Source organism: Patiria miniata, unplaced genomic scaffold (genome assembly GCF_015706575.1).
Source record: "Patiria miniata isolate m_02_andy unplaced genomic scaffold, ASM1570657v1 HiC_scaffold_28, whole genome shotgun sequence".
Classification (NCBI taxonomy): Eukaryota; Metazoa; Echinodermata; class Asteroidea; order Valvatida; family Asterinidae; genus Patiria; species Patiria miniata.
The window spans coordinates 7,307,719-7,510,976 of NW_024037067.1; the positions used below are offsets into that span (position 1 = coordinate 7,307,719).

At 40.4% G+C, this 203,258-nt stretch overlaps 9 protein-coding genes across 19 annotated transcripts; 4 read left to right on the top strand and 5 right to left on the bottom strand.

Moving 5' to 3' along the window:
• The first annotated feature begins 1,034 nt into the window (after nt 1-1,034).
• LOC119734782 (arf-GAP with dual PH domain-containing protein 1-like) lies at nt 1,035-33,441 on the top strand. The gene is made up of 8 exons (XM_038208333.1): nt 1,035-1,585; nt 6,299-6,435; nt 11,394-11,488; nt 24,626-24,818; nt 26,204-26,353; nt 27,931-28,017; nt 29,038-29,175; nt 31,084-33,441. Exons 1-8 carry the CDS (start codon nt 1,456-1,458, stop codon nt 31,300-31,302), a joined length of 1,149 nt encoding a protein of 382 aa, XP_038064261.1. The 5' UTR covers nt 1,035-1,455; the 3' UTR covers nt 31,303-33,441.
• Nucleotides 33,442-34,722: 1,281 nt separating this feature from the next.
• On the bottom strand, nt 34,723-53,813 carry LOC119734785 (N-acetyltransferase 9-like protein). Of its 2 annotated transcripts, XM_038208338.1 has the most exons (7): nt 53,680-53,813; nt 40,016-40,125; nt 39,747-39,806; nt 36,466-36,543; nt 36,194-36,253; nt 35,979-36,073; nt 34,723-35,865 (listed from the first exon to the last, which is right to left on the bottom strand). In XM_038208338.1, the coding sequence occupies exons 1-7, from the start codon at nt 53,754-53,756 to the stop codon at nt 35,746-35,748; spliced, it is 600 nt and encodes a 199-aa protein (XP_038064266.1). In that variant the 5' UTR covers nt 53,757-53,813; the 3' UTR covers nt 34,723-35,745. The 2 variants fall into 2 exon arrangements, with proteins under 2 accessions (XP_038064266.1, XP_038064267.1); XM_038208339.1 differs by lacking the exon at nt 36,194-36,253.
• Nucleotides 53,783-75,696, top strand: LOC119734784 (tyrosine--tRNA ligase, mitochondrial-like). 2 transcript variants are annotated; one of them, XM_038208336.1, is made up of 13 exons: nt 53,783-53,932; nt 58,952-59,110; nt 61,644-61,788; nt 62,432-62,607; nt 63,047-63,148; nt 63,730-63,844; nt 64,692-64,770; nt 66,873-66,982; nt 68,636-68,734; nt 69,155-69,221; nt 69,956-70,144; nt 73,176-73,301; nt 75,224-75,696. In XM_038208336.1, the coding sequence occupies exons 1-13, from the start codon at nt 53,889-53,891 to the stop codon at nt 75,256-75,258; spliced, it is 1,446 nt and encodes a 481-aa protein (XP_038064264.1). In that variant the 5' UTR covers nt 53,783-53,888; the 3' UTR covers nt 75,259-75,696. The 2 variants fall into 2 exon arrangements, with proteins under 2 accessions (XP_038064264.1, XP_038064265.1); XM_038208337.1 differs by lacking the exon at nt 53,783-53,932 and adding an exon at nt 55,058-55,092.
• LOC119734783 (coiled-coil domain-containing protein 40-like) lies at nt 75,554-95,473 on the bottom strand. Of its 2 annotated transcripts, XM_038208335.1 has the most exons (19): nt 95,367-95,473; nt 93,016-93,095; nt 92,426-92,508; nt 91,556-92,136; nt 91,296-91,519; nt 90,317-90,471; nt 89,635-89,938; nt 89,124-89,281; nt 88,378-88,518; nt 86,825-86,928; nt 86,069-86,312; nt 85,087-85,269; nt 83,461-83,706; nt 82,493-82,706; nt 81,283-81,544; nt 80,652-80,802; nt 79,675-79,833; nt 78,259-78,417; nt 75,554-76,247 (listed from the first exon to the last, which is right to left on the bottom strand). In XM_038208335.1, exons 1-19 carry the CDS (start codon nt 95,384-95,386, stop codon nt 75,999-76,001), a joined length of 3,717 nt encoding a protein of 1,238 aa, XP_038064263.1. In that variant the 5' UTR covers nt 95,387-95,473; the 3' UTR covers nt 75,554-75,998. The 2 variants fall into 2 exon arrangements, with proteins under 2 accessions (XP_038064263.1, XP_038064262.1); XM_038208334.1 differs by having other exon boundaries at nt 91,296-92,136.
• Nucleotides 95,474-95,551: 78 nt separating this feature from the next.
• LOC119734787 (TBC1 domain family member 16-like) lies at nt 95,552-126,033 on the top strand. Of its 3 annotated transcripts, XM_038208341.1 has the most exons (12): nt 95,576-95,638; nt 102,307-102,410; nt 107,314-108,858; nt 109,482-109,661; nt 110,162-110,310; nt 114,638-114,772; nt 117,506-117,692; nt 118,017-118,111; nt 119,206-119,356; nt 120,742-120,819; nt 121,726-121,892; nt 123,799-126,033. In XM_038208341.1, exons 3-12 carry the CDS (start codon nt 107,458-107,460, stop codon nt 123,842-123,844), a joined length of 2,589 nt encoding a protein of 862 aa, XP_038064269.1. In that variant the 5' UTR covers nt 95,576-95,638; nt 102,307-102,410; nt 107,314-107,457; the 3' UTR covers nt 123,845-126,033. The 3 variants fall into 3 exon arrangements, with proteins under 3 accessions (XP_038064268.1, XP_038064269.1, XP_038064270.1); XM_038208340.1 differs by lacking the exon at nt 102,307-102,410 and having other exon boundaries at nt 95,552-95,638; XM_038208342.1 differs by lacking the exon at nt 102,307-102,410 and having other exon boundaries at nt 95,581-95,638; nt 107,317-108,858.
• A 1,781-nt stretch (nt 126,034-127,814) lies between these two features.
• On the bottom strand, nt 127,815-139,023 carry LOC119734761 (dehydrogenase/reductase SDR family protein 7-like). 6 transcript variants are annotated; one of them, XM_038208313.1, is made up of 7 exons: nt 138,840-139,023; nt 136,843-137,019; nt 136,070-136,173; nt 133,058-133,277; nt 132,656-132,748; nt 130,955-131,107; nt 127,815-130,059 (listed from the first exon to the last, which is right to left on the bottom strand). In XM_038208313.1, the coding sequence occupies exons 2-7, from the start codon at nt 137,003-137,005 to the stop codon at nt 129,866-129,868; spliced, it is 927 nt and encodes a 308-aa protein (XP_038064241.1). In that variant the 5' UTR covers nt 137,006-137,019; nt 138,840-139,023; the 3' UTR covers nt 127,815-129,865. The 6 variants fall into 6 exon arrangements, with proteins under 6 accessions (XP_038064241.1, XP_038064240.1, XP_038064236.1 ...); XM_038208312.1 differs by having other exon boundaries at nt 136,843-137,023; XM_038208308.1 differs by having other exon boundaries at nt 138,830-139,023.
• Nucleotides 139,024-139,077: 54 nt separating this feature from the next.
• Nucleotides 139,078-157,413, top strand: LOC119734760 (ubiquitin carboxyl-terminal hydrolase 22-like). Its single transcript, XM_038208307.1, has 13 exons — nt 139,078-139,361; nt 140,547-140,679; nt 141,534-141,647; nt 143,177-143,287; nt 143,829-143,998; nt 147,639-147,786; nt 148,322-148,424; nt 149,822-149,970; nt 150,896-150,998; nt 152,063-152,189; nt 153,319-153,476; nt 155,277-155,426; nt 156,991-157,413. The coding sequence occupies exons 1-13, from the start codon at nt 139,167-139,169 to the stop codon at nt 157,031-157,033; spliced, it is 1,704 nt and encodes a 567-aa protein (XP_038064235.1). The 5' UTR covers nt 139,078-139,166; the 3' UTR covers nt 157,034-157,413.
• Nucleotides 157,414-160,731: 3,318 nt separating this feature from the next.
• Nucleotides 160,732-170,703, bottom strand: LOC119734806 (alpha-2,8-sialyltransferase 8B-like). Its single transcript, XM_038208373.1, has 4 exons — nt 170,434-170,703; nt 166,441-166,748; nt 164,153-164,755; nt 160,732-163,691 (listed from the first exon to the last, which is right to left on the bottom strand). Exons 1-4 carry the CDS (start codon nt 170,464-170,466, stop codon nt 163,400-163,402), a joined length of 1,236 nt encoding a protein of 411 aa, XP_038064301.1. The 5' UTR covers nt 170,467-170,703; the 3' UTR covers nt 160,732-163,399.
• Nucleotides 170,704-173,472: 2,769 nt separating this feature from the next.
• Nucleotides 173,473-197,507, bottom strand: LOC119734778 ((E3-independent) E2 ubiquitin-conjugating enzyme-like). Its single transcript, XM_038208327.1, has 19 exons — nt 196,871-197,507; nt 193,221-193,388; nt 192,433-192,530; nt 192,057-192,117; nt 190,801-190,941; nt 189,973-190,100; nt 187,452-188,799; nt 187,033-187,135; nt 185,321-185,420; nt 184,149-185,007; nt 183,577-183,672; nt 183,122-183,270; nt 181,961-182,553; nt 179,621-179,727; nt 177,662-177,724; nt 177,287-177,490; nt 176,741-176,920; nt 176,066-176,145; nt 173,473-174,213 (listed from the first exon to the last, which is right to left on the bottom strand). Exons 1-19 carry the CDS (start codon nt 197,066-197,068, stop codon nt 173,979-173,981), a joined length of 4,911 nt encoding a protein of 1,636 aa, XP_038064255.1. The 5' UTR covers nt 197,069-197,507; the 3' UTR covers nt 173,473-173,978.
• Between the last annotated feature and the right edge of the window lie 5,751 nt (nt 197,508-203,258).

Below are 203,258 nucleotides of genomic sequence, written 5' to 3' on the forward strand. Positions count from 1 at the left end.
GCAGTCTTACTTTTTTTCAAGTTACTCAACTAGTTACAATACATTAAAGCATTTTAAAGAACGGTTGTCGTCGAGCTACCCACACAGTAGCCTAGTGGATAGCGAGATGAGCTATGGATACAAAGATCCCTGGTTCGAATCCACGTCGTCGCTGCTCATTTTCATCAGCTATTTTTCTTCTCCAAATTTATCACCGAAATAATTTAAATTTTAAATTAAGGGGAAAATAGAACGAGAACCTAAGTCTTGCAATGATTCAAAGGAAAAACTGAATTATTCATGACATTGCCCCTAACCCTCCTAGGAAAAAAAAAAATTACGCGGCCGGCAAAGAACCCGAGCAAGGTATGCACACACGTGCTGAGCGTGTACACGCAGTTTTGCGACGAGAAAAAATGTCCAAATCTTGTCAATATGATAAGGCCAAATTTTGACGATTACTTTTTAAGTTGAACATCCCACTGACAAATTAAATCCTTTCAAAGTAATCAACGTAATTAACCATTCGTTTATTTTTGGATGAAATTGGAAACGGAGTTAAAGGGATTATTTTTGGCGGAAATTATCAGTTACACTCATTTTGCGTGACGGTCCGTTGGCAAATTTCATGATGGCACCCCCCATTCAAAATGGTCTAGCAACGCCTGGGCCCGTGTCCGTATGCGAGTTATACAAACCGGAAGTAAAGGTCAAGTTGCTTCGTGCTCTTGTATCAAAATGTTGTCAAGGGGAATATCCAGCTCCATCCCCCCCCCCCCCCAAAAAAAATTGTAAATTAATACCCAAAACGTCATAACGACGTCACAACATTTTTCCAATATTCAGACAACGGTATAGTTTTACACCGGGTTATATGTTATTTTGATCCCTAGACCCGTTTCGAAGAAATTGATGTTCTATTTATTTTGAGTAGTTTGATACATCAGTCCCAATGACGTCACGAGGCGTTTCGAAGAATAGCCGGCCCGGGCGGAAGAAAAGTCATGCAGTCGAGGAAACGTGTCCATTATTACACTGTTGCTGGGTCCGAATAATCTGGAGTGCGCCATCTCCCGACCCGTACCCGTCCATGACACCTGTTAATAAAAAAACAGGTACCTGCCGACCACAGCACAATATTCTAACAGGAATTGTCTAGGCACAATACAAGCATCATTCAACGCGGAAATAATGACGATTCACGTCGTACGCGTATCACGAAAAACGCCCTTGCGTTTTGTGTGCAAACTTGTGCACATACATGTACGTACTGCAGAACTAGTCGATACCATCACCTTAATTATCGGCGCGTGGCGCTAACGTGCACTATACTTCAGCTAGTACCTGCACACACGTACGTACGCCACTCACATGTCACAGATCTGGCTAGAACGATACACGATTACTTGACTGAAGCATAGACTGAAGATACAACCGTATTACAACAGCAACTTAACGACTTTCCTTGTTGGAAAAATGTCTGCCTCTAATCCAGTACTAGTAAAAAGACTGTTAGAAGTTTTGAAAAAGCCAGGGAATGATGTTTGCGCAGACTGTGGTGATAAAATCGTTTTCGACGACAACGTAGGAAAACAAAGTCATGACGGTAGGCTATACTTCTTGCTTAATGTAGGGAATCTAGTCATGCTAGTGTTACTAAGTTGTAGCCCTGTTGTGCCCATTCTTGAAAATCACGCAATCTTAAGAATGCGCGCGCATTCTTAAGAATGAGCGCGCATTCTTAAGAATGAACACGCGTTCTTAAGAATGAGCGCTCATTCTTAAGATTGCGTGGGAATATCTCATGCACAATTTATGAATTTTGCCCAATCTTAGCAAACATTGCACGACATAATTATGTTAAATGAAATGTATAGCGGTTAAAAGGGAAACAATTTATATAAAGAGGAAAGAAAATGTTCTATGCTTCTGTACTCGTATACTTATATCTACGATAATTTGAATCAAATTAAACCTTTAATTATTGCTTTTTTTCTGCCCACTATGGGAAGTTTTGTAATAACGAAGGACTGGGAACTAGTCTGGGAAGTGCTTTGTTTAGGCTAGACAAGTTACAACTCCCTGTATGTATCATATGCATGCCACGAAAAAAAACGATGTCCAGAAGCTGCCAAAATTGCTCTTTTGACAGAGAATCCAGCTCTGCGACGTTAAGGTGGGGTGTGAACAATAAATTGGTGGCAATTTAAATGGGAAATAGCAATAGCACTATGGGATGTCGCAGTATTCATTCTCATTCTTCACATTCTTCATTCTTACGTTCTTCCCCCCCCCCCCCCCCCCCCCCCCCCGCTTTTATTATCCCAAAAATCAGAATTCTTTCCACTATTATTATGTCTCTTATTTTTTTCCCGGTCCCCCCCCCCATATCAATACGTGTATACTTTTCATATCCACTCTACTTTTCAGCGCCTTGCGTTGCAACAGTATAATTATTAAGAATCAGTGAACGAGGATGCAGCTAGACTTGCCAAGCGCAGCAGGTGCTCGGTATCGACAAGACCGTTATCTTGTCGCGCATTCTTAAGAATGTGCGCTCAATCTGGAAGAGTTATTTTTTGCGAAGATTGTGCAAGGATCCAGTTGCACAATCATAAGAATGTGCATGCGCATTCTTAAGAATGCGTGATTTTCAAGAAAGCGCACAACAGCCCCACTGGTAAGGCCACACGCACACGTCTGGTTTTCCAACCTACTCAGGAGTTTAGTCCAAACACTGGCGCACCGTCAAGACCGTTTTTTAGCATTTTGGAAAGATTCCCACATCTGTCCATCACTTGACAACCAACCTGTGCACAAACCGTATGAGCATGATGAGACTGGTCTGAAAATTTCTAAGTCTTAGTAAGTGTTTTCTTAGTAAATCCTTCAATATTTTCCCTGCTAAATTTGACTTTTTAGGGCATATTATTATTAGCACTTTCTGATGGCTGATAGGTCACTAAAGGGAAAAATGAGTGATGGCCAGATCTTTCCCATTTTTCCCTTGGAAGTTGGGTATTTTTTTTTTACATAGGGCCCCTAGGCCTACTACTACAGTTTTTTTACCACTGTTGTATTCTATGATTACTCATCTTTTGCCCTCCGGGTAGCCCCATAAGTGTGGCCAATTTACTGGACTACCTCCGGAAATAAAGGCAACACTTGGACCATGTACCCAAACATGTAGAACTTGTCAAGTTTTTATTTTCTCATTTAGGCTTTTTTGTAGTTTATTTACGCTTTAGAAGCATACTCACCCTCTTTAAAGCGATAGAAAATTAGTCCCCCCTTTTTCAGACGTCTATATTTCGTGTAATTTCCAGGTTCGTTTACACACTTTGGCTAAATTCCAACACGAAATTACACGAAAAATAAAAGTCTGAAAAAGGGGGTTTCATTTTTCATCCCTTTAAAGAGGGTGAGTATGCGTAAGCATAAATAAACTACAAATAAAGTCTAAATGTGAAAAAAAAAGTTTACAAAGTTCTACATGTTCCAAGTGTGGCCTTTATTTACGGAGGTAGTCCAGTAAATAGGCCACATTTAGGCCAAAAAAAAAAGTCTCCGGTTTCTGGTATGGAGCTTGCCCAAAAAGTGGTGCGGCGACGCGGCTTTTTTTGTTTTTTTACCTGATTTTTTTGCTTCAAATGTCGGCTGATGACTGCAAATGGTGACCGACTAAACTGAGTGCAAATATATGGGAGTCCAGAGAGCCCACATAAACCTTATTCTTGACCATAACCCAATCTAAAAACACGTTAAAATTGTGCAGCAGCAGGATTCCAGTCAAACCAGTGAGTTTGGCGGTTTGAGACATCATCTTTCATTGAAAAAAAACCTTTTTCATTTTGCCGACGCGCATGGCTACAGCGACGCGCGCGCGCATGCCAGAAACCGGAGACTTTTTTTTTGGCCTTATGGGGCTACCCTCTGGGCAGATTTAAATAGACCACATTCTCATGCCGTAGTTATGTGAATTCCTGATGAGCATGTTAGCTGGAGTTACTCAAGCTATACCAAGGCCACACATGTGGAGCTGCTGTTAGTGTAGCTAGAGTTAGTGTAGCCCGAATGCATCTGGTCATACTCTACATAGGCCTAAGTACATACTATCGCCAGTGGCGCACCCAGGATATGTTTGGGGGATATGTTTCGTTTTTTTGGGGGGGGGGACGGACTATTTTGAAGTTGGTGGTGCCACTTACACCCCTATTATTCTACTTGAAAATAGGCCACATAGGCCTATATCACCAAGGTCAAATCGTGGAACAAAAATACCAAGGCCCCCCCCCCCCTCTTGAGTGCATCACTGACTAAGCCCCATAAATGTGGCCAATTTACTGGACTACCTCCGTAAATAAAGGCCACACTTGGAACATGTACCCGAATATGTAGAACTTGTCAAGTTTTTATTTTCACATAGAACTTAGGCCCTACATGTAGAAGCACACTCACCCTCTTTAAAGCAGCAACATGTAGTGTAGGGCCCCTGTTTTGTTGCGGTCAAATTAGAATCAAGCTTTTTTTATTACTAAAAAATGACATTGTCAACCCAAAGCAGACTTCTCTCAGTGTAATGCCACCTAATTTTTCCCTTCAGTGACCTACATGTATCAGCCATCAGAAAGTGATAATATGTTCTAAAAAGTCAAATATTGAAGTATTTACTGAGAAAACACAAATTTTCAGACCAGTCTCATAGGGTTTGTGCACAGGGTGTCAAGTGATGGCCAAATATGGAAATCATTCCATTTCTTGGGGTAGAAATTACGACTTTCCTCCGCAGTTTACGGGCCAATTGGTACCGTGTAGCACGACTTGCACGCTCACGGTACATCGCACGGTGATCGCCATGTTTATTTTCGTGTTGTGTTTTGTTGTTGCCATCGTCATTATACCCCCAAATTTCCCTCAAAAATTCAAAACCCTGCCCTTTGTCTATGACATAGATCTGTATGTTCTTAATGTTGCCAACTGGTTTGGTACCAGGTCAAATAATTTAAAAGTGGAATTTGTTTCACTTGTAGGAACCGGGCCCGTAGATACACAATCGCCTTTATGTAGAACTTTGTCAAGTTTTTATTTTCACATTTAGACTTTGTTTGTAGTTTATTTCTGCTTAAGAAGCACACTCACCCTCTTCTGAAGTGATAACAAATTATTCCCCCTTTTTCAGACGTCTATTTTTCGTGTAATTTCGTGTTTAGATTTAGAATTTAGATTCGTTAACATCTGCAAAATGAACCTGGAAATTACACGAATAATTTGTTATCACTTTAAAGAGGATGAGTGTGGTTTTTAAGCAGAAATAAACTACAAACAAAGTCTAAATGTGAAAATCAAACACATTAATTGGGCTAGTACTATCACAAGCTCTGTAGAACAGCCAGAGTGGTAAACGTCCCTCGGACGCCTGAAACTGATCATGCAGATTGTAGCGATTTTGCTACAGACGTTGAGCGAGATTTTCTTCTCATCTAGGAGAGCTCTAAGTTGGGGTAGGCATTCGGGTTAGTGCTAGTGGCTATCGTTACTGCATCCGTAGAGTTATTTTCAACTATTAAAAGTATCCTTAGGGTTATGGTATTGCAAAATCACAAGCTTGAGTAACTCCAGCTCCAATGCTTATCAATGGAGCTACAACTACGTTATAAAAACTAGATCGTAAGAGTCCTGAAATTATGTGTATAACTGTGTATCTCCAGTGTATCTCCAGTGCATTACAAAAATGGTCCATTTCCCTCTAGATTATCCCAACCCAGATTCCATTACACATGTATGTACCTCATACCATGCAGCAGTCATTCACAAATGATCAACTTGAGTTGAAACAGAACAAAGGTGACTAAAATATGAGAAATATTGATGATTACGGTGGCTTCTCCAGAAAAAGTTTAACACGGTTGTCGTGCGTGCATGTTGTGTACTTCTAGAATCACCGCACCTGTGTTATGGCCACATCATATGCGGGAAAAGAAATTGCATTCGGGGATCTGCCGAAGCTCTGATTGGTGCGCTCTTCGGCAGACCCTCGAATGCGATTTTGTTCCCGAATATTATGCACCTTTGTTATGGCTGCATCATGTGCGGGGAAACAGATGGAAATTACAGGAAATTACAGGAAAACTAGATGCATCTACCATCTAGAGGTACCCGGTGTGGAATTTAATTTTTCCTGGACATTAATCCAGTGAATATCTCCCATAGCCATGATACATGTACTTGATACTGAATATCAAGTGAAAAACCATCCTGATTTTGATTTCTTCAACACAGCTTTTCGACACACCAATTTTACTCTAATCTCTGTTTGCAGCCCAAGCGAATTGGTGTTCCCACAACCTGGGCGTGTTCTTATGTGTACCATGTGCCTCAGTGCATCGCAAGCTTGGTGTCCACATAAGTAAAGTGATGTCTGTTCAGTTGGATAAATGGAACGAAGACCAGGTTGAAGTGAGTATCTGTAGATCTTATTGGTAATACTGCAATTATTTTTGGCATTTGTGCATTGTTGTGGAAAAGCGTTTGTTTTTGTTCAGATTTTCTTTTCTCCGGTTTCTTGCTGTTCGATCCAAAATCCGATAGACTTAATTTGTACTTAATTTGTCGGCCGACCAGCGTTGGAGAAAACTGGCTTTTTTCAAAAACTGCTCCTAATTTAGTTATTCTGCATTTTCTTTGCAATTGATTACACACCTGCTAGACCGATTATTTGACCTAACAATTCCCTTAACCCTAACCCACCTCACTCCTCCAAAATCCTCCTGGCGGTTTTGGAGGATTCTAGAGGATTGAGGATGAATGGTGATTGAATCAAATGAGGATTCTGGAGGATTGAGGATGAATGGTGATTGAAGCACATGAGGATTTTGGAGGATTGAGGATGAATGGTGAATGAAGCACAAGAGGATTTTGGAGGATTGAGGATGAATGCATTTTGAGGCAGGACTGTCTGATGATTTTGAAGGATTTGGCGTTGGTTATCCTTCATTTAAACACGAGTGCAAAGTTTTGGGATGAGGAGGATTTTGGAGGATTGAGGATGAATGCATTTTGAGGCAGGACTGTCTGACAATTTTGAAAAATTTAGGCGGAGTTGAAAAATTTTGGAGGATTTTGGAGGATTGAGGATGGTTGTAAGCAACAAGGGCCTAGGGGGTTAGGGTTAAGTCTATAAATTGCCCCGTTTCATCTTAAGTGGGGTCAAGGAACCAGACTACAAGAACATGATTAGTTTTCTTGGTTTTTCCAGCATCTACAATCCCAAACTTGAAACATCAGTTTAACAATATCTGCTATAACATACTAATCTCCAAATCCATTTATTTCTGAAAATTGCAGCAAAAGCAAATGTTGTACGTTCCCTTTAAAGGTAGTCTTGGCCCAAAGACTGGATTTGGATTATGTTTGTCTATGTTAAGTCAAGACAAGATAAGTTTGCGGTAGCACCATGTGAATAAATCTCTTTTGTGAATATGTGTGGTTCTGAAAAGAAGCGGAGGGACTCAACGTATCGAACAGTATGCTCTGCCCGTCGTCAGGAGAAATGTTAAGTCACCCGTACCTAGCGCTGGATGCATGGCACTGGCAAGCGCAGCCGAACGACATCAACGGTAGAGGACACTATCGATGAGACAAACCAAAATCCAGTCTTGGTGAATCCGACAGACCTACCCGTAAAATTTTGAGCATAACTCACATGCTCGCTCTTGCATGAATAATAATAGTGCATACATGTGCATTGCATAATGTTTACGTATAGCATCTAGACCTGTTAGTGTGTGCATGGTCTTTGCTCTATGGTGTGTGGTTTGTGACTTTTAATCCTAGCCTGCGTAGTCATGTATTCAAAGTAATGAGGCCACATAGGCATGGGAAACTAGCAGAAGTGTATGTACAATGTAGACCTACATGTACATATTGTGAAGTAAATGTACAGAAACATTTTGTTAATGGAGAATGGACCATTTTGGGCCAACTCAGATCCAACTTATACGAACCCATACCAAGTCAGACCCAGACCAAGTCGGTGCCAGACAAACTTGGAGTTTCACGGCCCAAATTAAATAATGCAAAACGAAGAAGAAGTAACAATTTTTAGACTAGAGCGAAACTGTCGAAAGTATTATCAACATTAAATCGTAAATCATGAAATTCTCAACCAAAGAATAAATTTAGGCTTAACTACTAAAAAAACAGCCAAGAGCTTAATTCGAGCGATTCACAATGCATTGCGCCACCAAGAGTTTGCCACGGAGAGTCCATTTTTCAAGTTTACGGTCGACAAAACATGGCCCATTTGAATGAGTGTCAGTAGACAACTTGAGCTAATACGGTATGTCATAGATTGGGGCATAGTGTTCTGCCGCCTTCCAAAAAAAACACCGTATTAATAACAAGGAAAGAAATGGGCAAACAGATCCTCGAATCATACGCTTACGAAACCACTGACTGGAAAAAACTAACAATTTCAAATGTCCCGCGCTGCGAATTTGTTGACCATCTCCCACAATGCACTGGGAAAAATGAACTCTCCATGGCAAACTCTTGGTGGCGCACTGCATTGTGAATCGCCCGAATTGTCATCGCATTGACAATTCAGCAATTTGCAAAGCATTAATTAAAAGATCTATTAGAAGTTGGTCATGGGTTCAAGTTTGTTGGGTTCTGACTTGACCTACATGTACGGCGTGTACCCCCATAGATCATAGATGTACATTGACAAGCACCGTAGAACTTGAAGGTTTAAAGATGTCTTGACCTCAACTGACCAACCCAAAAATACTGGCACTTGGAAATTTAAATATAGAAATGGAAAAAAAGCAATATCCATTCAGCAATAAAATTGGCCATTATATATAATCATCCAAGTGATAATTGCTGGAGACTAACCGTATTTGATTTTACTCATCTTTTTTTTTTTTTTTTTTTTTACAAAGTGGAGTAATAGTTGAGTCTTTTTCTTTCCAGCACAAATTTGAGATACCAATCCTAAAAAAAAAGTAAAGAAATGGCAGTTGGGCTGTCCATTAACCCTAACTCCCCAAGCTATTTCTCCCAGACGAAGCCTGAATCCTCCAATATCTTCCAATCCTAAAAAAAGTAAAGAAATGGCAGTTGGGTCGTCCATTGAACCTATAAACTCCCAAGCTCTCTCGCCCAGACGACACGGAAGCCTGAATCCTCCAATATCTTCCAACGGCAAAGAGTTAAAACTCTAAGCACCTGAATCCTTTTAAATCCTCCACTGGGAATTGCTTTCATGTTATCACGTAATCAAATTTCAGTGATCTTAGTTCATTAGCCCGAGTAACTTGTTGAAATCCGCCACTGTTATCCTGTATTGTGGATTGGCAATGCCAAGAACCTAAAAAGTTGGAGTAAAGAGGCTGGTTAGTATGCTGGATGCCTGCCGAAATAATACATGCATAAAGCCTGAATCATCCAAAATCATTTTTTTTGTTGCAACACCAGCCAGAGCCTCAATCCTTCAAATTCGTCCACCATAGGTTGGGGCCTACACTTGCCTGGATCCTTCAATATCTTCCAGTGGCATACAATCCTTTTATGCCCTCAAATGCATAAATAGTCTGGCACCATCCTATTCAACAGTTTACAAGGCCTGTTTACAATATACGTGTGATTTTGTCGCAATGACTATGTCGCACACGTGCATGTGTGAACAAACAAATATGCGATATGTTGCGCAATTTTTTAAATTAGTGCGATAGGTCGAACAACTTTGTCACATAAATGTAAGCATGCTCATTGATTTGTGCGTGTATATAAATAGGCACAGATTATCGCACGACAAAATCGCGTATGTGCAAATATAATTCCGGGATAACGATAAAAAATTGCTTGCTTGTGAATAGCTGAGGTGTACCTTCCCCCATCCTGCACAATAGTGGCTGAGGTCTACCTTCCCCCATCCTGCACAATAGTGGCTGAGCTGTACCTTCCCCCATCCTGCACAATAGTGGCTGAGGTGTACCTTCCCCCATCCTGCACAATAGTGGCTGAGCTGTACCTTCCCCCATCTTGCACAATAGTGGCTGAGGTGTACCTTCCCCCATCCTGCACAATAGTGGCTGAGGTCTACCTTCCCCCATCCTGCACAATAGTGGCTGAGGTGTACCTTCCCCCATCCTGCACAATAGTGGCTGAGCTGTACCTTCCCCCATCTTGCACAATAGTGGCTGAGGTGTACCTTCCCCCATCCTGCACAATAGTGGCTGAGGTCTACCTTCCCCCATCCTGCACAATAGTGGCTGAGGTCTACCTTCCCCCATCCTGCACAATAGTGGCTGAGCTGTACCTTCCCCCATCTTGCACAATAGTGGCTGAGGTGTACCTTCCCCCATCTTGCACAATAGTGGCTGAGGTGTACCTTCCCCCATCCTGCACAATAGTGGCTGAGGTGTACCTTCCCCCATCCTGCACAATAGTGGCTGAGGTGTACCTTCCCCCATCCTGCACAATAGTGGCTGAGGTGTACCTTCCCCCATCCTGCACAATAGTGGCTGAGGTGTACCTTCCCCCATCCTGCACAATAGTGGCTGAGCTGTACCTTCCCCCATCTTGCACAATAGTGGCTGAGGTGTACCTTCCCCCATCCTGCACAATAGTGGCTGAGCTGTACCTTCCCCCATCCTGCACAATAGTGGCTGAGGTGTACCTTCCCCCATCTTGCACAATAGTGGCTGAGGTGTACCTTCCCCCATCCTGCACAATATAGTGGCTGAGGTCTACCTTCCCCCATCCTGCCCAATAGTGGCTGAGGTGTACCTTCCCCCATCTTGCACAATAGTGGCTGAGGTGTACCTTCCCCCATCCTGCACAATAGTGGCTGAGGTCTACCTTCCCCCATCCTGCACAATAGTGGCTGAGGTGTACCTTCCCCCATCTTGCACAATAGTGGCTGAGGTCTACCTTCCCCCATCCTGCACAATATAGTGGCTGAGGTCTACCTTCCCCCATCCTGCACAATAGTGGCTGAGGTGTACCTTCCCCCATCCTGCACAATAGTGGCTGAGGTCTACCTTCCCCCATCCTGCACAATAGTGGCTGAGGTGTACCTTCCCCCATCCTGCCCAATAGTGGCTGAGCTGTACCTTCCCCCATCTTGCACAATAGTGGCTGCCTGTGTACCTTCCCCCATCCTGCACAATAGTGGCTGAGGTGTACCTTCCCCAATCCTGCACAATTCTTCTAAACCCCCAGGTGGATTTTGAAAGATCTCAGAGGGTTTATGAAAATAGTTAAATAATACAAACCTTGCCTTTGACTTGAGTAACGGTACATATAACAAACTGCAAAACATATTGTAAGAGTTAGGAACATTTTTATTTTGGGGGCATTTATTACTTTCAGAAGTTTTTCAAATAGTTTGTTTTTTTGTTTTCTGTCAGTTTATGGAAGTGAATGGCAATCTTAAGACCAAGGAAAGGTATGAATTAGACGTACCAGTGAGTTACCGGAGACCAGTGTTACCCTCAGACCCAGAGTAAGTACATGTACATTTAAATTGCGATTTGATCCAAAATTTGGTATAAATATGTATAATTTGTTAAAATATGTTGGTACTTAAGTAAACATTCCCTCCTTTAACCCTTACCCTACTTGACCCTCCAATGCATGCCAATTGTGCCTCAAGAAAATCTCCTATGTTTTTTGCATGGCCCTCCAATATCTGCCATGTCATTTCAAGGGTAACTGGACAGACACTCCAATACATGCCACAGAGAACAATGAGAGTCCTCTGATAACAAAGTGAGTGCCCCCAGCTGGTCAGTATCAGGCACCCTCCAGGGCCTCCAACTCCTGCCAATTGGAGCCTTCACTGTTAAGACTTGTTATCTGCCAAATAACTGCAGCTGGAGGGCATTGGCATAACCAATTGACATGCAGTAAACTACCCTCAGAGAGTAAGGGTTAATAAGTATTCAACTCAGTACAAGGATGTGACTGAATGTCCTGTCTAGAGCTACAGTAATTTGTACAAATTACGAAAATACGAATTGCCACTAAAAAATTACGAAATTCCCATTTTCTACCTAACAAAAAAAACAAAAAATTCTTGTAAAGTATCTTTTTTGCCCAAAAACTTCTGGCGAAATGTTACGATAATGGATGGACTGGTGACAAGTCTAATAAGCAATGCGGTCAAGCACCTGATAGACATCAATGCGGTGTGCGCAGTGGAGTACTTGAGGACCAGACTAAAAATATTTTTCAATGGTGTGTCATTTGTGTGCACCTCGTGGATTAGCTCTACTGAGTGGAGCGTTGAACTACGGTACCCTCCGTTCTAACGCTCCACCGATTTGGCATACTTTGGTGACATGTACATGGTATGCATTTTGTGCGTACCCTGGCGAGGACAAAAGGCGGGTTGATTACTAATTTGGATTTTGAAAAGTTGGCAGCTATGGATTTAGGGTTGTTCTAAAAACCCCTGACCCCCTCGACCCCTTGACCCTCTTGGCTTACATTCAGGCCCCACACAGTCCCCGACCAGATCAAGCCATGAAATGTGTAATTTTCACTTGCCTCTACTCAAAATCTTCCAAATCCAAAAACTTTTGATCTTAAAAACAAAGCGCACGATTAACTTCGAGTACGACTGTACAAAGTACATTTTCGCTGAGGGAACATGTATTCCGGCCCTAGTTCAAATACAGCCCCAATTCGAAAATTATTTCCAGCTGTAGCAAAGTAATTCGCGCCAATGGGAAGAGGCTAAAGCCGCTTCCATAGGCGTGTGTGTAATTTCCACACCACTTCCATAGGCTTGTGTGTAACATGCAGCACACGATGCGCACCGAGCCATTCAAAGTGGGGCCATATTCGAACTAGGTCTGTCAATACAGGACCCCATTCAGAATACAATCTGTTTCAGGATCGGCAATGCGGCAGATGGGCATTGCAAAATGGTACTTCGTATATAATAGAACACAATACTGGAGAATAAAATAGGGACATGGGAATCAAAAATAAAATTGGTTGTATTAATTTTGTTTCCCTTTTGTAATGCTCGACCGGCCTTCCCTCAATAGAAAATAATAATGAGAAGACAAGTTTTAAAGCATCTTTCCTTTAGGCCAAACAAAAAAGTCTCCGGTTTCTGGTATGCGCGCGCGTCGCCGTAGCCATGCGCGTCGGCAAAATGAAAAAGTTTTTTTCAATGAAAGATGATGTCTCAAAACCGCCAAACTCACTGGTTTGACTGGAATCCTGCTGCTGCACAATTTTAACATGTTTTTAGATTGGGTTATGGTCGAGAATAACCTTTATGTGGCCTCTCTGGACTCCCATATATTTGCACTAAGTTTAGTCGGGCACCATTTGCAGTCATCAGCCGACATTTGAAGCAAAAAAATCAGGTAAAAAAAAAAAAAAGCCGCGTCGCCGCACCACTTTTTGGGCAAGCTTCATACCAGAAACCGGAGACTTTTTTGGGGGCCTTATTAGCAGCTTTATGTTGGTGATAAAGAGAAAGTTACTTAGTTACATGGTGTCCACTTCCTGCTTGTTACCAGACCATAATTGTCAGAAATGGAGATTATTATAGTTTCTTTATTGCAATATAACTAGGCTATTCATTGCTGATAATCTAAAACTTAGACGATTTTATTTTATATAATATTTTGTCGCAAATTTAACAAGTGGACACCGTAACTAACGTTAAAGCTATAGTCCATCATTTGTAATTAGTGCATTTTGTTCGTTTGAAGCAACAACAGTGTTCAAAATCTAATGAAGGATACTGAGCAACTAACCTGATGAAGTTTCAGCTAAGCTTCAGCTGTACATTCCGAGAAAACAGCATTCTAAGATCTCAATTTCAAATCAAAAGTTACTGAATCATGTTTTGAATTGTTTTGAATTGCAGCTATACGCGGCGTCGCGCACTGATCCGACGAATTATAACAACCGCGCGCGCGTGTGCGTCGTTCCAATACTTGTGCGCGCTGCGCTGAATAACAAAACGAACTACTAATTTAAATGTTCCTACGGTGCTTCTTAAGAATCACCGTTGGAAATGCCTTCTTTCGTTGATTACTTCAAAATGACAGCTTCCCAGAAAGAATAATTTCACAGGGAGTTTAGTTCCCTTACTATCTTTCAACCAAGTTTGTTTTTCAACAGTAATTACGCCAGTTACTTTTCGGATTGCTGCAAATGATGGACTATAGCTTTAAATAAAATGAGAGATTTAGCTGTTAAACCATTTTAATAGCAGATCAATTGAAAATTTTATGACCACAGTCATGACAGTGTCTCACAGTAAGGACCTCGAGGGAAATTCATCCATTAAACATTATGTTCCTTTCACGATCTTATATGGACCTCTTTTGACAATCTCTGTATCAAAATGTTACGTAAGTTACATGTACATGTGGACACCACATATGCCTTCATTTACATAACTTTATATTATTATTGAGCCCAAAACTGATATTAAATTGTTGTTCTCCATACTACCAAAGGGACCCATTTTAACTAATAAACAGCAATATTCCACTGGGAAGTTGTTGCTTGTAGATATTAACTATCGTATAAAGTGCACATTGTAACTAATGCAACTTTGGTGTCCAGCTGTAACTAACGTTAAATCACATGCATGGCATTTGTACTCCTAGTGCTCTGGATATCACAGTAAATATTTTAAACTGCTAGATAACCCTTAGAAAGTAGGCCTAATGTGCTCTTCAAAACCATTTAGCTATTATTTACTTTTCTACCCCTGTAGCTTTATACTTACGTTATTTATACCATTTAGTGGACACCATTTATCGTTAGTTACATAGTGTAGAATGACTGATTTTTGTTATGTACATGTAGATCAAATGTCCTAATTGTGATTAGATATATTGGTACGCATGTAGTACAACATCACTGTTAGAGTATTTGGCCTTCCCTCCTAACACATACATGTAATGAATTAGGCATTCATTATGTTGAATAAAAATGGACACCAAAGTGGTGACCCACCCTTAAATCTGAATTAAGGAAAGGTCAAGTTTAAAAACTTATGTCATTGTGTATAAAGGAACTGATATTATGCTTCTGAAGACTCTATCATCCGAACTTACTGTAGGATACTAAGGAGGGTTTATAAAGACCCCAGTAAATATGCTAAATAGGTGGACACCAAACGTAACTTACGTTAAATAGTTTATCTGGCGTCCCTGTGCAGAAACCAGAAATATATTTTGAATACAGGTTACCTGTATTTGTAAAATTCATTCCATTTCTAACAACTTCAATACAATATTCATCTGAGGAAATAAATTGTTAAGCGTGTTTTTAATTCATTCAAAAAATTGAATTGATGTTGGATTACAGAAAGTTGCATTAGTTACATTGTGCACTTTGCATAATACGATAGTTAATATTTACAAGAGACAACTTCCCATTGGAATATATTAATTAGTTAAAATGGGTCAATACGTCAGTATCAATTGAGAAGACTAATTTTGTGCTCAATAATAATATAAAGTTATAAATGTAAATGAAGCACTACCGTATTTGGCGTCCAGATGTAACTTACGTAACATTTTGATACAGAGATTGTCAAAAGAGGTCCATATAAGATCATCACAGGAATATAATTTGTAATGGATGAATTTCCCTCTGAGGTATGCACTTACAGTGAGACACTGTTGTCATAAAATGTTCAATTTATCTGTTATTATAATGGTTTAACAGCTAAATCTCTCATTTTATTTAACGTGAGTTACGGTGTCCACTTGTTAAATTTGCGACAAAATATAAAAAAAAACCACGTTTTGGTCTACATGTAAATGTAATCCCCATTTCTGACAATTATGGTCTGGTTACAAGCAGGAAGTGGACACCATGTACATGTAACTAACATTAACTGTCTCCCCTATCACTAATATAAAGCTGCTAATAAAGGACAGATGCTTTAAAATTTACAAATGTATCTTCTCATTGTTATTGTCTATTGAGGGAAGGCCAGTTCAGCATTTCAAAAGGAAAACAAACTTAATGCAACCAATTTTATTTTCGATCCCCATGTCCCAATTCTATCTCCAGTAGTGTGTCCTTACACATATATGTATTTGTGCGGGTGGAATTACAGGTACAATTATAAGTTGGGTCCCTTTTAGAGGTCAAGGGCAACTACATGCTGTGCAGGTTTTTGACTGCATCTAATCGAGACTATATTAAAGCAGTGTTCAGCCAAATGTGTTCCTCAATTTAAAGTTGCCAACTTTTTGATCATTTTGGGTTAACAAGGATAGAAGTGTTTTAAAATTAGCCTTTGTTTGGAACATTTTATTAAAAAGCTGGCAAAGTTTTTATTCGGTTGTCTCCAACAACAACAACTGCATGCAATAATATAAAGAGTGAGTTTGCTTGAGCGCTTTGGTGACCGTTTCTGAAACTGCTGGCTTTGTTACATGTACCTACATCCTGTTAAAGCCCAAGGTCTGTATTTCCATGCAATTTCTTCATGGAAAGACAAGGATATACCGGTATGTGTACACAATGCACTAAAAAAAGAAAGAAGGAAACTCAACCTGACTGTGCTCAGAGTAAATATGATTATACCGGTACATAGTTGAGAAGGGAATTAGTTAAATAGGCTACATGTTTACCCATTGTAATTCTTTTACATGTCCATGTACAAAATGTACTTGGAATATTGTTTTATGGTTCTCACATCGAGTGTGCTTAGTGTACACTGTACAGTCACTTAACCCACAGTTTCAACCATGAAAAGTTTCACTATCGAATAAGTGTTTGTCATTCTGGATGATCATCATAACCACCCCAAGTCAACAAAAATACACGTAACAACCCAGAATGGGTCTGCGCTTGGTTTTGAGCACTTTCAAGTCTGAGATCACAATTGCCCATTTGCTGTACTAGGCAATATTTAGTATTCAGTGTTACTCCCGTTACATTAAGTTACCAGATGTTGATAATACAAAAATTGTAATGTGACAATGGCACGTGTATGTAAATTATCACAAGACTGTGCAGATTTAATAATGGGAAACAAATGGCCAATTTGAAGATTTTCTAGTCGCGAACTGAAAAACAAACAAAAACGAAGAAGATCTGCAGACAATGCAGGGAACCGAGTCAACTACACATGAATTGTGAATGATTAAAAGTGCAAACCAACAGGAGAAAAAAATTGTGTCCATATGAGGACATCATGATAGGTTTAATCATGTTAATCAGTGTTTGCTTGACCCTTTTGAATATCCTGAATTCATGATACCACCAATTTCCATCAATCAAAATAGATTTGTCAGGATTTCTCCTAATTTCAGTATTTCTTTTGAAAACTGATATCCTTGAGATTAAACCGTAAAGATGCTTGTACATGTATGTGTTTTAGATAGACATATACCATAGACCCTGAAAATGTCTGTCAATTTTATGGATATGTCATTTCCCCAATCTCACCCCTGCTTAATGCTGTTTAATCAATCATAATCACTGCCCCATCCAAGGGCGTACATGTACTTGTACATTTCAAGTTCACATTTTGTGTGCATGCAGAAGTACATAATTACCGGTAACTCCATGTCACTGTCTAAAAGAACAGATTTTCAAATGAACCACACTGGGAAACTGACTTGGTGAATTAAAACAATTGAAAAGTTGAACAAAGAAATTGACTGAAGCGGGGCTTGAACCAGCGAGCTCTGACCCTAGTGTTTGACTGGATCGGTATTGTTAAAGTACATGTAATTCAATATGGCCCAATGTACTTCAGTTGGGACACCTACATTTTGTAACTCTATAGTATACAAATGTACATGTACATTGTACATATGTAGTAGCGGTCGAACTCGTTATTTTAGGGCTATAGTCCATTTCCATACATACATTCTGCTACATACTACCCCATGGCCCATGCTGAGAAATTGCACCCTAAAAACCTGTAGGCCTGAATGCCTGTATATATTTTGGCATTTGAAAACCTATATTTTGATTTTTAAAACCTATTAAAAAACCTATATTGATGAAGAGGGGGCAATGTGAGGCATGTATGTGTGTACATACATGTGTATACTGGTACATGTAATACCAGTACATGTACATGTACTGAATAGTTACTGTGTGTTAAGCTAATCCTGACTAGTATCCATTTTAGCTGTACCACATCCAAAGTAATCCAAACTTTACATCAAAACCTATAGGTTTTTTCCTCCCTTATATCCACCCATGTACATGTAAGTTCTTCCCTGACCATAAGCGTGCCTGTTCACTTCCTGCCTTCTGCAGTTTGTGCCATTTTTGCAACACTTCCTTTTCCCAATACAGGCACTCTGGTTTCTGTCATTCAAGGTTGCTTTTCCAATCCGTTGTGTTTCTTATAAGACCCAGGATACAGATCCCCCAATTGGTGGATCAGATCCGGCAATTGCCGGATCACGATCAGATGGGAACGCAAAAGGTGGATCTGATCCGGCAATTTGACCTGTTAACATCCGCCCGTGCACGAGTGGCGCGAAAATGTTGCGGTCTCATGAACGAAGAAACACGTTTTCAGGCGTGTAGCTCATGTGAACATTTCCAGCATATACAACATGCACAATAAACAACCGCTGAACTACGGGCTAGCACCGCGCATGCAAAAGCGCACGTGGTATCCTAAAACTACACTATATAGGGCTTATTTTTGTTGCGTGTTCGTCCATTACTAAACCTTTTTCATTCCTGAAATTTTACTTATTTTTCTATCCATAAATGACTCTGAGTCCGCACTCACCAAAAGACTTCACTTTGGCACAGAATCATGGAAAAGCTTACGAGTATGCGATGAGAATAGTGCCGATAACGCGGTACGTACGGACGTGACAAATCTGAAGTATTGATTATAGAAAATTGGAAAATGATGTCGTAGTACATCATGTGACCGTTTCTAACCAATGAGAAGCTTCAGAACCAGGGAATCCCTTATCGATACATTGGTTTCTGCCGTGATGTCACACAATGAGCGGCTCTGTTGGATTTCACCTGTTAATTTATGCACGTACGGATCCGTGATTTATGTTGGTGTATTCGCGTAATTTTTGTCGGTGAATTCTGATAGTGCTGTTTGAAAACTGACCCATCCTGGCCTAGCATGCAACCATGCAACAATGGCACTCCCACAGAGCGCGCGTAATTCCGAACTCAGTGACCTTTCGGACCCAACATTTCCGTACGAAAAGGTGGATCAAGCATAAATGGGAACGCGACTTGCGGTTTCGTTGCGGTAAGATAACGATCACACCAAAATGCCGGATCTTGATCCACCTTTTCCCAATTCAAGTGGGAACGCGGTGTTACATGTAGTAGTAGTAGTAGTGATGTTTTGGAAGCATTGTCTTCTTTTGGTGCTATTTTCCAAGTTTTAGGGAAAAAGCCTTCTCAGATAATGTTAGATAATGACTCATTATAGTCTAGGTTCAAGATGTTGTTCTTGCTATACATTGTATAGCAGCTTGTGCAAAGTAGCATTTTCAGGATTATACATTTTGGGTTTAGAATGGCACTAATTTGACTGTTAAATGAGGGTACCAGTATGTGTGTGCTAGTTTTATTCTACAAGTGCACTTGTGGAATACTTAAGTGTTCCTTTTAGCAGTTACCCTGAAGAAATTTATTTAAGGAATGATCTGGAATGTACACCAGTGAAACCTACCCCTTTAAAAGGAATTCATGACACATTTTGGAATTTTCAAACCAAATCAAGTTCCATAAGCCTATAAATGTATTAGAGCAGTTCCACGGGGTGGGGCATTTTTTTGTGTACAATTCAGCAGTGTGCAGAATTGGGTGATCGGGCACAACCCGATCACCGTTTTAAAAGGGTACAATTAATTAGAATTATTCAAATCAATTTTTCTTTATTTCTTTCTGTTTTTCTTTTTATTCTTCTTCGTTTATGGTATACATTCTGTAAACTTGTTCTTTGTTCATTGCACCGTTTTTGCATGCAGATATACATGTACCATGCGCATAGCGCATGCAGGTTGCCTAAGTAGTCTTGAACACAAGTAGGTTTATTTCTTTGTCCCCATTCGTAACCGACACTCGAGGTGTGTACATGTATTAAGACAATATGAACCCAGTATCCCGCTCCATTTGCACGGCGCACTGATTCTACGCATGCTTCAAGTCTAACTTCACTGGTCCCCATGCATATGGTGCTCCGATGGACGTAAACATAATACACGGTACATTGTTCATGTACCGGATGCATACTGTACCCGTACGGTATGGTACGGGCAAAGGTTTACGAATCAGAACGCAGAGAGTTAAATTGGCAAGTCAAGTAAAAGGCTTCTGTTTTCAAGTTAAATTCAATTTTCATTGCACTTCCGGGAATACTGAAAGTTCATACCAGGTTTTATTACCACCACGTCAACTGATTGGAAAAAATCAAAGTTTGTTTTGATTTGAGGCTCATTTCCATAGTTTGAATTCACCTAGCGGCAAATGTGACCTTCCGGTAGCCTTGGAAGGAAAGGTCAAACGACTTTGACTTGGGTAATCAAACATTTGTAGCAAGGCATGGTCTACACTTGCGTCATATCACAAAGTATGAACGTGATGGTTCATTTTGTTCATGAGATACAGTACATGTACATGTATAAATGACAGAATATTGTCATGTTTTAAACAAAAATCGCTTGTAATTTGATACAGAATGATATGCACACCTTTGGATCAAGGACGATGTCGGTTCAGAGTTACAAATAAACCGTTAATAAGAAAACCAGCGAAGAATTATTGTCGAGAAAAAAGAAAGAAAGAGGGACCGAAAGAAATATATAAGTCTGTGGTCTGTGGAGTGCAGTATGTAGGTGAGACTAAGAATACGCTCAAGAAGCGTTTCTATGCCCACCGGTCAACGGTCAACACCAAGAAACTAGACACCCCTGTTGGTCATCACTTCAACCTGCCTAACCACTCCATTTCTGATATGATTTTGCAGGGCATTGAATCTCTTGGCCATCGCAAGGACTCAGTTCGCCTCAGCAGAGAGAAAGTGTGGATGAATCGTCTTCGAACTATTCAACCACATGGTCTCAACATCCAACTTGGAAATGATTAATATTTTTCTTCCTCCATTGTCTTCTGTTACAGATAATCCACCTGGTCTTCATTGTTTGTGTTTCCCCATCTTTCCCCATCTTTCATCCCTTTCCACCTCCATACTGTTCCCCCCCCCCTCATAATCCCCCTTCACTCCCACACTCTTTTGTCCGTTCCCACTCCCTGTGACCTTTGATCCTTCCCCTTTATGGTCCCTCCCCTGTTCATACCAGACCCCTTGTGGTTTGCCATCTCCCTTTGTTTCTTTGTTCTCTCATCCACCCTGCCCTGCATCTTTCCACACCTTTCTTACCTAATCCTCCTTTTGTGTTTCTTCTTTCATCCCTGCATGTTTGTGTGCACCCCCATGTTAATGTATGTACCTCTGTCATTTCTGTTTTAGCCTCTGAAGAAGAACTTGCTAAGTTCGCAACGTCAGGCCACATTAATTTTTAGATTTAGAAATATATAAGATTAATTCTTACCATTTCAAAACGGTGACTGGATCGTACCCAATCGTTGGACATGTCAGATGATAGTATCAAGTCGCCCAGGCCCCCCGCCGATTTGCTTTAGTTTTTTTGTCATTTATGTACCTCTTCACTTCTCTTTTCCACTGACAAGTTTTTTTAAACCTGCAAACAATAACAACTGTATCTTTACTCGGCTAACTATTTTGAGGCCTTATTGTACAAATGCACACTTCCACAGAAAACTCCCAAATGTAAAGCCTCATTAAACATTGTAGCTGCTGCGTAATCTTTAGTCAATTAATGTTTTATTATCTTTTTGGGGGAGGGGGGGTGTGGGAGGAGAATTCCTACCTGACTGGTTGTGACAAAGTAGAGGAAACTCGCCTTTTTTTTTAGATTGGTCGGAAAAGATATAGCATGAAAATGTCTCCCCATTGTCATTCTAGTTCATTGCTTAGGCCACCATTTTTTTAAAAACTGAAATGCAATCTACAGTACGGTAGTGTTTCAGTTTATGGTCTAGTACAATGTACTTATACTTAGTCAAGGTAGTACGTATATCTTTTGCTGATAGTGGTATGTTTTGTATGTTGTATAAATTATGTGTGCTGTTTTCCAATCCAAACAATAGTACTAGGACAAAGTGCGGATGTACATGTAGTATGCATATGGTACATGTACAACATGTACTAGTACATGCTCTGACTTGCACTATGTGTTAAGTACAATGTGACCCTAGTCAGGAGGGCATATGCACTCATCTTTAAAAGTGCAGCAACCATTCCATTGAAAAAACACGTACCTACCGGTATGTGCGTGTGTTGTGTTTGTTAATTGATGTACATGTAGTTATAGGGTTTTAATTTGTACAACACAATTAATCTCAGACCTCTGGCATGTGTTCAGTATTGGCCTTTAGCATACTGTACTGTTGACCTTTATCTTTTGCAAGTCACACAGTTAAATAACTAGAAATCTCTCAAGGAAACCAGTTGATACCTACTCGTAATTGTACGAATACATGCATGTAATTTCAGTGGACAAGTATGACAGTGCTACGGTACATGTGTACACACATTTTTTTTATTACATGATGCAAAGTTGTGTGCACATCCTGTATACATGCATTGTCTAGCTCAACCTTAAAAAAACACCCAGCAACAACAACAAACCAACGAAAACACAAATAACCAAAAACATATGACATGAAATAAACAAATAACTTCATCATTAATTTACTAATTGCTAAAACACTGTACATGTATTCTGGGAATTTGAATTGCATACAAATGTATGGTACGTGTAATTGCGGGAAATTGGATGTTATTTCCTTGTACAGACCTTTGCTCAGTAATTTCTTCCTGGTTGAGAGTATAGCTTTTTGCTTTGGAGCACATCATTTTACATTCAGCAGATCATTTGCCTATTTTTCAAACGTTAAAAATCAGAAAGTTAGTTATTTTTTTGGCATACAAGCAAAGCCATTCTCATTAGTGAAAAATGTTTTCATAATGTTAGCATAAAATCATGTGTAATAAAATTTGCTCTTGACCTAATCAAAGATTTAAATCACTATGGAAGATTAAATGGATCGTCCACACAAGCCACTTGCATGGATGACATACATTGTATCATGCCATGTATTGAGATGAGTCAATTTTAACGTACATGTGTCTGGCGCTTTAAGGGTTCTGTTTTGAATTTGATAAGAGACATAAATAATCAGTATTTCTTAGGTTTCTCCTTTTTCCTTACATAAAAAGCTGTTTTTCATTTTTTCAGTGATCAGACCATAATCCAATGTGCGGAAACACAACAGAAAAGGCTTCTTTTCGATTCCATTTCTCATAACAATATTTTTAATTTTGTTGATACTAAAAAACAAATTGGCAACATCGATGTCACACAATCGAGCACGGGTATTATGAGTGCGGTTTGTACGAGATCACACATTTTACAACAAGCATATTTCGTCAATCCCGACCATTCTGTACAATGTACACATCAGAGATGTGATATTAGACAACGATGTTTTCTTTTAGATGCTACAAGAAAGAAAAAATTTCACTTGCTGATAAATGCCTATAAATTGTTCTGGCGAAACAAAGAAATTTTTTTTTGTCCTAAAAAAAAGGCTTGTACATGTAGTTGTGCACCAACTACGTACTACAACGTAAACAATAAACACAGATGAATGGCGCACAGCTTTTACTCTGTAAATGCTAAAACCATCACTACACATAATATGAAGTACCAGTACTGGATAATTCAAGGTTTTTTGATAGTCCGCTTGAGCTCGTATTAACAGTGTTTGACTGTATTTATATATATCGACAGAGCCTAGCGAATCACCTTTTTTCCATATGCATTACACTTTTCCATACCTGTACACAGTCATCCATGCAGTGGTATCAATCACGCTGCTTGGGTTTTCCCTCGCGCTTAAATGAGTGCGCCATATTGGAAAACCTAGTTTGTACATTGTATGCTATGCCTGAACTTATAACTGGTGCTTGTCTGTGACAATGACAAAATACTTACAATGTCAAGTGCTCCTTCTGAAATCCTAAATCAAAATGTTTATCTTGAATTGTTGTTCCCCAATAATCATTTACAACAAAGTTTCTTAGTTTTCATCTTAGCTTTAATCTTAGCTTAATTTGCTTAGCTTTCATCATCTAAAAGCGTGTTCTCTTCATGTACAAGGACTTGGCAGTTTTACCCTTTCAGTTACGCAGTATTTAAGTTGGAAGTTTTTCTGTGATTATGGATAGCTTTATGTACAAGCCTGTAGTTTGTGGATGTAAACAGTGAGGAACAAGTGAACGACTGCAGCACAAAAATCTGCTGGATATCAACTGTAAAGTTGAAAGGTGTATCATCAAGGGAAAATTGTGAATTGCTCGTATTCAATTTTTTTTTCATTTGACAGTTGTATTGTAAAAGAAGCCTGACACAGTGACAGTTGACATACCAGTACATGTACCTGAGGGCCTTGTAGTTGTTGAGTTATTAGTTAAAAAGATTATTCCCTGCTATTACAGCCCTGTATTGTCATAACACATCAATTTGTCATTTATTTGTTTGCTCAGGGTGGTCCGTGAGCAGTGGATCCGTGGTAAGTATGAGCGACAGGAGTTCATCAACGTCAATCTGCAGAAGTATCGTACCAAAGAGATGGAGGGAGTGATGTGGAAAAAACTGAGGGACAAGCAGAACTTTATGGAGCGACGATTTGTCCTCTCAGAGACAGACTACACCATCAAATACTACAACAAAACAGATGCAAGTTATTCTAATTTCTTTCTTCCTGGTAAAATCAAGCAAACATTTCTCCCAAAAGTGCACTGCCATGTAGCTCAGGAGCATGAACAAAACCTAGAAGTGAACTGATAAAAAATGTTCAGCTTTAGATGTGGGAGGAAAATCTTGGAATGAAAATTCAGGGGAAAAACCCCACAGAATTTTGCAGAGACTGAAAAGTCAGTACTTATTGGCCTGGTAGGGATTTGAACCTGATCACACAGGTAGATGGCTAGGAAAACACCACTGTACAAACCTTTTGTCCTAGGTTGGCTTGCATACCAACCCTAGGCTATGTATTTATTCAAAGTTGCTGGGACCTCTCATTTTGTACATGGGCCCAGAGAAAGGATAAGGCCAAAACAAATAATACTTCTGCTTCCGGTTACCCGACCGACCCTATATTTAGGCTGCAACCCTAAATTTTTTATTGGCAATTCCAAAAAAAAAAAAAATAATAATGATTGAATAAATAAAAATAAAAGCTTGTTGTCTTTTTTGTCTTCACAAAATACCTTTCAACAACCCATTTGCGTAAAAAAAATGCTTGTATTTAATTGCTTTCTTACTTACATTCGCTATTTTTTTCAAACGAAACCAAATTCGCTTCGCCATCTGTCATCATACCTCGCAATTCGCTGTCACGGTGACTATAATCACGTGCGTAAACCTTGCTCAATGCAGTGATGACTGGTTCCCGCCGCGCCGCGCAGGGGCCAATTTAGAAGACATGATGAAAGAGCGGAAGTCTGTCATGGCTATGCGATCGATAGCGCTAGCTTGGCTATGCATTAGGCACATGCACTGTCAGTGTCAACTGGTCGGATTCGACATCGTAAAAATGCCAAGGAAACACCGATGGAGAAAGAACATTTTTGCAAGTTAATTCACAGAATTGATCTATCTTGTCTGTGTATGTATTTTCCGTGTTCAAGAGTTCATTTTGAGATTGCACTACTCGTATTTGGAGTGATACATTTTTGTACATGCAGCGTGTTTCCCAAAATGTTCGACCGTAAAACGAGGTTTGTCGGCTGCGGGCCACACATGAATTTTCCATTATTTTTTAAGAATTATCGAACGTAAATATATTGACAATAATTTAAAAAAAAAAAATTTTTTTTTTTTTTTTCGACCAACCGACCCTATTTTTGGAAGGCATGTAATCGGAAGCAGAACTATTTTTTTCCGGCCTAATTACATTCAGCAGGGTAGCTTGACAACAATTTGTGGAATTTGAACTTAGTAAAGGATATTGTCACTTAGTTTCTTGTTTTCTTATAATACTAATTCTCTCTTGTTTGCAAAACAGGAAAATATATTCAAAACAAGTGCTAATTGTATACTTGTCATTGTTTGCTTTGCAGGCCAAGGAGCCTAAGGCTGTCATCGATCTTGGGAGTCTCAATGTGGCCTTCTGCCAGGACAAGGTAGGCAATCCCAACGGAATGCAGCTTTACTTTGAGCAGAAAGGTGGGGAGATTCGCAACATCTACGTCTACACTGACACTGGCAAAGTAAGTGGTACATGAATAATTTACATTGTATCTAGGGCTCAGTCACAGTCCTTCAAACCATTCAAAGATGGTGGAAATTGCTGTCATGTTGGGCTTTGTACTTCTCTAGCCTGTTTTTTAAGCAGCATATAATACTCAGATTGCGAGAGAAACATCCACTAGCTTGCTTGTGTGAGACAAATACAAACCCAAATTACACTGTATAAAACTCAGAATTAAAAAAACCCATTGCATTGCAGGGCTGACTTTAATGAAGATCTAACTACTTCATTAGAAGTGCTCTATTTATGTAAGAAAGTTTGATTGAAGTTTTCATCTCTCTGTCACCGTGGCAATGGTACTATGCACACTGTACACACTGCACAGAGTTTGACTTTGAGGCTCATCCAGGATTTTTCAAAGTGGGGAATGGTATTAAGTTAGACACATACGGATAACAAAGGCCTAGGGCCTAACACAAATTGTGCTTATGGTTACCTAACCTATCTGATTTTTTTTTTAAATCAAACCCCTTATTGCCACATTTGGCCCAAAACTTAAAATAAAGTATATTTTGAAAATAAAAAGCTCTTCCCTATGGGACTTTTGTGTGTGTGTGTGTTATTGGTTAATTAAATGATAAAACAGGTTACTTAAAGGGAATATACAACATTTGCAAACATCGAAAAATAAAACTACCAAGTTTTTAAGAAATACCTTACTAGGATGTTGGTAAATGACAGTCTAAAGCATCCTGTAAAATTATGGCACCTGGTGTGAGTCATTTTCAAGAAAATGGTATTTTTGTATACATTTCCAACGGTGGTCGGCCGACCACCGTTTGAAAAACCTAACTATATTTCAACTACTGCTCCAAATTTACCCTTTTTCAGTCCAAATTTTGTTTGGTATTGGTTACATGTTTATGAATGGATGCAGGCCAGCTAGACTGGTTCCCTTACCTTACAATTTTCTGGCAAATATAAATTGATCCATTTCATCTTTAGTGGAGTCAGGGAACCAGACTACTTGAAAAATTTTGTTTTTCTTGGTTTTTCCAGCATTTTCGAACACAAAACTTCAAACATGTCAGTGTAACAATATTTGATATATAATACTAACCACTCAAATACTCCATTTCTGAAAATTACAGCAAAAGCCAATGATGTACATTCCCTTTGAATAGAATACTGTTAAAGGAACCCTAAAATAAAGAAAGTAGGTGTAAAATACTGACAGACAAACATAAAACAAATTACAAAATAAATTATTTTTCTACCTACCACCCTGGATAATATTTAGGGCGTTACTGTAACACCATTTTGTAGATTTCAAATCTCAAACACTTATTTCAGGAAAAGGAAATTTTTGACTTTTCCAAAATATACCATGCAAAAAATAACCATACATGAGATAGAAGCGAGGTGGTTCGCTAGTCAATCTGTACCTGGGAGTCCATACTGATGCTAGCACTCACAGACTGTCATCTGTATTGTTTAACCATGTTTTCTAAATCAAAGCTATTCCTTTGTAATACTTTATTGTGAATGGAGTTTGTATAAATGTCCTACTCAACTTTTTGCCCTTTTCCTCTTTAGGAGATCATAGACTGGTACAATGCAATCCGTCACATGAAGTACAACCGTCTCATGGTGGCCTTCCCAGGTGGCCTTGGCCAGGAGGAGGTTGGTATAAAGTATGGGAGACAAGGTTAAAACATTCTGCAAAATGTTCAACAAACACCTTGGCACGTACATGTAGAAGAGACACTGAGCATTTATCATGGCCTGGCATATTGAAAATATCAAACAACAAATATAGTGTGTTAAGATGCCTGAGAAGAATGGCCCATGCGCAGTGTCAGCGGAACGGTTTTCAAACTGGGGGGCATCACCAAAAAGGGGCACTTGCTCAGTAAAAGGCATCTTGCATCGGTGCAGCAACGTATTCCTTTTTGGGGGGACACATCTGTGCTGAAATGTTGACACGTTTTGTTCACCAGACATTCGGCCTCCGTAAAATCAAATAGTTGGGGGGGGGGGGAGGGAGGCTGGTACCATCTTCCAAAATAGAGGCGCTCTTCAAAACTGGCCATTATGCAAAGTGCTCGAGGGGGCACATTCATGTCCACAAGAGGGGGACTTGGGTAAATGGGGGGGGGGGTGTTGATCAGTTTTGAAAACAGACGTCTCTGTTGGGCCAGCAGTTTATCTAGGGCTGGATAGCTCAGTTGGTAGAGCAGTGAAGTTGTTTTTAATTCAAGTCCTGTATCTCTAGATATCTAGTTATCCTGCAATTTTCAGGCGAAATTTGCAGGCAAAAAATGTGTCCAAAAATGAACGCAGTATTTTGCCCAAGGTCATGTACCTTTTAATTTTTGCTGGTTATTAACCAGGTAAGTAGCTTTCATAGCAAATATCAAATGGAAAAAAGTATAGATTTCAAATCCATGAAACAACTTTTCAGGACTTCTAGCATGCATTGGTGTGTGGCTCACAATACAGAGAAGTCCAGTATTTGACAAAATGTTTGAGCCACATAATATGGGGGCTGCTAGGGGCATGCATGCCCGATCATGAACGTGTTTATATATGGTTGTAAGCCCCGGCAGAGAGCACTGGAACAGCAATTCAGTCTCGGGTTCCAGTCCATGCGTAATCACGTTTCTTTCATGCTTATGCAAGTTGTTACTTATCCACCAATAGGTAACTAGGCTGCTGAACAGAGGAGAAGTCTTGAAAGAAGGTTGGCTGCATAAAACAGGCTCTAAGGGCAATGAAGCTTTCAGGAAGCGTTGGGTGGTCCTCACATACAGACGGATTACCTACTTTGAGACACCCTTGGTGAGTACAAACAGTTTGGAAATATGATTTTGATCAAAAATCCCCCCTCCCCTCGAAAAAAGAAGATTCCAGGCACTAACAAATCTCAGTTAACAGCTGGAGTGAGATTTTGTTTTATACAAGAAAAACTGATTCAAAAAAAATGTTACGCAGCTGGACAACAAAAGGTGTAAATGCTGTACATGGTGTAAGTTAATAAACTGTTTCAATATGTTGGGTGGGGTGAGGAATAACCCCCCCCCCCCAAGGAAAAAACCCATTAATTTTGTCACCGTTTCTTGGTGAACATACATGTAATCAAGCCAACCCTGGCACTTCCACACATTTTCAAAAGCTAGTCTTTCCTTAGTGCTACAAAACAAAACCAAAGTTTGCTGAATTTGCTTGCATGATGTTCAAAAACACGTTTTTAAGTGCAACATATTTTAGTTTCTGCAACCAAAACAATCAAAACTTGCACTCTAAAATTATTAAATTTTACTTCTAATTAAAAAAGTACATGTACGTGCAGTCATTAAGAGTACATTGCACAACAACCCATGTTCTGAGCCACGCCTTGTGTCTTTGAACGTAGTGGACTGAGCATATTTCCATGGACTGAGCAACCACATGCACGAGTGGCAACTTCGCAAAATCACGCTGCCCAAATGTTATGAATCCGAGTTGCCATGCTTGCAGACAATAATGCATGCAGACGAGTAACAGGTGTACGTCCTAAGTAACTGTTTTTACATTCCAAGCTGCTGCTGAACCCAAACTTGAAAATTGTTCGGATACAAATTTGCAAACCGAACCCGAAGGCCCAGGCCCACTTGCAGCACTATCTTTCCTGTCTGTTGCAATCAATTTTTCATCTGATCTCAAGTCCCGCTCCACAAAATGGCAATCTCTGGTTGCAATTGTAATTAACTGTCAATTCTATTCAGTAAAATGTCCCATAACAGCAGATGGTTTGAGTGAAAATGGATTTTGTTTTCTCACGGCATGAACCAACTCAGGGTATACACGTCTATTACCTTGGACTCCAATGCTATATCAGCCTACATGTACATGTGGCCGGTAGTATTTCTGCAGCTGCACGGCTGGCTAGTCTGGTGCATAACTAACTTTTCAGAAGACTTGCACTTTGCTGTGTATACATGTATGCACAGCTCGTGAGTCATACAATGACTACGTGCTATCTGTACAGCACACAATATATTCAGCAACTTATCACAGGAATTATGCGTGCGGGACGGACTTTATAAAAAAAAAAGGTAAAAAGAGTTACGCAAAAGAAAAAGAAGTGGAGTGGAGAAATGACAAGTGCGAGTGCACAATAAGCTCTGGCCATCTTCCATGAAAGTCTACAACGTTGACCGGAGATTGCTCGTACAAGCCTGAGCTGCAGAATCCCACACACCGTCCCATGCGCCCTCCTCGAGGCCTCGCACGTGAAAATCACGCTGCACTGATCTGCCCCCTAATATTGACCAAAAGAAGCCCCCATAAGTCTCCCATAAAATATTGCGTGCTTTTTCGTGTGGAATTATAGCGCGCTGTATATACCACGTGACTATAACATTACAAAATGTTCATAAACAACTTCACAAGTTGTTACAAACAGTTTTTGCGAGGTATTTTATTTATTCTGTTTGCATTTTTTTGTAAAAATTAAATTTTGGTATTTTATGGGAAACCTAGGGGGCCAGTTTTTGGTCAATTTTCCGGGGACAGACCTACCAATGGACCAGCTGACCAACCACGAAGAAGCTCCTAGCCAGAGCTTAAAAAACGCAAAAATTTGCGAATCTATTGGTATGTGCTGCCACATTACAATAAATTACATGCTCAGAGCTACAGAAGAAATAATTGTTTGTGAATATGACAATATTTTTAAGAACCTTTGTATCTATCTAACATTTGCAGGATGACGTTTGCAAGAAATCAGTTGTGCTAGGAACAAACACAAAGGAGTACAAGTGTATAGAAGGAGTGCCCCCGGGCAAGCTAGAGCAGGGCTTTGCCTTCACCTTGCGGGTACCAGGCCGGGATTTCTTCTTCTCAGCAGAGACAGGATTAGAGCGCAGGATGTGGATGGATGCCATTAATAAAGAGATAGGCACTATGAGTAACAAAGATAATTAGTAACCCTCCCCTCAAAAAAAGTTTGCGATACTTGAATGCAGTTTCTGTGGAATTCTGTTTTCCATTTATAGATAATTAAGAATTGCTTTAAAGGGTTTTTTTTTTGGTTTATATATCTATACTGTAATATAATTCCGTGCGTAGACTAATTTTGCCTCTGTATTTACAAGCTGTTACTGGGTTATTACCACGCTCATTGGTAGGACACACATGTGAACTGCATGCTGTTGTGACCAGTTGGCCTGCCAAAGTGCACACGTCTCCAATTCCAGTTTGTATACAAATGAGGTTCTGCAGAGGTACTTTCTCTTTCTTTCAGTAGCATTTTGCTTAACTGTAACAGTCTTAACATTGTGATAACATTGAAATACAGACATGCTGACAATTGTAAATGTAGCCTGCCGTCCTGGAGTGAATTGTGAGTAATTGAAAGGTTGGATTTCAATACAGGGGAGGGAAATGTGTTTTACTTTTGATAACCGAAAGTTATGATATAGGACAGGACTGAATGTCGGGTCAATTCCCTACATAAACCTTATTTGTTTATTTCTTCAAATATTGAAATATCATCCAAAAATGCAGAAATCTAAAAAGGATGTATGCTTTTAAAAAGATGATTTCCATGCCCTTCAAAGTATTGACGGTCTAGAACCAAGCCATATTTAGCTTATTTTATTCCCGTCATTTACAGGTTGGCATTCTAAAGCTTTTGCAAGTTTAATACAGTTTTAGAAAAGATGTCTTGCTGAGGAGAATGTGCTCATCGTCAATGTGTAATTAACGGGGTATTTTTCCCCAAAGGTTCATTGTGTGTAATGGAAGTGCCTTCTATTTTTGGTTATCAGCTCAAATTAAAGCAGTGACTTAAAAAGTATGCAAAAGCTTTCATCTTAGAATTTGTTCAATCTCTCCCTGTTGAATTAACTTATAAGAACTAACACTATATTTCTCCAGAAAGACTTTTTTATAACATCACTAAATTCTTGTTTTAAACAATATTTTTCTATTGGCCATGCAAATATGAATTTCTTCCTACTTCATATGCTTTATTTTTTTGTAATAGTTTTGTAATTGTTAACAAATATAGCAAGTTATATAATTGTCTATGCAAATTATTTTCTACAATGGGATTAATGTTAATTCATTAGAAGATATGTAAAGAATATTTTGTAAAAACTCAACACTAAAATATGCAACCCAAGTGCTTTAATGTAATGTTAAAGCTGCAGAAAATACTAGCAGCTGCCTCGGTTTGAAAAAATTGAATTTGCATTAGTATTTTACTGGTCAAAGGTGTCAAACGAAACTGTGACACATCTTGTAGTATCAGGTCACAACACATTTAATCAAATGGTCTTATGCAATTTGTTAAAAATATAAATCAATTCTATTTTTTTTAGTAATCTAAGAAAAAATGTGTGCATTTGTTTAGCAAAGAATATAATATGCTAGCGTAGTTTTAGATGCAAAAAAACAAAATCGTTTGTGTTTAAAGAGTTGAGAAAATTTAAATCAAAGGACCAGTAAAAAACATTGCTAGTCATCAACTTGGCAGCTTTCCTGTATTTTCAAATTTTAAAGGGCTTCTAGAGAAATTGACCTATAGCCAGCCATTCGCATGTCAAAATTTGAATGCAAATGCTGACAATTTAGGATGTGTACTTGTGTGCAGTAAATGCTTTGAGAGCGTGTGTGTAATGCGCATGCCGTTGTTTTACGCTATTATAATAACTGGATTTAGTAGCATGTATCTCGCACCGCACACACAAGCGTACACAAGCGTACACAAGCGGCTCGTCTAAGGGGTGAGGCTCACGGCAATAGGTAAATTCTGTCATACAATAAAATATATTGTGCTCCTTTTCGCGTTTCATTTTCAAAGCTGAATTTACTCAAGATATATTTTAACATGCAACCAATTTCCAACAAGCATTCCTATGAATTAACTTGCTGTGTGTATATTTGTATAATTGGGACTGAAAATGTAATTTGAATGTTAATGGATTTGTTTGTATACACTTAATATCAGGTGTCTGGATTGAATCACTTCATAATGTGTGTAAAACAAACTTGTAGAATTAATACTTAATATGCATGACAGCAGTGTAACATGAATTAAACTTTCTCCAAAAAAAGAAATTGCATCTGCATTTGTATCTTCTACGGGTAGCAGATCTATACTGGTCCCCCCCTGCATGGTCCCCAACTCTCATGTATGACTCCAAGAAGTTGCAGGGCACAGCGACGGCCACCCACTGGCAAGGGCGGATCCAGAGCAAAGTTTTTTTTGGGGGGCCAAACATTTGTTTGGTCCCCCAAAAAGTGGGTCCCAAAATTTACGGCGAGGGGTTTGGGGCCCGCTTAAGGGCCCGGAAAAAGTTTGGATTCTAGATGCTCTGTAATGCGATCTCAGGCAATTTCTGACCACTTTAACCAATTTTTTTTTAGGAAAAGATGGTGGTGTACACAGTGCCTGCCTTCATTGCAATGCCCCCCCCCCCCCCCCGGATCCGCCCTTGCTCACTGGATAAACTACACGAGGGTAGCCAGGCAGGTACTCCTGACTGGCAAGGAGGGCAGACAACGCTCACTAGTGCCAAGTCAACAGTCTAGGGTGTAGGATTCACGGGTGACATATCAATCTGCTGCCTTGCAATTTATGGGTGGACCCATTTATGGGTGGACCCATAAAGGCTAGGTGAAGGCAACACCGACAGAAAATCCAAGCGAGTCAGGATGCTGCAATGGAGGCAGCCCCTCTACCTGACTATCCAGGTGAACGACTAACAACCCTCCCTGGAGAAACTTGTAATTGTTACAAACGTCACACATGCAAACTGGACTGTTTGCAAACAGCATATAATTTGGACCTGGGGTGGGGTGCCTCCGACTGCTAAGGACACTAACTGTACAGAAGATGGAATTTGTGTCGGGGTGATGTAAGTCAATATTAGGTATTGGCCTTCACTGACGTATAAACACTATACTCAGTGTGTTACCTCTTTTGAGTGAAAGTTGGAAAAATCTGATATACATGTAGCAGTGGGTACCGCAATTAAACTGTTCAGAAGATGGAGGTAGTGAGTTGAGTCCCACCCGAGACATTTTGCAACTTTCACTTGGGAGGTAACACACCGAGTATACAGCGTCTATACGTCAGTGAAGGGCAAAACCTAGGATGGTCGGGTTCCTGCCGCACCTATACAGATTACTTATTGTGCATGTCTCATGGGAGTTGAAGGTATGTGTGACTTGTTGGTCACTTCTGGCCAAATGAGTCGCCAAGTAATTAATCTGACGGCCATCTAGCAGTGTGTGGAACCTGCCATCTGTGGAACCTGCTGGTGCGCTAGCTTTACGCAATGTGGAGAACTGCAACGTCATGTCCGGCAGGACATCAAAACCTTCAGTTATCACAGGTTACATCACAGTGATTTAATTTATTTCTCAGACAATAAGTTACAACCATTTAATCTTTTCGAGTTATAGGGTTCGCTCAATAATGGCCATTTCTGAAGGAGAACTGCAACTGCGTATTTTACGCAATGAAGCACGCATTGCCCAGTGTTGAAATGTTCCAAACACGTGCGCTTGTTGCTCGAAATGTGTTCGAAATACTACGCAGCCGATGCGCCTTACGCAAGTTGACGCTCAAAATGCTGATGCACGTGGTTGGTCTGTAGGAAATGACGTCATTTGAACGAGACCTATTGGCACGATATAACAAAATTCTTAACTGCAACCCCCTCGGGGTGCATAGCACCCTCAGCTTCACCTCGGGTGCTATGCGTCCCTCGGGTGTTAAAAAGTCAAATCCCACATCACAGCAGTCAACACTTGTTAACTGTCACATCCAATGTATAATGGCAAAAGTGCCAATTTGAATAGATTCAATTCAATTCAATTCAAACTCACATTTATTTCCATACCAAATGAAGAATATAAGCAGAGAATATAAAAAGTGAATGGAATTGTCGAAAAGAAGTAAGAAGCGAAAGTGTAGGCATGGAGTCATCTTCTAGAAGCCTAGGCTTGTGGTGAGAAGCCTACATGGACGGACTAACACAGAACAGAAACAAGAACAAGTACACTCTGAGAGTTGGACCAAGACTGAACTTAGCATGAAAACTCACGGATAAACTAGAAAAGTACCCATTGAAAGAAAAAACGCATTTGCTGAAAAACCAAATGAGAAGCAAAGGCCCCTTGTGCACGTGGGCAATTAACACATGCTCCTTTCCAATGCCACACTGTATTTCCAGCCACGAGTGTCATATATGCGTACATGCACAGACTTCCAGTTGCACAGACTTCCAGTTGCACAGACTTCATTGCTGATTGGCTAATTTGTCTGATATTTTTAGAACATCCAACTGACTGTGAGTGATTGAACTCACTGGCTGTTTGGCTGGTACCTGAACATCTGACTAGTAGCCAATGTCATCATTTTGGCTTGTAATGCCTATATCTCATGTGTTTTGTTTGCAGACTGAGTAGATCCTGGACTTTCTCAGTAACTTGAAACTGTAAGGTCACTTCATTGAATACTTCGCTCACGGATTCCTGGAAAATGAAAAAAAACTCATTGTTTGCACATATTGAAAAAACACCCAGTTTTTTTCCATTAATATGTTACATCGGTAGTGATGGACAAAAAAATAAACAAAAGCAACAACCTCTTCAAAGCCAAGTTTCTTGAAAAGAGACAAACTGGGCTGATTCTGGAGCCCAATCTTTGCAACAAATCGGCTGACCTGAAGTTTGGTCACTCCTGGATGAAAGAAAAATGGATTTAGCATTAAAGTACAATTCTATTAGTTTGTGTATACAAAGTAACAGGACTACAGCTCTTGGTGTCATTTTGTTTTTAAGATCTTGGTTTCCATATTACCGTACTGCATCATGAGCAGAAGAGCTTCTTGACCAATTCCTTTCCTTCTGCAAGATGGTTCTATAAAAGAATTTTGGTTGAATTTACAATCAAACAATTGGAAAAACATACTAACAAATTACCAGTTTTATACTCAGAAAACTTACGAGGCAACAAAACTCTGCAACAAAACCTACTTTTTATAGTGTTTTCTAATAGTTTTCTCTAATTTGTTGGGCAGCTTTTGCTAATTGATCCAATAAGTTTCATAGAAAGCATTGCAAAATAAATACCTGCTATCATGATTTCTATTTCTGCATCCCTATCATCTGTGTTTAGAAAGTAAAGGTTGACATCACCGCACATACAATCTAAAAAAAAACAAGAATAAAATCAAAACAAACTAGACATATTTTAACTAGATAAAATGAAGACCCTCGATAATTCTATCAATTCCAGCAAAAATCATGTTCACGTCTCGACCACCTAATTTTTTTTTACCTATAACACATCCCGGTCTAGCCACATACCAAGTTTCGACAACCCAATCAGACTTACAGTTCTGTAGATATAGGACTTCATAATATGCACGTAAATTTTCAAAAATCAATAAAAAATTAGGTGATGACGTCATCATGACGTCATAGTCTTGGCATAATTTTTGAATGAGAGTCTTCCTTGGCTGTAACATTGATGACGATTCCAAATTGCCAAGTTATAGAAATGGTGGCTTGAAAACATGTACAAAGTCCATGGGCTAACACGTGTACAAAGTTAACGGGCTAAAAAAAAAACCCACTGCAGAAACATTGCACCTTTAAATTTGTAATTTGCCTTTTGAACTGAAACATTTTTATGAAATATTACTTGATATTCTGACGCTTAGGAATATGTTCAATCGAATGACAGCGCGAAAAAAATACGATTTCTCTTTCCTTCTCATAGTAATTCTCGGCTGAAGTTCAGAACTACTCAGTAAGATATCAGTGTTGTATAGGAAAAGACTTGTGGAAAATCCCACTGCGGAAAAACTGCACCTTTAAATACGTAACATAGGGCTTTTCGGCATTATGATTTTTTATTATATGTCCCTGACTATGCGCATGCACGAACATAAAATCTGTCAAAGTTAGGTCACTGTGATGTGGACAGGATTTGACCTCGGCAACACGTGCTCTGCAGGCCGACTGACATACGATGTATGTGCGTAACGTACGTGTATGTACTATAGACGTTCTGTGCATGTTTTAGAGCAGATGTATTGTCAGCCTGAAGTTTTAAGCGTGTACAAAGTCTATGGGAAAAATTAAATATTCAAAATTCTATAATAACTTAGTCGATGACGTCACCATGACGTCAATGTTCGGCACACAACTTCAGATGCTGGTCTAAGTGTGTGCCAAGTATAAAGTCAATCGGATTGATTTTAGTGCCCAAAGTGCCGGTAACAAAAAAACGTGTACAAATGCTATGGGCAAAATGACTGTGATGTGGACAGGATTTGACCTCGGCAACACGTGCTCTGCAGGCTGACTGACATTACATGTACGATGTACATGTATAGTATGTGCGTAACGTACTGTACGTGTATGTACATATAGACGTTCTGTGCATGTTTTAGAGCAGATGTATTGTCAACCTGAAGTTTTAAGCGTGCGCAGGGCATGTCCGAGTTCGCTTATTGCCTTGAAGCTTTGAAATGTGTTAGAACTACCCTTAAATCGACAATTAAAGTAAAAACTAACATAAAAACTGCCATGGTTGATTTTTCAGGAATTTTCAAATGAAAAAGGGTCTTTTTATTATAACTTCCGGTCTGATGACGTCATTCGCCTAAAACTTTGCACACGTCTTAAGTGGGTCAAGGTCATTATATACACCAATATTTAGGCGATTCCGACAAACTTCGCCACAGACATCTATTCAAAATACATTTTTGCAAATTTTCAACCTGTTGCTAGAGGGCGCTCGAAGATTGCATGACGTCATTGGTAGATGATTTGAAGAATACTTTCAGCCAAGAGACTAACACAGTTAAAAGCAAGTTCATATCTATTACCATTTTCAAATAATAAGTCACTTCCGGTTTTGGCCTTTTTCGACCGGAAGCAAGGGTCACGTGATTTCACGCACACTGAATGAAATAAAGACCTCAACCTACTCTACCACTTGCCGGTAACAGAATGCTGCGGACGCGTACGGTTGATTTCTTATGCATTTTTAAATATTAAAAGTGTCACAATTTAATTGCCTATAAATACACACCGGATGACGTCATCATGACGTCATCATTACACAATGTTGTTTGAATTAGGGTCTTTGCTTGGACAAAGATTGGTGCAAATGAATTACTGGCAAAGAGTCAAAAATGCCCTTTGAAAATCGACAATTTTTTTTCGATTTCTGTGTACAAAGTCTATGGGAAAAATTAAATATTCAAAATTCTATAATAAATTAGTCGATGACGTCACGATGACGTAAATGTTCAGCACACAACTTCAGATGCTGGTCTAAGTGTGTGCCAAGTATAAAGTCAATCGGATTGATTTTAGTGCCCAAAGTGCCGGTGACAAAAAAAACGTGTACAAATGCTATGGGCAAAATGACTGAAAAAGAAAAAAAAAAAACGAAAACAAAGGCTGTTTCGGCAAAAGTGCCGAAACAGCCAAAAACAAACAAATTAAATAGAAAACAACTTCCCAAGTTCTTGATGATAAAGGTCTCTTGAATTAGCCTCAGTGCCTTTAGTCCTATTTGCTCTGACGTTTTCTGAATGTAGTTGATCTTTTAACCTCCAATGCATTAAAACATTACAAGATGCTGGAACAGCAAAGTGTAGCTGAAATATTGTATGTGAAGCCTTTTCAATGTTTTAAGTTTTAGGCTCCATATTGCATGTACATGTATGTGAGTGAGTTAAGTGGGTCTCTGCTTGATAACTTGCAGAAAGGCCGGCCTGCATGGCTATGAAAGGCGTACAACAGCAACGATGTCGGTGCCAACCACCAGCAATTGAGCGGACCTTTGGTTGGATATCACTACATGTACTGTACTTCTTAGGTAGTGCTTTCCTGTTTCAGGTTTCCTTGCCAGTTTATTTGGACTTGCCTGACGTGTGGTGTATAGGCCAATCAAGGCACGATGTTAATTCTCTCACGAAAGTCCACTTCAATGGTGAAAGCACTGTGCTAGCAATTGTTCAGATAATTTGTCATAGTGCAGTAGCTTTGCACAATAGATTGCACAATGGTTTCACCATTGAAGGGGGCCTCATGTGTACATTAATCCTGATCCTGTGCCCGGATTCAATAAACAATTTTTGAAAAAATACACATGTATATCAATGACGTCAACGCGTCTTGGCGCAAAAAATGTCCACAGAGGTGGTTTTTTATGTCCTCTCTCCCACAATATATTCTTCTGGCTTCTGAGCTGCAGTGGCAGCACCTTTGAAGAAAGGTTGAACTTTTTTTCAGAAAGAATCCAAACCAAAAAATACATGTAGATGTTGACACAATCTTTTTTTAATGTTTCAGACAACAATATGTATGCTGTTGCACGTACATGTACATACCTATCTCTTGGTACTCCACATCATCCCATTTCTCCAGCTCCAGAATGATGAAAGTACATTCTGCAACAAAAATGAAAGAAGGCTCAAGTGGATGTTTTCTTGAAAGTGAAAAAAAGGCTATGTCTTAAGCACAAAGGCAATGGAAAAAACTATTAAGAACAATATATTTAATTTTCAACATGCAACTTTCAAATCAAGAAAATTTTGACATCACATGTCCTCCTTTAATTTGACATCCACAATCCAACCCTAATTATATTTGTACTGACTAGTTTCATCTAGGTGCCAGCTCTTCTGCATTTCATATTCTTGTTGGAGAGTCAGGGGCTCAGACGCTGTCAATTGCTGTAACTCTGCCGACTGCATCCAGTCGTTGTATCTGAAAAAACAAAGCATACATTATGGCATCATAAAAAGTTGTAACTCTGTGTACTGTTTGGAAGACTTTTTAAATAATTAGAAAATTCTCATTGCCTTCAACTCAGAGTGCCCTTCTTTTGTGCCTTCTTTTCTGAACAAGTGTCCTTTTAAAAAAAAAAGTTGTGCCCTTTTTTGCACCATCGACCATTACAGGTGCCTTTTGAATTTCGCGCATGTATCGCCCTGAAAAGCACCATACATTGCATATTGTCCGTTTGTGTGCATAATCATCGGTTTTGAACAGCGCCCCCATCTACAGATGGTGTCCCCCCCCCCCACACACTATTTTTTTTACGGAGGCTAAGTGTCTAAAGAAAAAAAACATGTCTACATTTCAGCACGGATGTGCAAGTGCCCTTTTCAAGAAATGTTTGCCCCCCTCCCATAAAAATGACCTTGCTACGCCCCTGCAACTTGGCTAGGAACTTGTGAGTTGATGTGAGTCATTACACATGTTGAAATTGTTGAGTGCCATTTTGACATATCACGCAAATGTTAAATGTGCGCGCGCAGATTTTAAATATGTGGGATCAGCACCCGATTTCATCAAACTCTTCGTAACTTACGATGCATCGCAGCGCTGCGACGCGTCATATCTCCTACGATGCGTCGCAGCTGCAATGCGTCCTGCGATCCATTTCACTAAACACGTCGTAAGTGCGAGGCGTCGTAGGTGTATTTATAGCACAACTCGGTGACTGTTTTATGTCTTTAGTCAGCGTACAGTAAATAGTCGTCTGATATTCAACAAAGAGTCGTCGGATCTCAGCTTGAAATTTGTTAAAACGTAAAACAAAATGGCGGCCGTGCGATGCAATTTTGAAGGAAAATAAGCTCTAATTGGACTGTATAGCTACTTTGAAATTTCAACTCTAATATTCCGGTCTAATTCATAATTATTCAATGAATTTTCTATTTACAACTTTACACACATTGCCTCGGTATTATAATCTCGTTAATGTAATGCTTATGGCAAAAAAACTGGCTTAGAAATGACTCTTCTTATTTTGCGATGACCACTAGACACGTCGTAACTTGTGACATGTTTTAAGCCGTTGTCAAGGAACTTACGACGCGTTCCACACATCGCAACTTTCGTGAAATGGAAGATACGACGCGTCGCGAGTTGCGACGTGTTATTACACGTCGTAACTCGAGTTGCGACGCGTCGCAGCGCTTCGTGAAATCGGGTGAAGGCAAATTTTACCACACATTCAGCACTGAACAGAACTGAACTGAACCCACAGCTTTAAAGATATTGTAGAGTTTGCAAAATCCAGTATAGGTGGCGCTGTTGACTCTTAGTGGAGGTTGGGGTCAGCGCAAGTCAGCGTGAAATTGGCGCGAAAAGTGCGTGCGCGCGCGTGCGCGGTTAGTTGCTGTACAGATCTTGGTTGTGAAGGTTGTTCTGAAAGGCCAGCTCCGTGTGTACACCCCAGGCTCCACGTTGCGATTACCAGTAAAGTGCAGATAAAGGTAAATCACAAGTAATACTGATATCGTGTGTTCATTGTTTGGATGTTTGGGAGGAAAGAATTAGTAGTTAAGAAACCGGAATATTGGTGTCATTTGTGTCTTATTCTGTCTGTCCACTGAATAAAATTGAACCCCTGAAAATGCTACATTGGTGGTAGCGGTGAGTCCGCTTCTGTTTTGGGTCAATTTTCTCGTAGTTACGATTCCCTGATTGATCCACCGACATGTCAGACACCAACCCGTTGCCCCCTCCACCCGTTTCCCTCCAAACACCATGGTTCCATACAATTCCCCCCATTTTCCCTGCCCCGCAAGGCGACATGTCAAGTTTTGTAGTTGACATGCCGCATGAAGTTCCCCGTGCAGCTTTTGACCCGGAGTACTCATTCCTGTCGCTACCGGGGATCCTCCCGCCAGCGACCGGCTCGTTGCAGTGGACAACCGCAGGGTATCCGGCCGAGGCCTCCACGCCCACACCGTCACCCCACAGCTGAGCACTGGAGCAACCACTCTTTCACGGCGCCGCATCATACGATGGAGCCACCGATGCACCGATTGGTCCACCGATCGTTTTCTCACCACTCGTCAGTACAAGGCAGGTACATGGAGTCAACGAGGACACGACAACCCAGCACAGCAATGGCTCCGCAGTGCAACCGTGGCACGACGGACAAGGGCGACTGCAACTCGATGGCGGTTCAATGATAATACCGACGGCTGGCGCAACGGATAGCGATGCGACGGTTGTGGGGGCACCAACGGGTTCATCGGTTGCATTGACAGGTTCATCGTTCGTCAATCCACAGTTCATAGGTGAGCACCACGAGCACGGAGCAAGGGGCGTCGGTTCGGCGCAGCAACCCATGGGAGTTGGTCAGCAACCATGGAACGGTACACCAGGGTATGATAATGTTCGTGCCGCTGGCAGTTCGAGGGTCAAACCGACGGCCAATGCAGCAGGTGCCGATGCGTCGGTTTTAAGGGTACCGACAGGTTCATCGGTTGCACCGACCGGTTCATCGGTTGTCAATCAACATGTCATCAGTGCACACCACGAGCATGGAGCCACAGGCATCGGTGCGGCGCAGCAACACATTGGAGTCGGTCAGGGACTATGGAACGGTACACCAGGGTATGATAATGTTCGTGCCGCTGGCGGTTCAGGGGTCATACCGACGGCCAATGCACCAGGTGGCGATGCGTCGGTTTTCAGGGTATCGGCGAGTTCATCGGTTGCACCGCCCGGTTCATCGGTTGTCAATCAACAGTTCATCGGTGCACACAACGAGCACGGAGCCACAGGCGTCAGGTCGGCACAGCAACACATTGCAGCAGGTCAGCGACCATGGAATGATACACCAGGAGTCGATGAGCGAAATGTTCGTGCTGTTGGTGCTTATCCACAACACTCAAACACAAGTCTGTTTGCAGCAGCTGCAGGAAATGTAGATCAACCAGTGCAGGGGCGGTTGCGTCCACTTATGCGACCCGATAGATACAATGGGACGACTTCGTGGACTGCATACTATCGACACTTTGAAATGTGTGCCAGTATTAACGGATGGGGGGAGATAGAGAAAACGGAGTATCTTGCTGTATCCTTGGCCGGTGCAGCCCAACAGGTGCTGCAGGGTCAGACAAACGATGGGACACCGTTAACATTAAGCGGTCTGGCGAATGCTTTGACAGCAAGGTTTGAACCAGATGGATGGAAGGAACTATATAGGGTGCAACTTAAGAACAGGCGCCAGAAAAATGGAGAGACTCTGTCGGAGCTCGCACAGGATATTCGGCTTCTCGATGACAAGACTTTCGGCGAGCTTCCAGCCGCCGGGGTGGCGACAATGGCCAGAGATTATTTTCTTGATGCTTTGGCAGATGGAGACACGCGGACACGGACGCTTCAAATGCGTCCCTGTAATTTAGAAGAAGCACTCACAGCTGCGATCGAACTTGAAGCGATAAAAGGTGCTGAGCAGGAGAACAACACCAAGAGACTACGCTCCATAGGGGGAGGGAAGGAAGAGGTGATTGTCAATGAGGTCGGCAAATGTGAACCCCACGACAGTGCCGTTTCCAAGCTTGAGCAGCGTATGGAAGAGATAGGCAAACAGCTACAGTCTTTGATCCAGCGAGAAAATGACTCCCGAAAGAACCAGAAAGGATGTTTCAAATGTGAAGAACAGGGCCACTTCAAGCGGGACTGCCCCAAATGGCGCACCCAAAAGACAGAAACAGAACAGCAGGGAAACGAATAAAGGCTGACTCCGAGGGCCGACGGTCAGCCAAGCACGAAAGGCCACCACAGAAAGTGTTTTATAGCGGAACCATAGCCCCGGTTGGGGCGGGCCTCCATGTAGCTGGGCACATCAACGGAACTCCAGTTGAAATGCTTCTCGATACGGGTGCGACTATCTCCATCGTTTCCAAAAGAGTGGTAGATCAGTTGGATAACAAGCCAATAATCAAGAGTTCTAGCATGCAAGTTTTCCAAGCAAACGAGACATTGCTAAGTGTTTATGGGGAGGCAACAGTCGAGCTTCAGCTAGGTGGTAGAAAGGTGCACCACGAAATGGTGATAGCTGATATTCATAATGACATTCTTCTTGGATTGGACTTCCTGGACACCCACAACTGCGTCATCGACGTTGGAAGAAGACACCTCGTGTATGGAAATTTGGAAGTTCCTCTGAGAAACATCAACGTATGACAACAGAGCTGCCGAGTGACGGTGAAAGATACAGTAGCTATTCCAACATTTTCTGAGATTGTTGTCGAAGGTGCCATAGAGCGACAGAACTGTGCAGTTGGCATTGGGATTGTTGAACCGATCCAGAGCTTACTGAAGAAGCACAGCATACTTCTCGCCCCAGCAGTGACTCGGTCTGATATGTCTTGGGTTCCGCTTCGCATCTTAAACCCCAGTGAGGACACAGTTATCTTGCGAAAGGGAACAGCAGTGGGTTTGTTCCAGACCGTGGACGTTATTGGCCCCCCAATTTCCAGCACAGAAGTGAGAACTGGTGAAACTGTCGGAGAAAGGGTTGAACAAGTTACGGCAGAGCGGAGGACAGATACACAGAATGGCCAACTCCCAGAAACAATGCAGGAAATGTTGCATTGTGCCTCGTCCCAATTAAGCGAGGAGCAGAGGGGTCGCATACACAGGCTTATTTGCGAACACCGAGATGTGTTTTCTCAACATAAAGGAGACATTGGCCTTATTTCATTAACTGAACACTCCATAGACACCGGAAGTGCGAATCCCATAAGACAAGGGGCTCGTCGCATACCCCTCCTTCAGAAAGAGACGGTAGAGAACGAAATCAAGAAGATGATGGACGGCAGCATCATAGAACCGGCATCCGGACCTTGGGCAGCGCCTATTGTGCTCGTAAAAAAAAGATGGTTCAGTTCGATTCTGCGTTGATTATCGTAGGCTCAACGCCATCACTAGGAAGGACGCTTACCCAATAACCCGAATAGACGACTCATTCGAAACACTTGAAGGATCCAGATATTTCACAACATTGGACCTAGCCTTGGGGTATTGGCAAGTACCAATGAGCGCGGCAGACAAGGAAAAAGACAGCTTTCTCAAGTCATTGCGGGCTGTACCAGTTTAGGGTAATGCCGTTTGGGCTTTGCAATGCCCCGTCGATTTTTGAACGTCTAATGGAGAGAGTCCTCCATGGGCTAAAGTGGCAGATATGTCTTGTGTACCTAGATGACGTCATTATATTCTCCACGACATTTGAGTCGCACATTGACAGACTGGGAGTGGTGCTAGATCGCATAAGGCAGGCCGGACTGAAGCTCAAGCCGGATAAATGTCATCTGCTTCAGGAAGAGGTTTCCTACTTGGGACATATTGTCTCAAAAGGGGGAGTCAAGACAGATCCAAGCAAGACGCGGCAAATCGAGGAATGGCCAGTACCAAGAAACATACAGGAGGTGAGAAGTTTTTTTGGGCCTGGCATCATACTACAGGAGGTTTGTAGCTTCCTTTGCAGAAACTACCAGACCACTTCACAAGCTCACAGAAAAAGACAAGGACTTCAGGTGGACGCATGACTGCCAATTGGCTTTCGAACAACTGAAACAGCCGCTCACTTCTGCTTCGGTTTTGGCATACCCGAAGCTTGACGTAGAATTCATTCTGGACACCGATGCCAGCAATAGCGGTATAGGTGCTGTTCTTAGCCAACTGCAAGATGGTCAGGAGCGCGTAATTGCTTACGCCAGTCGTGCCTTGTCAAAGCCAGAGTGAAATTACTGTGTAACGAGAAAGGAGTTGCTTGCTGTCGTACACTTCATCAAACACTTTCGACCTTACTTATATGGGTGCCGCTTTCTTCTTAGAACAGATCATGGATCTCTCCGATGGCTCTTCAATTTCAAAGAACCAGAGGGGCAGGTTGCAAGATGGCTGCAAGTGCTGGCAGAATATGACTTCAATATTGAACATCGACCGGGACGCAAGCACAGCAATGCCGATGCCATGTCAAGAAGGCCGTGCACTTGTACACGGTGTAAGGGCGACCAAGTTGAGCAAGGATACGACAGCAGGGAACAGCCATCGCGCGAGAGACGGACACAAGTTAAGGGAGACCAGCACCATAGCACAAAGGAGAAATTCCAACAAATAGAAGGGCTGTGGAAAATTCAAGAGCAAGATCCAGACCCGCCAACTGAACCAGTCCATTCACTACCTGCGCAGCATCATACACACAGTTTAGACAGCAGTCAGTTCATTCGTGAGGTGTCGTCTTTCTGTTGGCTGAAAGGTTTCACTGCTTCGGAGTTGAGAGAAAAACAAACAGGTGACCCGACTCTGCAGAAGATCATAGGCTGGCTGGAAAGTGGAAATCCACGACCAACTTGGAGAGAGTTGTCTGCTGAGGGTACATGGCTCAAAACCTTATGGGGGCATGGCAGCAGCTTTGTTTGCACGACGGAGTGTTATACAGGCGTTGGGACGAGGATGATCGGCACCACTCTCGGTGGCTTCTAGTAGTCCCCAGGTCCCTCCGTGTGGAAGTTTTCAAGCAACTTCATAACGACCCTACAGCTGGCCACCTCGGCATTAACAAAATGCATGCAAAGGTGAAGTCCAGATTCTTCGTAGAGGACTTGAGAGACACAGTGGTGACGTGGTGTACCCAGTGCCTCCAATGTGCCAAACGCAAACCTCCTCCCAACAGGGGCAGAGCACCAATTAGACAACAGGTCTCCGGGGTTCCGATGGAAAGGGTCGCCATTGATATTACAGGACCATTTCCGATTACAGAAACAAGAAAAAACCGATACATCCTTGTCATCACGGACTACTTCTCTAAGTGGAGAGCCCAGACGGTTGCCAATGTCTTTGTCAGAGAGTTTGTTTCTCGATTTGGTGTACCGCGACAGCTGCATAGCGACCAGGGTCGCCAATTCGAGAGCAAGCTGTTTCAAGAGATGTGTCCCCACCATCCCCAAAGCGATGGCCAAGTTGAACGATTCAATCGCACGCTTAAAGACATGCTGAGCGCCTATGTTGCTGAAAATCAGTTGGACTGGGACCTTCATTTACCACTAGTGATGATGGCATATCGGGCATCAGAGCATAACAGCACTGGACAAACACCCAACTATCTCACTTTTGGTAGGGAAGTAGAACTTCCGGTAGACCTGGTTTTAAGATCCCCAGAAGAACCCCAAGAAATCACTGAATTTGCCATACACCTGAGAGAAAGAATGCACGAGGCCCACGAGAAGGCACGAGGACACCTTCATAAAGCCGCAAAGTACCAAAAGCGTAATTACCAAGTAGCTGGCAAGCCGAAGTGTCTGAAACCAGGGACTGCTGTGATGTTGACAGTTGAGCAAAGAACTGTTGGGCTGTCTCCCAAGCTCCAGCCAAGATGGGAAGGCCCATACCTCGTAACTGAAGTGCTAAATGATGTCAACGTCAGAATCCAACGAGGATCACGCCATAAGCCCAAAGTTGTCCATATTAATCGTCTGAAGCGCTTTGTGGGTGAAGTGGACAAGTCATGGTGGAGGCCAAAGAGCCCTGCATTACAGCAACTTCCTGGGTCCGAGGAGCTCGAAGAAGAGGGGGAAAGAGGAAGCCCCTCGAGTTGTTCTGCAGTCGGATTCTTCTGGTGGAGGCAAGGAGAGCCAAGAGGCTACCACAGAAGGGTTCTCACAGGAATCAGCAGAAGACCACAACATGCAGGAACATATGGAAGTCGTCAATGGAGAGATAGGAGATCCACCAGTTGCTGAACCTAAGAAAGCTTCAGACACAGACGGTCACCAGGAAGGGCACAACAGAAAACGTCGACCTCCTCAGCGTTATGACGAATGGATCGAATAACATTTTTAACTACGGAGCAAATACAAATTGATCTAATCCCCTGTTCTGTGTTGTATTCTCTGCAGATGCCGAGAAGAAGTCACAGCCGTCATCACCGGGATTCTCGTCAGCGATCACCCACACCTGACCGAACCCACCAACGACACGAGCGGAAAGCTGCAGGTGCCTCGAATGCGATAAGTCATTTGGGGCCAAGTCAGCATTGGCAAGGCACATGGCAGAACAACACCAACCACGTGATCGGTTCCCCTGTCCATTTTGCGACATAATCTATGGCCGGAAAAACGACTTGGCGAGGCACATCCGATGGGCTCACACAGGCAATCTTGATGCAGGCAACAAGTCGCCGGTATCAGTCAGCAACTCCCCCAAAGCTCCCAAGACGCCCGAGATCTCCAAGACGCCCGAGAAGAAGTCCGGACCGTGCCTGGAATTACACCCGTCTCCAGATGACGTGAGGCGTTTGGCTTCGCCACACGGTGCAACATCCTTGAGGAGAGTTCTCATATCCCCAAGTTCTGCAACGGTTTCAGGCAAATCAGATGAGGCAACAGGAAAGCTCGTCAAGCGGAGGCGCGTTTTCGACCTCTACGATGAGGATTCCTTGATCGCCAGGATTACTTCGGAGGAATTCTTTCAGGAGTAGGACATGGTGGTCCACTTATAGTTTTAACTGTTCTTGTTAATGGCGTTTTTCTAGTTAAATTTGTTGTTTGTGAATGCGGGACGCATTCTTTCCCCGGGGAGGGGATGATGTAGAGTTTGCAAAATCCAGTATAGGTGGCGCTGTTTACTTTTAGTGGAGGTTGGGGTCAGCGCACGTCAGCATGAAATTGGCGCGAAAAGTGTGTGCGCGCGCGCGCGCGGTTAGTTGCTGTACAGATCTTGGTTGTGAAGGTTGTTCTGAAAGGCCAGCTCCGTGTGTACACACCCCAGGCTCCACGTTGCGATTACCAGTATAGTGCAGATAAAGGTAAATCACAAGTAATACTGATATCGTGTGTTCATTGTTTGGATGTTTGGGAGGAAAGAATTAGAAGTTAAGAAACCAGAATATTGGTGTCATTTGTGTCTTATTCTGTCTGTCCACTGAATAAAATTGAACCCCCGAAAACGCTACAATATAGTCCATCATTTGTAATTTGTGCATTTTGTTGGTTTGAAGCAACAAAAGTGTTCAAAATCTAATGAAGGATACTGAACAACTAACCTGATGAAATTTCAGCTCAGCTTCAGCTGTAAATTCCGAGAAAAACAGCATTCTAGGATCTCGATTTCAAATCAAAAGTTGCTGAATCATGTTTTGAATTGTTTTGAATTGCAGCTATACGCGATGTCGCGCACTGATCCGACGAATTATAGCAACGGCGCGCGCCTGTGCGTCGTGCCAATCTCTCTGTAAGGTCTGCTACCAGGCCTTTTCATTTTGTTGTCTTGCGGACTTTATCATACCCAAACTTAACTGTAGAGTTATTTGCAATTGTCAGCTCTTCTACAATGGCACAGGTGTGACCATTATATGCAGGAAGGTGTCTGGGCGCAGACTGGTTGTGCATATTGAGGCAGAAATGGTGCTAGGTTCCTTGCATATGGCTGGAAGATCAATTGTCAGGATGGACTCTTGATCAACACGGTTGAGCAAGTACCGGTACTTGGACAACACTTAAGGACACTTGTCTCCATGTATAATGCAAAGGCTGAGAGCCTTTTCGCAGGCGCTCATTGTGTGAGCTAGGGTGCACCTGGGTTTGTGAACGATGTGACATTTGGAATTAAACTGAATTTGCCCTCTTGTTACAGTTTACAGGTGTGGGTAAAGTACATGTATCGCATCTTGCTTTAATCAAGAATGCTAGCTGACCACTGGGAAGGGTGAAACAAACTGGTTTCCAAGCATTGGATTCTCAAGCTGAATGATGTCAGATAGTTTGGACTGCACCTGTAGTTCTTGTAGTTGAGTTTCCCAGCGTAGATCACAGTTGACTTGTGTACATTCCTTGATTCGTCTAGATGAGACCTGTAAAGACTGAGTAACCTCCTGAGGTCCTGCTCCGCATGATCGATCTGCACGAACGGACTGCTCACCCAGCTGACCCAGCCCACATGCCAGCATCTTCCTCGGGCGCAGCAAAGGCGGAGAAGGTGAAGCGCCCTGTGACATCGGTAGCTGGCATGAGTGATGAATGGGCATACTTTAAGCAGAGATGAGCCGATTCCAAGGCTGCCACACATCTCACAGGCTTAGACATAGTCTTTCAGCTACTTGAGGTTTGCAACGAGGCACTTAGGAAGGACCTCACACGGACCTTTGGCGCCCTCGCCTCCAGTGATGAACAGACCATCCTCGGCAACATCAAGACACTTGCCGTGCGTCAAGAGAACATCATGGTCGCACGGATGCAACTGCTGCAAATGCGCCAGGACCGTGACGAGCCAGTGTGTGCCTTCTCTGCCTGCCTCCGCTGCCAGGCCAGGGTTTTGCAGCTTCAGTGTCAATGCAAAACCCAGGTCGATTACAGTGACATTATGATCAGAGACACACTCATCCGGGATCTCAAGGATGAGGAGATTCAACTGGACATCCTCGGCAAATCAAAACAGGACATGTCACTTGAGGAGGTACTCAAGTACGTCTAAGCGAAGAAGAGCGGCAAACAGTCAGCTGGTCGCCTCCTTCACGGCGGCACCACTACAACTGCAGCTGCCGCCAGCTCATACAAGCGCCAGGATAAGGGACAAATGCTCAACCACAAGTGTGCCAAATGCGGCATCCTACACCACCATGAGAACGTGTGTCGCCAGTCCATGCGCAAGCAGCAGCCCACCCCATCCACTGCACAACCACCACAGGACAATGCAACTGCCATCTTTGAAGCCTTGTGCTCCGTTAACGACACCTTGGCAACTGGTGCTCACGCTATTGCACTCGAGCACCACATCTACTGCGAGTTCTGTGATGTGTGGGAGAAGCGGGCATCCGACCCCCAGCCCTTCGTTGATGTCTCTATTCGGGCCATCCCATCGGACACCCGTGCTCTTGGCTTCACCACGTCCCTCCTCAGCCCCACCCCTCCGGTTTCCTATCCCACCATGGTAAACACTGGATGCCAGTCATGCCTCGCTGGGAAAAACTTCTACCCAAGTAAGGTCTGGAGAGGCGCCACCTAATCCCAGTCACCATGAAAATTACTGCTGCCAATAACCACGGCATCAGCATCGTAGGTGCATTTGTCCTACGGATCTCTGGGACCTCCACCTCTGGAGAGACACTTGAGACTCCTCAGATAGTGTACTTCACCGACTCCTCTGACAGACCTTTTTTATCGAGGCAGGCTTGCGTCGCCCTTAGTCTGATATCTGACAAGTTCCCCAAAATTGGGGAGGCATGCAAGCCCAGCAGTACCAGAGTCTCCTCCTCGGCAACTACACTGATGCCCATGCCTGAATCCTGCGTCACCCACATCTGCGAATGCCCTCGACACCAGGCACCACCACCTCCCCCCACATTCCTTCCATCCCTGGCAACGGAGGAGAACGGCGAGAGGCTCGAGCAGAGGCTGCTTGAGTGCTACAAATCTAGCACTTTCAACGTATGTGAGCATCAGCCACTTCCCATGATGTCTGGACCGCTGATGCAACTCATGGTGGACCCTGCCGCTCGACCAGTCGCTCAACACACGCCAATTTCGGTGCCTGTGCACTGGAGGGACGATTGTGAAGGCAGGCCTCGATCAAGACATGTGCCTTGGTGTCATCGAGCCAGTACCCATTGGCACACCTGTTACTTGGTGCCACAAGATGGTGATTTGCGCAAAGAGGTCAGGCAAGCCCGGAAGGACAGTCGACCTCCAGCCACTCAATTGTCATGCCGTTCGCGAGACTCACCACACCCAGTCACCCTTCCACCAGGCACGCGCGGTCCTGACCCACACACACGAGACCATCTTTGATGCGTGGAACAGCCATCACAGCATCGCTCTAGATGACGAGGATCATCATCATCTTCCTATACTGTGCAGAAACCTCCGCTGGAGTATACTCGCAGAAACCTCCGCCAGAGTATACTCTTACAACATTCATCTCTCTATGGGGTCGCTATCGGTATCGCGTTGCCCCGCAAGGGTACATTGCCTCGGGGGACGGTTACAGCCGCCGCTTTAATGAGATCGTTGCCGACATTCCACGCAAGACCAAGTGTGTCGATGATACACTGATGTGTTTGACACTATTGAGGAGGCATTCTTCCAGGCCATCGAATGGCTTGACATCTGTGGTCGCAATGGTATCACCCTGAACCCCTCCAAGTTCATCATGACGTCACTATCAGAAAGCTTGAGCTCTGTTAACTGTGCTATTGGAAACAAAAATCTGGTTAATGTCTCTAGCGGTTGATTTTTGAGCAATTTTTGAAGCTTTAAATGTCTTTTCATTGTAACTTCCGGTCTGATGACGTAATCAAATTTTTTTCGCGCACAGGTCTTGTTTGCATTAAGGTCATCATGTATATAATTTTGAAGCAATTACTGCAAACTTCGCCACACAGATCTACTGAAAATGCATTTTTGACATTTTTTAACCTGCCGCTAGAGGGCGCTCGAACACTTCATGGTGTCATTTTGGCGCACTGAATATGCTGCGCGGTATCGTTACAAGTTGTCAGTTTTGCCGGACTATTTACTGATGGATCTTTTTCATCCCTTTTTTTGTCAAATGTAAAAAAAGTCCACCAAAACTGACAACTTGTAACGATACTGCGCAGCGTATTCAGCGCACCAAAATGACGTACATGAATGCACTGTTGCGTGATGCAAAGCATACAATCCCCCCTCCATCCAGTCCTGCCTCCATCCCAAATGGTCGAGTGAATGTAGAGTTGACCTGCTGAGGTCACGCGAAGATCAGCGCATGCGCATCGTACGTTAACACACACTTGAACATAACCATGCATTCATCAGATCGGAGACGCGAGGCTGGTGAGTAAAAACTCAGATTTTCCACTCAAAAAATTGTCCCGTGATCCAAATGTCAATCGTTCTAAAACATTTCAGAGTTATGGATCAAGCAGTCAAAATTTTGGGTGATCGTGTAGTGTAGGGCCCGGTTCCTATATAAGGGAACAAAATCCACTTTCAAATTATATTAGACCTAGCTATCAAACTAGTTGGCGACATTCTCAATAAACATGTACGTCATAGATAAAGGGCAGGGTTTTGATTTTGTGAGGGAAATTTGGGGGTAAAATGAAGATGACAGCGCAGCGACAACACGTAACCTGAAAATAAAGATAGGGATCACCGCGCGAAAATCGTGATTTCTACCCCAAGAAACTGTTCAAAATTGCAAAACGGGTGTCATTAGACATGTTAGAAAAACTTAGATGGAGAAAAGTCTGCTTTTGATTGTAAAGGTGATTTTTGAGCAATAAAAAACATTTTTGACTCAAAAAACACAGGGGCCCTTCACTACATGATCGCCGGAATTTCGTCTATCAAGGTGCATGTCCAAAATCCATACAGTGCTGACCCCGGAAAAAGAGCATGCCATGCCAGACATGCCAGAAGGCTGACAAGCAGCCTTCTGATTCCAGTTAGCCTAGGCCTAAGTAGGTGTTGGGCTCATGGCCCAACACCTAGCCTACTGACCTAAAAATAAAGACTAATGTTATTTGTACACTACCTAATAACGTGGTGCTCTTTGTACGGCACCAAAACAGTACGGCTTCCTTCAATCAAGGTGGCTTCATTTAGTCGCATTGTTGCTTTTAAAAAGGAGGGCCAAGGAAAGAAAGACTAGTTCTGTAGTTCGACGTCTTATCCCGCGGCGAGAAGTCATGGAAGTTGCACCCCACTATAAACTATTGGTGGCGTCCTTCAAAGAAAATCAACATGGCAGCCTCCATGATGAGAACGACAGGTGTGAATATCTTTCTGTAAGTTAATCATTCATAATTCGACTTTTATTGGAAGCTGAAGGTTGGCCCCTTTTTTAGGGCGAATGTGTAGTAACATACGGGGAGCAACTATAGAATGCAGGGCCACGCCGAAGCAAGGTTTTTTATTTTGCCTGGAGGCGTGGATGGAATAGGAGTAATATGCAAACCTGCAAAAAAGTGCTAAGTACAGCGAAGGAATGCACTGCACTTGTCTTCAAAGCTTCTCATGAAGGATCGGAAGGGAGGACGTGCTTGTAAATGTGTTGGGGGCACTGTCTGGAGCGGCGGAGGCGCGGAGTCTTGGAGTCGCAGAATCGCGGAGACGCGGGGCACTGGAGTGGCCGCAGTGGCGGAGGCGCGGAGTCGCGGAGTCGCAGAGACGCGCACCGATAGAGGGCGCAATTCTCGGCGGAATCTTTTTGAGAACGAAGCATCCATATCCATTTTAATTGGGCGGGCCAATTAGGAATGGGGGGGGGGAGGGCGACGGGGCACTGTCTGGAGTCGCGGAGGCGCGGAGTCGGGGAGTCGCAGAGTCACTTTAATTGGGCGGGCCAATTAGGAAGGGGGGGGGGAGGGCGACGGGGCACTGTCTGGAGTCGCGGAGGCGCGGAGTCGGGGAGTCGCAGAGTAACTTTAATTGGGCGGGCCAATTAGGAAGGGGGGAGGGCGACGGGGCACTGTCTGGAGTCGCGGAGGCGCGGAGTCGGGGAGTCGCAGAGTCACTTTAATTGGGCGGGCCAATTAGGAAGGGGGGGGAGGGCGACGGGGCACTGTCTCTCAGTGGTGGAGGCGCGGAGTCGCGGAGTCGCAGAGACGCGCACCGATAGAGGGCGCAATTCTCTGCGGCTCCACGACTCCACGATCGATTTTCAGAGGTAGGTCGACTGCGGTTCCACGCCTCCACGCAGCCGTACGGAGGCGCGGATGTAGAGTAAAGTGGCCCTGCATTCTATAGTTGTACCACATACGGGCCCCTGTTTAGCAGGTCGGGCACCAGCCCTAAATCGTAGAAGTAGAACTTAGAAGTAGAACTAGAAATCTAGCGACGTCGCCAGATTTAGCATGGAGGAATTTAGCGACCGCAAGTTCGCAACTTCGTTCCCGCGTACGTTGTGCCATACTGAAGCGTGCAAAATGTATGGAGTCAACTCAAGGTTGATGCGACCGTGTGATCTCGTACCCCCCCCCCCCCCGCCCTGGCCCTGCAAACAGGCGCAACATCGTCCATACACGTGTGTATTAAAAAAATAGGCGGCTATTTCTTGAAAATCGAGACACAAATCATATAATCTAATCCATGACATGAGTTCGATGAACTCATGAAGTCATTGAACATCAACATTTTTTATACATATATACATAGGTTGCTGCAAACTTTTCCTTTTTGCGGCAATCGGGGGTTTTTTTTGGCTGAACTTGCTAACGTAGTGATAGCGCGAATAGAATGACGTCATCGTACTGAAGAATGACGTCACCGTCGCTTGATTAAAGGGAATGTACATCATTGGCTTTTGCTGTAATTTTCAGGAATGAACTATTTGGGGGGTTAGTATAATAGATCAAATATTGTTGCACTGACATGTTTGACGTTTTGTGTTCGAAAATGCTGGAAAAACCAAGAAAAACAAAAATAATTCAAGTAGTCTGGTTCCCTGACCCCACTAAAGATGAAATGGATCAAAAATACCGGAAAATTGTAAGGTAAGGGAACCAGTCTAGCTGGCCTGCACCCGTTCATGAACATGGAACCAATAGCTAGCAAAATAAAATTTTGACTTAAAAAATGGTAAATTTGGAGTAGTAATTGAAAAAAAGGTTAGGTTTTTCCAACGGTGGTCAGCCGACCAGCGTTGGAAATGTATACAAATATACCATTTTCTTGAAAATGGCTTCACACCAGGTGCCATAATTTTACAGGATGCTTTAGCATGTCATTTACCAACATCCTAGTAAGGTATTTCGGAACAACTTGGTAGTTTTATTTTTCGATGTTTGCAAATGTTGTATTTTCCCTTTAAGCGTCTGTTGTACAACAATCTAGCGACGTCGCTAGATTAAGAACTGTCCCCCGCCCTGTTTAGAGTCAAGAGTATTTTTTATTACCCCAAAACGACCCTTCTCAACATGAAGCAGAATTCTCTCAATTGTAATGACACATTTTTTGTAATTTTAACAGTTTTTTGGGGTAAAAATTACGATTTTTCTGCCTGGTCATTCATGGTACATCGCGCGGTGATCGCCATATTTATTGTCGTGTTGCGTTTTGTCATTGTCATCGTCATTCTACCCCCAAATTTCCCTCAAAAATTCAAACCCTGCCCTCTATCTACACTGTATGACGTACCTGCATGTTCTTAATGTCACCAGCTATTTGGTAGGTCAAATAATTTAAAAGTGGATTTTGTTCCCTTATACTAGGGAACCGGGCGAGTAGATACACAATCGCCCCTCTTTTGTTCAAGTCAAATTTTTATAAAAATCATTTTTATCATTCCAAAGTGACTTCTGGCTCTGCACGTGTAATTTCGTGTTAGAATTTAGATACGCAAACGTGTGCAAACGAACTTAGAAATTACATGAAAAATAGACATCTGAGAAAGGAGGGACTTCTTTTTCTATTGCTTTAAAGAGGGTGAGTGTAAATAAACTACAACTTTTTTGCAATCAGTGATGAATTTTTGTGATTGGTGTGGACTTTTGCAATCAGTAATGGACTTTTGCAATCGGTGACGGACATTCGCAATCGTTAGCCCCTTTTGGGCATGCCCCATAATAAGCATATTCCCTCTGCTTAATTGTGTTCTGAATTTCTTTTAGAAGTCTCTTGTCCCTTTAATTAAATAATTAAAAATACTCCCTGTTGAGTTAGTGCTGGTCCAATCTTACTTTCTCTTGATAATACAAAAAGAAAAATATTCCACTTTAATTTTAGTCGAATTAAATACAATGTTATGTTAGAACTAACAAACAGCAGGACTTTCTGGATGCTTGGAAAATTAGGCTTAATACTAAAAAACATGACAGCATAGCTAAATATGATGCCAACTGAATGAATACATGTAGACCAACATGCAGAAAGTACTGCAGTGACTCTCTTATGCTAGGTTTACACATTCCTGATTTTTAAGCCAAATTGCCACGAATGGCAATTCTTGAGTAAATCGGGAATGGTTCTTGGCTGCCTTGGGATGATTCTATTAGTTCGGTGAAAGATGGTTAAAGATCGGGAAGTGCCCCGACAATTTTGGACATGTTCAAAATGGTCGGGGTGATTCGGGAACAAATTTCAATTCTCGGTTTATTCTTGTTGTATTCATAACTAATTCTGGATATTCGTACAGCATTCTTGATATTCCTACAGCATTCTTACAAGTTTCGTAGAGTTATTTTTGGTGTTAACAGTCCAGAATCCTGCTGAATCATTATGAATGTATCAAGAAATGTACAAATATTTTAAGAATAACTTACAAACACACGAAGTCGGCATAATTTTGGGTCATTCTGGATGATTCTTGAGTTATTCGTATGTTATTCTTGACAGAATCACTACAATTTCATTTTATTCTGCACTAAATCGCAATCTTCTGCTTGGTTCGGTCTTAATTTGGCTTCCAATTCATTCCTAGTTCTTGATTATTTTTGTTTGATTCTTAAGTTATTCTTACAAACAGCGAATCGGGGCTAATTTCTCCCGATGCCATCAAGAATTTTTATTCAGGATACATCAGGGTATTGGTGGCAATAATTTTGGAATGTGTGACCCTAGCATTACATTCAGATCACATGCAAAACAACTCATGTTCACTGCAGTATTATGGAGAAAATACATGGTCCTCACTCCTGATTACATTTTTACATCTTCGCAGTCTTGCAGTTGCTATGGCCGATTTGGCCACTTACGTAATACTTTATTCTGAATGAAACAAGCTGAAGTTACCATTACACAGACCTTTTGATGTTTGCGGGCAAAATCTTTGAACATCAATTTCTCCTTTTTTGAAGACCTTATTTTCATGCCACTTGTGGAGTTTGTTTTCCTTATAGTGATCCAGCTACAATGTATATGCTAATTTTAAAGCATTTCGATATGTTGAGTATTTTTCATTAAAATTGGAAAAATAGGCTTGGGTACATTTTTCAAAGCTGTTACAATAATGCTTGCAAGATCTGTCAATCAACAGCAGGTAAAGACAGCCTACTCTATTGGACCAACCAACATCATGTCACAGTCGAGTGTACTGCGCATGTTTAAGTTTACGTGCACGCTTTTGCAGCCAAATAACACTTTCATTTAGATAGGTTTTTATCATTTTGATCAGTACTTTGGAAGAAAATGAGGCATTATTCCCCATTTTAGTAGTTGGAGACATGCGAATCATTTCGCTCTTTTATATGGCATGGGGGCTCATTAGTGACAGTTGCCGTGAACAATGCCTCATTTGCATTATTAACCCAATTAGTGTGTTCGTTGGTAATATTTATGGAAGCATACCTCACAAGACCTAATTGTGTGTTTTTCTGCAAAAGCTTCAGCGTAATTCAAGGCTACTGTCATACCAGTCCTCATGCATTGTCATATAGCAAATATTCAAGTTCATTTAATAATTATTTACATTTTTATGGATTAAAATAATACATGTTCCCAAAATCTCCCCCCCCCTACTATATGAAAGAATTTGAAGTTCATATTCTGAAAGTTGAAGTCCCAAAGTACAGTTGTAATCAATTTTTTCCTGCCAGAGCAGTCTTGCATGTTGCATGACAAGGAGCCACCATCTTGCTGCACGTACACAATCTGTGCTTTGTTTTGCTTCCCACTTCTCAGCACCACTGGTGTGGAGTGTGGCCTAGTGGTTACTGGTTAGGGTTAAGACTCATGATCAAAGGTGAGGGCTTCAAATGCAGCTGGTGGCCACATGTTGTGTCCCCGGGCAACCCACTTCACCAACACTTGCCTCTCTCCACACAGGAGTATAAATGTCTTTTTTTTATCTGCTTTAATGTTACTTGTAGCATGTTTGTCAATGGAAAGCTCTTGTGCAGGGGCAGGAGGCAAGTTGTGGCATCATTGACCAGCCAGTATTTATTGAAAAGAAGATGCTACAGCAGCCGACGCAACATCTTGACCCTGACAGAGAGAGGAATCTTCCAAGACATCTTCCCAGACACAAGGTAAATGAACTCTTCTACTCTAGTACAAGTTATGATTTCAGTCAACTGTTTAGCATACATTTGCACATTGTACTTTGTATAATTATCAATTAAAGCAAAATGGAAACAGGCCTAGCATCCCTAGAATATACATACTGATCCATTGGGAGACAACCAGCAACTCAGTTTATTGGGCAGAAAACCAGTGACATAGGCCTATCTTTTGTTCCTAGTTTGCACTAGCATAGTAAAGAGGTGGTGGAATCAAGTCCCATCCTAGTCACACCACTTGGACAGCACTGGGTGTACATTGTTTATACAAATACTCTGGTGATGACGCACAAAACCAAGTATTGAATTTGCATCTGCCCTCAAACGTTCATCCTACAAGTCCTTTATAACACCTCACCCACTGATTCTGTGTCTTGATTGGCCGAGAGAAAGTCACATGGTACTTTCTATTTTTGCAATCTTTCAGTGCATGGCTAAAAGTACTATACATGTACCATTAGCAACCAAAGTACTATACCATGGCGCGGTATTTGTGTGCAAGTGCATGCTGGTGTGCACATTGAGCGTTGCGCATAGCGCATATTCTCCAAGAGACCGCGCCACAGAGTTGGGTTCAAACATTTTGTGAAAGGGTGGTTTGGAAGAGAGAAATACATTTCCCACCAATTTTGTATTGAAATTGAAGTTTATTTTAATTGTATTCAGATTTAAATAATTTAAAATATTAAAACCAAGCAGAATCTGTGGGTGAAGTGTTATAAAACAAATATTGAATGCCTTATCTCGTGGTGAAGTAAAACTAGCCTCCCTCGGTGATCCACGGAGCATTCTATTTTCGCTCGGCTTCGCCTCGGAAAAGAATAGAATGCCCATGGATCATCTCGGGAGGCTAGTTTTACTACACCACTCAAAGTATTCAATATTTGAATAATATTCATCATCATCATTTTCATCGATCTCCAAATCCAGCTATGGACATTGAGCCACCCACACCAACCGCTCAGTTGAGGTGTGCCACAGGTCAGGGGCTGACAGAGCATGGTCTGCCTCAAGTGCCCCCCCCCCCCTTGCCCATCCTGGCGACGCCCATGAGATGGTGTAGATCAGGGTTTGGCTCGAAGAATAAGGTGTTTCTTTCACCTCTTGTGAGGAGTATCCATCGGAGTGAATGTCGCATCCAAGATATGTGAATATCTCCACTGCATCAACTGCCTGCCCTGCCACAGTGATGGAATCGGGGGATGGTCCTGAACCAGTGTTTTGGATCTTGGTCTTGGCCCAGGAGATATGCATACCCATGGTTGCAGCCTCTTCCTCAAACCTGAGAAGCTTGGATGACCACTGGTTGGGGTTATCTGTGATGAGAGCTGCGTCATCTGCATAATCAAGGTCAGTGAAGAGCACATTGCCAACTGTGGTTCCTAGATCATCCTGACACCTATCAATGATCCAGTCGATGGCACGACAGAAGAGTGTAGGAGCAAGGATACATCCCAGACGAACACCTGAAGATGTTGAGAAGGCTTCAGACACGTCACTGCCAAGCCAAACTCTTGATGTAGTGCCGTTGTGGAGATCCTTGATAAGGTTGAGTAGTAAGGGGGTGTTCCAGAAGCTGCCAGAGCGTTCCACAAAGCGCTCCTGTCTACCGAGTCAAATGCAGCCTTGATGTCAATATAGGCCACATTGAGAGGTCTCATGAATCCATGGTGGAGTTCCGAGAGGAGCCATATAGCAAGCACGGCGTCCATGGTTGAGCATCCCTTCGTGAAACCGGATCGTTGGGGGTTGAGCAATGGTTGTACATGTATACAGGATTGTCGTATGTGGCAAAACACCTTTCCAGGTACTGACAGGTACGTTCCAGGTGATCGGTTGATAGCTACCGCATTGATTTCAGGGTCCCTCTCCCTTGAAGAGGGAGATGATGAGCCCATCCCGCCATTCGGATGGGACCCTGCCCGACGTCCATACCTATATTGTACATTGTAAAATAATGCCAAATATCATTTTCACTTTTCGGCTGCCATGGTTGCCATGTACTAGTAGTCATAAAATTTGGTGTTTTTTGTATCAAAATTGGAAATATGCATTTAGGTGAATCAAAACCAAGTTTTCTTTTCCCAATCCTATCAAGTATCAATAAAGACTAAAATACATGATCACATAACCAACTTCAAGGAATACTTGGAATCCAATATGGTTGCCATTGGTGCGAAAAGCCGCTTATAATTTTTACTAGTTAGGCCAAGTCATCATCATCATTATCATTGTCAGTTTTGAGGCCATTGTCCAGTCTGGGTTGGCCTGCTTTCTCTCTATAGCTCTCTATGGATACAAGCAGTGTATACTTGACCCTTCATCTTCAGGGGCAGTGCCTTAGATGTTAAAAATGGGGCCAGCTCCCTGAACTTCTTCCACCCACCCAAGTAAAATGTTTATAGTATAAAAGATTATTTCATGTAGTCGAAACTCAACAATTATATAACTAACATTACACAGGATGTGCAGTGAGCAAGCTTTTCAATATATTTCCTTGCAGTGACCTTCCCAAAGTGTTGAGTTCTGGCCCACAGTGCATATACTGCGGCTTTGACCCCACAGCAGACAGTCTTCATATCGGTAACCTCCTAGCCATCATTGCATTGTTACATTGCCAGAGGGCAGGTCATAACCCCATTGCTTTGGTAAGTATGGGAAGGGAATGACTAGAGTTTGGTGGAGAAAGAGAATACAACAAAACATGAACATTACACTTGTTTAAAGGTATAGTCCATCATTTGTAATTTGTGCATTTTGTTCGTTTGAAGCAACAAACATTCTCAAAATCTAAAGAAGGGTGATCAACCAAGCTGATGAAGTTTCTGTTCAGCTTCAGCTGTATTTTTCGAGAAAAGCAACCTTCTAGGATCTCGATTTCAAATCAAAAGGTGCTGAATCATGTTTTGAATTGGGCCTCAATTCACCGTCCGAGACATGTTCTTACTGAGCTGAATGCAGCTACGCGGTGTCGCGCACTGATCCGATGAATTAAAGAGGGCGTGCACGTGTGCGTCGTGTCAACGTTTGCGCGCACTTTGCCGTATAAAAAATGAACTACTAATGGAAATTTCCAACGGTGCGTCTTAAGACGCACCATTGGAAAGGCCTTCTCTCGTTGATTTCTTCAAAATGACAGCATGCCCGAAAGAATAATTTCACAGGGAGTTTAGTCCCCTTGCAATCTTTCAACCAAGTATGTTTTTCAACAATATAATTACGTCAGTCACTTTTTTGATAGCTGCAAATGATGGACTGTAGCTTTAATAACATATTAATTGTAACGTTCAGATTGGTGGTGCAACAGCACTGATAGGAGATCCAAGTGGGAAGACAACAGAGAGAACGCCCCTGGAATCATCAGTGGTACAATCCAATGCAGCCTCCATCAAAAGTAGTCTGCAGAGAATCTTCACAAATCATGAGAGGTACTTCTGGAAAGAGGACAAGCAGCTTCCAAAAATCAGGTGAGATATTGTTGGCATCTTGTTCATTGTGGCCACCTATCCATTGTGGATTAAAGATCATTAATTGTGGCCACTTTGTCCTGTCCATTTTGCTACCAGTCATTTTGGCCATCTTACCATTGTCTCCCATGTGTCTAGTGTGGTCACCTGTTATTTTTGTCCTCCTTATCCCTTTATTGGAGTTCTTTGTTGTTCCAGTAAAGTGCTAAACACAATTTAAATTTTCATCTTTACAACACAAAATTCTGTTAAAAATCTTTACATACATGTATGTCTTTCAAACGAGTGTTGAAGCTGAATCTAGTTCTACAGTACACAACAAATATGTCCTTGATGTGATATGATAACTCTGCTGGTGGAACACTTGAATCACCAACAAGATGTTTCCCAGTTAAATCCCAGATAAGTTAGAAGTCTTTGATATGTTTTGACCTTTTAGAATTATGGACAACAAAAGCTGGTACAAAGACATGAATGTTCTAAGGTTTCTGGCAGGTGTCGGTCGTCAGCTGAGAATGGGAAAGTTGCTCTCCAGACAAAGGTAATATAATCTCTAACATGATTAATCACCACTTCTGATGGCATTAACTCTACTCTTAGATTAGTACCTAATCCTAACCACTTTTCTACATAGGATCAGCTGCTTTTTTGCACATTTTTGTCTGTTTGAAACAACACCACTGCTCAAAATCTTAGGTCGGGTTCATATGTTGAAGCTTTAGCTCAGTGGCTACTTTACATATATTTGAGAAAACAAAAAACACTTGCAAAATCGTTTGGGTCAAATGCATGTAAAAAAAAGTGTGCCCACAGGCAGCCTATTTCGAAACCACATTCAATGTTTGTTTTCTTCCGAATGGTATCACTTCAGGCAGAAATAATTCACACGGTATTTGATATATATCCTATCTCCACTTACATGTATAGCAAGGTTTCTGTCATGAAATCTGTAGGTACATTTCTGGGTAATTGCAAATGATCCTACATGGCTTTAAACTTGTCAAAAATCCATGCGATTGTGGCTGAAATTGAATTTCTTATGGCCTACTCAACCTAGCCTGAAATGTTCAAACTTATGACTATGTATTGGTTTGACCGTTAACCTGTCATTCTCATGACTAGTGTCCAGACTCGTCTAGCCAGTTCTCAGGGGATGAGTTTTGCTGAGTTCTCCTATCAGTTATTCCAGGCCTATGACTTTTTGCATCTTCACCATGAGTATGGCTGTCTCATCCAAGTGAGTTTTTAAACACCTCATCCAGATGGGTTGATTTCATTGAGCAGTTGCTTCTTGTTTATTCTGGTTTTCTTCTTTGATAGTAACCTGGGTCACTTGCCTGGTAGTCTGTCTGTGTTGTGGTATGGTCACTGTATGGTTAAATATTGGAACTGGTGACATTTGACAATAAAATGCTGTTGCTTCTCTCCAGAGAGAGAAGATTTCCACATATGTTCAATCAAACAGGATTTGTTGAGTGAACCAAATGTTGCAGAGTTAGTCTCAAGTTCAGTCTCAAATCAACTGTGACAAAGTCCTTCCATTTCACTGTGCATCCCCATGACCTGACTTTTAATAGACCCATCCAGTAAGCCCCGCCCCATGTTGTTCTGACCAATCACAGCTGTGATTTACGTCTGACATGCGTACACAGAAGTCTGACATGTGTGTACACTAGTATGACATGCACGGCTGGAACATGCAGTGTGGCGTTGGAGTAGTGCTGTAAGTGAACTCTCAGGTTCGGTTCGGGTTCGGTTCTGCAATGGTTCGGGTTCGGCAGCAAATTAAAATGTCACTGCGGGAGTATACCTGTCAATCTTCTTTGTGCATAATAAGCCTGTTTTAGAGGCCCTTTGTAGGACTGGGTCTCGTGCCGGAATAAACCCATCCATGTCACATTGCCGCTGCTTTACAAGGCGAATAAAAAAAATGGTATTTTTTAAGTGCTCGAAGTGCACAATTTCAAATGAGAGTTGATCGGTCTATGGATGGGTCTATTTGACTTGTGACTGACTGGTGATGGACTTGAGATTGACTTGAGTACAACTCAGTTAAAAGCTCCTTATTCTTGTGTGTTTACAAGCTAGGAGGGACAGATCAACTGGGAAACCTAATGACAGGCCATGAGCTGGTCAAGAGGGTCACAGGCAAGGATGTGTATGGTAAGCAACACTTGAGAAGTTGTGGGACTTCAGTAAGTTTTATGCATGTTTGAGGGGGGGGGGGGTAGTCATTCATCTTAAGCGGATAAGGTTACAATAAACCCTTACTTGCAGCAGCCAATATCACAAATCTTTACGCAATGCCATAGCTTGCGGCACAATTTATTGCATATTACTTAAGCAACATGTTGTGCTGCGCAATATTTCAGTTTAATATGACCATTTCATTCTGGTGTAAAAATTATGGCGTAACCTGCACAATCATTTCTCATAACCTGCGCAATCATCCTGGGCATAGCGACTAAACATGACCTATTTTACTAGCAAATTGTGAGCATCTTGGAGACAGTCATTGTGCAACTTATCAACGTTGATACAAGACACTCAACGCTTTGTTTGAGGTACTGAGTTGCTATTTTACTTGTGACAGAATTTTGAGAGTTTCCGCATGATTCCAAAGAAAGTTGACACAATTATTTTCAAAATGGCGGGCGGAGTTTATTCAAAGACTGTTTTGTGACCGAACGAAATCATACACAAACAGCCGTTGTAAATGCTGTTATTATCCTCGTCCAAGATGTTTAGATTATTTAAAACGTTACACAGCTAAGCCACATTTCGCAAAATCGATCGAAAATGTATTGCTCAGCTACGCAACAAATTTGGTGCGTAAGTCCTTTGCATGGTGTAAGTTACGTACGGTTTCATGAAATCGGCTGCAGGAATCCTTAAAAAATCTTCCGCTGTGAGAAAGCCACGGGTGCATTTGTTGTACAGGGTGAGTAAAAAAAAATGTTCATTGGATAAATCCTTGTCTCCCACAAAAATTGTACTGACGACAGTTAGTACAAGTTTTACTGATATGCAGCCATGCATGAAAAGGATACAGGCCTTTCTTTGTGACTACTCAAAAACACTACTAACACAATGTGTACATCCTGTTTTTTTTAAGGGGATAGTTATTTAAGGGCAAGCACACTGAATGCTATTCAGAACATTTCAAATTAGTGATGGCAAGGCCACGGTTTACTGCTTTCCAAAGGGCCTTCATGGTCAGAACGTTTTATGAAACAGGTAAAAGTGTACAAGAAACGATACGTCAATTAGGAGAACACTTTCCGGAGGAAAGTACAGAAACGCTGTAAAATATGGACAAAATGGCACAAGCAAGAACCTGAACAAGGGACGCCAAGATCGCCAGATCTTACCCCCCTTGATTATTTTTTCCTTTGGGGGTACCTCAAGGACCAGTTGTACGGTATTGTGCCACTGGTGAAATCCAAGTCCCCTTAAGAACACGGACGGTCCGCAGAGCTATTGCAGACATGAGGACACGGGCGCAACTATGCATTGATCCGAATGACAGACAGGTGGAAGGCCGAGCAGCAGGACAGTGAAGATGTAAACCTTATCTGTAACTCAGTTACAGTTTAATAAATGTTACTAAATTTAATTGATAACGTGTTTGTTATTCCTTTTATTTCTCTAATTGTCCTGAGGCCCATTGTTGCCATTGTGTTGATAGCAAAAGGCCTATTCTGAACATTGTGTTGGGTAGTCACAAAGAAAGGCATGGATTCTTATCATGTATGACTGAATATCAGTGAAACTTGTACTGACTTTACCGTGGTCAATACCCAGACCGAATGATGGGTGAATAGAAACAATTTGTAATCTTTCTTGTTTGTATGGGAGACAAGGACTATCAAAATGGACATTTTTTTTAACTCACCCTGTACTGTCATGTTATGGGTTTGGTTCTACCTTTCCTGAATTTTGTAAAGGCCTTCAAAACATGTTGGATTTTCTAAAATCTGGAATTGTTCTTGTGGGCAAGTTTCAGAAGTAAATTCTTTGTATATTTACATTTGTTGAAATTATTGTGATAATTTTGTTTGTTCTGTTCATATATTGCATTATTACTTTTTCTCATAAGAGAAGGTAAAAAAAAACCCAACTCAATCAGTGACTTCTTTGGAGAGGGTTTTGAGTAGATGTAACTGTTTGAACTGCCATTTAATTGGCCAATAAATAAGTATTAAGAATTTTCAAATCCTTTAATTTATTTTTCTCAAAATCTTTGTTTTGGACTATGTCACCAGGTATTGTTATCCCATTAGTTACAAGTTCAACTGGAGACAAATTGGGCAAGACTGCTGGGAATGCTGTATGGATCAATGAGGAGAAGACCTCAGCCTTGGACCTCTACCAGGTCAGAGCAACCCCTAGAGTTTGTCATGGACAATCTCTAGCAAGCATACAGTAGAATGCCGCTATGCACAAATGAAATAGCATAAAAAAAGGATTGTTTGGTTTTGGAGTTGTTTGTCATGGCATTTCCAAGATGCAAGTACTGTGTAATTTTACATGAAATTTGGAGCCTAAAGAAATATTGGTTTTAGCTTAATGTGCTGTTTATACATGTAGTGATGTTTGTTAAAGTGGCATTTGAGTGTGTTCCTTTAAACAAATTTGATCTGGTTTTAGTTTTTTCAGTGAGCTATCTTTTGCATATTTAGTCTCAAGTGGCACAATAGCCCTTAGACTTCATGCTTTGTATAAATATGCTTCCCTAACCGGGGCCCAATTTCATAGCCCTGCCAGCAGAAAAATCTACTTCATGGCGTGGATGTGCAAACGTTGGGGGGGGGGGGCAAAAAAATGTGGTCCCCTAAAAGTGGGTCCCAAAAATTACGGCGTGGGATCTGGTAAAAATTGTTTTGGATTCTAGATGCTCTGTGGTGCGATCTGAGGCAATTTCTGACCACTTTAAAGGGAATGTACATCATTGGCTTTTGCTGTAATTTTCAGAAATGAACTATTTGAGAGGTTAGTATAATAGATCAAATATTGTTACACTGACATTTTTGAAGTTTGGTGTTCGAAAAGGTTGGAAAAACCAAGAAAAACAAAAATTTTCAAGTAGTCTGGTTCCCCGACTCCACAAAAGATAAAATGGATCAATTTATAGATGATGGAAAATTGTAAGGCAAGGGAACCAGTCTAGCTGGCCTGCACCCATTCATGAACATGTAACCAATAGCAAACAAAATTTTGACTGAAAAAAATGGTAAATTTGGAGCAGTAGTTGAAAAATAGTTAGGTTTTTCCAACGCTGGTCGGCCGACCACCGTTGGAAATGTTTACAAAAATACCATTTTCTTGAAAATGACTTCACACCAGGTACCATAATTTTACAAGATGCTGGAGACTGTCATTTACCAACATCCTAGTAAGGTATTTTGTAAAAACTTGGTAGTTTTATTTTTCGATGTTTGCAAATGTTGTATATTCCCTTTAACCAAATCTTTTTGAGGAAAAGATGGTGGTGTAGGCAGTGCCTGCCTTTATTGCGATGTCGCTTACCAAAAAAAAAAAAAAAGGGTGTTTTTTTTTTGGGGGGGGGGGGTTGCATGGCCCCCATTGGCCCCCCTCCCCCCCCCCCTCCCCCCTGGATCCGCCCTTGAGCTTGATAAGCACAACGGCTGTTAAGCAGCGTTATGAGATTGGGCCCAGGTGGTACACAGTTTCCCCAACACCCTCAGGGCTATTAAAGATATCATCTTTAAATGGAGATCAGCCCCTCCTTAAAACTTTTAATTATTCCCCCGAAAATGGTTCTGTTCTCAAATTATGTTGGTTTTGTTTACAAATTATTTTTAAATGTGGGTAATGCAGTAGAGGGAATGGAAGGGCTGAGAAGCATTGAACTTTATGACAAGGTGTTTCTTTTAATTGTTCAAAAAATAATTCCAAAACAAGACGATGGTGGGAAGGGGTGAGGGGAACTTCCCCTAAAATGTGCTACAGTGTTGTCTCCCCGATGTTTGTATCCTAAAACTAAACCATTTTTTTTTTCGTGCAGCACTTCTTGCGACTACCTGATGCTGACATGGAGCATTACCTCAAGCTGTTCACTCTCCTACCACTGAATGAGATTGCTGACGTCATGAGACTTCACAAGGTTATTGTCTAGCAGGCATGGTGTATGGGAGAGGAGAGGGACGTCTATGAAGGGAAGAGGGATAGGGGAGCTGTGGCCTCTGCAACTGCTTCAAAATACTGACATTCTTGTATTTTCTCCAGAATGGGTTTCAAACTGTACACAATTATTCGAAAATATTTCAAAATTAGTGCTTCCAAAATAGATTCCGTTTGTTAAAAAAGTCCCCAAGTTTGTCTAGAACAGTGCCTGCTATCTCTTTGTCAGCATGTCAGGTGGGCTATCTATTTGCTAGTAGATCTGCTGTGTATCATGTCTTCAAGTTGGGCTGTGCATATTTTGGCCTGTTCCAAAGACTTAGCTTGGATGGTTAGTCTTTATCACCTGTTTCACAAGACACATTTAATGCAGGTAATATCACTTAATTTTCTCTATCCATAGAAAACGCCTAAGAATCGCAAGGCCCAAGAAAAACTAGCAGAGCAAGTTCTGCTACTTGTGCATGGAGGTAAGCTATTTCATTTAACCAGTTCGCGTCGGAGGCCGTGTATACGTGCAAAAGTTTTGCGGTATGACAGATAAACACCCAGGGAGCGAGGCCTGAAATATCTGTCAATGACCCGCTCGCAGCGCGTGAGCGAGGCCGGAAATATGAGTGTGCTGCCCGAGGGTGATGTCTTCAACCCGCCTGGCTTGAGGTTGAGTGAAAATAAATCCTGCGCCTCGTTCCGTTCTTGTCAAAATAATCCCGGTGTAAACTGGTTAAATATTCAACTTAAACCCTGATGGCCTGTGATCAGCTCATAAAAGAACAATTGTAATAGTTTTGTAACTCAGTTACCTTGTCTGTAAAGTGAATCTCTCCATTTGATGGTTAATAAAACTGATTCTGTTGACCCTTTCAGTACCATAGTATGCCTCCATGCTGTGCTGTGTACAAGCAACTAGTTCAGAAAACTGTGGTTCTGACAGGGCTTACTCTTTAATATTTTGTTCACTATTTATTTTATAAAGATCAGGCATTAATGGAGTGGCATAGTCTTCTTTGTTAGCTGAAATGTAAAATGGGTAATTTAAGAAAAACTAGGCTGGTTAAAAGTTTAACAGGGCAGCAAAACTTTAGCGATGCAGTTTGAAATCTTAGCAGGATGGCTTGTCCTTTGTCTTTGTCCTTGTCCTTGTCCTTTCAGAACCTCCTTGCCCTGGGAGTTGACTGGTTTCTTGACTTTGAATCTTTTGCAGAAATTGGTCTTGACAGAGCATTGAGACAGACTGAGGCTCTGTACCATACCAGCCCAGCAAGTCTAGAGCAGCTCAATGATGCTGAGATTACAGAGCTCTTCCAAGGAGCGACAGTTACCAGACTTCTATTGGAACCGGGGTTCAGCATAGCACAGATGCTTGATAGGGTCAAATGTCTGCCACAGGGACGTAAGTCTGGTCCTGAAACAGAATTTTGAAGGTCCACAATGATTATCCTGATCTGGTTACATTTTCAGTTCATGTTTCATGAGTCATCAGGTGAACGAGCATGCACCCAAAGATTTTCAAGCCAAAAAGTCTTAAACAATTTTCATGTCGAGCCCAGTGTTTTAAAAGTGTTTGTTAATTATTGATTACTGAAGCTTTGGTTGTAGGAATCATTTCTATCCATGAATGGATGCCAAAATAACAATAATAAAGAGCATTTTATTTGGCGCTCTACCAGTGTTGTAGGACTCGAGTCACATTTTTTGTGACTCGGACTCGACTCAAGTCACATTGGAAAATGACTCTGACTCGGACTCCACCAAACTTTTATGAACCATCCAAGTTTTGATCCTAGAAATACAAGTGGAAAGTTTAGTAATTACACACTCAGAATCACCGGCAACCTTTGCATCAAATTCTGTATAGAGCTGGGTATCGTCTGCATAAAGGTGAAAATTGAGATTGTGTTCTCTGATCATGATATCACCAATTGGATGAGTGTACATAGTAAGCACTGCAGGCCTATTACAGAGCCCTGGGGTACTGAAAATCTGCTCAAAAGATTGAACAGTCTTAATAGACACTCTGGTACGACGTAGAACGTGTCTAGTGAACAAGACTTGTTTGGAAACTGCCTAATGCATTTCTCAACGTTGGATTTGGTGAGAATCTTGAAATTGGGCAGATTTATGCAAGGATCCAACTGAGACTGACATATCATGGTATCAGAGCATGATGAAGTCTCAGATGCAACCTTAGATCTAATTTGCTCAACTTTATCAACGGAGAAAGACATAAAACCATCAGCAAGTTCATTATCAGAGTCACAAACTTGCAATGTCTTTGGACAGGTGTTCAGAAGACCCCCTTCAGAAGTCCTTGGAACTGGCATTGGAGAATTCATTGAAGTAGTATGCTTTCTTGGCATCAGCAATCAGCTTCAGTACACAATTGTTATGAATTACAAATGCATCGTAGTCGGTGTCCAAACGACTTTTGTGCCATTTGCACTCAAGCCGTCTACGAATTCATCTTTCTTTGTGGATGGTGTAGTCATACCACGGTAGCCTGGATTTGATTGTGCAAACTCTGGTGGTGACAGGGCAGACCTCATGAAGCACGGATGTAGTGATGAACGTGTATGTATCAGAGAGAAGATTGGGATCATCTTCAGTCCGCACAGTATCTCCAAGGCGCTCATCAAGTAGATTCTGGAGCAACTCTAAACTGATCTTTCCATATCCACGAGACGTTTTTGTTACCTTCATGGGAGGCAGCTTCTCATACTTTAAGATGCACTTGATAATGTGACAATCAGAGTGCAGAACTGGATTTGTGTGCCATTTTGTAACTATGTCGTCATCGAAGCGAGAGATCAATAAATCAACCGTGTGGCCATGTTTATGAGTGGGACCAGTAATATGTTGGTGAAAACCGGAGGCAGAGAGTTGAGAGAAATTGCTTTACATCCGATTTGTATCTACATTTGTATCTGTATCTGTATTTACATCCAGAGTATCTACATTTAAAGGTATAGTCCATCATTTGTAATTTGTGCATTTTGTTCGTTTGAAGCAACAATGAAGGATACTGAGCAACTAACCTGATGAAGTTTCAGCTAAGCTTCAGCTGTACATTCCGAGAAAAACAGCATTCTAAGATCTCAATTTCAAATCAAAAGTTGCTGAATCATGTTTTGAATTGTTTTGAATTGCAACTATACGCGACGTCGCGCACTGATCCGACGAATTATAACAACCGCGCGCGCGTGTGCGTCGTTCGAATACTTGTGCGCGCTTCGCTGAATAACAAAACAACTACTAATTTAAATTTTCCTACGGTGCTTCTTAAGAATCACCGTTGGAAATGCCTTCTTTCGTTGATTACTTCAAAATGACAGCTTCCCAGAAAGAATAATTTCACAGTGAGTTTAGTCCCCTTACTATCTTTCAACCAAGTTAGTTTTTCAACAATAATTACGCCAGTTACTTCTCGGATGGCTGCAAATGATGGACTCTACCTTTAAGTTGAAGTCTCCCAATAGCACCAACTGGCATGGAATGATGGAAAGTTCATCAAGGAATTTCTCACACTCAACCATAAAGTCTGAGGTCTTGAAGCCATTAGCAGGAGATGGAGGGCAATAGATGACAACAAACTGAATGGACTTTAGCGTTGCTTTAATGTTACGTGCGGTATATAAGGTCACAATTATGTTCTTTAGATGCTATTTTTTGGTAAAAAAGAAGAAGTGGCAAGTCATTACCGGCAAATCTGAGTCATGATGGACAAGTCAGAGTCCGAGTCCTTTGACGATGGGACTCGGGGTCAGAGTCACCACAATTGCGACTGGAGTCTTGGACTGCGACAACACCGCTATAGAATCTCTGCTCCAGCTGTAGGGGTTTGGCGCCAATATCTGATTAGGGGGATATGTAATCTGGGGGATATGTAGGATAAATTTCAGAAGTAATTTAAAGAAAAGGATAATACTGATATTTTTTACTCAGTGTCACAGAGTAGCTCAATGAATGTAGCTAAAGTTCTTTGTTGACCAGCTTTGGATTGACAAGCTTCAACATTACCAACTAAAGCCAGTTTAGATAAACGGAACAGTCAAATACTTTTTCCAAATATTCCACGAGTTAATTTAATACACTTTATGTCTGGCTCTTTTGGGGGTTTTTTTTAACAGAGAGTGAAGCAAATATAAATTTCTTGAACTGTCAGGCAATTATCTGATTTTATATGAGTTATATGTGGTTCTACAGTTTTCTCAATGATTGAAAAACATGGGGCATTTAAATTTATTTAAACATGTATTACCAAACAATTTGTAGAATTAATTCCAGGGTTTAATTTAAAATGATTATTTCTGGTTCTGTATTTTTTTTTTCAACAGGGAAACGAAATGCTTTTTTTTTTCAACAGGGAAACGAAATGCTTTACCTGAAAATATGATGTGCAACTGTTTCTTTTAATTTCTTGACAGACAAGGGTGACTTAATTCTGAGTGCTGGTGGGGTTTACATCAACAATCAACGAGTCACAGATGCATCAAGGGTTCTGATCAAAGATGAACATATACTTGCAAATGGTCTCACTCTGATAAGAGTTGGTAAGTTTCAAGCTATTTGACATTAGAGTGCTTTTCAGATGTACTGTACGTGCTCTTCAACAAACTGATTTTCTTTTCTCCTAGTGAATTTTAACTCGTTTCAATTTACAAAAATCAGTCCTTTTTAATTATGGACGTTTGCAACCCTCTGAAAAAAAAGCTTTTATTTTGGGTCAATTTTGCCCCAAACATCAGCCTTATGAGTAGACCGCTTACTTGTCCCTGCTTATAGGGGGTGGGAGCCATATTCTGGAAAAAAAAGTGAAATATTGTCCGACTGCAAACTTCAGAGTGAAACTCATAACAGCACAGATATTATAGGGAACTAACTTCAGCTGTAATAAGGCCGGTTCATATGCTGTGCAAAAGTGAATACGGACATGAATGGATGATGTCCCCAAGTATTAGCACTGCCGAGTTACCAATATTGAACACATTTCAGAGCTGGTGAATTTCTTTTTGTGTTCTGTGAGGCAAGTGTCTCAGAGCATTATTCTTTCTTACTTCTTAGGCCCAAAAAACCAAGTCTCCGGTTTCTGGTATGGAGCTTGCCCCGAAAGTGGTGCGGTGACGCGGTTGTTTTTTTTTCTTCCCCTCTTTTTTTCTTCTTCAAATGTCGGCTGATGTTGCAGTGACGCAGAGTGGAGCTTGAGGTGACCTCAGTAAGGCCATATAAGGCTTGAGAATTCTGCACCCACTCAGGTCTCAACCAACACGAACGTTCTTCGGGAAATTTGGATAGTCGAGACAAAAATCAGACAAAACGGTAACGTCAGACCATACAGCGACACCGACATCGTGCATGTGCTGCCAGGCTGGTTATTAGTCTGCTCCCTTACATAATGCGCTAATTAAAAAGCGTTTACAGGTTCCAGATACACGACAATCGCTCCCTCAGTCTGGCTTCCAGACACACAATTACAAAATTACAACACTGTCTGCAAATGGTGCCCGACTGAATTTAGTGCAAATTATATGGGAGCCCAGAGAGGCCACATAAAGTTTACACTCGATCGTAATCCCATCTACAGGGGTGAGTGACCACTGATAAAAATAGCTGAAAACAGCTGAAAAAGGTGTAAAAAAGCTGAACTTTGGAAATCTCCTATACTTTTGTTCACAACAAGTGAGGGGAAAAAACTGAAATCCACAACAAAAAAGCTGAAATCAGCTTTAAAGCTGAAATTTCACACCCCTGCATGATGATATAAAAACACGTTAAAATTGTGCAGTAGCAGGATTCCAGTCAAACCAGTGAGTTTGGCGGTTTTGAGACATCATCTTACATTGAAAAAAAAACTTTTTCATTTTGCCAAGGCGCATGGCTACGGTGACTCGTGCGCAGACCAGAAACCAGGGACTTTTTTTTTTTGCCTTATGGAATGTTTTTCATGGGAAGAGCACAGCTTGTTTCTGAGAACAGCTCGTTCCCAAAAGTATTGTACTGCTGCATTACTTAATGCAATTTGTGTCTATGAAATAAGTGTACTTTTCTCTGTGCATAGTGCTTACAGACCAATCCGGGCACGCTATCAATTCTATCATGAAGGCCCCCTTCAATGGCAAAAGCATTGTGCTAGCTGTTGTTCAGCAAATCCATCACAGGGCTGTTACTTTGTATAATAGCGTACACAGTGGTTTCTCCATTGAAGGGGGGCCTTGTGAGTGGACAGCAATCGCAGGCCTGGATTCCTCCACTTTCTCTCAAATTTTGTATTCCTCATTGAACAACATTTTCCACTTTGCAACTGAGGTGAGCTGCACCATAAAACTGACCCTGTTAAAGAATGTCTACTCCATCCGGATTGTTCATTTAAAGTAGAATAATGGCTTGTTTTCAATTCACATGTCTTTCTTTCTCTCAATATTTACGCATTAATTATCACACTTAACAATGAATTTCAAATTTTGTTTTGTTTCAGGGAAGAAGAATTACTACATAGTGAAGTGGGTATGATGGCAGTTAGAATGATTGCCGAGTCTTCTCAATGTCAGTGTGAATACATACGTTCACATTCTCTCTGCACCAGACTAATTTACATAAGCTTCTGTCCTCTCAAACTGTCATGACTTCTGTTTGTGAAGTTAATTTGTTTGTGATCACTACTTCACTTGTGCATTGAATACTGTTGGAAGCTTAGATGTAAAAGGGTGAACACCAAATAAAGTTGATGATGCAGGAAAAAGGTTATCATGAACATGGATGACGTATAGGACTTACATAAAACTCACAAAAATTCCATGAAATGTGATTTAAGAGTTTTCTTCTGAACCCAACGAATATCTTTATTAACACTCATAGTAAATGCTACTTTTTTTTACACGTATCAATTTGATATCTATGACATACTAACAGAAGAAAGTTTTGTACAAATAAACACACTTCATACAAGTATTTGCAATGTACATGTAAGTCTGTATTATTCTGTTTCTTATTTATGTAATGGAGGATGGATTTCAAAAAATAAACAAATGCATTGTAACTTGTTCCCCCTACAAAACAATGCTTACATAATATTTAGTGACTAACAAGAATATTTAGCAACTGCTTCTCCTCTCATACCTATCTTCTGCCAGGCAACAGTAACAATTAAACTTTGCAGTCTTCTTGAAACCTGGATACTATTCCCTAAACTCTTCATCCAAGCCTGCCATTCCTTCAATGTCTCCTTTCCCAACCCTACTTTGCCATTCCCTTTACTGCTCCTCCTCCCCCACTCCCCTGGAGCTAAGCATGACCATGACTTTACGCATGGCCGGCTGCACATGTGGGTACTCCTGATTGATGCGGTCCACAATGGTGGCAATGGTATGCATGCGATCAGTCTGCTTCTGCATCTCAGACTCCAGTGCTGCCTCTGTCTTACACAGCAGTGTGTACTTGCCATCCTTCAGAGCCTGGTAGTATTTAACACGCTGCTGCTTGGCCAGAAGATCTGCCATATTCTGTAAGAGGAATACAATAATGTATGAACTAACTTTTTTTCGATTTTTAGCACATTTTATTAAAATTAAAGTCCTTATTCTATATGTGCAATAAAGTGACCAAAATGTAGTCTAAACTTGCAAAAATATCATGATTAGGATCATGACATTATTGGGGTCACATTTTTATGTGATGGTCATTGTATGTACAAAGTTTGAAGCCGATCTGATATAACAATTCGTCACCGACACCATGAACTGACACTTTTACTGAACCAGGTTATTTTCGTTTTCACGAACTGACACCCAGCACAGTGCGGCACTTCTAGCTCACACTCCGTACATTTGCGTTTTCACAAACTGACACTGATCTTAATTTCACCACTTAAAATGGTTTTTAATTAAATTTGTGTGTAAGCCACAAGTATACAGAAGGATTAAATTCATGTCAAACCTTTCAAAACGTTTTTTTTTCTGTACTGTATTGCCGCAACATGATTGGGTATCAGTTCGTGAAATCAAAAATCATTCTATTCGCGTCAGTGTTTGATGTGAGTGCGCACTACTGGTTGTCAGTTCGTGAAACCTGAATTGTTGATTAACGCAGTTTTCAGGAACTGACACCCACTTGCGCACGAGTGTCAGTTCGGGGTGTTGGTTACATTTTGTCAAAGTGGGCAAGTAGAAAACAAGGCGGTTCTCGAACAGCACGTCTCGCTTGATTTCACGATTATCTTTAAAGAGTGACCTTTGACCTTGGTGTGTGACCTTAGACATTATCATGTGAAGGTTCCCATGTTGCATCTATGACCCAAGTTTGGTTCAAACTGGACTTCAACTTTTCAAATATCCAGTCAGAATTGAAATTTTGCTCTTGCTCCAGAGATGAAACTAGCATTATGCAAAAAAAAATGCAAAATACGCCAAACAAAAATAAATGTAGAAATCTGGGCAGCGCTGCAGTTAAACATATACAATTGTACATGTATGTACAACAATTGTACATGTATGTACAATGCATTTTATGCCCAATTTCCAGACACTGACTCCTGTTTTAATTTCGGTCCAAAGGAAATTTTACGATACTCAAAATGGCCAGTGTTTCATAAAATCAAAAAGCCTGAACTACAGTAAGCATAATGGACTCATCAACAAAGAAGTTCACTTCTTACTTAAGAAAGTCGAGGAAAAAGTCTGAAAGACAAGGGCACCATTCATGACACCACTTAAATCATGTCCACGATTCAATCACCCAACTCCACTACTTCACTTGTATTCGTATTGTACATACGTGGGAAAAAAATTGGGCATTATCATCTTTTTCCAGTGAAACGAATCACTAATGCTCTCTTCGCCATACTTTGCAGCTGTACTGTACTACATGCACGCTTCACACACACAGTATTACCGTGTGACGCAGTGATTTTTCCATGTCACAGGTTGATGTTTAAACTATTATCCAGCCGGAAAAGGCTCCGATCAGTGTTGGCCTAGGTGTTTTTACTGTAGAAACACTCCATTAACGACTGGTGAAAGAGATTAGAACTACGTTCGTGATAATTTTACGTGCCGTTTTCACTGACTTTCACCAAATTTTTTGGAAATAATAAAAAAAACAAAATTAAATTTTGTGGGAAAATCGTAAAAAAAAAAAATCAATTTTTGTGGGACGAATCGTAAAAAAAAATGGAATTTCTATTGGAAAAGTCAAAAAGTCGGATTACCGATTAATATCGGGAAAGTTTCATTTCTGTTGCTCACAAGAACAGCTTTGCTGTGTGATAAGTTCAGCTCAAATTCTTAGAATGAAAAGTGAGTTCATCTGGTGAAAACAACTCGCACACTGACTCTATTTGTGAAATAATTTTTCCCAGCAATTGACTGAGGTTTTGCTATTGTGTGTTGCTTAATTTGACAATTTAACCAAGGTTTGCCCAAATTTCCCAATGAGGACCTTATTGTTGTACAGAGAGGAAGTTATGCACAACAATGCCATGAGCTGAATGAGTCAGACATGACCTGCAAGACGGACCTTTTGCTTGATCTCCACCAGTCTGTCCAGGTCTCCATCCAGTGTGTCGGCGGTGCTCTGTAACTGCTGGAAACTGGTCTGCTTTTCCTCCAGTTGCTGGCTTAGCATCTGCTGGTGGGAGCGCAGCTCTTGGATGTCTTGGTCACAGTTATTTGCATCCTGTGAGGAAGAGGAAGAAGGGGTACAATGGATAAGGTTTATATTTTCTAAGCATGGCTTCAAGTGTGACCTTTGGCCCCTGACCTGGGGGGGGGGGGTTCCATGTTCTTCAGAAAGAACAAATCCTTTAATGAGATCCAAGATGAGCATATATCCATTTGGATGAAGCATTAAAAGCCTGAGACAAAGACGCGTTTTGGAAAACTGAGTTAAAAGAAAGTAGCTTTACCCTACCTCATCCCATGGCATTTGAGCAGTGCACTACCATATTATATTAAAGTACAGTCAACTCCGGCTAAGACGGCACTCTCGGGACCAGAGAATTTGTGATGACTTACGGTACGCGAATGTCGGCTTCTGCTGCAAGTGCATTTTGCCGACTTACACAAATACACAAATTGAATCACGGAGTGAAAAAAAATAGATTAAATTATTGGCCTATGCGCATCTGTATCTGGATCATGCAAACAAGATTCATGGCTAAAATTCAAAGGCTTTGATTTACCCTGGTTTATTTCTACATCCATGGTTGATTCCAGCAAATATATCCTCAATGTTTATCATCACAAACAGGCTGTAGTATTGATCACAGAAAGTCATACATGTATGTACGTACGAAGCAAGGATGGCGCGGCCGGCTAGCATTAACAGTGGTACGATATACAGATCGCTTGCATACTGTACGTCCATGTACATGTACGTCCATGTACATGAAGTGTACATTGTGCACGTACGTACGTGTACAGTCACAAATTAAATGTGTGCATGGTACTGGTACAATAAGGGGACCCCCAAAATGAACACAGCGCATGCGTGCAGTCCAGAGGGGGTACTGGTATTGATGGTACGGAATGGACATGTACTTCGTGCACACAACGTACAGACTGTGCATGAAACGGTGTACACGTGCGAATAGTGTACACGTGCTGACCGATGCATCAATATCAAGGGCCGTGCCATTGATAAACAGATGTCACGATGCCGACTTATACAGAGGAATTTGTGTGGTTTTGAGGAAATGGGACTTAAAGTAACACGCCGACATAGGCGAAATGGCGGCTTACAAAGGCCGTCTTAGAAATGAAAATGTCAATGGAAATGCATTAGAGACAATCGGGACTTTCGTCAGACGGCCGATTTAAGCGATATGACGGTTTATACGATGTCGGTTTAGCCGGAGTTTACTGTACATTCAAAAGACTAGGTCCAGCAGTCCTGCGGATATTTAGAGTCCTGCTGGACTGAAATTGGTCCTACCTGTTGCGTCTGTTTGATCTTCTTCCTCATCTCCGTCAGTTTCTTCTGGAATGTTCCCTTGGTCTCCACTTTCTTGTTTAGCTTGGACTGGGCGTCACCACGTGTCACAATGGTGTCGCGGCGAGACACCGCCTTTTCCATGTCCTGTATCAGCTTCTCCTGTAAATCAAGAAAAACAAATAACTAACTATTGAATAAGAATAATCTCATAACATTGTCACAGTTTTGTTTCCAATGAAAAAAGACACTAGATGTACTGGAAAGAAAAGGAACGATGAATGTCAAAATCTTCCACTAGTCATGTTTAATCTGTCCCAGGATTGCTGTGATCTACAGTATGGTGAAAGGAGTGTGCCAGCTATTGTACAAAGCAATGCTCCAAAACAATTACACAACTACCTGGCACAATGCGCCTGTGGTAATCTTGCAAACGCCATGAGTGTACATGCCTCTGAGCACTGGTCTATACAAGACATATCTTTGTCAACGTTAAGAAAATTAGGATTTTCCAGATGACTTTGCCCTAAATGTTAAAAATGCAAAGTAACTGTTGTTGAGGATTTGTGTACATTGAGTTACATGAGAAGTCACAAACACTGCATGCAGCATATATGCATGTCAACCGGCATGTGTACACCATAATACAAAGTCACTGGCTCTCATGACTACGTCACACAGTGCATGCTGAGTCTACATGCTGTAAACCATCTATTAAACATTCAGTTTAGATCCATGAGTACGGTAGTGAGTGTACCCTTGACAAAAGTCTTGGACTATTAAGGGTTAGAAATATGGGCTTTATGGTTTGCTTAATATATGGCTTCAGAATCATTGAGAAGCTTTTAATGGTCCAACCAAATGGAAAACCCTAAACCTGGACCTCTATTTAGCTGGATTCCCCCAAGGCCCCTTAAATCTCCTTAAACTGAAACTGAAGATGAAGCTTAGGTTTTTAAAGCCTTTAAATACGAACTGACCTGTAGTTTCATGAGCTGGGTGTGTCGCACCTCCATGCGATGGATCTCAGCAGTCATGGCTCGTATCTCACCCTGACCAACCTCCGAGTCTACAGTGGCCTTGGCCTCACGGGCCAGCTGGGTTTTCTTCTCCCATAACATGATCTGCCGTCTGATAGGAAACAGGAAAAATGAGAGTCACCATCAGTGTCTTATATTGGATGAGGAAGGAAACGTGCTGGACTCGTATCGGATAGTGAGACTCACATTGAATAGATAGATTAATATTGAATAGCTAGGCTCATTTCGAATAGCTAGCTAGACTCCGATTGCATAGCTAGACTCATATTCAATAGCTAGACTCATATCGAATAGCTAGGCCCGTAGTGAATAGCTACTCATGTCAAATAGCTAGACTCATATTGAATAGCCAGACTCGTATCGAATAGTTTGACTCGCATTCAATAGCTAGACTCATATTGAAACTTCTACACTCGAGTCCTTGCTGCCTCTTTTTTTGTTTCTGCCTTTTTTTTTGTTGCTTCCTTTTTTAATGTTGTTGAACAATGGACCCTTTGCGAATGTTACCAATATGGACTTTAAGCACTGAGAAGACAATATATTTTGCACTTAGCATATGACTGGAACTTACTCAGCCTCCACCAGACTATTGAGCAGTCGTTCTTTCTCCTCCCCAAGCCCTTCAAGCGTATTCTGCATCTCAATGCTCTCCTTCTCAGCCTCCTTGAGGGACAGGATGAAGTCATTCTCCATTAGGATGTTGTCTTGCTTGAGGTGTTCCCTAGTCTTGCCTTCCTTGGTCAACAGTAGGTTCAGCTTAAGCATGTCATTCTGCATACTGTTGATACTGCGCTCTACATCTTTATGCTCATTCTGCTGAGTACCGATGTCATCTGATTTTAGAATTTAAACAAAATCAACAATTAATGCATAAGGAGCTCTTAAAATTGTATAAAGTGAGAGGGACTGATGTTCAGATGCCAGCAGAAAATTTCTCAAGGACAAAATCATGAGAGACTTTACAAAGACAAGGCAAATTGGATCATTATTTACACCGGAACACTCAGATTGCAAGTCAACTTCCCCTTAAACCTAACCATCAAGATCCTTTAAGGACTATTAAGGTATGAGCCCAGCCACTATTACTTTACATGGGGCTTGATGCCCCTTGTATCTGAGACTGACTTTGACAACAACAAAAATGTATTAGGAGCGACTCAAGTTGATCATAACAGACTTGGGATTCAGATAGGCAAGCTTTATGCATTAATTTTCCATTGAGTATCTGAATTCAAGATGCTTGTGAGTCATTCCAGACAACTACAACAGTCGACTTTCGACATAATCATTCCTAACTGTTTCAAACTTCAAGCCTTTCAATTACTGTATTCAATTTTAGGCATATTTTGATTTGGCTGATTTCGCTGCCAGTTTGAAAAAGGTAATAATATGCCATAGCTTCCTGCAAAGGAGTTAGGGTTAAACTGTTTATTCTGCTAAGAAGAGATTTTAATATGAACACATACTTCTAAACAGCTCTGAAAAGACAGTACTCAATCACATCGGTTTCCCTCTTTAGTTATTTGGTCATCCAACATATCAACGGAGTTTGCTATGTGTTGAAGCAAAAGTCTCTATACTTTTGTACAAAAAGAATTAACAAATGAAAAATCTTTTGAAAACATTTTTTTTACTTGTGTTTTAAACAAGGGCTCTTCGAATACCAAATATTTGTACTTAGTTTAGCTACCCAACTGGTTGAAGGAGCATTTACTGCATGGTGAAGCCACCTCAGTAATGGCATCTGATTGTCATTGCTAGATTCATCAGCAAACACTCACTCTCAATGCGTAGCTTCTTCTGGAAGAGGATCGTGAGTGCTTTCTTCATGGTGTTGACCTCTGTCTGTTGGCTGTCATTCTCCTGGGTCAGTTTGACCAGTTCACTTTGCTGCCGCAACCAGAACTGTTGCAGGTCGGCGATTTCCTGCACTCTGGCATCGATGTTCTTCTGGAGGCCGTTGACCTCCTGCTCTAAAGGACCTAGTTCCTCTCCCTAGAATCCAATCAAATTCAAGGTGATTATTTTTAATGCCATAGTCAAAATTTGGGACTACTTTAAAAGGCACTGTCAACTACAAACTTCTGCCCTGATGACCATCCTTCTAGCAAAGACACTCTGCACTGTTATATAAATACATACAAACAAACCAATATTCCCCGTAATACACTAACTATTAGCACAGAGTTGAGTTAATGACCCTAATTTAATGGACTATCAATGCACGGCGATATTTCAACCTATATATATGTATATATGTAACTACATATATATCCAATGAAATCGTCTTCTATCACAATTCACAGTGCTCGATACATCTCTGTAGAGCTATAACCATGCAATAAATTCAGAATATGAGTTAAATATGCCAAAGTTTGCTTAAATCATATTCTGAATTTATTGCATAACTACATATATATATATATTAGGGCAACCGCTCCATAGACATGTGTACAAAACTTTAATGTGACCTAACCCAATTTTACCTTATCCGACTCAAACAAATTTTGGTATTTTTACGTTTTGGACCAAGAGCAATCGATTAAGCCAATTTGCGACATTAAAATTCTTTGGCTATCTAGTACTTTTGCGTTATGGCGTGTCGCCCTAAAGAGGGTGTTCGCTCTAATGCCGCAGAAGTAAGCACAACCGGTCACCGTATGAGATTATAAGTGTATATATCAGTTTTTCACATCTAGCAGGCACTATTTTAAATATATATCAAAATATATGGGATTATTAAACTCACCCCTTGAGAGCTGATGATGGCCTCAATCTTCTTGTTGTACTGGTCGATCAGTCCCTGCTTTCGCTCAATGACGGCATTACGCTTGATGATCTCATTCTCACTGCGGGAAATAATCTCGTTCTTCTCATGGATCTCTTGGTCCAGTTCCTGCATGCTCTTGCCCAGGTGTTCCACACGGGTCAATGTGTGGGACAGGTCCAGGGTGTCCCGAGATATCTCATTCTCTACTTTAGCCCTGGCTGCTTCCTACAATTACATACAAGATGGGAATATGGTCACTTGAATCTCAAATTTCAGTTCTTTCTGGATCAACTTATAGATGGATCAATATACAATCAATAGAATTTCCAAATTCCAGTCTGACTTGATCTGATACGGCTTCTCAGGCTGGTGTTTATCTTTGGTTTCCTTGGAATGAAATGACAAACAATATTTGTATTCTTTCTAAATGGAACACCATTCCATGGAAGGTTTAACTCCCTAACTAATTATGGTGCTCATTACTTAAAGGCGGTTGTCAAAAATGGTTTCCTATTAAATGATGCCAACAATCTATAATACAAACTGCAGATCTCTTGTGTTGATCTGTTGTCAGTGATAAAAAAAAGCCATAAACAGATAACAACTTTAATCAGTTGATGCAGTAAAAATCCTGGGACTGCAAATACCTAAAAACTTAAACGGAGATACTCAATTCAAAAGTTGTTAAAGAAAGTGAATGGCAGACTTCATGTAATAAAGACAGTATTTATATATGCCATTACATGAGCTGACAACATCTACACATGTTATGTTAGACCCATAGCTGAATATTCTGCTCCTACTTGGCACCCTGGACTAACTGCTGTGGAAAAGCCAAGATGCTGGAGAAAATTCAATGCAGAGCCTGTAAGCTCATGATGGGTAGATAATACACTAGCTATGAAATGCTCTTGTTGCCTGCAACCTCACCATTCTGGATTAAAGGAAGGAGCATGAATTTCTTTCATGAATAGCTCATTGCATCCAAAGACTTTAGCAGTTAGCGGCTGCCAAGATGGAGGATGTTCATCATAGGGATCTCAGAAACCTTAACAAATTCTCCCTACCTCTTTAAGACTAAACTGTGACAAAGAAGCCCAATCATGTACATGTAACTGACTGAGAATAACCATTAATAATCCAAGACTATGTCTGCTTGTTGCTAAACTATATTAGAAATTTTGTGAACAATACTTCCACGTTCAAATTAATTTTCCTACTGATTGTACGCAACTCAACTTTCATTTTGTATTTTGCACTTTGGCAATTATTGCAATTTAGCCTGGCAGGGTCTTATTCTGAAATGTGACTGGGTCATGCAAAGGCCCTGTAGACCCTAATTGCTGTATGTTGTATATCCTGACACATCCCCTTGATGTTCCCACTTGCTGCCAAACCTGAACCTTAATGATTTGAACCCAAACCTGAACTTGAGGGTTGACTTACATCACTCCTTGCTCTAGATGGCATGTATCAGTTATTTTGAAATACAAACCTATATATTATTGCTCATTTCAACCAGAGACTTTTGTTTTAAACTTTCCAATTTTTGGGGAAAACTACAAATGACATAAGTGGAGTAAAATGACAATGCAATGCACCTACCTGTTCCGCAATGAGCTTTCGCGTTTTGTTAGCCATCTTATTGACATACTGTGACACTTTATCCATGGTCATCTTCTGTCGCATGGTTTCCATGATGGCTTCCTCCAACCTCATCTTTTCTAGGAATTCCCGCTCAATCTGCTTGCGCAGGGAGTTGACCTCATTCATCCGCAATGTTCGGTCCTTGAAGATATTGAGAAAAAAGGAGAACCGTAAATAAAACATTATAAATAAGTCATTGAACAAAGCCAGGATGTACAAACAATACAATGGACAATGAGAATGGAGGCCTCATCTGCCAGGAACCAAGCACAAGTAATATAAGGATCTTAAGAAAAAGATCTTAAAGGAATGGGGATAAGCTTGAAGATCTCAAAAGTACAAACCACAAAGGATTTGAAGTATGTCTACAAATGAGGACTATACCCCCAAATCTGCTTTCACCTTTGATACACACACACCATCTTGAATGCTGTCTAGGGACCAGGGTTCAATTATAATGTTCTGTGCAGATGCAGAAAACACTCTGATTGTGTTCACAATAATGTTTTACCCCAAACTTCCCAAGGGGATTTTCACCTACCATTTTCAAAACAATGAAACTCTGTGATGCATGACCAGAAAAAAAACTAGTTTATGACAAAACCATAATAATGGTCATTACGTAAATAGCTTGGTTGTATTATCCCTTTGTTTGTGGGTTACTTTTTTGGAGGGCCACCCTGTACAACTCTTTTATTTCCAAAAATCAGACAATTGACTGAGCGTTGGAAATCACCTACATTTCTTGACTTCTTCTAAATGACAGCAAGCCATATGGAATAGTGTCAAGAGGTGTTTAGTACCAGTATGATCTTTAGTCCAAGTAAGCATTTTGATAATAATTCAGTAGGTTACTTTAGGGATAAATGCAAATGATCCTAGATGTGCTATTCAAGCAGCTCTGTGGAAATCAAAGTAGAATAGACTGTAGCAAACTTACTGTGGTTGCCCTAGTGAGGGCCTGCTCCGTTTCATGCAGCATCCTTGTATAGGTGCTGTAGTCTTGCTTGATCTGCTCCTGTTTGGACATGCAGGAGGCAATCAGCTTGCGCACAGTGTTCATGTCAGCCTCATTCTTGTTGACTAGGATAGTCAGAGTCTCATTGTTCTCTTGCTCCTTGGCAATGGACTTGCGGTAGCCATTGATCTCTGTTTGCAATGACAGGATCTGCTGGTTCTGTTGGCTGTGGAAACAAGAGAAATTGTTTGGAAAAATGATAGTAAGATAACACGAAGTACACCACAGAAGCTACAGAGTAAAGAAAAGTGAGTAGGGCCCAGTCAGCTTTCAGTGATTTGACAGTTTTCCTGTTGATGTAAATGCTCTTCCCTCTGCATCACAGAAGGTGTACCAAAGAAGACAAATTCTTGTTGAGTATACTTCTGGACTTCTGGAAATATGTGCTCAGAAAAATCAGCTGTCACATGACATTCTACGTTGAACCTGCAGAGTGCTTTTTATGCTGAACAAATTTATGGGCTTAGCACCTCATGAAATGGGCCTCAGATTGGTGGCCTGGCTGTCTGGTTTTGCAGAATAGTAAGCAAGAGATTGTGCGTTAGAATTCTTTTTAAAAAAAACATTGCTGTACGTTTAAATTAAAGATACCTATAAATAGAAATCATTGGTAAATTTATTGCCAGTTATTTTCAGATTTGTTATCTTGAACTTTTTTTAAATGAGCCACTGACTGACCTTAGAGCTTCCTGCATTGCAGCGTGGGCCTCATCACGTCGTCCCATGCCAATAATGCTACTGTTCCACTGCTGGTAAAGCTGTTTCCTCTCCAGATTTATCGACTGCATAAAACAAATAGTGACAAAGCAAACTGATTTTCCAGCTGAATTGACCGATCCATAAATGGAGAAAAGCTGCCGTTGAAGGCACAAATTCTGCTTAACCTGCAATGCTTCATAAGAAACTACTTTGTAGACACTGCGAAACATAAATTCATTTTCAATATGCAACAAAAACTCTGCAGATTTTACAAATTTTGGATACCCATGAAAGGTGGATTCCCTTTATAAACAACAGTGGTTTAATTTGTGATATTTCCAAATGGATTTGTAGGCTATGAATGGTATAAAATGTGAACAATGCTGAGTAATTGATTAAAGATCAGTCACATTGACTTACGATCAGGCAAACATTAACTAATTTTGAAGAGCATATTTGAAACAATGTACAACATTGAAAATTAAGTAAGTGGAGTTTCAGCAGTAAAAAATAAAAGTTAAAAAGCTGCCCCGCCCCCTCTGCTTAAAGCCAGAGTGTACAATTGCATCAATGTGGACAGCAAACAGAAAAAGCCCATTTGCTTTAGTCATGGTACGGCTCTACCACTCCCACAAATATCAAAGCTGCTTGGCCTCTATTGGTTTCCCACAGCATTAAATATACAGGATAATGTGGATGCTTCTTTTGTAGTTGAATTCTCAAGCTTCCAACATTTCATTAATTCTGCCAAGGAGAAGACCTTTGTAAAAACTGTGACTCTCTCCTCCTTTGTCAAGTCTTCAAAACTAGACGCCCCGTCATATATTAGTGTGCGCAAGCATTGGAACGACGCACAGGCGCGCGCGGTTGCTATAATTCGACGGATCAGTGCGCGATAACGCGTAAAGCTGCAATTCGAAACAATTCAAAACATGATTTAGCAAGTTTTGATTTGAAATTGAGATCCTAGAATGCTGTTTTTCTCGGAATATGAAACTGAAGCTGAGCTGAAACTCCATCGGGTTAGTTGTTCAGTATCCTTCATTAGATTTTGAACACTTTTGTTGCTTCAAACGAACAAAATGCACAAATTACAAATGATGGACTATAGCTTTAAGCTGTACCTTGACATCATCCAAATGGGCTTGTAGCTGATGTTTCCAATGGCTTTTGTTTTCCTTCTGGTTTTTAGCAGAGGGTTTGTACTTGATTTTCTTTATGACTGAAACTCCCCTTATTTAATTTTTGATATTGTAGCTTTTTTCAAGTATATATGATCTTCAAAATTAGTCAAAGGATTGCCGCATTAATGTGACTGACCTTTAACCCCCGGAAATTACATGCAGCAACTTAACTGTGAAATTGAACAGTGGCATTCATCAGGCAAATGCTTGGTGGTTCACCCCATGGTAAATCAAACCAACTGAAGTCACAAAAACCTCCACAAATTTACTCAAATAGAAGAGAAGGAATTTCCAAATGGATTTGGAAGATACTGAGTTTGAGGATGAGGTAGGATGCTGATAACTGACCTCAATTTCCAGCCTGGCTTCAGCCAGGGCTTCCTTTGCTGCCTTAGTCTCTTCATTCTGGGCGAAACACTGGGCCTCGTACAGAGCAATCTGTTCACGGAGCTTGTCGACGTTCTCTGTCAGTCTGTCCACGTATAGATCCTAGCAATGACACACAAAACCACAACTTTCAATACATTCATTACACTTGGCCTGCGATTTGTGGTTCACTAGGTGAAATTCAGTCACTGATTATAATCCAAATGTAAAGTTTGCAAGAAGCATCTTCTGATTTTCCTCCATGGAAAGGGTTCAAAAAGTCGACCACAATCGTTTGTTCAAACTTTAAAAAGTTACCTTCAGGATATATTAACTGATTCTAAGGGTACACAGAAATTTCCTTACAATTACGTACAAGTAAAAAAGATTTTACTTATGTAGAAATATAAAACATTATGTAATACATTATATTATCTGCACAACATGCTCGTCTCATAAACAAGAAGTTTTTACTTCAGCAATTTGATTTTTACTAGAAATGACATGTGATTGACTAATTGCATATCCACAAGATTGGAGTAAGGGCTAGGGCCCTTTATAAATTCATTGCTCCAAAAGGAAATAACAAAGAAAATGTGTGGTCACCAGCCAACTGGTAAAAAGCCCCCAATTAGATGCTTGTGTCTCTCCACCCCCTCCCCCTTCCCTCCTCTGGCCTTCTACTAAAAAACACAACCTGTCTCCATCCCTGAAGTGAACTTCAGTACCTGTTTTTGCTTGGCAGTCTCTGCCAGGTTGACTTCACTGTCAGCTTTCTCTGCAGCCCGCCTCATGACAGCAATGTCCCCACGTATGTCTTCCTTGGCATTAGTCATGTAGAACAGATGCAGGGCTAGGTTCTCCACTTCTGTCTGCAGGCTGGAAGCTGCATTAGAGATATAACCAAAGATACATACTAGTAATGCAAGATACATGCAACTAAAAATCAGGCCAAAGTTTTCCACCTCTGTTCTCAGGCAGGACACTGTGGGATACGGGAACGTCTCAAAAGTCGGAACGTTCCCATTCCGTATGGAACGTTCCTTATTTGAACAGGCGATGTTCCCCGGTGGAACGTTTCAAGCGTTCTGACTTTTGAGACGTTCTCTAATGGCAAAGGGCATGTAATCAAGTGAATCATATGATTCCAAATCACAAGTATTATGGATGAACAGTGACGAAGTCACAGCTTGTTACCTGACTTGAGATGGGATGAGTTTTGATTTTAAATTGACTCACCATCCTTGCGTTGTTGTGTTACGTTGTCCTGCGTACTTCGGTACATGCCCCTTGTGTCCTGCATCTGCTCCTCACACTGATTCCGTTGCTGGGCTGCTTGACTCAGATCGTCATGCTGGCGCTCAAGCATCATCTGCAAGCGAGCAAGTTCCTGCTGCAGGCCATACAGGTTGACGCCTAGCTCCTCCCGCTCTCTCCGCTTGTTCTTGAGTGCTTCGCTCAGCTCTCTCAGCTCCAGTGTGACCTTGGTCTGCTGCTTTGTCAGGTGGTCATTCAGGGCCACTTGGAAGCGTCTCATCAGGGGCTGTTGGGAATCAAGAAAAAGGGAGCAAACTTGAGGTTTATGACAATGTATGCAATCTGTGGATAACAATGATTATCTAGCAAACATGCTGCAATAGATTTTTGCAAATCAAGGTGATATCTGAACAATTTACAAAAACGCAATCTTCACAAACAGGATAGTATTCCTGTTAGAGCTGATAGAAGAGGTTACAACAGTGCTCTTAATATAGACAGCGCTGTTTTCATGGAGTTCACCTTTAATTTAAAAATCAGACTTATAGTAAAAACTGTTCAAAATATGATGTGAGAAGTATGGATGTTCCATATCTGTCATTAACTAGAAAAAGTGGCCTGTAAATTCACTTTTCATAGAGTTTCTGTGAAATGTTTAACTTACGTGATCGGGGTCCAACACCACCATCTCACTCTCATCGTCAGATACATCCGAGTCTTGGCCCACATCCTCCTCTTCTTCATCTTCTATCTCTCCTTCATCTTCCTCTCGGTCACTGTCCACCAAGGCCAACTCCCTACCACCACTCTGACTTCCTCCTGCACATGGGGTTAGTACAGCACATCAATATGCAAAGGATTGCCACAGAATCCAGAGTGCGACCCAGGGGTAACAACACAGATGCCACTTTTTGCAGTGCATCATGGGGAGAAGTCAACATCCATTTGCAGACATGGCCAAACAGTTTTTTCTTAACAACACAGACTTGGTAGTTTTTACATTTTTCTGGACACATGATTGAAGTATTGTAAATTGTCCCAGTGGAGCTTAGTTACAAAGCCCAGCTAAATTGCAGCAGTGCTTTGGCTGATTCCACTTTGGATGGCTGCTGGTAGATGTCCACAGGGAAATCCTTGGACCAAGTCAACATTTTGCCTGAACTGCACTTCTACGACAAAGATTTTTAGTACCAGCATTTGACATGACACTTTACAATTGTTATTCTTTGAAACTTTGTGCTATGAGTGAACTGGTTTTGCTAGTTTAATTTTAACTAATTTCTGTGTGTGCCTCATTTCACAATAATACTGCATCAATAGCAGGGTTTGCTACCAAGCAAATAAAGGTTTGGAGGAAAGTCTAAATTTGTGATGCCAATCAGATTAGCAATTGGAACCCAACAATAATGGTAAATAAGGGAGTCGTAAAAAAAATAGGTCAACCTAACGTCAGGCATGCAACTGGGAATTTACAAAAAACCGCACAAGACTTTGTACAGTATTTTTCAATTTGTAATGGAATTCATGAGAAGTAAAAAACGAGGAAATCAGCAGATCCGAGGAAAAGGTGCATACCTATAACGTGACTTCAATTGACCTGCCATGACCTCTTGTCACTGATCTGACGTTTCTAAATTTCTCACCTGTGACATATTGACTGAATCCTCCTGTGCCCCTGTCATCTTGAGCTGGGTTGTCATCACGTCCATCCTGTTCAGCCAGAGGTGATCTTCTGGTCAAAGAGCTTGGCCTGGCTCCAGATCCCTGCCTCTCAGCAGAGCCAGGCCTGTCTGCAGTCCCTGAGACGGGTCTAGGGTTTTCTTTTGCCAGTTTTTCTCTAGATGGGGGCCCCCGAGCTGACCCAGGCCTCTGGGCTGATCCAGGCCGCTGAGCTGACCCAGGCCTCTGGGCTGATCCAGGCCTCTGGGCTGATCCAGGCCGCTGGGCTGACCCAGGCCTCTGGGCTGACCCAGGCCTCTGGGCTGACCCAGGCCTCTGGGCTGACCCAGGCCTCTGGGCTGATCCAGGCCGCTGGGCTGACCCAGGCCTCTGGGCTGATCCAGGCCTCTGGGCTGACCCAGGTCTCTGGCCTGACCCAGACCTCTGGGCTGAGCCAGACCTCTGGGCTGACCCAGGCCGCTGGGCTGACCCAGGCCTCTGGGCTGATCCAGGCCGGCTACCAGTTAAAGGACGCTCAGGTGTTCCTGCGCCACCACCCGCCAAAGATCCCTGCATAGAGGCTGCTGAACCAGGCCTTGCGGTCAAATCAGGCCGGGCTGCGGACCCTGGGCGGTCAACAGAGGGCTCTCGCTCAGGTTCTCCATCCATATGCAGCTGGTCCTTGACTGATCCCTCTCTAGAAGCAGACCTTGATGCTGATGGAGGTCTCTGCACCGAGTCAAGATGCTCTCCAGACTCTGGTTGTTGCGCAGACCCCTGTCCGTCTTCACCTTGGAGCACTTCGGAAGTATCCTTCTCCCGGTACTTCATTAAAAAAAAAAAAAAAAGAAGTAACAAATATCATTTTTGGAAAGAGGAAACTAGACAATTATCAAAGACAATAAGCCTGGGATGATGACTGGAAACTGATTTGGTATTAATATAAAATGACTGACTCAGGATCAGAACCCAATAATAATAATAATTATATAAACGATTGGTTGCGGTTCCCTCTGCTAGATCAAACAAGAACCGGCCAACCAATCCCAGCCAACCAATCACCTTCCCGGAAAGCAGGCAAGACGAGGCCTCATCATATAAATATTCTGATTACCTCCTTCAGTGCCTGGACATTGACATCTTTGGCAACATCCACCATTCCTGTGGTGTCTGCAGCATCACTGGTCTCCTCTGCATCTACATAAAGACAAGTCAAGGTAATTTCGTTGAGCTGAACAAATCTAAGTAAAGAAGTGATTACAAAATAATACAAATTCTTACTGATCCAATTACAAAATGTCACATTTTGAGTGGCATTTCACCCATGCACATTGCGCAAAGAAGCAGAACTCATTTAATAGTGAATGGGGGTTTGTTTGACTTTGAACCCCAAGGGAAAAGGGCCTGAAGTTTGTAATATAAATGGAAGTTTGTAATTCTATGTGCATGTGACAGCTCATACTGAACTACAAAAGGTCATATCATCTGGGCAGGTTTGGCGGTCTTATTCTACCCTCTGGACTAAGCTCCCAAATGACATCAGGTCATTTCACATGTTTGTGATAATATCCTAAAAGTTGTTTCATTTACAAATACAGAAATTCATTCAAATGGGAAGTCAAGCAAGGCAGTTAGGAGATAACATCATGGCTATTTGATCCTTTAAATTGATAGTGAATGTCCCCCTTCCTTGTTACATCTTACCTTGGGGTGTTCCTTCTGTTGGCTCACCATCCTGTGCTGTTGCAGTTTCAGGGTGTTCATCTGCCAACTGATCTTGCACACTTCAAAATTAACGATAGTAGGTAAAAATCGAGTGGAAACAATCCTAACATGTACCGGACTCTAGAATAGCTTAAATAGAATATGAAGGTAGAATGCAGTATCCTGATGGGGTCATATTAATCACCATCAACACACCGTCAACACACACTATTACTGTCAACACACAGTCAACAACTCCAAAACACATTTTGTAATGCATCTATAAAAGGATTTTGATTGATTTGAGGTTACATTTCAGTTGTGGTTTAAAGATGGTAATCCCTGTGAAATTATTCTTTCTGGCATGCTGTCATTTTGAAGAAAACAACAAAAGAATGCCTTTCCCAATGATGCGTCTAAAGATGCATTTTTGGAAACTTCAGTTAGTTGTTCCTTTTTAACTCGGCAAAGCCGTGAATGAGTGTGCGCAATCATTGACACGAGTCACACGATGCACACATGCACTCAATTGCAATGATTGATCATTTAAGTGCATGACATCGTGTAGCTGCAAATGGCTGCATCACACATGCCAATCACAGGGCGCCTCAATTGGGCGCCTCGATTGAGCGCCTCAACGGGCCAATCACAGTGCATCTTTTTCAAGGGGCCTTGCGATTGGCGTCTTTTTTGAGGGGCCTTGCGATGGGCCTGTCTGCATGCTAGCCAGCCGCGTTGTGTGTAGCGTGAATGGAAAGATTTTCACCCATGTGTTACAGCGGGCTGTGTTATCACATCGCGGTGTAACTGTTATTAGGCCCAGACATGGCTCGGACATGTCGGACAATCGTGCGGTGTTAAGGGGAAAATATCATAACTATTTTGTAATGAGATATAAAAAGCTGATCAATTAAAAAATAAACTATTGTTTATTTTATAAGGATTGCTATATTTAACACTTTGATTAGTTCGGAATTTTATGGGAAAATTTAGAAATTAGAGGTGTTAAAATAACAATATTTTGACACTACAAATTACAGACTGTTTTCATTGAATTTCGCCATTTGGCCGAGGGAATGAAAGTCATAGAATACCGTCCACCCCCGCATGTGGCGAAAGGTGCCGCCGAAATATTTCATTATTTAAAAAAAAATCATTATTTACCCAGAATATTATTTATCTGCCACAACAGTTTACTTTTAATTTTATCAGAATCCACTCTACACAATTTTTCTAACGCAGAATAGTCGTATTCTGTGTACCACATCGGCGCGAAACCCAATCTGCCCACCTACTGTGAACACGCGGTACATATACAATACGTGCATATTAATGTATAGCGCGCGGTTACCAGCACTAGCGCTGCATGATACAAACGACATTATACCTATCAGTATGATTTTACCTGATTCTGGTTAGTGCTTCAGAATAATGAATAATGAAAAAAAGCCTCATTGTTTTTCAAAATCAGCAGGACAGTATTCTATAGGGTAATCCTTACTTTTAGGACCCCGTTCCTATATAAGGTTACAAGACTCACCAAAACAGCTGACTAAATGACACTCAAAAGTGACATTCTGATATTTCTTGTCTTATATCTGAACAGTATGACCCTTCTTGAATATCAGCAGGTTTAATTTTGTGGAAAGAGGCTGGCAGGGCTTTGATTTATGAGGGAAATTAGGGGGTAAAACACGGCAATGACAAACAGTAAACAGACTCAAAAACCAAGATGGCAAACTGCAAAAAAGGTAGGAAAGTCACATTTTCTTTGAAAGTGCTTTCAAAATTACAACTTTAGAACATTAATCAGAAGATAAAAGATTTCTTTAGCCTGCAAAGGCCACTTTGGTACTGGACAGTCTATTGCCAAAGTCAGTTTTGAACAGAACTTGTGAAAAATAGAGGTGTCCTAAAGATAAGGATTACCTTCTAATAGTTTCATTCCCTCGGCCTTTAGCCTTTTTTTTAGGCCCATTTTAAATTGTTAGGCTAGGCCTATTTCTCCAAAATGCAAACTCGTATGAAAATAATTTAAAACGTTATTGATTTTGTCGTGTGATTCTCTTTCGAGTGATACCAAATTAAGAAAAAATTCAAAAAGTGCTGAACTCCCTAACCTATTGCACTTGCAGTTGAGGTTGCAATGACACTTTGACAGTTGACACAAAATGAAAAAGTCATGATTTTGAAAGATTAAATTTAAAACACTTTAAAGGTGAACAGAAAAAAAGGTGTTCTAAACTACACAATCGTCAAAACTTTAGTGATTATAGGGCCTACCAATTCACTATTATTAACAGTTGTGCGCCGAATTAAAAAATAAAAATCCAACATTATTCAGAGTTTACCTTTCTTCGGTATCTGCCATTTTCGCTTGTTGTTGCTAAGCATTGTACAGTCGTAATAAATAGAGGCTCACTGGTAGTCTGTACTCATCACGATAAAATAAATGCAAAACTGTTGGGTAACCACTGACTGCAGTCAGCCTACTGCTGTACGACTGTTTCATGTTTTGATTTTGTTTTCCAAATGCAAAGCGCAAAAACTGTCGATTGAAAAGCGCCCTCACAATATGTGTGTAGGCCTACATTCTGCATGCAGTTCGTACTGTGAACAACAGGTGAGTAAAATTCTCTATTATTTTGATTATTTGCAAAATAATTGGATCGATACGAAATCATAAATGTGTGCGTGATTTGGCTGTAATTTTGGAAAGACTGCTGCAACCTGACGCACTCCCTGCTTTTTTCTTCAAGATAATCTGGGACTGAGAAACATCCATTTCATGATTTCCAACCTTTTGACATTGCCATTGCATTGGCACTGAATGTTTATGTTGGATATTAAAGGGAATATACATCATTTGCTTTTGCTGTAATTTTCAGAAATGGATGGAATTGAGGGGTTGGAAATATATAGCAAATGTAGTTACACTGACTTTTGTGAGGTTTTACTTTTGAGTTCGAAAATGCTATAAAAACAAATAAAAACAATCATTTTCCTGTAGTCTGGTTCCCTGACTCCATTTAAGAAGAAACAGAGCAGTTTACATATATTGGGGAATGACTCCATTTAAGAAGAAACAGAGCAGTTTACATATATTGGGGAATTGTAAGGTCAGGGAACCAGTCTAGCTGGCTTGTACCCGTTCATAGGTGTGTAATCGATTGCAAACAAGCGCGATGGTCAACTGGGGCCAGTATTTGAAAAAAAGCCAGTTTTTTCCAACGCTGATCGGACTGATCAGCATTGGAAATTGATACAAAAATACCACTTTTCTTGAAAATGACAGTATACCAGGTGCCATGATTTTACAGGATGCTTTACACTGTCATTCACTAACAGTAACAGTCCAGCAAGGTATTTCAAAATGATTTGGTAGTTTTATTTTTTGATGTTTGCAAATGTTGTATTTTCCCTTTAATCAATGCAGTTTATCCTTATGCACAAACCTATGGGGGCATGGGACCAGTCAAGCTTTAAAATATGTTTTCTTCATTATTTTTCCAGGATTAAGTGATGACATCAATAAATCTTTAAAGGCATATGATTTAGAAATATAATTTGTAAACTAGAGGTTGTAGGAACAACCACATGGTGTTGGGCCATGGATTACCGCAAAGTTTGTCACACACATCAACTCAAAATATGCATGTTTAAATCCATGTTTGACTTTTTAACATGCCGCCAGAGGGCGCTCTAACATTTGATGACATCACCTGTAAAATGTTTGTACAGTACTGCCTAGGCAGACACTCGAATCGTTGAAAGCAAGTTCGCATCTTCTGCCAATTTCAATTAATAAAGCACTTCCGGTTTTGACCGAAAGGAAGGGTCACGTGATTTTGCACTTAAAACCTAAAATGAAGACCCTGCAAGTTCATCATGTATGTTAGGTTTGAAGCGATTACCGCAAATTTCGCCACATACATCAAGTGATAATGCGTTTTCGACGTTTTTTAAACTGCCGCTAGAGGGCGCTCTAACATTTGATGACGTCACCTGTAATATGTTTGTACAGTACTGCCTAGGCAAACACTCACATCGTTGAAAGCAAGTTCGCATCTTCTGCCAATTTCAATTAATAAAGCACTTCCGGTTTTGACCGGAAGGAAGGGTCACGTGATTTTGCACTTAAAACCAAAAATGAAGACCCTGCAATATTTTATCGATTGCCATAAAAACAAAATCAAATCTGTAGCAGTTGATGTTATATTGATTTTCAAAGATTAAATATGGAAATATTTATTTGCTTGTAATATGACACTTGATGACGTCATTGTGACGTCATCGCCAGAAACCTCCAGAGCTATATTTACTCTGCTATATATAGCCACATCTTGATTATATCTCTCACGGTTGATTTTTTAGCAATTGTTTAGGCGAAGTAAAAAAAAAAACATGTTTAGCGTCCCCGCCCGCTTCCTTTTTAGAGGCCGCCTTCTTTTTTTTTTTTTTTTTTTTTTTTTTTTAAAGACAAAAAGAAATCGTATTTTTAGACTTTTATACCGTGTATAAAGCTGTGGAAATAGTCAATGAGTCCAAGTGGCGGCCATTTTGAAAAAAGCTGGTAACCATCTTGAAAAATAGCCCGGCTGCGTTGTCTTGAAAAATGTGTCGGGCGGCCATTTTGAAAAGAAAAAAAAAAAAAAAAGGGCCTCCTCCTTCCTTTTTGTCAAAGAGGCAGGACGCTAAACATGTTTTTTTTTTTATTTTGCCTTAAGGTTTAAAGGTCTTTTCTTTATAACTTCCGGTCTGATGACGTCATCCATTTTTTTTCGTGCACAGGTCTTTTCTGCATTAAGTTCATCATGTATGTTAGGTTTGAAGCGATTACCGCAAATTTCGCCACATACATCAAGTGATAATGCGTTTTCGACGTTTTTTAAACTGCCGCTAGAGGGCGCTCTAACATTTGATGACGTCACCTGTAATATGTTTGTACAGTACTGCCTAGGCAGACACTCACATCATTGAAAGCAAGTTCGCATCTTCTGCCAATTTCAATAATAAGGCACTTCCGGTTTCGACCGGAAGGAAGGGTCACGTGATTTTGCACTTAATACCAAAAATGAAGACCCTGCAATATTGTATCGATTGCCATAAAGAACAAAATCAAATCTGTAGCGGTTGATTTTACATTGATTTTCAAAGATTAAATCTAGAAATCTTTGATTGCTTGTAATATGATACTTGATGACGCCATTATGACGTCATTACCAGAAACCTCCAGAGCTATATTTACTGTGCTGTGTACAGCCAAATCTTGATGATCTATCACAGTTGAGTTTTTAGCAATTTTTGAAGGTTTAAAGGTCTTTTTATTGTAACTTCGGATCCGATGACGTAATCAATTTTTTTTCCGCACAGGTCTTGTCTGCATTAAGGTGATCATGTACATTAATTTTCAAGCGATTACCGCAAACTTCGCCACAGACATCAAGTGCAAATGCATTTTTGACGTTTTCTAACCTGCCGCTAGAGGGCGCTCCAACACTTCATGGCGTCACCCATTATTTTTTTTGAAAGGTCAATCCAGGCAGACACTTTAATCGTTAAAAGCAAGTTCATATCTTTTTCCACTTTTAAATTATCAGGCACTTCCGGTTTCGACCGGAAGGAAGGGCCACGTGATTTTACGCGCACAGGATAAAATGAAGATCATGTACCGGTATTACCATGTCGATTCCCGCAAATTTCATATTCCGGTCTCTCACGGTTGATTTTATATGAAATTTCAAAGATTAAATTTATTAAACTTTCGAGTGACGTCACGTGACCCATGATGACGTCATGGTGACGTAATTGCAAAAAAAACCATCTGCAGTGGATTGGGCATTCATGTATTGACAAATGAAGTTCATATATGTTTCCATTTCTCCAAACAGTTCTGGAGAAGGATTTCCTGAGAATTTGCTGAGAAGAATAAAAACAGTAAAATCTTACAAAAGCAATAGGTATTGGGCTCAAGGCCCAACACCTAATAAAATTAAGTTTTTCAACCTAAGAAATAAAAATAATATATAATTTAAAATTAATTTCAGGATACCAGTCATCAGGCCTTGTGTGATTGGTCAGTGTTCGGGCGGGAGCTCGCAGGCCCTGTGTGATTGGTCAGTGTTGGGGGTGTGAGCCTGACATCTTGTTTCTGATAGGTCATTATGAGAAGGCTCAATTAAAAAAGGGATTTCTCGAAATGTTCTTCATTGTAATTTAAAAGGCGTTAAAAATGATGTTTTTTTATCGGTTATATTGACGATGTTTTCACGAAGTGACAAAAACCTGGAAAATCGATAATTTTTCAAATGTGAGTTTTTCTGGCCAATTTATTGCACTTGACAAAAAGAAGAATTTGATCAAGTTTCAAAGTGAAATGTTGTTTTCCTTGTTATTCTGTTTTCACGAAGTGACCAAAACTTACCTCGTTAGCAGGGCCAGAGGGATAATTCATTTCTCTACACACGCGCTAGGATGGGAGTGGGCGCGCACGCCACGATCGATGTCAATAAAAAAAAAGACGCGCGCGCGGTGCAGTGACGTATGACGCGCAATGTAACAATTTCTTAGAATGTTTTTTTGTTTTCACGAAGTGACGAAGAGTGTGTACAACGTAATGGGTCAAAATAGTGAGGCCTCTGCATTTTGCTGTTTTCAAAAAGTGAAGAAAACTTTATTAAAGAATTACTGTTTAATTAAGAGAGACTTAAGAGAGACTTTTAACAAACAACTTTAAATTAGCAAAGAACAAAGCATACCGTACGTTACTTGACAATGCAAACATTTCCCAAATCTACAGCTACAAACTAGTTGAAAATGTGTTTTGAAAAAAGGATTAACTACAAATGCGATTATCTCGGGATGACCCTTTTGCAGGATATTGAGGTTTTTGTCACTTTGTGAAAACACCGTCGATATGTATAGGCCTACCACTTTACCAGTGCAAAAATGTGTGAAAAAAATAATCATAAATTCTTGATATAAAACGAGGAGGAATCAACAAATGAAAGTTGTAACTGGTACTCGGCCTCATGGGTTTGTGAACAAATTGCCTGGTTTGTTTGTCATCCAATCCCAAGATGCATTGCGAATATCGAAAAGGTTCAAGTAAAAAGTCATTACTAGTGCCCATTTGACTCTCCATAGACACAACCGCTGAAGTAGCATCAGGTTGCAACATTCTGTCCGTAATTTTCAATGTGTCAGCATGGTTAGAGAGTCCGCCTTTTTCCCGCACCACTAGTTGACAAATTTGGTATCACATGTTCACAACTTGAGTCACCTCGACTTCTCCTTGGATTGGACATATCAAGCATCAAGCACACAGACATGACTGTTGTCACATTCACCACTGTTAGTGTCATTGGTCATAATGGTAGGGAGGCTAATCATTTTTTTACTACATCAGGCTTTGATGTGGTTTTGTAGAAAAATAAACAAAAATAACCCATTTTAGTACAAGTGTGGATTCCGTCGCAATCTACAAACCAGAGAAAAATGGAATTAATGCCAAATAAAAAGAAGCTGTTTAGCATCCCTGCCTGCTTCCTTTTTGGAGGCCGCCTCCTTTTGTTTTGTTTCCAAATTTTGGAAAATCCCGGTAACGGTCGTCAGATTCAAAATACATTATGCAGCAAAGCTTGCCCCTCTTGTGATCCACATTTGATACACAAAATCGTCATTGAATTTCAAGTTTTCTAAACGCAAGTAATTAATATTTGTTATAAACTCAGTTTGTAGATTTTGATAAGCAAGGTGGATAAATAAACAGTGTCACTGAAATACATCCAGCAAACTTCGGTCATTCCTCCTGTTTTAGTCACATAACTGGGTTTTGTATTACAATGTACTAGCGGCTACCTGACCTAAGATTCCTCAGGAATAGTCAGAATCTTTTGGTCTGGGAACCTCATGAAATTATTTTTACCATTGTTCTCATAAACATTCGTTATTTGTATAATATTTGTTGTTCTACCACTAACCAGTATTTTACCTCTCATTTTTTCTCTTTAAAAATGTTTTAAATAAAAATACCCAAAATGAGTTAAGTTATTTGTTTGGGACGGGACATGGTTGAAAATGAGGCCTGTCCATCCTTGGGGGGGGGGGGGGCTTTACAAAATATGATTAAATATTTGTCCAATTAAAAAATAATAGTAATTCAATCCAAGACTGCCGCTCGTGCCACACTGTGCGCTGTATTCGTTGTATTCTCAGAATACATTAAATTAGCTGGGCAAATGTGCTTGCTGCTTGGGTACCATGTTCCAATATTATCAAGGTTTTGTTTTGGTCACCAAGGCAAATTTATAAACTTTTTATACATGTTTAATTATTTTCTAACAAAACAAGTTATACTTTCCAACAAGGAAAAAAAGTCAAATTTTGTACCATGTTCCAATATTTAGGTCCCTTTTGTCATGTTTGAGATAAAGAACATAAACTATGTAAATTTGTCAAAATTATATATGACACTGTCAGACATAATATACTGATCCATTGTACGGTATGACAGCAGCTGCAAATTTTTATTCTGCAGTCTAGTAAAGTCATTTACTTCAATGCGCAAGCATGAAACATATCACATGGGTGAATTTGTGATTATGAAATTTCTACCACTTTGGCTGTATGCTTTTATCATACATGTACCATGGAGGAAGGAATAGACATACTGGATGTTGTGGATTCCATCCTGGAAGTTTTTACAATTTTTTTCCATGAAAGTGGATTTTCTTGTTTAATTAGGTCCTACTGAGTGATAATGAAATAAATATCACCTTTTTCTGATTCATGGCTCTGGATGATAATTTTTTGAAGGGAAGTAATGTCCGAGAACCATTCCGTTACCAGCTGAAGCACACACATTAAGGTCAATACATACACTTGGTTGCAAAAAAAGATATTGCCACCAATATTAATAATACTTGTAGGAACATCAGACTACAGATCTATACCAAAATGGAAAATAATTCGAATGCGTGTGGACTTTGATCCCATAAGAACAACAATCAATTATGTAATAATTTTTGGAAGTGAAACCCTGGAGTGAAAGGAGAGAATTCCTGCTGTATTTAATTTCGTCACAGCAAGGGGCATATTGCTGCATGTAGACCTGTATGAAGATGATGACATTATGACTCATACATATTATGTAGGCCTTAGTGTGCAATATCACAAGCAACAATTCCAAAGAATATCCAGGTTTTGTGTGTGTAAACAGTCAATTAACTTAAAGGGATCTTCTGTAAAATAAAACAAAATCCACCCTGAATGCTCTGACTTTTTCAACAGCACCCAGTTGACAGAAGGTCCCCATAACATGTAATGTGAGTTGCTGTACAATGGAATTGCCCTAGCTAATGATGAATTGTAACATAGTCGCCTTGTACATACTGGTATGTATGTCATAAAGAATCTGATTTCAGATACTTTTGTGAATCATTATTGTTCTCAGTAACTCAGTTATGCTCAGGTGTATAACCTTTCCATTTCTACTTATGTAGCCAATGGCAGCAATGTACATGATGCAGGCTGTGAGTGTTTGATCATTGCATCAAGTAGTTTTATGTGCTGTAACAGCTGCTGTGACGTGTTGACAGATTTAACCTCCAGATTCTCATTGTGTGTGCTTCATTTTTCATTGATTTTTCATGGCCTGACACTGCATTACAGTACACACTTGTGTGTAAAATCTGCCATTCTGTCAGTGTTCGACAGTTGTCACAGAAAACCATTTGTAAGCACTATTTGTCATTGTCCAGAAAAGAATAAAACTAACAGAATTATTATCTTCCGGAATTTTAGACTTGATGACAAGTCGTTAGATTATAATTTTTTGTCTGTGAACTCCATCGGCACGGCTGGTATATAAGATTAGTACGTAATGTGCCGGGTTGCGACAAATCCAACTACTTGACGATGATGTTCTCGCACCATTATTGATATATGCAAGCAGTGCAATACATCTATATATAAGAGAGAAGTTTACTCGCCCCCGAGACGATGTTTGCTCCTGAAAGGATCTGAGACCGCGGGCTCCCGCTGCGCGAAAATCGCTCCACGTCCGTGGAAAAATGCGGAGGGTGTCTTCCGCCGGGTCGGACACTTCGGGTCGTCCTGATTTTCCCGTACTGACCGGCGATCCTTTTCGTCGATTTTTCGTGACTGCGTTTTTCGCAGGAATTTGCCGTCGTGTGCGCTTTCACGTTGACTGCCTGGCCGCCCCCTGTGCTGGCTTCTCTGCGTGTCTAGACTGTGCGAGGTCAGCGAGGTCAACGTAGGGGTTCCGTTTACGTGTTCTACTCAGCCGTTCTGCAAAAGCGTTCACCAAATTGTGTTATGGGGTGACCTTGGTAAAATATTTTTTCTCCATGGTGCGTGGCCACCAAGTGCCCCTATTCTTTCATATGCTTCGCTTGCCGCCCCTGCGCCGTGTGCAACGAATACTCATTAAGTATGCCTTGCGCGGTCTGACCAATCGAAAGTCTACACTGCGTAGTATTTCCGGGCTATGCAAAACTGTCAATGGCAACGCGTACTGCAGCCTGCTCCACACCCTGGAAACGAGGTTGGGTCTACGGTGCTCGCCATTTGCATGATTTGAAGCACAAGCATGTGAGTGACGTGTATCCGGTTCGTTAGTAAAAACGTCATACACGCATGCACACCACTGATTACTAGCGCCCATTGGCTGCAAATGCTCGAGCTGCGTTAACTTCCGGTTCCAATCGTGCAGAAAGTGCTGGAGGTGACGTCACACTAACGAACCGGGTAGTGCTCTGTTGCTTCCATCGTGTGTTAATACAGCTCCATGCTTCCACCAAGGCTGAGCGTTGTGAGTTCGCTGCCCGCCACAGTGTTGCGTTATAATTTCGGGGGCCTGTCTGGGATCAACGAAGGATCGATGCATTGCTTCAAACATCGAGATCTTAAACGCAGTCACACAAAAAATCAACGAAAATGTGTCCGATCCGGCGAAAGACACCCTCCACGTTTTTCCACGGACGTGGAGCGATTTTGGCGTCGCGAAAGACCGCGGTCTCAGATCGTTTCAGGAGCAAACATTTCTCGGAGGCCGAGTAAAATCTGCTCTTTTTTAGATGGTTGCCCCAAGTTGAATAACAGTTGACTCGACAAGTTCCTCGCAGACAGTCTCGCAAATTGTAAGACGTTCAAGTTTACGTTTGTTGAAGAGTCCAATATACTGAAACTTAATTATGACCTTCTTAATCAGCCTTCGCCTGTGTACTACGGCAAGCCTTTCAAGTACGTTTTCCCACAAATGCCACTGCCTCACAAAATGCCAATTTAACAGAACGGGAACATTTACAGACTGTTGCCATGGTACATAATTGTTAGTGGTCAGAAATTGCCTCAGATCGCACCACAGAAATTGCTTTTCTATAACTGCATGTCTTCTCAACTAAATCCCCCAGTTACATTCATCTCCCCACATTTTCATCCCCAACTCTATGCCCTACCCGATGTATGATCGGGTAAATCAACGAGGGATCGATGCATTGCTTCAAATATTGTGATCTTTGAACTATGTTGGGTTGGAATTACGAAGAGTGCATAAATAATAATATTGGCGGTTGTTGGCTGTTTGGCCTTGCTTATATTATGGTTGAACCATGCCAACTTGAATAAAATAGTTAAATCGACTTTTTCCTCGCAGGTCTCGCAAATTGTAAGAAGTTCAAGTTTACGTTTGTTGAAGAGTCCAATACTGTACCTTCATAATGACCTTCCTCCATGATTCAGACTATGTAATTTTATGGTAACACACTCAACATTTTTATTGCAAATGCCACCTTCACGTTTTATTCCATTATGATTTATTGTCCAAACAGTACAATCAGCCTTCGCCTGTGTACTATACGGTAAGTCTTTCAACTCAGTTTTCCCACATTAACAAACGCGACTGCCTCACAAAATGCAATTTAACAGACCAACGGGAAAATTTACAGACAGTTATACATGCCATGGTACATAATTATCATGGGCGCGGCGTCAATCGGTGGGGGACGGGGGACCCCCACCCCAACATTTTAAGTGGGCAATATCGTTTGGTTCCCTACCCCCACTTTTTCTTCCCCGAATAAAAATTGTAGCCTACTATAATATTCTTTTGCTCAGAACAGCTGATTCAATGACTCCAAACTCGAAAAAAAACTTTAAAAGATGATCTTTTGTTTTACTATCGTACGTGGTCAGAAATTGCCTCAGATCGCGTCACCGTAAATTGCTTTTCTATAGCTACATGTCTTCTCAACTAAATCCCCCATTTACATTTAACTCCCCACACTTTCAACCCCAACACAAATACGCCCTACCCGATCTATGATCGGGTAAATCAGCTTGTGTACATATATATGCAGTGCATTTTTGCGGTGAGATCCAATCGCACACCGCTATGCAAATTAGGACTCATTCATTCCGTTACATGGGGAGTTCTTCTCAATATGTCAGGGACATGTTTGCAGATCTGGCGACGTTTTAACGACCAGTACACTCTGCTTGGTCAATTGTGTATAGAAATAAAATGTCATTGTGATTTGAGTGGTGTATGCCCTATAAAGAATGTTGTAATGTTACACTGTAACACAAAGTACAAACCCTTCCCTGGCGGCCTAGAATACACTCCGGAATCTGAACCAATCAGCATGCTCGCATAGAATTCGCTAGTGATTCAAAATACTCCCATATGTTGTGTACAAACTTGAAAACATTTTCTCCAAGTCTGTAATTTTATCAGAAATAGTCAGCATCATTTGGTCTGGGAACAAGACTACGCGCAATTCAGTGATATTTTGCGTGTGTAGAGCCAATTATAACCGTACGTAGAACAATTACCACCTTGGCACCAAGTCTACAGGAATTTAGGTTTGCAATCCTGTGCATATCCTGTGAAGATGTGAATATATTTTCTGAATATATACTGGTATCCACAAAATTAAATCTTCAATGATATGGTGGATTCCAATGAATATACTGGTATGTTGAAAATATTTCCTTTTTTGACATTATAATTGTAAGAACATATATTGCAAAACTAGATGTAACACTCCCAATGACCACATAAATCTACTAGCTAGGGGAGAGTGGGATAATAAATTGGACTCCTGGGTATGTTGCAACATGGAGAAATTATATCTGACAATGGAACTATAATTATATGAAATAATGACACCTACCTAGTGGTAGATATTGATCAGCATTCCACCACATTACCTACAGGACTGGTGCTACAACACTGTCAGAGTAGAGGGGTTTTTTTTTTATAAAGTAAATTTTTCGCTATTTTGAAAATACATACTATCACAATATTTAACAATTAATGACGTTTGTAACTAGTATCTGAGTACTTTTATTACTAAGCTACAAAATAAGGTTATTAGACATGATATTGTAGTCCCGGTTTTGTATAATATGCATATAGATGTCACATGGGTCTCTGGAGTTAGTTGGAACAATATGATTGGGCCAATTGAAAACTAGAGCATGTTTTCCCAACGGTCCACAGAGAACACCTGTTACAATACCACATCCATCAAACCATCAAACCCCTGCTATGAAGGAAATGAGATCTAGACCAGATGGATGACCTCATTTATAATTTCAAATATAGAGAACACTACAGTATATTGTGAATTAGTCATCTGCCCCAAGCATTACTCAGTTACATACATGTACATGTACGTAGTTCACATCATTCTTTTGGCCTTGTTGAACGGTAACCGTGTCTTTCTCAGGTGATACTCAATGTGATGTTATATTACCTGTATTACTAAATTTTTTACAGTAGTTGAAATGTGCACATGCTTCGTGTAATCATGATGGATGGTGACATGACAACGCATGGCAAGTCTGCTCTGTATAGGTTTTTGTTCATGCATGATGCTGTATTTGTATCTAATGGTTCAAATGCGCATGTACTGTACACGTTCATTATTCTATTGTGTTGTGATTATTATCATAGTCCATTATGAACTCGGCATTCAACCCCACAGAGGTTGCACAATCATGTGCTATATACTGATTGGATCATGACTCACTTCATGTGATGGACATTTAAATTAGCCATGTATTCTGTGGTATGCATCTTAGACTCGTTGATATTGCTGTTGAAAAACTGAGACCATTGATTCATTCTAATGTGAATGATATATCTGCTGTGCATCTAAATGGATATTTTGTTAATCCAATTTTCTGTTTGAAACGACATAATTTTTTTTTCAGAGTGTAACTTCTAATTACCGTAAGCTTTATTATTATTATTTTTTTTATACATTTCAGCAGATTGCAAGTTCCACTACCCTAAACCCAGAATGAGGAAAATACAACCAAAAGCTCTAAAGATTCCTAACTTGGAGATTGTGTTTTGAAAGTCACTCCAACTTAAAATTCAACTACAGGGTCTCCCCCCTGCTACCGTACATCATGTCTTTCCTGATCAAGAAGTTTAGTGACTTCCTGGGTATATCAGACCCCGAGTACATCAGAGCACCCCCTCTAGATGGTGAGATCATCTACTGCAAGAACAACGTCTGTGTTCACCCGCCATCCAGCCTGGCCAGGACGGCTGAACACTACCCAGGATACCTGACCCTGAGGTCCCAGGGAAATGGGCATGTGACATCCTCCTTGATCCTAACATGGATACCAAATTCCTCACTGGACAAGCACCAGCGGATGTCACCCAAGACCCCTCCAGAGATATTGTCAGTCAGAGATAAGGGGGATGGAAGTTCAAAACCATGCACTGCTCCATCAGATTCAGTTGCCCAAGAAGATGTTGATACAGGAATGTCTGGTGAAGGTAATGCTTCTGAGCTGGCTCTCTGTCGTGGTGACACTGGGAGACAAAGTCCAACCGGGATGGCCAATAATTATCAGCACGAAGGCATGGAAAGCAACAGGTCACTAGAAACTGGGTTCTGCCCTGCAGAGCAAAATGGCTGTGTGCCTGAAGAATTGGAAGAAAAGGAAAGAGAGGAAGATGCCAATGAGCAAGATGCCAGTGAGCAAGATGCCAGTGGGCTGAACTCAAGCCCCGTCTCTCCTCAGAGGGAAGATGTGATGGAAAGACCCAGTGATGCCAGCCCGTCCTCTGAAAGTGATAGCTTCTCAACAGATGCTCAGCTGGCTCACTTGCTTCGGGACAAAAATCATAGCCCAAAGGAAAAGTCCTACACTCACATGAATTTGGAGAGGCCCAAGGACTTGATGGTCAGCCCCTCGGATGCCATGACCAACAACTCCAACAATAAAGCCAAAGAGGAGAGCCTGAGCTCAGCTTCCTCCAACCCCAGCTCTTTGCCCTCACCTCTTCGCAGCCTGATGCAGGATCAGATGATCAGGGATATGCAGGACCCCTCAGACCTGGACTTGAAGGACCTCAGATCTTCTGTCTCCTCCTCCACCACCCCGACCACCTCCAACCCAGATCCTGGCTCCTTGCCGTCCAGCCCTGGGAGTGAACCATTCGACCCGTTCATCCCACTCTACAACCAGAACACCCCACCGTCACTAATGTCTCCTGCCAGCCCCCTAGTCAGCCACAATCTCACCTTCCCAGAGAACTCCATTGAGTATACTTCGGCAGGATCCAAATCTCCACACATGACTCCTAAGGAGCAGCTCTGTGGTGTCTTCTCAGTTGACCTGAGCCATATGCGGTCATTGCGGGTCTTCTTCAGCAGTGAGAACAGCACCAGTGGTCAGCTGGTCATTGCGAGCCCAGAGAGTCAGTATAAAATTCTCCACTTCCACCATGGTGGTCTGGATCGATTGACCAAAGTGTTTGATCACTGGCAGTACTGTGTCAAACAGAAGACAAAGGTAAGGGAGCCATGCGTTTAGATTTGATTCAATGTTAGGATCATTAAGTTGATTCATAAAATGTATTCTTTGAAAAACACTACTCAATTGTCTTCTACTGTGATTTACATGTACATTTATCTATGGCATTTTGTGCACACAAGTTGGTAAGTGGCATAAAGCAGAGTCTAAAAAGTGGTAAATGATCTTCTGACATGCGTCTTATAAACATTTCTTTAATAATGAAATTTCGCAGTCTAATCACATGGTAGAAAAAGTTTGGAATAAAACGAGACAATATAAGTTCTTATGAGTATGTTCTTGAAATTACACAAGAATTGTTTGATTTTTTGTGGCCCTTCTAGAGGGTATGCAGGATTTCAGTCGTTAAATCAATAATTGGGGGTTTCCTTTTCTATTGAATAACAATCTGGCATCAAAATAACTGACAAGGTGTCTGGAAGATGCCCTGACTGTCTAAAATCTTGTGGACTAGAGAAGTTCTACAAATGATCATCATTCCAGCTCAGTTGAATGCTCCATAAATGTCATTTTTAGGTGTGCATTGTTGAAAGTGCACTGTGGGAGTTTGTTTGCAAATGACACTATACATCAAAATTCTAAACCTCAAAAATGTATTGCAGAGCAAGCTTCTGGACAAGGACAGCGACAATCTGTACCACAAGTTCACCATACTGCAGTCCAGAGTGAAGCCTGCTGATTGCCACCCTGAGGAAGGGGTCTATGACGAAGTCAATGAGGAGATGTGGTGGTCATACCTCAATGAGAGAGGGCAGGTTGACGATGACTATGAACTACGAAAGGTAAAGGGAATTCAACCTGTTCACCCTAGTTCATACCTCACTAAGCACTGTGCTTGCTAAAGTTGAAATATGCCCTGACATCACATATTCATGTTGGCGTTTACTTTCATAGTGAGTCTGAACCAGCCTGCACTTGTTACAGTTATAAATGTCCTCATCATTGTTGTCAATGTCATCATCAATGCTGTCTGTGTTGAGATTTTTGTAGGATTTTATCCCCATGACTGATCAGACTGACATAATTTTTGGCTGCAAGTGCCTCTAACTCTATTGACCTTTAAAAGTAAAGCATGTGATGTCATACAAGCGATGGTTGGGATGGCTATAAAGTAAGGTCATAATGAGGATTACATGAGTTTTACCTGCAGGCAACCTATATTCCAACACGTGAGAATGAAAAGGCTTTACAACCTTGAAAAGCTTGTCATTAGCCAGGGCTAGGGCCAGCAAACAGCGGTATTAGACTGCCAACTTGGGATGAACAATCTTGTCTTTGGCAGGCAATCTTCTTTGGAGGAATTGATGAGTACCTGAGGCGTGAGATCTGGCCTTTTCTCCTGCACTACTTTGCCTTTGACTCCACCCTGGAGGAGCGCAATGCCCTACGAGGGGAGAAGAGACAGGAGTATGAGGCCATCAAACAGAAGAGGTAGGGAACTAGACCTAGATTTGACCACATAGAGTAATTTTTTGTCTGGTATGGATATGGATGGTCGGATTTTTCCTGATGTCATGAATTTTTTTGTCAGTAAATTTCCTGATTTCAGTATTTTTAAAGAATCATTTTTGACAACTAGAATTCCTGAGGTTTTACCATTTATAATTTTGTTTAACCGATAAAAGTTTTTAGAACAAATACAAATGGGTAGAAGGGGCAAATATAAACATATCCCACATATCCTACGTTGCTCTGGGGCCCTCAAACCCCTCTTCTAATCCCACCCCTGGTAGATAGTCTCTGCTGGGTGTCGAGGGGAAACTGGAACCATAGCCAATAAATACAAACAGAAGAGATATGGAAGAAGACTTTGCTATGACTGAATCAGGCATTATTGGTCTGTGGCTACAAATAGTCACTGATGGGTATCAGTAACAAAACCTATTGAAGCAGTACCCATAAACACAAGGGTCATTTTTCAGTAAGTGTCTACTTTGGGCCTTTTGAAAATTGTGAAAAAAAACATTATCAAATGTTGAATTTCTTGCATGGGATGTGATCATTATTTTGCATAGGAACTAGAATTAGCGCACGGCGCAATCAATCAAACTCATGTAGCGCCATCTACAGTTTGTTTGAAGCATGAATACCAGATGTGCTTGGAAGTTTACACAATTCTGATCGTTTTCATGAATACTTTTTTAGAATAAAAATATAAATAAGGCATGTGTTAAAGCTTTCGGAGATGACGCCGAATAAAGGTACGCATCCGTAATTTAGGCACTGGTTTGATGGGTTTTCATTCACGATACCTGGGGAAAATTCGAACACAATGCACCGTCGTATCTTGCGCGTGTACAAAGACCAAAGCAGTGTTTCTATTCGGTTTTTATCAACTATTGAGGGCGCTGCATAGGTTTGTGAGGGTATCTGACTGAAATCCTCGGGACGAACAATTTCCGACAAAACCTTAGGACTTCATTGGTCTATAATGGCATATGTTGAAGCATTGAATAGATTTAAGTAATAAATACCTATCGTTTAAAAGTGTTTTCATGAAGAAAAGTCACTCCACCAAATAAATATAACGATCGGAATTTTTACATAGTACAATCGGGACATGGGTTTTCCAGGGGTCGACATCAAACATCAGAAAATAAAGAACAATATAAACTTTTTTCTCTGGCTTTTTATGATCATTTATTATCAGCATTATGTTTATTAATATAAATCCACAAAAAGACATCACAAAATTACGCACTTTCTGTCGATACGGCGTCAAAGTATCGGGACATGCTAGTAGGCACTTAATGAAGAATGACCCACAAACAGAAAGCTTATAGCAAGTCAAGCAGTGTTGGTCTGTGGCAATGGATAGTCAATGGTGTGTCATTAATGACAACACCTGAAGCCATAACTGAACATACACAATGTGGATACAGCTGGGCAATTCCACGGTAACGGAAGGACGTTTTCACTCATTAAACAAAATTTCAAATGTGTGTATCACAAACACTGTTTATAGTTACAGCAAACAAATGTCACCATTGTATTGCTATAATGCTACTTTCATTTCCCACACTTTTGGGGGGCATGAATGCCTCCCGTTTATGAATTATGAATATTAATGAGGTCGGTAACGGAAGGACGGTAAAACGGACAAGGGTTTTCCAACTTACTCGCGTTTTGCGTAAACTCTGTGAATTTTATGGGGCAATTATATTTTAAAGGTAGGAAATGGAATCCCTGAAGCTTTATCTATACTATACCACCTTTCATTTAACTTTAAGTGTTTCGGTAATATAATTACAACGTTTTAAGCAGATTATAATTTGGTAACGGAAGGACGGTAACGGAAGGACAAAAGGTTTACTCAATTATAGCATGAACAAAATGTGAATTTACACTAATTATACAAGTGAAACAAATTGCTGAAATGTGTAACTGAATGTGAAATCAACAATATGCAGACCTGGCATAAATAATTATACCCAAGAAACAATTGAGATAAAAATAGAAGCCTGCTAATTAATGATAACAAAAGAAAAACGAAAACAACCCAAAACACATAATTCACGAACACAGGACTACTACAGAAATAGACTTCAAACCCATCACCTCAATCCTTAAAAGTTTAAATACACAGTATTTGAACTCTTGAGTATATTGGTTACATGTTCACCAACAACTTTTAATAATAATACCGGTAGGTTCAAAGGTTTACCTAAAGGGTGGGGGGGGGGGGGGCAACCAGCCTACATGTACATTTAAGGTAAAAACATCTACCGGTAGAACTGATGGCTTCAGTTAGGTGTTGCTTTTAATTGAACTCTAAAATCAATGTTTGAAATCAAATTATAATGATTTAGAGTAGTAACAATTAATTTATAAACATCCAAACTGAAATTGTTAACTTGGGCATAATTTGTCAAAGATTGCACCTCACATGTCTTACACATGTAAATTGAATGAAAGTGCCCCAAAGTACCAGTACTTTCTGCCATCTCATTTTTGACTTAATTTGCTTCTGGAATGGCTTCACATAATTCGTATCTTGATCTATTGTCCATGAATGCTGATGGCAGCAACTTTATGATTTGATTTTCTGCAACAACTCCATACATGTACAAGTACTGGTACATCGGCATATATGTACATGTACATTGTACATGTTGTACATGCCTGTGCCTTCCTTTGTAATAAACACCTTGCCCTGCTTATCCCGCTTTTGTGAAGGTGGGTCACATGAATGTCCTTTCAATGCTCATTATACATGCATGTATTTGCAGTGATTTTCATTTTTCAAACATGAGCGCAAATGTCGTAACATTTGATAAAAATACGACTTGTCCTTCCGTTACCGTCCTTCTGTTACCAATTTGGTAACGGAAGGACGTGACTTAATTAATTGTAATTAAAAAACAAGAAGTACAGCAGTGTCAGTTATAATGTCATATTGAAGGCCTACCTAAACTTGCTTTGCACAATAACTTTCAATGCATTCATACTGCAAGTTTTAAAAATAAATTAAAAATATGTATTTTTTCGGTAACGGAAGGACATTTTCGAAGGCTGAAATATTAGAAGTCACTGAAGCGAAACAAATTACGCAAAATGTTAAAAAAAAGTTTTAGTCGGTTTTTCAAGACCAATACTTTCTCATGACAGAAACTGATGGCATTAGTACATATTTTTGTGTGTCTATTGGTAGAATACTTTCATATCACTATTAATCACATTTTTAGGATTAAAACAGGATTATTACATAATCCTATTTTTTGGTACCGAAATGTATAAAAAATAAAATTCCGACTTCAAATCTTGAAAATATAGACTTTTAGCTTTCATTTGATGCCAAATTTGTTTAAGTCACATGTATTTGAATTTTTTGGTGTCATGTCCACCTTGGTGTGGAATTGCCCAGCTTGTAATTTACCTGACAAAAGAAATTTGCTCTTTGTACATAGATTTTGTGACTTCATTTACTAATACCTGCAGTTTTTGTGTGCACATTGTAGCTTTGAATGGCATTTCAAAATTTTCAGTAGAACATTTAGTTAAAGTTAAAATGTACTATCTGTGCTATTATGTTTACTCTCATCCTGAAAAATGAATTTTATTTTCAAATCGTATATTTCCAGCAACATAACCGTTATTCACTTTGAATTAGGCATCAAATGAAAAACAATCAGCCCAAGGTTGGTTATAGAATAATAACAATTTGTGAATTATTTACAGTGCAACAATAATTCAGTTCTGGCTGGGTATTTCTGCCTTGCTATCAGACTCAGTAATGTAGGGACCATGGACTGGTCTACTAGCAGGGTGGGTCTGCTTGTGTGAGTCAAAACAACCCAATATAAAAACCTTTTTCAAAGGGTTGCAAATGTCCGAAATGGAAAACAAGTAGGTTTTTTTTTTCATTATGAAACATAGAAGCTGAAAATTTAGAGAAACAAAAATGTAAAATTTGTTGAAGAGCACGGAGAGGACATCTACAATTATACATGGATCAAATTGTCCTTATTTACTTGGGGGTCAGGCAATTCTTACTTTTTTTTCTGACTAGTTTGCTTTGTTGAACATTTCACTAACCTCCCATAAAGTATGTTGTTTTCCCTATATTTTCATAAGGTACCGACCGGGGTATCACATTTTTGTAGCTAGGTATTTTACCATTGTTTTCCCAACTATCCCAGATTACTCACAAAATAATGTTTACAAGCCCAAAGCAGTTGTTACATATGATTGTTTGTTAGGCTTTGAAAAGACCGAATGTATCATTTTAATCTGTTTTTGTTTCCTACGGTGTTTTTAGGTTGGCAATGGGTGAGGAAGAACAGGAGGAGTTTTTTCGTAATGTCAAGTGCACCGTGGATAAGGATGTGATTCGTACAGACAGAAGTCACCCATACTTCAAGGGGGACAACAACCCTAATGTTGACATCATGAGGTCTGTCACAGAAGAGCTCTGGCTCTTAAATCATGCTCTGAAAATAAAGTATTTCCCGAGGAAAAGCCCATGGAACTAGTTTGTTTACTTGGCATGTCAAAATTCGGCTCTCTTTCAGAGATGAAACTTTTCCGATTTTAATCGGAAAACCGACTTTTTGAATTTTCCAACGAAATTTCCGATTGTTTTACAGTGTGTCCCACAAAATTTGATTTTCTGATGATTTTTTCACAAAATGTAATTTTATTTCAATCATAATTTCGAAGAAAAGTCGATGCAAATGTGTGCTAAAATCATCGCGAACGTAGTTTTAATCTCTTTCACCAGTCGTTATTGGAGAGTTTCAACGGTAAAAAACACAGGGCATAACACTGATCGGAGCCTTCTCCGGCTGGACAAAAGGTTAAACATTGACAGGCGACATGGAAAAGTCACTGTGTCGCACGTGTGTGCGAAAATGCAATGGTACCAGCGTGCGTACGTACCGCACCACCGTACCGTCCGCTAGCACATGGCCAGCCGGCCGGGACGGGTAGCCTTGTGAAGGATCCTGTGGATAAAATCATTATGTTGTGCGATTTTCGGAGGTTTCAGATTCAGTTGTACAAAATGCAATGCTTTAAAAATCATGATGATTATCTCGAGGAAAGCGAAGAGAGCATTAGCGAAACATTTCAATGGCATTTGTTGGAAGAGAAAGACGGTAATGCCTGATTTTTTCCCATGTATGAATGCAAGTGGTTGAATCATGGACATGATTGAAGCACCATGAACGGTGCCCTTGTCTTTCGGACTTTTCCCTCGACTTTCTCAAGTAAGAAGTGAACTTCTTTATTGATGACTCCATTATTCTAACCGTAATTCAGGCATTTTATGCAATGAAAACACTGACCGTTTTTTTTTTTTCATCGTAAAATTTTGTTTGAATCAAAAATAAAGCAGGAGTTGGTGTCCGGAAATTGGGCATGAAGTGTATTGTACATGCATGTATATGTGTGTAATGGCAGCGCGGCCCAGATTTCGGACACGCATTTTTGTTCGGCCTTTTTTCCGATTTTTTTGCCACATGCTAGTTTCATCTCTGCTCTTTCATTAATTCGTATGTTGTATAGTAAATTCAGATTTTGGCTAGTCTTCACCGCTGTTTTCAGGGCGACATTAGGTTTGTGTGCATATGTCCGTGCTTGTTTCGTATAAAACGCCCTCTTGTGACCAAATTACTCCAGTCTCGTTTTGCGTAAAAACAGCTCACCGGAGGACGTCTTTTCAATCGCTTTTTTATATTACAAATACATTTTTGATATTTGAGATATAACAACAAATCGACAGAAAAAGGACAATCATTTTTTATCAGATAGACTGTGAATTTTTTCGGCAAGACATTTAATTAGAAAACACCTGCGAAAAATTACCTTTGATTGCAACGTTTATAAATGTCTCAATCGGAAGGAAAATAACATTCACGTTTCGTGGGATTTTTCGTCATCTGGGTAAGTTAATTCCGAATCAAGTAAATTACCATTGGAAAGACTAATTAAAGGAGAATAGTACTGTTGAAGAGGTTAGAGAGAAAACCCTGATGGAGCCACATACGTAGCTATTTAATACATACACTGAATGTAAACAAACGGCGCCATTTGTGCACAAATCCAGTAGCAGGCACTACGCGTATATCCCCGTTGCTGGGAATGTATACACGCGGGGCACGGGCCAATCACGCGTCGTCACGCGTCGTGGTAGGCCTACTTGTTTGAATCGTGAACCCTGCATACTGTGCAGTTGAATCGCGAAAGCCACAGTCCGTTCAGTAAACCCACCAGGGAATCCCCTCATTTGCAGGCGAGTTTGGGGGTTTTCTCTTTTGAAATCACCGTTAATAAAAAATATAAAGTCTCGTTGTTGTTTTTGTGGTAGTCTTAATTTAACTTAACTTACTAATTGATTGGAGAAAAAAAGCTTTATTTTGGACCCTTTTTTTTGCGGGTTGCTGGCCTTTGTTCAGCAAACGGAGGTTTTTTTTTTTCTTATTTCACGAAAATAACGACATCGCTTTTAAAATCTTTGATGGAGATGCTCAAGTTATTCATTTTTTAACCTACATTCGGCAAATCTTATGGCTTCAGTAGCTATTTCTTGCATTATGAGCAGTTTTTGGAAGGCGGTTTGTTTTTACGAACGTGCTCATGAATATTAATTTTACAGCACAACCCGGAAAAACTGGCACAGCGCATAAACCTAATTTCACGCTGTGAGCCTCTGGAACAGCGATGTCTTCCTAGTTTGGCTAGATTGACATTGGGACATGGTTTTCGGTAATGCTTGGACCAGAAGTTGCGTGTTTGCTCTTGTATGCTCACAGAATAAAAACGTAGCCAGAAAACATTTTTACAAGGTGTCCTTAGATGGGTAAAATGGCCGATATTCAGCAAATCTATTAACCCTAACACTGTGACTGTGACTGTTCATTGTGACTGTTCATTGACATGGCAAGTGTCCTAGTCTCTTAACCTTAATAAGAAATATGGTGCCACTTTGTGAACGTACGTGTCTGTACTTCTTGCAACCAAATTTGATTAGCAAACCATTTAGACCCTTCAAGCACGTATTCCTTGTTACATGCAGTGCATTGTTCCTTGTAATAAAAGCTTGTTTTAATCTTCTGCCAGAGCAAAGACAAAATCTGTGTTTAATACATGTATTATTATTGTTTGTGCCTTATCTTGAAATGTTCAGGAATATCCTGCTGCATTTTGCTGTGTACAAGCCCAGCCTGGGCTACACCCAGGGTATGTCAGATCTCTTAGCACCAGTATTGGCCGAGTTACAAGATGAAGCTGATGCCTTCTGGTGTCTAGTGGGCCTCATGGATGATATCATCTTTGTCAGCTCACCTAAGGACGAGGACATGGAGAAACAACTGGTCAGCTTCCATTCAGCTCTCCTTGAATTCATCACTGGGTTTTGCATTTGGACAATGTCATGATTGGCTTATTGATAATGATGTTGTGTAATTATGGGATAGCCTTTTTTTTTAGCATGCATTGCACTTTTAAGACATTTTGTTCTGCCTATTTTGGACTGTAAGTTGGATTTAAAAATGGATTTAATAAATGTATACGTAGAAAAGGTTTTTGGAATACATGTTTTGAATTTGTTTATATAACCATCGCATAAACATTGCTAATATGATTAGTCCCATGAGCATGTTTTGTTTTACACCGGACATTGTGTGGGCTTGTTACAGGGTTACCTACGAGCACTTATCAAGCTGATGTTACCGGATTTCTGGAATCATCTTCTCTTCCTCAACGATGCCATGGACCTGCTGTTTTGTCACAGGTGTGTTAGGGTTTACTTTTACAAATTGTTCAAATTTCCACATGCAAAATTGATTAGCAGGCTTTCCAAGACATTCTAAGCCTTGTTAGAAATTAGTAAAATGATATTAAATAACAGTGTATATGTTTTGAATACCACAGTTATGTTAGAGGCAAATGAATGCATCTTTGGGCTGATTTACACAGAAGGGCCGTAACAGAAAGCGGAAACAAAAAAGCAGCATGTTGCACTTTAGTAAACATTTATACATGGGCAGAAAACCTCATGGTATTTTGGAAATTTATACAAAATAATACATGTAAAAGGTTTACAGAGCAATGCCACAGCCAACTGAACCAAGCTCCATAACCACCTGTATGTTCATATGTCGGAATGCAGACTTATCGAACAGTATTTTTGAAAAATGAAAAGAATAGTGGAAACATTTTGATAATAATTCAATCCCCCCAGGTTTTAGAGGGATCAGGGTTTGGTTACGGTTGAGCTTTGTTTACGGGGTTGAGTCAATCTTCAAACAAGTTTTAATTCAATTTTTAACAACAGTCCTTTTAGAGATTCTCACTGGGCACTCTGCATTAAGTCTAGTGGATTCAGTGACAGTATAGAGCCACTCCTGATGAACCTGACACAATCTGACACAAGGTGACAGCTAGAGCAAAACACCTTTTGTTACTTCTCAGACAAACAAACTTCTCTAATATTTATCAACAGTTGGATATCAAGATTCAAGATTCAAGAAGACATTTATTCCACACTCCTTTAGAGTATACATCTATAAATAAAAGAAAGACTGGTAAATAGCAAAATAACCAAATCAAAAAATTTGTCTCAAAAATAATAAAAGTATAATGCGCTTTGAAGAAATGATGAACTTATTTCAATATATGTACATACATGTATCTTTAACATCACCATGGTTGGCAGGATTTAATTCATATATTTAGTGAATATTTCTTGTGATTTCTTTGTGTTTATGCTTGAATGATTGTAAATTGAATTTAAATGTTGCCTCTTGAATTGGCCATGCAAGATTAATAAGATAAACCAGTGGTCAAGGACCAACCATAAGTCACTTGTCACTTGTCACACCACAGGTGGATCCTTCTGTGCTTCAAGAGGGAATTTTGTGAGCCAGAAGCATTGAGGATGTGGGAAGCTTGCTGGGCTCATTACCAGACAGACTACTTCCATCTCTTCATATGTCTGGCCATTATTGCTGTTTATGGAGAAGATATTGTGTATCAGGTAGGAGCACTCATCTCTACATACTAAATACAGTAAACTCCGGCTAAACCGACATCGTACAACTTGTCAAATCGCCCAAGTCGGCCGTCTGACTAAAGTCCTGATTTTTCGTAATGTATTTCCATTGAATTTTTTATTTCTAAGTCGGCTTTTATAAGTCGCCATTTCGCTCAAGTCGTCGTGTTACTCTTGGTCCCCTTTCCATAAAAGCATTACAAAATCCTTTGTGTAAGTCGGCATTCAAAATATCATGCATTGGCATCGACTTCCTGTACTGCGGTTGGCAAAGTGTCGAGTGAAAAGTGGTACTTTGGCACGGCCGGTGATTGCTGCATGCATCAGTGTCGCAAAAGGGTGCCTACAAAAGGAATACTGCATACATCGCATGTGCATCGTGAGCATTATCAATACCAGTTCCTCCTCTAGTCCGTACGCATGCGCACTGTCTATTTTGGGGGTTGTCTTATGCGCACTGTCTTTTTTGGGGGTCGTCTTATTGAATGACTACTGCTGCAGTCGATGCGTGTGTACATGGTATATACCGGACCACGCACGCATTTAATTCGTTACTGTGCACGTACATATGTGTACACGCAACCGCGGATCCAGGGGGGGGCCAAAGGGGGCCATGGCCCCCCCCCAAAACGAAACCAATTTTTTTTTTTTTTAATGTGACATCGCAATAAAGGCAGGCAATGAGTACACCACCATCTTTTCCTCAAAAAAAATTGGTTAAAGTGGTCAGAAATTGCCTCAGATCGCACCACAGAGCATCTAGAATCCAAAAATTTTTCGGGGCCCTCACGGGCCCCGAACCCCACGCCGTAATTTTTGAGACCCACTTTTTTTGGGGGACCAAATTTTTTTTTGGCCCCTCCCAAAATTGTGTTCTGGATCCGCCCTTGTGTACACGTGGTCTCCACTATCAATGCCCCAAACGTGATGATACGATTCGAGGATTAATTTGCTGGATTCAACTCAAGCATTAAGGAGATAAACCAGGGTAAATCGAAGCCAATTAGTACAATGAATCTTGTGTGCAAAATGCCATTCATGTAAAGTCAGCAAAATGACGCCTTACAGCAGATGTCGGCATTCGCGTAAGTCTTCACAAATTCTCGGTTCCCGAGAGTGCCGACTTAGCCGGAGTTTACTGTACATGGCGTAAATCATGGCCATCACTGGCTGAAGGCACTAGGGAGCTATGCAAATCTGTGCATTCAATCTTGATTTATTCCATATTGGGTTTTGTCTGTTACCAGTGTAGTGGATGAGATTCGTGTCAGTGGCATATATGCATGAAATGGGAAGCTTTTGCACATGAACAGGAGTAAAAGGGCACCTGTAACACTATCAGTGACAAATAATGTTATTTCTGTTTGTAGAAATTACCTTCCGATGATATGCTGCTGCACTTCAGTAACCTGGCTATGCAGATGAATGGAGATCTAGTCCTTAAAAAGGTCAGATTTATAATGGAACTATTTGGAATAAACTTTTGGTATATATAAAAAGAAGTTCAGAAAAGGTGAAGTCTTCATTTTTCAAAATAAATTCTAATAAATTGAATAATTTTAATATATGATTGTGTTGATTTTCCCCTTCACTGAGGTTTGTAAGCAGTGGGCCTGGGGTTCGAGTCTCGCCAAATTAATCCTGTGATTTTTTATCAAAAGCTATCAGAAAGCACTGAACATGCAGTGCTAATATCATGACATTAGGGAAGGACAAATAAGACATGGTATAGGCATATCTCTCATTCAGTATGAGAACCATGCATTATATAACATCGGGCGTGGGGTCATCTGATTTAAATGCACACATATAAGCACTGCGAACCATAAAGTGTACCTGAGTAGCCAATGGGACTTCAGGTAAGGTTGAGTTGTCATGACACATAGCAACAATACAATGTCGGAAGCTTTGAGAGTACTACCTGGGGCCGATTTCTAGGCGCTGCTAAGCACAAAAATTTGCTTAGCACAAAAAAGTCTGGCTTATAAAAGCAGCTTACCAGCCAAAACTCCATGTGATGTATATTACTCGTGATTAGTATTCAGCTGTTGTTTGCTTAGCATGAAAATCACATGGAGTTTTAGCTGGTAACCTGCTTTTATAAGCCAGACTTTTTTTTGTGCTAAGCAATTTACATGCATTTAAAAGTTGATAGCATAATTTTGTTGGGTTGCTAAGCAGATTTGAATCAAATCTTGCCTCTGAAGTTAGCATGCTATGTGCTGTTCTTACTTCTTACAGTTGTCATAAATGAACGGTGCAGGTCTCTAGGCCACACCTAGTGTTCAAATTCACTTTTTCCAATGAAACATTTTCATCAAATTTTAAAGGTAAACTTTTCTTTTGTGCTCCAGGCTCGTGGGCTGCTCCATCAGTTTCGCCTGCTACCGCGCATTCCCTGTACTCTGGACAAACTCTGTGAGACCTGCACCCCAGGCATGTGGGACAGTGGACACACCCCTGAAGTGGAATGTGTTGGACTGGGGGTTCATGGCCAGGATTATGTTTGCCCTCACATCAGGTGAAAGAACTCTCCCACAAACAACCTGAAATAACAAAAACTCACCATTGCTCTTTAGGTGTAATTTTTGTCAGTCAGCCAGCTATGTCAATACCTCTCCAGACAGAGTGCTTTGTGATTCTGTGGTCGTGTGTTTTTTTAGAGTGTGTGGTTGTTCATGTCCATGCAGTAAACATAGGATGTGTGACTTTCTCTAACATTAAATGAGCTATTTTTTTGCCTTCCATTGAGACATTGCACAATAAAAACTGTGACATCAATGAAGAGCAGATTAAGAATCAAATTTTAAATTTAGCATCCCGCTCCATCAGTTGTTCCTATATAGCACATAATGAAAACAGTATGTTTGGAAGACCAAAATGGTGGAGGAGTTTTTTTAATCAAAGCGAAGTTTTCGTCCAGTTTACTTCTGCTGGGGACATCCATTGCTCCAAAACATGAACAAACTGCAAGGGCTGGAGATTGTACATTGTATGTATGTTATTATTTGTTATTTATTGAACTTTGGATGAGATAATATTATGCATCAGAACATGTATTGGTATCAGAACATGTATCGGCATCGTAGGTATTTTTTGGCTGATGCAATTTACCAATATACTCAATATCGGCTGATCTGATGTGCTGATACAATTACATAGTACAAAGAACAGTCCAAAAGTTTCCAACATTTGTAATTTTTGGGTTTCATTTCTTACATTCCTTTGGATTAGGGCCAGTTTAATGGAGCTTGTAAGGACACACTCACTGAACACAAACAAAACAGTCGCTTAGCATTAGAAGGTTAACGTCCGAAATGCCATGTGATCTGTATTTCCTATGACTGGTTCTTAGACAACCTTGCAGCTACTTCCGCTGAGCATGTATCTTATTTGAAACTTCATGTGACGTGAGCCAGTTCTTTCTCAAATTTCTTCACCATTTCTTTACATTCATCGTTGTACTCTCTTACAAATTGCAAGATTATAAAATCCTTTGCTAGTATTTATTGATGTTATCAAGTTTTAATATGGGTCATTCCATAAATTTGGGGTCCATTTTTTTCCTGTCCCTGTTACAAATGTACATCAGACATCTATGATTTTATAATTCTGATGCACTGCTTAATGCAGTCGTCCATCAAGAGTGATTATGAATAGCAAACTACCTACCAACAAATAAAAAAATCATATGAAGTCATTCTTAATGATACCTGAATGGCAAATCACAAAGAACCAAAACAGGGACAGGAGAAAATGTCACACTATGAACCCTAATTTATAGAATGACCCATTTGTCAGTATTATGTCGGTATATGTCAGTATTTTGCCAGTTCTAAGTCAGTTTACTGTCTCGCAAAGTGCGATTCCTTGAAAGATTAAAGGAAAGTTTTAATTGTTGAGAGGCATTGCAAGCAACATCATTTCAGCTTAAGGGCATATTGCCTAGCCTCATATAAATGTCAACCCTTTGAAGCTGTCTTGAAGGTGCAGTATGTGCTCTTGTTCCACAGGGATACACATGAGTATCTCTTGAGTGCATTCATTGTCACTCAATGTGAATATGTAAACACCTCCAGGATTGATGCTGTATGCAAAGGTTGTATAGACTTACTCAGTAAACTACATGTACTGAGGTGGGACCATGCTCATGCATCATATGCACACACTCAATGCTTCTTATAGCAATGAGAGTTGCAACATTAGAATTAGAAGGCCAGATTCTCTAAGATACATTTGTTTCATTACTGCCAAACTTTAGAATTAGAAGGCCAGATTCTCTAAAATATATTTGTTTGATTACTGCCAGACATGTAGGCTGCCAATAGTATCATGCTAATGATGCAGAATTCCTTCTGACATTATTTCTTGTTTGTAACCTTTCTCTTTGCCTTTCTCCATCCTATCCATTATATTCTTACTTGCAGCTTGGAGGGAGTTTTTCATCATGTGGGTATAGATTTTAAGAATTGATCCTATTTTTTTCCAACACTAATCACAACAGTTGCAGTGACGTTTTTCCAATGTCTAATTTGCGTCCGGTGAGTGCAATATATTTCACAAGAAATTGTGACGGTCAGCTGAACATTTGGCCAGATAGAAAACAAAAACAAAGACGTGCCAAATTTACATGTATATGTAGTTGCACAAAGTTGAGTTATTTATGTTGCACTTTCTGTTCTAGTTTTCTTATGGTTGCCAAGTGTATTTGTTGACGCTAACCCACCATGTTCTCCAGTATGGTAGTGTTTTGAACTTTATTAATGCGAAAAGAGGTTTGCAAAGACAAGAATGATCCTGTGAGAAGTAAGAATAAGAACCAAAATTCAAACAAATGTACACAGTTAAGAGATAGTTTCAATTTCCATGACTTTAAAATATATATTTTTTTTAAATTACATTTAAATTACATCATTACTCATGGAATTTTTTTTGCCTGTTGTCATAAAAAAAAATAGGGAAATGCTATCTTTTTCCTGGGGAAAAATCATAGAGTTTTTTTATATTGTTCATGAATAAGTCATGGAACATTCATTCTTGGTCCTGTGATAGTCTTGACATTTTCATTTGTGGCATTTGTTTGGGCACAGGAAAAAAAAGGATTTTGGTCCTCGAGACTTCACTGAATAGGAAACAAGAATTGTCACTCAGTTGAATGCACTACCAATACTATTTTGCCCTTGTCAAAAACAAGTAACAAGATCTTATATTTTCATTCCATAAATACACTGGAAACCTGAGTTTCTGTTGTTTAAAATTTATTTACCCATTTCTTTTTATTGTAACACCCATTGATGGTTCTTGTATTTCATTTGACATATGGCAGTGCACTACCTTGTTGATATTTTGGTTTTGGTTGTTCCTTGCAAAACAAATTTTAGCCACATTTTGGAAGTTGTGAAGCTGGAGGCACATTTCCATTCATGTTTCTCCGCTGAAGGCAAGTGGTTAGTACGCAATATATTGGCACCGCAATTTGATTTGCAAACTTTCAGATAAAAAATTTCACTGACCTGCAATCATTGTATTCATTTGTTTTGTCACTTAATTGGATTAAAGCTTCTTGATTTTACAGTCATGGGTTATGCACAAATGCACCAAGACATAGTGAAACATTTAAAACTTTCTGAGAACTTGATTGCCTGTTATCTCCTGCTTAAACAAAGAGATCAAGTTCACAGTTCTTTATTATAAAGCATGGACAAAATCTTGGCACAATACAAGTCATGAAAAGATTATGAAATAACTGCACAAAAACTGCATGACAATATACACTTTCCCATATTGAACATGTTGTATTCTTACAATTTTGCTCAAAATTGTGGATGGAAAAGCAATGGTGAAGTAATAGATTTGTGTTAGAAAACACAAATCAAGGAGTTTTTGTTGTTGCCAAATTTTCATGGGATAAGAGTTTGTGGAGTCATGACCAGAGGGTAGGCTATTCTGGCCTCTCTCAATAAATGTGCATCCCATCACAGGCAATAGAAATGTTCTTAGTTTTTATATGCCAAAGAAACTAGAGATATATTAAAAGACTCGGCATACGGTCACTGACAATGCTGATATGCATCAAGAAGGTAACTTCTTGATTTAAATCACTAACACTCAAACTCTTTTATTCTGTATTATGTATTTAGGCCATCTAACTTTTCAAAGAGACTTTCAACCTTGTCTTTCTTCACAAGCTACTCGTAGTACTGTTTTGGGTAATTTCTCTTGCATTACCTGGACTAGATCCGTGAACAATGCCTTGATTATGTAAATAATGAAGCATGTATAATTCATTCATTTCTCTCAATATTGCCTTGACTGTAGCTGCCTTGCCTAGAATCTGATAGTATATATATGTCTATAAAAAAAATCATTAGAATTGCTCAAAATATCTATCAATAATCAGCCAAATTTAAAAAGAAAAGACATAATTGCTAGCAAGCCTTGTGAATCATTTATGAAGAGGTTAAGGTCATTTTTAATTGAAAAAACGAACATTTCATTTTTTTAAAAGAAAAAAACAAGTTTTTTAGTTTACAAGACAAATACACTTGCCTAGCACATTTTGGTAGTGGCTACATGGAGAGAAAATACCCAGAGGAATTCAACAGTTTGACAATCTTTCACTGTACATGAACTATGTGATGCCGCTGTTATTTATTTATCCTCGTGCAGAAAATATATTTGGTAAAGTTGTTCATAAAGTAAGATTCGAGGCTTTGCATGGTGGAGATACTAATAAATGAAAGGTTTGCGGAAACACCATGTGGGAATAATTTCTCAAACTAAGAGAATGGTTCTGAAAAGAACCAGAGGTATAAACTCGACGTTCCGGTCAGTATGCTCTGACCGTCTCTCCTGAAGACGGTCAGAGCATACTGACCCGAACGTCGAGTTGATACCTCTTGTTCTTTTCAGAACCATTCTCTTAGTTTGAGAAATTATTCCCACATGGTGTTTCCGCAAACCTTTCATTTAAAAGTTGTTCATATTATAACACCATGACTATTCATCTGCATTGCATGTAGTGTATGTATACTTACCCATGTACATGTAAGAGTCTAAGTAGAATCATATCTAAGTAAAAACATTATGAAATAAATGACTGCATAATTTGTATATGGTATGCTTACAGCAATGAACTGGATGTTCACTGCATATTCCCTACATGCCTGCCTGCCCTTTTGTGTTGATTTTTTACGCAATTAATATTAGTCAATACTTTAGACAGATTTAGGAAGCTGGGCTTATGCATAGAAAAATGAAAAATAGTAACTTAAAATAATGATCAAGTAATGTACAAATGTACACTGCAATGATGAACACACTTTTCCTGGCTGGATAATAGTTTTACAATGCAGTTTTGATTTGAAGTACTATTAAATTTATGTTAATTCTCTATAAAGCATACTAACATTCCTACAGCATGTCATGAGGTTCCAGTACACTTCACTAAGCGCATGCACCACATACTGAATGAATATGAACAGAGTTGTAGTTGAAAAAACCATTCCGTGTTTAGTTATGGAATAATAACTGTACAGATTTGAGTTATTTGCCATTTGTCAATAATTCTGTTCTGGAAGGGTAGACTGGTTCTGCCTTCCTAACAATGGGGTGAACAGGAACCAGTCCACTAAAATAGTGGATCTATTTGTATTCAAAAACAATCAAAATAAAAGCCTTTTTCAGAGGGTTGTAGATACCCAAAATAGGAAGAGTTAAGGTTTAGTTGATTAGAATAATGCCAACATGCTCTTAGAGCACAGTTCATTTTTCAACTAGCTTTAAATTGGCCAGTGCTAAAAAGCAACTCCTCCATTTGGTCAATTTGCTCACTAGCTGTAGCTTTGGGTGTATGTATATTAAATATATGTTGTGGGGTCATTTTTTGTTTATGGCTATCAGTACAAAGAGCACCCTTTGATAACGTGCCAGCTTTTCCCAATGGCCCTTATTTCTAATGTTGCTGTTTGTTACTTGATCGTTTAAGCCAACTGCTTGTCAAGCAGGCCATTTGTGGCCTCACAATGACTCTGGCCTTAAATGCATTTTTTTTAAAGAGCAATTCAGAATATAATTCACCAAAAGTTTGCCTCAAACAGGCCACGTTTTAAAAACACCGTCAACTTTCCACAAACACTATCCATCATTGTTCATTTTCCATGTGCTGAACCAAGCAGACAAAAAGTAATCTCAAATCCATTTAAAATGAAAACCATGATTAGTCGTACCATAATTAGTCATGCAATTTAAAAGCATGTGCATTTAAAAACAAAATCATAAAAACCAATCTCTGAAACCTCCCAAACTGTAAAGTCATTGTTGCCTAGTCAAACGCCAATACTATTTGGCAGCGACTACAAATAGGTGTTGAAAGAATTTCACCTCCAATAAGCCGGTTGGGTATCTCAATAAGGTAGTCTAGGTCAAAGGTCATTCGAGATAAAGTGTCTTGTATCTATTCGCATTGTTACGCGAGCGTCGTGCGACCGTCATCTTGTGCGTGATCATGCGCCTTTGATGAGCGTTTCATTATCTCGAATGACCTGTGACCCATATCATTGTGCGCATGCGCAGTTGTATTCTGAATTGCTTGAATTAGTTTTGTTTCTGTTGTTTTGGTTGTTTTTTTTGGGGGGGGGGGGTTTCATCACAATGTTAATATGTGTACATTTGCTTCTCCATACTGCAAATGACATTTACACAATCCATAGACCTTTATTTTACAGAATGATAAATTGAATGTATCTTCAGTAGAAGTTTAAATTAAGGTATGTTTATTAATACACATTGCAATATTGAAATACATTGTTGAAACATAATTTAACTGAATAAATAACTTATCATGATCTACTCTGTACTTGGTCATTTATTGATTTTTCCCATCAAGCATTCAAATCGTTTACAATGACATTCCTTTTTAAAATACAGTTTGTCATCTGAAAAGGTTGTAATCTAAATGATTTATTGGCAGTACTGCTCAGTGAAGTTAATCTAGTGAAATTAATTGCTTTTAGAAAGTTTAAGCATTAATTCCTTAGAATATAGAAGAAAAAAACGGTTAAGTGTTTATTCTTTAGGATTTCTTATTGTTTAAAGACCTACTAGAAAATTAAAGTTTAACAAATTATTTGAAAGTGATCTAAAATGCACACCTTTGGTGAGTTAAATTTGAGTATCTGCGTCACTGAATTGTTCAAGTCTGTTTAATTGGGTGAGGAAAAAACAGACACTAGACAATTCCAAAGCTGGAGGCTTGCTGGACTAAGGCTTTGCCCTAAGCATGTGATATGGCAACAGTTTATTATGACTGGGCAAACGAAGTGGACTGCACATGTAATTTTTGAAACTCAGGATGCCAGACATGTAAAACAAAATTAAAATTACTGGAGATATTTAAAATCACTACAGGGCCAATTCGCTCATATGCACTGTACCAGTAGCCTACTTGATGCAAACCTGTTTGTGCACAAACCTATAGACAGCTCAAAATGTACGGCTTTTGTACAGCCATTTAAGGTATCTGTATTTGTATTCAATAAAGGTGTGGTATTCAAGCTGATCCCAAAACCCAAATGATTAATCATAAGATGAGTGTTTTGTTTGCCCTAACCTAACAACAAGGCACACATTGTGCAAATGTCCTGCACCCATTATTTTTGTTCATAAATGCGCCCATGCTGGCCACATTTGTGTACTTGTGTGTTGCATTTAGAACACATCATGCAAATTCCATTCCACTATGATCTAATTTCAATGTATTCTACCAGCACACATAAAAACTAAATTTCCACATTATTTCGTTAGGTGCCTGGAAGAAGGTCGCAAGGGCGTAAAATGGGTCAAAAGGTCAAATTCGGATTTTGTGGGTAATCCATAGAGCTTGGAAATATCTTTCATTTGATTTACTTATTGTCTCGAAGGGCTACGTCATTCTGACGTAATTAACAGTAAACAAAAGACGGAAGGAGGTTTTTCAATATTTGTGCCCGGCAAAAGGTCGTAAGAGTGTAATTATAATGTAACAAAAAATGTTTGAAGCGCCCTAACCTCCCCCTCAAGTGGGTACGCAAAGCAAATTTTGTTCCCAGCAAAAGGACGTAAGGATTTAACATGCCGCTTAAGCGTACGTTTAAGGCTTGGGAAGTTCCCGGTAAAAGGTTGTAAGAGTAAAAATTGAAATAACTTTACAATTAAGTAATATTTTGACATATAAATGCACAAAATTATTCTAATTTTTAACGAATGTCATCAGTCAAAATTTCAACTTTACGTGATTTTTAATCTAGAAATGGCAGCACAAAACTTTTCAACTCAATTATCTCCAAAAGTGTTTTTTGCGTGCCTGGGCTGCTTATGTCCTTTTCCTTGTCACACAACAATTTCAAATAGCAGTATGAATATGGTGCACCTTTGAAACTTGCTTCCAAAGGGAAAGTCAAGGGCATTTTTATTGGTTTTTTTGGCTGTTGCTGATGGTCCCTCAGAGCTGAGGGTTTAATCCTCACCCCCAAGGGCTCGTCGTGACATGATCCAAGCATACAGCCACGGAGAAAAGACCCTCAAGTAGATGGCCAGTCTGTGGTGGACAGGACCCAGGACAAGATCACTTTGTTTCCTGATCATTGCCGCAAGGATTTCCTTCACTACATAATCAGTGGTCATCCCTGTTGCTATGGCATGATCAAGCTCTGTAAGACATAAAATTGTAGGTTCATCTATTTGAGGTTAGAGTTGGAACACTGACTTGTGATAGAATAGAACATAACAATGCTACAATTGGCTCATGAATTAATGCACATTAGACTGCTATTTGAAGTGCCTGTGAGGTGCGATCTCACAAGAAGACACTGTGAACTTTGTGGAGGAACAGTAGACAGCAGGAACAGTGTTACCTAATCATGGCAACCAGTGTGTGTTGCGCACCATTTTTGCACATAAAACAGAATACACATGTCCACATTTCATTGAAACGTGTACAAATCCAAACCACAAATGCACCTGAGCATGAGTGCACATTGGCAATAAGGTAAAGGGGACGAACATGTGTTCACAGGAACGGAGTGTCCATCTCTCTTTCATTAGCGATTGGGCCAGACTCATATGCTGCTGTGGGGGGATCGCCACACCTCCTCCACAGCGAGTCTGTTACCTTCCCAGCATTGAATAATGCCGGTACCCATTTAACACCTGGGTTGTGAGGAGTAATTGAGGTAAAGCGCCTTACTCAAGGGCACAGCATGCATGGCCATGGCGGGGCTCGAACCCACAACCTCACGATCATGAATCCTGTGCTCTACCGCTAGACCACACGTGCCCACATTGGCAATGGCAGAGTTGTAGTTGAGTCGAGTCCCATAATTGAATGTGCTGCTGCTTTCTAGAATGAACCGGTGCTTTCATTTGTAGGCATCATAGTGCCAGCTGCTTTTCTTACAAAGAGTGAGTACATGTAGGTTGGGGTTTTTTTAATCACAATTTTCAAAGTGACTCAAATAAAGTAGTTCATTCTCTGGAAAGACTCATGCTCACAACTGATAAGAACAAATCCCAAATATTACTTTCAAACGTTGGCCCTGTGCTCACCTCCGTGACGCATGCCGTCTGCAGTAACTGCATTGTAGGATATATTGGTCTTGATATAGCTAGGACTGACGACTGTCACACAGACATTATGCTGGGCTACCTCAGCACGCAGTGAATCAAAGAATGCATTCATAGCATGTTTGGATGCTGCATCTAGGAAAGAAATCAGTAAAACTTAATATTAGGTTGAGCAAAATGACTGATGCGTGATATGAGCCTGTGACCTCAGCAATTCTGCACCAGTGGTTGCATGTCCAAATGCTACTCAAGTCATATTTTTGGCTCATTTCAAGTCAGTTTATTTTATAAAGCTAATGTTTTCTTTAAAATACTTTTTTTGATGTTTAACAAGAAATATTTAAAAGAGGAAATAAACATTTCTCCATTGTGTGGCCAAAAACAGTCGAGACTGGCAATTAACATATGTGAAGACTAAAGTATGCAGACAGCATGTCTTTCCCTGCTTTAGGGGTTCTGGTGTAATGTTTATCCAAAGAAGGCGATTTTTATTTTGAGTACCAATTTAGCACTCAAAATGTATTTTCCAATTTTTTTGGTTATATAAAAATTTCATTTTCACAGTATATAAGATTGAGGAGGTTATTGTTTCTGTGAGCTTTCTTTATTGAAACCTTAAAGTTGGCATATACATGCTTTTTGGGTGTGGCACCCCGAATAATAGATTTTTAAATTGAATTGATAATTTTCTAGCATTACATTAGTTTGGAGCTTTCCAATGACATATTGCACACAAAATCGGCCGATGATAAGTAACCAATTAATTAATTTCAACTTTTGAATTAGGAGTGGGACGTCTCTAATTCGAATCTCCGACCAGCGGGACCTAGTGTGCGCATGAGCTTTTGTGACAGTGCAGCTTATGAATAATAATTTTCAGATTGACTTTACAAATGTGCATGTGCACCGGACACGTGTATACACGGGATATGTGTATACATGCCATACATCTACCATTGGGCCAACGCAATCATGAATGACATGAAACAAGACTTGTTAAACCACGGGTTTTGCGATAAAGTGAAAGGAAAGACGCAAAATAGCGGAGATTATGACAGAACATAGGAAGTGTAGTGTAGCCAGGCTGGTCTGGCTGCATGTATGCCTACCGGTACATGATCGCGCAGGAGTGTCACGAAGCGGCCGCGATTATCGCGTAGCCAGACCAGGCAAATACAAAACACGTGATTAAAAATTAACATACATGTTTATAGCTGCAACGTCACTAGATATGAATATTTATAGAATTTCGCTCAAAACTTTCTGAACTGAAGCAGCTATTAAAACCCAATTTAAAAAAAACCTGTAAAAAGGCCTGCAAATGCAAACAACCATTTTATTTGTTACAGGACATTATATTCCTGGAAATTTTGTGCGGAAAAGAAAATCGAAATTTTGAAAAAAGCACGAATATGCCAACTTTAACTCTCGAGAAAAGAAATTAAGTGTGTCAGTAGAACAGCAACTCTTTCAAGGTTTTATGCCGAGACATACTGAGATACAGCACCGCTTTTGGTAATACTGCATTTAAATATTTGTGATGAAATATGTAAATAGAAGACGACAAGGAAGTTTTTTGTCACAATGAAAAGATGGTGATTGGGGCACTTCTTTTGTAGTGTTAAAATTTGTGTTTTCATTTAATCTCATCTGGGGATAACTGGTTGTATACACTGTACTTACATGCTGAGCGATACGGAATAGCAATCTTTCCTTGTACACTGCTGACTGCAACGATGTGGCCTGATCTTTCAGCAATCATACTTGGGAGAAGTTCTACAAATGACAGCATGAAAAAGCAGATTGACAGATGTTATGCTTCAGGAAAAATCTTGTCTATTATTTAAGTGTCTCGTGTTAATAACCCTAACCTCACAGATCATTCAAAATCGAGAAGGAAGCAATGTTTCTTCACACGAGGCTTAATGCCACTTGAAAGTTAAAATCTAAGCAATGTACCGTTGAGTGCCTGCAGAGTGGATGAGTGAATGGTTCAACAATGCATTGGGAGGTTGAGGTTAATGTAAATGTCCAAGTCAAGTCATTCCTCATTCCTTGTTACACAGATGTACATCACACAATTACCTTTCGTCAATGCAACGGAGCCAAAATAATTGACGTTCATGAGCTTCTGGTGAACAGACATCTCCGTACCCACCACAGTCCCCCTGTATCCCATTCCACCATTGTTGACCAAAATATCAACCCTGCCATGCAGAGCCAATGCCTCTTCAGCTTTCTTAGGAATAGTTTGTAAGTCCTCCAGGTCAAGAGTCAGGATACAAGGAGAATGGGTGGGTATTGGCTGGAAGAAAAATGAAAAAAAGTACCAAGAATTTTATAATTTGAAAATATTCTACTCATTTCTTTCTTTGATTGACGTTAGTCTGAGCATCGTTCATGAACTGTCCAATGTCTGTGTGTATATGCATGCCATTTATAAATTCCAAGTGCGACACATTTATTCAGCTACCGTCTGGCTTAGAAAAAGTATTTGTTATTATAACACATCGCCCACAGATTTTGTGCGTTGATTGGCCGAGAGCAATATTTCTATATTGCTTTGCATGGCCAAAAGCACTATACCCTTAGCAACCAACGTACTATACCCATAGCAACCAAAGTACTATACGTATAGCAATCGGTATTGTTTACAAATGCACGTTGTGCATTGTACGCATTGTTCCCAAGCGTTCCCAAACGTGTGTTCACCGTCGATCGTGGACGTCCTATTGTCCCTCTTTTGTTTGTACTCTAACTTTTTAGGAAGACTCCCATAGGTTTTGTACACGACCCCAATAGCGGACATTTGCTGGGAATCGTGGACGATATTGTTCTCTTTTGTTCTCTGGTACTTTTTGTCCACAGTTTGAAAAGATGAACGCGTACTAGCGCTACAGAGCATTTTGTGACGGAGTAGTTTGGAAAAGTACTAGCAAATTTTCAACTAATTTTGTATTCAAACAGAAGTACATTTTAATTGTATTTAGATTAAAAAATAGAGTGCTCAATGGATCATCTCGGGAGGCTAGTTTTACTACACCACTCGAAGCAGTCAATGCTTGTATACCAGCTCAAACTCAGATGACTTGGATAACGTTTGGCCTACCACAGGCACACTAAAATGTAAACAGCTGCTGATTGGTCACATCTGCACATTGACAGGTGTATGCATGCATGTTATCAAAGTAGTCCTATCCTTGTCAAATTCAACCAGGTAATTGAGCCTGAAGTCAATGTCTTGCAGCATGCTCCTGAGACCATTTTGTGGCATATTTATGGGCATTTGAATTTCCATCATTTTAGGCTACATGATCTCTGACCATAAAAACCCACACAAACACTTAAGTTTGAAATTTCTGTATTTAAGTTAAGTATTCTTCAAGTAACATTGCAAGAAGTCATATCTCAAGTTGGCACCCCTGGTCTCTTTGTGATGTGCACTATAGGTTTTAGTGCATTTGCATGTGTGAATGTAGAAATTGCACAGTTTGAACTACCTACAATTGAGGAATTCCAGTTTTTAGATTTATTGGAACAAACCTAAGCAGATTATGGCCATCGGAGCCAATTATAATGGCCAAAAATTAGATTTCAATTTAGATTTAACACAATAATTATATTCACACAAAGTGAAAACAAGAAAAGGCATCTGGGTTATCTATGTAACCATGAATTTTCACTTGAATTTCTAGAAATATTCCTATTTACTGTTTCCGATTAGAGTACTTGTGCTCTCTATTCTAATTTATGGGGCAGAAACCTGGACCTTGAAAAAAGATGACAAAAACTGTCTGCTGGTCTCCGAGATGATGTGCCCGAGAAAAATCTTGGGAGTATCATGTCTCGATAAAATCCACAACTCCAACATAAGACAGTCACTAGGATGCAACTACACCATAATAGACCGGATTACGGGCAAAAGGCTGCATTTCTTTGGACATATCCAATTGGACATATGACAGATACCCAACAATTGTTCTGGGTGGAAGCTAATGTCCAGGGAACTCGCCTAAAGGGAAGACCAGCTAAAAGGTGGACAGACTGCATAAAAGCAGACTGCACAAAAAGAAACCTGACATCTCTGGTAGAAGCAGGAAGGATGGCCAAGGACAGAAAGGCACGGCACAGCATCATGGAACAGATGGCAAGCGCAGAGTGATACAACGCACATGCCGATGCCTTAAGTCATGTAAGTCAAGATTCTGATTTAAGAATGTGCATCTACAGATTGCACTAGTGTGCATGACTGTGTTCTAAATTATGCGAAGCGAGAGATCATTTTTTGGCATATTTCTCATTCAAGTCAGGCGATTTATCAGTTTCCATAAATTGATATGCCAGATACAATTTCACCAAGGCCTATTTGGAGTGTGATTTGCGTAAGAAATCAATAAATCAATGCTAATGCTAGCACTTTTACAAGCTAATTTGCCTATACAAAAGGGACCCAGAAGCCTTCCACAAAGGGTGAACTTGCAGGCTCTATACTACACCTAGCTCGTTCTGCACACATCATTTCCTGAACATCTAAAGCACATACTGGAGTAAGGAAACAAGGAAGATGGTATAATGGGTCTAAAGCCGCCCTCAGGTCGACCTTGCAACAGCACAGAACGGTCGACAACTGACTTTTCAGGGTCAAGCTGCGCCTGAGCTACGTCCGTCGGGAACAAATAAGTTGCCAATTTTTTGCGACCTGAGTGCAACTGCAACAATATTAAGATGATCGGCATCCGTCGGTGCTAAAAACACATCAACAGTTGCATTAGAATAGAACAATGTCAACTGCTACGATGTGTTCCCAACAGGCGGCAATCAATTACAGTTATGTGGCCAGTCAGCATGCGGCAAAAACAGCGGAATGAACAAATGTGGCTGTGGAAGGTCGTTCAATAAAATAAAAATAAATAAAATAAAACCTCTGCCGTTGTACGGAGCCCATTAGGTAAAGGAAGACAAACTTCAACGAGCGACTTCAATGTTACATCCCAACTGTAGCAGTGGCCCCCGCCAGTCCCAACAATATTGTTAGGATGATCCCAACTAGAGTTGGGGCAATGCTATGGTTGGGGCATAACAGCAATGCCATCTTACCAGTTTGAGTGAACTGAGGTCATTCCTGACTCGCTCCAACTCCTTGACTCGCCGGGCACACAATATAACCTTGGACCCTTCTCTGTAGAATGCATGTGCACATGCTGTGAATTAAACAGTAGTTATTACTTATGTCAACTTATTGGCTTGTGGAGTGATAGATTGATGAGGGGTTCAATAGAAAGAAGGAAGAGCGAGTATATGAATGAGAGCTTCCACTGAATGGCTAATAGGACAGATTCACAATACAGTATGGGACAAGTGTTTGTTTCCTGAAGGCTCTTTTCTATTTCATGGTCGACTTACTGCATATATACACGCACATGTATTATTCTACAGTTAATCCTCTGTCTGTCATTGTTTATGAGTGCTATCACATTGAAAAAAAAATTAAAGTAATTCATAATTTACAAAATACATTCCAACTTAAAAGTTAAATCATGCGTGTTCCCCCCCCAAAACACGGTCCCTGTCAGCTTGTTCAAAATTAATGATGTCTGTCAATGTCTTTTGTTGGTAATTTATTGTTGGTAAACTGGTAAACTGTATTGTTTATTTTTCCCCTTGGCGATGAGGCTGCCTGGCTGGTGTTACTAGCAGGTACACGTACGCTGCAGGCTGTGTACATCCCACATCCACAGACAAATACAAACTGCAGCAACTGCCTTACAAATTTGCCTATAACTTCTACTTGGATGTCTAAGCAAAGTTGTAGTGTAACAGTTCAGTGTAAGAGTTAGGTGAACTGTAAAGTACCATTCAAATCAAATCACCTTCTCCTAGTCCTGAACTTGCTCCTGTAATGAGAACCACTTTATCTTTGAAAAGCGCTCTTCCTCGTCTCAGTGTAAGTTGACGCCACAGCCATAGCAGTCCTAGACTACCAAATGTTAGCCCAGCAGCAATCTGCAGTTGAGTGATGTTCAGTCTGTCCATTGCATCTAAGGTATCTGTCTTGCAAATGCAAACACTGTCTCATCACAATCAAGGATTAAGGATCAAGTTCAGCCAAACATTTGTTCACTTCTTGTCTGTATCTGGTTCTCACTTTTGAATGACTTTAGGCGAAGTAAAAAAAAAAACATGTTTAGCGTCCCCGCCCGCTTCCTTTTTAGAGGCCGCCTCCTTTTTTTTTTTTTTTTTTTTTTTTTAAAAAGACAAAAATTGATAAGTTTTAACGATCTCTGACGAAAGAAATCGTATTTTTAGACTTTTATACTGTGTATAAAGCTGTGGAAATAGTCAATGAGTCCAAGTGGCGGCCATTTTGAAAAAAGCTGGTAACCATCTTGAAAAATAGCCCGGCCGCGTTGTCTTGAAAAATGTGTCGGGCGGCCATTTTGAAAAAAAAAAAAAAAAAAAAAAAGGGCCTCCTCCTTCCTTTTTGTCAAAGAGGCAGGACGCTAAACATGTTTTTTTTTTTATTTTGCCTTATGTTGATACCCATCCACAAAGTCTATATGAAAAAAAAAATCTGTTTTAGTGATTTAGGCACAAGCCGATCACTGTTTTGAAATCATTGGAATGGAATAAAACTCTTTTTTTTCCCTGGACAATAAATCTCTGACTCTGAGGGTTTTCTTCAAAACGGTTTATGGTATAAACTTGTAACTTGATACCAACATCATCCCTGATCCAAAGGTGTGCATAGTAGTCTGACATGCGTCATGATGACATCATCAGGCATCACATTACAAGCAATTTTGTTTGAAAAGCAGGCCCACAGCACGATCAGTTCTTTGATGATGCACTGTGAGTGGTCCACGGAATGTTTAGACCCACAAGTGCCCCACCTGGCAAAATACATGTATATTCAAGTTGTCTTTCACTATACCGGTATGGCACTGTACATGCGCAATGACTGTTTATTGCTGGGTTTCCTACTTCCATTGATTAATGGTACTCGCAATAGAGGTACGATATGATCCTAGGACACTACTATCGCCCGACCATGTTCAAATGTTAAAAAAGGCAATTCGTAGAGTCCTAGTCTACCCAGACTACAAAATAAGCACAAAAAGCAAACGATCCTATCATATGCGTGTGCCTACCAGTACCAACATGACCAAGTTTAAGCATAATGTTGCAAATAATGGAATAGTGGAGTGTCATGGCCTAGCGGTTAAGAGCACCGGACTCATGTTCTGGTGTTTCAGAGGCAACAGTGACGTGGGTTCGAGCCCGCCGGTAGACACTTGTGCCCTTAAGCAAGGCACTTAACCATTCCTGCTTCGTCCTTAATTCGGATGGGACGTAAAGCCGTAGGTCCCGTGTGTTGTATAATGCACGTTAAAGAACCCAGTAACACTTGTCGCTAAGAGAAGGGGTTCGCCCCGGTGTCCTGGCAGTGGCCGCAGCACACCCTTATAAGGCGCTACATAATGGGCCTCATATTTCTCATGTACTTCATTCATCTAATAATATAGACATAACTTCCACTTCCAGTGCCTTGAGTACCTATACTCCGTTACGATAATGCCTGAGTAGGTTTCTGCAACGTAACCATACAGATACAGACAGAATGGAAAAAATGTTGCAACCTGGCGCCACTTTTTTCTTCATATGAATATGATCTCAATGAAGGTCAGTCATTTAATTGCAAAAAAGACATGAATCTGGAACTGAGAAACATTTCCAACTTTGTTAGGAAATACTTAGAGATTTTTCTTGACTCTCCATTGACTTTGTAAACAACCGCTGAAGTGGCGTCAGATTGCAACATTTTTTCCCCAAATAATTGTTTAATATTAATAACCTTACATGTGCTCACTCGTGCAGTTTATCCACCCAGCACATCAAACTGTAAATAAAACCGTGAACCTGGACGGGAAATCCCCGCATGTGTTTTCGAATCGATACCTTACTCCAACAATTGTTAATGGAACGGGAAAGACAATTATAAACCTGAGTACCAGTCTAAAAGGGATTTCCGAACGGTTTCCGAGAATGTCGGAGGGCGCTCTTCAAGGTTACTGGTTGTCTTATCCCCGCCTCGAGGCGGCACCGGACTATTTTTGGCATGCTTCAAATGCATTTTGTTGACAATCACTACTCACACAAAATTGTACATTGTACACTGCACTGCGTGCGCGCATGAATGTCATTCCTTACGCTAAAATTTCCGAGGATTGCCGGAAGAATTGAGCTTGAAAATTGCATTTCACGGCCCACCATGAGCCTGTCTGGGTGCCCACACGTGGCTAACTTCAAGGCCGTGAACGGATCGTCACCCTACAGATTGATTCTTACATATTTCGTGTCGTGCAGCACCCAAGCAGCAGTGAAAAGAAAGGTATGGGGTAGGGGTCATTCGGGGTTTGTTGTCCGACCGGTGCGCGGTGTAAGCACGAGGCGAAGGTCGCAGGCCTCTCAGCTGGCAGTGGCCCGTGTATGTGTGTGTGATCTTACGGCTTTGCTAACCCAGCAAACTTGTCCCACGTTTTAAATTTTACTGTCAGCACACTGAGGACTTTTCTGTGGTTTATTTTGTTTACTCCTAAACTTTAAAGGAAAAGTATTTCTTGTACTTGCTTTCAAATTTTAAACTAGTTTATTAGTTAGTAAAACTTAAACGCCCCGTGTTTCCGCATTTGTCATGTTTGTTATTGTTCTAAATGTACTGCAGTGCAGGTGGGACACACAAAGGTTCTATGTCAGGTGTACGTGGAACAAAGATTTGTTTCAGTTGAGTCAGTGACCTTGTGAACATTTCAGAATGATGACTCAACTCAATTAGTTCAGCATAATATTATTAACAGTACTTTAATTAAATTGAACTTTTATTCTTCCATTATTTACATTTTCAATTCAATCTTTTAATCTTTAATTGAAATTCTCTCTGTAGGGATTCCAGCATTTTCAATTTGTTTTGTTTGAACTCTGACAAATTAGAAAAAGAACTGAAGGAGGAAAAACCCAAAGTACATAAATCATCTCAGTACATGCATTGCATTCTAACTTCAGGCAGTGTGGGGGATCATTTTCTGTCTTTTATTTCCATCCTCCCAACCATTGTTATTCGGTCATGGGGGCGTAATATCGCCAACTGCTATTAAAAAGTAATATAGGAAGTAGGAAACCCAGCAATTGGTACCAATGGAAAGAGAATTGAAAAATAAAACAAACATTTTGTGAAGTTTGACATCACATTACTCCATGTAGTTTGGACCCTACTTATCGCCTATTTTTAACATGGGGACATGGTCTGGTGATAGTAGGGTCCAAGCTGCTTGGCCACCAATAAAAACAACTAATAGAAACAACCCAACAAAAACATCAGATTTCATCCTCAAAATGTTGAATCGGGTCAGGAAGGCAACTTTTCAACATTGTGTTTTTTTTTCATTTCTAGAGGGCAATCCTGATACATTTTATACATGTATATGTAAAAGTATTTAAACATGTTACCAAACACTAACCATTGAATCATAATTAATGCATTCAACTGTTGATTATCTTTTATCACTCCACTTTGCAGGCTCAGTCATGTCTATGTCATGTGTGCGGACAATTAGACCTCCGGCTGCACTCATGTCTCTACTGTGTATTCTTCGGGTGCTACACTGCAGGACACATACATGACCACGCAAAGGCAACCAAACATAACCTAGGTATAAAAATGATTCATTGATTTGTTCAGTGTTTTACTCCTACTAATCATCGGTGACCCCTTAGTCTTGAATGTATACAACCTTTGAGTGGAAAGTGCCTGGGATATTCTTGTTGAGGATCTGAGCGTGTGAATTTAATATCCTGGGCATATTACTGAAAAGCTAGAAATGAAACACATAAACTGCAAGATCAATGTTAAACTGTCTCATGCAGAAGGCTAAACTCCTTCATGAACAAATGTTTGTACAACATTTGACTATTATGGTAATTGTTGGAAAGTATCTGATGTTTGAAGTTCACTCCTTGAAAAGGGTAAACCCTAACCCTCCTAGATCTTTCCAAATCTACTCTGAGTTTTTTTTTAAAGCAACCTTTCCTTATGTGTGTGTTCATTGCTTTGCTAATCTGCTGGGATCTGGTGCCCTTTGAAAGTTGAATAATAGAAGACTTCATTAGTTTCTTGCACTGTAGAGAATTTTGGAGGAAGGTGTTGGGAATTGGAAAATGCAGAATATTTTTGTCTCTCGTTAACTTCCTAACCATTCCCCTTACTTTCTGCGCAAGTAGGTTTTTCCCTTCACCGACGTACAAACACTGCATACTCAGGGCAAAACCTAATTTGATTTACATCACCCCGACGCAAAATTCCATCTTATGAATAACTTATTGTTTGTTACCAATTAAGGAAAAGCAATTTGTTTTTGGCTATAAACTTTTCTGGATCACAATGTTACGCAGTAGCAAATTCGTACCACTTTTAAATGATAAAAACTGCAACATCAAATATTCTTTTGAATCAATCATTCAACTGCAAATTTCATCGATTGTTTTTTCTTTTCTTTTTTCCCAACAGCTGTGGATCTTACCTATGGTGCTGTGTACTGCTATTCCTGTGGTGATTATGTATATGACCAGGAGTTTGAGGCCATTGCCAAAGAAGAAAAGACCAAAGCTGCCAAATTTGTAGGCAAGTCAAACCGAGGTCTTACAAACAATTTTTGTTGGGGGGAGAGAGATGGGAAGGGGTTTTCAGCTTGTAGATGCCTCTTGATACAAGAACTATGTTTATACATTCAAAGCCTACAATTGGTAGAAATGCTTTGCAGGGTTTGGATTTGTGATTTGAAATCATTTGCAGAACCTTGTGCAGAGATCTGGAAGGCCGTCAACTGACAATAAACAGCAAAGCTCTAGCAGCTGGATTTGTCTTTCAAATCAGATAATAGCAAGTGCATTTGAGTATTGATTCTAGATTGCTTTCTGTCCACATTATAAAAGGGATGAAACAAATGTACAGTAAGGACCTTAGGAAGTCAGGGGAAACCCATGTGGAGCCCTAGAAGGCAATCAAACAACTTTGATATCAATTTGTCTAATTATAAATTTTTGATTCAAATGTTTTGGGTTTTTTTAAGTCATGGAATCCTGCACAACCCATACATGATGATGCGTAATATTTGGCTACATGGCAGTCATTCCAGTTTGCTGCCTCTTTACGCATGTGTGCTTTATACCTGTTGCTTGTTCAGTGCACCATTGTGATGCTTCTATGGTGCTCAGTGGTCTTGTGTCCAACTGGAAGGTGGGAAGGGAGTGGTGTCCCCTGCCTCAGTGTGAATGACTGGCCAGTGTATTATAAGTAGGCTCCTAAGATGCCAAAACAGCATAATAATAATATTAATAAAAATTGCATTTATTATGCGCATATGCCATAAAATGTTCAAATGCGCATTACAAAATTTGAACAGTAGCTAAAATATTAAAAGTACGAATTCGAATTAAACATTAGTCTTAAATGTAAAAAACACTAGATATTTTAGAAAACACTGTCAAAACAATGAAACTTAAAATTACAAAAACAAGACCTACATTTAAAATAGATAACAGTAAAACCTTACACGAATGCCTTTGTAAAAAGAAAAGTCTTAAGCTTAGTCTTAAAAACTGTTAGAGACTGAACAGACTGAATTTCAGGCGGTATAGCTGGTTCCATAAGCTAGGAGCGGCTTGTGCAAATGCACGATCCCCCATAGTCTTTTGCATTCTCCCAGATGGATAATCTAAAAGCAACCGCCCATTGGATCGCAGGGAATACTTGGAATGGACCTTAACTTTCAACATATCTATAATGTATCTGGGAGCAAGATCATGAAGAGCCTTGAAGGTCAGCAGAAGGATATTAAAGTGTATGCGAGATTGTATAGGCAACCAATGTAACTGATAGTTACTGAAATTGGTCATAGAAAGCCTAAATTGTGTCCTTGAAAAGTCATGCCCAAGTCATTGAAATTCACCTTAAGATTTCTCTTGGAACCCTGTCTAGATTATTTATCTGGTCCAGATGTCTCATATGGAACTGATCATTTTTTTGTAATGCTAAAAAGTTAAGTAAATTTTAAGACTTAATATTTGTAGGATGTCACCCTAAATAATTATGCACTGTTGTGTTTTCCTACATAGAAGCCTGATATAAATAATAATTGTTATTATTTGCAGGTACACCATGTAGCGTGCATGCATTTCTATCTTGGGAAGTCACAGCATCAGAGGCTCAGCTTCTACGACAGAATCCTAAGCGTAGGAAGATCACGTCCAATTCCACAATAGGTGCGGTTTTAGCTTTCAGAGTTTTCATCCGGGCCATGTGAGATTATCAGGGTCATCAGTGGCATGCGTAACTAGAGTCCAATTTGCTGGGAGACCCTCATTTCTTGGAGGAGGTACTCAGTGGGTTTAATCATACTTCAAAAGTTCTTGATTTTCTGAGCATTCACTGTGTTGGAAGGATAGGGGCCGGCCTGGAGAGGTTCACATCCACAGATTCAACTTATATGTACCAACAAGTTTTTGTGTCCACCAATGTCGGATGGACACTAAATTACGTTGTACAAAATATTGATTGTAGTCCCTTCCCCCGCTACACCAGATTTGAACAAGCCAACCAAACTCTTTGGTTAAGTCGTTAAGATGTCTGCACTAGTAAGCAGAAGTGTTGGTTTAAGCCCCAAGTAAACTTGTGCAGTTTTCTTCACAAGAACCCAGAGAGCCGTGAGTGCTCAATAACTCAATATTTAAATATATTCTGCCTTGTACTTATATTTTAAGCTTAAGTTCCACCAAGTCAGATATGTGTTGCTTTCATTCACAGGTCTACGTGGGCTCATCAACTTAGGCAACACTTGTTTCATGAACTGTATCGTGCAGGCTTTGACGCACACACCACTACTACGAGACTTCTTCCTGGCTGATAAGCACCACTGTCAGATGGCATCCAGTGACCAGTGTCTGGTCTGTGAGATGTCCCGGGTGTTTCAAGAGGTAGGGCCTGGACAGTTTTTCCCTGTTCAAGCCATTTTGTCGGATTTGGCTAATATTTCCTTGTGATTTTTGTATTAAGGAAGCAATGCAGAGGGTTTTGGGATTTTGAACACCGTCTCCCAATCCCTCCACCTTTGAAAATGTAAACTGAAAAAGGAGTAGAAGATGTGGCTACAAGCCAATATTTTGATTAGGCCAACAAAAAAAATAGTTCTGCTTCCGATTACATGCCTTTCAAATAGGGTCGGTCGGTCGGAATTGTAATTTTTTTTGCCAATTTTTTTTATGCAAATTGAATGGGGTATTCAATTATATGCGAAATTTTAGCCTGAACTATTTCCGAACGCTATACACGAAATGGCAACAAAAAGTGAATAAAACCTACCTTTAATTATTGTCAATATATTTACGTTTAATAATTTCAAAAAATAATGGAAAATTCAGGTCGTTCGCACCATATGCACAACGCTAGTCAAGACGTGGGGAGCTGGCCAAAACTCTGAGGTGTGTGATGTGTGCATGTGTGGCGAGCGGCCCACCATGGGCCGACAGACCTGTTTTTATGGTCAAAAATTTCGGGAAACACGCGGCATGTATCACTCCAAATACGAGTAGTGCGATCCCAAAATGAACTCTTGAACACAGAAAATACATACACAGACAAGCTAGATCAATTCTGTAAATTAACTTGCAAAAATGTTCTTTCCCCATCGGTGTTTTCTTGGCATTTTTACGATGTTGAATCCGACCAGTTGACGGTGGCCTGCACTGCTAGCGGGCTATCGGTCGCATAGCTGTGGACTGGTTACCGCATTTTCATCATGTCTTCTAAATTGGCCCCTGCGCGGCGCGGCGGGAACCAGTCGTCGCCACGTGATTATAGTCACCTTGACATCGAATTGCGAAGTAGTTATATCGCGAAGCAAATTTGTAAAAATAACGGAGGTTTCTTTTGAAAAAAAGCGAATGTAAGTAAGAAAACAAATACAGGGATGTGATTTCTCCGGTTTTATCTGGAAATCCGTTTTTTTTTGGCCTCAAAAGTCCACCAACGTGAATCGTGTGAATCCGTTGAGAAAATAGGGGGGTAGAATGTGCTAATTAATTATTCATAATGAGTTTTGCTTGCCGAAATATCCGAAATTTACTTACGGACATAAACGTCGTTGATCGATATGTATGCCGCACGCACATATTGGACACCCAATGTGAGAACGAAGTTGAAGACCATGCGTTGCCATTAGTGCGATTATGATTGTGTTGTGGTTATGTAGGTCTAGTTCCTGTGTCGGTACTCGAGATGCACATGTTGCGCTTGTCAGGTGTGCAGACGAGTGCAGCATAGTACACTGGTACCCTTCGCGTGCTAACAGAATCAATGCTATGATGAAGGACCGGAACCAGTGACTACTGCAAGTACTCACAGGTTCGTTTTCCGTGCGTATAATCGGCCGAAGTTGGATCGTAAAAATAGTAAAAATACCAAACAACCATCGATGGAAAAAGAGGATTTCTGCAAATTAATTCACAGAACGTGATCTTCATTTTCTGTGTATGTATTTTCCATTGAAATGACGAGATTGCAAAACTCGAACCTGTGGAGAAACATCGTAACGTGTTTCTGCAGTCCTGCAGAATTTTCGGCCACTTGGGACGGGCCGCCGGCCGTACACAGTGCAGCAATGCACACTATACTGCGCCGGTCCGGCCGTGTGTACGGCGCGATGTTCGGCCGGCCAGACTGAATGTTTGCGGCGCTAGCGGCCGTGATGTACATGTACGTTAAGCATAATTGTGGAATGACCCACCTCAAATATATAGATTTTTAATTAGGTGAGGCAAGTTTTAATCACTTTTGATGGCTAGTCTTGATAATTTTTGTGGCGCAAATGAGAATAATCCAGGCACAAAATACATGAAATATAAACGATTCCTTGCTTTACTACAAATATAGAAATGGTGAAATATTTTTTTCCAACAATACTACCGACGCTATTTTGAAAGGCATGTTATCGGAAGCAGAAGTGATTTAAGTTTACAATTTTGATTTTTTTTTTTACAAAAATATTACAAGATCTCCTCTGAAATGCTCTAAAATGCACCAGAAACTGAGAAAGCTTCTAAAGTTCAAAATTTTTCGGGGCCCTTAAGCGGGCCCCGAACCCACGCCGTGGCTTCGCAGGTTGTTGTATCACAACAAAAATTCCCCTACAGGGTTGAAAAAATTCTGGGGAGAACAGCATGGTTCTCAAGTTTGAGTACAGAAAAAACTTTATTAGGACAAGAGTACATTTAAACAAATAAAGGAAAATTCTTCATAAAATGAAAACAAATTCTGCTTCAGAATTTCAGAGGAAAGTGCCCAGTAATTGCCTCAGATTGCACCACAGAGCATCTAAAATCAAAAAATTTTCAGGGCCCTTAAGCGGGCAGCCCACAGGAGCCAGACTGGCACATTACCTTGCAGTGTTTGTAATATCTGCATTTCACGTGTTTCTTTATTTACGTCCAGTTTTAGACTAATGGGAGGTGTCGGTGGACATGCGGTTATGCATTGCAAATCACGTCATCATTATCCGGTTCGTAAGTCTGACTGACGTCATTTCAATCTAAACCATGCCCACTGCACACTGAGCAGCATTGGAACCATTGGAACCGGAAGAAGTGTGTTCAGCCAATGGGTGCTAGTACTCAGTGGTGCGTGTGCGTGTGCGTGTATGACGCAGTCACTTACAAACCGGATAATGAGTTCGCCAGCTTAGTTTAAAAAAATCAGCAAGGTGTTGCATTAAGGAATGTACATAGCACATGTGAACAAAAACATGCTTACACTCAGCATCAATCCAATCAGGTACACATACACCCATACATGTATATGAGTCATTCTATAAATTTGGGGTCCATTTTTTTCCTGTCCATGTTACATCAGACACCAATGATTTTATAATTCTGATGCATTCCTTAATGCAGTCATAGAAGAGCGATATAAATAGCATAGAACCTACCTAGTAAATAAAGGTTAGTTTGAAGTCATTCTTAACGATACTTGAATGGCAATGTACAAAATACCATTGTTATACCTCTGTCTTGAATACTGTACTTTCATTGGCCAAGAACGATCACATGTTAAGTTTATAAAAAGTCATGGCACACTCCCTGTGGGATATCACGTACGTGATATCCCACAGGGAGTGTGCTATGACTTTGTATGTATGAAACACTTATATCGTTGGTACCCACGCTATTTTCACCATGTTTTCACACATGATTGGGACCAGCGAACTAGCAGACGATCAGCTGTTTCAAGCACGCGAAATGCATGTGAGTTGGCGCTTGATTGTCATGATTGATGTGTTTACTGCTGTTTGTTTTCGTGATTTTTACATCAAAATCCAAAGAATCCAAGACAGAGGTATAACAAAACAATTGTTGACCGCTGTGATCTGGGATATATGACGTTTTGAACACCCTCGGGGCGCATAGCACCCTCGCCCCTTGGGTGTTCAAAACGTCATATCCCACATCACAGCGGTCAACAATTGTTAAATGTAATAGGGACAGGAAAAATGTCAGAGTTTGGAGCCTTAATTGAGCATGACTTGATTGATTGTGGATTGCCTTTGTTTGTTGGTGCTTCTAGTTCTACTCAGGGCTACGTTCAGTGCACATTCCATACCGTCTTCTGCATCTTGTCTGGACTCATGCAAGACACTTAGCAGGTTATGAGCAGCAAGATGCTCATGAGTTCTTCATTGCTGCACTAGATGTACTTCACAGACATTGCAAAGGTAACAAATGTTTGGCTTGGAATAACATTTATATGATAATTTTATTGTTATGTACCTTTTAATGTAAATAGAATATTTCCATTTCTGAGGTAGATTTGCATTTAGACGATCACAAAGTTTAATGGAATTTGCATTCATGACATTTGAGATATGTTTTCTTTTTTTAAAATCTAATCCTAAACATTCACATAACAAGGATCTGATATGGGTTGAGTTACAGTACCAGAAATGGTTAAATATATGGAGCCATGATGAGATTTGGGTCTGTTGTAATTGGAAAAAATAAAATAAAATAAAAGACCATCATACTGACCAATATGGGTTAGATCTGACACATTGCTGTCACAAATGACTCTCGTGTATGTAAGAAAAGTAGCCTGAATTGGGGTGTGTTTTTTGGGCACCTATTATGTATGGAATAATCAAACTATTTAGCACTTTAGACTTTGTCCACACATACATGTAACAATATGTGTGTGTTCTTTCTGTGTCCTTCCTAATTGGATTCATTTGTTGCATTTGTTTTGTCTGACAGGCCACAATGGTGTCTCCGGCAACAATCCTCATCTTTGCAATTGTATTATTGACCAAATCTTCACAGGAGGGCTGCAGTCAGATGTAACATGCCAGTCCTGCAGGTCAGTCAGGGGCAATGTGTACTCTCATCACTATCACCCTTATTTCTCCTTAAAGTGCATACCTCACATTATACATGTACATGAGTACCGACAATGCCTCAAAGTTTCTGACATTGTCTGTTGTCATAATAGGACAATTCCACCTTCCTAGCCTAATTGGCTAGTCATATGCAAGTATGCTGACACAAAGAACACAGTGCCTACTTGGAAATATTCAAGTTGATCCTATGGTGAAAACGTCAAAGATATTTTGGCTGATTCTTAGAGTGAGATAATGAGCAGTATGTCAAGCATCTACTCCACCGCCTATTTATCCCACCTTCCTGAGCTGCCTTTCCCTGCCCTCCTGTGATCATTATCATGAAGAAAGTAGTCACATCATGAAGAAAGAAGTCCCCTTGCCCTTTGCCATCCCCATTATACCAACCTATCAGCCTATTTCATCAACGTAGCATATAAAGTGAAATTCTAGATGTGACCAATTGAAGGGGTGATGCTAACGGAGGGAAATGACGATAAGGTTTACTGATGGCCTGTTTTGGGGGTAGCACAGACTTCTGTTGGATATGTGGACTCTGTACAGGAACACTAGATGGCACCTTGTAAGCACTCAGAAGAGCTCCAGTGTGTCGGCCCAGTCACACTCAAGCACTGATTGATGCACACACTCTTGTTTTACTATACTCTCGAGGACAATGCTTTGTGTTTCCCTTTGTCCCTGTAATATAACACTCTCCCATAGACTAACACACATTTACAGGGCCCTATTATGTACTACAATGTATTTTTTGCTAAGAAAATATTGGTTAAAGTGGTCAGAAATTGCCTCAGATCACACCACATGAGCATCTAGCCCTTAAGCGGGCCCCGAAGCCCACGCTGTAAGGGCTTCGCACTTCGCGCTTGCATTATTTCTGATCAAGGTATGTCCCCCCCCCCCCACTTTTGAGAAGCCATTGACGCCCCTGCCTTTATGGCATGGAGTACACACAACTGATACTCACCTGAATGTGCACAATGACACATTCTCCAGTTGAGCATCTAACCCATGGCAGCAATTACATGCAAGACTCTCACATCTCTCTCTCCATGGGGGGGGGGGGATTATTGCATAGCCCTATCTAAAGCTCCCCATTCAACTTTTCCCCTCAAGGCTGTCTGTAAGTGATCATTCAACTTACTCTTGACTACATTCTATCAAGGTACTTTTGGTTGATGATGTACTCATTACAGTTTTTACAAAAGGAACATTTAGGATAAGAATATTTTCTCAAGGGAAGACTGTCTCATGGCTAAACAAGAATGACATTTACATCTCATAAGTGTTGCAGGTATTGTTTGAACTACATTGTGATGCTTGTTTTTCTGATGTTGTTGGCAATTGTGATATCTTACAGGGGTATATCCACTACAGTGGATCCTTTCTGGGATATCTCCTTAGATCTGGGTCCATCTGGCAGTCATTCCAAGAGTACTCTATCCTCCTCCTCAACCTCCTCAGCCCCCATTCCTAACGCTGACCTCTCAGTCGACAGCAATTCCTCAGGTCAGTAAATGTTAATGCTGCATGCAAGCTGCAAAACTAACCCAACATTTGCTGAACATGGCACTTCTTAACGGAACTGATTAAAATCTAACTGCTAAACCTAGGTGTTTAGCCTGAATGGGTTACCATGCGGCAGTAACATCAGCAGGCATTAGTCCAATTTCATGACAGTGCTAAGCATGCTTGTACGTTTCTGCTTACAGAACTCTCCAACAATTTCACAGAGACTGTTAGCAGTAAGCAGACAAAAGAACATTCTCACGTTACAAGCAGAATGTAGATGTCTTGATGTGCATTAGCATTGTTGGCACTGTTATATAACGTGTTGAAACTTGCTGGTAAACCTTATATAAGCAATACCATAAAATTAGGCGGCATTCTTATTGACAGACTTGATTCCAAATTAGTTACTATTACATGTATATTCAGTCCGGTTTAGAAAGGCCGCTTATTATAAGATGAATCTGAATGAGAATTTGATGTCATGAAACCTCTGAAATGTATTCAAATTGTGTGAATTTACAGTGTGAATAGTTACCTGTTGTCTTGTCACACATTCCCATAGGTGTTGGCCATTGCTTTCATACACAGTAAGTGGCCTTCACCAGTTCGTGCCGGATGACGTGTTTACACGCAAAGGTTTTGTGGTTTTCGGAACGGATGACAGATAAACGCGCAACGAGCGAGGCCGGAAATATCTGTCAGCGACCTGCTTGCAGCGAGCGAGGCCGGAAATATGAGTGTGCTGCCCGAGGGTGATGGCTTCAACCCGCCTGGCTTGAGGACAAGTGAAAAATAGTCCCGCGCCTCGTTGCGTTCTTGTCAAAAAAATCCTGGTGCGAACTGGTTAAGTCTCGCATCACTGTTTCTGACATGATTTGAACAAGCAATATTTCCAGATTTGATTTGTTTCTTTCCTTGGTAGGTTCCAGTACTAGTAGTGGTAGTGTCAATAATGGAGACTCGGGACTGTTGTCTCCGACGGGTTTTGAAGATGTCCCCACCTCGCTAGATGACTGTCTCAGAAGGTAGTGTTTTAATTTTCCAGGTGGCATAGACCAAAACTAGGAATAGTCAGGATCTTCTGAAATGTTCCTATTGGAACACAGTACATTCCTAGTTGGAACATGTAATGTTCCCAGCATGTACCCAGCTGGAAATTGTTAACTTGCATCCAATCTCAAGTCAGTCACAAGCTATTGAAATGAGCTGTGATGGAGGCATTCCTTTGTCATTGAGCATCCCTTGGTACTTGTTACTTGATGTGTGATTTGGTTTGTGATGGTTCCCACTTGGAATGTAACATGTTCCCAATAAGAACATAAGGCATTTTCCAAGTTGAAGGTACCAAGCAGAAGGGCGGATCCAGAGAGGTTACTGCAGGGGAGGGGGGACAACGGAAGGGCTCTCACAAGCGATATACGGCTTATCTGAGAACATTTTGGTCCTTTCCGGGGGCAGAATATAAGTCAGTCTTTTAACTTCATGTTCAGAGAGTAATTCACCTAACTGACTGATGACTATGTGGCACCATGGCAATCAGATACATGTCTTATCACCACTGTGTCTGCTTGCTTTGCGATAACTGTATGTGTTTCAAGCTTTTCAGTTCAGGTTTCCTGAATTTACATTTCCCTGACACAAATTCCATCCCATAAATAGCATGCTCAGAGGTTTAGTGGTAAGACGTCTGCACCAGTAAGCAGGAGGTCGTGGGTTCGAGTCCCACCTGTGTAAGCTTGTGTTGATACTTCCGCTGACAATTTTGGGATTTTATTGATTTTTATGCAGAGGATTTTTTGGTTAATTGTTCTAACAACTGTTGATTCAGTTGTAAATTTAGGTAATTTAACTTTAGGCATAATAACATTAAACTGGCCAAATCATCATGAAGCCAATTGTAAAGTTGTCATCAGCAAGTGTAAAGAGAATCATAATCAGAGTCGTTTCACTTGCCCACAACTTGCCCACGAAGCAGGCAAGGTGAAGCCTTGTGTGAAGATAGTTGCATAATAATTTTTTTTTTCTTCAACATTTGTTAATGGATTGTTTTGAGTTCAATGTTTTTTGGTCATATACATTTCGCTGACAGGTTCACAAGACCGGAACATCTAGGCACCAACTCAAAGATCAAATGTAGCCGTTGCCATAGTTACCAGGAGTCTACCAAACAACTCACTATGAAAAAGCTTCCCCTTGTAGCATGCTTCCATCTCAAGGTAAGAAATGACCAAGAAAAGATCCAATCTAAGGGATGATAAGGGATGGCACCAATTGCTCATAATCCTCCCCTTCTCTTGTTTCCTCCCCTTTCCCCCAAAAAAATGTCAACATAACTTTGTTGCTGCTAGTGGCTCACCTGCAGCGTAATGCACAAAGGAGAGTGATCCTATCTTTTTGGTACCTTCCCTTAATTGTTATCTTTATCCAATTGATGCCTTCATGCTGTTTACCAGGTTGACTCGTAACCATTTAATCATAACAACCCTTTAGGTAATATACAACATTTGCAAACATTAACCCTAACCCCCCTGAATCCATCAAAATTATGGTTACCTTAATTCGTCGGTTAAGTGCGCGACATCGCGTAGCTGCAATCGGCTGAATGAGAACGTGTCCGGACGCTGAATTTGGGCCCAGTTAAAACATGACTCAGCGACTTTTGATTTGAAATCGAGATCTTAGAATGTTGTTTTTCTCGGAATATACAGCTGAAGCTGAGCTGAAACTTCATCAGGTTAGTTGTTCAGCACCCTTCTTCAGATTTTGAGCACATTTCTTGCTTCTAACGGACAAAATGCACAAATGACAAATGATGGACTGTAACTTTAAGACTTCAAATGACATGTGTTATGTGATCTGTGAAAATCACAGGGTAAAAATGTTCAAACGTAAACCCTAACTCCCTACTCAGGTTTACTAAGTAGAATACCACGTCCATCAAAATCCGTCACTCATTCTGCTTCACATAATAATTCAGAACCAAATCCAGTGAAATCCACTACTGATGCTGGTCGATTTTTATGGACTTGGTGCACATGGCTTACCTGCCAAAATCCTCCAAAACGGGGGGATGGATTTTGATGGAGTTGTTAAGGCTACAGTTTTGATGCCGCATGAAGGCCAATATAAAGCTCCAGAATTGGTTTGCATTTTTGTTTAAATGGCTGTTATCTAGAAACACTAGATCTAAAAAGACTCAAAGGCCATTTTCTCAATTTTTTTAAATTTATACAGAGTGCATCCTAATCACACCTGAAGACAGGCTAACAAGGACGCCTGACATGTCAGGCATGTTATTGCACAGTTAAACCGTCATCGTTGTTCATGTATGTGCTCTTATTGCAGAGATTTGAACACTCCAATCGATTCAGAAAGAAGATATCTACTTTCATTGCATTTCCCCATGAGCTAGACATGACACCCTACGTCTCTTCACATCGGCGGGCTAATGGTATCAAGAACCAATCACACTCCAGTACCTTGTTATCTACCTCAGACAATAAGTAAGTTGCCACAGATAACTGTGCTCTATTTGTTTTGATTACAACAAAACTATCCCATGTCTATCATTTCCAACACGTTGGCCAATACTGTGAAGAAAATATATGTACTGAGAAACACCGATGGAGAAAGAACATTTTTGCAAGTTAATTCACAGAATTGATCTATGTTGTCTGTGTATGTATTTTCCGTGTTCAAGAGTTCATTTTGAGATCGCACTACTCGTATTTGGAGTGATACATGCAGCGTGTTTCCCGAAATTTTCGACCGTAAAACGAGGTCTGCAGTCGGCCGCAGGCCACACATGCACAGTGCATCACACACTTCAGAGTTTTGGCCAGCTTCCCGTCTTGACTAGCGTTGTGCATATGATGCGAACGGCCTGAATTTTCCATTATTTTTTAAGAATTATCGAACGCAAATATATATTGACAATAATTAAGGTAGGTTTTATTCACTTTTTGTGGACATTTTGTGTATAGCTTTCGTAGTGCAATGGAAATAGTTCAGGCTAAAACTTATAACACATATAATTGAATACCCCATTCAATCTGCATTAAAAAAATTGGGGAAACAAAAAAAAATTCCGACCGACCGACCCTATTTTTGAAAGGCATGTAATCAGAAGCAGAAATTTTTTTTTTTTCGGCCTAAATCAGAATGGTTTTATCTTCTAGTATGGTGTCTAAACGGTTTGGGCTAAAATGCTTCCTGTTTGAACCAGTGCAGTTGACCCAGAGTTACGTAACGCCTTTTATTGGCACGCTTTTGTATTAAACAACGTACTGCATGGCTAGAAAGTGGGCACAAAGCACCCGTGAATCTCCTAATTCTCCTCCCATCAGCCATTCATGAAAAAATCCAATTCCAAGTCCAATCTCCGCAATTCCTCTTACCACATGGCCGGCGAGTGTTTCTCATTGTGCTCGCACACGCGATTTACAAACATGCAGATAGCAATGCAACAACCGCTAACTGGAGAGTAGTTATCATAAAACTCTAATATCATGTAATACCAGGAAAACATATGTTAGTATCATGTGTATTTGCACGTGACTTGCACGATGTTCAGGCTTGTGCATACCGGTTGACTTTGTGCTTTGATGCAACTTGTTTACGTGACGATGCAAGTGCAAATCTAGTCTCAGTTCTTGTGGTTTCGAACACAGGTTTCGAACATTGGTTTTGAACATCAACTTTCTCCGTCAAAATGATGTCTTTTTGCACCACGAAAGCTATAAAAAAATAGCCCCCAAAATGAAAACAAAATGATGTTCTGAAAGGGAATTTTTTTTTTAAATTTAAGGCCACATACGATACTTTAAAAATGGGAATTTAAGGTCACGACAGTCCATACGGTACACCGTACCCCTCGGTATCAGTGAGCGTGGCCGCTATTTAGGGGTTATTGTTGTAGCCCACAGAGCCAGCCCAGCAGCCAACCGGATGTCATGCTTGAGTGACCGAGTGGATATAGTGTTTGTACCAATCAGGGACTCACTGAGGGGGCCATTCCCGCCCGGTACTCGTACGGTCTGTAATGGGAAGTCATACCTAAACAGCTAGCTGGATAAAGCCCGATGTTTAATTAGTTGGGCATGTAGGTAATACACATGCATAATTATCGTACTTGCGCAACCTTTGAAAAACACACTCAGATCACATTAATCATAGATTCATTCCTAATACTCGATCTGCAGGTTTGATAGCTCTGTAACAGAGCTGATACTCGGTGCATCGTGGAATGTGTTGGACCATTTGTTTAATAGTGCACTTTTCTTTTGTATTGTGTTTGTCACTAGATACTCCCTGTTTGCTGTTGTCAACCACCATGGCACGATTGAGACGGGTCATTACACATGCTATGTGCGCCAGCATAAGGACCAATGGTTTAAATGTGATGATGCCCTGATCACAAAGTCTAGCGTGCAAGATGTACTCCATAGTGAAGGGTGAGTGGCAAGTCTCTTGAGATTCACAGGCCAAACCTCTCATATTCCATTTGACCACTGAAAAACTTCCTAATCTGTCTACCTTTGAACCCACAATGTATCGACCTGAAACGTTTGCTTGAACTGACCCAATAATAATATTTGATTCCAAATGTAATAAATGAAAACCAACCTGTGATGTTTTAACAAAAAGGTCCGTAATGCAACAGAGAATCTCACAAAACTAACAGGATTTCTTGATGATTGTCTGTGTGTTGATCACAGGAAGAGAGTTTGAATGTAATAAAAACTGCATTTTGTAAGGAATTGTGGGATTATGTTGTTAATAAGTATCAGTATATAGATTATTTTGCATCGGGATATCGTGTAGTGGCATTTTCATATCGCCATTGTGATATGTAATGAACATACAGCTATATTAAATTACTAGAGCACTAACTCCTCATTCTTGCGCACGGAGACGCTTTGAAGCCGTCCTGGGCGCAGACATTTTGAATTCATGTGCGTGTTTGTAGAACATAATGACATTAGATGGATTGAATTTTGAAAGTGTACTCTACATGCAACGCACAAGCAGAACATAGCAAACAACTTAAGCTAGTCATATCGGTTTAAAAAAACGTTACGGCGAATAGCATAGGCGTAGCACGTTCTGTGGTTTGTGCAGAGCAAAATGAAATCCTCATTTGCTGATCATGTGTTTCGGTTTTGGGCGTATCAACATCGGTAACATGCCTGTATTGAATACAAACGCAGATATGCAAATAGCCATGCAAAGGCCGTACAAAATTTCAAGTTTTCCATATGTTTGTGCACAAATATGGATAGGCCCAGCAGGCATCACTTTGTACATGAGTCAGCGCTCTAGTAATTTAATATAGCTCTATGGTAATGAATCAATACACCCCTATTGTGTAGCTAGCAATACATGTATGTCGTTTCTATGTACACATGTAGCAAATAGCAAGTCTGCATTATGTCACAATAGCAAACAAACCTTTCCGTCATGCTAACCTTATCTGTTGGGCGATCGTGTATCTAAGGGCCTGGTTCCTATAAGGAAACAAAATCCAACTTTAAATTATTTGACCTACCAAACTAGTTGGCAAATTAAGAACATGCAGGTATGTCATAGATAAAGGGCAGGGTTTTGAATTTTTGAGGGAAATTTGGGGGCAAAATGATGATGACAACGACAAAACGCAACACTAAAATAAAGATGGCAATCACCGTGCGATGTACTGTGAAGGCGCAGGGCGCTGAATCGCATGGCACCAACCGTAAACTGTGTAGGAAAATCGTAATTTTTACCCCAAGAAACTGTTCAAAATTACCAAAAAAGGTGTCATTATGTTGAGAGAAGTCTGCTCTAGGTTGAAAAGGTCATTTTGAGTAATAAAAAAACACCCTTGACACTAATTACATCGAAACTAAACAGGGGCCCTACACTACACGATCGCCATCTGTTGACATGCAAAACCACTTGGTTTTTAAACTAATTTTATCATATAAGCAGTCAGAAATCATCTCTTCTCAGACTGTTATTTGCTCTCTCTCATTTCAGATATCTACTATTTTACCACAAACGCATCCTAGAGTATGAATGACATCCTCCTTCACGAGTCATTCAACCAGCAGAGTCCGAAGTATCAGTGAGTCAGTGCAACTGAAATTCTTTGCCATCATTAATGACAGGACACTAAGGGACTGGATGATGTCTAATAGAAGTGTGGTTCCCAAGCCATATCTATGCCTACTCCCATATTTACCACCCAAAGGTACCATACTCAGTCTAGATGGAGCATGGACTTTAGTTTGTGCACACTAATCCAGTTACAGTACTTAAGAATATGCATTTGAAGTTGTTTTTTAACATCCCTCTGTTACTTGAGTCAGGTTCTTTTCTTGACAGTAAAAAAAAAAGTCTTCAAATTATAATTTACCATAAAGTGAATACTTTTTACCATTTAGCTGCATATAATGAAAATACTACAATATTATTCAGAGACATCTTACCATTGTGTTTTTAAGCATGTTTTATGTTCTTAAAGATCAGTCTCTTCAATTTGGTAAACATTGACTAATTGTGAAGACTATATATATTTGAAACAAGCTACAACATCGAAAATTAAATAAGGGGAGTTTCAGTCAGACTGCTAGAGCCGTACCGAGACTTAAAATGGGCGTCGCCAGGATTTTTCTTGGGGGGAGGGGGCAAAAAACTTTTCTTTTTTTTTCCCAAATCCCTGTACTTTGGGGACATTTGCCCACCCCACCCATTAAATTAACAGTAATATTACTTAGCACCTCTTTTTCTTTCTTTTTTCTGTTTTAATTTTGTGTCCTTTTTTTTTTTTTGGCACTTTTCCGGGGGGGGGGGGGGGGCAAGCCCGATGCCCATGTGACTTAAGCAAACAGGCCTTTTCTGTTGGCTGCCCTCAGTGACGCAATTTTCCATTCTGAGCACGCTGGCTTTTAACAGAGGGGGCGGAGCAGCTTGTAAAGTGTTATTTTTTTACAGCTAAAACTCCCCTGATTTAATTAGTCAATGTTTGCCACTGATCTTAAAATACCTGGAACAGATTATTTTCAGTAATTTTTGTACCAATTTCATAGAGATTTGGCTCTTTGATAACATGTTTTATCCATGACCCAAGCAAATGTTTTTCTCAGTATGACACTTTTCAGGATTTGCAAGTCTAAATAATTTGACCTGTCGCCTTACTTATATTGGCTGGTTTTTGAATCCGTATAAATTACTCTGCTGTGCAGAGAAAACTTAAAAAGTATTAATTTATTTTCTGTGATAAAATAGGTAAAAGTTATAATGAAGTTGTCAAAATATGTGCAATTTGGCTCTTGTCAAATATTCTGGAATGCACAATTATGATGCAGATCTTAACTGTACTCTGAGGTCCAGTGCCCATTTTATGCTTTAGAAAACATTCACATTTTGTCGTCGTTGCTTGGAGGTGGGGGGGGGGTGCCCTGCATAGATTAAGATGTTATGGTGCTGACAAGGTTAATATTTCACATCACTTATGATACCTGCAAATCTGTGTTGTAGTTGAGCCTTGGGGCAAATAACAACATTCTGCTACGCACAAACTATTTGCCAAGTTTTCAGTCGAGGTCTGCTTAGCTCATCAATTGGCTTAGTCATATGTTCTGTTAAGGAAAATACACGAGAAAGTGTGGATTCGTAATTTAAGAATTCACGAGGCACGAAGCGCCGTGTGAATTCATCAATTAAGAATCCACACTTGCGAGTGTAATCTTTGACTTGAACCATTGCGTCAACAATAGTATTGGAAAGAATGTTGCAACCTGACGCCACTTTTTTCTTCATATATCATCTCAATGAAGGTCATTCGTTGCAAAAATGATGATAAGACATGAATCTAGGACTGAGAAATGTTTCCAATTTTGTTTGGAAATACTTGAAATGACTCTCCATAGACTTTGTACACAAGTGCGGAAGTGGCATCAGGTTGCAACATTTTTTCCTGGCGTGTTTAGCATGTGTATCGCCACACCCATACAACCAAGCCATTTTGTGTGTATAGGCTCCTTACGTCAAAATGGATAGTTCAGAAGACAATTTCTCTCTGACTAAAAGTAGGTTTTGCAGTGACGGTGGAGAATCAGACAGTGAAGAAGCATTGGTAATTTTCGGAAAGCAAATTTTCACGCAGACGGTCCTATTCATGCTCATTATGGAGAACAATTGTCCGGCGTGTTCAAAGTGTGGATTCGTAATGCCGAGTCCACACTTACTAAAGATCCGTCGTTCCGTATTCACACTTTTAACAATAGTGTGATGTCATAGCAATGGTTTAAGTTAAGAAACTCCATGAATTAGTTTCAGCAATACGAGTCAAATAGTAGACTAAACATGCATTGTGAGTCTACAACTGCCTCAAGTTAATCTCAGGGCTTCTCTTTAGCCCAGACTTGATCATGGACTCATGTCTATGGTATGTGCCTCGTGCGCGTGGTGCTATAAATCTCCTTTTATGGAGGTTGGTGCGCGTATTGCGCGATATGGCTCAGAATGCAGCGGTGCAGGAATAAAGTATTTAAAACCACCACCGTGACACACTCTCATCCAATAAGATTGGGTAAACTGTCTTAGGCATTTATGAAAGTTTTCAGTCAAATCAGTTATGTCAAACCAGGAGCTTTTTAGGACTCGGGGGACTTTGATCCTACCACTTCCCAGGCCTAATTTCAGAACACTAATTTCCGAGTTGTAACAAGTCAAGTCACAAGTTAGGCTGCGAGTACCAGGAGATGAACAATGACAAAGCCTTCGTCTTGATTTGAATAACTTACATGTTACTTGATGAATGAATCTCTGTACTAATGACGTCACATTTTGTTTACATGTGCACTTTCCTATGGAGCCAGTGGGGGCCCACGGTCCACTGAGCACCATAGGAAAGTGCACATGTAAACAAAGTGTGACAACATTAGTACAGAAGCTTATTGTGATTGACTTGGACAATTATGGCTAATTTCATTCAAGGGGTACACATATTTCATAAACTTGAAATAACTTTAGTTTTACAAACTCCCACTTGACCAAGTTAACCCCCCTCCCCCAAATAACCATGACAAGTCTTCAAAAGAGACCGAGGTTGCGCAGACTATTAATTAACCACTCATCCCTGACTTGTGTCTCCCCTGGGTAGAGGGGATGCCTGGACTTCATCTGAACCTGTAGAGTCCAGCCACTTTGCATACGACTTCAAGATGCTCTCTTGAAAGTTGAAATGCACATTGGTTCCCTACATGGGTGGATGATTTATGAGGATTCTGGAAGATCCCTAGCAAATATGCTGAAGAAAGTCGTGAAAGTAGGGAAAAAAGGACAGGCAGTTCTGGGAAAGTGCATTATCATGTCAATGGTCTTGTCTTGGTTTCACTCATGTACACGGATGCAATTATGCTACTTTGATTACTTGAATCTTATTAAATGTGTGTGATATAACAGTCCTCTGCAGGGATAAAGAAATACATTGTAGCATTACAATTAGTGGCTTAAGAAAAAAATGAGAATATCGGTGTTTAGTATCAGTCATTGAATATTGTAATTTCCCCGACAGACTTGTCGGAAATGTTATCATGAATATGTACATCTTATCATAAATGTGTACAGAATTACTGAATTGCTCTTTTTGCTGTTTTTGAAAATATTTCCTTCCAGTGGGGAACTGTGTAACCAAACCTACATGTAGCTGCTAATTTCTTGTGTAAAGAAACCTGCAACACTGGATAAAGAAAGTCACAAAAACAACTTGCCTTGTTTGCTTCATTATTTACTGCGTCCACGTACACAAATGCTACAGTTTCTGTTACAGTTGTTCTCGAAAAACAAATCTACCCTAAACAATTTGGTTTGTATCACAATCATTGATTACATAGGTTAAACCACCTAATGAATAAATAATTAAAAAGGCACATTACAGGTAATACTCATTCCATAATTGATACTTAATTAAAGTACACTTTTACATTCGACATAATCCATATTGATAATACTGTAGTCAACAGAAAATCACACAACAAAATTACTGTCCAATCATGAGTCTGGAAATGTCACATTTGGAAGCACATGTAGGTAGCTGTACACATAAACTCTTGAACTCCAATTATCTGGGAGAGCTGACGGATTTATACGTCTGATTACGAGGGGAAATATTCAGTCCCTTTTGGTTAGTTTTTGGTAAGAGAAATTATGGAAGGACACATAACACAATGGGATAGGCTGGATATTGACCCATCAACATTCTTCATTGCAATATAAACTCATTCTTATGAGTTCAATATTATAGCTTTATGTAATAACAAGGATTACCTATCAAGTCTTTACAGTTTAATGTATGTTGTGAAACTAATTGAGTTCATTCCTCTTAATACATGACCTTGGTACATGTATGTACTTCACAATTAACAACGAAAAAAACTTGATCCATCTGGGCAATTCCATGGTACCTGGCGTTACACTTTTTGGCATCATATTACATGCAGAGATTTGTGGGCTTCTTACTACATGTAGTTGTACTATCTTTTTACTTTTTTGCATCAACAATACCGCGTATTCAAGGCTTTTCCCTGATCGTCGCTGATGACATCACAAACATGTACACTCGTTTAACCATGGAAATCTTTGGAAATGTGGCTACCTGCATTACACAAAAAGGGCCCATCACAAATTGCCTAACTTTTAATTCAGTAGTTTCCCTTCGAGTGAAACTGCAGTAACCAAATGAGTATTTTTACAAGATATCTAACATACAAAAGTATAAATATGGATAATAAATAATGTAGACCAAATTCAGGTACAGATAGAAAGAAAAAGGCGGGTTACTCGCATTACGGTTACAGTTTGTCTGCCCTTCTTTGGTACAAGTTAAAACATATCAGAAACTAATAAATAAAAAAAGTCTTTTGGCATAAAAAAGAAAATATTTCTCTCCTTTAAAACAAAAACTCATAATAACCCTTGCATTTTACATGTAAAAACAAGGTGCCAAAATGACTACTAAAAATCCATACTTAAAAATAACCCAGTTAAGACAAAAAACACTTAAAACTTTTTAAACACACTTAAAAATTATGACACTTTATCTCACTGGCACATCACTCAAATGAAGGTCTTGTTGCCCCTTTCATTTGATACCACATTTGAGGTTGTAATGTTTGTAGTTTTGAAGATTTCAATGTTCTACTTTTCAGGTGCGTCCACTTTTGCGTGGAATTGCCCATAGATTATACAAAATCCTAGTCAAAATATATTTTAAATTATGCATGCATAATTCTAAACCGGTAACTTTTAGCAACTCTACCTATAATTATTATTACCTACACTCTACTTGGTGGCTTTGTTTTGTTTATTGTATTTGTTTATTTTCCCCATTTGATTCTTTGAATTAAATGTGTTGAATCCACTTAGCAAATTTTACAATAAGTTAAAAAAGAGTGATTTTTCAGAGGAATAAATATTCAGCCAAAACACTTAAAGATACAATACCAATAAATATTATAGGATATTTGCTGCATAATTAACAGTTGAATTTCCAAGCTTTGATTAATGGCAAGTTGCAATCAAAATACTGATTAAAATGTTCTATAATACTTCAGTGTAACATCAAGTAAGAAAATACAAATGAATACATACATGTACCATAGAATTTGTTGTAAAAGTGGTATGATCAAACATTTGAAAATGATCTGTGATTAATTTAAGATTTATGTCAAATGTCAAAACACCGAGAAAAAGACCTTTAAAGTTGTAAAAAAGAAAAATGCCAACTTTTTTCCTTAAAAACACTTTCATTCCAAGATTTTTTATACTATTTCTTAAAATATGTGTAGTAGACATATCAAAGATTACAAAGACAATGTATCAATAGATCTGAAAAATTGAAGAAAAAAAAATACCCCCATTTAGTTTTTTACATTTTTTTTCCACTACGGCCTGTGCCCAGTTTTGTCTCATTTTTGCCAGAAAGCCTCACATGTTTTTTCCCTTTCATAGAGACATCAAGCAGTTAAGTACAATCAAGCCTTCATCCCTCGCAACACATGTGTAAGCACTTACTGGTTTTCAGGCATGGAATTTGCTCAAGATGGGCACAATATTTCTCCTGAACTTATCCCTGATTTTTCAAAAATGTCAATGAACAGAGTTGGAAACTAATCCTTTACTCTGTCAAATTCATAGGTTTTTTTTCAAATCTCAGCTTCACCTGAGGCTTTGCTTCATTTCAAGCTCCAGAATCATTTTGAAGCCTTTTATTCTCACATCAAGTGAACATTTTAGCCTCAAATTACGGGCCTCAAACTATGAGTCCAAGAAGCAGACAATGGACCCAGCACTGATGCCTATCGTGTGTCAGGGTTACTAACTCATGAAGCTGTAGCCTCCAACCCAAGCTGGAGATGGAGGCCAGATTTGGATAAATCCCTTAGGAACTATGACCATGGTCCTCTGCATGAGGTTTACAGACCCCTACAACATGCTTAAGATCCCCCTTGGCATCCAGCTCCTGAAGCTTTTTGTACTCCAAGCTGAAGTCATGTGAGCTTTCCTGGTAGCTGAATTCAGGCATTTCCTCGTAGTAGTGGTGTGGGATGGATTTTCCTTTGGAATCCTTATGGAAGGGATAGAAGCCATACAGACTGATGCTGGTGCAGAAGGTCTGGGCAACCACAAACATGTCAAAGCCCAGAGTACCTCTCTTGGATAAATTCCATTTCCTTACACAGAAAATGATACAAGAAAATCAGGAACAATCAGTCTGAAAATAAAGCAATTATTCTTTTCCACTTACAAACAAACACCTTGCCAAATCCAACTTTACAAACAAATTGAAAATTTCTATTAAATATTGGATCTTGGAGATGAAAAAACAACTATTTTTTTTCCAGCAGGATTCACTATTTTTTTTTTTGCTACAAGTTTACAGATATTGCAGAAATCAGTTGGGTCCAAGGCTTCACCAAACAGCTGTACATGTAGTAGGGGTGATGGTGACCATTATATTGATCATTTACACTTAAATGTTGTTTTGTGTGATTCAGCAGGAAGGGTGAATAGTGAAAACTTGAAAAGAACTGATTAAACAACATAACTGAGTTGCCCTGTCAAGACTTCATGACAGAACAAAATGTACCTTGGTAAAATTTCACTAAAGTTTGATAATGCGACTGATACTTACTTTTCTATACTGATTGGTTTCCAACTGTAGGCAAAGCGAGCTTTGGAGTTCTTGAAGTGTCGGATTGCATTTGTGACATTTCGGAACATATCGTCATGTGGAGGGCGAAGGTGTTTAAGATACCACACGATAGAATCATTCAGACTGTGTACATGATTCAGGTATCGGTCTTTGTATTGCACATATTCTGGCTTTGGATTCTCTAGTAAAGAACTGCTGAACCAGACGAGAGTCTCTGTGTTGAAGGCAGAGAGGTTTGCCTTGTGGCCCACATCCTTCTCAAAACCGCTAATGGGGGCCAAGTTGGCTCGGATGACAAAGTCATGGGCATCTATGGCTGTACCACAGCCACTGCCCAGCAAGATGCCACTATTGCCCACAATGGCACAGGAGCCCTGGTGTGGAAGCAGCTGCACATCACGGAAGTGATCCTCCACCAGGCATTCATTGACTATCATGGACTTGGGAAGGTGCTTGGTAGCATCTATCAATGGAAGACGGACAATGGGTTTCTGTCTGTCGTAGGTGTGTTGCTCTGCTGGCAGGTCTCCACGGTAGATGAAAATGGCTAGATCTAAAGGAACACAGATATCATCTGCGCGCCTGTAATCCAAAAGACAATACATGCACATTGATGATCATGCTGACTGGAATCCATACGTTATTTGGTACAAGTGTAATTTAAAAAAAATAATTAAAACACTGTAAAACACGGTCTCACATTGGTGATGCAGTGAGCAAAGATCGATGGGAGACAACATCTAACATTTGGGCTGTATTTATACACATGTACTGTTTTGTCTCACATCCGAATGTGCTCAGATGATCATTGTTTCTCAAGATGCTAGTTGTTCTTAATAATCAGAGAAAGCTTTCCTCTTACTCTGTGGGAGAATTACTATAAATGTAATTTACCAAAACTGAAATATAATAACCCCTCGGACATTGACATTGCATTCTGAGCATGGATGACAAACAAGCAATGCAATCTCCACACAAACCTATTGGGGCAGTGACCAGGGAACCAGTAATAATTGTTATTATTGTACTATTCAGTATTTTTTTTAACAATTGATTGGTCACCATTTCAAATGATGAGTCTTTCCATAAAGTTAGGATATGCTTGCAAGAATTGAACACATTTTGAGATTAGGTATACAGGGCCACTCAGGGTAGCTAAATTATTGTTGTTGTTAATTTTCTTAGTGACTCTTCAAGTGGTTTAAAAAAATTTCAGAGCATTTGGATGCTTTTCAAATGCGCAGAGCTTTTTTTTTTTTACAACTAGAGGAGTCCAAACAAACACTATTAATAACAGTTAGCTACTCTGAGCAACTCCTTACACTTAATTTGTCTGAATGACACGAAACATTCCCCAACTTCATGGAAAGACCTACATGTATATGGGCTGATAAGAAACAAAATTGAAAATAAGTATCAGTTTGAAGAGCTTTAAAAATCAGAAATTATCCATATGTTAAGGTTCCAGTCACCAGGCAATGAGAAACAAATGTGATTAGTCAGTGTTGGATGAAACAGCTTGAAATCCTGAATCTGTTTGGGGGCCAATAATGGTTCTTCCCCTTTTAGTATTTAGTTCAAAAAAAGGAAGAACCATTATGACAACTTTCTTCCAAAAAACATTTAGAAAATTATTTTTAAGAAATTATACTTCAAATGACTACTGTAACAATGAGAAAAGAGATGATAACGGATTTTTGGAGATGTAAGTAAAAAAGGAATCAAATTAAAGTTTAAAACGATGAACTGCCCCATATGTTTGTGTTCAACTGACCTGATTTGCTTGTCACCTATTAACAAAAAAAGGCATTGAAAATATTGAAAAGGTATTTCGCTTTCTTTGCTCAAATGAAGGGGGAGTATTTAAGTTACACACAAATTTCACAGTTAAAGTGATTAGAATAATAATAATTACCCTGGATTGGACATTTGGGAGACATCCCCATAGACTTCTGCACAAAACTGTTCAAACTTAAATGTGCCCTAACCCAATATTCCCTTGTCCTTTTTCCACGAAATTTGGTGTGTTTACTAATTAGACCATTAGTTACTAATTAGACCACGAGCAACAAATATAATCTAATTGCGACAGTGAAATTTTGCCTCTAAAGGGGGGCTGTGACATTAGGGAGACATGAAAATGTCTCCCTAATGACCGATGTCTCCCACCGTGCGAAGAAATTACGATAACGTGTCTCCTTAATGGTACCATTACACGTATAGTCATATAACAAAATTGTATGAAAAGCCTCTGAGCCCAGACTTACTCGCTGCAGACATTCTTGCACTGAAGAGTAACTTCCTTCATTTTCTGTGTGAATTTGTCAAACTTCTTGGGTGTGTATTTGGGCAGTGCACTAGGAAGCTCTGCATGTATGGCAGCAGGTATGTGAGCAGGTATGTGAGCAGGTCCTGGTACCTCCCGTGATGTGTTGCAGCTCCATAGCTCCCTCTTGATGAGCATAGCGGTTACCAGGAAGGAGAATACCAGGGACACCACAAGGCAGAGGAGCAAGAACTTGGAATGAATCATAGCGGATGCCTTTATACTTGACTCATGAGACTCATGAAGCACCTTCAAAGAGAACAAAGTATAAAAGGAATTAATTATGATGGTACTTATTGAATCTATAAAGGATTGAATGGGGATTTAACTTCAGTTTTTTTTAGTCGAAATGTAGGGAATATGTAGACAATAAAATAAAAAACAAAAGAAAACATTAAATAACATATTAAATAGCAAAAAAAAAACCAATAGTAGCGATCGAGCAACCAGGGGCAGACTCTGACTGGCTGAATGAATGAATGAATGAATGACAAAACATACGGGCCAGGGACAACAAAAGTAAACTGAATTACCGCACATATCGCATACACGGCTATGCGATATGTGCAGGCTGCACTGTTCAGGAAACAGTCGTCGGTGTACGCATGCACACACGATATGCCCGACTGTGAATGCGGGCGTGCGCTTGGCCGGCGCGCGGACGTCATCAGTTTGACCTCACAATTTGAATGAATCGTACGCAACAACATTCAAGATGGAGGTTACCGGCACGACAGCTCGGCGAGGCTCGGTTTCCGAATTGAAGGTGAAATTTCTCTTTTCTTCTCTAAGGTATGTGAACCTAACCACCACCATTTGTATTTCCAATTCCCACTGAAGCCTACAGGGGCGCATAAGGTAGTTTGAAGACCGTTTTGGGGGTAAAATCTGAAGACTTTGATTGGGGGTACGAGTGAAAATGGTCCAAACAAATTAGTAGTAACCGCAATAGGGCCATCGATCTCGGACTCTACTGTCGGGCGACCATGTCCAAATGTTATAAAAGCGATCCGTAGAGTCCTAGTTACTCGGACTTCGTCCAAAGTGTAATATTCCACTTTGGCTGGTCCATTATTAGGTGAAATCACAAGGTGAGGTGAATCCCGACAGGGCTATTTTATAAGTTGGCCGCCAGCTTTTTTTTTTAAAAGGCCGCCACTTGGACTCGGGGAATGACATATCAGCTTAGCAACCACACAATAGACAAATAATTTGTCCCTGCTGTCGCCAATCAGAAATGGAAAAAAATGTTGCAACCTGACGCCACTTCCAAGATTGTGTATAAAGAGTACGAACATTTTCTATGTCCTAACAAGAAGATCGGAAATGTTTCTCAGTCATTGTCAGTCCTAGCCCCATAAATGTGGCCTATTTACTGGACTACCTCCGTAAACATAGGCCACAAATCCACATGTACAAAAACGTGTCGCACTTTGCCAAATTTTGATTTTCACATTTAGGCTTAGTTTTTAGGGTTTTTTGCTTTAGAAGCATACTCACCCTCTTTATAGGCTAATCAGAAAGTGCTGCCTTTTTCAGATGTCTATTTTTTGTGAAATTTCCAGATTCATTTGCACACGTTTGCGTATCAAAATTTCAACATGAAATTTCACAAAAATTAGACATCTGAAAAAAGGCAGCACTTTCTGATTAGCCTATAAAGAGGGTGCGGTGTTACTATTTACCGGAAAACACCGGAAAATACCGGAAAATACCGGAAAATATCAACAAACTACCGAAAAATACCGGAATACTACCGGAAAACACCGGAAAATTACCGGAAAACTTCCGGAAAATACACTTAATACCGGAAAACACGCTAAATACCGGAAAACACCGAAAAACCACTAAATACCGGAAAACACCTGAAAACACACTAAATACCGGAAAACACACTAGATACCGGAAAACACTGGAAAACACACTAATTACCGGAAAACATACACAAATCCCACTAAATACCGGAAAACACCTAATTTTTGAACTTTTTTGGGTAGTTGCAAATGTTGACAACGTCAATTATTTTTGCGCCAGTGTAACGTGTTTTTTTTTACCTATTTAATATTTCCCCAACAAAATTCAAAATAGGTTACCAAGCTGCATGTTCATTTCGAAGTTTGGTCCATTTTATTCTTCGTTTCCGTTTTAAAATGCTGGTGTGCGTTGCTAAAAAAAAAACTTGCATCTAGTCGTTGAAGTGCTATTTGCTTCAGAATAAAACAGAGTACATATTCCCCTAGCCCGACTGCGTCTGGCCGTACAGTACTATCGCAAGCTCTGTAGTACGGCCAGACGCTCAATGCTTCCAAAAAGACTGAATTTTTTTCCCCGTTGATGTAGCGATTTTGCTACAGATTTTGATCGAGATTATCTTTTCATCCAGGACACAAATTTCCAAAGTTAAGGTTCTTAGTCATAAAGCAACTCATACCTTTTCGAAAAAACGTTCTTTGGTCTCAATATTTTCATCCATCTGGCCAAAAGACTACTTTTAGTCATCATCTTCCACAAATATCGTCCAGAAAATGTCCTCCATGCGATTTCAAAATGGCGGCCGCGTTGTAATGTATGCATTATGCGAGCGTGCTTGGGTAAGATAATGAATATGCATTATTTAGTTCATGACCTCGTGTTTGTATGGCCAGCCGCGCCGCGCGCCCGACAAACGTCATAAACTATGACGTCCTTTCAGGACACATCACCCCACTTTTTTCACAATAGAAAAACATCACCCCAGAAGGGAATCTTTAGAAAAAGGGATAATGGGAACACAATGCTATCACCCCACAAGTCCGTCTGGCTAGACCGGGCGTCCGTCCGTCTGTCCGGGCGTTCTGACCATACCACCCTTGTGGGGTGATGTTCCATTCAGGACACATCAGGCCGGTCCGGTTTTTTTGGGGGGGGGGGCGTCGCATTTTTTTGCAGCTCACTTTTGTTTTTTGTTTTGGCTGCGCCAACTTTGGTGTGTTTTCCGGTAGTTTTCCGGTATTTTCCGGTGTTTTCTGGTATATAGTAACACTCACCCTGTATGCTTCTAAAGCAAAACAACCCTACAAACTAAGCCTAAATGTGAAAATCAAAATTTGGCAAAGTGCGACACGTTTTTGTACATGTGGATGTGTGGCCTATGTTTGTGGATGTGTGGCCTATGTTTACGGAGGTAGTCCAGTAAATTGATTTAATTAAGATTTAATGATTATCTTATCATTTTCGAAGTGGCTATCGTTACGGCATTCGTTGTTTAGCGCCCTCTACGATACTTTTTTGATACGCACGCAGGTATATAATTATTTGTTTCCCCACGTGCAGGTGAGCAGTGCGACAGCTCAGTCGATAGACAGTAGGATTTTGCACCGCGAGGTTGCGGGTTCGGATCTCAGTTTTGCACTCGAATTTTTTTCCTTTTCTAACCTGAGGCTTTGGAGGATTTTTTTTAAAAGGGAAATAAAGTCCGAATTTTATAACGTTCAAATTCACTTTTGTCCTTCTTATTTTATATTTTCTTGTCATGTTTTTATAAAAGTTGCAGTCTACCGTAACGATAGAAAATGGGAGGTGCATTACGGCTGCCGTAACAATAGCCACTGCGTATCATTTTTGCAATGAATGACCGGAAAGATTCTCTGGCCATCACAAATTTTACCCTACAGTGACCTATCAGCCATCAGAAAGTGATATTAATTAATGTCCTAAAACATTTAGCGGAGAAAATATTGAAGCATTTACTGAGAAAACAGAATTTGTTCAGACCAGTCTCATCCTGCTCATAGGGTTTGTGCACAGGGTGACAAGTGATGTCCAGATATGGGATTGGGAATCATTCCGAATGGCCTTTAAAATGCTTCATTGAGACAATATATGAAGAAAAAAGTGGCGTCATGTTGCAATATTTTTTTCTGGAAATCTTTCCCAATAGGAGGAAGTAACTCACCATGAACAATGTAGTAAGAAGACAGAACAGCATCAACAACTTCACATCAGCACCATCATTTTGTACACCATGATTAGCCACATTGTCAGTTCATAATAACGTTTTGTATCGTATTAAGCGTGCACGGAGCCGGCCACGGACGTGTGCACCTGCATTTTCACCACTTTCCATCTTGACCTATGATTTGACGGGGAGCCGGGCGATTCCACTACTATAGGAGGGGGAAACGACCAAAAGACACAGGGACAAGATACGATTGCATAATCATTGCTCACCTGCAGCTGCAGTTCTATAAATCTGCAGGGGTCCAGGTACCCTTGACAAAACTATTCGTATCCTTTTTTGTTATTGGTGGGAGCCGGAGGGGGGGGGGGGATTGGCGAGTTGCAGCTTGCGGGCCTGTGCCCCATGGTTGAACTACATGTACAACGAACGGACGACCAGAAGATACTCAGACTAATAGGGATTTGCAGAGCTGTTAAGTGGTGGTAAATGCCAACAGTCTCGAGTATAATACAAATATTTGTTCCAAGCAATCATTTTCACACAAAGGCGTTTCCCTCAATAACGTCAACGTTTGTCATGCTGGTTTATTTTGACTTTTTTGAAGAGTACAAGACAAGTCACATTGATAGCTTATTACACCGATTTGATTAGCAAGGACAACCAGAGGACTCTTATGGATACCTAGACAATTGTTCAGTTATGCAAGAAACTGTTCCACCAACAACTAGACAATTTATCATTACCCATGGTACAGAGTAGACAGCATAGCCATAATGGACCTATGAATAGACCGACCAACAGACCAGCAAATATATTGATAAAAGTCTGACCAACCAACAAACCATATTTACTTACGTTTTGGAAAATTCTTACTTTTTGATTCAGCAACTGTTAGAGTGTTTCTACTCTGCACAATGCAATTCAGCATTTATTATTTCAATGGAAACCAAACCTCAATGAACCTTCTGTCAGATGAATTCAAAGATGGAGATGTAATCCTAAAGTAATCACAAATGGTCACCAATGTCACAAACAAGCCTGATACAATGAATATGGGATCCTCTGTAAGACAATCCCTACCACACACAATACAACTACATCTCATCAAATAACCACTGCATCAGTTGCTATGGTTAGTATATCTCAGATATTCATTAATGGCATTCTGGTGAAATTGGGTATCAACAAAAGGTGCATCTCAAGCCAAAACAAAGAAATATAGGAAAGTATTAATGTTTCTGAATTCCATGTACAGACATGTCCATCTTTTGAAATAATCATCTAATTGAAAAGTCGATAAATTCTTAATGTACAGTTTGTGATCTATTACTTGCATTCCAATCTGTATACCCCTTTGAAATGATAGGAATTTCAACAACATGTAAAGTAACTGCCACTTATGTTAAATAAATAAAGATATGTCCGTGATTGGTATTAATGATTAAGTGCATAAACCTGTGTGTGATATATGACATACAAGTACACAAATACATCTTCATTATTCACACCAATGACTGTACAGACCATCTACAATATCCACATGAACATATACATTACATTAACACATTTACATTACAGCCGTCACCTTCATTAATTCTGTAACTTTCTTTGTCAAAAACCTCTCATTTTTAATAAACAAAAGAGAAAATGCAGCAATTAAGTAAATAAATAAATAAGTTGGTTTTGAAGATCTCTATTATATATTTCAATGAAAAAAAACAAAAACACCAAATTGTATTTGGCAATGAATACTACTGACAACAATTTGTTGCCTCAGTGCAACAAAATTGTAACTCCAATTTCTCTTATCTTGAATAAGTCCCATTTTAAACTTTTGTGGCACCATGTTAAGTTTTCATTGATATGAAACATGCAGGATACTTCTGCATGTTTCATATCAATAAAAAATTATTTGAGATGAGAGAAATCCTAGTTCTGACCTTGTCGCACTGACGTGTCAAATTTCAATTAGTGCATTTCTTCTGCACTCACATCCTAACTACACACACTCACACACCAAAGCAGGTTTTAATATAACTTGTCAGTGATAAATTCTTAAAGTGCACTTATTTGGTTTAGAAGAACAAATGCTAAGTAACAGCCTTACTTAAGTAATTTTTTCCTGTTCTTTAAACAAACATCAAATGTATTACACACTTCTGTTACACTGTTCTCAGTTTTGCCAAACGTAAACTTGTTAAACTGTAGCTGACCAAATTATCTGGCAATGAATTTTTTTTTTTTATTGGTATATTTTTTTTGTTTTGCAATGCCCTTAAACTACATAATTCTCTTTTAAGTTTGCTTTTCAGTCAAATGTTTAGATTAGTAATCACTACAACCCTTAATATGTTGGTAATGGGTTCAATCTACCCTTGATAATGAAAATTGCATAACTGCAATCTGGCAAAAGGCTTATCTACACTATGAAGCAACACCTTGTCAAGTTAATAAGGGAATAAATGTGCGCTGAGGAGGTTTTTAAGTACTCTGTTTCAGGCTGGTTGGAGTCTGGATGATGATTACCCGAGATGAAGGCGATGGTAAATATCAGCATTCCAGACTCCAACCGGTCTTAAACATAGTGTTTAATACCGACCAAGCACATATTCATAAATTGCATTCATAAATACCTTTTCAGTCAAAAAATCCTTTTCGATTAAAAAAATCAGAACTTTTCGGTCCAAAAATCAAAACACGTCAAAAATTAAAAATTGCCAACGATTTCTTTAACAATTTCTCTTCATTTTTTTTAAACACCCCTCTAGCTATATAATGGAGTGTCCAGCTCGCGATTAAGTACAAAAAAACTCCTTTTATGGAGATTGGAACGAGTACGCGATGTTGCACATAATGCAGCTGTGGCGGTACGTTGTCAATTTAGGACTATGAAATACTGACTCACTGGTAGTATTGTACATGCCTACATGAGGATTGTGAACGTTCAACCAATAAAACGGAAAAAAGCACTGGATTTCATAGGAGTCCAAATTTTGTATGACACTGGAAAAGTGTTTAAGACCAGCCAGCCATGTCTTTATCATCCGTTTAAGACCGGCCACATGACAGGCTCTCAACCAATAGGAATAGGTAAACTGTCTTAGGTATTTAAGAATACAAGATAAACCATGCTGCTAGCATTTGAATCCACATTATAATGTCTTGGCACCATTAAACTGCAAGTTGAGAAAACTTGCAAAATACTAATCAACAAGAAGATGATACATTTAATAAATGAACACAATTTCTTCCTGATGCTAAAATGACTCTTAGTGACTTATTACAGTTTCTCCTTTTGAGTATCCCTCAATAAGATGGCAAAGGGTTCAGGAATTAGGACGATGAAACCACTCCATTCTTACATACAGTGTAGTAGCACCTTTGGAAAATTCAATCAACTCATTAAATTTTCTGCAAAAACATAACTGCAATGAAAATCAGGGAACCTGTTCCTAGCAGTAGGGAGATTGAACCCATTATCCCTTTAAACAACACAGAGCTCTAGCAAAACATTAGTAGCATATTTCTGTTCACGTCTCTCAGCTGTCTGGTATTCCAGCTACACCAAGTGCTGCGCGGTAGGCTCTGAGGGCTTGCCTCATGCTAAGAATGAAGCCTTTGGACAGTGGGAGGAGGATGAAGGCTGGTGCATCAGATGACCCCTGCTCCTTCATCCCTGATGCCATCTTGCCTGGTACCTCCTTGGCTGGTTCCTCACTCTGTGAGGATGACGTGCCAGCCATAGTAAGCCAGTGCTCGATACGCTTGATCAATCTGCAGATGAATTGAATGAATGTGTGAATGTGAATCTATACAGGGTGAGTAAAAAAAAAAAGAAACCCAAATGTCGGGACGATTGTTTTAGTGAAGTTCTGCATGTAGCACTTTCAAAATCTCCGATGTAAAAGCCCAATTCAAAAGCTTTCTTTTAGTACAAGAATTATTCAAATCACTCATGTACTTTTCAAGCTACGGAATTTTAAACACAACCACCGTTTTAAAGTCCTGTCCATGGATCACAAGAAGGTAAGTGTTCTTTCAGCAAAACGAAAACAAACCACATAAGGATGTGTGCGAGTGGTTTTCGTTAAAAACAATGCACACCTTTTTTTGTGATTCGTGGACAGAACTTTGAAACGGTTGTTGTGTTTAAAATTCCGTAACTTCAAAAGTACATGAGTGATTTGAATGATTCTGGTACTATTGAAAAGAAAGCTCAGTGTTCTCCAACTTTGAAAATTAAAGGTTGGCGCTGGGGTCGGCGGGGACTCCTGCGAGCGCGAAGCGCGAAGCGCGAAGCCCTTACGGCGTGGGGTCCGGGGCCCGCTTAAGGGCCCCGGAAAAATTTTGGATTCTAGATGCTCTGTGGTGCAATCTGAGGCGATTCTCCAGGCCAGTTCCCCCGATTTATTTAGCATTCAAAAATTTCCTTTTCAACCTAAAGCAGACTTCTCTCAGATCAAATGACACCTTTTTGTAATTTTGAAAAACAAAATGGGATACAAATTACGTTTTTTTTAACGCGATTTTATGGGTGGTGCCGGTGCCGTGCGATCGTCATCTTTATTTTCATGTTGCGTTTTGTCGTTGTCAGAGTCATTTTCCCCCCAAATTTCCCTCTATTTATGACCTACCTGTATGTTCTTAAATGTCGCCAACTAGTTTGGTAAGTCAAATAAATTAAAAGTGGATTTTGTTCTCTTAGGGAACCGGGCCCATACACGATCGCCATTTATAACTTTTGACAATCGGCATGATCGGAACACCATGTGCACGCGTGTTTTGGCTTCGAGCTCGTTTGCCTCGTACAAAAACATCAATGCGTATTGTGTACCGCGCGTGCAATTGCACTGAGAAAAAGAAAGTCGGTTGGCTGCACGTAAGATCTGCCGTACGTACTCCTGCTGGTGTGTGTGTGTACTAATACAGATATCTATTTTTGCGGTGGGGTTGTCGCTACTTGAAGTATCGGCACACTCCGGAACTGGGATTCAGTTGTCAGTGTGTGTACATCGCGCGTACCTAATAGTACGTACAGTGCATGGGGAATCGCTGGTGTTTGCACAGCCGGCCGTGCGTGTGATTGATTCAGCGAGATTTTAAGACAACCCCGATCGGGCTGGGATGACATCGAAATACATTGTTAATGTGTGAAAAAACAACTGAAATCAATTATTTAGTTGTAAATGTACACTGTAGAGTCAAAAAAATTAAACCTGGCGGCAGGATTTTAAAGCTTGGCGGGGACTTCTTAAACATGGCGGGCGCCTCAGAAAGCATGGCGGGGCGCCAGGTTTGTTCTACATGTTGGAGAACACTGAAGCTTATGAATTGGGCTTTCATATCCTAGATTTTGAAAGTGCTTGAAAACAATAGTCCCGACATTTGAGTTTCGCTTTTTTTTACTCCCCATGTACACCATAGTTAACAAACAAACCAAAGAAAGAGGAATACAAATTTTACCAAGGCAGGACTTCAATCTCAGACCACTGGTTTGCAACTTCAGTACTCTACCAACTGCGCAATTCTTCTAGTATTATTTCTTCAAGAGTCATAGACTAGAAGAAAAAATAGTCGAGCACAGTTCAATGGGAGAATCTTTTGCTTGGTAAAGAGCTGTACATACCTGAAACCATGATGGCGACAAAAGTTGAGCGTCTCTTCATGAAACACATCAGGGGGATTGGTAAGCATGAGAGTCATTGACTGTTGTAAGATTGAAAAAAAATAATACAACTTTCAGAGAATGTAAAACCTACAAGTGAACAAAAAGCAATATCTAAATATAATAGCTAAAACAAATTAAAATATTTGAGTATCTATAACCAAAAACATGATCACCAAACATAACATTGCACAGCTGACATACCAGCGAATAAACGAAAACCCTATTTCAAGTAATTCGCGTTTAAAGTTGGACATTTTTCTGGGCGTCGTATTTCACCCTTACTGTTTCAAATTTTGAATTTGTTATTTCTAAGTCGGCTTTTATAACACCTTTTACATGACATTTTTGACAACCGCAGTAGCACATCATTTGTTGGTACTTTGAATGCACACCTTACATTAGCTGGTTACCAGCGAAATTCTGTATTCGTCACTATGTCAAATTCTGTATTTGTTATTCTGATTGATTCGCCACAGGCAGGGTTCCGAATCTCAAAATACAGACAAGAATTGAGAATTTTGGCATAATTACTTGAAAGAGCAACCTTTAAAAACCACAAAAATCTTAAAATCGCCAAAATGGTCGATTCGCCAGTTTGTCAGCTCTGCGACGATAATAATGAATTGTACTTACTTGAACCATCTTTAGTGCAGCCGTTTCATTGTACAGTCTGCTGTTCTCATTTCCAGACTGTGTCCCACGCTGCTTCTCATAACCAGCCTCATTGTAGTATGGCTCACTGACCAAGATCAAGCCTTGAATGGAGACTAGCACCTGCAGCAGGTTGGATTTGCTGGTCCACATCTCACTGCCCTTCAGGTCAGAGGTCAAATGGCAATGTTTAGTTTATTTATACCAGTCCTCTCAGAATTCCAGTCTCACCTGGATCATTTTAATATGATCGTTTTAATATTATCGCAGTAACACTCAGGTTGCACAAAATCAGCGACTGAGTTATTCCCGACGGTCGTAGCTCAGACCCAGCTTGATCCTGGTCGTCGCAAGGTGGACCTGAGGCCGGCTTCAGTGTAGAACTTGTTAAGATTTACCAAATTAAACATGCTGATCTTTAACAGGTGGCTTCCAACCAATTGAAATACTTCTTGATAATTCATACTTAAAAATGAGCAAACCACTTATTTACTACACAGATAACTTGGGGATCTTGACATTGCTCACCTTGCCTGTCCAAGTTCCCAGTAGACTGACGCAGACCTTACCATCATTGTACAGGTTAGGGTTGAGTCGACCACTGCAGTAGGCATGGAAGTGCAAGACAGGTGGAGACTTTGGGTAGTCCTGAGGCAGGCGAGCATCAAAGAAGAACAGACCATCCTCATAGGGTGTGCTACTGGGCCCCTCAAACAGCACAGAGAACAGATCCTGGATAATAGCAGGAACACAGGCAAGCCACAGAATAGATACCGTTAATGAATCACCATGAAATTATCTTGGACTTGTCAAGCTTCTTTCCATGGCTGCTTTCAAAGAAAGACAGACATTGATATGCAATAATTACAACTCATATGCCGATGGTGGAAAACATTTACTTACCATTCTGTCTGCAAAGCCCTTCACTTTAATGCCTTGTGGAAGAGCTGTCTGCAGCAAACGCATCTGTAGCACAATCAAAAATCAAAATCTGTCTATGAAACACTTCGCTGGAATGTTCTCATGCTGGCACAATTTTCAATTTCTAGTTGAAAAGTGACTCTAGATGCTGACCCAAGAGTTCCTCAAGTCAATTAAGCTTCCAGCACTCACAACTTCAGCCTAATTGTTTAGGATTTAAATTTCATCAAACACATACTAACTTCATATCCATGTCCATCAGATCCAAACAGACAGATTTAAGATTGAAAGCTGTGCTATAGGGGGCCTAATAAACAAATAATGAAGGTTTATGAGTGCTATGATAAGAATAATTTCATGAGGTGACAAATGGAAATGCTCCATTCCATGAGGCGAAGCCGAGTTGAATAGAACATTCCATCTGTCACTAAATGAAATTATTCTTTCCATTGCAAGAATGTGAAACATATATTATTTGTTTTATACAACACCTGAATAAATCCTTGTAATCTGATTGGTAACTTGTAAACTGGTACAATGAAGGTACAGCATCAGAGTTATCAAAGCTATGCGAAAGCGCAACTAACGTGTGGCCGTGCAATGGACGTTCTATTTACCGTGTAATGGAACTTCTATTTTCGCATTGCAGTTGTGCCGTGTGTTGGAACGAATAATTCAATGACACGTGATCAACGACCCACCAATCGGACGACTGGGATTTATTCAGGTGTGTATAATCAATCATAAGTATGATGGGTTCCACAAACTATATCCTTAAATTCTTCAAGTATGACTTCAAGCGTAAGAACGATTTAATACCATTTTATTTATTACAGTGAAATCTTGATAAGTCAAATCTCAAGAGGAATGGATAAAAAAAAATTGACATATCAAAAGTTCAAGTTAAGCAAAGTTTCCAATTTTTCTATGATCACGTACACATGCATGTACATGAAAGACTTTCACTATAACACGCTATGCCTGGCTATGCAATGGACACGTTATCTGGCTCGCTTTCCTTCTTTTCAGTGATTTTAATGATGTATTTTTTAAATCACAAATCATCATTTTGCTCAGATTTTATATTTTTCTTACTAAAAAGTGTCTGCTCTCTGGATACATATAACAATCAACCACTCAAACTGTGTAACTTCCTGTAGTACATGTAAATCTTTAGTTCGTGTTATTTGTCAATGTCTAGTCTAGTCAAGGGATCGTGCGTTGATCGCACCACCCTCTGGATTTTCCGATGGGCGGTCACATGACCGTTCCTATTTGATCAATAGAGGGCGGGCTATCATGCAAGCTGTAGCTAGGGCCAGCATTAGCTATCAGGCTAACTCAAAAGCCAGGCGCGCATTTTGAATGCAGTCACTAGGCCACCGCAAGGAGCCAACGATTGGAGTGCCGGCGTGCTGGCTGCAATTGGGCCAGCGATCAGGCTAAATGGAAAGCAGGATTTGTTGCGGTTACGGGCTGGAGCCTAATCACAATGGCATCGTGTACACTGCAGCCCCACATGAATAGACGAAAAGCATTCGGCAATAATGACTCCTGAAAAAAGTTTCGATCTTTTTGGTTCAGTGTGACTGTTTAGGCTGCAATTTCTTATGGACTGGCCAAACAAAGGTTCAAGTTAAACGGAGGTAGTGGTGCTGGCATTTGGAGTTACGGGGGAATTCATGTACATAATATCCAATTCTCTTGACGGGAATGAAGTATCACTTCGAGATTAACGGAGTTTCGAATTAAAAGAGTTTGCCTTATCGCGATTTCACTGTATGTCATAAAACTGCTGTTTCTCATATTACAATGACCTTATGACTCATCATAACTTGTAATGTATTGCTGTGACGATTACCATGCATTTGATCCATTGTAATTTTCTTGAAACTAAAATCAATTCCTAAATTATGACTAAAATAAAGATCTAAGTGCTACCTCTCTCCTCATAGTGAGTGAGAACTGCTTGGGGTTCTCCGGCAAGAAGACAACGCTGGATGTGTTGAAGTGATGGGTCTCTGGAACATCATCCATCAGGAAAAAGTCTGAAGGATTAAACTTCATAGTAAGACACTTAAGCTCATGACTTGTCTTTGTGCTGGGCAGAGAAGATTTCATATTGACTTATGCTTCTTTTTTTGTCTTGGTGTACCAAAAAATGTATTGCAGTGAACTGCTATGACCAAAGATTTTAAAGATGACTCAAAAATAAATGTGCAACAAGGGAATACAATTAACTTTGTCCATGACCTGTCAAAGATCCCTCTGATAAGGCAGACTTTCACTTATTTGGAAGTTTACATGTATTCAAAATAATATATAATGTAAACAACCAAATGAGGACAACTTTAGGCATAAAAGTTGAAAAGCTCCTTCGCCTGGGACAAAACCAAAACAAAAACCGTTGGGAGCATCTGCTACAAGCCTATTTTTATGACGTCACGATACGTCTCTATAAACTAGACGACTGTTGCATTACTATGCGTGCACACAAAGTATCGCACAGTCATGACTGACAACGTGTCTGGTGTCGAACTGAAGATAAAATTATTGAACCAGAGAGCAACATAGAGCTGCTGTGGTTGTCTTCATGTTTTGATGAGGACAGGACCAGCTAGCAGGATCAGGACTGTTGAACCGTACAATTTGAGCCAGAGTAGAGTGCGTCCCTGGCGTATTAAACCAAGCTCAAGATGGCGTCCCCCGGCACGGCCCGGTCATAACGGTGCCCAGAACATTAATGGATGACAAGAAAAACACCGATGGTAGTTGTTTATAGAATAATCTAACATGGTGGATCATCTTCACTGGACAGATGATTAGGTTTACAAGGATGTTGTCCCTTGAGGAATTGGTTTAATGTTCGTAAGCTTGAGAATTCCAAGACAAAAGGAGGCCTTACACACATTGGTTTTGGTTGTTTTTTGGGGGTGTGTGTCAACAGCTTAGCCGGGCTATAGGCTCGGAGTCAGTCTATTTTGTTCTTTCACTGTATACACGTACACATGGAGACCCATAACGTGACGACTTCAATTTTTACCCTGACTTTCGTGGAGTATTAGTGTGGAGTATTAGTGTGAACTATCAATTTCATAAAACTTGCTTAGAGTTTGAAAATCATGTCAAGTACCTTAAATTCAGTGCGGTCAAAATGTTAGTGTCCGGAAATTGGGCACAATCTCAGTGCAAATTAGGACCCTGTTCCAGACAACTTACAGGAGAACGATAACACTTATGTTTCGGGACTGAAATAGTTGGCAATGATACCTGCAGGAAAAGTCACTTATGTTTTGGACTCACTTTAATAGGAATTGTCTAGTGTTATTAAGAGTAGGCACTGGAGTTGCCTGGTGAAGCGCACTTTCCTTTATTGTGTTTTCTCAGTGACTGTTTCTACAAATTTAGAGAACTCAGCTCAACATTGAAAATTTACAGATTTGTCATTGATTTTCGAAATGTTTGTTCTGCGAAAACGTTCGCTTAAGGAGTCCATTTCTTTGAGTAACATGTTTTTGTCCTTATTAGTACTTACTAGTAGGCCTAATACCTTTTTTTCTACGTTTTTTTGTCTCTATCATATATTTTGACAGCGCAATATATAGGCATGTTTATACTTGCTAAAAAAACACTACGGATGTTTAGAACAATAACGACAGTGGCATCATACTGTGCAAACCATAGATTAGCTAGGCCTACCCAGTGCGGCGTCCCTACAGCCACAGGTTGGGAGCAGCCGAGGATGGTGAGTGACAGGTCCGGAACCAGACAATGATTAGCGCTGTATTCGTAGCCACACGTCCCGCCGGTAAAAATTGGCCGACTCTTCACAAATTTTCAACTTTTCATGCACACGAAACTGTAGAGTTTATTGCCTTTTGAAAGTATTGGGTGTATTCTATGTTATCTCAGCTTTCCCTCTTGCGGGATGTGTGGCTAAGGATACAGCGCAGCAATATCTGAGCCACACTATAGCGGGGCTAGCGTGGTGAAGAAACACGGGGTGCGCGCCAGTGAGAGACGTAGCATGACGTCATCCAATAGGCTATTTCTGTTTGCTGCCCTCATTGAAATAGTTTTTTCATTTTCTGCAAGCTCGCTCTAGAATTATGCCAGAAATTCCATTTTATTTTATCAATGCGAGGGAAAAATGCTTTTTTGTTTGTAATTGGTGTAATAATGGACAGTTCCATGATGAAAAATTGTTTTTACGGTAAGGCAAAGAGACTGACCTTTAATGGTGTTATGTGTACTCACAGGAAAACTGCAAAAATTACTCACTATCACACGCTTGTCCTGTCACTGTCTGAGCAGCACCCTCTGTAGCTGACATTTGGCAAGATTCGTTGTTGTCATGGTTTTGTTCGCCTTTACTCTCTTCAACCTCAGAGGTGCTTGCTGTCTCTGCAGTCTCTGCTGCCACTGCTTTCTCCAGGACTATTGATGAGTCAGGGGAGCCTGCTTCTGCTATGTTACTTTCTGAGACGTCATCAAGATTACTAACATCTGGTTCAAGTAATACCTGAGTCTCTATTTGAGTGCCTCGATCTCTGGTATCAGCACTCTCATTAGTCACTTTACTCTCATCATTCCTAGTGCTGGTAGTAGCTAACTCCTCCTCCTTTAGGCCTGCAACAGAAGCTCCTGCCTCTTTTCTTGAGTTACTGTTGAGGTCCCGTTGTAGCAGATCTGTCCGCTTCTCCAGGATGGAGTTGGCGCAGGAGTTGATCCGTCTCATCTTGTCCTCCACCAAGCTCAGGGCTGAGAAGGTCTGCTCGAATGTTGCCTCCTGGAAGTCCGTAGGCCCCCTGGACTCTGTCGGAGTGGTGGCTTCCTTGTCTGGGCTTGTTGGTAATGAGCTGGGATTTTTCCGACTGGAACAAGATCGCAATAAGATCTGATTAATGCCTATGAATCCTGTAAAGGTTGTTCTCGCTGGCATAATTAAATCTGCAATATTTTTATCATGATGTTTAAGATGATGATTCTGGTCCATTACACACATTCTGGTCTATTACATTTGATATGACAGTTGACGATGTAAAAATAGAATACTTCCAATTCAATGTTTCTTTAAAAATAGGCACAGGCTGTCTGACAAGATATAACTTGAAGAATAATGTAAAGCAATCACTTTCATATCTAACTTTCAAAAATTTTGAAGTCAAAAATATTCAACAGGAGCTATTTTGAATTGTTTTCAACTATACACCCTTCATGCCTACACAGACTTGTTTACACAATCCTACTATAAAATATTTTGTATTTATCAAAGACAAAAAAATCTTGTATACAGACACAAGAAACACAATCCTGGATTGGCTGGAAGCCACAATCTGTATAACTATCCATAGAATCACACGTTAATGAACTAGCTCACACGGTCAAGACATTCTAGCAAATAACAAGGTGGTAACGGTCTCTATGGTAAGGACAAGATACCTGGTGGCTTTTTTCTCTTCAGCAGAACCAGAGGCATCACTTGCCGTCTCCCAGCTGCTCGAGGAGGAATACCAGGAATCATCTGATTGGTTCTCATCTTTCCAGTCCTCATCTTCGTGGTTGGTATCTGACCAATCAGAATCACTGTCCTTTCATTGAGAAAGAAAACAACCAGAGTCATGTTACACTACCGTACATGCCTACCAAGTATCCATTCACTACAGACATGTAACTCTGAAGTCAGAAACAAAGGAAGGAATGTTATTGTGTTGGAGAGCTCCTTCTGTTACTTGTCAGTATGAATGGCAACAATAAGAATAATGATAGGAAATTAGAATAAAAAGATGCAAAACAGCTTAATATCTATTTTATGTCTCATAAGGAGTGCTTGGTGATCGCATGTAATGCAGAAAAATTGAGAGTTTGAAGTTGATTTGATGCTTGATTGTTCATACTTCCTCTAATTTGTACAGATCCTGCGGTAGTACACTGCACTCTGAGCCATCAACCCATGCAACATGGATCTCTCCATTGGTGTTTATCCATCGTACCTAGCAAACACATAATTCATCTCTTAGAATCTTCTATTACAAGAACAAGCTAATTATGGCATGATAAAACAAACCAATAACATGCCAGAAAGTGCCAATAACATAATTCAAAGTTGATGCAGTTTGATGCAAATTCATAGGATTTTACAAAGGATTTTATATCTCAATTTTAGCAACTTAACAATAATAACTTTGAACGCCCAAAATCTAAGTGTCTGCCATATGTTGAGAGCAGTGCACACTGCGTGGTGCATAAAGATCAGTTGTTCGAAAAAGCAATGCGTTACACGTTCATGTATCTGTATTGCACATTGCGTTATCCGTTTAAACTTAAAGAAACTTTGAGAAAAATGCCAGAGGTTTATACTCAACCTATAACATGCTTTCTATTTTAGTAACATTTACATCTGCCCCAATGAATGGCTTCAAGGAAAGGTGTGCCTTATATATGTGTCACAATGATTACTCTACACTACCTGCCCAGCACAGGATACCGCCTCAGTCTCCTGGCAATGCTCAATCTTGGATGCCGACTTGTCTTCAAGGACTAGAGCATCGTCAGACATCTCAGCATGGATTGTCTGCAGATTGGCCAGGTTCATGCGATTGACGGTTGCCATATCTGCAGCATTAGCGTGATTGGCTGTTCCTTGGCTCCTAGCACAGCCTTCATCCAAGTGGTCTGATTGAGTTGAGCACAGCTGTTCTTCATCAGATGGACCAGATCTTTGACTTGATTGATTGTTGGTGCGGGACTGTTTTGTTTCTGTTAGCTGGTTATCTTTGTTCATTCTAATAATTACATCCGTTCTTTTTGTTGCATTACCGAGTGGGACATCTTGGTTATCCATTGTGGTGTCATTGGTCCTCATGTGATCACTGGGTATACTAATCTGTGTGTCTGAACTGTTTACCTGGGTACCACAAAGGTCAGTGTTGGAGCCAGGATTACCCACTGGATTGATGTTATTACCCATCTGGGTATCAGAGTCTCCCACTTGGGTACCTGACTCCACTGCATGGGTACCTGACTCCACTGCATGGGTACCAACTTGATTCACATAAGACGACTGGTTGCTCAATTGGGTATTCAGTTCATCAGTGTGGCTACCAGCTTGGCTCATATGGGATGTATTGCTGCCCACCTGGGTGTCCAAGTCGTCCATTTGGGGGGCTGGATGGGTTGCTTTGGGATCAGGCTTTGCTTTCTTCAGGGCTGTGATACCGTGTCTGCTGTCAGCTATTCTGACAATCACGTCCCCCACATTGAAGGTGAAGTCCGGGTGAGGTGTCAGCTCGTAGACACTCACCTCCTCCATGTGGATTGGTTTGGGTCTGAATCAATCAATAAGCATCACTTTTAAGATTCTAATACGCAAGTAAACCATCAAATGAAACTGACTTGATGCACACATAATTATAAAGTTGAACAAAGAAATTGACTCCAGCGCAATTGTTGGAATATTTTATCTAGTTCTACACTTTTAACAAAAATGGTGATCCTTCCTTGTTGTGTGGATCAGTTTGTGTTTTTTGACCACTTCATTGTTTTTATTAACTGGGTTTTGCCATATATGAATACAATAGAGAAAGGTTGAAATAAAGCAAGTGATAAAAAAAAGAAATTCTTCAATTGGTATTTACTTACGTATTGCACTGTTGATTAGGCCTCATGATCCACTGGACTAAACAGGTTCTCTCCTTATGATCTGTCTTGCAGACCAAACCATAGACATTCTCAAGATCCTCTAAAAACCAAGAAGTCATAGAAGGCTTAGAGTCAACTCCCATTTACAGGCAAGTTTGAATAAGATAACAGCTTCCAGGGTAATAACAAGCAACTAATCTTCAGTCCTATTCCTATGGACTTGCTGCATGAACAGTAGATTGCAGTGAGTGTCCACAACTCACTAGAGTCTGTGATGTATGCATGATGTGCTCTCACTACTTCACAAGCATATATGCGGTTCAGGGAACTAGTAAGTGCATAAACCCATATCTGCAGGTGACACAAATGCACCTGGGCAATGCAATGGGGAGGGAACTTGTGTACAATTGTACATGGTCCTTAGATACAATTCAGGTTACACAGAGCCCATAAAGTATTACAATTTAGTACGAACATTTCTTACTCAAGCCAACTTCAACAAAAATGTTTCAAATATGCTCCAAATTCTGAAAATGACTCTTTTTCAAAAAAAGTAAATAATAATAATAATTGTGCTTATATAGCGCTTTCCATCATCGTATCAACAATCTCAAAGCACTTTACAATTATTATCCCGTTCATCAGGCCATGGGACCACGTGGCAGCCGATATCAGCGCTCAATCGGTCCTCGACCCTCACAGGTACCCATTCATACTCCTGGGTGGAGAGAGGCAATTGTAGTTAAGTGTCTTGCCCAAGGGCACAAACACCATGTTCCCAGCAGGATTCGAACCCACACACCTTCGTACATGACTCAAACACCGTAACCACTGAACCATGGCATTCTACAAAAACTTGTCCCTTTGCACTGCTTCACTCTTTTAACATTTCTTAGCCCGTCTCCCTTTTTACTGTTCCAAAAATACTGCAATTTATGCTGCTTTAATTCTGCTTTAAAATGGAATGTTTTGAATCAAGATAGCATCCATAAAATGTCAAATCTGTTAATCTGCCACTGATGCATCTGTAAGTACAAATCTTTCCACAATACAAGGTGCTCAATGCCCTAAAACCTGTTTTGATGTAATATTCATAAATACCTAAGACAGTTTACCCATTCCCATTGGTCAGGAGCCCGTCACGTGGCTGGTCTTAAACGGATGATAAAGACAGGGCTGGCTGGTATTAAACACTTTTCCAGTGTCACATGAAATTTGGACTCCTATGAAATCCAGAGCTTTTTGCCGTTTTATTGATGGAAAGTTCACAATCCTCACATAGGCATGCGCAATACTACCAGTGAGTCAGTATTTCATAGTCCTAAATTCACAACGCACTCACAGTGCGCGCCTATCTCAAAAAAAGGAGTTGTTTACGTCTTACTCGCGCACTGGACACTCCACTATATAGCTAGAGGGGTGTTTTGCAAAACAGATAATAAAATCGTTGGAAGTTTTTAATTTTTGACTTGGTTTGACTTTTGGTCCGAATTTTTTCTTGATTTTTTGACTGAAAAAGTATTTATGAATGGGAATAAATATGTGCTTGGTCGGTATTAAACACTATGTTTAAGACTGGTTGGAGTCTGGAATGCTGATAATTACCCGAGGCGAAGCCGATGGTAATTATCAGCATTCCAGACTCCAACCAGTCTTAAACATAGCACACATTTATTCCCTTATTTAATACTCTGCCATAATATAAACCCTACCATTGTTCTTGGTGACAAAGTCTCCAGGAAAAAATTCCAGTTCATCCAGCTGATGGTCAGGAAAAAGGTCTGTTGACACTACTCCTTTCTGTAATGTACCATCCTGTGTGGAACAAAATCACCAAAAACATCCAAACACATTACCAAAACACAGACAATCACAACACAGCAGTGATGTTTCACTTGACGAAAAACATGCCAGGGAACTGTGATTTGGTGCCGACTCCAAGTGAGCTTCCAGCAAGAATCTGATTGTCAGATAAATGTACACACATCCTTTGTAAATATTCACCAGTGTTCAACAAAAAGTGCGCTTTAGTGCGGATGTACAACAGAAATTGTCACTTAACTCTTCAAACTTGGTAGCAATTTCTTGTCATTTTAAATGGTAAAAGGACACTGCATATAGCCCATCTTACCTGCCACATAACATCAACTAAGGTCCTAGTGTGGGTGACCTCAACACACACTCGTTCCTTTAACTCTAAGGGCTTAGGAGGAGGCCGGCGTTTGGAAGCAAGGCGTATATGCTGCTTCTTGGTGTGTCTGTGAAGAAGGCTGGATACAACCTTGTGTCTTCGGCTCTCTCCTTTAGATGAAGCATTTGAGTCTGTCTCATCACTGTCATCCAGCCCTTCTGAAGAATCTACTTCATCATCCTCAGCATTATCTGAGGACTGATTGGAATCTCTGTCATCATCCAGTCTTCTCCTGCTCCTGCTCTTAGCAGCCTGTGCCCTGACCTTCCTGAGGCTTTTACTGCCAGCTGTTTTCCCAGATGCAGTAGCACCACGAGTCTCCATCTCAATATCATCAAGCTCTTTAAGGCTTCTCTTACTGTCGACTAGAAGACCCTCTGTCATCAGGATCTGTTGCCGAAGTTTCCCCTGTGACTCCAGGAGAGATGAGACCTGACCACTGATTATTCCTGCAGACTCATTTGTAGCACGCTGCAGTAACGTCCGGAAGTTCTTGGCGATGTCTGTGACACTGTCTGAGGCATCACAGAGCTCTCGATGTAGCTCCCCAAGGAGGTCAACATCCCGCGACAAACCCACTTTCAGCTCCTCAGCTCTGGCCAGCAGCTCATCCTTGTCCTCACTTGCATTTTTGGAAGGCTTCCACTTCTCAAAGTCACCTTTCTTGGCTCTCTTGGACAAATTTGAATGATTTGAAACAAATTCATTACCAAAGTCCAACATTTCCTGAAGGGCAGATGAAACAATCTCTGTCGCTGTTTCTGAAACTGTTGCACAAGCTCCCAATGACAGTTTGGTTGCACCTCCTTCTGGGACATCAATCTGCTTGGTTTCTTCCGAGGCAGCAGCTTTGCCCTCAGACGCTAATGTATCTCCTTCCTCACACTGACCTGATGATGGCTTGGTATCATTTTCAGCTAGCTTATTGCTACTTTGTGTAGTTAATAAGCCACTCATGCACTGTTCATTGTTCTCTAGAAATCCAGTTTCAGCACTAGCACCTAATTCCACATTAGCGTTTCCACCACTGTTCATCGTGGTGGGTTGAGATGTTTGTCTCAATTCCTCATTTGTGTTTCCTTGTGGCATGGGAGCCTCCAAGCTGCAATCAGCATCTTTAGCAGTACCTGATTCACCACCACCTTCCCCCTGGGATGGTTGGACGTAACAATCCAAGGTGCCGCGAGACACTGGTTTGGGATAAGCTAGGTCTCCAGGCTGAACTCTGTACATGACTTTGTCACCTATCTGTATACTTGCGGCAATGAAATAAGACAGCGGCCTTATTCTAGGGAAAAAATATAGAGATTAAATAGAAATTACAGAAATGTATACAGTATACAAAAGAAATCCCTAGCAGTACTATTTTCAACAATTTAAGTATTCAATTTTCTAAATCCAGTAAACTCCCGTTAAGTCGAACCTCAAGGGAATGGATGATAAATTAGGGGTATCCAAAGAGGCAAACAATATTCCGGTTTTTCTTCAGTCATGTACTCTACAAGTATGTGTATGTAAATGAATGCACACAAATGTACTACAGCCAGGATCTGTTGCAGTTATGGGCTGGATGTCTACATGCAAGCTGCATAATCACGCAAAAAAGACCACGTCCGTTGGGCAGTAATGAATCATGACAAGTCTTGCGTTGTTGTTTATGCTTCTGTGCGACTACTCTGGCAGCGTTTGCTATGGATTGGCAGAACAAAACTTGGAGCTAAACATTTTCGTAATGTTGTTTACGCTTTTTTGTGACTGTTTTGGTGGAGTTTTCTATTGACTGGACGCACAAATGTTCGAGGTAAACGGAGGTACCGGTGCGGGTATTTCGAGGTACGGGGGTATTTATGTACATGAAATCCTATTCTCTTGACGTGAATGGGGTATACTTCGTGAAAAATAGTTTCGAGGTATCGAACTTTATAGTAACGAGAGTTTACTGTGGCATCATCCACAAGTTGCTTAAAATTGGCTTAAGGCAACAAGAAACACTAACTTCAGAGTCTTGATTCCTCAAAAAGTTGAATCTTAAATCCAACACAGGAATAGATTTGATTAAATTATTGTGGCCAGTTAATTAACCAATATATTAAGCAGTTTTTCCCCAGTCACTATTCCTATAAGAAAAGGCTGCTTGTAAACAGCTCAAGAAATGGTCAAACATCTCTGAAAAATCGGCTGACAAACATGTTTCACAATAAAAAAATTTAAAAAATAGGAAAATTATTACCTTACCCTCTCAAATCTTCAAATCCCAAGAGGTTTTGAGAATGGACGAAGGTAAAGTGCAGCCACTTTTACTTGAGAAAGAATGTGTCGGCCTTTGAAGGCTTTGCCATTGTTTTTCTGCAAAATGGTGGATTTTGGGGGATTCAGGAAGGTCCTAAGCAAAAAACTGTTTCAGAGGGAGTTAAGTTTAATAACAGAAACCTGAATTATTTAACAGTCACTTCCTATATACCTTGATAGAATATCCCCTGTTATTTTTCTTGGAGGTGGTTGGAGTTGATTGGAATCAGTGCAGTCCCCCGCTGGGTATCTACACAGTCCCCTGGTTTGCCAGTGGACATCCAGCTTAACAACATTCACCTACAGGAAAAAAGAAGGCGAGGCTAGCTAACAAGATATGAATGAGCTAAGGTAACAAGGGAATCAAAGCGGATTTGATTTCCCTTATATAACATAGCTATTCTCTCGCTACCGTGCTGGTTTCCTTTCTTCGTCTGCTGTGTTTTTTCCCTTCTTTTCCCTCCTAGTTAGGCAGGCACATTTCACTTCCTTATACACTCAGTAGTTTCTTGTTGTTGTCTTTGTTTCTTGTTTGTCCTTTCATGTTTCTGTCCTGGCATGGCAATAAAATCCTTCAGCTTCTGCACATGCCACCATATTGCTGCCTTGATAATGTATTATTTGTCATATGTTTATGCTCCGTTCCTCTTTTATTTCACACCCTTTATTTACCTGTATTTATGCCTAAAGGTAGTCTTGCCAGACAATTGTTGTGTGGAATGTTCATACAAAACATTACAGAACATGTCCCTCCAAATAGTCACTCATAGATTTAACAAGCTATTTTCCCAGTAAGCAATTCCCTGAACCCTGCTTAATACCTGTGAGACTAAAAAGGAAGCCAATATTATTCTGAAATTTGAGCCCTGTGTAGTTTGGCAGTTATCACACCAATTAAACCAAGTCCGATAATGTTTTCACTTGGTGTTTTTTTTTTTTTTTTATTCAAATAGATGAAGCATTAAGGGGGTTTTCAAAATTGACATTAAAAGTGTGTGACCTCTTCCACAGTGACAGTGAAGTTGGCTTTGCTGCTGAGTATTGGCTGCTGTCCACTGAGCCATGTAGCGTTCTTGAAGGTCATGGCTGGACCTCGTAAGACCTGGCCAGGAAAGAAGCTGTCACAGCTGAACACAGAAGCCTACGACAAAGGCACAAGATTCATTGTACTGCTCAGTTACACCTTACTGATATTCATGGTCAATATTCATATGCACCAGGAATGTACAATAGTCCACTCCAGGATGCGCAGTACTAACATCTGAATAGTCATTGGTGCATAGAAGTAATCAAAGAATATTTTCATTTTCTTCACAACTCCATTTTTATGATCCCCAGAAATAAAGATAATTGAAGACAGAAGTTCAGTTCCCACGCCACCCCCACCCTGGCCTTTCCAACATGTTCTATCACTAATGCATCACTCCAGCCTGCATAATCAAATGAAGGCAATGGTTTGATATAGGGGCCCTACACTACCAGACTACACGATCGCTGATATAATATTCACATTTTTTTTAGCTGGCCTCTGTGCCCCTTCTGCAGATATTATTTGGCCTTAGTGCCCTCCCTACTGGCCTTGGTGCCCTCTATCATTTTGCTTCATTCAAGGCAAAAATGGCCTTGCCCTAAAAATTACTAAATTCAAGGCCTGGAGACTGTTGTCAACTGTACATAGACTGTTGTCTACTTAACCAAATTAAGCCCAGTGTGGACAGCTGGTAAACATTTTTGGTTTTTGGTTAATGTATTTTAATGTGTCTTTGTATGAGGTATCTTGTTTTTAATGATGTACAGTGCCTTGAGGTTTTATACTTAAGAATGTATTTTATTATTATTATTATTATTTAACTTCCCACCTGTCAAGTGTTGACTGTCGATTGTAAGTTTTACGATCAGCAGCGGTAAGTTTTACAGGGCCAACTGGGTTGCAGAAATATTACATTGTTAGTATAACAAATGACTTTCCACGGGCTGAAAGTAATCCAAGTGCAGACGTACAGTAGAACAACCACAATGGAATGTTAACAATCACTCGCGGTGACTACAAAATTAATTCCAATGCAAACATGGCTTAAGTCGAAAAGGCCAATGTCAAGGGATAGTAATTTAACAGCAATTTCTCCTTCAGCCACATGTTATATGAATGCCACCAGTCAGGATAGCCTGACATGAGGTCCAGATTGTTTCAGGGCCAAGTCTCATGTCAAACAAAGAGGCTTCATTTGGGGGTAAAATTATTAAGATTGGCCTTACTTCTTCATCTGTGTCATGGATATCAGTCAACCTACAGGCACTGTCTTCAGAGAGGATACATCTGAATGAAGAAATCAAACAGAAAACAGTACAGTTGAACAACATTCACAACATCACAAAATGTTCACATTACAAATCCACCTGAAGCTGGAGCTCAGCATGAAAAACATGAATACAACATAAAAACCACATAAAAACTCCATGGTAAGAACCTTGATACCACTTTATATACCAAGTTGTATGTACCTAGCTCATGTGTTGCATATCGTGATGAATTAACTGTGCTGTGGCATTAGATTAGTGTGACATGAACAACACCATTTTTCACATGTGGTATATCACGGCACTAGCGGGCCTAGTACAGAATAACCCTCACCTGGCTCCATTTTTCAAACGGACGACTAACTTAACATGGATGTTCCTGACTACTCCGATCCAGGATCCCAGGACAACATGGCAGCCAGGTGTGTACATCTGAGAGAACAAAAGCTTATCATAACAAACTAGGTACTGATATTAACATATACATAGACTGGGAGTCTACAGAACCAGTCTTGATTGTTGAGTAACAAACATTGTTTTATTCTAATTGTGTAGTGTTATGTGTAAGATTCCAATCAGAAAATGGTATTATTCAAGAAGGAACAAATTGTTAGTCCTTTTTTAAAATTTAATTCAACTCAATTTTCTTCAGGTATCTTGGGTGTGGATATCATCGATTTAATAAAACTTCTTTCCTAATAGGCCATCAGCCTCGGTCCAAAATGTTGGCCCCTGGTATCAAATGAGGGGAATAATCGTCATAGCGATTTTTGGCAAGGTATACACCTCAAGAATTGGAAAATATGTCATAGCATTGCAACGGTGGCAGCTTTTTGGATGTTATCACCCTTTTTTTCAAAATGTCCATCAAAATGCTTGTTACCACTCTAGGGGCGGTATACCTTAAGCATGCGCACTATAACCATTTATGCCCTGATTTGATACTGACCAAACACCAGGCTGATGGCCTATAATAAAAAGTTCACTTTTTTCCTCTTATTTATGCTCTGGTCTGGTTGAAAACAATCTGGTTTGAAATCCTAGTTGCCATGTATATGTAGGCTAGTAAATTTAAATCAGAAATTCAAGCCAGGCACTGATAACCCTATTATAATCACTGACCATTACATTCTCCAGATACTGGCTGCATACATCATAGATCATTTGCTTGGTACGTATGACCTGAAGATGACAGGACACATGAACAGACCGCACAATGCCTCGTTGTGATCCTTCCTGGTTACATCTGACTGCATCACCTGGCATCAAAGAGCGATCATACAGGCTCACCTGTGGGCAGATAATCAATACATCAATATTGTTTTCTCCAAAAACAATGTCTCATCCAGGTATGGGGTACTCCCACCAGCTGACTAGAATAACTGAGAATTCCATCATCCAGGAGAACAAAAATGGTATGGTACAATGCAACATCCAAAAGCAACATTTTACCACAATGGCCGAATGTTGAGTAAAACTAGTGCTGCAGCTGAACCGCCGAACCGAACTAAAAATAGCCGAACTTGGCCTTCCGAACCGAACCCAAATGTCGGTTCGGAAGAGTTCGGCTAGTATTTGTTGATAGCGCTAGGAATGCTAATGCTTGCAATGAAAGGGCAAAAATAAAACGCAAGGATGATTGAACTTACCATGTTGACAAGTCACCGCATTCATCTTCATTATTTGCAGTGTTCAAGCAAGGCATACAATAGGATATCGGGCCGATACGCTTTGAAAAAATCATACGCGCCGTGCAATTTTCTCAACAAAATGCGTGCTCTTTGCATCCAACGTGGTCAGTATCTGGCCCTGCTGCGCCATGTTCCAGCGTGACGTAGTACGTTTGGACCAAACCAATTGCTGTGAAGGGTGGGCTTTCCTCGGCAAAATTCACCAGCATTTTCAGTTTTTTCACCGTATCAGAATTAAAAAAAAATACTTTTTATGGAGTCTGAAACCTTTCCCATGTTCAGAATAAGTTCGTAATTTCCAAAATATATTTTTTCTCGTAAAGAATGTATACAAAAACCGATGTAATCTCCCAAAAGAGGGTGAAACTCCCCTTCACAAAATTAATGGATCCGTCCACAGAATGAATATTTATGGCAGTAGCGAATCGAAAAGTTATTTTTTTTACAGTAGCTACTTGTCAGCTTGTTGCTAAAAAGTAAAATAATTATGATTTCATAAGTTTGGCACAGTAAAAGGACCTGGTTTTTATTGCTAAAAAAATCACCTTTATTATCAAAAGCAGACTGTTCTCAACTCTAATGACACCCGTTTTGCAATTTTGAACAGTTTCTTGAGGTAGAAATCACGATTTTCCTGCGCGGTTTGTACCTTGCGATTCAGCGCGCCATGCATGCTCACGGTACATCGCGCGGTGATCGCCATCTTTATTTTCGGGTTGCGTGTTGTGTCGCCGCGCTGTCATCGTCATTTAACCTCCAAATTTCCCTCAAAAAAAATCAAAACCCTGCCCTCTATCTATGACATACGTCAATTTGTCATGAATATTTAGTGTATTAAATATTCATTAACCTTATACTTCAAATACATCAAATACTAGTCCCTTACTGGCAATGATCGTTCGACTAGTGTAGCGGATAAGGCTGGTGTGATTAAATAACAAGATTGCGGGTTAGAATCCCGGTGGAGTAAGTAGCCTAACTGGTAATTAAAGAGGAGGAGCAACTATAGAATGCAGGGCCACGCCGAAGCAAGGTTTTTTATTTTGCCTGGAGGCGTGGATGGAATAGGAGTAATCATGGTAATATGCAAACCTGCAAAAAAGTGCTAAGTACAGCGAAGGAATGCACTGCACTTGTCTTCTAAGCTTCTCATGAAGGATCGGAAGGGAGGGCGTGCTTGTAAATGTGTTGGGGGCACTGTCTGGAGTGGCGGAGGCGCGGAGTCTTGGAGTCGCAGAATCGCGGAGACGCGGGGCACTGGAGTGGCGGCAGTGGCGGAGGCGCGGAGTCGCGGAGTCGCAGAGACTCGCGCCGATAGAGGGCGCAATTCTCGGCGGAATTTTTTTGAGAACGAAGCATCCATATCCATTTTAAATGGGCGCGCAAATTAGGAAGGGAGGAGGGCGACGGGGCACTGTCTGGAGTGGCGGAGGCGCGGAGTCTTGGAGTCGCAGAATCGCTTTAAATGGGCGCGCAATTAGGAAGGGAGGAGGGCGACGGGGCACTGTCTGGAGTGGCGGAGGCGCGGAGTCTTGGAGTCGCAGAATCGCGGAGACGCGGGGCACTGGAGTGGCGGAGGCGCGGAGTCGCGGAGTCGCAGAGACGCGCACCGATAGAGGGCGCAATTCTCTGCGGCTCCACGACTCCACGATCGATTTTCGGAGGTAGGTCGACTGCGGTTCCACGCCTCCACGGAGCCGTACGGAGGCGCGGATGTAGAGTAAAGTGGCCCTGCATTCTATAGTTGTACCAAAGAGGATTGGAGGAGGGTAGAAATTGAGAGTCGAGGAGGGAAAATAGATGAAAGAACCATCGAAAGTAATGCATCTATCAATTTGATAGCTGCATAACTTTTTGGCGCTTGGATTTTGGAAATTTATTGAAAAAATGTGATGTAGCCTACTTACATGTAAGTTGTACCGCAGACTTTGTAAAAAAGTAACGTACTTGTACGGTACTCTTTCTTAACAGTAACACTGATCAAAACTAAAGGGAGTACATGAAAGAGCAGAGGGGTCCGTAACTACACGATCGCCACCATAACCACACACATGGCATGGCAAATTGGCAATCATGGCGATCATCATCATGACATTGACATAGCTGGAGTTACCCAGCCCTGAGTTTTATCATTGGGTTGTCATCTAGGGCTGGAGCGCATTTTTCTCAAAACTTGTAGTATTTGCAAAAAAAAATTGGAAAATGTTCAATTTTGTCCCCGTTACACACTAATTGCAACTGCAACTCACCCCAAACTTGCCTGGAATAACCATTACACAGGTCCTTGAAGTAAAAAACGATCCACGATGAAGATTCAGCCTACAATTGCAGTGAAAACAGGAGGAATAACCGCTAACTTGACAACCTTGCTGGATTGGCCAGGACCGCTATTGGTTTGTGCACAAAAAAAATTGTGTACAATGAATGGCGGTCGATTAACAGGCACAGAGAGCGATCGCTGTCAACTACTCGTTTTAGCCGGCTGCGCTGGCTGTTGGCGCATGACGTCACGCGGAAGCGTAACACCCGATGACTGTTTCATGCACTATTGGTTGCGGTTCCAGTACCAAAGCTGTGATGCGAGTGGTAAACCTTATATTAGTGCATGAAACAGTCATCGGGTGTTACGCTTCCGCGTGACGTCACGCGCCAACAGCTAGCGCAGCCGGCAAAAACGAGTAGTTGACAGCGATCGCTCTCTGTGCCTGTTAATCGACCGCCATTCATTGTACACAATTTTTTTTGTGCACAAACCAATAGCGGTCCTGGTCAATCCAGCAAGGTTGTCAAGTTAGCGGTTATTCCTCCTGTTTTCACTGCAATTGTAGGCTGAATCTTCATCGTGGATCGTTTTTTACTTCAAGGACCTGTGTAATGGTTATTCCAGGCAAGTTTGGGGTGAGTTGCAGTTGCAATTAGTGTGTAACGGGGACAAAATTGAACATTTTCCAATTTTTTTTTGCAAATACTACAAGTTTTGAGAAAAATGCGCTCCAGCCCTAGATGACAACCCAATGATAAAACTCAGGGCTGGGTAACTCCAGCTAACATTGACATTGATATTGTGCAAGGCGTGTGTACCTTTTTCTCCGGCAAGACATTTTCTCTTCCCTTGGGGTACCAGGCCACCCTGACATAACCCCTCTTGATCCTTTCCTCGTCATCTTCTGAATCATCCATGCTGCTGTAGCCGTCGTAATTCCGTACAACCAGGCCCAGTTGCATCGTACTACGATGACAGCGCTGTACGACATCTTCCTCGAACAAGGTGGACGCCATTTTGTGTAGTGGTTGGTCGACGGTATCCAGAAGGAGGAAATGTCCCCAAAAAGGTGGGCAGGGTCTCTAGTCTAGTAAATAATGTAGCATACCCACGCGCCGCTTTATTATTCCAGAAGTAGTTTTTCCTTTCTCGATGTGAAGTAGTATCAAAAATACATGTTTCTGTTTTAATGATCTGTTGTGCCATCGCCACAAGTCCAATGGACACTTTTTGTTTATAAATCTCCTTTCTTTCCTACCTCCATGCTCATACGGCACAGTATGGCGCCCGTTTGCACATGCACACCTACCTAGCTAAATGGGCGTGGTTAAAACAGTCGTCATTAACTTCATCGATTTAAAAAAATCTACATTTTTCATTGATTTATTTGTCATGGAGTATCGAAAATACTGATTAAATTGCAAATGATTTTATGTAGCCGAGCGTTTGTTGAAGCTATAGCACTATGGGCTAGTTGTCCAACTGAGCCCCGGATCGGATCGCGCCACAGGTATATTTTGCCTGAGTATCACACATTCACGTATTATGCCAAGATCGAACGAGTTTCAAATTGTACATGCGACCTCGAGCGCCAGCCAATCGGAGTCTATTTTAGAAACTGTGACGTCATTTTGATCAGAAACGTGGACTTTTGATTGGTTAATTTGAATGCAATGTTTTAAATGTTGTAATACAAGTACAATGGCTTACCGAAGACGTAGAAAACGCCCGCTGAACTGTCAGAATCTCGAGACTATAAGACACAGTCCAAGTCGGCATTATTATTAAAATTATCGAATCTGCTCACATAACATACGTAGACCCTTGCTGTGCAAGGGGATATTCCATCGACTAGGTATAATTATCGCCACGTTTCTTCATAACAGTTTTCCATTCATTTGCTGCCCGATAGTTAAAGTTCTCGCATGTTTTTCAATCATAATCTAGTTATCTATCCCGATCAGAATCGAGATATCAACCCACCGTAGCAGGCGAGATGAGCCTCGTCCTTAAAATTTGGGCTTGCTATGTATTTTCATTTGTATGTATTGCATTTGCCCTATTCCACAATTCTCCTTTCCCCAGCCCTCTCCTCCACAATTGGTTTTGTTGTTTCGCTTCCCATTTCCTGTATTACCCCTCCCCTACCCATTGGCCCATGTTAAACCCTCCCCTTCCTGTTTTGTTTGTTTGTTGGGGTGTTGGGCTGGTGGGTTGTTTGTCTGTTTGTTTGGGTTTTTCAAGCCCCCCCCCTCCCCCCCCCCTCCCCCCTCCTCGCCTTTCCCCGTCTTCCTCCCTATCCACTTCCTTGCCTCGTCTGCCCTGCCTTTTTTCTTCGCCCTTTTCTCCCTTGTGCAATTTTATTGTTTCTAATTGTTTTGTGCTTGTCTGCGTTATGTGCCTGTCATTGTGCATGGTTGGAGGGACATGCCCTATTGGCGACAGTGTTTTTTTTTCACATTTGTTTATCTCCATGGCAGCCCTGCACTGTCCACGTTCTGTATTCCGTGTGTATAGTGTTTACTTCGTTTCTTATTCAGTGTCTGTATCATTTTGTTTACATATCCAATTTTGTGTATTTATTGTAATTGTGTGTATGTGAATCAAGTTGCCGAATAAAATATTATTATTATTTCTCGCCCCTTCTTTGTCCGGAGGTGAAGCCCACCATTCCATCTCCGTTGGTACACCAAAGCCAGTTGTTTGTGGTAATTGTTATCTTTTTGGCTGATTGTGTTTATGTTTGATAAAATACTTATTATAGGTTAATATCAGGAACATGTTTTTAAATAAATTTTATCAATTGTTCTTTTTTACGTTATGAGTGGACTGGAGCATGATTGGATTTCATTTTTGCAAGTTCATAATTGAAACGGAGTCTCTTCATATGCGATGCGAGATGTCGTCTTCAGCCGACGCCGAAGCTTCTCGGGATACAGGGAGCCTCGGATTGTCGCCCGTGACCACGCATCCCGGTCCAGCATCAGCATCCTTCCTCAGCAGCTCAGCGGTCATTGGCGTCGCCAGAAATGTGTTCGGGGGAGGGGGAAAAGCACACCCCTCCCCCAAAAAAAACACCTTGTACTTTCTCTAGCATATTCTCCATTTATCATTTCTTCGATGGGCGGCCGGGAGGACATTTTGCCCACGTTCGTAACCCCATTGACACTCCTGGCCTAGCCTGCAGACGCCCATTTTTCTTATATGTGTATTATTATTTATAAATGGTCTAGAGAGTATGTAAATGCATATGTTTATGAGTTTGAAAGTGAAGATATTCAACAGAAACTTAACAATTATTTGATGACTGAAAATTGTAATGTTGATAATGCTGTTGAGAAATTTAATGATATTATTTATTCTGTTGCCAACAAAATTCTCCCCAAAGTGCCTCGTTTTAGGTTTCCTCGTAGAATTCATCACCGTCAACGACGGAGGAAGAAGTTTGCCTGGTTTGATGGGGACTGTTACCGTTTAAGGAAGCAGTTCAAAACTACTTGTCAAGCTTTGTCACGTAATCCTAGAAATTGTTATTTGCGGGGATTGTATTGTACTCAAAGAAAACATTATAAATGTATTTTGAAACAAAAGAAACGTTTATTTAAAAAGTTGCAAATTAATAACTTAGAATCTATTCATAAAGATAGTAAAGCCTTTTGGAATGGTCTCAAGAAGATGACTGGTTCTAATTTAAATGATTTGAATCAAGTTGACGAGATAAGTACAGAGAGTTGGTTTAATTATTTTTCTGATTTAAGTAACCCCTCGTCAAATTGTGATCACTTTGATAATGTGTTTTATTCTCGTGCTAAGGATTTTATTCTGAACAATAGTGGGATTGTTCAAAATGATGTTTTTGACTCGGTTATTTCAGAGAGTGAAGTGAAAAAGGCAATTAAGTTGATGAAGAGTAACAGGCAACCTGGTATCGATGGTATAAAAGCTGAAATGATATCTTCAGCTAGTTTATTTTTATGTAACCCACTTACTAAATTATTTAATCTTATTTGGAAATTGGAAAAAGTACTGGCCTCCTGGTCTGAAGGTCCGATCCACAAAAAAGGATCTAAGAGAGACCCATGTAATTACAGGGGTATTACTTTACTTAGTTCTGTCGGTAAATTATTTCAAATTGTTTTTAGAAACCGACTTACCCAGTGGGCAGACGCTATTTTATTGGATAACCAGACTGGTTTTAAAGCAGGGCACAGTACTCTTGATAATGTTTTCGTTCTTAATACCCTGATTCAAAAATTTCGATTGAAAAAAGAAAAATTATACGTGTGTTTTGTTGACTTTAAAAAAGCCTTTGATTGTGTAGATCGATCTTTACTTTGGTTTAAATTAATTAATTCTGGTATTAGTTCTAAAGCAATTAATATTTTACGTAGCATGTACAGCTCTGTGAAGGGTCGCGTAAAACTAAAGTGTGGGGTTACTCCCGTTTTCCCTTGTAATGTTGGTGTTCAACAAGGTGCTGTTTTAAGTCCATTGTTGTTTTCTTTGTTTTTAAATGATATTGATACTGACCTTAGTAGGGCTCCATTCCATGGTGTCAATGTGGGTTCCCGTAATATTAGTACTTTACTTTACGCGGATGACATGATTATTTTATCTGATACATACGATGGCTTTCAACTACTTCTTAAAAGATTGGAAGTTTATTGTAACAAATGGAGATTAACGGTTAATACTGATAAAACTAATGTTATGATCTTTAATAGTGATCTGTACCAAAAAAGTGATTCTAAGACAGATTTTTATTTTAATGGTGAGTGTGTCAATGTTGTTGATTTGCAATCATACTTGGGCATTATTTTCCAAACATCCGGATCGTTTAAATTCTCCATCAATAATCTGGTTAATAAGGCCTTCAAGGTTGCAGGTTTATATCGTAAGAGTGTTGGTTATGATTTAGCTCCTAAATTATTGTTGAAAGTATTCGACATCTTGTTTAAACCTATTATTTCTTATGGTTCTGAAATTATATGGAAAGGAGCTTGTAGGCGAGCTGAGGTTTTTCAATTGAAATGGTTTTAATTTTTTTTTTCTGTTTCTGTTCCATAAACGTACAAACACCTAGAAGGTTGTCGACGTACGTTGGTCAGGGTCAGGTGTGCAGCAACTAAATTCTTGATTGGGTTTTGGAAGCCAGGTCTTGAATGTTGATGTTGTCCAGTGCCAGTTTGAAAGTCTTAATGTCAGGTGAAGAGCGGATGTTAGGGTGAAGTTGATTCCATTCTAGGATGGTCTTTGGGTACATTGAGTAACGAAAGCAGTCCTTATTTGTGGTGATGACTCTATATGAGAAAGGTCCGGTCTGTCTAGTAGAAACCCCCCTTGATGAGTTGACGATGTTCAGATAATCTTCCATATTACTCGGTGTAAGCCCATGGGTTTCTTTGTAGAGTGTGACTAATCGAACTTTGGTCCGTCGATCTTGAAGAGTGTCCCATTTGAGTTTATTCATCATTGCTGAGATGCTTGACTCCCTGCTGTAGTCTTGCATAACAAATCTAGCTGCTCTGTGTTGAATGCTTTCCAATTTCTTTTTATCCGACGCATGATGAGGATCCCAAATGGCGGAACAATATTCTAGCCTTGGTCTGACTAGTGTCTGATACGCAATGGACTTGGTATTACTGTTGCAGTGGTGGATGTTTCTCTTGAGTAGCCCGAGCATACGATTGGCTTTAGAGATGATCTGATCAATGTGAGTGGACCACTTGAGATCATTACTGAGTTCAACCCCCAGGTAGGGATGGTGTTTAACCTCTAGTAGTTTGGTATTACCCATGTGATAACTGGAGTCGACTGAGTTCTTCTTGTGGGTGATCTTCATGGTGTGACACTTGGAGGCATTGAATGACATGTGCCAATCTTTTCCCCATTTTTCAAGTGTGTTGATGTCCTGTTGAAGAATTCAAGGGTCTGCTGCAGTTTTTATTTCCCGGTACATGACACAGTCATCTGCAAAGAGTCTCACATGCGATTTGATGTTCTGTGGCAGATCGTTAATGTATACTAAAAACAGGAGAGGACCCAGCACTGTCCCCTGTGGAACCCCAGAAATGACCTTCGACTTGTTTGAAGAAGTGCCCTCCAAAACAACTTGCTGGTGACGTTGAGTGAGAAATGAGTCAATCCATTTCAGAGCATTGTTCCTGATGCCGATGTTGTGGAGTTTCCTCAAAAGACGTTGGTGAGGCACCGAGTCAAATGCTTTCTTAAAGTCCATTACAATTAAGTCAGCTTGACTCTTATTGTTAAGAATTCCAGCCAAGTCGTGGGTCACAGCAGCTAACTGGGTGTCACAAGAGCGACCTCTGCGAAAACCATGTTGGGCATCCGTCAGTACTTGATGTTTGTCGAGATGAATCATTATGTGATGATATAAAATATGTTCTAGTATCTTACATGGAATAGACGTCAACGACACAGGTCTGTAATTACCAGGATTTTTCCTATCACCTTTCTTGTAAAGTGGCGTGACGTTTGCTTCAAGCCAAGCTTTAGGTAAACATCCAGTATCCAATGTTTTTTGGAAGATCTTAGAATAAACTGGTGCAAAAGCAGAGGCGCACTCTTTCAAGATTCTAGGAGGTATGGCATCAGGTCCTGGTGCTTTGCTTGGTTTCAGATCTTTCAGTAATTTCTCTACCCCAATTGGATGTGTTTGAATTTCTGGCATGTCGGGTATGTCCAAGTCTGGTAATATAGGGAAACTGTCCAGGTTTTCGTTTGTGAAAACTGAACTAAACTGTTCATTCAGCTCATTGGCCTTGTCAATCGGAGAGATCACAGTGGCACCAGATGAATCAGTCAATGTGGAGATTCCAAACATCTGCTGCCTTTGAAACGTTAACAAACGAACTTCGAATGATGCTGTGTTAGCAGAAGTAGGTCGATTCCCCTTATATATTGAGCACAGTGTTAATACTCTTAGATATTGGTTTCACTTGTCTGAAAAACCCGAGAGTTCTATTTTATACAATTTGTTTTGTGAAGACTCAGCGTTAGGAATTCGCCGTGTTACGTAAGTGTTTCGACACAGTCCATTGGAATGTTCCAATAACAAGTACTTGCGGTAGTAATAAAAGGTCTGTATTGAGTACTCTTACTAATCTGTTGCAAGACAGCTTTATTAAACAGTGGAATGACAGACTGCATTGTGACCTTAGAAAAGATAGTAACCAGAAAAACAAA

Excerpts from the sequence above, each read along its gene's own strand:
- LOC119734782 (XM_038208333.1), top strand. The coding sequence starts at position 1,456 with ATGTCTGCCTCTAATCCAGTACTAGTAAAAAGACTGTTAGAAGTTTTG. Across the intron at positions 24,819-26,203 it reads AATACTACAACAAAACAGAT|GCCAAGGAGCCTAAGGCTGT; the intron begins GCAAGTTATTCT and ends TTTGCTTTGCAG. Across the intron at positions 29,176-31,083 it reads CCTACTTTGAGACACCCTTG|GATGACGTTTGCAAGAAATC; the intron begins GTGAGTACAAAC and ends TAACATTTGCAG.
- LOC119734785 (XM_038208338.1), bottom strand. The coding sequence starts at position 53,756 with ATGCGACTAAATGAAGCCACCTTGATTGAAGGAAGCCGTACTGTTTTG. Across the intron at positions 36,544-39,746 it reads TGTGGAGTACCAAGAGATAG|ATTGTATGTGCGGTGATGTC; the intron begins GTATGTACATGT and ends GTTTTTTTTTAG. Across the intron at positions 35,866-35,978 it reads AGAAACTTGGCTTTGAAGAG|GAATCCGTGAGCGAAGTATT; the intron begins GTTGTTGCTTTT and ends TTCATTTTCCAG.
- LOC119734784 (XM_038208336.1), top strand. The coding sequence starts at position 53,889 with ATGGCAGCCTCCATGATGAGAACGACAGGTGTGAATATCTTTCT. Across the intron at positions 64,771-66,872 it reads CACAGGCAAGGATGTGTATG|GTATTGTTATCCCATTAGTT; the intron begins GTAAGCAACACT and ends CTATGTCACCAG. Across the intron at positions 69,222-69,955 it reads TCTGCTACTTGTGCATGGAG|AAATTGGTCTTGACAGAGCA; the intron begins GTAAGCTATTTC and ends AATCTTTTGCAG.
- LOC119734783 (XM_038208334.1), bottom strand. The coding sequence starts at position 95,386 with ATGGCAGATACCGAAGAAAG. Across the intron at positions 89,282-89,634 it reads AACACAACAACGCAAGGATG|CTTCCAGCCTGCAGACAGAA; the intron begins GTGAGTCAATTT and ends TCTCTAATGCAG. Across the intron at positions 88,519-89,123 it reads AGACTGCCAAGCAAAAACAG|GATCTATACGTGGACAGACT; the intron begins GTACTGAAGTTC and ends TGTCATTGCTAG.
- LOC119734787 (XM_038208340.1), top strand. The coding sequence starts at position 107,458 with ATGTCTTTCCTGATCAAGAAGTTTAGTGACTTCCTGGGTATATCAGAC. Across the intron at positions 109,662-110,161 it reads ATGACTATGAACTACGAAAG|GCAATCTTCTTTGGAGGAAT; the intron begins GTAAAGGGAATT and ends TGTCTTTGGCAG. Across the intron at positions 110,311-114,637 it reads GAGGCCATCAAACAGAAGAG|GTTGGCAATGGGTGAGGAAG; the intron begins GTAGGGAACTAG and ends CGGTGTTTTTAG.
- LOC119734761 (XM_038208313.1), bottom strand. The coding sequence starts at position 137,005 with ATGGACAGACTGAACATCACTCAACTGCAGATTGCTGCTGGGCTAACA. Across the intron at positions 133,278-136,069 it reads ACCTCAGTTCACTCAAACTG|CCAATACCCACCCATTCTCC; the intron begins GTAAGATGGCAT and ends TTTTTCTTCCAG. Across the intron at positions 132,749-133,057 it reads CTCCGTTGCATTGACGAAAG|AACTTCTCCCAAGTATGATT; the intron begins GTAATTGTGTGA and ends TGTCATTTGTAG.
- LOC119734760 (XM_038208307.1), top strand. The coding sequence starts at position 139,167 with ATGTCATTCCTTACGCTAAAATTTCCGAGGATTGCCGGAAGAATTGAG. Across the intron at positions 141,648-143,176 it reads CAAAGCTGCCAAATTTGTAG|GTACACCATGTAGCGTGCAT; the intron begins GCAAGTCAAACC and ends TATTATTTGCAG. Across the intron at positions 147,787-148,321 it reads ACTTCACAGACATTGCAAAG|GCCACAATGGTGTCTCCGGC; the intron begins GTAACAAATGTT and ends TTTGTCTGACAG.
- LOC119734806 (XM_038208373.1), bottom strand. The coding sequence starts at position 170,466 with ATGCTGTTCTGTCTTCTTACTACATTGTTCATG. Across the intron at positions 166,749-170,433 it reads TTCTTACTACATTGTTCATG|GTGCTTCATGAGTCTCATGA; the intron begins GTGAGTTACTTC and ends TTCTCTTTGAAG. Across the intron at positions 163,692-164,152 it reads AAACCAATCAGTATAGAAAA|GAAATGGAATTTATCCAAGA; the intron begins GTAAGTATCAGT and ends TTTCTGTGTAAG.
- LOC119734778 (XM_038208327.1), bottom strand. The coding sequence starts at position 197,068 with ATGGCGTCCACCTTGTTCGAGGAAGATGTCGTACAGCGCTGTCATCGT. Across the intron at positions 193,389-196,870 it reads ATGTCTTGCCGGAGAAAAAG|GTGAGCCTGTATGATCGCTC; the intron begins GTACACACGCCT and ends ATCTGCCCACAG. Across the intron at positions 188,800-189,972 it reads ACAGGGGATATTCTATCAAG|AATAAGGCCGCTGTCTTATT; the intron begins GTATATAGGAAG and ends TTTTTTCCCTAG.